The sequence below is a fragment of the Xenopus laevis genome, chromosome 1S, assembly GCF_017654675.1.
Source record: "Xenopus laevis strain J_2021 chromosome 1S, Xenopus_laevis_v10.1, whole genome shotgun sequence".
Lineage (NCBI taxonomy): Eukaryota > Metazoa > Chordata > Amphibia > Anura > Pipidae > Xenopus > Xenopus laevis.
The window spans coordinates 4,918,778-5,190,639 of NC_054372.1; the positions used below are offsets into that span (position 1 = coordinate 4,918,778).

General features: G+C 41.8%; 2 protein-coding genes across 5 annotated transcripts; both read right to left on the bottom strand.

The window, feature by feature from the left end:
* Nucleotides 1-42,559: 42,559 nt before the first annotated feature.
* On the bottom strand, nucleotides 42,560-78,487 carry htr7l.S (5-hydroxytryptamine (serotonin) receptor 7, adenylate cyclase-coupled like S homeolog). 3 transcript variants are annotated; one of them, XM_018232576.2, is made up of 4 exons: nucleotides 78,224-78,487; nucleotides 76,862-77,191; nucleotides 74,561-75,132; nucleotides 42,560-45,264 (listed from the first exon to the last, which is right to left on the bottom strand). In XM_018232576.2, the coding sequence occupies exons 3-4, from the start codon at nucleotides 75,064-75,066 to the stop codon at nucleotides 44,493-44,495; spliced, it is 1,278 nt and encodes a 425-aa protein (XP_018088065.1). In that variant the 5' UTR covers nucleotides 75,067-75,132; nucleotides 76,862-77,191; nucleotides 78,224-78,487; the 3' UTR covers nucleotides 42,560-44,492.
* A 17,222-nt stretch (nucleotides 78,488-95,709) lies between these two features.
* Nucleotides 95,710-192,361, bottom strand: slc4a11.S (solute carrier family 4 member 11 S homeolog). 2 transcript variants are annotated; one of them, XM_041579353.1, is made up of 20 exons: nucleotides 191,758-192,361; nucleotides 168,388-168,441; nucleotides 154,251-154,409; nucleotides 145,283-145,329; nucleotides 129,306-129,537; nucleotides 125,372-125,453; nucleotides 121,371-121,494; nucleotides 118,965-119,168; nucleotides 115,186-115,270; nucleotides 114,554-114,679; nucleotides 111,699-111,812; nucleotides 110,025-110,157; nucleotides 109,225-109,298; nucleotides 107,860-108,115; nucleotides 106,464-106,570; nucleotides 103,492-103,660; nucleotides 101,625-101,798; nucleotides 100,618-100,813; nucleotides 100,355-100,524; nucleotides 95,710-98,625 (listed from the first exon to the last, which is right to left on the bottom strand). In XM_041579353.1, the coding sequence occupies exons 1-20, from the start codon at nucleotides 191,792-191,794 to the stop codon at nucleotides 98,562-98,564; spliced, it is 2,607 nt and encodes an 868-aa protein (XP_041435287.1). In that variant the 5' UTR covers nucleotides 191,795-192,361; the 3' UTR covers nucleotides 95,710-98,561. The 2 variants fall into 2 exon arrangements, with proteins under 2 accessions (XP_041435287.1, XP_041435288.1); XM_041579354.1 differs by lacking the exon at nucleotides 191,758-192,361 and adding an exon at nucleotides 178,216-178,398.
* Nucleotides 192,362-271,862: the final 79,501 nt, after the last annotated feature.

The following is a 271,862-nucleotide window of genomic DNA, read 5'->3' on the forward strand; positions in this document are numbered from 1 at the left end:
TGTGTATCCTGTGCTTGAATGGCTGCCCCCATGGCTACACAACAGCTTGTTTATATAAACTATAGTAGTACATTTCTGTTATCTACTGTGTATCCTGTGCTTGAATGGCTGCCCCCATGGCTACACAGCAGCTTGTTTATATAAACTATAGTAGTACTTATCTGTTATCTACTGTGTATCCTTGCTTGAATGGCTGCCCCCATGGCTACACAGCAGCTGGTTTATATAAACTATAGTAGTACTTATCTGTTATCTACTGTGTATCCTGTGCTTGAATGGCTGCCCCATGGCTACACAGCAGCTGGTTTATATAAACTATAGTAGTACTTATCTGTTATCTACTGTGTATCCTGTGCTTGAATGGCTGCCCCCATGGCTACACAGCAGCTTGTTATATAAACTATAGTAGTACTTATCTGTTATCTACTGTGTATCCTGTGCTTGAATGGCTGCCCCCATGGCTACACAGCAGCTGTTTATATAAACTATAGTAGTACTTATCTGTTATCTACTGTGTATCCTGTGCTTGAATGGCTGCCCCCATGGCTACACAGCAGCTTGTTTATATAAACTATAGTAGTACTTATCTGTTATCTACTGTGTATCTGTGCTTGAATGGCTGCCCCCATGGCTACACAGCAGCTTGGTTTATATAAACTATAGTAGTACTTATCTGTTATCTACTGTGTATCCTGTGCTTGAATGGCTGCCCCCATGGCTACACAGCAGCTTGTTTATATAAACTATAGTAGTACTTATCTGTTATCTACTGTGTATCCTGTGCTTGAATGGCTGCCCCATGGCTACACAGCAGCTTGTTTATATAAACTATAGTAGTACTTATCTGTTATCTACTGTGTATCCTGTGCTTGAATGGCTGCCCCCATGGCTACACAGCAGCTGGTTTATATAAACTATAGTAGTACTTATCTGTTATCTACTGTGTATCCTGTGCTTGAATGGCTGCCCCCATGGCTACACAGCAGCTTGTTTATATAAAACTATAGTAGTACTTATCTGTTATCTACTGTGTATCCTGTGCTTGAATGGCTGCCCCCATGGCTACACAGCAGCTGTTTATATAAACTATAGTAGTACTTATCTGTTATCTACTGTGTATCCTGTGCTTGAATGGCTGCCCCCATGGCTACACAGCAGCTGGTTTATATAAACTATAGTAGTACTTATCTGTTATCTACTGTGTATCCTGTGCTTGAATGGCTGCCCCCATGGCTACACAGCAGCTGTTTATATAAACTATAGTAGTACTTATCTGTTATCTACTGTGTATCCTGTGCTTGAATGGCTGCCCCCATGGCTACACAGCAGCTGTTTATATAAACTATAGTAGTACTTATCTGTTATCTACTGTGTATCCTGTGCTTGAATGGCTGCCCCCATGGCTACACAGCAGCTGGTTTATATAAACTATAGTAGTACTTATCTGTTATCTACTGTGTATCCTGTGCTTGAATGGCTGCCCCCATGGCTACACAGCAGCTTGTTTATATAAATATAGTAGTACTTATCTGTTATCTACTGTGTATCCTGTGCTTGAATGGCTGCCCCCATGGCTACACAGCAGCTTGTTTATATAAACTATAGTAGTACTTATCTGTTATCTACTGTGTATCCTGTGCTTGAATGGCTGCCCCATGGCTACACAGCAGCTTGTTTATATAAACTATAGTAGTACTTATCTGTTATCTACTGTGTATCCTGTGCTTGAATGGCTGCCCCCATGGCTACACAGCAGTTTGTTTATATAAACTATAGTAGTACTTATCTGTTATCTACTGTGTATCCTGTGCTTGAATGGCTGCCCCCATGGCTACACAGCAGCTTGTTTATATAAACTATAGTAGTACTTATCTGTTATCTACTGTGTATCCTGTGCTTGAATGGCTGCCCCCATGGCTACACAGCAGCTGTTTATATAAACTATAGTAGTACTTATCTGTTATCTACTGTGTATCCTGTGCTTGAATGGCTGCCCCATGGCTACACAGCAGCTGGTTTATATAAACTATAGTAGTACTTATCTGTTATCTACTGTGTATCCTGTGCTTGAATGGCTGCCCCCATGGCTACACAGCAGCTTGTTATATAAACTATAGTAGTACTTATCTGTTATCTACTGTGTATCCTGTGCTTGAATGGCTGCCCCCATGGCTACACAGCAGCTGGTTTATATAAACTATAGTAGTACTTATCTGTTATCTACTGTGTATCCTGTGCTTGAATGGCTGCCCCCATGGCTACACAGCAGCTGGTTTATATAAACTATAGTAGTACTTATCTGTTATCTACTGTGTATCCTGTGCTTGAATGGCTGCCCCCATGGCTACACAGCAGCTGTTATATATAACTAGTAGTAGTACTTATCTGTTATCTACTGTGTATCCTGTGCTTGAATGGCTGCCCCCATGGCTACACAGCAGCTGTTTATATAAACTATAGTAGTACTTATCTGTTATCTACTGTGTATCCTGTGCTTGAATGGCTGCCCCCATGGCTACACAGCAGCTGGTTTATATAAACTATAGTAGTACTTATCTGTTATCTACTGTGTATCCTGTGCTTGAATGGCTGCCCCCATGGCTACACAGCAGCTGGTTTATATAAACTATAGTAGTACTTATCTGTTATCTACTGTGTATCCTGTGCTTGAATGGCTGCCCCCATGGCTACACAGCAGCTGGTTTATATAAACTATAGTAGTACTTATCTGTTATCTACTGTGTATCCTGTGCTTGAATGGCTGCCCCCATGGCTACACAGCAGCTTGTTTATATAAACTATAGTAGTACTTATCTGTTATCTACTGTGTATCCTGTGCTTGAATGGCTGCCCCCATGGCTACACAGCAGCTGGTTTATATAAACTATAGTAGTACTTATCTGTTATCTACTGTGTATCCTGTGCTTGAATGGCTGCCCCCATGGCTACACAGCAGCTGTTTATATAAACTATAGTAGTACTTATCTGTTATCTACTGTGTATCCTGTGCTTGAATGGCTGCCCCATGGCTACACAGCAGCTGGTTTATATAAACTATAGTAGTACTTATCTGTTATCTACTGTGTATCCTGTGCTTGAATGGCTGCCCCATGGCTACACAGCAGCTGGTTTAATATAAACTATAGTAGTACTTATCTGTTATCTACTGTGTATCCTGTGCTTGAATGGCTGCCCCCATGGCTACACAGCAGCTGGTTTATATAAACTATAGTAGTACTTATCTGTTATCTACTGTGTATCCTGTGCTTGAATGGCTGCCCCCATGGCTACACAGCAGCTGGTTTATATAAACTATAGTAGTACTTATCTGTTATCTACTGTGTATCCTGTGCTTGAATGGCTGCCCCCATGGCTACACAGCAGCTGGTTTATATAAACTATAGTAGTACTTATCTGTTATCTACTGTGTATCCTGTGCTTGAATGCCGCAGCCGCAGCCTAATATTGTGACATTTATATGATGTACAGGTATGGGATCCGTTATCTGGAATGCGCCGAATGATGGAAAGGCCGTCTCCCATAGACTCCATTTTATTCAAATAATCCAAATTTTTGAAAATGTATTTCCTTTTTCTGTGTAATAATAAAACAGTAGCTTGTACTTGATCCCAACTAAGATATAATCATCATCATTTATTTATATAGTGCTGTCAAAATACGCAGTGCTTTATAATTAATCCTTATTAGAGGCAAAACCAGCCTATTGGGTTTATTTAATGTTTATATGATTTTCTAGTAGACTTAAGGTATGAAGATCCAAATTATGGAAAGATCCTTTATCCGGAAAACCCCAGGTCTTGAGCATTCTGGTTAACAGGTCCCAGTATATTGAGCATCTTGTGCGTCGCTCCCTAAACTCAGTAAGTGACAGCAGCACAGAGCATGTGAATCAGTGAATCAGCAGAAAAGAAGATGGGGAGCTACTGGGGCATCTTTGGCGACACAGATCTTTACTGCTAAAGGGCTGTGGTTGCCTTGGGCTGGTACAGAAGCACAAAACATCATGTACAAGATTTTTAGTGGCAGCTAGAAGCAATATTCAAAATCATATATCATTTAAGCTATTGGCTACAGAATATAAACTGGTATCAGAAAAGTCCCATGGTATCATGTTTTCTGGTGGGCCCAGTCCCGCACTAGTAGTTCCCCAGTGGGAGAGTCAACAAAGATGAATCCAAGAGATAGGAATTGGGGTTAATAAACCTGTGTATTTGGATTAATATAGACCTTGCTGTATTACTTAGGGCATGGATCCCCTGTCCATGTAAATGGATCAATCTGTAACCCAAAGCAAAACTCACAAGAATCATTGTAGGGATAACCTGACCAGTAAATAATATACAATATAATATACACCCCCCAACACAACTGATATAGACCAGATTAATGCATGGGTGGTTGGATAGCCTGGGTTAAGAGTTGGGGTTCTTGGAGGAGAGAAAAGGAGGCGACCAATAGAAAGCTTTCTACTAGAGGATGTATAATAATAGATGTATATACAATATACTTGGTGTAAGAGTTGGACTGGGGAGTCCCGGGCCCAGCAGGGTTACCACTTCAGGGCCCCACAACCACCCCAGGCCGCCCGTCCAGCTGCAGGTCCCCTGCCCAAACCTCAACTCTCTGGCCCCCCGCCCCAGCCGCAACCCCCCTGGCCCCCCAGCCAGCCGTAACCACCCTCAGCCCCACTGGCACGTACCTTCTCCTTCTTGTGGCCACAATTAGGGTCAGGCAGGAGGTCAGGGGTCAGCACTGCCCAAGGCTTCAGGCAGGGACAAGGTCTGACCGGGTTCATTGGGGTTTTTCCCAGTATCCGCTGGCCCAGTCTGACTATGGCTGGTGCTTTTTTGTGGAGTCTAAGCCTCCCTAAACCTTCACTACTCTCTGCCTCTCCCCTGTTGGGGTTCAGGGAAGTGTCTGGGAGCTGCACAGAAGGAAAGGTGGTGTAACAGGTGCCCCACAAACTGCCATATTGATCTCCCTGCTCTACTGTGTATCAGCTGGAGGGGCTGTAGGGAATATAGTGACCTAGTGATTGCATTGCACAATAACTCATCCCCCCACTACAGGGAAAACCCCAAAACACCCCTTTCTCTTTAGCGTGTGGCAGAGATTAGAGTGTGTGCGTTACACGAGGTGACTGGCGACTTCCATTTGTGCATCAAATTGAATATTTTGTGCTTGACTTGGGCTGAAGCTCTGCTCACTAGTACAGAAAGGATTTCAGCTGAGCACTGCCTGGTTAATTGTATTCTACTTATTCTGCCATCTCCCTCTTTACTAAGGGGGACAGTGTGGATTTACTCTGAGGGGGAAAGAAAATAACATCATTTCCAGAAGAATCACTGCCAAAATTTGTATCTCTCATCTGCGGCTAGTTCATCCAGGGCCGGTGAAATAGATACACAGAATTGCTTCTAAATTGTTGTGGCTTTCTCACAGCTACCCAATGTCTTCCATACACGCTATCTGTACATTACATTAGATGTATTATAAGGGATAATGTACCCCCTACTGTAAATGATAAGGATATTAGAAGTCACTGAGGGGTTGTTCTGTGACCATATAAAGGCACAAGGCTGCAGGCTGAGTTATACAGGGAACTCTGAGTATCACTCATGTATTATAAGGGATAATGTACCCCCTACTGTAAATGATAAGGATATTAGAAGTCACTGAGGGGTTGTTCTGTGACCATATAAAGACACAAGGCTGCAGGCTGAGTTATACAGGGAACTCTGAGTATCACTCATGTATTATAAGGGATAATGTACCCCTACTGTAAATGATAAGGATATTAGAAAGTCACTGGAGGGTTGTTCTGTGACCATATAAAGCACAAGGCTGCAGGCTGAGTTATACAGGGAACTCTGAGTATCACTCATGTATTATAAGGGATAATGTACCCCCTACTGTAAATGATAAGGATATTAAGAAGTCACTGGGGGGTTTTTTCTGTGACCATATAAAGACAAAAGGGCTGCAGGCTGAGTTATACAGGAACTCTGAGTATCACTCATTATTATAAGGATAATTGTCCCCCCTACTGTAAATATAAGGATTTTAGAAGTCACTAGGGGTGTTTTACCATATAAAGACACAAGGCTGCAGGCTGATTATACGGGAAAACCTGAGTATCACTCTGTATTATAAGGGAAATGTCCCCCCACTGTAAATTAAGGAATTAAAGTCACTGGGTTGTTCTTGACCATAAAAAGCACAAGGCGCAGCTATTAACGGGGAACTCGAGTATCACTCATGTATTAAAGGATAATTACCCCCTACTGTAAATGATAAGATATTAAAGTCACTGAGGGGTTGTTCTGTGACCAATAAAGCACAAGCTGCAGGTTGTTTTATACAGGAACTCTGAGTATCACTCATTATTATAAGAAATTACCCCCTACTGTAAATATAAGGATTTTAGAATCACTGAGGGTTTTCTTACCAAAAACAAAAAAGGCTCAGGTGAGTTATACAGGAACTCTGAGTATCATTCAATTATAAGGGATAATTACCCCCTACTGAAATGATAAGGAATTAGAATCACGAGGGTTTTCTGTGACCATAATAAAGAAACAAGGCTGCGGCTATTATACAGGGAACTCTAGTATCACTCATTATTATAAGGGAAATGTACCCCCTACTGTAAATATAAGGATTTTTAGAAGCCCACTGGGGGGTTTGTTCTTCCCCATATAAAGACACAAGGCTGCGGGCTGAGTTATACGGGGAACTCTGAGTATCACTCACGTATTATAAGGATAATGTACCCCTACTGAAAAATATAAGGATATTAAAGTCACTGGGGGTTTTTTTGGACCATATAAAGCACAAGGGCTGCAGGCTGATTATACGGGGAACTCTGAGTATCACTCATTTATTATAAGGATAATTACCCCCTACTGTAAATGATAAGGAATTAAAAGTCACTGGGGGGTTTTCTGGACCTATAAAGGCACAAGGCTGCAGCTGATATACAGGAACTCTGAGTATCATCATTATTATAAGGGATAATGACCCCCTATTAATAAAGGATATTAAAGTCACTGATTTGTCTTGACCTATAAAGCCAAGGCCAGCGAGTTATTACAGGGAACTCTTGAGTATCACTCATTATTTATAAGGGATAATGTACCCCTACTGTAAATGATAAGGATATTAAAATCACTGAGGGGTTTCTTGACCATATAAAGCACAAGGCTGCAGGCTGAGTTATACAGGGAACTCTGAGTATCATCATGTATTTAAAGGGATAATGACCCCCTACTGTAAATGATAAGGATATTAAAAGTCACTGAGGGTTGTTCTGTGACCATATAAAGGACAAGGCTGCAGGCTGGTTATACAAACTCTGAAAACATCATTATTAAAAAGGGGATAATGTTACCCCCTACTGAAAATATAAGGAATTAAAGCACTGGGGGGTTGTTCTTTACCATATAAAGCACAAGCTGGCAGGCTGATTAACAGGAACTCGGGAGTATAAACTCATGATTATAAGGATAATTACCCCCTACTGTAAAGATAAAGAATTAGAAGTCACGAGGGTTTTCTTGACCATATAAAGGCAAAAACGCAGGCTGATTATACAGGGAACTTTTTGAGTTTTCACTCATGTATTAAAAAGGGATAAGTCCCCCCTACTTAAATAATAAGGATTTTAAAAGTCACTGGGGTTGTTCTTCCCCATAAACACAAGGCGGGCAGGCTGAGTTATACAAACTTGAGTACACTCATTATTAAAGGGATAATTACCCCCTACTGTAAAGATAAGATATTAAAGTCACGGGGGTTTCTGGACCCAAATAAAAAACAAGGCTGCACTGATATACAGGGGAACTCTGAGTATCATCAGTATTTTTAAAAAAATGTACCCCCTACTTAAATGATAAGGAATTAGAAGTCACTGAGGGTTTTTGGACCATATAAAGGCACAAGGCGGGCAGGCGATTATACAGGGAACTCTGAGTATCATCATTATTAAAAGGGATAATTACCCCCTACTGTAAATAAGGGATATTAGAAGCCCACGGGGGGTTTTCTGGACCAAAATAAACAAAAAGGCTGCGGGGGCGAGTTAACAGGGAACTCTGAGTATCATCATGTATTATAAGGGATAATTACCCCCTACTGTAAATATAAGGATTTTAGAAGTCACTGGGGGGTTTGTTCTGTGACCATATAAAGGCACAAGGCTGCGGGGCTAGTTATACAGGGAACTCTGAAAATCACCATGTAATTTATAAGGAAATGTACCCCCTACGGGAAATGATAAGGGATATTAGAATCACGGGGGGGTTTTCGTCCCCAAAAACCCAAAGGGTTTTAAAAGGCTAAAAAAAAACAGGAACTCTGGTAAACCAAAATTTAAAAGGGGAAAAAACCCCCATTTTTAAAATGAAAGGGGTTTTTTAGAAGTCAGGGGGGGTTGTTCTTGACCATATAAAGGCAAAGGGGCTGCAGGGATTTTTTACAGGGAACTCTATTTTCCATCCTGTTTAAAGGGGATAATGTACCCCCCCCTCGTAAATGAAAGGGGAAAATTAGAATCACTGAGGGGTTTTTCTTTGCCCCTAAAAGGGGAAAAAAGGCTAAAAGGTTTGGAATTAAAAGGGGGAAATTTTCCGGGAAGTTCATCTTTGGTAAAAAAAGGGGGTTTAATTTCCCCTTTTACTGTAAAATTAAAAGGGGATTTTTAAAAAATCTTTCTTCCTTTTGGACAATTTTCCTTTGGGTCTATTCCACTCTTTTTGGTGGACCCCCCCAAAGTTTGGTATTTCATGGGGTGAAATTAAAAAAGGCAACTACTTTTCCAAACCAGTCATTTTTGATATATGGGGATTAATCCCCCTACTGTAAAATTTTAAATTTAGAACCCACTGGGGGTTTTTCCTTTGAACCCCAAATTTTAAGGGCCCCAAGGGGTTTTGGGGCCCCAAATTTTTGGGAATCTGAGTCCCCATCTGGATTAAAATAATTTTAATTCCCCCCCTACTGTAAATATAAGGTTTTTTAAAAAAAAACGGGGGGGTTCCCCGGCCTTTTTTAAAAAAAACCAAAATTTTCCCGGCAAAGTTTAACCCCCCCCTTGAGAAATCAAAAAGGGTTTAAAATAAGGTTTTAATTTTAACCCCACTGAAATTTTTAAGGAAAATTAAATTTTTTCCCATTTGGGGGGTTTTCCCCTTCCCCCTTTAAAGGCCCCAAGCTGGGGGCCTAGTTTTAAAGGGTTGAATTTTTATGTATTAAAGGGGATAAGCCCCCAAAACTGAAATTTTAAAAAGGAAAAATTAAACCCCGGGGGGGGTTTTTTTCTTAAACCATATGGGGCCACAAGGCTGCAGGTAAACCAGGGAACTCTGATTATCACTCATGTATTATAAGGGATAATGTACCCCCTACTGTAAATGATAAGGATATTAGAAGTCACTGAGGGGTTGTTCTGTGACCATATAAAGGCACAAGGCTGCAGGCTGAGTTATACAGGGAACTCTGAGTATCACTCATGTATTATAAGGGATAAAGTACACCCTACTGTAAATGATAAGGATATTATAAGAAATGTTTTTTTTAACTTGGTTGGTCTGGCCACAAATGTTTTTCTTTAACTTGTAGGGGGCTACGCCACCAATGGTTTTTTTTTGTGGGTTGAGCTGTCAAAATCGTGACTGTCCCGCAAAAAACAGGACAGTTGTGTGGTATGCAGTTGTTTCATGGATGGGTCCTACAAGGTGTAATTTTGCAATGTGCAAATGCAGTCTGCACCAAATCTATGGGCACAAGTCCTACATGGATGGGCCCCATAAGGAGGATATTTTGCTCAACTTGGGCATCTTGTACCCACGAGATTAAAGGAGTAGTGATGGGCGAATCATTTCACTTCACTGAAAATTCGGGAAACGGCACTACATTATGGAGCATTTATTGTTTGCACGGTGCCATCTTGCTCAGTTCTCTGTTATATCCGTTACTTTCCTCCTGAACACAAAAGGTGTCCCACCGCCCGACGACATTGCGACAGATCCGCCGGATGAAAGGACGAAGCGACAGCAAGTGACCCAGATTTACAAAATGCATAAAGCGACTGCAGGAAAAAGAAATGATATTCACCCCCACGGCGGAATCAAAGATACACATCAGATATGATTTGTGGAAAGAGGATTTTAACATCAGTGTTAATTACATACTCACTAATCTCCTATTACTCTGCGTGTAAGTAGATGTAGGTATTTACACTGCCCACTCTGTGTGAAGGGTCTTTTCTAAAGGAAAGAGTGACCTATATTTGCTGTTATGTCTGACAGTTGCTGTACAGAGACTGCAGTGATTAATGGAAGGAGAATGGATGTCTCTGCGTTACTGTCAGCTCCTCAATTGGCAGTCGCAGTCCAAAGGTTAGCGAGGGATCAGGAGACACCCAGGAGACTTCATCTTGGATTGGGTTGAAACCGAGCGAGAAGGAACGTTTCTATTGAAGTTCCCTCTGTCGTTGCTACAGGCAGTGAGTGCCATGTTGTGGGTCTGGGCATCTCTGGGCCATTTCTTGGGTCCTCGGAAACTGAAGATTGTATAAAAAAAGGTCTGGTTTCTCTATGACACTGTTATACAGTAGCTGAGGTTGAATATATAATTATCCAGTACAAGATTCAGAAGTGAGAGAGTGCAGACACCAGAAATAGTGATGGGCGAATTTGTCCTGTTTCACTTCGCCACGAATTTCCCGCGAAATTTGCAAAACTGGCGAAAAATTCGCAAAACGTCGAAACCTTCACTGGTGTCATAAAAACTTTGATGCCGGCGAATTTTCGCCAGCAAATTTTCGCTGCAAATTCGCAAATTTATTCGCCAATGGGCAAATGTGCTGTGAATTTGCGCCTGGCGAATAAATTCGCCCATTACTAACCAGAAACGGTACTGGCTTCTTGCCAAGACCTGGTCTCAAAAGCCAAAAACCTGGGGCCCCTTTCTCAAGCAGGGCAGTAGAATAACATATTTATTTAACAATAACACATTTTCAGCCCTGTATTGACTGTTGAATTGCAGCTTTCAGCATTTCTCTTGGGATTCTGGAAGTTCCATTCTACTTTCATCTGGCTTAATCCAGGCCCGGATTTGTGGAAAGACCATGAAGGCCCGGGCCTAGGGTGACAGATTTTTATCACACCCACATTGGTTCAGAAAAACTGGGGAGGCACAGGAGATACGATATTTTTTAAAATTTCCTGTACGTCAGTCCCCATTGCTGTGGTCCCAATGATAAAAATTTGTATTCTGTATTCCCATCTCACAGCAGAGCCTCTGATGGGTTAACACAACAAAAAGATCTTTGTAGCCTCACGATATTAGGACACACTGTATGGAGCCTCCACATGAGCCTCAGCCTATTTCCCTATATAAAGTTTGTGTATCAGTGGGATTGTACTGTAATCCGCAGGCAGATGGCCGTAGCTATATAATACTCAAATCTCTCTTTCTTATAATCAGATATGATAAATTTAGCACGTGGGTGGATTCTGCTCTCCTTCTCCCTCCTAAGCCTTCAGTATCATCACACTTGCACCACTGTAACAATAGTGGTTTTCTAGAGTATCTAGGCAAAGAGAAATTTGGTTCAGAAGATTACACTCTGTATAAGAATAGAATAATAATAATAGAATACACCAGTAAATGTAGTAGGTCCATGAACTGCCAGTGAAAGGCTTTATTAGTAGATTCCCGTGTGGGCATGAACTCTAATTCTGTGGCACAGAGGAGGCTTATTTGCCCTGGTTGGAGGCTATAAATGATATTAGAGTTGTTTATGGACAGATCCATATGTGCCAGAACCAGGGGGCCAAGGGGCCCAGAATTTCCACCCCCCCTATTCTGTGTGTGCAGGTGGGTCAGGCTGGAAGCTTCCCCTCCAATCAAGGATGGATGCAAGAGACACATGATGAACTATTCCTTCCTTAGTAACACCCACGAGGATATCACAAGCTCCTCCCTTACACCTCCCCTGCATAGGAGCTATTAATATTGGGGAGGGCATGTGTGTGTCTTTATTAACATTTTCCTATTAATTTAAATAAAATGCAATATGAGAGGATTGTGGGAGTTGTAGTATAACATTAGCTGGAGGGTCATAGATTGCACCTTGCTTTACAAATCTATTTCCTTTTTATGCAGCTGGTGTCCTTCAGGGCCTGAACTAGGGGTTTGCAGAAGAGGAACGTGTCTAGGGTGCAAGAGAAGGGGGAGCTAGGCACTGCAAAAAAATAAAAAATCGGGAGTGACCTACTGTTTAGTATCCCAAATATTTCTTAAAAGTAAAAAATCTTTATTAGGACATAGATTAGCCTAACATGTTTCGTGCCAAGATGGGCACTTACTCATAAGCTAGGCACATAGCTCATTTCAGCTCCTTGGGGGTCCTCGCTTATCACCATCAAGCATCATATTGTTGCTTCTGCTTGTCACCCCTTCATCAACCTCATAGGGGGCAGAGCTTGCTTAGATTTGGCTTTTTTACACTGGTGTCCCCAGCCTTCCCTACACAGCCAGGGCTTCATGTAACTGGAAACATTCTGCATGCAGTTCAGGTCCCTAAATGGGCTCAGACCATGGGACCACACAGTGTTCCAGTCCCCCCCCCCCCGATGGAAATTTTTCTACAGTCCCAATCACAAACAATCTGTTCTTGTAGACAAAGCCGATATACAGGAGCCAGGAGCCAAGTTTGAGGAAATCAAAATATTGGCAATGCCCATAAAGTCGCTTACAACCTACATAATTGTGTAACTAGGGGGCGATGTTTACCCACCTGCACATGACCAGCACTTCTATTTATAGAACAACACCCAACCCGCCCATCTCTGACATCATGAAAGGGGGTGGAGTGGGGCAGGCGCACCTATAAATAATGGCTGCCAGTAGCAGAATTTCGAAGGTCACCTGCTCAACCCGTACCCACTGGCAACCCACATACAATGGGCAGAAGCCGGTCCAACCAACTAAAGAGAAATCATGAGAATGTGCTGCGCTATAAATAACAGATAAAACAATAATAGGGAAAAATCTATCTGAAGAACATTTGACTAGACGGAAAGTTACTTAAGTGGTATCCAAACTGGGACTTCAATTAAGGCCAAAAATTCCATTACATGTCTTATATGAGAACGTTTCCATAGATGACTTACCAGTCGCTATTTTATATATACTGGTATGGGATCTGTTATCCAGAATGCTAGGGACCTGGGGATCTTCCTACCTTAAGTCTCCTAGAAAATCATTAAATAAAGCCAATAGGCTGGTTTTGCTTTCAATAAGGATTAATTACATCTTAGTTGGGATCAAGTACACGCTACTGTTTCCTTATTACAGAGAAAAAGGAAATCATTATTAAAATCATTATTAAAAATTTGGATTATTTTTTATAAAATGGGAGTCTATGGGAGACTGCCTTTCCGTAATTTGGAGCTTTCTGGATAATGGGTTTTTCGGATTACAGATCCCATACCTGTACTTGATGGTTTATATTGAATTATTGGGATAGTTTAGAAGCAGGACTACCAAACAGGAACAGAGCTACCAATCCCTGGGGAGACTGAAGTAGACCATATATAGTGAATAAAGTAGCCCCTCTTGTAAAATATAAGGATATTATAAGTTAATGAGGAGTTTCATGACCATATAAAAGTACGAGGCCCAAGGCAGAGTGTTTTTATACAGGTCATGGAACTCCGAGGTAACTTCTAATATCCTCATATTTTGCAACTGGGGAACTTTATTTATTATAATACACACATTTTAGTGAGTCATGTGACAGAAATGACATCAGAACTCACAGTTTATAACTGATGACATCAGAACTCACCGTTTATAAGGAAATAATTTACAAGATATTCATGGCTTTTGTGTATTATAAGACTTTATGGGAAGTGACATAGGGAATTGGTGGATTATTTTAGTGCAGCAGCAGCAGCCCATGCTCCCTACATACTGCACAATAATGCTCATACATAATACTCAGGCTTTCTCTCATCGATGAGCAGGGCTGTCTCAACAGAATATTGGGCATTACCACATATTTTTTCCAAAATGACCCACACATGCCAGTAAGATCACCACAGAAATGCATTATGAGTACATTAACCCCAGATGTGTTAGAAAGATCACTGTAGAAAAATGACAATAAACACCTTAATCCAAACATGCCGGTACGATCAATGCAGAAAATTGACTATAAACACATTAACCAGTGCATGCAAGCAAAACCACTGCAGAAATGAACAATGAGCATATTGACCCCATACCTTCCAGTAAGATCACAGCAAAAATAGATTGTAAGCACATTAAACAGCAGACAGATCACCGTGGAATGGATAATAAGCATATTTACCCCAGACATGCCAATAGGATCACTGCAAGACACAGATATTAAACACATTAACCCCAGACATTCCAGTAAGATCAATTCAGAAAATAAATATATTAAAAGCATTACTTGGCAGAATGTTCTTATGCTGATTTTTTGGCTCTCCCTCCTGCATAGCTGAAACTCCTGTATAATGGACCCAACGTTGGCCCATGGCTCAGGCACCCTCTATGATTCCACCAATGGACTTGGCCATTTTATTTGACTTCACATTATTGTCACTGTCTTAATTATGACATTAAAGGATAGTCTTGATACCACATATAATGGTCCTGATTGCCAATGGGTAAAGATGAACAACCAGTGGAATCATGAAATAGAAGAAGATGCATCGGGACAGTCTAGAATTGGTTGGACAGCCATCAATCAATGATAATTATGGTATTTACTTGTATCATTGGGCTGTACCCAAATCTTCTTCCTTTTACCTATTAATTGTTTCCGGGCACGGATAACATTTTACAGTCATTTTCTATATGAAACAGAAATCTTTTCAGTAGCTTTATTCCCCCATAATAAAAGTTCTATTGAGTACATGAGTCATGTCGTTGTGCGAATCATGGGGTGTTAGAAGAACAAAGCGGCAGACATCAAGGAACAGAGTGCACTACACAATCAGCATTTGGACAAAGAAGGCCCTGCTGTGATACAAAACAATCGTTATTTTAGGGCTATTAATGAATGGCCAGAGAAGCTTTTAACAGCCTCCCTCGATGTTCTTTCTTGTTACATTAGAGCCACCGCTGCTGAGAGGAACTCATAACAAGGGTCAGAATGGAAGACCATATATTTCACTCCCCGCAGATAATATGGTAATGGCATTAGGAAGGCTCTGGCGGATTTTTGTTTTAGATTAGTGGGGGAGAAATGAGCACAAGCCCCTATGAAGACAAGCCGCAGCCATGCCCATTCCTATTGAACAACGTTATTGCTATTAGAAGCAGTGTCTGTCTGTCCTGTTCTTTGGTTCAGATTCATAAAACAACATACCTGGTCAGTTTAGAGTTTCCGCCCTCCAGATGTTTCAGGCAGGGGCAGAGTTGGTGACATTGGTGGCGGGATCGGCAACGTCAGTGGCGGAATTATGATGAGGAGATCAGTGATTGGCCGATTAATAGCATCCTGCCTGGTTTTTATAATTTGGAAAACCGGGCAGGCAGTTTTCACCTGGACAGCCCTCCCAAAAACCAGACAGTCCAGGTCAAAACAGGGCAGGTAATAACCCTACGTCAATTCTCCTCCAGGTCTGTAAATCAGCTGGCTTCTGGCACACTGTTTCAGGAGTCAGACCCATCAGTGCATTTCAAAAAGCATTTACTTCATTTTTGAATGAGGGGCCCCCTCGGAGCTTCCCCATTTTCTTAGCACGTGGCAACTCAAAATAACACTATAGAAGGGAGCTTAAAATCTGCAGGTTGCTATACACGAAGGCCTAATGGCTTTGCACTAAAACTAGTTGCCCTGGGAGACAGAAAAGTCCCTGGTAAGTTTTATATCAAGGCATAAAGAACACACATACAAAGAAAGGGACAAACTTCCATTATATATATATATATATATATATATATATATATATATATATATATATATATATATATATATATAAAAATTTATATGAGCCTCATCATACTGAAATAAGAAACTTTGTATATACAATCAATTACATATTCTGCATCATTTCTTAAATAATCAAGTTTATCTTCACTATCCCTCTCTCAGCATCTGTTTCTCTTCATTCTGTCTTCATGCAGCAGTTGGGTGTCAGATATTCACTGACAGTTAGATCCAATATATCTTATAGGGGGGCTCCTTTCCTAGCAGATGTATTAGAGCTCACTCAAATAACTGATTCCAGTACAAACAAGATGTAACAAAATAACTGCCTATTGCATATATTCTGCATGTAGAGAGACATGATGTCTGGTTAGTTCAATAGAGTGAGCTCTAATACATCTTCTAGGCAAAAAGATATATTGGGTCTAACTGTCAGTGAATATCTGACACCCAACAGCTGCATGAAGAATGAAGAAAAACAGATGCTGAGAGAGGAATAGTGAAGATTAACTTGATTGTTTCAGAAACAATGCAAAATATTTAATTGATTATATTTAAAAAGTCTCTTACTTCAGTATGCCGAAGCTTATATTAAATTTTAATTTTCACGATAGTTCCCCTTTAAGAATTATAATTACAAAATAATATATAGTGCCAATGAGCCAATCAGCTGTGAGATGCAGCACTAGGGTTGTCACATGGGAACTAGCCTTGGTGCTGAAACAGTCCCCATGTTCTCCCTAAATAAGAGCTAGCCCTAGTACTGAAACTGGAGCCATGATGGCTTACAACAGGAGCTAGCCCTGGTACTGAAACTGGAGTGATGATGGCTTACAACAGGAGCTAGCCCTAGTACTGTAACTGGAGCCATGACGGCTTACAACAGGAAGGTGAGGGAATCTGCGCTCAGCAAATTAACTCTTTATAGATGAATGAATCACTCCTCTTAAATAGATGTACTTTGAGAAAGGGTAATTAGCCCGAAACATGTCATGTACAGCAGTTTAAATAAATCACAAGCAGTTAATCTGCGTCTGAGTGCTCTCCTCTTCCTCACTGAAAGGCTTACAACAGGAGCTAGCCCTGGTACTGAAATATTCACATGCCTGTACACTTCTACAGGAAACATATGCATATCTATTTTCTCTGCAACTCTTTACATAGGAGGTAAAAGAATACAGAACAATTCTGGAAATTTAACATGTTTTGTAACCCCCATCTATCTCCATATCATTATCTGCACCCACCACAATTACAGACTTTATAATCTTTTATACCCCCCATATTCTGCCCGGAGGGGTCTCTCTGATAGTCACCAATAGTGATGGGTGAATTTATTTGCCAGGCGTAAATTTGCGCGATTCGCCACCTGCGAAACACCTGCGAAAATTCGCGGCAGAAATTCGCCGGCGTCAAAATTTTTTTTTCTAAAAAACGGACGCCAGCGTCAAAAACGAAACGCCGAGGCGCAAATTCGCCCATCACTACTGACCAAGCCTCAAACAGCTCTGCAGCACCACAGTCACATACATGTATTGGAAAACAATGTAGAACAGTCTCAACTCTTACCCCTCTGCTCTAAGTAAAAGATATGGTGGCAGAGACAACTTGTGAATAGAAGTGATAAACTTTGCTTTTACGTTGTCGAACAGAAGTGTCCGGATGCTGCCCATGTTTGGCGCCACTACAAAGACTTCTTTCCATTAGGATTCTCATCATACTCTAAATCCCATCCAGAAAAGGAACAGAGACATAAAGAGCCACAATTATGTTTATTTAAGATCTGTTGGTTACTTGTAGCATAGAGGGACCCGTGTATGTATATCTAGAACTTTTTCATTACCACTTTAGTATATGATAGAGCTTAGGATAGCAGAGATACAGCAAATAGTGAGAGTCTTGGAATTATATTTTGCCAATAGCTGGGTATCTTTTAAATGAAAATTTGTAGGGACCCCAAACAGGGACTACACACATAGTGAAACATGGTTGTAGATGGGAAACTCACAACACATATTTACCACATTGTATCCTCTTAACTATGTGGACAGTACCTGTTCTAGATATAGGTATAATTGCCTCCAATAAGTCTCTGGGAATGAAGTGTGGCTGTAGAATAGCAGGTATAGTAGGGAGAGATGGTGTCTATAGTAACAGTGGGATAATAGTCTCTGGGAAGGGAGTGTGACTGTGGGATAGCAGGTATAGTAGGGAGAGATGGTGCCTATAGTAACAGTGGATAATAGTCTCTGGGAAGGGAGTGTGACTGTGGGATAGCAGGTATAGTAGGGAGAGATGGTGCCTATAGTAACAGTGGATAATAGTCTCTGGGAAGGGAGTGTGACTGTGGGATAGCAGGTATAGTAGGGAGAGATGGTACCTATAGTAACAGTGGATAATAGTCTCTGGGAAGGGAGTGTGACTGTGGGATAGCAGGTATAGTAGGGAGAGATGGTGCCTATAGTAACAGTGAGATAATAGTCTCTGGGAAGGGAGTGTGACTGTGGGATAGCAGGTATAGTAGGGAGAGATGGTGTCTATAGTAACAGTGGATAATAGTCTCTGGGAAGGGAGTGTGACTGTGGGATAGCGGGTATATTAGGGAGAGATGGTACCTATAGTAACAGTGGATAATAGTCTCTGGGAAGGGAGTGTGACTGTGGGATAGCAGGTATAGTAGGGAGAGATGGTGACTATAGTAACAGTGGGATAATAGTCTCTGGGAAGGGAGTGTGACTGTGGGATAGCAGGTATAGTAGTGAGAGATGGTGCCTATAGTAACAGTGGATAATAGTCTCTGGGAAGGGAGTGTGACTGTGGGATAGCAGGTATAGTAGGGAGAGATGGTGCCTATAGTAACAGTGGATAATAGTCTCTGGGAAGGGAGTGTGACTGTGGGATAGCAGGTATAGTAGGGAGAGATGGTGCCTATAGTAACAGTGAGATAATAGTCTCTGGGAAGGGAGTGTGACTGTGGGATAGCAGGTATAGTAGGGAGAGATGGTGTCTATAGTAACAGTGGATAATAGTCTCTGGGAAGGGAGTGTGACTGTGGGATAGCAGGTATATTAGGGAGAGATGGTACCTATAGTAACAGTGGATAATAGTCTCTGGGAAGGGAGTGTGACTGTGGGATAGCAGGTATAGTAGGGAGAGATGGTGTCTATAGTAACAGTGGGATAATAGTCTCTGGGAAGGGAGTGTGACTGTGGGATAGCAGGTATAGTAGGGAGAGATGGTGCCTATAGTAACAGTGGGATAATAGTCTCTGGGAAGGGAGTGTGGCTGTGGGATAGCAGGTATAGTAGGGAGAGATGGTGCCTATAGTAACAGTGGGATAATAGTCTCTGGGAAGGGAGTGTGACTGTGGGATAGCAGGTATAGTAGGGAGAGATGGTGTCTATAGTAACAGTGGATAATAGTCTCTGGGAAGGGAGTGTGACTGTGGGATAGCAGGTATAGTAGGGAGAGATGGTGCCTATAGTAACAGTGGATAATAGTCTCTGGGAAGGGAGTGTGACTGTGGGATAGCAGGTATAGTAGGGAGAGATGGTACCTATAGTAACAGTGGATAATAGTCTCTGGGAAGGGAGTGTGACTGTGGGATAGCAGGTATAGTAGGGAGAGATGGTGTCTATAGTAACAGTGGATAATAGTCTCTGGGAAGGGAGTGTGACTGTGGGATAGCAGGTATAGTAGGGAGAGATGGTGTCTATAGTAACAGTGGATAATAGTCTCTGGGAAGGGAGTGTGACTGTGGGATAGCAGGTATAGTAGGGAGAGATGGTACCTATAGTAACAGTGGATAATAGTCTCTGGGAAGGGAGTGTGACTGTGGGATAGCAGGTATAGTAGGGAGAGATGGTGTCTATAGTAACAGTGGATAATAGTCTCTGGGAAGGGAGTGTGACTGTGGGATAGCAGGTATAGTAGGGAGAGATGGTGTCTATAGTAACAGTGGATAATAGTCTCTGGGAAGGGAGTGTGACTGTGGGATAGCAGGTATAGTAGGGAGAGATGGTGTCTATAGTAACAGTGGGATAATAGTCTCTGGGAAGGGAGTGTGACTGTGGGATAGCAGGTATAGTAGAGAGAGATGGTGCCTATAGTAACAGTGGATAATAGTCTCTGGGAAGGGAGTGTGACTGTGGGATAGTAGGTATAGTAGGGAGAGATGGTGTCTATAGTAACAGTGGGGAGAATAGTCTCTGGGAATTGCCTATAGAATCATATACTTTTATATCTTATTGTATGATTTATAGTATATACTATTGTTCATTTTTCATAATTGGGCCCCCTTTGCCCTAACCCTGACCCTGGATGGGGCTACTACACTTTCTGTGCTTCAGTAATTGCCATTTTCTCATTATTATATTATACTGCAGCTCCTCATGTTCTTCCGAATACAAATAACTCACTGTCAGGTGTCAAATATAGCAGAAATGGGAAATTAGAATTAAGCGTTTCATTGTTCATTTAGTGAAGGAACGTGCAAATCTGAGGCACATTTATATATATTTTCACGTTCCGTTCTTTAGTTTCAATCCAAATGCCGTGAGCTCTGGGTCACAGATTCCAAATGAACATCAATATTCAACATCTCGATACTTTATGTAAATGGAAAATTACAGAAGCCGTTATAGTAAAACTGGGTGTATGTTCTGCAAAATGTTATATATAAATAAATAGAATTGTACAGAAATAATTAGATCCATCAAATCAGATGTGAAGGTACAAGGTAAGTAGTTATAGTACAGGCCTAGAAGTCATTACAATTAGAAGGAGCACTTGCCTATAACAGTGTGTCTATGTTATGGCTGAATAAACTAGTGATAGTGAAACCAGTAATATCTATTACAGAGGATGCGGAATGGGGGGCCTGGAATGTGGGGACAGTTTCCAGTCTCTTTAACCTCCCAATAGTTTGTGGGCTCACTGCCTGTGCAAGCAGAAGTGCACACTAGTGGGGGGAAGGCAGGCCCAGATTTGTGGGAAGACCACAATGTAGAGTCGCACACGGAACCAATTTCTAAGACCCGGACCCGAACCTGCAGCCTGAACCGCAACCTGCATATTTACCCACTTTGATCCGCTACCCAACCCAGTCCTGCAACTGCCTTATCCGCAACTCGACCCGCAATCCGCCGACCACATCAAACAGGAAGTGACGGTGCTGTCAACTGGAAGTGACATCATCAAAAGTGGGTGTGGACAGAAACAAGTTTTGTAGACCTTTAAAAGGAGTAAAATAGAGACAATATTACATAAGATGAGACCAGCAACCTGACCCGCGACCTGCAGAACTGCAACCCGCAAACCCGCGGATATACCTGCACCTGAAAATCCTCGTATTATTCCGCAGGGTCCCTGACCCGCTGCAGGACTCTAACACAAAGACCTGGGACGGAGGTGGCAGGATTTTAGTGGCGGTATGCTTAGGGTTACCACCTTTTTTTTGTTGTAAGCAGGAAGGGGGTAGGCCGGTGATGTAGGGGGACGGGCCAGTGATGTTAGGGGGGGCGGGGCAGGTGATGTCGGGGCGGGACTGATGATATGGTGATCAGTGATTGGCTGATTGCCATGTCATTCACTTCAGTGACCTGTCCAGATTTCCTAAATCCATAAATTTCCAAAATTTTCCTGATTTGGAAAACCGGGCAGCCAGTTTTGACCCGAACAGCCCTTAAAAAACTGGGCCGTCCGGGTCAAAAACAAACAAGTGGCAACCCTAGCAAGGAGCAGCTTCCCGGGTTCTCGCCGCCCACTCAAGTGCATGCCATTGCAGGCAGCGGGTTTACAAATTTGCAGTGAGTGACTATAGTGGAAGCTGACCCCAGAGTCCAAGACCCCCTTTTCCCTGGCTCACCCCCCCCCCAACCACAGTGTCTGCTTCCTATATAGTTACACCACTGGCTACTCCAGAGGTACATGAAAAACCTCCTCTAACTCTGTCTTTTTTGGCCCCAAATGGGTAACAGAGAAAACCACTTGAAATGAGCAATAAATTAGCAGCCGTTGAATTATGTTATTTATATTTGAATTTTATTATATTAGAATAACTTAGTACCCTCAGGTCCATGCGTATTACTGTTGCAATAGGGACTCCTCAGCCCTTCTGTTTGGGTAGTGTATACTCAGTCCCACTCCTCTGTCATTATATACGGTATAAAGCAGGGATCCCCAACCTTTAGAATCCATGAGCAACATTCAGAAGTAAAATGAGTTGGGGAGCAACACTAGCATGAAAAATGTTCCTGGATGCCAAATAAGTACTGTGATTGGCCATTTGGTAGCCCCTATGTGGATTGTCAAGCTACACTGAGGCTCTGTTAGGCAGAACACCTATTTTTTATACAACTAAAACTTGCCTCCAAAGCTGGAATTCAAAAATAATCTCCTGCTTTGAGGCCATTGGGAGCAACATCCAAGGGGTTGGAGAGCAACATGTTACTCACGAGCTACTGGTTGGGGATCACTGGTATAAAGGCTACAGCAACATGATTACTGTCCTATAAATCAGGACACGTCGTTACATACAGCTCTCTATACAGCAGCTCATTATTAGTCATCATCTGATTCATTACATAAGACATTTGCTACTATAATTGTCTCTTTACAGATTCCCGACTGAAACTTCTGAAGAGGATAGACAGGCTCCATGGGTAACGCTAGGGCAGGAGAGAGAATTAAACAGGTGAGCATATGTCACACACTCTTGTCAAGCAGAAACCTTGGGTTCTATAAAAATGCACAGATTAATCTTAGGAGTCATCTGTCGCTGGATGAGCAGAGCCAGAAAGAAAACATCAGATGGCTTGTGGGTACTCCGAGCTTCTGCCAAGAGAAGTGTATGGTGCCTTATCTGCTCACCCATCTGTCATTCTGCATTTAGAAGGGACCTTAAAAGCTCCGCGTACCCTCCCTGCTTTATGTTCGGCACAGGAGAACCCACCGACTGCACGAGACAACTACAGACTAAACATCTCACTGAGGGGCACATTGTAACAATTGCAGAGTGCTAATATGTTCACAAGAGCTTACAATCTGAAGGGGAAGGGAAGTGAAAAATGAAGTGAGGGGACCTATGGGTAGAGGGTCCGGTCTATCTTGAAATTGGCAGAGTAAATGTATAAACCAGAAATTATTAAATTGATAATGTTAAGAATGTTTTCTCTAATTCTGTAGAGAACATTACAATAAGGAAACACATACACCAGTGGCTAGACACCTTGATAAATGTAATAATAGGACAATCTCCTTTTTTAGAATTACTGGTATAGACAGAGTAGTCCCAAATATAAGGGGAATATCTATTCAGAGTTATTAAAAATTGAGACCAAATGGAACTTTCACTTAGGTACAAGGCAGTCCCTTGGTTTAAATTTTGATTTTTCCTGCTATGCATAATAGCCATTCCTCTTTTCCCTTTTTTCTTTTCCCCCTTTATTAATTTACTTTGTACTTTACATATTATAATTAATATTCTGTATTCTGTAATTAAGATAATCCATGTCGTGTTCTGGCCTGGGAGGTGTGTCCATTCTATTGGATCTTAGGACTTGTATGTTTTCCTTGAGTGACACATCGGGTAGCACCGCCCACTTGTTTCCCATTGGCCATTTCTCTTTTAGAAATACTGTGTATGCATTGTTTAGTGTTCAACCTATGAGTAAGTGTCCTTGGTAGACACAAAACCTGTCAGGCCAAGTTCTTAGTTATGGAAAATAAAATGTAAGCTTTTTAAGCCTTTTACAATCTGACTCCGGCTTTACTACTTGGTGGGTCCAGGCTTGTGCCGGTCTCTGTTGAAGTTTTCTGGTGTTTGGTTCCCTTTGCTGAAGGTCTGGGGCGTGTGCACCCGGGCCCAATTTACACAGCGGTAAACTCAAACAAAACGCTTCTAAACTCAGCACATACTAGTTAAACAATTTGTTCAGTTTATATCTGGAGTAGGTATGGGATGAATTCTGGTGCAACATTGTGTTTTGTAAGAATTGCAATAATTGTGGAGTGAACTCAATGCATGGGGTTTAGTTAATGCAGCGACTAGTAAAGAGGGGGCAGCACTAGTGGTTTGAGAACCACTGGGAAATAATAAATGTTTTTTGACTTTGCTTAGGAGACTTTATCTCCCACTGACAAACAGAAGTTCTACCTCGAGCCAGTTAACCTGTTCTAATTGGCTGCTTGGTCTATGTATGGGAATACTGTAAAGCTCTGATTGGCTACTGATTCATACCAATCCCAAAAAAAGTTCTAATGACACTTCATTAAGTTTTATTGATTATCTTTGGGTGAATTTCCCACATTTTTTCCTTGCTGTTCATTAGATTGCCCCCACTTATTACAATCACAATTTTGGGCAGTAAGTGGAATTGCCAGTTCCCAGCAGGTCGTTGTTGTTTCCAGCGAGACAACAAAAAAAGGAAACTAAAGTATTTGTCACTGACGTCTCGCTGTTATTTCCATAGAGCCTTAATATTGTTCTTTCCTTCTGATTATCACTGGATTCTGAGAAAATCCACAGGAAGCTTCTTTGCCTGAAACCTAATGCGTGTGATGAAATGTCAGGCTCTTTGTGTTGTACTTTATAATTGCAACTCGCTGCCGGCTGAAATCTGCCTAGTGACTGAGATATTCAGAAGAAGAAAGTTTACAGATGGAGACACAGTAACTGACGTTGCTTCAGGCGACAGAAACTGTAATGTAGAGATGTCTTTATGGGGCGACTGCCATGTGCCCTCAAAGCAGCTGTCATTAGTAAGAACGGACAGTTCACCAGCAAAATGGATATTGTCTCTTTACTCTGAAGCCCACACTACAGTACCTAGAGTAGCAATAGGAATTATACCATTCAAAACACAGATTGTGAGTGTGGGATAGCAGGTATAGTAGTGAGAGATGGTGTCTATAGTAACAGTGGATAATAGTCTCTGGGAAGGGAGTGTGACTGTGGGATAGCAGGTATAGTAGTGAGAGATGGTGTCTATAGTAACAGTGGATAATAGTCTCTGGGAAGGGAGTGTGACTGTGGGATAGCAGGTATAGTAGGGAGAGATGTGTCTATAGTAACAGTGGATAATAGTCTCTGGGAAGGGAGTGTGACTCTGGGATAGCAGGTATAGTAGGGAGAGATGTGCCTATAGTAACAGTGGATAATAGTCTCTGGGAAGGGAGTGTGACTGTGGGATAGCAGGTATAGTAGGGAGAGATGGTGTCTATAGTAACAGTGGGATAATAGTCTCTGGGAAGGGAGTGTGACTGTGGGATAGCAGGTATAGTAGGGAGAGATGGTGCCTATAGTAACAGTGGATAATAGTCTCTGGGAAGGGAGTGTGACTGTGGGATAGCAGGTATAGTAGGGAGAGATGTGTCTATAGTAACAGTGGATAATAGTCTCTGGGAAGGGAGTGTGACTGTGGGATAGCAGGTATAGTAGGGAGAGATGGTGTCTATAGTAACAGTGGATAATAGTCTCTGGGAAGGGAGTGTGACTGTGGGATAGCAGGTATAGTAGGGAGAGATGGTGCCTATAGTAACAGTGGATAATAGTCTCTGGGAAGGGAGTGTGACTGTGGGATAGCAGGTATAGTAGGGAGAGATGGTGCCTATAGTAACAGTGGATAATAGTCTCTGGGAAGGGAGTGTGACTGTGGGATAGCAGGTATAGTAGGGAGAGATGGTGTCTATAGTAACAGTGGGATAATAGTCTCTGGGAAGGGAGTGTGACTGTGGGATAGCAGGTATAGTAGGGAGAGATGGTGCCTATAGTAACAGTGGATAATAGTCTCTGGGAAGGGAGTGTGACTGTGGGATAGCAGGTATAGTAGGGAGAGATGGTGCCTATAGTAACAGTGGGATAATAGTCTCTGGGAAGGGAGTGTGACTGTGGGATAGCAGGTATAGTAGGGAGAGATGGTGCCTATAGTAACAGTGGGATAATAGTCTCTGGGAAGGGAGTGTGACTGTGGGATAGCAGGTATAGTAGGGAGAGATGGTGTCTATAGTAACAGTGGATAATAGTCTCTGGGAAGGGAGTGTGACTGTGGGATAGCAGGTATAGTAGGGAGAGATGTTGTCTATAGTAACAGTGGATAATAGTCTCTGGGAAGGGAGTGTGACTGTGGGATAGCAGGTATAGTAGGGAGAGATGGTGTCTATAGTAACAGTGGATAATAGTCTCTGGGAAGGGAGTGTGACTGTGGGATAGCAGGTATAGTAGGGAGAGATGGTGCCTATAGTAACAGTGGGATAATAGTCACTGGGAAGGGAGTGTGACTGTGGGATAGCAGGTATAGTAGGGAGAGATGGTGTCTATAGTAACAGTGGATAATAGTCTCTGGGAAGGCAGTGTGACTGTGGGATAGCAGGTATAGTAGGGAGAGATGGTGTCTATAGTAACAGTGGATAATAGTCTCTGGGAAGGGAGTGTGACTGTGGGATAGCAGGTATAGTAGGGAGAGATGGTGCCTATAGTAACAGTGGGATAATAGTCACTGGGAAGGGAGTGTGACTGTGGGATAGCAGGTATAGTAGGGAGAGATGGTGTCTATAGTAACAGTGGATAATAGTCTCTGGGAAGGCAGTGTGACTGTGGGATAGCAGGTATAGTAGGGAGAGATGGTGTCTATAGTAACAGTGGATAATAGTCTCTGGGAAGGGAGTGTGACTGTGGGATAGCAGGTATAGTAGGGAGAGATGGTGCCTATAGTAACAGTGGGATAATAGTCACTGGGAAGGGAGTGTGACTGTGGGATAGCAGGTTATAGTAGGGAGAGATGGTGTCTATAGTAACAGTGGATAATAGTCTCTGGGAAGGGAGTGTGACTGTGGGATAGCAGGTATAGTAGGGAGAGATGGTACCTATAGTAACAGTGGATAATAGTCTCTGGGAAGGGAGTGTGACTGTGGGATAGCAGGTATAGTAGGGAGAGATGGTGTCTATAGTAACAGTGGATAATAGTCTCTGGGAAGGCAGTGTGACTGTGGGATAGCAGGTATAGTAGGGAGAGATGGTGTCTATAGTAACAGTGGATAATAGTCTCTGGGAAGGGAGTGTGACTGTGGGATAGCAGGTATAGTAGGGAGAGATGGTGCCTATAGTAACAGTGGGATAATAGTCACTGGGAAGGGAGTGTGACTGTGGGATAGCAGGTATAGTAGGGAGAGATGGTGTCTATAGTAACAGTGGATAATAGTCTCTGGGAAGGCAGTGTGACTGTGGGATAGCAGGTATAGTAGGGAGAGATGGTGTCTATAGTAACAGTGGATAATAGTCTCTGGGAAGGGAGTGTGACTGTGGGATAGCAGGTATAGTAGGGAGAGATGGTGCCTATAGTAACAGTGGGATAATAGTCACTGGGAAGGGAGTGTGACTGTGGGATAGCAGGTATAGTAGGGAGAGATGGTGTCTATAGTAACAGTGGATAATAGTCTCTGGGAAGGGAGTGTGACTGTGGGATAGCAGGTATAGTAGGGAGAGATGGTACCTATAGTAACAGTGGATAATAGTCTCTGGGAAGGGAGTGTGACTGTGGGATAGCAGGTATAGTAGGGAGAGATGTGTCTATAGTAACAGTGGATAATAGTCTCTGGGAAGGGAGTGTGACTGTGGGATAGCAGGTATAGTAGGGAGAGATGGTGCCTATAGTAACAGTGGGATAATAGTCTCTGGGAAGGGAGTGTGACTGTGGGATAGCAGGTATAGTAGGGAGAGATGGTGCCTATAGTAACAGTGGGATAATAGTCACTGGGAAGGGAGTGTGACTGTGGGATAGCAGGTATAGTAGGGAGAGATGGTGCCTATAGTAACAGTGGATAATAGTCTCTGGGAAGGGAGTGTGACTGTGGGATAGCAGGTATAGTAGGGAGAGATGGTGCCTATAGTAACAGTGGGATAATAGTCACTGGGAAGGGAGTGTGACTGTGGAATATCATGAGCCTTATTTTGCACTTACAACACTGCTGCCTGGAGACAACTGTAACTAATTTAGCTCAAGGCTAAACTGAAGCAGACTAAACAGACTGAATACAAACTCTGAATTTACTCCATGACAGACAGATAATAACACAGAGAGCCGACAGTTGGGAGCACATAGTTCTATAGACGTGTTACTTTGGAGTATCAGTACACTATATACGTTTTATAAAGTATTATTTGTCAGTATGTGAATATTTCAAACTCTTAGGACACAAATAAAGAAAATGATTTTATGAAACGTTCTCATGTGACAGTTGATACTGTGCCATATGGAATCAGAGAAAAGTAAGAGCTGTTCTATGACCTACTTATTATAAAGCTGAACGTTGGCAGATAAGGAGATTGTGACTCACAGATTTGCTTTTGTCATCCAGACGGTCGGAACTTTCTATATTTTTTCTGATCGGAGGGAAAAAGAGATGAGTGTTCTGTTCCCAAACTCCGCTGATTGTATTAAAGTGTAAATCTGTACCATTTCCCATCCAATTTGGGAGGTAGATTTATATAACAATGACGGGGGTAAGTGTCCCTGGTGCTGTGAGTCATTGGGGGAGCGGTTTGGAATGGCCTCAACCCTGCAGGGACCTTTATGTTTAATGGAACAGGAATATTTTTACATTTTCATTATGCTAAAAATGTATTTGTGCCGCACAACCCAATACTGTCTGTCACAACATTCACACATATTTCATTGCAATTATTTAAAGAATAACAGAACATTCTGTCCCAGTGGCTGCACGGATCCTATCTGATCCCCATTGTAAGCAGCAGTCCTGCCCTGCTTTATGGCAGCTGAGATTCTAGCTATCTGTATAACAGAACATTCTATCCCAGTGGCTGCACAGATCCTATCTGATCCCCACTGTAAGCAGCAGTCCTGTCCTGCTTTATGGCAGCTGAGATTCTAGCTATCTGTATAACAGAACATTCTGTCACAGTGGCTGCACAGATCCTATCTGATCCCCATTGTAAGCAGCAGTCCTGTCCTGCTTTATGGCAGCTGAGATTCTAGCTATCTGTATAACAGAGCATTCTGTCCCAGTGGCTGCACAGATCCTATCTGATCTCCATTGTAAGCAGCAGTCCTGCCCTGCTTTATGGCAGCTGAGATTCTAGCTATCTGTATAACAGAACATTCTGTCCCAGTGGCTGCACAGATCCTATCTGATCCACATTGCAAGCAGTCGTGTGTCAGAGAGCTCTGCAATGTCCGGAACAAGCCCAGGCCCTGCTAGGGCTGGTCGGGCTACCAGACAAAGCGAGGCCCAGGCTTTGGGGCCTAGCCTTCCGGCTGAACATACAAGGCCAAAGCTACGCTCCTCTTCTTTGGGAACCCCCAGATCAAGGAGGAGAAACAGCAGTGAGAGTGATGAGGAGATGGAGAAAAGTCTGGCTGAGATCAGAAAACAAAAACAAAGGAATGTACAAGTGGCTCGGGCCCAGGAAGTTGGAAGCCGGCGTGGGGCTCCCACTGAGAAACCCCCCCAGGAAGAATCCAAGCTGAATCCTGCATTACCCCCAGGGAAACAAGGTAAGAAGAAAGAGCAAAAGCCTGAATGTGACCCTGTGTGTGCAGAGAATAAACAGCTGCAGGTTACAGCAGTGAGTGAGTTAAGTAAATGCACTGACACTGAAAGTAAAAACCTGCAAAAGAAAGAAACAGCTGACAAACCTGCTGATAAAATGCACAAGTTTATTGCACCCCAAACACACAGTGATCCCCCCCTGTCAGACCCTGTGATGCACATGGAGTTGGAGTCTGTGGCCCCTGGGGAGGGAGGTGTCTGTGTTGTGGAGCTGGGAGAGTCTGGGAAGCCAAGTGAACTGACAGTTGCAGCAGACCTGCAGTCTCAGCATGGGGAATCCAAGATGGCGCCGGCAAACACTGCACAAGGAGTTGGGGGCGTCGGCAATGACATCACAAAGGCTCCTGTCAGTCAAACTGAGCCTCTCACCTGTGCAGGTGCAGCCAATGTTACAGCTCAATCACCAGGGGGAGAGAATGTGCAGGAGGAACAGCTTGTGAGGAAGAAGGGGGAGGAGCCAACATTTAAAGCAACAGTGGCAAAGCCAAGCAAAGGAGCCATTCCATGCAAAGGCAAGATTAAAGGCAAAGACGAGCCAATCACTGCAGAGGAGGTTGCAGAAGCCTTAAAGGAGCTGCAAACATTACAAAATGAAAAGAAAAAACTGCAGATATCCATAAAGTGTCTGAATAACCTCGTATCCTTTTCTGATGGGAAGGAAACTGAGCTTCACAGGAGAAAGAAAGACAGTTTGTTTGATGAAATGAGCAGCATTGACCAGCGAATAAACCAACTGTATGGGAAAGTCGGGCCGTGGAAAGAAATCTATCAGAACAAGCAAAGGTTTGAGTCAATGCGTTCTGGTTATAAAGCAGCGTATCCACATCCTGCTACTGGCGGCGGCCAGACCCGATCCAGTACCTCCAACAGTCCGGCCACTTCTGAAAGTGAACCAGAGTTTGCAAAACCATTGCCTCCCCGGCGGCAGCAGCAACAACGAGGTGACAGAGTCAATTGACAGAACATGACTTTTGATGAGAAGGAGATTCAGGAGCAAGAAAAGAAGAAAAAAGAACAGGAAAGCTTCAAGGTGAATCTGCCACAAACCAGCACAAGACCTAAGCTACGGTATGAGGATTCGTCTCAAGCCGCCTATGAGATCTCATCTGATCAGGACTTTCCAGAGTTGCCTAAAGCAGCAGTGAGACCAACAGAAGATCCAAGTGTCCGGCGCCGGAACCAAACAGAGGGCAAGAAGGTCTCCCATAAAGCAGCTGAGAGTGGCCCAGAATCTGAAGACAAAATGGAAGTGGCGGCTCAAGAATTTCTTTTGTGTGTTCAGAATGAAGTGGCTGAGAGTGTGGCTGAGAGTGTGGCTGAGAGTGTGGCTGAGAGTGTGACACCTGTCACAGATGGGAATGAGTGTGAGCAGATGGAAGTGAGAGAGAGTCAAGCTGAAGAGGCAGAAGTGAGAGAGAGTGCGGCTGAGCAAACAGAAGTGAGAGAGAGTGCGGTTGTGCAGCCTGAACAAGAGAATGCAGTGGAAGAGTCTGTGACTCAGGAGGCAGGGGTAGAGGTGGAGCAAGTTGGTCATATAGAGAGTCAGTCAGATCAGGTACAGCAGAGAGTGGAGGTAGAATCTATTCAGGTAGGAGGGGTGGATGAAACTGCAAACAGTTTTTGGGGAAAGCGAAGGCTCTTTGCAACCCCAGACGTGTCCCATGATAACCAACCCTTTAAGAGGAAACATTGGGTAAAAATTAAATGGGATGGAGAGAAAGAACAAGTTCCATCTAGAAGGTTTCTTGTAAGAACAGTCATACTGGATAGTATGGGTTTCAGGCCTGGGGATTTATCAGCTGTTATAGCACAAACTGAAACCGATTTTGATGTCACTTTTAAGCTTCAGGAAGCACTTGAAAATTTTTGGCGAATCTATAATATGCAAAAAAGGGCAGGTAACCAAAATTGGGAACAATTTGTGGTAATCCCTATGACAAAGCCTGAGACAAAAAACATCACAATTGTAACAAAGAATGACGCCATTCCTCAGGAAGACATTCTCATATGGTTGCGCAGGCAATGCACAGTCCTTACACCTCTAGTTAAGGTTTTTGATGAGGATGGGGTTTGGGCAGGAGTCTGGAAAACCCAGGTTAAGTTGAACATCTCAGGTAACGTTCCACAGCACCTGCCCAATTCCTTTTTCATTGGGAAAGAACGAGGTACCTGTTTTTATGCTGGGCAGCCCCGTAGGTGCTATAAATGTGGAGCAAGTAACCATTTGGCCAGGTCATGTGCAGTCCTGAGGTGCGCCCTATGTAATGCAATTGGTCATGTTGCAGATGCATGTGTAAATGTCAGGTGTAATCTCTGTAATCGAATGGGACACGTGCATAGGAGTTGCCCTGAGGCCTACCATAATATAGTCACCCTTTTCCAGAGATTGACAAGGAGATGAGGAAGGATTTTGTAACACCAGAAAGAGAGACCAGTGAGGAAAGTGAAACAGAAGTGAGGGACTCACAGAGTAGTACTGTTCCAAAGAAACCTGTGGAGAAAACAGTGAGAACAAACAGAAAGGAGAACCCAAAACCAGACAGAAAGGAGAACCCAAAACCAGTCAGAGAGATAAGTGGGAAAGCAGTAAGAACAAGCAGAAAGGAGAACCCAAAACCAGACAGAAAGGAGAACCCAAAACCAGACAGAAAGGAGAACCCAAAACCAGACAGAAAGGAGAACCCAAAACCAGTCAGAGAGATAAGGAGAAAGCAGTGAGGAGCAATACCAACAAGGAAGGTAAAAAGGATGAGAATGGCTGGCAGACAGTCAACACAAAAAATAAAACCAAAATGCAGGCTGACTTGTTAGACCCAGGGGAAGGTTCTGCTACATCATTCTTAATTACCACCAAAAACAAATTTGTGGTTTTGGAGAAGAAGTCTGAGACCTGGGGAGACAGAACTGAAAGAGAGGAGCAGGAGGAACTAGAGAAAATAGAGAGAGAAGAAGAGAGCGAACTAGAACAGGAAAATACAGAAGAAATGGAAATCCAACTCCCTTTAAAAAAAAGAGGAAGGGAAGGGAGTGACCAGACTGTCAGGAAGAAAGGTGTAGGTGCAAAACATTCCAGTGATCAGGACGGAGAGAGTGTTTGTCTTGAGGATGGAATGAGATCTCGCTGTGGTCCTCAAGTCAAGCGATATGGGGAGGAGGCTGTAGGTTTGGGTAAGAAAAAACATCCTCACAAGCATTCATGATGGGGCAAGCCTACAATAAGATTCTTGACCTCTAATGTTTGCAGTGTGAGATTGCCTCGTACAAGATTTATGGCATTCGAAAGTTTAGCAAACTCAGATGCTGAGGTTTTTTTCCTTCAGGAAACCCGACTCACTACCCAGGCAGATCTTAGAAAGGCAAAAGCTGATTGGCGACATGGGCCTTCCTTCTGGTCTATAGCAGAGGAACCATGTGGGGGAGTAGCAATACTGTTTCGGGGTGGCCTCAATATTACAGTACACCGTTTGCTTGAGATCCAGGTGGGCCGTTGTTTGCTACTGGATGTCACGATAAGTGGAAGTCGTTTCCGTCTTATAAATTGGAGGCCAATTGCCCTTCTCAACACTGATAGGAAGCTTCTCGCACGGATACTTTTTACTAGATTGAGTTCATTTTCAGGCACTTTATTATCTCCTGTCCAGTTCTGCACGGTGAAAGGGCGGAGCATCTTTGGGGCGATCCTTACTATTAGGGAAGCCTTGGAGCAATGCAAAGTCCAAAATACTGGGTGTTACTTTCTAACTCTGGACCAGGCTAAGGCCTTTGATCGAGTGGATCATGAGTATCTGTGGGCCGTTTTGGCAAAGTATGGCATCCCGGGAACATTCATTAGATGGCTCTCAGCTTTGTACAAAGGGGCAGTAAGCTTTCCACTTATCAATGGGTGGCGCGGTGAAAACTTTGAGGTTGGGGCCGGGGTAAGACAGGGGTGTCCCTTAAGCCCTCTGCTGTATGTTTTTGCGATCGATCCTTTTCTAAGGCGTTTGCAGGTGAGTGGAATTAAGGGTCTCTCTGTTCCCCGTAGCCAGCCCCTCAGGTCGGTAGCCTATGCGGATGATGTCACGGTAGCAGTCTCTTGTCCGGAAGATGCGAGAGTGCTGTCCGAGAAAATCAGAAGTTACTCAGAGGCCTCCGGGTCTCTGGTCAACATGGATAAGTCTCAAGCTTTTTGGTCATTAGACGAGGAGCCGGCTTTTCCACTCCAGGAATTTTCAACAGCCCAAACTCAGATTAGAATTTTGGGAATCAAATTTGGGAAGGGAGATGATGGTAGGCAAAACTGGGAAGAAAAGTTGGATGCCGGAAATGCAAAGGTACAGCGATGGAAGGGATGGAAGCTGTCCTACAGAGAAAGGGTGAAGCTCGTGAAGACTTACCTGGTCCCTATCTTTTTGTTTGTTTCCTACGTGTATCCGCTGCCAGAAGCTCTCTATGCTCGGATCCAAAGCCTGTTCTTCCAGTTAATCTGGGGAACAGGCTGAATCCTGTAAAAAGGGGCATTACTTACCTGCAGAGGAAAGAGGGAGGGTTGGGCATGTTATGTCCAGTGGCTTTCTTTGGATCCATTTTTTTGAAGTTTAACTTTGGGAGCCTGGGCCAAAGAACTGATTCCCTGTGGGAATGTTGCATCAAGAATTGGGCATTGCCTCTGGTAGGAGATTGGCTGCTTGGCGATAGTGTGAAGCAGGTCCGAGTGCGCGGGAATAGTCTCCCACTGCATATTCGACTCGGGCTAAAACTTTTGAGAAAGTGGGACATTAGAATTGGGGAACTGAGTTCTGTTACAAGGAGACAAATTTATCAGAGGATCCTATTGAGCTACATTGTTGTCCCCATGGCCTTGAAGGACTGTGTGGGGGATGACCTTTCTCAGAGCCTGCGGTGGCTCAATGACAGAAGGGTGCCCCCAAAGTATTTTGATCTGAACTGGCTGGCTCTTCAGGGAAGACTTTTTGTCCGAGGCAATGTGAGCTTTTTGAACATCACAGAGAGGGAGTGCCCATGGGGCTGTTCCACCAATGAGACCCTAGAACATTTTCTTGTGGATTGTCCTGTGACAAAAGTTTTAAAACATCGGCTGGCAGAGGCTCTCAACGTGCCCCACATCAAACACTTGTCCTATGCTGATACGGCCTATGGTGTTCTGTCTGTCCCACATCCCCTGGATAGAGGGACAGTGTATCTAATAATATCGGTGATGAGGTACCACCTATGGCAGTTCCGCTGCAGAAGGTCCATTAGCCATGAGAATGTTGTTATAGACCAAATAGTGAAGTCTGTGGTGGCTGATTTGGGTTTCCTGAGGGAAAGAGAGGTTAAGCAAAGCTGTCTGAATGCATCCAAATGGAGAGGTGTGAAACTGTGACTTATACTGATGTATTTATGATACTAATGCCTGTGATGTCTGACATGTTTCTCTTTCAAACAGACAATGTGATAACACCAGCTCATGCTTTTCAGTGGAAAAGTTCTGCAAGCTCTTTGGCTCAGCAATATATATGTCCTGAGTTGGGGGGGTGTATGTGGGAAGGGTGGTGTGATGGCCCACTAATAGAAAGACAAACTTTGGACTTTGTGGCCGGGTTTGTGGTGGTGAAGGTGGTGGTTGGGGAGGGAGGAAAACCTTTTTCATGGACAAAGGGAAAGACTTTGCCAAGTTTGTTTTGGGAATTATGGACAGAGGAAGGACTCCAAGAGGGTTTGGTGGTGGGAGATACTGCTGAGCCAAGCCAAAGATTCATGGACTATATTTTGCTTATTGGTGGTTAATAGTTTAAAATCAGTTTTGATTTAGCTGAGCTGATGATTATTGTAAATTGATAAGTTTTTACAAAATAAAAAATTCCTATCTGATCCCCATTGTAAGCAGCAGTCCTGTCCTGCTTTATGGCAGCTGAGATTCTAGCTATCTGTATAACAGAACATTCTGTCCCAGTGGCTGCACAGATCCTACCTGATCCCAGCTATAAGTAGCAATCCTGCCTAAAATAACGTAAAATAAAGTTTTCCATAATTATTATTATTATTAACATGCATTTATATAGCGCTAACATATTGCGTAGCACTGTAAAGTAAATGTGATTATACAACTACTGTAAATCACATGAATTCTATACATAGAACATATGGAGTTACATACATCACAGTCAATACCAGTACAAAAGGTGAGGAAGGCCCTATGCAAAAGAGCTTACACTCTAAAGGGAAGGGAGTAATACACAAGGTGTGGGAGTGGGCAAGATCGAATTAAGTCGGTGAGAAATGTGGTACTGTATGTGTGTTTTAAGAGATTTCTTGAAAGTAGAAAAGTTGGGAGAAAGTTGGACAGACCATGGGAGAGAGTTCCAGAGGAGGGGTGCAGCCCTTGCAAAGTCTTGAATGTGAGCATGTGAGGAGGTAATGAGAGAAGAGTTGAGTAGCAGGTCAGTAGAGGAGCGTAGTAAGCGAGTGGATGAGTATATAGAGATGAGTTCAGAGATGTAGGGTGGGGCAGAGTTATGAAGTGCTTTGAAAGTCAGTGTCATTAATTTGAATTTGATTCTGAAAGGTAACGGAAGCCAGTGCAGGGATTGACAGAATGGCGAGGCAGAGGAGGAGCGGTTGCTGAGGTGTATGAGCCTCGCAGCAGTGTTCATTATGGACTGGAGAGGTGACAGTCTCTGGAGGGGGAGGCCAATTAAAAGAGAGTTACAGTAGTCTAGACGTGATATGATGAGAGAGTGAATAAGAATTTTGGCAGCATCTTGGGTGATAAATGATCGTATTTTGGATATGTTCCTCCGGTGGAAGTGACATGGTTTAATAAGTGACTGGATATGAGGAGTGAATGACAGGGCAGAATCTAGGATAACCCCAAGGCACCGGGCCTAGGGAGAGGGGGTGATAGTGGAATTGTTAACTATGATGGATACTTCGGGGATGTTACTGGTGTTAGTTGGAGGAAAGAGAACCATTTCAGTTTTAGAGAGGTTTAATTTAAGGTAGCGTTGCGACATCCAGGTAGAGATAGCGGACAGGCAGGAGGAGACGCGAGTTAGGAGTTCTGGGTTGAGATCAGGAGATGAGAGATAGATCTGAGTATCGTCAGCATAGAGGTGGTAGTGGAAACCATACGAGTTGATTAATTTGCCAAGGGAGGAAGTATAGAGGGAGAATAGTAATGGTCCCAGGACAGAGCCTTGAGGAACTCCAACAGAAAGAGGTAGGGGAGAAGATGATACTCCATTGTAGGAGACACTGAAGGAACGATTGGTGATGTAAGAAGAGAACCAGGACAGGGCTGTGTCACGAAGGCCAAGCGACTGGAGGGACTGGAGGAGGAGAGGGTGATCTACAGTGTCAAATGCGGCTGAGAGGTCAAGCAGTATTAGTAGTGAGAAATGATTGTTGGCTTTAGCGGTTAAAAGGTCATTAGTTAGTCGAGTCAGGGCAGTTTCCGTGGAGTGTTGTGGCTTAAAACCAGATTGTAGGGGGTCCAGCAGGTTATTGTCAGAGAGGAATGAGGTAAGTCGGTTGTAGACTAGGTGCTCAAGTAGTTTAGAGATGAAAGGTAGCAGAGAGATAGGTCGGAGGTTGTCAAGATTGGAGGGATCAAGAGAGGGTTTTTTCAGAATGGGGGTGACAAGAGCATGTTTTAGTTGAGAAGGAAACAGTCCAGTTGAGAGCAAGAGATTAAATAGGTGAGTTAAGGCTTTGATTAGACAAGGATTGGTATTGCGGAGAAGTTTTGAGGGAATTGGATCAAGCGGCAGGTGGTAAGGTGAGAAGAGGCCAAAAGCTTTGAGATTCCTCATCAGTGACAGGGGTGAAGGAGCACAGGAGAGACTGGGGAGTGTGGAGGGAGGGGGGTGGAAGTCTAGGGGGGTTGAGTAGTGTAATGTCCCTTCTGATAGTGTCAATTTTGTTTTTGAAGTGCTCAGCAATGTCTTGACAGATGTGCATGGAGGGGGTGGAGAAGGGGAAAGGAGAGGGTTAAAGGTGGAGAAAAGTTGTGTTGGTTTTTTAGAAAGGGAGTTAATGAGTGAAGTAAAGTATGTTTGTTTGGCTTGGAAGAGGCTGGTGTTATAGGAGTGCAGGGCAGATTTGTAGCTCCAAAAGTCTGATTCTGAACGGGATTTGCGCCAGCGACGCTCAAGTGCACGTGAATGTCTTTGGAGCTTTTGTATGAGCAGTATGTCAAGGTTGAAGTGGTTTGGGTCTAGAACGTTTAGTTTTTATAGGAGCAGCTCATTTAGGGCAGTGGTGAGAGGACTATAGTAGACAGAGATAGCCACATTAGGACATGAGATGGCTGAGATATTAGAGTGAAGAGAGTCAAAGGAAGAAGAGAGATGAGACTACAGCTTGCAAGTCACAGTAAGTACGTGTTTGGGGAATAGCAGGGGGTGAGGAGGGAGTTAGTGAGAGTTGAAATGTGACCATATTGTGATCAGAGAGAGGAAATGGTGAGTTAGTAAAATTGGAGGTTGAACAGAGTCTGGTAAATATGAGATCCAGAGCATTATTGAGTTGTTGATGTTGTTAACGGGTATATTAAAGTCACCTAATATGATGGATGGGATGTTAGATGAAAGAAAGTAAGGAAGCCAAGCAGCAAAGTTGTCCAGAAATTGTGCAGTTGCTCCTGGTGGTGGATATATAAGAGCAATGCAGAGTGAAACAGGAGAAAAGAGCCTAATGCAGTGAGACTCAAATGAGGAGAATGATAGAGAGGGAACAGGTGGAAGAACTTTAAAAGTAGAGCGGGGAGAGAGAAGCAAACGTACCCCACCTCCAGGTCTGTTACCAGGTCTGGGAGTATGAGTAAGGTGTAGCCCCCATAGGACAGGATTAAGGTATAGTACATTGCATATGATTATGGATCTCTGTGAATGCAGCTCATGAGTTATAATATATCTGCATAACCCAGGCAGTGGATCATTCAGATCATTTGCATATTAGATGGAGAGGAACTGACTGTGAATAATAAAGACTCCATGCTGAGCTGGTTGGAACAGGCACAACTTGTTTATTTAAAGGAATTGTTCAGTATAAAAATAAAAACTGGGTAACTAGGCTGTGCAAAATAAAAAATGTATCTAATATAGTTAGTTAGCCATAAATGTAATGTATAAAGGCTGGAGTGACTGGATGTGTAACATAATAGCCAGAACACTGAGGCTGTAGGCCCGGTGGACCCTGGGCCCCCAGTCCAACGATGTCTGGGCTTAAAAATCAGTGTTGGAGTGGGTTAAAGGGGGGCAGTATCACTAGTGCAATGAGCACAATAGTACTCTCTGCACAAGCAAAGCTGAATTTCAAGATTATAACCCAGTAATGCGGCTCTTAAAGATACAAGAGGCGGCTATTTGCTGTCCCTTGTAACTGGCCGCTCACTGCCAGGGCCGGATTTATATAGAAGGCACCCCTAGGCTTTCTGCCATTCTTCACCCCCTCCCCCTCCTCTTCCTTTGTGCACATGCGCAAATTTTCAGCATCGGGTCCAGAGTATTGGGGATTGATGCACAGGAAATTTTAAAAACGATTGTATCTCCTGTGAATCCCCAGTGCTTCCGCACCAATGTGTGGTTGGGCAGCATGCCGCCCCCCTTAAAATTCTGCCGCTCTAGGCACGGCCTTTGTGGTCTTTCCACAATCCAGACCTGCTCTCACCTTACTCATGGCAGGAGCGTCCCTGTCTGTCTGTAGTAAATCCCTTTTGCTGCTATTTTAGGGAAACATCTGCCCCATTATCTCTCTGAGAAGAAGGCTGGGTATGTCACTGATATATCCACAAAAAGTCCCGCTGAGGCTAAACCCTCTCCCTGTGACAAATTCCACTAATTTGTGGCTTCAGAAAGATGAAAATTGACTCTAAAATATTAAGCAAAGTCATTTGGTCCTAGTGAGAAAAAGGGAGTTTATCCTTTCTGTTCCCCTCTGAGTGGTGCAGATTGATCCCATCACTATTGGGCAAACAGGTAACACAGAGACTTAAATCTCATTTGGTTTTAATGACTTGTTCTACCCCTATGGTCGACCTCCCAAGAAAATCTTATTTGCCGTCTGTATGACTGTGGCCTCCAGGACCTTGATGGCTGTTGTTGGCAGTGGGGACTTCTTGGTACAGAATCCCATTAAATAATAGGAACAGGGTTGATTAAAAATATGACCTTGGCCAAGATGGTTTTATTTCCCAGTCATCGATACTGACTAATGGAATTTTATGGTTGGAAACAAGTAGTGATGAGCAATACATGGATTTGCGGCAAAATTCCACACTTCACCATTTACAAATTTGTTTTTGCAAAACTGTTGCAAAAAAACTGGCTAAAAAAAATGGCTACAAGAAAAACACTCATTGAATTTCAAGCATTTGGAGTGAGAAAATGTTGTCCCTTGTAAAAAAATGTTGACTCCTATTTACTTTAATGCATTTCGCAAACTTTTTGCAGTTTCACGAATTTTTCCACTACTTGGGACAGATTTGCTCATCCTTAAAAACGAGTTGTTGTAGAAATATTGGGACACAAGAAGGGATTTGCACCAACTGAAGCCAAGCGTGGGGTCGTTTTCATTCTTCATTTTCCTCCGCGACGTGTCCTGATATCTAAATATATTCAGTCATACCATGTGACACATTCCAGTAGGGTGTTGGGTCTATGAATTTAATAAATAGCATCAATCATACAGAAACTGTGGCCAAGTGCTACGATCTCCGTAATAGTTTCACTTTTAAAGGCAACATTTTTGCTGTAGGTTGAAATCATTGGAATCTCTTTAGAATTGACTGCACAATGAAGGTGGTGTTTAAAGATGCAGTGTGTCCCCTTTAATGTGACATGAATGACCTTAATATGAAACAATACTATACAATAAAGTTCCCCCGAAGCTGAAGATTAGGATTGTCTTTATTACATTTTGCTCCTAAATTACATTTAAACCTGAAACATACGCATCAAGTTCCGACCTTCAGAAGTCGTTTCTATTCCAGGTTTGTCCTAGAACTGAAGAACTTCCCTCCCTAGGTTCTCCATGGATCAATATTAGGCCTGTGTTTAATTAAACCTATTTTTAATGTATCTGAGCTGTTTCATTCTCGTCAATAGCCTCTTTCTTCTTACCTGTAAACTTGAGTCATGATCTCCTGCTGCCTCCCCATAGAGCAACATAAATGTCCCATGTCCCTGACCTTGACTACAGGTGCATTGAGCATCTCTAATATTCTTTTTCACTATAGAGCACCGGCACCTTGTTTTATTCCCTTTATTAATTATGTTGCTTATCTCTGTAATTTCACGTCAATAATAATCCTGATTTATAAAAAGTCAATGTTATGTTTTGACTTCAGGCACCTGTAACTTTAATGGCAGTAAATATTGAAGTTTGCTTTGGGTTAAACCAAAGATGCTGGAAAAATATTTGAGAAACCCTGCCTGAGTGTCTCAAGCTGTGGTTGGTATGTTCCATGGCAGGTGTTCAGCTCAGCCAGGGTTCCCCTGTTTATTTTTAATTTCAGGGTAAATTCTTTCACAAGCCTATCTCCCCATTCTGGAACGTGTTCAAACCTCTGCACCATTTGTTCCCCTTTGAGCCCTGTTGCAATAGAAACAACTGGGTAATAATATTTTGCTTCTATGCTGGCTGTGTCAAGAAGTAAGATCTCTCACCAACATATGGACCTTCTTAAAGAACCATTGAACATTCTCAATAGACTTTCTCCAATGGACTTACTAAAATAAGTGGGTGATTGTGTTTACTGCACTTAACCAGGGTTTGGCACCAGTAGCTGCTTTTTGTAAACAGGTGGACATCCATAACTTTGTTCTGGGAACATTCCATGTATTATGTCTCATACAAGCAATTGTTTACTTAAAAGCACGAGTCTCTATCCATTCTTTCCAATGAGTGCCAAGGAGCAGCCCGATGCCTGTTACAGGTTTTGAACTGTGTTTGGTAACTCAGGCTCTTATTTGATCATTTTTCATTGCACCAACCACTAATCACCTTCTTCTGCTCCTGAAGTATTTAGACAAATATTAATATTACCCCCAGGACAATCACAATACTGACTTCTTTTTAGGAAGTTGTAACAAAACAGGAGGGTCCTCATGGGAGATGATTAGACCGGCTTATCCAGGCGGCCTGCAAATAATGGAGACATAGGCAAGGCCAAACTGCAAGCTGGATGTGTAGGATCTTCACAGAATCTACTAATGGGAAGTGCTGACACATTTACTTATAATTTAAAAAGACACAGATTCAATAGTTATAGAATTAGTAGTATAGTTACTCACTATACAGTAACTCATTAGCCAGGTAGGTCACTACTTTAATATCTCTTCTTTGTCATAAATGTAGGTGAACATTTCCAAGGCTGCCATTGTTAATAACAAAGTCTGTAAGCCCCCCATAACCCCAGGTAAGGGCAATGGCTATTGTTTTCAGCTGCAGTTATCGATGCTACAGGCACAACATTGGGGTGCAAACATGGAGGGCAGTTGACACAGGAGCAAGGAGGCCCTGTTGTAGATTTGCCCCAGTGCTTTGTGTCCTCCCTAGTGCTCCTCGGATTACATGTTCCAAAGGGCAGTGTCAGACTGGGGGATTCTGGATCCACCAGGACTGCCACATCAATGCCCCTGCCACCCCAGGTGCCCCCTGCCCTAGCCAAAAATCCCCCTCGTCTCACTTCCTAACCACTCAGCCAGAGTGAACTATTTCCTGCACGTCTTTTTAGGTGATCACCGCGGGGGGTGGAGGTCAGTAAGGAGCACAGGAGCTGCCGGCTGTGGGCCACGTGTCTGGGCCAATGGGGCTCATGAGGACTGGGGGCCATCAGGTTTTTTCCCGGTATCCGATTTTTCCTGTTATCCCGTTGACCCAGTCCAACCCTGCAAGCTAGGGGTCTTGCACCCATTGTGAAAGAGTGTAATGAGTGCTCCCAGCACAGGACAACATATACAAATATTATTTTGCACCCCATTTCATTGGTACATGATAATAAAAGACTTGCAACATGTGTCAGTGATAATGTTTCTTTTTACTTGCCAACATTATCTACAAATATACATTTATTTTGTTCTTTCGCTTTGTATTTATTGATATACATTTCCATTTTTAGGCCAAGAGAAATAACTGTCACATTCCCAGCCACGAGCCAATCACTTTTACAGGAGAAACTGCCACGTAGAACTCATTGAGCCAACCGTCAGAAATCAGTATCCGTCTCGATTCACAGAAATTAAAAGATCTCTAACGTGATGAGTGCAAATCAAGAGATTCATATTAACGAATGCCAAAATGAATGGGACATGTGTGAATTAATTAGTCCACTGTGTGATTTCCATTGGTCCTTGTTGGAACAGTGGGACAAAATGGGGTTGAAGAAGCGACCACTGATTTTGAAAACTGTCAAATTCGACTAGGGAATTATTAAAATTAGATTCAAGTTTTTTTTTTTTTAAATTCAAATTAGATTTTCAAGAATTCGAGAATTTATCATACATTGGCCCCTTAAGAATTCAAATTAGACTATTTACCACCTTAAACCTGCCGAATTACTGTTTTAGCCTATGGCGGATGTTCTGGGATCAATTTTGAGTTTTTTTTAATCAAATTTGATTCGAAATCAATTCAGTTTGCGGGTTGATCCCATTCACCCGAGTTTCAAAAATTCTAATTTTTTGTCATTGGTCGAATTTCGAGTTCATGGGAGTTTTAAAAAACTTTAATGGAAATCGTTCTGATATGATTCAATAATGATATTTTTGTAGAGAGTGGTATTATAAGACAATTTGCAGTTGGTTTTCATTTTTTATTTGTTGTGGTTTTTGAGTTCTTTAGATTTTTATTCAGCAGCTCTCCAGTTTGTAGTTTTCACCATCTGGTTGCTAAGGTCAAAACTACCCAAGCAACTATACCTTGATTTGAATATGAATAGAAAGATGAGTAATAAAAAGTAGCAATAACAATAGATTTGTAGCCTTTGAGAGCATTTGTTTTTTAGATGGGGTCAACGACCCCCGTTTGAGCTGGAAACTATAAAAAAAGAAAAAATGAAGACCAGCTGAAAAGTTGCCTAGAAAAAGCCATTCTAAGACATACTAACAATCTTTTATTAGGCAGATTTTTAGTTTTGGGGTTGAATTGGCATTTAATCAGCCTCCCCAATTACCCAACACCCTACATACGGGTGCCTATGGGTATTTCCCTGTACTAAGCACAATTCAGCAGCAACATTGGAGGTAGAGGGGTTTTAACACATTTCCTAGTTCAACAGCACTCATTATCTGAACAGGACAGAATACTAGAGTTTTACTGTACAGGGTCCACTTGGTTTTAATCACAATCACAAATGAAAACACAATACTCCGCCTTCTGGTGCCCGTTATTTTATGAGTTCAATTGTAACCCCCCGACTGACTATTTACATGAATGTTCATTATGGTCCTATAAAACTCCATAAAACCCTTTGATCCTGATGGGGGGGGGAGTCATACTAATTTTCCATGCATTCCCAGACGGGGAACAGATTTTTTTTTAGAGAAATGTGCTAAGAACACACTGATGTATTGTAGAAAAAAATTCCTTTGGTGAAGATTTTCCTTATGTAAAGCCTATATATGCGACTGAGTTGCTTTCCTGTATAACCACAGCAATGAAAGAAAGAGCCGAGCACCTACATTTGTTATCCAGCAGTCCATTATTAATTATGACACCCTTTTGCTGGACATCAATATCATTTCCCAAGAATCATGAATTTGTGGGAAAAACTTGAATTCAAGTAAAGATTGTATTTTTTTCAACTGCAAAAAAATATTCACATCTCAGCGGTATCGTTTTAATGAATAATTCAGTTACGTATTTCATTGCCCCTCTCATAGGCATGGAGCAGTAGGGGTATCTTTGTAGGCTTCTTAAGGTTCCTTAAAAGGTTCCTGGTCATGTTAGTGGGCTACAGAATGCCCTCGTGCCTCTCTGTGACCTTCAATGCTTCGTGCATGCTGGCCGCCGAAAGCCTCCTGTTTATGTTGGTGTATTTGCATCTCAGGAGGTTCCAGAAGGTAGTCCTCAAGTCCCTGTTGAAGAAGGCATAGATCAAGGGGTTTATGAGAGAGTTGGTGTAGCCGAGCCACAGAAGAGTCCTCTCCAGTCTGAGGGGCATGCAGCTACACATGATACCACAGATGAACGGCCGAGCTGTAGACAACAAGAAGAAGGGCAACCAGCAAAAGGTGAAGGCCCCAACTATAATCCCCAGTGTCCGAGCCGCCTTCTGCTCTCGTTTGAAGATGGAGATATTTTTCCGATCTTGGCGGATGAGCTTGGACAAGGAGGCAAACTCTTCGACCGCTTTTTTCTTTTTGGAATTCTTCTTAGGCGGGAGCTTGTCCTCCAAGCAGTATATTCCTTCTTGCTCATAAAGCCGCGGGATGTTCACAAATTTGTGCTTCTCGGCGCTGATCTTAGCGGCCACGAAAATCCTCTGGTACATGACGAGCATGACCGTCATGGGGATGTAAAAGGCCACCGCCGTTGAGTAGACGGTATAGCCAAAGTCTTGACTAATCAGACACACCCTTTCCACGTTTACGTTTTTCGCCCACCCAAATAATGGCGGGAGAGTTATGGAAGCAGAAAGCAGCCAAACTATGAACACCATCTTAGCCATGAGCTTCCCATTTTGTCTGGCGGGATACGTTAAAGGGCGAGTTATTCCAAGGTATCTGTAAGACAAAAAAGGAGGAGACAGAATTCCTTTAGATGTATCGTGTTCTATTATTCAGTTTTGAACAACTCTGTTAAGTGGACTAATTGTGCCAATTGTACCAACCTATGCCAATTGTACTACTAACTGTACCAAGGTATAGAGCATCACAAGTGGAAATATATTTTACTTGCTGTACATCTCAGATACATGATTCTTTCATTTGCTCCAGGGCCGGGCCAAGCCGACCGTGCACCCTATCAAATAGATTTGAGGAACCCCTCATATAAACTTGCTACAGGCCCCTCCCACTTACCCATTTATGTGCATCACATGGTATATATCATGTACATTTATGGAAACCGATGACAATGGCGTCACTTTCCAATATTTATCATCATTGCTTCATATCTGAGATTCTCCACTCGCTTTATTAACCTAATTTGTCTTCTTTGTACTTTTGCAAGTTTCAATAATGTCCTTCCTTTGTACTGGAGACCAAAGCAGTGCCCCATAACACTGAATCTTACAGAAAGAGCAATGCATTGATGTTAAACAGCTGGAAGTCTTGGACAATTTTTCAATGATTGTATACAAGCAGATAAAGTCGCAATAACCAATGAGTGTAAAGACCCAATGATTTAATTCAAAGGAGAAGTATAGCGAAAAATGAAAATTTAATATAAGCTTTATCATACTAATAATAAAAAATAAGTAACGTTCTAAATACAATCAATTAAAAATTCTGTACTGTTTCTGAAACTGCTCCAGTGCTTGTGTCCAGGGTAAAAAATGACACATTATATTAATGGTTTAACAAACTGAAAAGGGGAAGTCATTATAGAAAAGTCTTAGGGGTAAATTTATCAAAGAGTGAAGTTCCGCCACTAGAGTGAAATTCCGCAGCTCTCCATTCATTTCTATGGGATTTTGAAAGGCGTATTTATCAATGGGTGAAAGTGAAAGTTCACCCTTTGATAAATACGCCTATAAAAATCCCATAGAAATGAATGGAGAGTGGCGGAACTTCACTATTAACTTCACTCTTTGATAAATATACCGCTTAAAGGGGAACTTTTGCAAAAATGAAAATTTTATACAAAAACTGAAATAAGAAACTTTCTAAATACAATCAATTAAATTTTATTCATCGTTTCTGAAATAATCAAGTTTATCTTCACTATTCCTCTCTCAGCATCTGTTTCTCTTCATTCTCTCTTCATGCAGCAGTTGGGTGTCAGATATTCACTGACAGTTAGATCCAATATATCTTATAGGGGGGCTCCTTTTGCCTAGAAGATGTATTAGAGGTCACTCTATTAACCTCACCAGACATCATGTCTCTCTACATGCAGGATTTGTGCAAACGGCAGATGCTTTGTTAGATTTTGTTTTTACCGGAATCAGTTATTTGATTGAGCTCTAATACATCTAATACATTGTATTAGGAAGATTCTTATTTCAGTTATTTTATTACATTTTCATTTTTGCGAAACTTCCCCTATAAGACTTTTCTATAATGACTTCCCCTTTCAGTATGTTAAACCATTAATATAATGTGAGCAGTGAGGGACACCCAATCACTTGTGTCCAGGGTCTGGCTGTGTTCTGCACCTAACACCCAATTGTATATTAATTAATCTCTTTAATGCTTTCTGTTATATTTCTGCGTTATATTTGGAATTTTGTTCAAGCTTTTGCTTGACAAAGGGGTTACGCCCCGAAACGTTGCATCCGCAATAAATGAGCAAGGGATTTCCCTGCTAGAAGCAACCCATGCTGTGCCAGTGTTTTCTTACTTTCCATTAGCTTTCAAGGTCACAACTTAATTATTATTCCCCTAAAATCTTTGTGTTCACATTTTTCTAGCTGTGACTCGTGCTGCTATTTTATGACTGAATTCTATTTATATTGTCATTTCTGGTCTATTTTGGTACCATGTTTGCCCTTTAAATATAAAAGATAAAATGTCTTTTCTATTCCAGTTAAAATAACGTTTCAAGGTTTAGCCCATGTTTTCAGTGCGAGCCAATTTCAGTCTGTTGCTGTCGGCTATCATTAGCCCCGGCCCCTTTGATAGTTCTGCTCATGTTACAGCCCAGGGCAGGGGATTTGCACAGTTAATGTTTTAATCAGCCACTATAACAAAACCAATTTAATGAATTCTGTCCATTAGAACTGCCTTTTAATATGGAAATGAAGTGGTTGATGGCAGAAATTAATCTGTTGCTCCAACTGGCTCCAATTTCATATTTAAAGCTTCAATAGTGCCGAGTCCTTGGGAGTCACATTCAGATTGTATATGTATATATGTGTCTGCTACAGTTTTATGAAAGACTCATACACAGCAAAATTACCACAAACCAGCAAAAATGATATATACATTATACTGTATTTATGTAAATTCATTATATTGAATAAAAGATAATTATACTTATTATATGGAAATGTAGGGACCAATTGGTGTTCTTTGATATTTATTTACTTTTCAATTGGGAAGATAGAAAACTTACCTCCCCTGAGCTCATTCCCACCCATTATTCTTTTAGAGAGTAAGGATTAACCTTTATGTGGGTTATCAGACCCCATTAAATTGTGGCCTTGGGCAGAGCACTGGTCTGAGTATATATGGATGGAAGGAGGTGTAGCCCCATTCAGGTGTTCACAGGAACTTCAGGTGATGGGTAAAGGTGTCAATACATGTGTCAGTACATGTGAGTTGGCAGCTTATTGGCCTTGACCGGACTTCCCTTGCCAAAAATCGGCCACATAATGGTTGGACAATCCCATCAGAGCAATGGCCACATTGGCTCATTGATGGAGCCCTCATGCCAACCACCTATATCTCCTTTGTTGTGATCTGTAGAGCCCAAGGATCAGGTCAAAAATGGAAAAAAAAATGATCAGGGAAAGATCTGCTTGTTTGGTTACCTCGCTAAACAAGTGGATTTTCATGTATATGGCCAGCTTAAAGGAGAACTAAACCCTTGACCCCCTCCATCCCTCCCCAATGCTTGCTTCACTGCCCAGCCCCAAGCTCCCTCCTCGCAGTATTTATTCTTTTTTGAAGTCTCCCTTCTGTTGACCTGCTATAAATTTGCAGAGTTTCGAAGAGTTCAAAGCGGCCATCTTCTATCTGCGTTATCATCTTCTTATGTAGGGCAGTGATGTTGAGCTTGGAGGAGCATGCACAGTTAAATATATGTCCTGAATCAGCTTCTACTGTCAACTCTGCAAATTTATAGAAGGTCAGCAGATGGTAGACTTATAAAAGAATAAATACTGTGGGCATGGAGCTTGGAGCAGGGGCAGTGAAGCAACAGTGGAGAGGGATGGAGGGGGTCAAGGTTTTAGTTCTCCTTTAAGTCTGATGGATGGTCAGATGTATAGTGGAGGCCATGTCTCATGGAGAAGGGAGAAGCTTGGTGTATGGAAGATCCCAGTATATGCAGAACCCCAAGTGGAGGTTAGGAAAAAGTTATCCCATAAAGTGAGGCTATATACTGGTACTAGTGTTAGGCTATTTGGTTTTTGAACAAGAGGTAGTCACAGTTAGTTAATAAGGAGTAAAGAGGGTTAGCACCCTAAGATTACGTCATACTGCTCCACCTAACCCATACGCTTCTGTAGTAGCTATGAGGTGATCACAATAGGATCACAAATAGCAAAAGTTTGTATTCTCTTTGAGTCCGAAAAGCACAGTTGCACGTCCTATAGCTCAAAGCACCTGCTTGCACTTTACACCAGGCGTAAGTAGGCAACAGGATGAATCTGGCTTTAGACTGGGCCTCTCCTGACTCAGGTGGCAACTAATTGGCCAACTTTGTGACCAAAACAATGGCCTCCCCAGCCAGTATATCTGATCAAGGATAGGTCAGAAAATCCTATTGGCCAAGGACCACACACACAGAATCTGCTGTTCCCAATCGGAATGGGGGTTTATGTGTTCAGTGCTCAGTAGTGCTTTATGGGGCTCATATAGAATTAAGATACGGTGTGGGGGTAGAAGAGGGATGTAGGAATGTAAAGAGGCTTCCAGTCACTATTGGAACCACATCAACAAGCAAGTATTATTTTGAATTAAAACAAGTTGCTTTTGTGATAACATAGGAATTCTTATCACATGAAAGAACAACATGGATTTAGGCTGCAGATTAGAAGGAAATGATTGATCTAATCCTCTCTTTTTCCTTCTATTTTACATCCGTATACTTGTATGACATTTCCCACAGTTCTGTTACCTTAGTTATCCAATAGCAGGTGCTGAGAAACAAGGACAAAGCACAGCCAACTGCTCGTGCCTAATAGAGTCACCATTAAATTACATGTGTTAAAGCTTATCACAGCCTATTGTATATGGGCTATTTTTGTCCATTTACATAAAATATGTTTCGTCCAAATTATACAGGCCAGTTTGTTCTTGTTGGTCTTAGTCTGTAAATGTTCTAATGCTCTTATTGGTTACAGGTTGCTCAAGTTTTGGGGATGTTACTTTGTTCCAAAGGGACACAGGATTTGTTTAAACCCTGGACCCAAAAATAAAATCAATTCTTGAAGTCAATGAACAGATCTGCAATTATTTGGGAACTTCACCAGTGTTGGACTGGGGGGTCCAGGATTTCTTCAGGCTCCCCAAGTCCCCTGCCCCAATCGCAATACTTTCTGCCCCAGCCACAATGCCCGGCACACTCCGATCCCAATCCAGAACCCAAGTGTTGTTAATGAATGTTGTTAATGGATGGCGTCAATTCGCACAACTGCATATTATTTTGTGCAAGAGCAGTTGTGGTCTTAAACGACCCCCCATGTCAACAAACAGTTATGTTCCTAATCATCATCAGAAAACCAGGTTTTGGAAAAAAATGTGCCCATGACTCACAAAGGCGACAACCTGCCATCACACAGGTGACCCAAAACAATTGCTTTGTCAATTTTTCAGTAACATTCATAATAGGCAATAATTAAAGAAGAGCAATTAGTATTTCTTCTTTAAAGATATCGGCAGGTCTGGAGAACCCGGTGAGATCTGCAAATGTCAGATTAATGGACGTGATTCATGTTAAAGGGCATGTAAAGGCCAAAAATAAAATCTAATTTTTACTTTCTTTAATGAAAAAGAAACCTATCTCCAATATACTTTAATTAAAAAATGTGTACCGTTTTTATAAGAAACCTGACTGTATGCAGTGAAATTCTCCCTTCATTTACTGCTGTGGATAGGAATTGTCAGACGGTCCCTAACTGCTGAGCAGGGAAACAATCATACTTATGAACAGCAGGGGGAGCCCCCACCTTACTTACAGCCATGCAGAACTCAAGCAACTTTGTTTATGATGATCCCTAAGCAGCCCAGACCACACTGAGCATGTGCACAGTCTTAGTCTTGCAAAGATGTTTAACAAAGTTACAAGATGGTGACCCCCTGTGGCCAACTTTGAAAGCATAAATTATTTGTTTGATTAGGCTTGTGGTGCAGTAAGTTCATGTTTATATTTAGTATACAAAATACAGCATTTCTAGCCTTATTCTATTTTAGACTTTACATGCCCTTTAAGAGTCACTGCTGGAGGTTAAGTTGGGTTATCCAAATGTAAACCGAAAATACAGCCATGGGAAAATGTTATTATTAATCTGAAACAGAGACTGACATTCGTGGGATTGAGGGAAGAGCTTATTTCAAATGAAAATGCAGTAATTCTGTTAATCATTCAGGCCTGACGGCTGCCGTACAGCGCTCCTTATAAAATAAAAACAAAAATTACATTCTGATTTATTTTATTGCCATTTCTGCCAAGATTTCTCATACTACCTTACATGCTTTAGTAATCCGCTGGCTCAGAGCTTTCAACTGAGTTTACAAGTAACTAAAACCATTAGAGTGGGACCATTTAACCAAAGCTTTGGGAGGTGAGGGCCTTAAATTGATTTAGGTGATAGGCCCAGTAAGTCACAGCTATAGCTGCAGGTTTATTTTTACTGTACAACCCATATTCCTACTTCAGAATCCTGGATACACCAAAGATTTGTGACCCCAATTAGACAGACAGGGAATGAGCTGACGAGTCCTTTGCGTTTCACTTACAAAATCAATTTAGAAAAGCCGGGGAAATGCATTTAGCTGGTACCAGTTATTGTCAGCGTAAGCAGTTTATAACCATCATGTTATGACATTTCTGCTGCCAACAAAATATCCCAATATCAGCGGCTGGAATGTTATTTTTACAGGATCTGAAACAACAAAGTAACCAATGCGCACACGTTGGGATTAGAAAAGTTTAAAAACATTTCCAATTATTTCCAGCTTCGCCGATTTATAAATTGTCAATTTTGACAGAAATGATTGCAGGTTCTCTGGGGCCCTGTGAATATAAAAAATTACCCCAAGTTGGTGCATTTTTAACAAAGTTTAGTTTTATTTCGTTTGGACACATAACAAGGCAGGATCAGAGGTGGTTTTATATCAACATCATTCCAACTGCATCAGAAATGTTTTGAAGCTTTATAGACATGCATAAGAATTTGAGCTTTTGATTATGGAATGTTTTGAGATATCGAAGGTAGTAGACTATGAGGAAGAAGTAAGTAGACTTTGAAGTAGCATAGGTAGCAGGTTATGAGTTAGTGAAGGTAGTAAGCTATAAGGTATTGATTATAGTTCATTATGAGGCACTGATGGTAGAAAGTTATGAGGCAGTGAAGGTAGTCGGTGATGAGATATTGGAGGTACTGGGCTATGAGGCAGTAAAGGTAATATGCTTTGACGTAGTCAAGGTAGAAGGCCATAAGGTTATGAAGTATTGAAGGTAGTAGGTTATGACACAGTGAAAGTAGTAGGCTATAAAGTACTGAAGGCAGTAGGCTATGAGGCAGTGAAGGTAGTAGACTACACGTTAGTGAAGGTAGTGAAGTGGTAAAGGTAGTGCGAGTTATAGTGAAATCTTGGGATTTTTGTGGTTAACACATTATGTAACTCTAAGCAGTGTCAGTCTGTGGCTACTAAAGCAAATAAAGTTTTGTCTTGCTTAAAAAAGGGCATTAACTCAAGGGATGAAACATAATTATGCCTCTTTAAAGGTCCCTGGAAAGGCCTCACCTTGATTATGCAGTGCAGTTTTGGGCTCCAATCCTTAAAGGAAAACTATACCCCCAAAATGAATATTTAAGTAACAGATAGTTTATATCAAACTAAGTGGCATATTAAAGAATCTTACCAAGCTGGAATATATATTTAAGTAAATCTTGCCCTTTTACATCTCTTGCCCTAACCCCCCATTTTGTGATGGTCTGTGTGTTGCCTCAATGATCACCTTACCAGAAATACTGCAGCTCTAATTGTAACAGAAAGAGATCACCTGACCAGAAATACTGCAGCTCTAACTGTAACTGGAAGAGATCACCTGACCAGAAATACTGCAGTTCTAACTGTAACAGGAAGAGATCACCTGACCAGAAATACTGCAGCTCTAACTGTAACAGGAAGAGATCACCTGACCAGAAATACTGCAGTTCTAACTGTAACAGGAAGAGATCACCTGACCAGAAATACTGCAGCTCTAACAGTAACAGGAAGAAATCACCTGACCAGAAATACTTCAGCTCTAACTGTAACAGGAAGAAGTGTGGAAGCAAAAGACACAACTCTGTCTGTTAATGGGATCATGTGACCTAACGGATGGTTTGTTTAAAATGTTTGTGTGCACCGTGAATAGTACGATCCCAGGGGACGGCCCTTATTTTTTAAAATGGCAATTTTCTATTTATGATTACCCAATGGCACATACTACTAGAAAAGTATTTTATTATGAAAATGGTTTATTTACATGAAGCAGGGTTTTACACATGAGCTGTTTTATGCAGTATCTTTTTATAGAGACCTACATTGTTTGAGGGTATAGTTTTATTTTAAAAAAGTAGGAAAGGCCATAAGTTAGACACCACCCAGTAATAGTATTATCTTACCTGATACCCCAGACTGGTGCTCGTATCAGTAGAAAACTGTCCCAGCCCAGGGTTCTTCTAATACCTCCCAACATTTTGGAAGTAAAAAGAGGGACAAAAAATTTTTTCCCGCACGTAGCGCAGCAATTTCTTTGACCACACCCCTTTCTGTGGCCACACCCCCTAATTACCATGTTTGTTTTACAAAATTTGGCAGGTTATGAAAGTTTGAAAATATTTCTCCTTATCTAAACTGTGTTTTTGTGTCTCAAAATTGTTACAAAGTATCTTATTTGCACCTGTTAGCTGTTCTGGGCTCTCTGCTAAAAGCCAATTAAGTGAGAAACTTTGTTTCTTTTTCTGGCTGTTCAGTGCAGAGAAAAGAGGGACTTTCCAGTACAAATGAGGGACTGCGGGTTCAGCTGTCAAAAGAGGGACTGTCCCTCCGAAAAAGGGACAGTTGGTAGGTATGTCTTCTCACCAAGCACCACAGAGAGATCCTCTTCCTGCTCCTTCTTTTTTATTTCACTTTACTGCACTGGGATTTTGTAGAAAGAAGAAGGGGATCACTCTGTGGAGCTCACTGGAAGAACCCTGGGCCAGGGCAGTTTTCTGCTGAAAGAAGAACCGGCCTGGAGTATCAGGTAAGTGACTTCAATAATCTGGGGGTGTTGTCTAGCTTGACCTATTATAACTCTACCCCTTTGTTTATTAGTTACCCAACTGTTAGCATTCAAGAAACCACGCTGTATTTAAAGGGGTTATTCTGAGACAATTTGCAATTGGTTTTTACTTTTTATTATTTGTGGTTTTTGAGTTATTTAGCTTTTTATTCAGCAGCTCTCCCGTTTGTAATTTCGGCCATCTGGTTGCTAGGGTCTAAATGACCCTAGCAACCATCCACTGATTTAAATAAGAAACTGGAATATGAATAGGAGAGGCCTGAACTGAAAGAAGAGAAATAAATATTCGCCAGAACAATAAATCAGTATTTTTTTTTTTTTGATGGAATCAGGGACCCCCCAGTTTGAAACCTGGAAAGAGTCAGAAGAAATAAAGGCCAATTGAAATCTGCTTAAAATGAGCAATTCTGTCTTTCTACACAGTCAGCTGGGCATGGGCTGTGGGTACACACTGACCCTGATCTAAATATACAAATAATAACATTTGATGCACTTTTACAGGTGACTGAACAGCGACACGAGGCACTTTATCCACACGTTCCAGGGGCTGCCAAGAAATGAATGAGATGAGCAGACACTAAATAGAGCAGAAAATGCAAAGGGAAGACTCAGTGATTTATTTGCAGCCTATAAATGTAGACAGCTCTGCCCTGATGGTACCGACAACTGCATTATCACTGCCGCTGTTTCAGCACTAAATAGTTCACAGTTTATAGCGAACGCTGACAAACAGGAATCCCCTATGTTAATTAAACAAATAGGTGCTCAGCAATTACTACTGATTAGGTACCGATCTCGTGTTACCAATCCCTATTTCTGTAGGGAAATGAGAGAGAGCAGACAGTAACCCTTCCAACACTTTCCTCTTGTCTCTATATATTAGGTACCTATCTAGTGTTACCAATCCCTATTTCTGTAGGGAAATGAGAGAGAGCAGACAGTAACCCTTCCAACACTTTCCTCTTGTCTCTATATATTAGGTACCTATCTAGTGTTACCAATCCCTATTTCTGTAGGGAAATGAGAGAGAGCAGACAGTAACCCTTCCAATACTTTCCTCTTGTCTCTATATATTAGGTACCTATCTAGTGCTACCAATCCCTATTTCTGTAGGGAAATGAGAGAGAGCAGACAGTAACCCTTCCAACACTTTCCTCTTGTCTCTATATATTAGGTACCTATCTAGTGCTACCAATCCCTATTTCTGTAGGGAAATGAGAGAGAGCAGACAGTAACCCTTCCAACACTTTCCTCTTGTCTCTATATATTAGGTACCTATCTAGTGCTACCAATCCCTATTTCTGTAGGGAAATGAGAGAGAGCAGACAGTAACCCTTGCAACACTTTCCTCTTGTCTCTATATATTAGGTACCTATCTAGTGCTACCAATCCCTATTTCTGTAGGGAAATGAGAGAGAGCAAACAGTAACCCTTCCAACACTTTCCTCTTGTCTCTATATATTAGGTACCTATCTAGTGTTACCAATCCCTATTTCTGTAGGGAAATGAGAGAGAGCAGACAGTAACCCTTCCAACACTTTCCTCTTGTCTCTATATATTAGGTACCTATCTAGTGTTACCAATCCCTATTTCTGTAGGGAAATGAGAGAGAGCAGACAGTAACCCTTCCAACACTTTCCTCTTGTCTCTATATATTAGGTACCTATCTAGTGTTACCAATCCCTATTTCTGTAGGGAAATGAGAGAGAGCAGACAGTAACCCTTCCAACACTTTCCTCTTGTCTCTATATATTAGGTACCTATCTAGTGCTACCAATCCCTATTTCTGTAGGGAAATGAGAGCAGAGCAGACAGTAACCCTTCCAACACTTTCCTCTTGTCTCTATATATTAGGTACCTATCTAGTGTTACCAATCCCTATTTCTGTAGGGAAATGAGAGAGAGCAGACAGTAACCCTTCCAACACTTTCCTCTTGTCTCTATATATTAGGTACCTATCTAGTGTTACCAATCCCTATTTCTGTAGGGAAATGAGAGAGAGCAGACAGTAACCCTTCCAACACTTTCCTATTTCTTATACAGGTATGGCACCTGTTATCCAGAATGCTCAGGATAATTTGGATCTTCATACATTAAGTCTACTAGAAAATCACATAAACATGAAATAAACCCAATAGTCCAATAAGGATTAATTATATCTTAGTTGGGATCAACTAGAATTTCCAAAATTATTTTTTTTGGATAAAATACTGTAGAGTCTATGGGAGATGACCTTTTCGTAATTCTGAGCTTTCTGGATAACAGGTTTCCAGATAAAGGATCCCATACCTGTATAAAGCACCTGCTGTATCTAGTGCTATTAATTTGTACTTCTGTAGGGGAAATGGCAGGCTGTAACCATGTAGACGTGTATCTGTTCCTGCATTGGATTTATGGAATCAGCTTTATAACCAAATATATATGTTGTTTGGGTTTTCCTATTAAACAAGCTAATGAGGACGGGAGCAGATAATTCTGCTGGAAAACATCAGTCAGACCGTGGGAAGAAGATCCCTATAATGTAAATTTTACACATCAGAGTCAGGGAGGAAATGACATTGACTTTGAACTGAGCAGAAATTTGTCTCCCTAAACGTGTGTCCCTTTCCCTCTAGAGATAAGGGTGGGAGCATTTGCACTTGAGGAAGGAAAGCACCGACACTTCCTATTAATTCCAGCAATTTATTGTCTATAAATGAAAGGGCCGTCATTCTGTTTTGTGGTTTAACCGTGTAAAAGCTGGAGTCACGGGGTGTGTCCTGACCGCGCATGGAGTAGGACGCACACCGGGTGAGCTCCGTATATCCTACATTTAGCCTGACTTATCACTGTAACACGTGAGGACAAGATTCGACCCAAGAGGGCACAACATCTGCCGCAGAGCATGGGTGGTAAGAACCAGCAAAATAAACGCAAAACCGTAGCCCCTACACGCATGGAACATTTTGTTCATAACCAAATCCAATATGGCGCAGGAGCCTAACCCACCGGAAACAGGGCCGCAAGATGCGACACCACAAGCGCAACCAACAGAGAACGTACGGTGGCCCTGGAAGACTCCTGCCTCCCTCTGCAACAAACAAAAACAAACAAACAAAATACCCAAGACTTACAACAACAAGTGGATCAATGGCGTCAAAAAGTAGATGACCTAGAGAATCGGGCGAGGCGCAGCAATATCCGCTTAATTGGTGGGCCAGAAAGGGAGGAAGGGGGCCACCCGAAAGCCTTTGTGGAAGGACTCCTTAAAGGGATACTGTCATGGGGAAAACATTTTTTTTCAAAATGCATCAGTTAATAGTGCTGCTCCAGCAGAATTTTGCACTAAAATCCATTTCTCAAAAGAGCAAACAGATTTTTTTATATTCAATTTTGAAATCTGACATGGGGCTAGACATTTTGTCAATTTCCCAGCTGCCCCTGGTCATGTGACTTGTGCCTGCACTTTAGGAGAGAAATGCTTTCTTGCAGGCTGCTGTTTTTCCTTCTCAATGTAACTGAATGTGTCTCAGTGGGACCTGGATTTTACTATTGAGTGTTGTTCTTAGATCTACCAGGCAGCTGTTATCTTGTGTTAGGGAGCTGCTATCTGGTTACCTTCCCATTGTTCTTTTGTTAGGCTGCTGGGGGGAAAAGGGAGGGGGTGATATCACTCCAATTTGCAGTACAGCAGTAAAGAGTGATTGAAGTTTATCAGAGCACAAGTCACATGACTTGGGGCAGCTGGGAAATTGACAATATGTCTAGCCCCATGTCAGATTTCAAAATTGAATATAAAAAAATCTGTTTGCTCTTTTGAGAAATGGATTTCAGTGCAGAATTCTGCTGGAGCAGCACTATTAACTGATTCATTTTGAAAAAATTTTTTTTCCCATGACAGTATCCCTTTAAAGAATGGGCAAGCTTGAGGCCCTGATCCCTGCGTTCTCCGTGGATCGGGCGCATAGAATTCCATCCAGGCCTCCTATACCTGGTGCCCCACCTAGGCCTCTGATAGCGCACATACATAATTGCAAGGATAGAGATAAACTCCTGGCAGTGGCGCGGACCAAAGGGCAAATCCAGTTGAACAACTCTAAAATCTCCATATATCCGGACTCCTGTTTGCCATGGCAATTGAACCTCTGGCAGCCATTATAAAAAGGGACCCAGAGATCATTGGTTGGGAATATGGGCCCATTCAAGAAAAAATACAACTACTTGGTTGATAGTGACAAGTCACTGGAGAAACTGGCTAATGTCCTCACGGCATTCGGCAACTTCTCGAGGCCTGAAAGTGAACCTCTCCAAGTCCAGCCTGTTTCCAGTAGACGGCCCCCCATTAATCCCAATAATCAAGAGTTTGTGGTAGTCTCTAAATTCAAATACTTGGGGGTGGAGGTCTCATTGCCGCCTTCATCCTACTGGGAATTGAATTTATATCCAATACTGGGATTGGTGGAATCCAAATTCAAACAATGGACAAACCTTCTCCTTAATCCGCAAGGCAGAATTAGTCTGATAAAGATGACCATACTCCCAAAAATTTTAGGCATGTTATCTCACTCTCCCATGGCCATCCCCTTAAGCTTTTTTCAGAAACTGGACAAACTAATGGGGCCCTTTATTTGGGGATCAGGTAGACCCGACTATGTCTTGATATTCTAAAGAGATCTGTAGCCCATGGGGGGGGGCAGCATTGCTGGATTCTTAACTATATTCTTTGGCTACGCAACTGGCCCATATAAAGCCCTGGGTCACCACGGACCCCCAATGCTTATCAACAGCTCTTCTAGAGGCAACAGTGGAACCTGAAATGCCAATTTTGCATAGGTTGCTGAGAACCTTAAAGGGGACCCGTCACCCAAAAAAATTATTCAAAATCCTATTTTATCACATTAGTCAAGCAAAATGAACTTTATTACACTATATAAATAATTTGAATCTTGTTTCCTTCAGTCTGGGAATTCATAATTATAACAAGCAGGCAGGAGCCATATTGAGGACACTGTTATTAAGACAAGTCTTGTATCATCTCAGAATCTTGTTTGTTCACCAGAATGGGGGACCTGATGTCCATCCCCATGTCCTGGCTACACAATTAAATGGTGAAGAGATTGGGGGGAATGTGGGGAGAGCAGTGACATGTAGGAAGTGCTGAATAGAAAGTGAAAGTAATTGCCTAAGGCATAGAGGAGGGGCAGACAATATTTGATTGACAGCTGGGATGTTTAACTGAGCTTACAACAGCTATGAATGTTTTAATAAAAATAGAAATTGGATTTCATGTTTAATTTGAAAAGGACTTTTATTATACAGATTTTTGTGTCTGGGTGACAGGTCCACTTTAACTGGCAGAACCCCCAAATCGGAACACCCCTTAATAACATTAGGTCAAAAAATGTGGAAGCATCCTCAACGTATATGCTTATCCCTGGCAAAACATCCAGACACTCCCATATTAACCAGTCACTCAGTGAATTCCAAAACATCGGATCAACAAAATTATGGACTGACAAGGGCATAAAATTATAAGGTATAGAAATACACTGGCACTCGAAGCAATTGAAATGCAGGGTTACCCCTTGCTATTTATTTTGTGCAAAAGTTTTTCCTTCTCAATGTAACTGAATGTGTCTCAGTGGGACATGGATTTTACTGTTATCTTGTGTTAGGGAGCTGTTATCTGGTTACCTTTCCATTGTTCTGTTGTTTGGATGCTGGGGGGGGGAAAGGGAGGGGGTTGATATCATTCCAACTTGCAGTACAGCAGTAAAGAGTGATTGAAGTTTATCAGAGCACAAGTCACATGACTTGGGGCAGCTGGGAAATTGACAATATGTCTAGCCCCATGTCAGATTTCAAAATTGAATATAAAAAAATCTGTTTGCTCTTTTGAGAAATGGATTTCAGTGCAGAATTCTGCTGGAGCAGCACTATTCATTTTGAAAAAAAATTTTTCCCCATGACAGTATCCCTTTAAGTATAGGCCAAAGCTCACAATATAATAAGTTCCAAATGCTAACTAATAGACAGTGTCGATGTGTAACTATGCAATGGAAAAAAAACAGTCTCTCCAACGCATCAATGCTGGCTGGATCAAATGAAAATACATATGACTAGAATGCAATACCTGTAAACCAAGAGCATCTCCAGAAAAATTTGAGTCATTATGGGGCGAGTGGCCCTCTCCCTAAATGAGCAAGGGAGAAACTGACCCATAAAGTATTGGACTCCTCAAATGCCACTAAGTGACAAAATGGTACACAAATTCCCACACTTATTTGGTTAGAATAATTTTTTCCCCTTTTTTTTCTTTTCTGTTCTTACTGGCTTAATACACTGCTCATACTGGGGCTCATTTATCAACACTGGGCAAATTTGCCCATGGGCAGTGACCCATGGCAACCAATCAGATTGCTGCATTCATTGTTCTACTTGCAGCTGGCTTTAAAAAGCTAATCACTGATTGGTTGCTATAGGTAACTGCCCATGGCCAAATTTGCCCAGTGTTGATAAATGAGCCCCAATATGTAGTAAGTTGACATGCAAACGACATGAGTTCTTATATATATAACCACTTAAGGGATGTGTATGAAACTGATATAAAACTCAAAATGATTGTGAATGCAATTGTTTGTCATGTTATGTACACAATAAAGGTTATGATGTTAAAAAAATTAATTTGACCCGTTTCGTTTCGCCAAAAATTTGCCGTCAGCGATTAATTAAATTCTATGGGCGTCAAAAAAAGTTTGTCGCGCGGCAAATTTTATTTGACGCACGCCGCCATACAAGTCTTTGGGCGTCATTTCCACCGCAAAACAAGGTGAAAAAATTCGCCCATCCCTACAGGTATGGGATCCGTTATCAGAAACCCCTTATCCAGATCACTCCGAATTACGAAAAGGCCATCTCACATTCACCATCTCGCAGACTCCATTTTATCCAAATAATCAAAAACAATTTCCTTTTCCTCTTTTCTCTATAATAATAATAAAACAGTTGCTTGTACTTGATCCCAACTAAGATATAATTAATCCTTATTGGAAGCAAAATCAGCCTATTGGGTTTATTTAATGTTTATATGATTTTCTAGTAGACTTAAGGTATGAAGATCCAAATTACGGAAAGATCTATTGTCCAAAAAACCTCAGGCCCTGAGCATTCTGTATAACAGGTCCCAAACTGTTTGATGTGGAGACTGATATTCTGAGACAATTTGCATTTGGTTTTGATTTTTTAATTATTAGTGGTTTTTGAGGAGTTTTTTTGGCTTTTTATTCGGCAGCTCTCCCAGTTTGCAATTTCAGCCATCCGGTCACTAGGGTCTAAATTCCCCTAGCAACCATGCTTTGATTTAGATGAGAAACTGGAATATGAATAGGAAAGGGCCTGAATAAAAAAAAGGAGGAATAAAAAGTAGCATTAACATCTGTAGCCTTAGGGCTCTTACAGACAAGCGTTTTTAGCTGCGTTCCGGTTTTATGCGTTCAGCCTCAGGGGAGCGCAGTAGTAGACGCACTGAATTATTTTCAATGGGGCTGTACTCACACAGACGCATGTAAGCGCCGAACGCAGGAAAAATGCAACATGCTGCGTCCCAACCTGCGTACATGCGTCTGTGTGAGTACAGCCCCATTGAAAATAATTCAGTGCGTCTACTCCTGCACTCCCCCGCGGCTGAACGCATAAAACCGGAACGCAGCTAAAAACACTTGTCTGTAAGAAGCCCTTACAGGGTATTTGTTTTTTAGATGGGGTCAGTGACCCCCATTTCAAAGCTGGAAAGAGTCAGAGGCAGAAGAAGGCAAATCATTTAAAAACTATGAAAAAAGAAAAAATTAAGGCCAATTGAAAGGTTGCTTAGAATTAGCCAGTCTATAACATACTAAAAGTTAACTGAAAGGTGAAGCACCCCTTTAATTGCATAGTAGCACCCTTCGCCCACACATGTTGGGTGCCAGTGCCCTTTTTTTCAAACGTTCATGTATTTCTCTCTGTCTCTAAAGTCAAAGTTTAAAGGGCACATCATAATGTTCCACTTCATACGGCGCCCCCCACATCAGCCTGTTTTGTGCAGATCTCAGACTGCAGCGATAGCAAAGTACAATGATTGTTGTAGTTCAGCGATATTCTTGGGGGGGGGTTAAAAACCAGAGCTTTCAAGGCCAAACATATCAAATGTCACTCTGCCTGGGAAAAAAGGGTACTGTTTTGTGTCAGCGTAACCATGGCAACAGCATTTAAACGCAGCCCCTCGCACGTTACGCTCCACACATAAGCCGAGATATCGGAGCACAGGAGTAATGTGCCTGTGCACTGCTGACAGTGGATAAGGGATACGCTGGAGTTATTTGGGGGTGTAGGTTTTTGTCCCACTGTGCTACACACGTCAGTGCTCTAATGCACCTTGGGAGGTTTGATGTGATCTTGCTGGCATGCCTGGGGTTCAATTATCTGAATCCATTTCTCGGACACTCAGATGTTTGTTTATTGTAAGCTGGATCCTGCTGCAAAAAGTAAAACTACAACAACCTGCAATACACTGGGCACACAGGACAACAGCCATCCGAGGAACTGGAGAGGGGGCACTGGGCATGTGTAGAGATTCCAAGTCTAGAGAAGACTTATTACTTTTACATATTTTTATTTTTTTATATTTTATTTCTATTGTGATATTTTGGGCTACTTTTTTTGGGCTGAACTGGGCGCTTGAACACATATTTGTGTGTGTCCCTTTCTGTGCCCTGAAAAGAGGTCACTTCTGTTCTTCAGATCCCTGGCAAGAGCCCCCTTTTCTTCCGCACCCTAAATACATTGTTCTTTTCTGCCCCTGGGAGAAACTCGTCTCAGGCAACATCACCCTGCAAGTTACACGGGCAGCAGACAGCTGAGCAGAGACTTGCCCTTTAATTGCTGGGCCCATTCTTTGCCAGTTTCTGCCCATTCCAAACTGAGCCTGAATGATAGAACTTTGCATTGGTGATTGAATAGTCTCCAAAATGTAAAGATAAAAAAGCCCAAACTACGTGCAGTACATTACATGATATTTGGGGTCACACAGTGGGTGTGGCCTAAAAAAATTGTCACTAAATTGTCCCAAAATGCCACGGGGGCTGTTTGGGCACAGGTATGGGACCTGTTATCCTTACACGGGTAAAGGGGTATAGGGGGATTTGCCCTGTGGGTGGGGGGGGGAGGTTGCAGACCCCTGATGTGGCAGCCCAGGTGTTCTCACCCTCCAGTCAGGACCTGATAACCAATCTTTCTGTAATTTGGATCTTCGTACCTTAAGTCTACTAGAAAATAATATAAACATTAAATAAACCCAATAGGCTGGTTTTGCTTCCAATAAGGATTAAAATCATTCTCCAGCACACTAAGCCATACCTCCCAATTGTCCCGTTTTTCACGGGACAGTCCTGATTTTGACAGCTCAGCCGGGTTTGTTACTAAAATGTCCCGACTTTCTCTTTGATCTCCTGCCCTGAGCAGCCAGAAAAAGATACAACGTTTCTAAAACTTAATTGGCTTTTGGCAGAGAGCCCCCAGCAGGTGCACTTAGATACATTTGTAATCATTTAAGATAAGCAATTGTAACAATTAGGGCTGCATCGAATCCACTATTTTGGATTTGGCCGAAACCCCGAATCCTTCGTGAAAGATTTGTCCGAATACCGAACCGAACCCGAACCCTAATTTGCATATGCAAATTAGGGATGGGAAGGGGAAAAATGTTTTACTTCCTTGTTTTCTGACAAAAAGTCACATGATTTCCCTTCCCAAACATAATTTGAATATGCAAATTAGGCTTCAGATTCGGTTCGGCCTGGCAGAAGGATTCGGCCAAATCCGAATCCTACTGAAAAAAGACAAATCCTGGCGTAATCCCGAATCCTGGATTCGGTGCATCCCTAGTAACAAGTTAAGATAAGCAGGTCTCTTGGGGAAACTGTGACTTGCATCTTAAAGGGCAATTCACTTTCATTAGCAAGTCTTTCTCGATCGGCACATCATTAGCTGGTACAGTAAGTCCAATAGTCAAATACAGCATTTGTAGCCAGATTCTGTTTTAAAGGAGAACTAAAGCCTAACTAAAGAAGTAGATAGAAATATTGTACATGATGTTTTGTGCTTCTGTACCAGCCCAAGGCAACCACTGCCCTTTAGCAGTAAAGATCTGTGTCTCCAAAGATGCCCCAGTAGCTCCCCATCTTCTTTTCTGCTGATTCACTGATTCACATGCTCTGTGCTGCTGTCACTTACTGAGCTTAGGGACCCACTCACAATATACAGTACACATAGAATAGAAATGTCACAATATAAGGCTGATTAGTAATTAATACACATAATTACTACATGGCAGCACAGAAACCAGTGCAATTAGCATCAGAATTGAATAATCAGCAAACCTGTAGCATCAGCTTATATTACAGCCAGGGAAGCTCATTTTCTGCTGGATAATTAGTGACGAGCCCTAAGCTTAGCTTCTCACAGACATTTTCATTTTTAGGGTTTAGTTCTCCATTAAGGGTTTGTTCTCCTTTAGTTTCACGGAAATGTGAAACTAAGCAGCGATGGATCATTGAGCAACTTTTATCAACTTCTCAGCTCGTCCCCTATCTCAGCTACAACTGTAACCCAATTACGCTGCGACTAACGGCTCCGCGGAACCAATAAAGCCTCCTGTTATCTGGGTTAATATTTAAAAACCACCTGCAATTCCAACAACTTGCATTTATCTGCAGTCTTCCTACAGTCGCACCACAAACGACCTCAACTCCATCTCAGGACAATGTTACGCCGAAAAATCCAAAGAAATAGGAAACAAAATCTGTAGAAAATATCAAGAAAGCACAAAAAGAGGGGAAGGAAACCCCAATTTTTCAGATATATACACTATATATACACTATATTTGCCCTAGTGTTTTGTGTACAGAAATCTATATGAATGTTCATATATTGTCCTTGTATATTTATAAAGCACAGTAGGCTTGCTTGTCCTGATTCAGCTAAAATCTCTATTACTCTCAGCCTCCCTATACCTTCCGAATGCTACAACACAAATTCAATAGGGATGTCGCGGACTGTTCGCCGGCGAACTTGTTCGCGCGAACATCGGCTGTTCGCGCTCGCCGAATGTTCGCAAACGTCGCGCGACGTTCGCCATTTTGGGTTCGCCTTACCTGGCGCTTTTTTTTTACCTCTCACCCCAGACCAGCAGATACATGGCAGCCAATCAGGAAGCTCTCCCTCCTGGACCACCCCCACACCCCCTGGACCACTCCCCTTCCATATATAAACTGAAGCCCTGCAGCGTTTTTTCATTCTGCCTGTGTGTGCTTGGAAGAGCTAGTGTAGGGAGAGAGCTGTTAGTGATTTGAGGGACAGTTGATAGTAACTTTGCTGGCTAGTAATCTACTTGATACTGCTCTGTATTGTAGGGACAGAACTCTGCAGGGGTTTGAGGGACATTTAAGCTTAGGTAGCTTTGCTGGCTAGTAATCTACCTTCTACTGCAGTGCTCTGTATGTAGCTGCTGTGGGCACTGCTTCTGATCTCATCTGCTGACTGCTGCCTGTAACCCAATAGTCCTTGTAAGGACTGCTTTTATTTTCTTTTTTGTTTTTTTACTTTGCTAGTTGCTACTATAAGCCCAGTGCTATTAGTCTAGCTGTGTTGGGGAGTGGGACTGGTGTGCTGCTCCTCCTAGTAGTTCAGCAGCACCAACCCGAGAAAAATATTTTTTTTAATATACATATATTTTTTTTTTCTTTTACTTATCTTACTGTTCTTTAACGTGTACAGTGCTGTTGCTGTTCTTCATAGTAGTGCACCAATAGTAGTGCACTTGCAGGCATTATTTGCTCAGTGTGTTCTTCATTTTCAAACAACAACCATCTAGCTGTGTGAGCTTGTTCACATTCTGTCTAAATATCAATAATAATACCGTCTCTAGAAACACCACCTGAGTTGTTGTTGTTGTTGTTTTAAAAATAATGCCAGGCAAAGGCAGGCCGCCACGCAGAGGCACTAGGGGCCGTGCTGCTATGCTATCCTGTGGCCCTAGGAAATTGCCCAGTTTTAAAAAGGCAATGACCCTGAACTCCCAAAATGCTGAAGAGGTAGTTGACTGGCTTACACAGCACACCCCATCCTCTACCGTTTCTAACTTTACCACAACATCCTCCTCATCCTCCACTGCTATGGCCACCCCACGTAACACTTCCTCCACCACCGGTGCCCCTTCTTCACTGGGGTCAGAGGAGTTATTTTCACATGAGTTTCTTGAACTGAGTGATGCGCAACCATTATTGGCAGAAGAAGATGAAGGAGATGAGGACGTTACACCAGATTTAATTCTGGCAGAGAACACAACAGAGATGGACATAATGAGTGATGAGGAGGTCCCCGCTGCTGCTTCCTTCTGTGATGTGTCAGAAGAAATTGATGCATCTGAGGAGAATGATGATGAGGAGATTGATGTTTTGTGGGTGCCCAGTAGAAGAGAGCAAGAGGAGGGTAGTTCAGATGGAGAGACGGAGAGTCAGAGAGGCAGTAGGAGAATAAGACTTAGAAGAAGCAGGGAGGACAGCCCGCAGGGATCAGTAGGGCAACAACATGTATCGGCACCTGTGGTCAGCCAGCCAACGCACCCGCCATTGCCGCCAACGCCGCCGACTTCTACTGTTACCGCCAGATTGCCAGCCTCAAAAAGGTCAGCAGTGTGGGATTTTTTTAATGTGTGTGCCTCTGACAAAAGCGTTGTCATTTGCAATGAGTGCAGTCAGAAACTGAGTCTTGGGAAGCCCAACAGCCACATAGGTACAACTTCTATGCGAAGGCACATGAGCGGCAAGCACAAAGCACTTTGGGAGCAACACCTCAAAGGCAACAGGCAAACTAAAAGCCACACTCCTTCTGGTCCAGCATCTTACTGCTCTACCTCTGCTCTCCTTGACCCGTCTGAACCACCCTCCACTCCGCCTTCCACCTTGACCACCAGTTCCCATTCCCAGTCATCTGCCCCCAGCCAAGTTTCTGTGAGGGCCATGTTTGAGCGTAAGAAGCCAATGTCTGCTAGTCACCCCCTTGCCCGGTGTCTGACAGCTGGCTTGTCCGCACTCTTAGCCCGCCAGCTTTTACCATACCAGCTGGTGGACTCTGAGGCCTTCCGCAAATTTGTAGCAATTGGGACACCGCAGTGGAAGGTACCCAGCCGCAATTTTTTTTCAAAAAAGGGAATACCACACCTGTACCACCATGTGCAGAGCCAAGTCACCGCATCTCTGTCACTTAGTGTTGGGCCAAAGGTCCATATGACTACTGACGCATGGTCCTCCAAGCATGGTCAGGGCAGGTATGTCACCTACACTGCCCACTGGGTGAACTTGGTAATGGCTGGGAAGCAGGGAATGGGTAGCTCAACAACGACAGTGGAGTTGGTGTCACCGCCACGGATTGCACGCGGTTCTGCCACCACCTCTACTCCTCCTTCGCTCTCTACCTTGTCTTCTTCCTCTTCTTCCTCCTCTGCTGCTGGGTCCTCCTCCTCCACACCTGTGCACCCCCAGCTCCCCCTAGGCTATTCGACGTGCCAGGTACGCCGTTGTCATGCTGTCTTGGGGATGACGTGCCTGGAAAGCAGAAACCATACCGGATCTGTACTCCTGTCATCTCTGCAGTCACAGGCCGATCAGTGGCTGACCCCACACCAACTGCAGATCGGAAAAGTGGTGTGTGACAATGGAAGCAATCTGTTGGCAGCACTGAGACTGGGCAATTTAACACATGTGCCCTGCATGGCACATGTTCTGAATTTAATAGTCCAACGTTTTGTCTCAAAGTACCCAGGATTCCAGGACGTTCTCAGGCAGTCCAGGAAGGTGTCGGCCCATTTCAGACGGTCCTATACAGCCATGGCACGCCTTGCTGACATTCAGCAGCGGTACAAAATGCCAGTCAGGCGTTTGATTTGCGACAGCCAGACTCGCTGGAATTCAACGCTCCTCATGTTGGAACGTCTGCTGCAACAACAAAGAGCCGTCAACGAATACCTGTTTGAACTGGGTGGTAGGACTGGATCTGCAGAGCTGGGGATTTTTTTCCCCCGTTACTGGGTGCTTATGCGCGATGCCTGCAGGCTCATGCGCCCTTTTGAAGAGGTTACAAATATGGTCAGTCGCACCGAAGGCACCATCAGCGACCTAATACCCTTCGCTTTCTTCCTGGAGCGTGCCGTGCGACGAGTGACAGATGAGGCTGTAGACCAGCGTGACGAGGAGCAGGAAGCGCACGATTTCTGGTCGGAATCACCAGAACGAACCCAGGCACCTGCTGCAACGCAGGGAGAGGTGTCAGAAGTGGAGTCAGAGGAGGAAGGTGGCTTTGTGGAGGAGGAGGACCAACAGGAGCAGGCTTCCAGGGGGCTAGTGGTGACCTTTTGGGGACCCCTGGTCTTGTACGTGGCTGGGGGGAGGAGACCGTGGATGATGCAGTCCTTGATAACGAGGAAGCGGAGATGGATACCTCTGCATCCAACCTTGTGAGAATGGGGTCTTTCATGCTGTCATGCCTGTTGAAGGACCCCCGTATCAAGAGGCTTAAGGAGAAGGACCTGTACTGGGTCGCGACTCTACTAGACCCTCGGTACAAGCATAAAGTGGCAGAAATGTTACCAAACATACCACAAGTCTGAAAGGATGCTGCATTTACAAACCAGCCTGCAAAACATGTTGTACAATGCTTTTAAGGGTGATGTCACTTCAGGAACTCATCAACATTCCAGGGGCAGAGGTGCCAGTAATCCTGCCACGAGCACACCTGCAAGGACAAAGCACTTTGGCCACTCTGTAACGTCAGACATGCAAATGTTTTTCAGTCCAAGGCAGCGGCAGAACCGTTCGGGATCCACCCTCAAAGAACGCCTCGACCGGCAGGTAGCGGACTACCTGGCATTAACTGCAGATATCGACACTCTGAGGAGCGATGAACCCCTGGACTACTGGGTGCGCAGGCTTGATCTGTGGCCAGAGCTGTCACAATTTGCCATGAACCTCTTGTCTTGCCCAGCCTCAAGTGTGCTCTCAGAAAGGACCTTCAGTGCAGCAGGAGGGATTGTAACTGAGAAGAGAACTCGCCTAGGTCACAAAAGTGTGGATTACCTGACCTTTATTAAAATGAATGAGGGGTGGATCTCGGAGGGTTACTGCACGCCGGAAGACTTGTTCTGAGTTTCTGATTCTGACTCCCCATGCAGCTGTCCTTCTCTGCACGCCTCATGACTCCACATACAGCTGTCCTTTAGCGTCCTCCTCCCTCCACCACCGTTACAAACTAGGGTGCAAACCCTACTGGTTTAATTTGAATCCAGGTAAATCCTGAGTTTTTCTGGCCTCTGTGCTTCAGTGGCTGCGACCAAAAAATTGAATATTTTCAGCATTTATATGGCATATTTTTTATGGCCTCTGTGCTTCAGTGGCTGCGACCAAAAAAAACAGAATATTTTCAGCATTTATATGGCATATTTTTTATGGCCTCTGTGCTTCAGTGGCTGTGACAAAAAAAATGAATATTTTCAGCATTTATATGGCATATTTTTTATGGCCTCTGTGCTTCAGTGGCTGCGACCAAAAAAAACAGAATATTTTCTGCATTTATATGGCATATTTTTTTCTGGCCTCTGTGCTTCAGTGGCTGTGACAAAAAAATGAATATTTTCAGCATTTATATGGCATATTTTTTCTGGCCTCTGTGCTTCAGTGGCTGCGACCAAAAAAAACAGAATATTTTCTGCATTTATATGGCATATTTTTTCTGGCCTCTGTGCTTCAGTGGCTGTGACAAAAAAATGAATATTTTCAGCATTTATATGGCATATTTTTTCTGGCCTCTGTGCTGCAGTGGCTGCGACAAAAAAAAATTAATATTTTCAGCATTTATATGGCATATTGTTTCTGGACTTCTGGTTCAGTGGCTGCGACAAAAAAAACATAATTTTTCAGGAAAGTACACATGCCTAATTTTTCAGGGTTCTGCAACAGTGGCAAAATCGCATCTTTTATGGTCACCGCAGGTGATCAATAAAGTAGACCAAAACTGGGCCCACACTGCAGAATCAGTGTTTTTTGGTTCACTTCACTGTACATTGAATTACCTCTGCCTGACCGTGCACGTGCGCACAAGCACGGTGACTGCTAAACACACCACTACAGAAATATTGCCACCAACAGGACGAACATCCTGGAGGTGACAAGCAACTAGTAATTAACAACTATTATTTGCTCACTTGACGGTATCATTCATTAAAGCTCTTTGCGTCTTTTTGCGTTGCAGTAAGCACCGCGTTTCGTCTTTGCGTGTGAACAGGCTGTAACCTTTACACGACTTGATTGGCATGTAGACGCCGGACGTTTTAAAGCATTTTATTACACAGGTTTAGAAATGTAGTGTGATTTCTGCCCTTTACAGCACAAAACGCAGCGCTGTGTCAACAATGGATTTTTTAGAAACATTTTTTGCCCTTGATCCCCCTCTGGCATGGCACTGTCCAGGTCGTTGCACCCTTTAAACAACTTTAAAATCATTTTTCTGGCCAGAAATGTCTTTTCTAGCTTTTAAAATTCGCCTTCCCATTGAAGTCTATGGGGTTCGCGACGTTCGCGAACCGTTCGCATTTTTGACGCAAGTTCGCGAATATGTTCGCGAACTTTTTTTCCGACGTTCGCTACATCCCTAAAATTCAACACAATATTTTGCCCCAAAAATTCACTTGCTGTTGGTCACATTCCCAAGAGCCAAGGTTCTAGGAGAACATTCAAGAATCTGGTGAATTTTTAAGACTTAGGGCACATTTATTCCAATGTTTGATAGTATACAATTCATTATTTGCTCTGTATGTGTCACACGGTGTCACCTAGATGTAAGAAATCCCCTCATATACAGCGTCTGACTAGGGGGTCTTGGGTCCACCAAGGCTGCTGCCCCAGGGGCCTTCACACACCCCAGGCCATCAACAACCCCCATTCACCTCTCCAGGCCCCTCAACCCATTTGCAACCTCCCCGCAACTCTCTGGTCCCCCCTCCGCAACCCCCTGCACCTCCCCAGGCCCCAGTCCCATCCGCGACCGTCCTCTGCCTCTCTGGGCCACTGAGCCACAATCCTGAGACTGGTGCAACATCAGTTGTGCAAATACAACCACACAACTATATCTATATATATGTATCTATAGATATAACAAGGCTGTAGCCATTAAACATCAGGGAATCAGTTCTAAAGTCCTCACTGTTGGCACCAATTGCCCCGGTTACACATTTCATTATCTGCTCCATCTTCGCAGAGTATGCGGAAAAGCCTCTTACAGGGCAGTGATTTGCCAAAACGATCTCTTTTGTGTTAGCGATACGGCGGGAGGGATTTTCTCGAGCTCTAACTTTTCTTTGTCAGTTTTAGGATTAAACCATCAGCCGCACCTCATTAATGTTTGATGTTCATTGTCACAGTGAATTAGTTCTTTCTGTGATCCACAATGATGTACTTTATACTGGCAGCGCCACTCAGAATCATATATATCATATCATACATATTTCATCCAGTTCCTTTATCCCTTGCCTAGCCCTTCTGGCTTATTCGGCACTGATTATCTGGTGTTGCCTTGCCCTACTGTCACTGTCTCACTAATGCTGGTCAGTCGCACTTCCATTGTACCTGTGGAGTGTATGTAGTTTTGGAATGTTCCCACAACCCCCCTTTTTGTATTTTAGCTTCAGTTCCTCTGCAGGAAGAATGACCAGACTTCTATGTGGTTGTAGCACCACCACTCCCATCACTTTTAATGGTGGATTTATGTGGGTGGTGGTCTGGGCAACCTCTCTCTTAAAAGCCACAAATGGGGAGGATTAAGCCTGAGACCAGTCCCTTAGTCAGGAGACACTTATCCCAGGAGATGCTTCCCATGCAGGGATGTACCAGCCTATGGAAAATGACCGGAAGTCTCTGCTACAGAATTCCCATCTTTCCCTACTGTGACCTTTTTGTCTTAGTGTTACCATTGTACCTTCTCGCCCTAGTGTCAATATCTTGCTCAACTTTTTTTATTTCTTAGTGTCACCAATTTTCCTACTGTAGCCTTTTGTCTTAGTGTCACCATGTTACCCTACTGTGACCTTCTTGTTTTAGTGTCACCAACTTTACCATCTGTACCTTTTTGCCCGTGTCAATATCTTTTCCTACAGTAGCCGTCTTGTCTTCATGTCCCCACCTTTCCCTACAGTAGCCTTCTTGTCTTAGTGTCACAACCTTTCAGTACAATAGGCATCTTGTCTTTATGTCACCACATTTCCCTACAGTGGCCTTCTTGTCTTAGTGTCACCACCTTTCTTTACAATAACCTTCTTACCTTAGTGTCACCACCTTTCCTTACAGTAGTCTTGTTCTCTTAGTGTCACCACCTTTCCCTACAGTGGCCTTCTTGTCTTAGTGTCACCACCTTTCTTTACAATCTTAGTCCTAGTGTTGCCATCTTTCCCTTCAGTAGTCTTCTTGTCTTAGTGTCACCATCTTTCCATACTGTATCTTCTCTTCCTTGTATTATCATGTTGCCCTATTGTAGCCATCTTTCTTTAGTATCACCACCTACCCCTACTACAGCCTTCTTGCCGTAGTACTTATTTTTACTGGTTTCCCACTATGTTTCTTACCACTATGTTTCTTGTCCTATGATTCTGTATATATTTATTATGTGATTTGTCTCCCCCGTGTATACTTTTATAGATATTGTACTTTTATGCACTGTACAAATAAAGTTATACATACATACATACATACATACATACATACATACCTCTTACTTTTATCTTTTTGGGTCACAAAGGGCTACGGGATGTGAGAAAGGCCCCTTCATGGCTGCCCTGTTGTGTGTTTGGTGCTCATTCTGTCACTGTATTTTATTACCACCCCTCTAAGTAAATTGCTGGGCAGCCCCAAACCCTCAGCCTCTGCCCACAATGGATTAGCCCATTGTGGGCAGAGGCTGAACTGAAATGAAACCAGGCAAGGAAATGCATCATGGGAGTGAAGTCTAGGATTTGTTGCAGTTATTTTGAGGCTCATAAACATTGCGCTGAAATAGCATCACGGATTGGCCCACTGGTACAGCTGTTGCCAGAAGCCCAGAATACTCCCAGCGACATATTTAATTGATTACCTCCAATCCCTACTACTAATTAACTCCCTTCAGCCATTGCTCAGATGCTAATTACAGAAGTCCTTACTTTTTGCCTTTTGTCCATTGTTCTAAACTTTCAGTTCATTAAGTAATATTATAAACATTGAGTAATATTTCTGAAAAAAAACATCATGCATATTCTGATTCACCAGCTGTTCATTGGTTTCACTCAATAGGCCAGTATCTTGGGGTCTGATCTAGGTACAGTAAGTACTATACATCTGCACATGTACAGCGTGGGTGTCCAACCTACTCTCCTACAGTGATAAAATGGCAGTTAGGACATTACTGTCACAATGCTGCAATGCTGTAAAGTTTGTAAACCATTTTATCCTAATATAATTATACTGTATCTATTCTACTAAATTATACATATTCCCAAACACTGTGCTGCTGGAAGGATTATATTTATTTCCTTCACTGCCCTAAAGAAACAAACTGCAACACCTATAATAAGGCTAATTAGTAATTGAGTTCTTATTTGTGGACTTGGAACTATAGTGACTGTTACCCCAATGTTTCTATATATCTGTAACCTTGTTATGGGCTAAGGGGGCCCAGTCTAAAGGTCAGTTAGGGGGGAGATTTGGGGTGAGTGCTTGTTTGTACCCTGGGTACCCCTGTAACTATAGCAGGGTGACACCCCAATGTTTCTATATATCTGTAACCTTGTTATGAGCTAAGGGGGCCCAGTCTGAAGGCCAGTTAGGGGGAGATTTGGGGTGAGTGTTTATTTGTACCCTGGGTACCCCTGGAACTATAGCAGGGTGACACCCCAATGTTTCTATATATCTGTAACCTTGTTATGAGCTAAGGGGGCCCAGCCTGAAGGTCAGTTAGGGGGAGATTTGGGGTGAGTGCTTATTTGTGTCCTGGGTACCCCTGGAACTATAGCAGGGTGACTGTTACCCCAATGTTTCTATATATCTGTAACCTTGTTATGAGCTAAGGGGGCCCAGTCTGAAGGTCAGTTAGGGGGAGATTTGGGGTGAGTGCTTATTTGTGCCCTGGGTACCCCTGGAACTATAGCAGGGTGACTGTTACCCCAATGTTTCTATATATCTGTAACCTTTCCTTCATGACTAGTTAGATTGACCTCTGTTTCTCATTTGTAGTAATATACACCAATTCTTGCAGTAAATATATGAATGGATGACCCTAAGCAAACATATCATTCCAATCCAGTTATGAATTCTCTACTTCCCAAGTCACACAGTGGAACCCACATGTCACTAGTTTATTATCTGTTACTCCAGCCCTGCTCTTGATAGATACTACAGCAAACAACCATCAAAGCAAAGGGTCTTCAATTAACATTCAATCATGTAATAGAGCTCAGTGGAACCTTATTCCTTAGGTGTTGATCCCCAAAGCCCTAAGTCAGTAGACTTTCAATGCTGATGGGCATCACCATGCCATGCCAATATTATGGTCCACATTTTGGTAAACCTTCTTGAAGAGATGTCCTACATCAGCAACTCTTACCTGTCGACGCTGATGACGCACAAGGTCATAATGGAGGCCGTGCAGCACATTACATCCATGGCAATGAACACATTGCAGAAGACTTTCCCAAAGAGCCATTCTCCCCCAACCAGGTCCGTGATGATGACGAAAGGCATAACCGCCACTGCCACGGAGAGATCAGCCGCTGCCAAGGAAACCACCAGGTAGTTGGACGGCTGCCGGAGTTTTTTGACTATGCAGACCGAGATAATCACCAAGGCATTGCCGGCAATGGTGAACAACGTAATGATGGACAACACCACCCCGATGACTATTTTCTCTGTGTCGCCATAGAGCAATAACTCCTTTCCACAATCAGGCTTCTCGGTGTGGTTAAGAGCAGTTAAGTCTTGTTCAGTTGTATTTAAGGGTCTCTCAGTCATGAATTCAGATGGTAGAAGGTTCTGATGGTGACTGGAGGGTTTGGCGCTGTGCAAAGATAGATGGGTATCTGTCAGATGGCTGGGCTGGACCTGGATCAGCATGTTTCTTGCTTGTACGAGTCAGAGGCAACACTAGGGTACACAAGAAGGTCATCTGTCCGGAGCCACCTGAAGAGGGAACAATGATAGTTTTTAACTAATCCATATCTATGATACCAGCTAATTAACTAGGATCAGAAAAACACCATAACAATAACCATGTTTTCTACAATAGTAGCACAAGTGCTGTGTAATTCACCTCCAAAGCAGCACAACAAGATCCACTCACACACTTTAAACACTCCACTGAGTGAAAGCTTTGGGTAAATGCTCCCGAGTCTGCACTCAAAGCGATTAAAAGAACAACATACCCATCCGCAAAGCTCTCAGCTTGTCACCCTCAATAAACACACAAGCTCAAGTTGCTCTATGTGTCACCTTGGATAGACAATCAACCCATCAACCCAGCGGCACTCGCCCGAGCTCCTGTTTATTTCACCTTCATTAAGCAGCCGTCGGATCATACAAACACTCACTAATAATAATTCATCTTCAATAAACAGACAACAAACGAAACCTACAGGAAGACGACAAGCGTGAGAAATACGAGAAGACCTTGCTGTGTCATCTACACTCAGCGCCTACTGAATTCTTGATTTCACCTTCAATAGACACACACACGCAACAGGACAATCCACCGAGGAAAAGAGTAGTGTGTATCCCATAAGTACTACTAGAACATCTATATCTTCTGCCTTCAGTAAGCCCACAAATGAATCACTTGTATCTGCCATGAGAATAGAGATCAACAACATACAAGCAAAAAGCAATCTCCGGCTTTATCTTCAACAAACACTCACAGTGGCAACACAACAACACAAAAGAACTCTTTAATAAATAGTCATAATGGCACGTCAGGTCAACAGATAAAGCCATAACAACACACAGGCACAAACTTATACAAAGACAAATTGCTACTCTGTATTTCCCATCATAAACACACAACTGGGCAGCAGACACACAATCCACAAACGTAGACGCACAAAGAAACTGTATTAATATTGAATAAATATGCAGCAAAACAACTTATCAATAATGTAAATTCCACCTTCCGAAACCCGACTGCACAAAGTACAGGTACATTACTTCTCACACAACAGGGACCTCTTGCCCTTGTTTCCATATTTTCTCTAGCATGGCAGCAGGTATATAACTAGTCTATAAATAAAGATACACCGGGGCGACTCTAAGTAGTAAAACAGTTACTAGCCCAGCAGATATTTATATTGTCTCTTTTTTTCTATCCCAGCAGCTGCCACCAAAGAGCTGCCCAGCAGGGCTATAGTTCTCCCCATTATGATTACTCATGAATTCCTCTAAAGAAAACAATCATTTGTTCTATTTTTATTTCCCCCTGTAACAACTCACATGGGACTTGGTTTTCCTAAGAAATCATCTCCAGGCCATGGGACACATTGAAAGCTCAGACTATTTTGCAGCATTTAAAAGTCCTGTGTCAGGTCCCAGTGGAGACACGAGATCTCTTCCTTCCCAGGGGTCGGCCGTGTGCCCTTCTAGAGGATATTCCAATCTGCAGATCTTTAACTGACGGGGGTTTGGGATTTCGTGACTGTCACATATTCATTATTTACAGCCGAGCAGCTCAAAACAAACATCAGCACATTGATTTCCATTTGTGCCCCTCTCCCCCTGGGCTGAGAAATCGACATAAAGCCCAAGGTGGATTATAGTCTGGAATGATACAGTAAGTGCTGCTCATAAACCCAAAGTCCCTGTTTGTATTAGAGGAGCCTGATCTAGAGAATATTTACATATACACAGACGCACAGATTTTTACCTTTTGTAGGAACACTGGCAAATAAGTGGCACCAAATGCTCTTGGTCTCGTTCCCAGACATCTTCTCTGCTCCAGATTCTCCAGCATCAGGACATCATGAAGCTTCAGACATGGGCAGCTGCCCCAGGCTGTACAAAGGGTTGGGGTACAAGGGGGACCCCCTAGTCTTAGCCCTGTGCACAGACACCAGTGTAACTTGAAGTGGCTGGAGTGGGTTCATGTTCAGATCAGCCGACAAAGTCACCGTCCTCCTCCTCCTCCTCCTCCTCCTCCTCCTCCCCTCTTACACTTCAGTTACTCTGTGTGTGGAAGTACCAGCCTTTACACCATCTACAGGGAACAAGGAATTAAAGCTCAGTCATTGCACCAGATCCTGACACTTCTTATCTTCTGCCACTGAAACACTGCAGCCCACCCCAGCAGGAGACACCCCACATCCCCCTCTTTCCTCCCTACCCCCCCACATTCCACATTCAATCCTTCCCTCCTTCTTTGTCCTCTCTCTTTCCGTAACTCTCTCACTTATTCTCCCTCTCTCTTTCTTTATCATTGTTTCTCCTTTCCCACCATCACTCTCAGTTCATACCTTTTGTTCATCGGTCCCTAATTCAGCACTCCCTGCTACCTTCTCTCTCAACTCCCTGCGACCTTCTCTCTCTTCTCCCTGCGACCTTCTCTCTCTACTCCCTGCTACCTTCTCTCACCACTCCCTGCTACCTTCTCTTTCTACTCCCTGCTACCTTCTCTCTCCACTCCCTGCTACCTTCTCTCTCCACTCCCTGCTACCTTCTCTCTCCACTCCCTGCTACCTTCTCTCTCCACTCCCTGCTACCTTCTCTCTCCACTCCTGCTACCTTCTCTCTCCACTCCTCTACTACCTTCTCTCTCCACTCCCTACTACCTTCTCTCTCCACTCGCTCTCATCCAATATTCTACTCTCACATTATATGATTCATTCACCTGCATTCCTCTAGTCTCACTTTCACTGCTTCCACTTGTTCTTTCTTCTCCGTTGCTCAGCACTCACTCACTCACTCACTCACTCACTCAGTCACTCACTCACTCTCAATCTCTTCCTTCTCACATTTTGTATTTCTTCTTCTCCCATTCTTTCTTTTCTCAACTATTTCTTGTTTCTCCCCAAATAGTCACACAGACTCATTAGATATGTCACATGACACCGTCTCCTTCTGACAAACACACACAGTCTCACCCACACACCTCATTTACTGTGATTCTTACTCTTTATTTCCCTTTCATACTGTCTATCAACTCAAAGTGAATGTTGCTCTCTCTCTCGCTGTCTCTCTCTCTCTCTCTCTGTCTCTCTCTCTCTTCCTTACACTCACGCACACACATTACCTGTGTCTCTCTGTCACTGTCTCTGGCCGCCAGTTGTTTGTGCTGCCCCAGTTGGTGTGACTGTCACTTTAACCAGTGAAACAGCGGAGCAGCCTTAGTGCAGGGAGGAGTGCGAGGAGTTAACCCCCAAGCTGGATCTAATTCCTTGTGCAGATTAGAAGCAAGAGGTTTGATTTACTGTGTGTTTCCCAGTCCCCAGCACCAGTGTGTGTGTGTGTGTGTGTATGTGTGTGACTGTATGTGTGTGTGTCTGTGTGTGTGTGTGTGTGTGTGACTGTATGTGTCTGTCTGTGTGTGTGTGTGTCTGTCTGTGTGTGTGTGTGTGTGTGTGTGTGTGTGTGTGTGTATATGTGTGTATATATGTGTGTTTGTGTATATGTGTGTTTGTGTATATGTGTGTGTGTGTGTGTGTTCATCCCACTGGGTGCTAAATATAAAGCTTCCCTGCCTGACACACAGCTGTGGGATCACTCAGGCACCTCCTTTCAGGCACAGCTGGGAATTAGAGGGTCACAAGCTGCCATTGCTATGTGTGTGTGTGTATAATATACATTTATACATCTTGATAAAGACCTAGTGAGGGTCGAAACGTCAATACAAATAAAGTCTTTAAATTTTTTATAAAAGACCCTAGAGTGCAACAGCATTTTTTACAAACTTTATATTTATATATATGCAGGTATGGGACCTGTTATCCAGAATGCTCGGGACCTGGGGTTTTCCGGATAACGGATCTTTCTGTAATTTAGCTCTTCATGCCTTAAGTCTACTAGAAAATCATATAAACATGAAATAAACCCAATAGGCTGGTTTTGCTTCCAATAAGGATTAATTATATCTTAGTTGGGATCAAGTACAAGCGACTGTTTTATTATTACACAGAAAAAGGAAATCATTTTTACAATTTAGATTATTTGGATAAAAGTGGGTCTAAGGGAGATGACCTTTCCGTAATTCAGAGCTTTCTAGATAACTGGTTTCCTGGATAACCAATACCTGTATATATATATATATATATTATGAATGCACCGAATCTACGATTCGGTTCAAGATTCAGCCTTTTTCAGCAGGATTCGGATTTGCTGAATCCTTCTGCCCAACTGAACTGAATCCGAATCCCAATTTGCATATGCAAATTAGGGACGGGGAGGGAAATCACGTAACTTTTTGTTCACAAAACAAGGAAGTAAAAATGTTTTCCCCTTTCCACCCCTAATTTGCATATGCAAATTAAGATTTGGATTTGGATCGGTATTCTGTGTGGATTAGGTGCATCGCTAATAAATATATATGTATATCATCATCCATCATTTTATTACATAGTGCCAGCAAGTAACACAGCACTCTCAAGTTTATAAAAGGGTTGCAGCGTTTACAAGAGCTTACAATCTAATTATCTATTTTCTACTGTCTTTTAGGGTATCTACACAAAGCAGCATGTGTACATAGGAAGCTCAATAATATAATAATAGATTTTAGCACCTTGACCTTGTGCATTCAGTAGGAACGAGGACACGGGGTGCTGGGGAGAGATCACAATTTGCTAAAATAGGTGCCACGATGCAGAAGCGCAGGGGTATAGCAACCAATCACATCTGTGCTTTCATTTCCTTAAATGTAAGGGACTGATTAAAACTTTATCCTGATTGGCTGCTGTGGGTTGTGGCGTGATTTGGCAAATAGACACATACAGATGTTCCTCTGCAGGGGCCAAGCACTCGCTCCTTATTTTATTCCCCCAATAACAGAGATTTCAGAGCATTCAGACATGGCAGAAGCTGAAGACTTTTATTATCTGGATCTGCACTCACCAAGGCTGACAGTCAGTGCAGATAAACTGTCAGAAATCGGCCTGGTTGTTGCTGCGCTCACACACTCACCTCTCCTTGGAAAAGGCACATCACATGTTTATAAAGAAAACGTATCCAGGAATCAGGAGAAAAAGCAGCGACAGTCAATATGTTTTTAGCCAAAGTCTGTTATTGTGATATTTTAAGTCTCCCCTGTGAGTAAGGAACACGGTAATATAATATTAATAATCCAGCAACTAATCATTAAACTTAATTACTCAACAAATACAAAGAGGAAGCCATGAAATTTACACTGGTCACAAATAGTGCAAATACCTTAAATAATCTGTAACCTGTTTCCTGCGAAACGTTGCTCAGTGATGTCACAATCTACTGATTTTATTCAATTTCCTAAAAAAAGTCTTTAAAGTCTTTAAAGTATGATCCTGCTGGGTGTTCCCTGTAGAGACGTGTGAATGGAGTTGCTGCAGTTTGGGCAGGATCAGGCAAGTGCAGCAAAGCGACATTACCCAAAGCGAATGTCATAGTGAGTTGTTGGGGCCCAGCGATTGCCCTGTACCCAGTTATAGAGGTAGAGGGGCTCCCGGGGGAAGGGAAAACACATTATTGGGGGGTGGGAGAGTTTGGCAGCTTCCCATTTGCATTTACATATCTATAAGCTCTCAACTTTGCTTTAAGTAGATGTTGGATTGTAACCAGCTAGTTCTGCCTCAGTACAATTTGTACGGTCCTGTTTTCTCTCCACTTTATATTTCCTGCCTTAGAATTGATTGTCATTGAGGGAAATGCCACAGATACATAGTTACCCTTTACATCCAGCGGCTTTTTGCACAGCAGAATGAGAACATAATGGTGCGTATTGATAAGGTATGAGTTACACAGTTGTGCAGTGGGGCCAAACAGTCAGGTAGAAGAGCTTGCAGTCTAAAATCTATCCAAAAATGTCATGTTCTGCTTAAGTTATTGATTCTGTGCTGTCATTTGTGGGGAAAGGGCTCAGAGTAAAACAGTTACAGCCCCTGCCACTAACACCAGCTTGCCTTACTATACACACTACTCCACAGTTACAGCCCCTGCCACTAACACCAGCTTGCCTTACTATACACACTACTCCACAGTTACAGCCCTGCCACTAACACCAGCTTGCCTTTATACACACTACTCCACAGTTACAGCCCCTGCCACTAACACCAGCTTGCCTTACTATACACACTACTCCACAGTTACAGCCCCTGCCACTAACACCAGCTTGCCTTACTATACACACTACTCCACAGTTACAGCCCCTGCCACTAACACCAGCTTGCCTTACTATACACACTACTCCACAGTTACAGCCCCTGCCACTAACACCAGCTTCATTTACTATACACACTACTCCACAGTTCCAGCCCCTGCCACTAACACCAGCTTCATTTACTATACACACTACTCCACAGTTACAGCCCCTGCCACTAACACCAGCTTAATTTACTATACACACTACTCCACAGTTACAGCCCCTGCCACTAACACCAGCTTAATTTACTATACACACTACTCCACAGTTACAGCCCTGTTACTAACACCAGCTTGCCTTACTATACACACTACTCCACAGTTACAGTCCCTGCCACTAACATCAGCTTGCCTTACTATACACACTACTCCACAATTACAGCCCCTGCCACTAACACCAGCTTAATTTACTATACACACTACTCCACAGTTACAGCCCCGTCACTAACACCAGCTTGCCATACTATACACACTACTCCACAGTTACAGCCCCTGCCACTAACACCAGCTTAACTTACTATATACACTACTCCACAGTTACAGTCCCTGCCACTAACACCAGCTTAATTTACTATACACACTACTCCACAGTTACAGCCCCTGCCACTAACACCAGCTTAATTTACTATACACACTACTCCACAGTTACAGCCCCTGCCACTAACACCAGCTTAATTTACTATACACACTACTCCACAGTTACAGCCCCTGCCACTAACACCAGCTTAATTTACTATACACACTACTCCACAGTTACAGCCCCGTCACTAACACCAGCTTGCCATACTATACACACTACTCCACAGTTACAGCCCCTGCCACTAACACCAGCTTACCTTACTATACACACTACTCCACAGTTACAGCCCCTGCCACTACACCATGCTGTAACTGTGGAGTAGTGTGTATAGCATTACAATAGAGTAGTGCTGAAGAGCTGGATAGGTATGGTTCCAAGGGGAATGCCACTGCTGTATTCCAGATCATTCTGGATAATGGGTTTCTCAAAGCAAAGAGGAGGTAATGGCTTGAAATATAAATATCTGGGTCCCATTAATACAATTATATAACAGTCAGAGGTGCCAGGGATAATGGAGCTTTGGGGCACCTGGGACATAGTCATTTGTTTAATTCTCCGAGCTCTGCGTTTACTTTCCCTTGTCTCTTCTGTACAGGTTTTCGTGTGAATAGGGATTTTTGCAGAGTTAGTTTTTTTCCCCCTAAGAAAACAGTGTTAAAGTGCCAGATCCCAGGCCATTTATCCCAATGGGAAGAGCCAGACTGGTGACTGAAAACAAAATTCCAGTATTTGCACAGAGACTCTTCCTTGTCTGCAAACGTATAATTTGAGACATGACTTGCAGTAGGAGGCTGAATCCAGGGGAAACTGAAATCATAACCATGGGCAATACAAGAGTGTCCCCCAGTGGGCAGAGTTTGCACTACAGTAGAATCCTTGCGGATATATATGAGAGCACTGAGTATCTCTCAGCCGAGACCCCTGTAAATCTGCACAAACCTTATTCTATTCACATTCATTCACTTGTATCATTGTCACCCCCTGATGTCGTTATATTGGTCGGGCCACAAAGTGTTTTCTATTCCTTCAGGTAATTAATCTGTGATTGTAACTAGTGACTGTGCTCATTACTGCTCTTGTCTGTAATTAAATCTTCCCTCCTGCAAGTGATCTGACCCAGTCTACCGGGAATATTTAAAAATCTATATCAGACTGGAAAGACTACGAGTGCAGTTTAATCAATGAATGGATTTCCCTTCTAGACTGTCATGCTCCGAAATTTGGGAGGATCTTTTACAGACTATGAGCAAACTTAGGGACTGTTCCTGCTGAATTGTGCTTAGTACAGGGAATACCTATGTACCATAGTTTTACTGTATACCTGCTATCCCACAGTCACACTCCCTTCCCAGAGACTATTATCCACTGTTACTATAGACACCATCTCTCCCTACTATACCTGCTATCCCACAGTCACACTCCCTTCCCAGAGACTATTTTCCACTGTTACTATAGGCACCATCTCTCCCTACTATACCTGTTATCCCACAGTCACACTCCCTTCCCAGAGACTATTATCCCACTGTTACTATAGACACCATCTCTCCCTACTATACCTGCTATCCCACAGTCACACTCCCTTCCCAGAGACTATTATCCACTGTTACTATAGGCACCATCTCTCCCTACTATACCTGCTATCCCACAGTCACACTCCCTTCCCAGAGACTATTATCCACTGTTACTATAGGCACCATCTCTCCCTACTATACCTGCTATCCCACAGTCACACTCCCTTCCCAGAGACCATTATCCACTGTTACTATAGGCACCATCTCTCCTACTATACCTGCTATCCCACAGTCACACTCCCTTCCCAGAGACTATTATCCACTGTACTATAGGCACCATCTCTCCCTACTATATACCTGCTATCCACAGTCACACTCCCTTCCCAGAGACTATTATCCACTGTTACTATAGGCACCATCTCTCCCTACTATACCTGCTATCCCACAGTCACACTCCCTTCCCAGAGACTATTATCCCACTGTTACTATAGACACCATCTCTCTCTACTATACCTTCTATCCCACAGTCGCACTCCCTTCCCAGAGACTATTATCCACTGTTACTATAGGCACCATCTCTCCCTACTATACCTGCTATCCCACAGTCACACTCCCTTCCCAGAGACTATTATCCACTGTTACTATAGGCACCATCTCTCCCTACTATACCTGCTATCCCACAGTCATACTCCCTTCCCAGAGACTATTATCCACTGTTACTATAGGCACCATCTCTCCCTACTATACCTGCTATTCCACATCTTGCAGAAGTAAAATATCAATGATTTACCACTGGAGACACGAATGTTATAAATAAATGATGAACTGTCATCAGTGTTCCTGGGGAATACAATCTATGATGAGATGAGATGCAATAATCGGAGTAATTTATTGTGACTGAACAGCTTTAGGAAGAATTACTGAAAGGGTTAAGTGCATTATTTGTCCATAGTCGGAGCCTGGTAACATCTTTGCTGCCGGGGGAGTCTGTATCCTTGGGCCCAACAATGCAGCTCTCTGCTGTCAACGAACATATAGATCGGGTGTGATTACTAACGTTGTCATTGTTGAGTAGAGGGAGAAACACCTTGCGTTACTGTCTCCTTCTATCCCAACTGTCTCCCTCTTGCCCTACTGTCCCACCATGTCCTATTGTCTCTACCATGCACAACAGTCTCCATCTTGCCCTATCTCCATCCTGCCCTACTGTTTCCATCCTGTCCTACTGTCTCCATTGTGTCCTACTGTCCCATCATGTCCTATTGTCTTTACCATGCATAACAGTCTCCATCTTGCCCTACTATTTCTATCTTGCCCTACTGTTTCTATCCTGCCCTACTGCTTCCATCTTGCCCTACTGTCTCCATCTTGCCCTACTGCTTCCATCTTGCCCTACTGTCTCCATCTTGTCCCACTGTCTCCATCTTGCCCTACTGCTTCCATCTTGCTCTACTGTCTCCATCTTGTCCCACTGTCTCATCTTGCCCTACTATCTCCATCCTGTCCTACTGTCTCCATCTTGCCCTACTGTCTCCATATTGCCCTACTGTTTCTATCCTGCCCTACTGCTTCCATCTTGCCCTACTGTCTCCATCTTGCCCTACTGTTTCCATCCTGCCCTACTGTCTCCATCTTGCCCTACTGTCCCATCATGTCCTATTATCTTTACCATGCACAACAGTCTCCATCTTACCCTACTATCTCCATCTTGTCCTATTGTCTCCATCTTACCCTACTGTCTCCATCTTACCCTACTATCTCCATCTTGTCCTATTGTCTCCATCTTACCCTACTGTCTCGATCTTACCCTACTGTCTCCATATTGCCCTACTGTCTCCATCCTGCCCTACTGTCTCCATCTTGCCCTACTGTCTCCATCTTGCCCTACTGTCTCCATCTTGCCCTACTGACTCCATCTTGTCCTACTGTCTCCATCCTGCCCTACTGACTCCATCTTGTCCTACTGTCTCCATCTTGCCCTACTGACTCCATCTTGTCCTACTGTCTCCATATTGTCCTACTGTCTCCACATTGCCCTACTGTCTCCACATTGCCCTAGCGTCTCCATCTTGTCCTACTGTCTTCATCTTGTCCTACTGTCTTCATTTTACTCGTTTGTCTCTGTCTTAATCTACTGTTGTCATCTTGTTCTACTGTCTTTGTGTCTTTCTATTGTCTCAATGTTGTCCTAGTGTTGTAATTTTGTCCTACTATATCTTTGATCCATTATTTATCCTAGATACATCTGTTGTAAGGATAACTCTGTATATATCCCTTTAAACAGAACATTTGCCAACTGTCCTAACTATACTAGGAAAACAGGCTGCGAAAAGAGTGAGCTTCAACCAAAACAGCAGAGGACAGGGGATGGACCAGAAGAAATATATGTGTATAGCCAGGGTGGATCAGGGTGAAAAACATCACGATTTTCATTTTAAAGCATTGACAAGTATGTTAATATTATTGATTTTATTAAAAAGTACTCCACCCCACCAACAATTATGTATTATAGTCTTACGTCTGCTTTAGTGACATGCTAAGTCCTTGTTACCAGGTCACATTCATAAAGTGTCTCAGTTCTCCATTGTAACATCATCAACCAGTTGGTGATTCCATTCACTACCAGTCACCCAGTGAATACCTACAGTGGGCCCAGTGTACACTGAAAATGTGTGATGGGTCAGAAAAGATCCCAGGAACTACAGAGGGCAACAATGGCAATCAAGATGTTGATTTTCAAGGCCTCTTGTACCTCTAGGTTTGTGTAGTAGCCCACTCTCTATTCTCTGCTGTTCATTAGGCTTTAGCTTACTTTCATATCTCTATGAAGATCGATGAGTTGGGCTGGTAGTCACCCTGGAAATGTATCGGCCTGTCCCCAGCAGCTTGGGAAGCCTCAGGTTAGAGTGGAGCATCAACCAGAGATTGCGCAGAACCAGCCAACCCAATAAGTTCTGTAGGCATCTAGAACAACAAATCCCTAATTGTGAATTTTTTTTGAGGCAGTGGTCCTGAGGAGAACTGTTTATAGACCCTAGAAACTTCTATGGCCCTCAAGTAGTGCTGAGCTGGAGAACACTGGGACAGAAGCCTTACCCTACATTGATGTCTGATCTTCAGGCTTAGTGAAGGGGCTTTAGAACTAATAAAACTAAGTATAAAATAGAGAGAATTTTGATGAGTTACATGATGTCCCTGGTCTATCTAGTAAAGAGTAAAGTTTCACTGTATCTGTCATCTATCTCTTGCTCTCACACTATCTACTGTATAAGTCTATCTGTCTCTCTGTCATCTTTCCTACAGTTCATTGCACTTTACTCCCAGGTGAGCCCCTAGAGAAATCCATCCCAATGAATGATCTTATTACACAGATTAATTCTTCTTCTTCCGACTCAGCTTCTAAATCTAACGGCTATGGACTAACAACCAGCAGGCTCGTGGCTGCTAATACCCCGTAATCCCTGGGGGTTATACATGTTGACTAACAAATTATCATTATCCGCTCCAAACAGCACAGATGATGTGGGTCAGTTTGAGATCTTATGACATTAAAGGCAAAGTCTGTGAACTCTCGGTGCATAACTCTATGGGGGCACGCCTATGCATGCGATGATTAGGGAAGGCTGGCAGTTTTTGCCAAAATAGTTTTAAACTCTAACTTTATGTGGGGTCCAATTCCATGGCTGCTCTCTCCCTCAATTCTGTAGGGTTGTGGCATCACCAAAGACCACTGAATGCAACGTGAAAGTGTTGGAAGGGTTACTGCCTTCTTTATAGACAGAGCCAATGTGTTTGTCACTGCCATATTGACACCAATGTATTCCAACCATCTACATTCTGCTCATCTCTCAGGAGCCGGTTTCCCAGGTAACATAATTATTTCACTTGATTTCTATTCCCAATATGTGGCCCCATACAACACAAGGAGGACAACAGAGAGATGAATCCTGGGCCATGACACTGCCGCAAGGATTTTGAACTGACTCCCAAGTGCAATGGCCGCTAAGTGCAGAGCCTACACAGCAAACTAACGAGTCTGCAAACGAACTCCCAGACAATTCAGCCAAACCCCTATGTATTGAGCTGGTTATGATACTGGCACATAAACCACTAGCAGTTACTTGTAGACAAGGAATTAAACCACTATGGAGTATACACTGGCCCAGTGAAATGCTTGGGTGCCAGACTGTGCAATGAAATACTCGGGTGCCAGACTTGTATATACTGAGGTTCAAGCAGGGGCACATGATACAGAAGATTATAGTGTATGGCATAACCTACATTTCATAACATCATTACTGGGGGTGCCACCCTGACCCCCCAAGCACTGTTCATACATAACCCTGTCATATATTTTATTTCAAACCCCATTGATTGTGTGTCCTGAGGCCCTAATCTAAGAAGCCCGTATTCACTCACATTCACCTCATGTGACACCACACACGCTGCCCCCCACTGCCCCCCACCATCACTGTGTCTGTTAATAATTCAGATTTGTTCTTCTCTTGGTGATTAAACATTCGGGTCTGAGTCACAAGATATTTGGGCATCACATGATTCTGTGTGTCTTGTGTTTTGGGTCAGTTTATTCCAGTCTGCCAGTCCTGAATCCTCCCAATCAGTCTCTACAATAAGAAATATACAGTATTTTATATATATATATCCCTTCCCATATTACCCATAGAGTGGAAATCATTTCAGGTCCAGCAGGAACAGCCACTAAAATGCTGCTTTTCATATTGTAGATCATTTATTAGGGAATTATATTTAGACTCGTGAAGTATATGAAGGATTTACACTTTGTGCTGTGAGTGGGCCGCCATTAATTCTACTGTATCTATGGCTGTTGTGCTGGGGACTTATTCTCATACATTTCTGTATCTGATTCATTTTCAAAGGGTCACAGAGTCTTTCCTTTTGCTCTGCTTCTAAAGGGTTTAATTTATGTAGAATGTGTGTTTTTGTGATTTTTTAAACATCTCCCTGAATTGAGTAGGTTCATCCCAAAGGCTGACACTCCAATGGGTTAATGTAGTTACCCCTAGCAACCAGCCAGCAGGAAGCACCTATTTGGTTGCTATGGGTTACTTAGACTAGACACCATAAGTACAAGGAATTAGATGACTTCCCATGAAGCTGAAGTTAGAAGGGCACCTCTCCCCACCATATGCTTCTCATCCATCACCCACCTACACTCTTGTTCCCTTCTGCCACTCACACACACCAACAGGAACGTGTAGACTCAGTCACTCCCAATATGATATGTTATTCTATTCTTTTTATTTGGAACTGAGCCCTTTCCCATAAGTGCATCACAGGCAGTTAACTCTCCCACCTACCCCTAATTTCAGTCTTGTGGAGACATAAGATGGAGAGAGGAGTGCAAGATGGTGACCGTTGGACAAGATGGAAACAGGAAGAAAAATGCAGACAGTAGGGTCAGACTGTGACAGTAGGACAAGATGATGACAGTTGGACAAGATGGAGATGATAGGGTAAAATTGTGATAATAGGACAAGATGGTAATAGTAGGAAAAGTTGTAGACAGTAGGACAAGAAAGTAGAGCAAGATGGTGACAGTAGGATACTATGGAGACAGTAGAGTGAGATGGAGACAGTAGAGTGAGATAGAGACAGTAGTGTGAGATGGTGACAATAGGATAAGATGGAGACAGTAGAGTGAGATGGTGACACTAGGGTAAGATGGCGACAGTAGAGTGAGATGGAGACAGTAGAGTGGGATGGTGAGACTAGGATAAGATGGAGACAGTAGAGTGAGATAGAGACAGTAGAGTGAGATGGAAACAGTAGAGTGAGATGGTGACAGTAGAGTGAGATGGTGACACTAGGATACGATGGAGACAGTAGAGTGAGATGGAGACAGTAGAGTGAGATAATGACACTAGGATATGATGGAGACATTAGGATAAGATGGAGACAGTAGAGTTAGATGGTGAGAGTAGAGTGAGATGGAGACAGTAGATTAAGATGGTGACACTAGGATAAAATGGAGACAGTAGAGTAAGATGGAGACAGTAGAGTGAGATGGAGACAGTAGAGTGAGATAGTGACACTAGGATAAGATGGTGACAGTAGAGTGGGATGGAAACAGTAGAGTGAGATAGTGACACTAGGATAAGATGGAGACAGTAGAGTGAGATGGTGACACTAGGATAAGATGGAGACAGTAGAGTGAGATGGAGACAGTAGAGTGAGATGGAGACAGTATAGTGAGATGGAGACAGTAGAGTGAAATGGTGACACTATTATAAGATGGAGACAGTAGAGAGATGGAGACAGTAGAGTGAGATGGAGACAGTAAAGTAAGATGGAGACAGTAGAGAGATGGTGACAGTAGAGTCAGATGTAGACAGTAGAGCGAGATGGAGACAGTAGAGTGAGATGGTGACAGTAGAGTGAGATGGTGACAGTAGAGTGAGATGGAGACAGTAGAGTGAGATGGAGACAGTAGAGTGAGATGGAGACAGTAGAGTGAGATATGACAGAGCGAGATGGAGACGGTAGAGTGAGATGGTGACAGTAGAATAAGATGGAGACAGTAGAATAAGATGGTGACAGTAGAGTGAGATCGAGAAAGTAGAGTGAGATGGAGACAGTAGAGTATGATGGTGACAGGAGAATAAGATGGAGACAGTAGAATAAGATGGTGGCAGTAGAGCGAGATGGAGACAGTAGAGTGAGATCGAGAAAGTAGGGTAAGATGGAGATAATAGAGTGAGATGGTGACAGGAGAATAAGATGGCGACAGTAGAGTTAGATGGAGACAGTAGAGTGAGATCAAGAAAGTAGAGTGAGATCAAGAAAGTAGAGTGAGATGGAGACAGTAGAGTATGATGGTGACAGGAGAATAAGATGACAGTAAGGCAAGATGTAGACCACAGGGCAAGATGGACTAGATAGTGACAGTCGATGAGATGGAGACAGCTGCAGCTGAAAAAAAGACATTCTTCCATCAAGTTCAAGGTAATAATTTCCTGGGAGGGAGATGTTTGTACCCCAGGAATCGGTTGTGAGGAGCCAACACCTCCTTTAAGCTCAGAGCAGAGAAAAGAATAAGGGGGGTCGGCAGGAATTGCTTCTTGTGGGACATTGTGTTTTCTTCATCTCTTATAAAAGTTGCAGCGTTCATTAACCCACCCAGAACTTCACCCATGGGTTTCCCTTTCTGCCACATTAATCCTGGAACGACCCCCAGTGCATTTCCCAGGGCTGCGGTGCGGAACCGTCTGAAGCTGAGCAAGATCAGTTGGAGGGGCCCGGGATGTTTGCAGCCAAATAAAGGCAAAGTTAAAGGTTCTTTCTCTAATCTCTCTAATGCTAGAACAAATTTACAACCATCCACTGTTGCAGAACTACAAATCCCAGCATCCCCACGTAGCATGTAACTGTCTAACTTGCCCTTGAAATGTTATCTAATAATAATGTTCCACCAGACTCTCAACTTATAATAAGAAAGGAGTTAGTTTAATAAATAGATTGCTAGCCTTATGGGCTAGGAAGCTGTCTGGCCATTGTCTCAGCTGTAAAGTGCGGCCATGTATAATGTCATTCATATGTGTGTATATTTTTTATTACAATCGTGTAACATGGTGTAAACATAAATGCAAGGTTGCCACCCAGTGGCCAGTCTGAGGTATTACAGTGTCATTTCTCCTGCTCTAGAAGCAGAACCTTGTACTTGAGTATATCTGCTTGGTTATCTGTAAACTGGGTGCTGGGTGCTTGCCTCTGCACCCCCAATGTGCGCACTACAACACAACAAAACTGCTCAGTGGGCTTAAATGTAATTGTTATTCCAAACAGTGGCTGGCTGGCTTTTTATAATCTCTGCACTGCTGGTTTTGACTCCTAGAACAATGTAGCAGAAACCATCTAATCCTATACCTGGAGGAGGACTGACTTCTGCTACATGGTTTCAAGAGTCAGAATCAAAAAATGGAAAGAGACAAATTGCTTAGAAGTGGGAGGTCGAGTGGAATAGTTTTCCTAACATTAAAGGATAAGTAAACCTTTAAAACTAGTGAATGTAAAATGGATATGGGGGGGTATTCTAAGCATTTTTGTAATTTACATTCATTATTTATTTTGATTCCAAGATATTAAGGGTAATTAAGATTCGGGGAGATTTAGACAGATTGTCTCGTCTTCGGGAGACTAATCTCTCAGAAAAGCCTTCCCACCCGCTAGAATGTAAATCTCTGGCGGGAATGGCACTCAGATCGCTTCATTTTCCAAAGTCGCCCGAAGTTTCCTCGTGAATAACTTTGGGCGACTTCAGAAAACAAAGCTCTCTGAGTGCCATGGCGCCGGCGATTTACATTCTAGCCAGCGGAAAGGCTTTTCGGGGAGATTAGTCTACCAAAGACGAGACAATTTGTCGCTGGGCGACTAAATCTCCCCAAATCTTAGCGTGTGCCCTTACCCTAAATGATAAATGTACAGTTAATATGAATGAATTTTGTTACAACAGCGCCACCTGCTGGTCAGTTTCCCACCAGTCTGACCAGCAAGTAGTCAAGGAAGTTGTCAGGAGAAAGAAAGAGCCTGCTCTGATGTTCTTCTGTTTAGGAAAGATTTGAGAAAGGTTTCTTATTATTTTCCTAAGCAGAAGAACATCAGCCTCTTTCTTTCTCCTGACAACTTCCTTGACTACTTGCTGGTCAGACTGGTGGGAAACTGACCAGCAGGTGGCGCTGTTGTAACACAATTCATTCATATTAACAGTACATGTATCCCTTAATATCTTGGAATCAAAACAAAATAAACAACAAATTTAAATTGCAAAAGTACATTCACTTATTTTAAAGGTTTACGTATCCTTTACGGGAACCCCTGGTGATTAGTAGACAAGTAATTACAGCAGGTTTGTATTAATCATTCAGGAACTGGAGCAGTTACAATGGGGTTTGTATTAGAGAGGAAACCTGGCACTTTCTACTGGATGTCTGGGCCCATTGACACCTATACCAGGGCTAAATACAATTCTCACAGACAATAAACCTGCACCAAGGAGTCTGATACCCAAAAGTATCAGACTCCTTGGTGCAGGTTTCTGACGCACGCCCACAATTTTTTGATGCGGTGGACTTTTCGCCGCAAATTTTCGGAACAGTTTCACGAATTTATTCGTCAGTGGCGAAACGCGGAAATTCGCCGTGAATTTGCGCCTGCCGAATTTATTCGCCCATCACTGCTTAGTAGTATTGATAATGGGTAAGTGCAGAGGATCTCGTCTTATGTATTTATTTCTATTAGTTAATTGAGTATCTTAGGAGTGGATTATCAATTTGCTTAGTAGAACATTTTGGCCGAGTACCCATGAGCTAGTGGGAAGGAAACTGTAAAATGCACCTGATTTTGGAAATTTGGTAAAATAAAAATAACAACAAAACCTTAAAGGGATCCTGTCATCTGAAAACATGTTTTTTTCAAAACACATCAGTTAATTGTGCTGCTCCAGCAGAATTCTGCACTGAAATCCATTTCTCAAAAGAGCAAACAGATTTTTTTATATTCAATTTTGAAATCTGACATGGGGCTAGACATTTTGTCAGTTTCCCAGCTGCCCCAGGTCATGTGACTTGTGCCTGCACTTTAAGAGAGAAATGCTTTATGGCAGGCTGCTGTTTTTCCTTCTCAATGTAACTGAATGTGTCTCAGTGGGACCTGGATTTTACTATTGAGTGTTGTTCTTAGATCTACCAGGCAGCTGTTATCTTGTGTTAGGGAGCTGCTATCTGGTTACCTTCCCATTGTTCTGTTGTTTGGCTGCTGGGGGGGAAGGGAGGGGGTGATATCACTCCAACTTGCAGTACAGCAGTAAAGAGTGACTGAAGTTTATCAGAGCACAAGTCACATGACTTGGGGCAACTGGGAAATTGACAATATGTCTAGCCCCATGTCAGATTTCAAAACTGAATAAGAGAAAATCTGTTTTGAGAAATGGATTTCAGTGCAGAATTCTGCTGGAGCAGCTCGATTAACTGATTCATCTTGAAAAAAAAATGTTTTTCCCATGACAGTATCCCTTTAAAGATTCGCAAAGCTTTGCATCGGTCTTTTCTTGTGTGTTGGGCTTATTCCAATACATTCCTCATGGGCAGTGCTCAGATTTGAGAATAGACTTTGCGATGACCAACTTATACCACATCCTATTTGGTGCAATTAAAGGCATGTGCAGCTAGTGAGTACCCCTAGACTCAGGGGGCGCATCGCTAGCTAAGCTTTGCAATTGATATTTCAGAGGTGAAATGATTGATCCCTATTCTAAATTCCTTATGTAATTTCCAAAATATATCGTTTTCTGGGGTCAACTTGCTGTTTGGGGCATTTAAGTAGACAAAAGGCAGGTAATGTGTTTATTTTTGCTGTAGACATGAAGTTTATTTGGCCCTATTTCTGGCCTCTCTACATAGCACATACTTTGGCAATCGTATGCATTGAATCATCAAACTGTCACGTTCTCTCTCTCTACTAGTGACAGTTTAGTCTTCATAAAAACTGCTACTTTTAGCAAAAGCAATGCATTTAGGTGAAGTTGTTTGGAACAGAAAGACATTTTACCCATTTAAAATTTATTTGAAGATGTGCTTTCCAAAAATATTTGGTTTTCTGGGGTAAAATGACTGTTAGGGGCATTTTTGGGTTTATTATGGAAGTATTTCTGGAGCTGCACTGCTGGGAGTTTTTCATCTACACGAGTCAGGAATTTCCATAAAACAATACATATTTAGTATTGGGGTGAATGGGAGACATGGGACTTTCCAAATCAGTTGTAGGCTGGCACAGAAACTGGACTTCACTCCAAACTAGATGCAAATTAAACGTTTTATTACACAAAAAGAAACATCTCAGAGGGTGGCCTTTACGCGTTTCGTGCCTCAAGGGCACTTGGTCACAGGCTGGATTTTTTTACTTATTTGGCTTTTTTTTTTTATATGCTGGGAATTCTGCACCCTGTCCATTGTTACAGACCACAAATGACGCTCACATTTGGGCAAATTTAGAAAGTTTAGGTTATGCTGAAATGTTTATAAAAAATAGTTTTTCTAACCCAAAATGTTCCAATGTTTGCACTTACCGCAAATGAAGTTCTAATCACGTAGTAGTTAAGGTTGCAAAATACAAAGGAGGGTAAAATTCTACTTTTTGCCCAAGTAAAGCCGACCGTGGCTAGTTGGTGTAGCACAATCTACTTTTTAGACATGGAACTGCATTTCCCACAATAGTTTCTGAATTTCTTGCCAATAAAAAACGAAAATGATGTTCAAAGTTATGAAAAAGAATGTTGTTTGGCATCTAGAAATCGGTGACTCTGCGTTTGGCTCGGGCCCTACACTCTGGCACACAGTTCTACATGTCCTTGCCCAGCTCAGGAACAAACTCAAGCCAAGAAACTAGGAAAGGAACCTATTCCAATACCCAAACTGGCCAGGACCATTTCTGATGAGTGAGTCTCGGATAGAACCTACGCTCCAACCTCGACACCGTCCAAAAAGCCCAACCAACAGCGAAAGCCCAGCTGTGGGGGCCACACAAAGATCCTGGGAAAGTAAAGAGTGGCCTGATGGAAGGCAACATGGACACAAACAAGGTCCTACTATTTTGGCTTAAGCCTTTCGTGCACCTGATCTGGGGGGTCCCACCGGGGCTGAGCTTGTACAATTGCCGCTGGACCACAACATCCGCCAATGAACCCAATGAACTATGCATCCTGGTAAAATATGTCCAACAAGAAAACTTTAACATTACCTTTGAAGGCCCGAGGCATCTTCTTATTGGACCATCATATAAATAATGTCAGCCTACAATACTCAAGTCAATATGGTGTTGGATCAGGATGATGGTGCCAAGGATTGGCTAAAGCAAGTTCAAGCAGCGTATCTTTGGAATAGATAAACCATAAGTAGTCACTTCTGGTGCTTTCATGGGGAGCGAATTAACCGGTACACACATTACTGTCCCTACTTCCTTCTGGGTAGAAGACAGCAGTAATCATCATCATTTATTTATATAGCGCCGACAAGTGACGCAGTGCTTTAGGACTGCCGTTCATTTCTGCAGAAAAGGAACATCTTGTGATGTTGCTCTGTCAAGAACGGACCAGAGAAATGTCCGATGACTCTTCCCTATCTCACAAATCTCAGAACATCAGACTTTTCTCTTCTCATGACATTCATTTTCAGCTAACTAGAGACAGTTGTCCGAGATGGCCAGCAGGTGTCACGGTTGCTTCACAGTCATATGAATATATATTTTTATATACACAAAGCACAGACAAATACGTTTTTTTTTTCCAAACCGTTCTTTATTAATAGAATTTTCTGTGGTGCTCTCTTCCCTTTGATTGCCGACATCTCAAATATTTACAGAACAGACCCAATTTGTAGCAAAATGAAGCAGCATAGAGCAAGGTTGAGCATGCACAGTTCCTCTACAGACATCAGACTTCCACTGGCTCTTACAGCTCCTTCTGATGCTGTTACACTTCAACTCCCATCATCCCAGTTGAGCCTATGGTCACCATGGGGGCTATAGTTCAACTATACATTTGTACTTTTACCCTAAATGATTCAGGGAAGTCAGACATTTATAGTGATACTTAGTATCCATACAGACTGCTGCACGCTCAAAGTCGATAAGGAAAGGCAACAAACAAAAAAAAATAAAAAAATAAAACAGACCCCAAACTGGTGCAGAAAACTTCATACATACAATGCAAATTATGAAGGCACAGCAAACACTTTTAGAAAACATATATATTTATAGACAAAGGAATAGCTGTTTGTCTAGAAGTCTGATATAACTGACCTAACATCAACACAGAAGTATTTACACACATTCTTTGGAAAACAAAACAAGTTCAGCCCCTATACGGATACATCATGCAAAATTCACATCAGATATCGGCTGGAGGCTAAAGGGGAAGTTAAGCCATAAATTGACTTTTAATACACTGACATTAATAAGAATCCAGTTAACGTTTTTGCCCTATTTCTTTTCAACGCTATTGCTGCTGCCATGTCCCAGGGGAAATAGAAAACTGGCCTAGAACTGCTATGGAATGTGACCCTAGCAACCAGAAGGTTTTCAGTCAAAGCCCTGGCTCCTGGGTTTCCTCCATAGGAACGTTCGGAGGGGAGCGGGTAAGAAAGGTTAAATATTTCAGAAACAATAGAGATTAACAGCAGAATGCCTTAATCAGACAGGCGTTAAACAAAAAAAACCCTACAATGAAATTGTTGAATACAGATAAACTATAGCTTTTAGGGCAAGGCGCTAAAACGGATAAACTCCGCCCTTGGATAACTGTATGATTACTAGGTCCTGCCTGTATTTCTAGGCCCCACCCATAAGCTCTACAGGATATGATAGTGACAGGCCTTGCCCTCTAGTTATACACAATGGAAGAACAGGCTCCACCCTGTATTTCCAGGGTCCCACCCACGAGCTCTACAGAATCCCAAATCTTCAATAGGGGATAACACTGCTCTCCCTGCAGAGCTGACAACATGTAGCCTTTCCTATGCTGTATAAAGGGGTGCCCTTACCCAAGTGCATTGCACTAATAATTACTATCATTTTCGGAATAGGCATAATGTTTTTTTGTTGATGAACATTGCACTATAAAATCTCCTTTTCAAAGAAAGCAGAAGTAGCCAAACTGCAATACACCAACTGTAGCTGAACCACAACTCCAGTGTGTTGCAACTGTGCAGGGCATGCTGGGAGGTGTAGTTCAACCGCAGCAGAGCTGACATCCTAGTTGGTAGAACACAAGTGAGAGGCATTGCTAGCAGTGTGGCCTTCCAGAAAGAGGTCATATATAGATATATATCCCTAGCTATTGTGACCCACCTTATACTAGTGATGTATAAACATTATACATAAAGAAGCATCGGCCGACATTGGACGCAGAAGGGCTTTTTAGGCTTGAGAAGAAGAGAAGGTGCTGGTATCCGAGTGACTACATCATGCCAAGATATTGGTGTGCAAAATCACAAATCCAAAATGTCATTTTTAAAACACATTTTAACGAAAAGAAGAGAGAAAAAAAACAGGAAGCAGAGGAGCGTCGGCTAGCTTATTGTATGTGCTGCCCTAGTGGGGGGGCGCTGACCGGAGCACTTTGGGTTAGGTAGTAGACATTCGGGTTGGGTAGTAGACATTCGGGTTGGGTAGTAGACTCTTGGGTTGGGTAGAAGACATTCGGGTTGGGTAGAAGACATTCGGGTTGGGTAGAAGACATTCGGGTTGGGTAGTAGACATTCGGGTTGGGTAGAAGACTTTTGGGTTGGGTAGTAGACATTCGGGTTGGGTAGTAGACATTCGGGTTGGGTAGTAGACATTCGTGTTGGGTAGAAGACTTTTGGGTTGGGTAGTAGACATTCGGGTTGGGTAGTAGACATTCGTGTTGGGTAGAAGACTTTTGGGTTGGGTAGTAGACATTCGGGTTGGGTAGTAGACATTCGGGTTGGGTAGAAGACAGTATGGTTGGGAAGTAGACATTCTGGTTGGGTAGTAGACAGTAGGGTTGGGTAGAAGACATTTGGGTTGGGTAGAAGACATTTGGGTTGGGTAGAAGACATTTGGGTTGGGTAGTAGAAATTAGGGTCGGGTAGAAAACATTCATCACAAAAGGGAATTGATCCGATCCTCCTGATGACTTGACTTAGAAATCACGCGTACAATACAAAATATCGAGTCTCCTTCAGTTTGCCGGGGTGCAAGTCAAATGTCTGTATATAGAGAGAGATATACAAGAGCCAGAATATTCCATAGAATCCTCTGAAAATATTGCAAAGTTCACCGGAGAGAAAAACAGTCTGATCTTTGGCCCCTCACCGTATAAATCCTGGTTTATCACAAGTCACATTTAATTTTCATTTCCGAGATATGTAAAAAAAAAAAAAACAATGAATTCCCGAGGCGACGGCTCCAGTATAAAAACAACAATCGAGATCTTTGGGTTTCCAGTTGACGGGAAGCTCGGCCCGGGATATAAGGGAGTAAAATCTCTGGGTTTCGCTTTGGTCAGTCTTTTCTTCCCTCATATGGAGATTAAAGTCTCAGGGGTGCAAAGGCTCCCAGTCCTCAAATGTAAAAATCCATCCCCTTCCCCCAAAAACCGCTTAATCCTAATGTTCTGCGTCCATGGCGTCCAGGTATTTGGATTCGATTATTTTGGGTAGTAGGTTGTATCTGCAGAGACAACAAATGGCATTAGAGGGGGTCTGGGAGAAGAGACATCAAGCAAATTATTACCCACAGGTGCCAAGCTGCTGTGTATGTAACCACGTTCTAGTAACCCATGGCAACCAGTTGCATGTTTGCTTGCACCAATAAATGCTATGTGCTGATTGGCTCATGAGTAGTGTGTCCAATCATGAGAAAATGTATTTAAGGTGATCAATTGCAAATTGTGCTTCTGTTTGGATATTCCAACAAGACAATGACCCTAAACACAGTTGGAAATCTACAAAGACATTTATGCAGAGGGACAAGTACAATATTCTGGAGTCCCCCGACTTGAATATCATGGAAAATCTATGGGATGATTTGAAGCAGACTGTCCATGCTCGGCAGCCATCACATTTAACTGAACTGGAGAGATTTTGTATGGACCAATGGTCAGAAATAGCCACATCCAGAATCCAGACACTCATCAAAGGCTATAGGAGGCGTCTAGAGGCTGTTACATTTGTAACTAAGTATTGATGTAATATCTCTGTTGGGGTGCCCAAATTTATGCACCTGTCTAATTTTGTTATGATGCACATTGTATATTTTCTGTTAATCCAATAAACTTTATGTCACTACTGAAATACTACTGTTTCCATAAGGCAAGTTATATATTAAAAGGAAGTTGCTACTGTGAAAGCTCAGCCAATGATAAACAAAACTCCAAAGAATTAAGAGGCATTCCCAAACTTTTTCATATGATTGTAGGTGTTCACTGTACGAAGCACAATTCAGCAGGAACAGCCCCTTAAATTTGCTCATAGTCTGTACAAAGAGATCCCATAAAACTATGGCAGCATAGGTATTCCCTGTACTAAGCACAATTCAGCAGGAACAGTCCCTAAGTTTGCTCATAGTCTGTACAGAAAGATCCCACAAAACTATGGCAGCATAGGTATTCCCTGTACTAAGCACAATTCAGCAGGAACAGTCCCCTAAGTTTATTTATAGTCTGTACAGAGAGATCCCATAAAACTATGGCAGCATAGGTATTCCCTGTACTAAGCACAATTCAGCAGGAACAGCCCCTAAGTTTATTTATAGTCTGTACAGAGAGATCCCATAAAACTATGGCAGCATAGGTATTCCCTGTACTAAGCACAATTCAGCAGGAACAGTCCCTAAGTTTGCTCATAGTCTGTACAGAAAGATCCCACAAAACTATGGCAGCATAGGTATTCCTCTGTACTAAGCACAATTCAGCAGGAACAGTCCCTAAGTTTGCTCATAGTCTGTACAGAGAGATCCCATAAAACTATGGCAGCATAGGTATTCCCTGTACTAAGCACAATTCAGCTGGAACAGTCCCTAAGTTTGCTCATAGTCTGTACAGAGAGATCCCATAAAACTATGGCACATAGGTATTCCCTGTACTAAGCACAATTCAGCAGGAACAGCCCCTAAGTTTGCTCATAGTCTGTACAGAGAGATCCCATAAAACTATGGCAGCATAGGTATTCCCTGTACTAAGCACAATTCAGCAGGAACAGCCCCCTGAGTTTGCTCACTGCTGGATAGAGAAATTCTGTAAAACCCCATCAGCATAGGTATTCCATCTCTTATGCAGAGTTCAGCAGGAGAAGCCCCATTAGACTTGTACAGACAGACACTATACAACTATGTTCGCACAGGTATATTCCAGCAAGAACAGGAATACATTTGGAGAAGGGCGGAGCTCTGTGTATGGTACCTGATTGGGATCATCCCGATCATGATAAGAGGAAAGATCATCTTCATGTAGGGGAGAGGCGACATTCCGAAGCCACACAGGATAACCAGCTGGAGAACCTGCAGGCCTGTGAAATAGTGAATTTTCCTCTGTGGGACCCTCCGAATATAATGGGTTGGGGGGTACGCCGTCTGTATGGGGAAACAAGAAGGATAATGAGAGTCGTAGCCACGGCTGCAATAAAGGCAACACTACTGGAAACTGAACTCATGGGGACCACTTACCTGCTCTTTCAACAGGAGGGCCACTCTCTCAAAGAGCTGGCTACCATCAATAGAGGTGAGGGCAATGTACAAGAACAGGCCATACAGGACGGGTTTGGGAATCCACTGCAGTGGGTACGGGAGGAGGAAGAGAGAGAGGCCAACGAGGACATTGGCCACCAGTGAAGTCAGACGGGTTTCTCTCACACTCACGATCCTATAGAGGGGGGAAAAGAGGGGAATTACCAGAATGATTCACTTTATTGCATCTACATAACTAAATGTTGCACCCCCTGCAGTGAGTGTAAGCTCTTGAATTCTTTCCTCGTCCCAGACTTGCACCATTACTGCCTGTTGTATATTTTAATAACTGTATATGGATATAGTCTAATGAATACACATTGTGTCGATATGGGTCTGGTCTCCTGCCAGGAAACATATCATTGCAGAGATCTTCCAAGCGCAGAGAGAGAAAAATCAGGAATCCCTGTCTGTCCCTTTAACCAGCTGGGTGTGTTGGCCAATGAATATCCTGAGCTGGCAGTTGCGTGCCCAAGCTTGTGCCAGTTACAGCAAAGGAGAAGTCATATAAACAGACAGAGAGGCAACTGGTGTCAAGTTCATTCTTGCCTTTTGCTTCACCCTTTAATCAGCCACAAAGTGACGGCTTGTCACACGGGCATTATATATATATATATATATATATATATATATATATACATAAAAAGATGATGTATAAATGATGAAATATGTGTTTTACCATAGGGTATCTGTGAAACTGAACCACCAGAGTATTTAGACCAACTTCATAAATGAAAGGCTCCCTGCCCCTCCCCCTGTAAGCTTCCCTCAGAGTATTTTAGTCCCGTCTGGGTGACCGAATCTTCTGTACCTAAAGGAAGTTTTGCACTTCTGTCCCAAGTCTTGGTAAATGACCCCACTAAAGAAGGAATATCCTGGGAACACAATACGTATAACAATGGAGTGAAACAGAGACACCACTGACACTGTTCTGCTTCTCTACTTACGTCTCATAGATGTGACCATGTTCTACTCTCTCCTCCACATTGGCAAGTGCCCGCACATGCATCGGGGAGTGAGGAAATGCGGCGTGAATCCAGGGCATCCCAAATACTGACAGTCCTGTGTTTATAAGCGCCACTAGCAGGAGATCCCAATGGTAGGCTGTGCCTTTAACTAACCTGAAACAGGAGATCGTGAAGTGTCATATTAATGACATGGAAAATAATCAACTGAAACAACTGTTCCTGCTGAATTGTGCTTAGTACAGGGGATACCTATGCTGCCATAGTTTTATGGGATCTCTCTGTACAGACTATGAGCAAACTTAGGGACTGTTCCTGCTGAATTGTGCTTAGTACAGGGAATACCTATGTACCATAGTTTTATGGGATCTCTCTGTACAGACTATGAGCAAACTTAGGGACTGTTCCTGCTGAATTGTGCTTAGTACAGGGAATACCTATGTACCATAGTTTTATGGGATCTCTCTGTACAGACTATGAGCAAACTTAGGGGCTGTTCCTGCTGAATTGTGCTTAGTACAGGGGAATACCTATACTGTCATAGTTTTATGGGATCTCTCTGTACAGACTATGAGCAAACTTAGGGACTGTTCCTGCTGAATTGTGCTTAGTACAGGGAATACCTATGCTGCCATAGTTTTATGGGATCTCTCTGTACAGACTATGAGCAAACTTAGGGGGCTGTTCCTGCTGAATTGTGCTTAGTACAGAGGAATACCTATGCTGCCATAGTTTTATGGGATCTCTCTGCACAGACTATGAGCAAACTTAGGGGACTGTTCCTGCTGAATTGTGCTTAGTACAGGGAATACCTACGCTGCCATAGTTTTATGGGATCTCTCTGTACAGACTATGAGCAAACTTAGGGACTGTTCCTGCTGAATTGTGCTTAGTACAGGGGAATAACTATGCTGCCATAGTTTTATGGGATCTCTCTTTACAGACTATGAACAAACTTAGGGGACTGTTCCTGCTGAATTGTGCTTAGTACAGGGGATACCTATGCTGCCATAGTTTTATGGGATCTCTCTGTACAGACTATGAGCAAACTTAGGGACTGTTCCTGCTGAATTGTGCTTAGTACAGGGGATACCTATGCTGCCATAGTTTTATGGGATCTCTCTGTACAGACTATGAGCAAACTTAGGGGGCTGTTCCTGCTGAATTGTGCTTAGTACAGGGGAATACCTATGCTGCCATAGTTTTATGGGATCTCTCTGTACAGACTATGAGCAAACTTAGGGGGCTGTTCCTGCTGAATTGTGCTTAGTACAGGGAATACCTATGCTGCCATAGTTTTATGGGATCTCTCTGTACAGACTATGAGCAAACTTAGGGACTGTTCCTGCTGAATTGTGCTTAGTACAGGGAATACCTATGCTGCCATAGTTTTATGGGATCTCTCTTTACAGACTATGAACAAACTTAGGGGACTGTTCCTGCTGAATTGTGCTTAGTACAGGGGATACCTATGCTGCCATAGTTTTATGGGATCTCTCTGTACAGACTATGAGCAAACTTAGGGACTGTTCCTGCTGAATTGTGCTTAGTACAGGGAATACCTATGCTGCCATAGTTTTATGGGATCTCTCTGTACAGACTATGAGCAAACTTAGGGGACTGTTCCTGCTTAATTGCACTTTGTGCCGGGGAAATTTTTGCTCAGAATAGGGAAACACATCTCTATGAACAATCATCTCTTTGTTTGGCTGCTCCTGCATTAAGCTACTAGTTAAAGTAATTATAATAAAAAGCAGGAGGGTTATGGGGTAACTAACCAGTAGGGTTATGTACAGCAGCCAGTTAAATTCACATACTGTATTAGGGCAGTGCATACAGGTGATGTTACCTGTTCTCTGGAGCATTAGTTAGAGAAGCGACGATGTTCTGTTCTATAAAGAAGAGCATAGACAGAAGGAATCCCAGTCCCATAGCGCTAGTAATCGGCCCCATTGAGAGGGAGCTAATAGGAGCCAGAACAAACATACTCTCTGTCTTTATGTAGTTGAACTTGGCAACTGTAAGGGAACAAGTAAAGTTGTGATGTTAATAATAACTCTTTATGTAGAGAAGGTACCTCGAGTGAAGAATCACCGAAGTATAGAACAGTATTGATAAAACTTGGCTACAAAAACATTGCTATCTGGTTGTTAGGTTTTCTGACCCTAGCAACAAGTGCGCAGTCTGCATGGCAAACTTGATAAAGAATAGCAGAGTCAAATAGAACGGTGACCAATAAAAAGAAAAACAACAAATATTTCACCTCACAATCTGTATTTTAACTACCAGGCCCAATGACCCTAACAACCAGCCAGGATTCTAAAAGGGAAGTTTCCCATTAAATGAGCTTTTATTGTGCTCCAGGCAGCCATGTTCTTTGTTTTTGAATAATTTAAAGGCATTGAACAAATAATTTTTTTTTATTTACACCTGAAATCTACCAACTGTTAACCAGTGCTGGAAATATAAATGTATCTATGTTATTATTTAAGTTGCTAAATGGAATATTTCTTTCTATTTCCTTCCATACATTAAGCTTATTGCTGTGTGTAGAGAATCTAAACGTAACTAATGATTGTGTAACAGGCTGGGGAGGGATGGGAAGGTAAAGGGATACAATAAACACATATTTGTAACTATTTCCAGGGGACACGAGAACTCCCGGCTGCCCCGTGTCCTTTTCCTGAGGGGGAAGTGACTGTCCGTTCTGCCAACTGACCCCCTTTGTGAGCTCAGAGACCCCCCTGAATGTACAAAGAGACAGAGGTTGTGGAACCCTCAGACCCCTGCACTGCTGCCCAGACACGTGCGACTGTACAGACAAAGTAGCTTCCTGTTATTCAGCAGTGGAACAATAATGTGGGTGAGTGGTGCAGTGATGTGCTCAGTGCCATACGCTGTTCCATTATACTAATAATATATATTATATTATTCCGCTCATATAACTGGGGTGGGAGTGAGGACAGCTGGGGGAATCTTTTAGCAGCACGAGGGGGCAGGTACCGGATTTAGCAGCAGCTATGAGGGTCACAGACTCAACATCAGGTATAGCCGACATGTGCAGACATATGAAATGAAGGACTTAAAGGGGTGGGTCACCTTTAAGTGAACTTTTAGTATGCTATAGAATGGCCAAACCTAAGCAACTTTTCAATTGGTCTTCATTGTTTTTTTTATCGTTTTTTGAATTATTTGCCTTCTTCTTCTGACTCTTTCCAGCTTTATATTTCTCATCTTTCTATTCAGGCCTCTCAAATTTATATTCCAGTCGCTTATTCAAATCAATGCATGGTTGCTAGGGTATTTCAGACCCTAGCAACCAGATTTCTGCAACTGCAAACTGGAGAGCTGCTGAATAAAAAGATAAATAAGTCAAAAACCACAATTAATAAAAAATGAAAACCAATTGCAAATTGTCTCAGAATATCCCTCTCTACATCATACTAAATGTTAACTCAAAGGTGAACAACCCCTTTAATGAGTAAGTAAGGCCAGACTGAGTGAGGAGGGTCACCCAGTAAGGCCTGACTAGGGGATAGAGTTGCCATCTTTTCCGGAAAATTAAAAAATACCGGCCTTCTTATATTCTTGCCATTTTTTCCTATTAATAATATTGGCATCAATCATAATACGGGCAGGTGGCAACCCTACTAGGGAAGGAGGTCGCCCAATAAGGCCCGACTGGAGGGGAGTGTGTCTCCCAGTAAGGCCGACTGGAGGGGAGTGTGTCTCCCAGTAAGGCCGACTGGAGGGGTGTGTGTCTCCCAGTAAGGCCGACTGGAGGGGAGTGTGTCTCCCAGTAAGGCCCGACTGGAAGGGGGTGTGTCTCCCAGTAAGGCCCGACTGGAGAGGGGTGTGTCTCCCAGTAAGGCCCGACTGGAAGGGGGTGTGTCTCCCAGTAAGGCCCGACTGGAGAGGGGTGTGTCTCCCAGTAAGGCACGACTGGAGGGGGGTGTGTCTCCCAGTAAGGCACGACTGGAGGGGGGTGTGTCTCCCAGTAAGGCCGACTGGAGGGGGGTGTGTCTCCCAGTAAGGCACGACTGGAGGGGTGTGTGTCTCCCAGTAAGGCACGACTGGAGGGGGGTGTGTCTCCCAGTAAGGCCCGACTGGAAGGGGGTGTGTCTCCCAGTAAGGCCCGACTGGAGAGGGGTGTGTCTCCCAGTAAGGCCCGACTGGGGGGGGGGGTCTCCCAGTAAGACCCAACTGAGGGGGAGGGGTGTCTCCCAGTAAGGCCCAACCGGGGCTATGTGTCCCAGTAAGGCCCGACTGGAGGGGTGTGTGTCTCCCAGTAAGGTCCGACTGGAGGGGTGTGTGTCTCCCAGTAAGGCCCGACTGGAGAGGGGTGTTTCTCCCAGTAAGGCCCTACTGGAGAGGGGTGTGTCTCCCAGTAAGGCCCAACTGAGGGGGAGGGGGACTCCCAGTAAGGCCCAACTAGGGGGTTGTGTCCCAGTAAGGCCCGACTGGAGGGGTGTGTGTCTCCCAGTAAGGCCCGACTGGAGAGGGGAGTGTCTTCCAGTAAGGCCCAACTGGGGGGTTGTGTCCCAGTAAGGCCAAACTGAGGGTTGGGGTCTCTCCCAGTAAGGCCCAACGGAAGAGTAACAGAGGTGAAATAAATATTATCGTGAGTCGATCAGTAATACAAAAGAGAAAGACAATCACAAGTATTTGTTGGCTGTAGGAAATGCCAAAAGGTCTCCAAGCTTCTAAAATATTCCAAAACTGGAAAAAGTCGGATAATTTACTAATATGTAGCCACTCCCCAGAGCTGAATGCCCAGACCAGAGCCAAAGATACTGCAACACGGGAGAACGGGCAACTTACTGTGAATCTCCTTGAAGAAGTAGGATCCCACCACTGAGAAGGTCAGGACTGATATGGGCAGAGCACAGTCCGACAGCATCTCACGCACTCGAGAATGAAGGTAGGGGCTGCAAATTGCAATGGGAATTGTTATTTAACTTGCATGTTGGTCTTTAATTGATCTACATGAAAGGAATTCAATATTCCAATATTCATCAGTCATTCACAACCCTCATCTGTGTAAAGCCATGACAGTAGCCGATTAATTACTAAAATCCTGTTATTTGTTGGACTATGACACTTCCCCTTTAAAACAGCCTCAGTTATTTACTAGAAAACATGATCACTGTGCCGAGAGCTAAACTATTTTCAGCCCAATTTCAAAAAAATGTTTTCGTTTGTTTTCACAAAGGAGGAAGAATATTATTCATTTTTAAAATGTTACTATTGTGCAGATTTTTAATAGAGATTGGACTATAGTGTTGGCTCAGTGCTACAAGGACTTCTCTTTGCTTACCTAATCACATGTTCAACACAACACTGTCCTAACACTACCACCACTAGTGCTACTATTATTCCACTGTTACTATAGGCACCATCTCTCCCTACTATACCTGCTATCCCACAGTCACACTCCCTTCCCAGAGACTATTATCCACTGTTACTATAGGCACCATCTCTCCCTACTATACCTGCTATCCCACAGTCACACTCCCTTCCCAGAGACTATTATCCACTGTTACTATAGACACCATCTCTCCCTACTATACCTGCTATCCCACAGTCACACTCCCTTCCCAGAGACTATTATCCACTGTTACTATAGGCACCATCTCTCCCTACTATACCTGATATCCCACAGTCACACTCCCTTCCCAGAGACTATTATCCACTGTTACTATAGGCACCATCTCTCCCTACTATACCTGCTATCCCACAGTCACACTCCCTTCCCAGAGACTATTATCCACTGTTACTATAGACACCATCTCTCCCTACTATACCTGATATCCCACAGTCACACTCCCTTCCCAGAGACTATTATCCACTGTTACTATAGACACCATCTCTCCCTACTATACCTGCTATCCCACAGTCACACTCCCTTCCCAGAGACTATTATCCACTGTTACTATAGGCACCATCTCTCCCTACTATACCTGCTATCCCACAGTCACACTCCCTTCCCAGAGACTATTATCCACTGTTACTATAGGCACCATCTCTCCCTACTATACCTGCTATCCCACAGTCACACTCCCTTCCCAGAGACTATTATCCACTGTTACTATAGACACCATCTCTCCCTACTATACCTGCTATCTCTCAGTCACACTCACTTTCCCAGAGATTATTATCCCACAGCTGCTACATTGTAGGCATCTTTAAAAATAAATGAATATTGTTAGTAACATACCTTTTTTTGAACTGATAGAGAGTGTGGCCCAGCCACAAGGTGCCAAACATCAACATGAGACTGAGCACTGCTGACTCCCTGCCATAATGTATTTCCTCTGGGTCACTACTACTTCCATTTTGTGCAAACACAGAGCCATTGAACGCTGAATTCAGCAGGACGTCAGACGTAACATTCAGATTTGGCAAGTGTTTATTATATTCTTGGTCAAGGTACGTGTATGAACTTGGGATTTCCAAATAATACTTTTTAAAAACTGCAATCAAAAAAATAAAAGATGTTAAAGGGATTCTGTCATGATTTTTATGATGTAGTTTTTATTTCTAAATGACACTGTTTACACTGCAAATAATTCACTGTACAATATAAAATGTCATTCCTGAAGCAGCAAGTGTATTTAGTTGTAATATTGGTGTGTAGGTGCATCTCAGCTCATTTTGCCTGGTCATGTGATTTCAGAAAGAGCCAGCACTTTAGGATGGAACTGCTTTCTGGCAGGCTGTTGTTTCTCCTACTCAATGTAACTGAATGTGTCACAGTGGGACCTGGATTTTACTATTGAATGCTGTTCTTAGATCTACCAGGCAGCTGTTATCTTGTGTTAGGGAGCTGCTATCTGTTTGCTCTTTTGAGAAATGGATTTTAGTGCAGAATTCTGCTGGAGCAGCACTATTAACTGATGTGTTTTGGAAAAAAAACATGTTTTCCTATTACAGTATCCTTTTAAAGGGATGAACACAGGAAACAACGGAGACACATATTATTTGTCCAAAGTAGTAATTATTACTTCTCATACATTTATTTTCAGGGACTATCTGGTCAGAGGGGTGAAGGTAACATGAGTGAGAGGGTGTCTGTGGGGGGGGGGGGGCACCATTACGACACTATCACTAACACCAACACCAGAGACAGACTCATTGGTGGAAATGTTGGTGGAGGCAGAACAGGTGGCAGGGGCTCCTGGTTTAGCAAAGTGGACTTGCTTTGATGTTAGCTGAACTGCACAACCCTGACTTTCCTAGTTGTCAAAACTCTGCTTCCTGCGCAACCCAAAATATCAAGATCAAAGGGAAACTGTCCAGAAACCACATACAGGGACTAAGAGGTCGGCTAGTGGAGAATTCAACACCACCTACAGGCATCCTACGAATAGCTTTCAATGAAATACCCAGAATTTGTCTGCTTTAAATATTTAAAGATAAATATGGTGAGCACAATTGGATTCTAAAATTAAATTTCATAAGAAATAATAAAAGTGATAAAAAACGTGATCATACACAGGCTTTGAAAATACGTTTCCATCAAGGCAAATAAAAGAGCAAGATACAGACATTCTGCAGTGTGTTCTAAAGTCAATGTACTTACTTTTGATAATGCCTTTAAGTGCATCCAGCACAAAAGTTATAGATATAAAAAGTGCTATGATTTCTTCTGTCGACCTAAAAAAAAAAATCTATTAAAAAGTAGGTCTGGTGAAGATCAAACACGCAGGAAAAATTAAAGGCCAGTTAAGGGGAGATTTGGGGTGAGTGCTTATTTGTGCCCTGGGTACCCCTGGAACTATAGCAGGGTGACACCCCAATGTTTCTATATATCTGTAACCTTGTTATGAGCTAAGGGGACCCAGTCTGAAGGCCAGTTAGGGGGAGATTTGGGGTGAGTGCTTATTTGTGCCCTGGGTACCCCTGGAACTATAGCAGGATGACGGTTACCCCAATGTTTCTATATATCTGTAACCTTGTTAAGGGGGCCCAGCCTGAAGGTCAGTTAGGGGGAGATTTGGGTGCTTATGTGTCCTGGGTACCCCTGGAACTATAGCAGGGTGAAAGTTACAAATATATGGAAACATTGGGGTAACAGTTATGAGCTGAGGGGCCGCAGTCTGAAGGCCAGTTAGGGGGAAAGTTGGGGGTAAGTGCATATATGTGTCTCAAAAAAGTTTTGGGTCAAATGTGCCAATTTTTAAAACTGGCAGAGTGTTAGGGTTTAGAACACAGTAAAGAGTTTCTAAGTTTAATAATCCAAACATTACGGTATTTTAGAGGTGTCCCTATCATTGCAATATTCCATGAAAGTTAAATTTGAAGACAACTTTTTTAGAATTTCAAGCACAGGGAAGTCCATTGGGCACGAGACACAGTAATGATTCAGACACAACAAATCACCTCTTGAATAGTTTCATCAACAGGCTACAGTTGAAGAGAGAGTAAAGAATAAGAAAGCAGCTATTCCACAGCCCAGTCCAGGCATAGAACGCCTTAAAATCCAGCTTGTAGTCATCACAGATCCCTCGGATTACTGCGGGAAGAGAGAGAACGAAGGTTAAACGCAGTTCAGTTATTGTGGAACAGAGGAATAAAAGAACATAAAATGATATTGGGATGGAATTATATATAATCATGTTCAGTCTCTGTGAGTACAGCCACTTCTCAAGGTGGAACACAATTAAGTGAACCCACGCTGCCTCAGGGCTTGCAAAGATTCTGCATATGTGCCCCCCAGGGTATTTAGAGAGCAGAGTACGGCTAAACTACACGTCTCTAAAAACAATTGCTTAGTCAATTAGCAGGAGAGTTTTGTGCCAGATGGTTCCAGGGGGGTAGAGGCAGAACTGTGTTTTCTTTTATGGCTTCCACAAAATGAATTAGCAAAAAGGACAACGTGTTCCCTATTGCTCCAATATTCTTATAATAAATGACATTTCTTCAGGAATGTCTAGCCACCGAACCAGTCCATTGTTCAGACTTCTCTTCAACCCATGAGACAATCTGGACGCATTTTGGTACAAACATTATAAGAAAACCTTTTTACAGCTTGGGAAAACGATGACGGTTCCCCTTTAAAAGACTATTTTCATCTCTAGTTTCCGTCTTGATCACAATGGTTTCAGACTGGTGGGTCAAGATGGACACCATTAAAGCTAGTGGTGCATCTGACCAATCACAGTATGGCCAGATCATAGAGGAGAAAAATGTCCAACAACAAATGCTTGGTGGTCCAGGGAAAAGAAAAGTAGACCAAAGGCAAGAATGTCGGGTTGCAGTATGGGACAGGTAGGGGTGCAGGGGACAGGCAGATGGGTCCCTGGAGTGATGGTTTAAAAGGAACTGTTCAGTATAAAAATAAAAACTGGGTAAATATACAGGCTGTGCAAAAATTTTTATCTAATATAGTTAGGCAAAAATGCAATGTATAAAGGCTGGAGTGAGTGGATGTGAAACATAATAGCCAGAACACTACTTCCTGCTTTTCAGCTATCTTGCTTTCCACTGATTGGTTACCAGGTAGTAAACAATAAGACAGTTGATGGGGGGGACACATGGGAAATAACTGTTGCTTTTGAATCTAAGCTGAATACTGAGGATCAATTGCAAACTCACTAAACAGTTATGTCCCATGTGGCCCCCCTTATAGTCACTGACTAACTCAGAGTTAGAGAGCTGAAAAGCAGGAAGTAGTGTTCTGGCTATTATGTTACACATCCAGTCACTCCAGCCTTTATACATTATATTTTGTCGCTAACTAACTATATAAGATACATTTTTTATTTTGCACAACCTGTCTATTTACCCAGTTTTTATTTATACTCTGAACTGTTCCTTTAAAAGGAAATACAAGACCAAGACCTATATGCTTATAATTTAGACCCTCAGCAGCAGTAGTGATATAAAGAAGCCAATTAAAAGGCCATGCTGATCACTCAAACACAGCAAAGTAAAATACCCTTATGTTAAAATAAACAGTGCCCCTTAGAAGCTAACTACCTGATTATCAAGTACCCCCATCAGCTGACATGTAGGCCTCAATTGATTTCCATATGCTGTAAGCCATGAACTTACCATTTATGTATAAAGCCAAAGGAGCAGTGGTTAATAAAACAACCAATGGTTGCCCAGAAAACAGAGAGTAAATAACTCCCCCAATGCACTGGCCGACAATTGTCTTTTGAACATCTGCAACGAGAGAAAAGCACAGAATATCCACTGAGTTCCTCTTCCTACAGAGAGGCAATAATTCACATGCAATAATTACAAACTCTATATCTTAAAGTGACAGGAACAAGAAATATAAAGCACAAAATGAAAGGACTTAATGCGCATTTAGAATTAATTTCTCCCTTTGGCTCAGCACAATTGCCAATTTGGCAGAGATGCTTCTCAGTCCTTACCCAAAAGGTTTCTCATTTTATTTAAGGGATAAATCTAGCAGGAGTGCTTGGCCGAATACTACTATTGCTTCTAGGCAGCTCTGAATGTCATGTGGCTTGTGTTTGTTTATACAGATCTCCACAGACAGCCATACACCGGCCTCTTTTGAGTCACTAAATTGTGGGGCCAAAATTAAGGATTATTTTGGAACTTGGCTAAAATTATTGAATGGGACGGCTGGAACATCATGCCAGGTAAAGATTCTCCTAGGTCATAAGAAGTAGTCCTGCCCTGAGGGGTCTGTGCAGGACCCATATATATATATATATATATATATATATATATATATATATATATATATATATATATATATATATATATATATATATATATATATATATATATATATATATATATATATACACACACACATCAGTAGCAAAAATGTCTTTATTCCTAGCACAGCCAGATACTTGTTGTGCTCCCAAGATGCAGTTTAGTAAATATTCCTGCAACCACAAGTATAATCCGGTCTTCCTGCTGATTTACCCTTATAAATATTATTGTTTCTCTTGTCATATGAGAGATAGCAAAGCGCAAATGCATTAGACTGCAATTATATCTGAAATGCAATTACCTGTATCCTAAAATGCCGTAAATTGAGGTTTTTCCTGGCTTTTAAATGAATTTAAGAGGTTTTACCAGCAAATACATAAATTAGCTGCTCTCAAATTCAGCAGAACAAAAGGCACTCTGTATTCATCTGTGTTCAAATCCCAGGCATTTCTGCACCCCCATATTCTTTTAAAAGAGTATAACCAAGGGATTGAGATTTTTACCAACCAACAATTCTACAGCTAAATCCCCAACTGCTTTGCTAAAATACATCCCATTGAGATGAGGGAGATGCTAACCCAAGCCTTACACCTATGAGCTAAAGGGGCCCAGCCTAAAGGGCAGTTAGGTGGAGATTTGGGGTGAGTGCTTATTTGTACCCTGGGTACCCCTGGAACTATAGCAGGGTGACACCCCAATGTTTCTATATATCTGTAACCTTGTTATGAGCTAAGGGGGCCCAGTCTAAAGGTCAGTTAGGGGGAGATTTTGGGTGAGTGCTTATTTGTGCCCTGGGTACCCCTGGAACTATAGCAGGGTGACACCCCAATGTTTCTATATATCTGTAACCTTGTTATGAGCTAAGGGGGCCCAGTCTGAAGGTCACTTAGGGGGAGATTTGGGATGAGTGCTTATTTGTGTCCTGGGTACCCCTGGAACTACAGCAGGGTGACTGTTACCCCAATGTTTCTGTATATCTGTAACCTTGTTATGAGCTAAGGGGGCCCAGTCTGAAGGTCAGTTAGGGGGAGATTTGGGGGTGAGTGCTTATTTGTACCCTGGGTACCCCTGGAACTATAGCAGGGTGACACCCCAATGTTTCTATATATATCTGTTACCTTGTTATGAGCTAAGGGGGCCCAGCCTAAAGGCCAGTTAGGGGGAGATTTGGGGGTGAGTGCTTATTTGTGCCCTGGGTACCCCTGGATCTATAGCAGGGTGACTGTTACCCCGATGTTTCTATATATCTATATATAAATGAGTGAAGGGGCCCCAGCCTGAAGGCCAGTAAGGTTGAGCGCTTATATTTTTATTTATCTTTTATTGTTATTTTCACCTATATTTATATTATAATATAGAACTGGTACCTGCACATAATACTGTAATATTCACCACATACAACTGTTTCCTCCTAATTCTGTTCTCATTCACACACACATCCTATTAAACAAACAGTCTATATCTGGATACTCATTCCCAGTGGCACTAACCCCCCTACTGCTCTTGGGTCTCTCATAATAAAGTGTCACATTTAATTGGATTTATTGGACCATACAGAGTCACCACAACTGGGAGGCTAGGGGTGCAAGCAGTCATGCACATTTTTTTAACTAGTATCCCAGAATAAAGAAATACATAGAACATTTCCCCCAAATGAAAAAACCATAAAAAGTCTGCAGTCGGTACCCCTTCAGCCATCTGGATATGAAATAAGTGACAGCTGAAGGGGCCCTGCTTTTGTATGGGATGAAGCAGTAATGATACTTGTTCACAAGCTGCAGAATAGGTGGCGGAGTACAAAGCATTCTGGACATGGGTGATTTGGCAACTCCCGAACTTGCATTGGTTTTGAGTTTAGCAGTATTTAAAAACAGAACCAAAAGTATATCGTTATATCAGTAAGAGTAACTCTTCATTGGACGTGGGATAAGGAAAAGCAATAGTAGGAAAGTTCAATGAAAGATTAGACAAAGCAACAGTCTGTCTCGAGTATAAGCCTATGGCATTGTAGTAAACCTGCTTCTCAAAACCCTTGCAAGGAACGAGCTCCTCGGCTGAGGTTCCCCCCAATCTCCTTTCTACTCGGCCACTTATATCCTCAGTTTGCAAGTGAAGTGGCATTGCTGCTTAAAACCACAACTGCTACCCACCTGTTCATGCTCTTCCAAGTTGATAGTTGCAAAACAAATGATCTTCAAAGAAAATCTTACCAATCACCCCTGCGGTGCTTTCGTCATTCAAAGAGCCAAAGGCTATAGAGGGCAGGAGGCAGGCAAAGTACAAGAAAATCATAGTTGTAATGTACTTTCCTATGGCCTTGTTATTTCCGATTATACCTGCGGGAAGAGAAACGCGGCTCGTTAAGAGGGAAGGACCTCAATCACCCCCATAGCCAAGTCTATGCAGAGAATCGCAGCAGTTTCGGATTTTCAGTTCCTTGATCCCAAACCTGATCAAAAGGTTTATACGACATGTACCAAACCAATTACATGAACATTCTGCTTGCAATCCAGACACGGAATCACTAATAATAAGCAGCGCTTACATGTTATGCCCAGAGACTACAGACCAACGCCTTATTAGCAGCTTGTAAACACATTTCTGATGTTGGTGGGAATGAAGCCAAACTGCTTTGCACTACACATATTATAAAATATTTATTTATATAATGTCTATATGGATGGAAATATTCCGTGAAACTTCCCAGCCTGAACTTAAAGGCTGATTTAGGCTCCAGCCCCATAGAAACGTCTCCCCCAGCTTCACCAATAACTGCCCCAGGGGATGCTGGGAAAGCTTTTCATAAAAAGGGGGGTCATTCCAACAAAGCCGTGTTTCTTACCGTCTGTAAAATCCATCGGGTATACCGGCAATCTGCGTGCAATGTCATCGAAAATTCCCTTTCCCACATTGAAAAATTCATTGAGCTGGAAATGGATAAAAAGAAAGTGTAAGAGGCGAGGGAAAGGGATAATGGGATTGTGTTCTACAGCGGGAGCTGCCACAGAGACTGCACTCACAGAAACGGAGCCGACAGTTGCACACAGCAGCATCACATACATACGAGAATACACCTTGTATCTATACTAATACCGCCTGCTTTTTGAATTGCTTTCTTCTGCTGAATCTTTACAGCTTTCAAATGGGGGTCACTGACCCCCATCTAAAAACAAATGCTTTGTAAATATAATTAGTTATTGCTACTTTTTGTTACTCATCTTTCTAGTCCAGTGTCCTCCTGTTCATATTCCAGTCTCTCTCACTGAAATTAATGGGGTGTATTTAAGAGTTAAGTTAGAGATCTCCACAGTCCGCTAGATTTAAATACCGCCTCTCTCATTCATTTCTATGGGATTTTTAAAGGCGTATTTATCAAAGGGTGAAAGTGAAAGTTAACCATTTGATAAATACGCCTTTAAAAATCCCATAGAAATGAATGGAGAGAGGTGGTATTTGACTCTAGCGGACTGTGGTGATGAGTTATTTAGTTATAGCTACTTTTTGTTACTCGTCTCTCTATTCCTGCCCCCTCCTGTTCACATTCCAGTCTCTCACTGAAATCAATGGGTACTCCAAAAACAGATAACAGTGGTATGTCTTTCATTTCCCAGGAACATCGGAGTACTGGGGTGTTTACTGAACTAAGATTTTAAGTGAAGCCGTATTCAGTTGTATGAAATTAAATCAAATGTCAAAAACCGCATGTGCAAAAATTTGGGTACCCTTGTAATTTGGCTAATTTGAATGCATGTAACTGCTCAATACTGATTACTGGCAACACCAAATTGGTTGGATTAGCGTTGAACTTCATAGGCAGGTGTGTCCAATCATGAGAAAAGGTATTTAAGGTGACCAATTGCAAGTTGTGCTTCTGTTTGACTCTCCTCTGAAGAGTGACAGCATGGGATCCTCAAAGCAACTCTCAAAAGATCTGAAAACAAAGATTGTTCAGTATCATGGTTTAGGGGAAGGCTACAAGAAGCTCTCTCAGAGGTTTAAACTGTCAGTTTCAACTGTAAGGAATGTAATCAGGAAATGGAAGGCCACAGGCACAGTTGCTGTAAAACCCAGGTCTGACAGGCCAAGAAAAATACAGGAGCGGCATATGCGGAGGATTGTGAGAATGGCACACCGCATTCCAAGAAAAACACCTGTTACCGACTGTCACATTTGGTGGAGGTTCCATCATGCTGTGGGGCTGTGTGGCTAGTTCAGGGGCTGTGTGGCTAGTTCAGGGACTACTGGGGCCCTTGTTAAAGTCGAAGGTTGGATGAATTCAACCCAATATCAACAAATTCTTCAGGATAATGTTCAAGCATCAGTCACAAAGTTGAAGTTCCGCTGCAGGGGTTGGATATTCCAACAAGACAATGACCCTAAACTCACTTGGAAATCTACAAAGACATTTATGCAGAGGGACAAGTACAATATTCTGGAGTCCCCCGACTTGAATATCATGGAAAATCTATGGGATGATTTGAAGCAGACTGTCCATGCTCGGCAGCCATCAAATTTAACTGAACTGGAGTGTTGTTTGGAGACCTTTATCCTGGTACCAGCCGCTCAGGTTTGCAATTTGGAACCTCACTGAAAAAAGCAACTGCACCAGTGCAAGGGGTACAGGAGATTGTGAATACATTTAGCCCACTTTTGGATTATGGTCTGGCTATTGTATTTGGGCACACCCAATAACTCTTCTGAGGGACACAGATATAGGTGCACGGTGATGATAAATTCTTGATTTTATAAGCTTGACCAATGGCACAGTTATCTGTATGTTAGAGCCAGCACAAGACAAATGAAATGGAAGCTAATGCAGAAATGTTTGTAAAACAAATTGCAGTGCCAGGGGCTGGCTGGTTGTACACGGAGCATTTTTGTGTGAGGATGAGCCACTTGGCATCACAACATCCGGTACAGTAGTACAACATATACTGGTGAAGGGTCCCATGGGAGATGAAGGTGGCCTTACTTACTATGTTACTATGTTACTATGTATATTTGCTTAATTTAGAACATGCTGTCCAGCTCCCATGTTCAGTTTTGGCCAAACTGAAAAATGTCATCTATGCTGGTGTGGCCATGCACCATGGTCAGAAAGTAAAAGGTGATTTAAGGGATACGATCATGGGAAAACATTAGCAGCCAATAGTGCTGCTCCAGCAGACTTCTCCACTGAAAAATTTTGAAATCTGACAATCTGGGGTTAGCCATATTGTCAGTTTACCAGCTGCCCCGCGTCATGTGACTTGTGCTCTGATAAACTTCAGTCACTCTTTACTGCTGTACTGCAAGCTTGAGTGATATCACCCCCTCCCCCCCCCCTCCCCCAGCAGCCTAACAACAGAACAATGGGAAGGTAACCAGATAGTAGCTCCCTAACACCAGATAACAGCTGCCTGGTAGATCTAAGAACAGCACACACTAGTAAAATCCAGGTCCCACATTCAGTTACATTGAGTAGGAGAAACAACAGCCTGCCAGAAAGCAGTTCCATCCTAAAGTGCTGGCTCTTTGTGAAATCACATGACCAGGCAAAATGACCTGAGATGCACCTACACACCAGTATTACAACTAAATACACTTCATGAATTAAATTTTATATTGTAGAGTGAATTATTTGCAGTGTAAACAGTGTAATCTAAAAATAAAAACTACATCATAAAATCTTGACAGAATCCCTTTAAGGGCTCCTTTTTGCTCCCTAGTCAGAGAGGACTGTTGGGCTGAATGATTGTGAAAACAGCATTTTCTGTTCCCATTTATGGCCAGTTATCTGGTATCACATGGTTCAGCTGGTCAGATACCTAAGAGCAGGGATCCCCAACCTTTTTCACCAGTTTGCAACATTCAGATGTAAAAAGAATTGGGGAGCAACACAAGCATGAAAACTGTCCCTGGGTGGTGACAAAAAGGGTTGTGATTGGCTATTGGTAGCCCCTATGTGGGCTGGCAGCCTACAGGAGACTCTGTTTGGCAGTAAATCTGGTTTTAATGCACCAAAACTTGCCTCCAAGCCTGGAATTCAAAAATAAGCTCCTTCTTTGAGGCCACTGAGAGCAACATCCAAGGGGTTGGGGAGCAACATATTACTCATGAGCTACTGGTTGGGGACCCCTGCCTTAGAGGGATGCCCAGAGCATGGCCACCTTCTTCAGCAATTTCAGTAGTGCATTTGCTCATACCTTTATGTGATGCAGGAAGAACAAAAGAACATATAATCTGGTGTTGGTGCTCTTTTAAGAAACAACATAAGGGGAGCCTAATGTCCCTGTTAGCAATAAGAATTAGGAATTGGCAATGCTGTGTGATTTGGGTGACACAATTGGCAGAAGCTGCCAGCCCCTGGGCAATGCCACGGCAAGAAGCCCATTACTGCCATTAAACACAGAGCAGCAGACAGGAGAAGGATTGGTGGCAGACCTGTCTGGGGTGCCCAGCTGTAGGTACCAGGAGCAGATCCTCCAGAGGCAATAAATAGAAAAATGATAGAAAAAATAGCACAAATTAACATGCAACATTTCAGGCAAACACAACATAACATAACAATCTATTGTAACTGATGAGATCAACTGGACTCTTTAAAGGCAACAGCTTATTGGTGGGGGGTGATTTTCTTACCTTTAAGGGCTTGTGGCTCTGCACCTTATGGCCGTCGTTTAGGGCCGAATGCTTATTCACGAGGGTCAGCAGGTGCCTCTGGTGCACTAAGGCCTCTTTAAACTCCTCTTCTGTTTTGGTTTCTAAAAGCTTTTGCCGGAAGGTTATGTCAGAAAACATTGTGGCGAACGTCCTTCCAACTTCAGTCGCTGTTTTGGTGCTTTTCTAAAATAAATACAATGAATGGCCATAACATTCCCTTTAGACCTGCAATGCTCTGACGGTAACTTTGACAAAAACGTAGAAATGTTAATTCTCATTCTTGACTTCTTATAACTTGACTTGTACTTATTTATTAATTTAATCTGTTATATGTAATTACAAATTTTAAATGTAAAAGACAAAAACATTAATGTAACAAAATTCCTTTTAGAATGGGCACAAATAGTGACAGGTTAATGGTACAAACAAAACAACATATTTATAATCCAGCTCTTAAAGGGGTTGTTCACCTTTATCATAACTGTTAGTATGATGTAGAGAGGGATATTCTGAGATAATTTGCAATTGGTTTTCATTTTTTATTATTTAAGGTTTTTGAGTTATTTAGCTTTTTTTCAGCAGCTCTTCAATTTGCAGTTTAAGCAATCTGGTAAATAGGGTCCAAATTCCCCTAGCAACCATGCACTGATTAGAATAAGAGACTGGAATATGAATAGGAGAGGCCTGAAAAGAAGGATCAGCAATAAAAAGTAACAATAACAGCACATTTGTTTTTTTAAAAAAGGGAAAATGATGCCCATTTGAAAGCCGCAAAGAATCAGAAGTTTTATAACTTACTAAAAGTTACTTTAAAGGCGAACCACCCCTTTAAAGGAACAGTAGCATCAAAAAATTACAGTGTTTTAAAGTAATGACATTATCATCCACTGTTGTCCTGCACTGGTGAAACTGCTGTGTTTGCCATGGGGGCTCAGGTTACACAGCAAACAGCAGATAAGCTCTGTAGAACATAATGGTGTTATCTGTTATCCACTATTTAACCGGTGCCATATACCCTTTTTTCAATTTCCACCACTGCTACACAGCAGCTTGTTTATATAAACTATAGTAGTACTTATCTGTTATCTACTGTGTATCCTGTGCTTGAATGGCTGCCCCCATGGCTACACAGCAGCTTGTTTATATAAACTATAGTAGCACTTATCTGTTATCTACTGTGTATCCTGTGCTTGAATGGCTGCCCCCATGGCTACACAGCAGCTTGTTTATATAAACTATAGTAGTACTTATCTGTTATCTACTGTGTATCCTGTGCTTGAATGGCTGCCCCCATGGCTACACAGCAGCTTGTTTATATAAACTATAGTAGTACTTATCTGTTATCTACTGTGTATCCTGTGCTTGAATGGCTGCCCCATGGCTACACAGCAGCTTGTTTATATAAACTATAGTAGTGTTTCTGAAGCAAACAGACCAGTTTTATCAGTGCAGAGCAACACTACATGATATTTTCATTACTTTAAAACACTTTCATTTTATGGTGTTACTGTTCCTCTGTAGTCACCCTCTGTTTTGGTGATCACTGGGCATTTCAATTCCTATAAATGGAGGGCACTGGCAAATGACGTAACCAGTATAGATTCTGAATTTCGGACATCTTATTGCACGTTATATCCCCAGAGCTTGCTAGAAACTGCAGTTTGAAGGTTTAGTAGTCATGGAAACCAGGTAAAAAAAAATGACAGACTATTCTAGGTCACCGGAGTACCTGATTTCATATTCGTTCTGGGAACATGAAGAAGTCTAGAGCTGCAGTCCCTCAGGCCTATGCTGGCACATAAATGTACAGGTATAGGACCTGTTATCCAGAATACTCGGGACCTGGGGTTTTCCTGATAACGGATCTTTCTGTAATTTGGATCTTCATACCTTAAGTCTACTAGAAAATCATATAAACATGAAATAAACCCAATAGGCTGGTTTTGCTTCCAATAAGGATTAATTATATCTTAGTTGGGATCAAGTACAAGCTACTGTTTTATTATTACACAGAAAAAGGAAATCATTTTTTAAAATTTGGATTATTTGGATAAAATGGAGTCTATTGGAGACCGTCCTTCTGTAATTCGGAGCTTTCTAGATAACAGGTTTCTGGATAACCAACCCCATACCTGTACAATGAAACCTCAATTTCCCATAACCTGAGTTCTCCCTCATTTAACACTGTTTTTTGAGGTTCCACCAATATTCCAATATATACCCCATTTTTTCTGGTCTCTCCTTCTCTGTATCTATAAATATAAATGGAAGCTGCCATAGTGCTCCCCATACACATTACAGTATTACTAATTGCATGCGTCTGGACAAGAGCTGAATCAATAAACGTGATTCAATAAAAATCAGTTCAGGCGATTGGATACTCACCATTTTTGGCGGTGCCAGAACGAGGATGACAAACCTGACCTCGCAGGAGTTCTCCCCCCAGTTCTGGGGCCTCTCCAGCCGACTGATACAAACATGTCTTTTCTGAAGGGACTTTATAGTGCAACTGGTGAGGATTAAGAAAACAAGGGATTACATGAGCAACTGCTTGCTATCTTGCACTACAATATCTGTTTGCCCCACTCTTATAAATCTTACATTTTGCTCTGAGTGGCCCCAAGATGGGTCCCATGGGACAAAAAAAAAACAATGATGAAAGGGCGAAAAAGGGGGAAAGGGGGAAAGGAAAGAAAAACGTCCAGTGTCGAAAGCTTGTAGGCAGTAAGGTCATCTTACCAGTGCTAACAGGGGGTCCAGGTGCTCAAGCCCCAGACCTTCAACTTGGGGAGATAATGTTTAGGGATGCACCAAATCCAGGATTCGGTTCGGGATTCTGCCTTTTTCAGCAGGAAGTCTTCCCCATCCCACCCCTAATTTGCATATGCAAATTAGGGTCCGGATTTGGTTTGGTATTCGGCCGAATCTTTAGCAAAGGATTTGCGGCTTCGGCCGAATCCAAAATAGTCGGTGCATCCCTAGTAATGTTATACATTCTCAATTTAATGGTAGGCTGGCACAAAAACTGGACTTTCCTCCAAAGTATGATGCGAAAATTAAAAAGAAAAATTATTACACAAAAAGGAGCATCTCAGAGGGTGGTCTTGCGCGTTTCTTGCACTTGTGGGCATAGGCTTAAGTACCCACACTAAGGTACGAAACTCGTGAGATGCTCCTTTTTGTGTAATAGCATTTTTTTATTTTAATTTTTGCATCATACTTTGGAGGGAAATCCAGTTTTTGTGCCAGCCTACCATTGAATTGAGAATGGACAAAAAAAACTCCCCAGAAAAATACAACTGTTAATTTTATTACAATACTATTATCTACATCTAATCCAGATGTTCATTTTCAAGTTAATTTTAACTTAAAGGAGACTTCTCACCCAGACATAAAAAGCTGTATAATAAAAGTCCTTTTTAAATTAAACATAAAACCTAAATAATTTTTTAATAAAACATCCATACCGTTATATAGATATTTAATAATGTCTGATGTCAATCATTTGCTGCCTGCCCCGCCTTTATGCCTGAGGTATTGAAGCGGGGCAGGCAGTTGCTTTCACTTTCCATTCTGCACTTCCTAGAGGTCACTGCACTCCTGTCCCCATCCTCCTCATGGTCTATAAATGTGTATTTTGTGCACAGCCATCAAGTCCTGATTCTGGCACATAAACAACATTTTGGAATAATGCAAAGCTTCCTTTTAGTGATTTACAGGTCGGTAAAACCAGACCCGCACCCGCCCCCCACCTGTGCCCAACTTCCGGGTTCCTTTTCTAGACCCGCCCTGCCGATGATCTCACAAAAGGGGCTGGGCGAGCAGGCGCGCTTCTATAAAAGTGGAAGCTGGCAGAGTAACATGGCCACAGCCGCAAATGGGGGTGCGAGGTCGACCCGAAACCGCCCAAACTGCAGGTATCAGGTCGGCCCGCACATCACTACTTCCTTTATAACTATGTTCAAAAAATCCCTGACTGCTTGCTGTGATTGTTTAGTCCAAGACTAAAGGAAACAATATTTAGATTATTTATATTGTGAGAGTAAAGTTTATTTTGCTTAAATGGATACGGTCATGGGAAAAAAATGTTTTTTTTTCAAAACACATCAGTTAATAGAGCTACTCCAGCAGAATTCTGCACTGAAATCCGTTTCTCAAAATATCTAATTTTGCAATCGGACATGGGGCTAGACATATTGTCAGTTTCCCAGCTGCCCCCAGTCATGCGACTTGTGCTCTGATAAACTTCAGTTACACTTTACTGCAAGTTGGAGTGATATCACCCCCTCCCTTTTCCCCCCAGCAGCCTAACAACAGAACAATGAGAAGGTAACCAGAAAGCAGCTCAATAGTAGATATAACAACAGTACTCATTAGTAAAATCCAAGTCCCACTGAGACAAATTCAGTTACATTGAGTAGGAGAAACAACAGCCTGCCAGAAAGCAGTTCGATCCTAAAGTGCAGGCTCTTTCTGAAAGCACATGACCAGGCAAAATGACCTGAGATGCACCTACACACCAATATTACAACTAAATACACTTGTTGGGTTAGGAATACAATATATATATATATATATATATATATATATGGAAGTGAATTATTTGCAGTGTAATCAGTATAATTTAGAAAGAAAAATGACCCCATAAAAATCCATATAGAATCCCTTTAACTAGCACAAGAGAAAAGAATTTGGAATTGTTTCTTAGGGTGACGGGTCCCCGTCCAACATGCACAAGTGTTCCCAAGTGTGAGCAAATACCAGAAGGGAGGTTGTGGGAAGACACATGAGACGGTCAATGAAGACATTGTTCTGTACAGGCCAAAACAATTAAATCCTAAGTGTCTCCGTATGGGGGATTTTACTAGCAAAGGGATTTTTGATGGACACGGCGATAGTTAAATTGGTGGCTCAATGCGGTGGGACAGATAAAACGAAAGGCAATGCGCTTGCCGCATTTGAAGCAACGAGTTTTGTTCTTTGGTATTGGGAAATTACTTTGGGACGGGGAGGCCTGGAACATGTTTTTTCACTTTAGATTAGGTTTGTTTTTAGTGCAAACGTCCCATTGTCTTGGAGCGGACAGTGCCCAGGAGAACAGAAGACATATTTGCCCTCAAGATGCACAAAGTTTATTTTGAAAAATTAAATATAAAGAGGAATTAAATTAAATGAACTTCCTTTACTGCTGTGAATGGATCATCTTGAATAAAGTCTTTTGGCTACGAATGAAAAGCGCCATGGGTTTTGGGAACAAAAACTTGTTATAAAGGGCAGGTGGGAGGCAACTCCAGAATAAAATGTGTCCATGACAAACTACATTCTTATTATATGTGACCAACCTCCACAGAGATGCCTATATGTGCCAGTAACAGACATACCCAGTGCCTCTGTGTGCACAAAAACAGAAGGGATGGAAGGTTCTTCCTTTAGACTAATGGTGCCATTAGCTTAAAGGGAGGGATACTGTCATGCGAAAATGGTTTTTTTTTTCAAAACACATTCGTTAATAGTGCTGCTCCAGCAGAATTCTGCACTGAAATCTGTTTTTTCAAAAGAGCAAACTAATTATATAACTCAGCCTGCAGCCTTGTGTCTTTATATGGTCACAGAACAACCCCTCAGTGACTTCTAATATCCTTATCATTTACAGTAGGGGGTACATTATCCCTTATAATACATGAGTGATACTCAGAGTTCCCTGTATAACTCAGCCTGCAGCCTTGTGTCTTTATATGGCCACAGAACAACCCCTCAGTGACTTCTAATATCCTTATCATTTACAGTAGGGGGTACATTACCCCTTATAATACATGAGTGATATTCAGTTCCCTGTATAACTCAGCCTGTAGCCTTGTGTCTTTATATGGTCACAGAACAACCCCTCAGTGACTTCTAATATCCTTATCATTTACAGTAGGGGGTACATTATCCCTTATAATACATGAGTGATACTCAGAGTTCCCTGTATAACTCAGCCTGCAGCCTTGTGCCTTTATATGGTCACAGAACAACCCCTCAGTGACTTCTAATATCCTTATCATTTACAGTAGGGGGTACATTATCCCTTATAATACATGAGTGATACTCAGAGTTCCCTGTATAACTCAGCCTGCAGCCTTGTGCCTTTATATGGTCACAGAACAACCCCTCAGTGACTTCTAATATCCTTATCATTTACAGTAGGGGGTACATTATCCCTTATAATACATGAGTGATACTCAGCGTTCCCTGTATAACTCAGCCTGCAGCCTTGTGTCTTTATATGGTCACAGAACAACCCCTCAGTGACTTCTAATATCCTTATCATTTACAGTAGGGGGTACATTGTCCATTATAAACAAACAACAAATAAAGAGGACATCATACCATGCAAGTATACTCACATAATACACAGCCACGACTGCTGGTACTGTACCCCAGTGGCTGTAGCAGTTACCCCTTGAATTGTATCTGAGAGGAGATGAACTGAAAGAGAAAAAGCAAAATTGGAAAAACTCAGTATTAATAAGATAAATATATATATATATATCTGCAAATACAGACAGCAGAGCTCTGGTTTTACTTAATTGTAAGTGTTTTTTTTCTGGGGATGACAGTTCCCCCTTAAAACTGCTGGTGTGTCTCTGGCCAAAAACACAAACCACCGTCCGAGCATGTAGGCTGTATAGTGGCAAGAAAAACAGGGCCATGTTTTATACAATGTGATTGCTGTTTGGCTCTTACTATTTAAGACCTCAAATTGTAAGCCTGGAATGCGCTGCTGGTGTTCTGAGCAAAAAAAACATCAAACAGATCAGAGACGGAGCAGAAACGTGGAACCTATTTCGGCAGGAGGGAGACACTTTCTGTGCAGTAACAGAACATTTAAAGAAAAAATTCAACAACTTTATTTTACAAAATCAGATTTGTTTTTAAGGCTCACTGAACATTGTATTGCCCCTATTCCAGGTATCCTTCAGAGCTAACACTCAATGTAATTTATGGTCTGATATACTAACCTCTACACTTGGCTAAATAGTTGTGTTAAAGGGCAATATATCCGGCATAGGAACACCCTAAAGTTTGCTCATAGTCTGTACAGAGAGATCCCATAAAACTAAAAACTATGGCAGCATAAGTATTCCTCTGTACTAAGCACAATTCAGCAGGAACAGTCCCTAAGTTTGCTCATAGTCTGTACTTAGGGGAGAGATCCCATAAAACTATGGCAGTATAGGTATTCCCTGTACTAAGCACAATTCAGCAGGAACAGTCCCCTAAGTTTGCTCATAGTCTGTACAGAGAGATCCCATAAAACTATGGCAACATAGGTATTCCCTGTACTAAGCACAATTCAGCAGGAACAGCCCCCTAAGTTTGCTCATAGTCTGTACAGAGAGATCCCATAAAACTATGGCAGCATAGGTATTCCCTGTACTAAGCACAATTCAGCAGGAACAGTCCCTAAGTTTGCTCATAGTCTGTACAGAGAGATCCCATAAAACTATGGCAGCATAGGTATTCCCTGTACTAAGCACAATTCAGCAGGAACAGTCCCTAAGTTTGCTCATAGTCTGTACAGAGAGATCCCATAAAACTATGGCAGCATAGGTATTCCCTGTACTAAGCACAATTCAGCAGGAACAGTCCCTAAGTTTGCTCATAGTCTGTACAGAGAGATCCCATAAAACTATGGCAACATAGGTATTCCCTGTACTAAGCACAATTCAGCAGGAACAGTCCCCTAAGTTTGCTCATAGTCTGTACAGAGAGATCCCATAAAACTATGGCAACATAGGTATTCCCTGTACTAAGCACAATTCAGCAGGAACAGCCCCCTAAGTTTGCTAGTCAGCATCAGCACAATTCAACTGTGTGTGAGTGGGGTAAGTGCCCAGTTAGACTCTGTTCAGCTGCTACCTTTCCTCAACAAAATACTGGAAGAAATTACATTGTTTCAGTCACTAAAGTAAGTGATTCATCCCAAAAATATTCAGGAAGGAACAAAACAAGCTGCTAATTGGCATTGTGCGCTTGCTGGCAGCTCATTGTTGGCTGTACCAGAGAAAAGAAGCTACAGTATATACAAACTATGTATATTTATTGCTGCGGCACAAATGTGTCTTCACATCACCAGAAACAAGTTGCAACAGATAAATGGAACGGCTTTAAGCGTTACAGGACTTGAAAAATAGATTGGGGAAGAGAATAACTAAATAAAACATTGTGCACCATCTCTAGAGAATGTCACACTGATCCCTCCCGTGTGTATGTGTGCGACGGAAATCTACTGGGAATGAACTGCAGTGACCTGAGCCTAATTGTGCACATGTTCAGCAGGAACCATGTCTACAAACCTGGGGGTCAAACTAGTGGTGATCTTAAAGGAGAAGGAAAACGAAGCATCAGGTCTAAATTAATACACCAGTAAACCCTCAAAGTAATGCTGCTCTGAGTCCTCTGTCAAAAGAAACAGCACATTTCTTTCCTTCTATTGTGTACTCATGGGCTTCTGTATCAGACTTCCTGTTTTCAGCTTAAACCTCCAGGGCTTGGGCTTGAGCATGCTCAGTTTGCTCCTCTCCCCTCCCTGCTGTAATCTGAGCCCAGAGCTATAAGTGAGCAGGGAGAGAATCAGACAGGAAGTGATGTCACACCAAGCTAATATGGCAGCTGCTATCCTAAACAAACAGAGAGAGCTTCTAGAGATGTTTACTCAGGTATGGTAAAACATTCGGCAGAATAAATATAGTCTTGCACTATTGTGGCTAATCTATTGGAAATAAACCGCTTTGGTAGCTTTCCTTCTCTTTTAAATGAATTTTTTATGGTATCTCTCTGTACAGGCTATGAGCAAACATATGGGACTGTTCCTGCTCAATTGTGCTTAGTACAGGAAATACCTATGCTGCCATAGTTTTATGGGATCTCTCTGTACAGACTATGAGCAAACTTAGGGGACTGTTCCTGCTGAATTGTGCTTAGTACAGGGAATACCTATGCTGCCATAGTTTTATGGGATCTCTCTGTACAGACTATGAGCAAACTTAGGGACTGTTCCTGCTGAATTGTGGTTAGTACAGGGAATACCTATGCTGCCATAGTTTTATGGGATCTCTCTGTACAGACTATGAGCAAACTTAGGGGACTGTTCCTGCTGAATTGTGCTTAGTACAGGGAATACCTATGCTGCCATAGTTTTATGGGATCTCTCTGTACAGACTATGAGCAAACTTAGGGACTGTTCCTGCTGAATTGTGCTTAGTACAGGGAATACCTATGCTGCCATAGTTTTATGGGATCTCTCTGTACAGACTATGAGCAAACTTAGGGGACTGTTCCTGCTGAATTGTGCTTAGTACAGGGAATACCTATGCTGCCATGGTTTTATGGGATCTCTCTGTACAGACTGAGCAAACTAAGGGACTGTTCCTGCTGAATTGTGCTTAGTACAAGGGAATACCTATGCTGCCATAGTTTTATGGGATCTCTCTGTACAGACTATGAGCAAACTTAGGGGCTGTTCCTGCTGAATTGTGCTTAGTACAGGGGAATACCTATGCTGCCATAGTTTTATGGGATCTCTCTGTACAGACTATGAGCAAACTTAGGGACTGTTCCTGCTGAATTGTGCTTAGTACAGGGGAATACCTATGCTGCCATAGTTTTATGGGATCTCTCTGTACAGACTATGAACAAACTTAGGGACTGTTCCTGCTGAATTGTGCTTAGTACAGGGAATACCTATGCTGCCATAGTTTTATGGGATCTCTCTGTACAGACTATGAGCAAACTTAGGGGCTGTTCCTGCTGAATTGTGCTTAGTACAGGGAATACCTATGCTGCCATAGTTTTATGGGATCTCTCTGTACAGACTATGAGCAAACTTAGGGGACTGTTCCTGGTGAATTGTGCTTAGTACAGGGGAATACTTATGCCAGGATGTTTATGTACTTTCCCTGTGCATTAATTCTTTCTATTAAAGAATGGGAATAGTTTCTGTATGGCAGAAGATTTGCAACAATTATGCAATCAAAATAAGGTGTTTGCAGCCTCTTTTGTACAGGAATTAAACGTCCCCTCCCGCTTCTAAGCTCCAGGCTGTACAGCTTAAACTCTCTTTGTATTTACTGCAAAGTCTAATTGTAGGAGACGCTGCAGTGAAAGCCAGCCTTTGGGCATTTGCTTTGAGAACAGATTCATTTATTTACAACCAATCATATGTCTGCAATATAAAACACTGTCCAAGAAAAAAATGAAGTATCATGGGTCCTGCTGGGCAACAAGTTGCCATATTGCTGAATTAGAGTAGCAGCGATACCAATGAGTAGTACTTACCATTCCCTTCCCTGGGTGCCCCGGAATCAGTGAATAAAGTGCTCATGATTTTGTTAAAGTTACAGCTGGGCTCCGCATTCTCTGGATCCTCCACAAAGTGCTTCAGCATCTCCCGCAGGACGTCATCCAGAGAGGTGGCCGTCTCATCTAGGATAATGCTGGCCTTGGCTAGGAAGCCGTCCAGATCCCGGTGTGCCCTTACCTCCTCCTCAAAGTTCTTTAACTTTAGATACTGCACAAGGGAATAAAAGTAGATGGATTAAGTGCCTAAAGGCTCAGCCTGCAGCATTGTGCCTCTATAAAGTCACAAAAATCCTAAGTGTTTTTTAACTTCCTTATAATTTACAGTAGGGGGTACATTATCCCTTAAACTGGCCATAGACGCAAAGATCCGATGGTACGAATCATCATACGGTCGGACTTTACCCATCTCCCGACCTGCCACTAACCATTCCGATTAAATAAAGTACAAAAAACCAGATCAGCCGATGTTCTGCCCCTGACAGCAATCGTATGAAAGTTATGTCCGACCAAAGCTGGTGACAGTCTCCCTCTGAAAATCGTATGATCTGCAATACACGCAGAGATATTATCCGCAGCCGACCAAATGATTGATCTCTGCCGGACGAAAAATGTCGGGACTCTCCACACAAGGTCCTAAAATCGTACGAGTCCTCGATTCGTACAATCTGATCTTTAAGTCTATGGCCAGCTTTATAATACATAAGTGATACTCATTCCCTGTATAACTCGGCCTGCAGCCTTGTGCCTTTATATGGTCACAGAACAACCCCTCAAAGACTTCTAATATCCTTATCATTTACAGTAGGGGGTAAATTATCCCTTATAATACATGAGTGATACTCAGAGTTCCCTGTATAACTCAGCCTACAGCCTTGTGTCTTTATATGGTCACAGAACAACCCCTCAGTGACTTCTAATATCCTTATCATTTACAGTAGGGGGTACATTATCCCTTATAATACATGAGTGATACTCAGAGTTCCCTGTATAACTCAGCCTGCAGCCTTGTGCCTTTATATGGTCACAGAACAACCCCTCAGTGACTTCTAATATCCTTATCATTTACAGTAGGGGGTACATTATCCCTTATAATACATGAGTGATACTCAGAGTTCCCTGTATAACTCAGCCTGCAGCCTTGTGTCTTTATATGGTCACAGAACAACCCCTCAGTGACTTCTAATATCCTTATCATTTACAGTAGGGGGTACATTATCCCTTATAATACATGAGTGAGTTCCCTGTTTAACTCGGCCTGCAGCCTTGTGCCTTTATATGGTCACAGAACAACCCCTCAGTGACTTCTAATATCCTTATCATTTACAGTAGGGGGTAAATTATCCCCCTTATCATTTACAGTAGGGGGTACATTATCCCTTATAATACATGAGTGATACTCTGAGTTCCCTGTATAACTCAGCCTGCAGCCTTGTGCCTTTATATGGTCACAGAACAACCCCTCAGTGACTTCTAATATCCTTATCATTTACAGTAGGGGGTACATTATCCCTTATAATACATGAGTGATACTCAGAGTTCCCTGTATAACTCAGCCTGCAGCCTTGTGCCTTTATATGGTCACAGAACAACCCCTCAGTGACTTCTAATATCCTTATCATTTACAGTAGGAGGTACATAGCTTATATACATATTATTCATCATTATCCTTGACCTGTATGACTCAGCTTGCAGGCTCATGGCTTTACTTGGTCACAAGAATATTGTGTAGTTTCTAATACAGGTATGGGGTCTGTTATCCGGAAACCCGTTATCCAGAAAGCTCTGAATTATGGAATGGCAGTCTTCCATAGACTCCATTATAATGAAATAATCCAATTGTTTTGAAATGATTTCCTTTTTCTGTGTAATAATAAAACAGTCGCTTGTACTTGATCCCAACTAAGATATAATTAATCCTTATTGGAAGCAAAACCAGCCTATTGGCTTTATTTAATGTTTATATGATTTTCTAGTAGACTTAAGGTATAGTCCTGCGTGGTTCCGTTTTTTGGAACCCGTACCCACAACCTGCAATCCGCATTCTTACCCGCTTGGACCCGCAAGTACCTTATCCACAACCCGGACCCGCTGACCATCAAGAATCAGGAAGTGCTGTCATTGTAAACTGGAAGTGACATCATCGGAAGTAGGCGTGGTCAGAAAAAAGGAGTAAAAATCGATATTGAGAAGGCCCGTGGCCTGACCCACAAACCAGCAGAACCGCCGACCAGCGTCTATACCCAGAACTTCTACCCCCAACCTGCAGGGTATCACAGGTATTTACGGGTAACCCGCAGGTACCCAACCCGCTGCAGGACTCTAGCTTAAGGTATGAAGATACAAAGTATGGAAATATCCATTATCCAGAAACCCCCAGGTCCCAAGCATTCTGGATAACAGGTCTTATACCTGTACGTTTATATTTCACACTAGGGGTCACAATCTTCTTATATAGTTCAGTATGGGGGTTGTAAGGGTATAGAATGTATGAACAGAAAGGTATTTTTTGTATGTGTGTGTTAATATCTATGGAGGGGAGTTTTCATGTGGTTTCCCTTGGAGGGAACATTCCTTCTGTGTGTATTTATACACATATCCCTAACAGTCTATATCCACTTGAGACATTGGACAACACAGTATAACGTTGTGTTCAGAATAATAGCAGTCCGACTTCACTAACCCAATCAATCAGTGTTTTTGGTAGAAATTATATTTCTACATGGCAAATAATTTATTAGTAGGTGTAGTAGAGTAATAGAAAACCAACAGACATGGCATGCAGGCTGCATCATTGAATCACTCGCTGAGGCTTGTTCCAAATAATAGCAGTGTGGAGTTCAAATACTGAGCTCATCCATTCTATGAAAAAATTCCTGTCCTTATTTGAGGAAGGAAGGAGCAAATGTTGTGCTGCTGGCAGTGGCGTAACTAGATATTACTGGGCCCCACAGCAAATTATTTTTCAGGCCCCCAAGATGTTTAGAGGTTGACTTGTTTCTCCAATATTTATTGAAATTGTATATGAATTAGGGCCTCATGGGGCCCCTATACCTCCTGGGCCCCCCTGCAGCCTCAGGGTCTGCTTCCTCTATAGTTACGCCCCTGGCTGCTGGTTATAGTGTATTTCTCTCTGAAAATTTGACTCAAATGGCTCCTTCCAGACATTGATCAGCAGAACAGCCGACTTTCATTAAAGGAAAACTATACCCCCCAAACAATGTAGGTCTCTATTAAAATATACTGAGTAAAACAGCTCATATGTAAAATCCTGCTTCATGTAAATGAACCATTATCATAATAATATACTTTTTTAGTAGTATGTGCCATTGGGTAATCAAAAATAGAAAATTGCCATTTAAAAAAATAAGGGCCGCCCCCTGAGATCGTAAGATTCACTGTGCACACATACAAACCACATGTAAGGTCACATGAGCCAATTAACAGACAGAGTTCTGCCTTTTGCTTCCTCACTTCTTCCTGTTACAGTTAGAGCTGCAGTATTTCTGGTCAGGTGATCTCTTCCTGTTACAGTTAGAGCTGCAGTATTTCTGGTCAGGTGATCTCTTCCTGTTACAGTTAGTGTTGTAGTATTTCTGGTCAGGTGATCTCTTCCTGTTACCGTTAGAGCTGCAGTATTTCTGGTCAGGTGATCTCTTCCTGTTACAGTTAGAGCTGCAGTATTTCTGGTCAGGTGATCTCTTCCTGTTACAGTTAGAGCTGCAGTATTTCTGGTCAGGTGATCTCTTCCTGTTACAGTTAGAGCTGCAGTATTTCTGGTCAGGTGATCTCTTCCTGTTACAGTTAGTGTTGTAGTATTTCTGGTCAGGTTATCTCTGAGGCAGCACAGATAGAGTCACCAAATGGTGGTTCAAGGCAAGAGATGTAAAAGGGCAATATTTATCTAAATATATATTCCAGTTTGGTAAGATTCTTTAATATGTCATTCAATTTGATATAAACTATCTGTTGCTTAAGTATTCATTTTGGGGGTATAGTTTTCCTTTAAAAAGTTTACTGGAGAGGGGGAAACATATAAAGAAGTGCAGAAAAATATAGGCTGCTCAGATAAAATGATCTCAAGTGCTTTAAAATGGCACCAAAACCTGAAAGACATGGAATAGATAGAAGATTATCCGAAATGGCCAATGATCAGTTACAATTAAAAGGCGTGAAGTCAAACTACCCGCAAGAAGCTCCACTTCCAAAAAAAACCAAAAACACATTGGCCTAAGGGCAAGGCCAGACGTGGCGTTTTTACGTTGCGTTTTTAACGAGCGACCGTCAACATGCGATTTTCAGCACATATGTTTCTTTTTCCCAACATGCACTTCTCGTTGTTCCCATTCCCCGTCATTCCGCTGGAAATAGAAAAACCATTTACATGCAAAATGGAGCAGGAATGATCGTCAATACACAACGTAATTACATCACCGGGCGTAAAAACGTATATACGTCATTTATCTCGCAAGAATTTGGATGGCATATTTAAAACACGCTGCGTATTTACGTAAAATGTGGTTTCAAACATGCAGATCCCATAGAGTCTATTGAATTGGTAGTTTCTGGACGTATTGTAGTTTCTGCTAAAAAAACGCCAATACTGGTGACCTAGCACGATTTCCATTAGTTTCAGTGGTAGTGCAGTTTATGCATATTTACGCCAGACTGAGCTTTTTTAAAAATACAACGTCTGGCCTTGCCCTAAAGAGAAATGGCGCAACATTTTGGGGGCCGATGAAAGCAAGAGAGTGTTCTTTTTGGGTGTAGGTCGCCACAAATAACCCTCAAACACTGAATTGAAGCCCCAGTACAGAGTGAAGCACAATGATATGGGGATGTTTCTCATACTGTGGTGTTGGGCCTATTTATCCCTTTATACCAGGGATCATGGATCAGTTTCAATCCAAATACTTGAAGACCTCATGTTGCCTTATGCCCAAGAGCAAATGCCCATGAAATGGGAGTTCAACAAGACAATGAGCCCAAACTCACCAGTAACTCACCAGTAACTCACCAGTAACTGAGCAACTGTACCAGAGGCCACCCCTTTAGACTAGAAGAAAAGAACTTTCATTTGAAGCAACGTAGAGGGTTCTTCACAGTCAGGACAGTGAGGTTGTGGAATGCACTGCCGGGTGATGTTGTGATGCTGATTCAGTTAATGCCTTTAAGAATGGCTTGGATGATTTTTTGGACAGACATAATATTAAAGGCTATTGTGATACTAAACTCTATAGTTAATATAGGTATGGGTATATAGAATTTTAATTAAAAGTAGGGAGGGGTGTGTGTATGGATGCTGGGTTTTCATTTGGAGGGGTTGAACTTGATGGACTTTGTCTTTTTTCAACCCAATTTAACTATGTAACTATGTAACATCTTGGTTCCACACCAACAAGATTGATATTATGGAGGGGCCCAATCCCCCAATCCAATAGAAAACTTGTGGGGTGACACCAAAAATGGTGTTTGTGAGGCAAAAGCAAGAAATGCATTTGGAATTGTGGAAGAGGTTGTTGGAAGTTGGTGGAGTCCATACAACACAGATGTGCAGCACAAACACTGTTATACAACTCAATATTAGTTCCCTCATTCAAAGGAAAGCAACATCTTACAGTGAATGGTTGAGTTTGTAAAGAAGAATGCAGGGACTGCTAGTTTTTTGGAAGAGCCCAATATTCCCTTTTCTTCACTTTCTGTAAAGCAATAACACAAATTTGATCAATTTTTCTTCATGTTTTGATTTGGAATAGAATGTGCAGTGTTCCCAATGCATTTGAGTGGATGGAAATAAAACCTGTTACAAAGATTTAGATTTTTTTCACTTTTTTAAACACACTGCTGTTATTCTGAACACAAATGTAAATGCGAGGAACATCCACGTTGGCCCAGAGACCTCCCGTGTTCAGCAGCAGGCAAAGTCCAGGATTTTATATCCATTTAAGCAAACGTTTAAAAGGGGAAGCTAAAACTCACTTTTAAGCACGTGCATTTCCTCAATGCTACATTAAGCGCTTTATGGCCACTGACCTTTATGGAGGAAACCCTTTCACTTCCTTAGATGCAAAAACGGATACAAAGCGCAGTGGAAGTTCCATCACTTTAATCACTAAAGTAATAAATCTATTAAATGTAATACAATGGTTTGCTTTTGCAGCACCGGTCCAATATAAACTGGTCTCTCCTTTGAAGTAGGTTCCCCTGCCGACAGTTACTTAATTGGCAGTCAGATTTAATTAAACCAGGAAAAGACCCCAGCTGTCCTGTGACCGCTCTAATAAAGATCACGACTGACAAAACAGGTCTCATGGCTATGGAGACTTATAGATGAATCCTAGGGCGATACTTGTCCGTTCATAGAAAGATCTCCCTAATCCCAGCAATTTGTTCTCCGTGGGACAGTGATATAAGGAGATAGAGACAGCAGGACATATCTCACGATCCTATCAGCAGTGTTACATCTACAGACCATGCAGAATTAAGGGGGAAGTAAGCCCTGCTGTAGAGCACAACCAATCTGGAAAGCTTAACTGTTAGTATGATGTAGAGAGGGATATTCTGAAACAATTTGCAATTGGTTTTCTTTGTGGTTGAGATGAGTAATAAAAAGTAAGAAAAATACATTTTTCACATTCTAAAGCTGCTCTGGGAGGGGGGTCACTGACGCTTTGACTGTCCTAAATTGATACATTTAGTTGATACATTTGTTCTGAGTAGAATCCCATTAAAGGGGGTCGTTCACCTTTAAATTAACTGTTAGTATGATGTAGAGAGGGATATTCTGAGACAATTTGTTTTTTTGGTTTTCATTTTTTATTATTTGTGGTTTTTGAGTAATTTAGCTTTTTATTCAGCTGCTCTCCAGTTGGCAATTTCAGCAATCTGAAGCAACCATGCATTGAGATGAATTAGAAACTGGATTATGAATAGGAGAGACCTGAATAGAAAGATGAGGACTAAAAAGTAACAATAACAATACATTTGTAGCCTTCAGGTGGCCATACACCTAGAGATCCACTAGTTTGGCGATTTAGCCAAATGAGCGTATCTCTCCCCAATATGCCCACCATCAAGGTGGGTGATATTGGGCTGATCTGATCATGTGCACTAGGGCCCAACGATCAGATCATAATTAAAGCAATATGGCTGGTCAGATCATGGGACCACATGAATGATGCAGTCCGTGATCCGATGGGATTTTTAGCCCTGCCCAATTGCTCTTCTGAGGTCCCCATACACAGGCCAATAAGCTACCAACTCCGCCTGTCGGCAGCTTTTATCGGCCCGTGTATGGCCAGCTTTACGAAGAATTGGTATTTTGATGGGGTCAGTGACCCCGATTTGAAAGCTGGAAAGAGTCAGAAGGCAAATAATTTAAAAACTATATATATATAAAAAAAAATAATTATGAAGACCAATTAAAAAGTTACTTAGAATTGGCCATTCTATAACATACTAAAAGTTAACTAAAAAGTGAACCTTCCCTTTAAAGGCAGTTGTTAGAATTGATACAATAGTTGCTTATATTCTACAGATACTGCTGAGAAATGCATCAACTAAATGTAGCAACTTAATGTAACAACTGAATGTAACAACTGAATGAAGCAACTGAATGAAGCAACTGAATGTAACAACTAAAGTAGCAACTGAATGTAGCAACTAAATGTAACAACTGAATGTAACAACTGAATGTAACAACTAAATGTAGCAACTAAATGTAACAACTAAATGAAGCAACTGAATGAAGCAACTGAATGAAGCAACTGAATGTAGCAACTAAATGTAGCAACTAAATGTAGCAACTAAATGTAGCAACTAAATGTAGCAACTAAATGTAACAACTGAATGTAACAACTGAATGAAGCAACTGAATGTAACAACTAAATGTAGCAACTGAATGTAACAACTAAATGTAGCAACTAAATGTAGCAACTAAATGTAGCAACTAAATGTAGCAACTAAATGTAGCAACTAAATGTAACAACTAAATGTAACAACTGAATGTAGCAACTAAATGTAGCAACTAAATGTAGCAACTAAATGTAGCAACTAAATGTAGCAACTAAATGTAACAACTGAATGTAACAACTGAATGAAGCAACTGAATGTAACAACTAAATGTAGCAACTAAATGTAGCAACTAAATGTAGCAACTAAATGTAGCAACTAAATGTAACAACTGAATGTAGCAACTGAATGTAGCAACTAAATGTAGCAACTGAATGTAACAACTAAATGTAGCAACTAAATGTAGCAACTAAATGTAGCAACTAAATGTAACAACTGAATGTAACAACTGAATGAAGCAACTGAATGTAACAACTAAATGTAGCAACTGAATGTAACAACTAAATGTAGCAACTAAATGTAGCAACTAAATGTAGCAACTAAATGTAACAACTGAATGTAGCAACTGAATGTAGCAACTAAATGTAGCAACTGAATGTAACAACTAAATGTAGCAACTAAATGTAGCAACTAAATGTAGCAACTAAATGTAACAACTGAATGTAACAACTGAATGTAGCAACTGAATGTAGCAACTAAATGTAGCAACTAAATGTAGCAACTAAATGTAGCAACTGAATGTAACAACTGAATGTAGCAACTAAATGTAGCAACTAAATGTAGCAACTAAATGTAGCAACTAAATGTAGCAACTAAATGTAACAACTGAATGTAACAACTGAATGAAGCAACTGAATGTAACAACTAAATGTAGCAACTGAATGTAACAACTAAATGTAGCAACTAAATGTAGCAACTAAATGTAGCAACTAAATGTAACAACTGAATGTAACAACTGAATGTAGCAACTGAATGTAGCAACTAAATGTAGCAACTGAATGTAACAACTGAATGTAGCAACTAAATGTAGCAACTAAATGTAGCAACTAAATGTAGCAACTAAATGTAGCAACTAAATGTAACAACTAAATGTAACAACTAAATGTAACAGCTAAATGTAACAACTAAATGTAGCAACTAAATGTAGCAACTAAATGTAGCAACTAAATGTAACAACTGAATGTAACAACTGAATGAAGCAACTGAATGTAACAACTAAATGTAGCAACTGAATGTAACAACTAAATGTAGCAACTAAATGTAGCAACTAAATGTAGCAACTAAATGTAACAACTGAATGTAACAACTGAATGTAGCAACTGAATGTAGCAACTAAATGTAGCAACTGAATGTAACAACTGAATGTAGCAACTAAATGTAGCAACTAAATGTAGCAACTAAATGTAGCAACTAAATGTAGCAACTAAATGTAACAACTAAATGTAACAACTAAATGTAACAGCTAAATGTAACAACTAAATGTAGCAACTAAATGTAGCAACTGAATGTAACAACTGAATGTAGCAACTAAATGTAGCAACTAAATGTAGCAACTGAATGAAACAACTGAATGTAGCAACTAAATGTAGCAACTAAATGTAGCAACTAAATGTAACAACTAAATGTAGCAACTAAATGTAGCAACTAAATGTAACAACTAAATGTAGCAACTAAATGTAGCAAATAAATGTAGCAACTAAATGTAGCAACTGAATGTAGCAACTAAATGTAGCAACTAAGTGTAGCAACTAAATGTAGCAACTAAATGTAACAACTAAATGTAGCAACTGAATGTAACAACTGAATGTAACAACTGAATGTAGCAACTGAATGTAGCAACTAAATGTAGCAACTAAATGTAGCAACTAAATGTAGCAACTAAATGTAGCAACTAAATGTAGCAACTGAATGTAACAACTGAATGTAGCAACTAAATGTAGCAACTAAATGTAACAACTAAATGTAAAAACTGAATGTAACAACTGAATGTAGCAACTAAACGTAGCAACTAAACGTAGCAACTGAACGAAGCAACTAAATGTAACAACTGAATGTAACAACTGAATGTAACAACTGAATGTAGCAACTAAATGTAGCAACTAAATGTAGCAACTAAATGTAACAACTAAATGTAACAACTAAATGTAGCAACTGAATGTAGCAACTGAATGTAGCAACTAAATGTAGCAACTAAATGTAGCAACTGAATGTAACAACTGAATGTAACAACTGAATGTAGCAACTGAATGTAGCAACTGAATGTAGCAACTGAATGTAGCAACTGAATGTAGCAACTAAATGTAGCAACTGAATGTAGCAACTAAATGTAGCAACTAAATGTAGCAACTGAATGTAGCAACTGAATGTAGCAACTAAATGTAGCAACTGAATGTAGCAACTAAATGTAGCAACTGAAATGTAGCAACTAAATGTAACAACTGAATGTAGCAACTAAATGTAGCAACTAAATGTAGCAACTGAATGTAACAACTGAATGTAGCAACTAAACGTAGCAACTAAATGTAGCAACTAAACATAGCAACTAAATGTAGCAACTAAATGTAGCAACTGAATGTAACAACTGAATGTAGCAACTAAATGTAGCAACTAAATGTAACAACTAAATGTAACAACTGAATGTAGCAACTAAACGTAGCAACTAAACGTAGCAACTAAACGTAGCAACTGAACGAAGCAACTAAATGTAACAACTGAATGTAACAACTGAATGAAGCAACTGAATGTAGCAACTAAATGTAGCAACTGAATGTAACAACTGAATGTAACAACTGAATGTAGCAACTAAATGTAGCAACTGAATGTAGCAACTAAATGTAGCAACTAAATGTAGCAACTAAATGTAGCAACTGAATGTAACAACTGAATGTAACAACTGAATGTAGCAACTGAATGTAGCAACTAAATGTAGCAACTAAATGTAGCAACTAAATGTAGCAACTAAATGTAGCAACTAAATGTAGCAACTAAATGTAGCAACTAAATGTAACAACTGAATGTAACAACTGAATGTAACAACTGAATGTAGCAACTGAATGTAGCAACTAAATGTAGCAACTAAATGTAGCAACTAAATGTAACAACTAAATGTAACAACTAAATGTAACAACTGAATGTAGCAACTAAATGTAGCAACTGAATGTAGCAACTAAATGTAGCAACTAAATGTAGCAACTGAATGTAACAACTGAATGTAACAACTGAATGTAACAACTGAATGTAGCAACTAAATGTAGCAACTAAATGTAGCAACTAAATGTAGCAACTAAATGTAGCAACTAAATGTAGCAACTAAATGTAGCAACTAAATGTAGCAACTAAATGTAGCAACTAAATGTAGCAACTAAATGTAGCAACTGAATGTAGCAACTAAATGTAGCAACTAAATGTAGCAACTAAATGTAGCAACTAAATGTAACAACTGAATGTAACAACTGAATGTAGCAACTGAATGTAGCAACTAAATGTAGCAACTAAATGTAGCAACTGAATGTAGCAACTGAATGTAACAACTAAATGTAGCAACTAAATGTAGCAACTAAATGTAGCAACTAAATGTAGCAACTGAATGTAGCAACTGAATGTAGCAACTAAACGTAGCAACTGAACGAAGCAACCGAACGTAGCAACCGAACGAAGCAACTAAATGTAGCAACTAAATGTAACAACTGAATGTAACAACTAAATGTAACAACTAAATGTAACAACTGAATGTAGCAACTGAATGTAGCAACTGAATGTAGCAACTGAATGTAGCAACTAAATGTAACAACTAAATGTAGCAACTAAATGTAGCAACTAAATGTAGCAACTAAATGTAACAACTGAATGTAACAACTGAATGTAACAACTAAATGTAACAACTGAATGTAGCAACTGAATGTAGCAACTGAATGTAGCAACTAAATGTAACAACTGAATGTAGCAACTGAATGTAGCAACTAAATGTAACAACTGAATGTAACAACTGAATGAAGCAACTGAATGTAGCAACTAAATGTAACAACTGAATGTAACAACTGAATGTAGCAACTGAATGAAGCAACTGAATGTAGCAACTAAATGTAGCAACTGAATGTAGAAACTGAATGTAGAAACTGAATGTAGAAACTGAATGTAGCAACTAAATGTAGCAACTAAATGTAGCAACTAAATGTAGCAACTGAATGTAACAACTGAATGTAGCAACTTAGGGTAAGGTCACACTGGGCAATTCGGGGAGATTTAGTCATCTGGCGACTAATTGCCTCGTCTTTGCGGCGACCAATCACCCCGAACGCCTTCCCTCGTGCCCACTGCGACCTTACCTTAAACGTAGCAAATAAATGTAGCAACTAAATTTTAACAGTTCAGACGCTCCCAGATCACTGAGCTGCCAGACTGAAACGCTAGGAAAAGAAACATTAAACGTTAATTTGGGGAAAAGGATAAAAATTGGAAATCGATTGAGAGTCTTTGTTTATGGTGAACAATCTGAAAACAACTCAACTGAAAAAAGTGTTGGAAGGTGAACAAACATAATCCTGTGCGAAAATCCTTTAACTAAAAATCCTTTATAGAAAAATCCTGTGCAAAACATAAAAATCAGGTGAAAGAGTGCGGAGAGGTCTAACAGCAGGGTCAGCCCAGTACAAACCATCATCATCATCATCATCATCATCAATACACAGGGAGCTCCGAGAGTAAAGTGAACAAGAGCAAAGACAACAGTGGGGGGACATGAGAAAACGGATAAATCCTAGAGACTAAGAGTATAAGTGGAAGCAGCAGGGAATTTGTGATTAAATTGCTCGTTTGTACAAGGCACTTTGCGGAAAAGAAGAAAAACCCTTAAACCTGACAACAGAACATTCCAGAAGGGTGTCTGTGAAGTCGGAGACAATGATACTCTTATACAAGTGATTTACTGGGTCATTATTAGCTTTTCACTTTGCCTGGCCCTGTCCACAACATACAAACATAACCCGGGGCAGGACATTCCTCCTACTTAACTAGTGTGAGTTTACTTACAGTATCAGCTGTTCTATAAAACACCCTAAATTGCCTTCTTCTCTTGTTCCAGGTTGGTATGTGTTGCATTGAATTCTGCTATTCAGCTCCGTTTGCCCATCATCTCCAGGGCAGACAATGGTAACACACAATATGATCGCAATTTACAAGTTCTATAAAGGAACTAAATCTAATTACAGCCTTCCTCTCCCATTGAGCTCCCTGCCATGAAACCAAAACAATTAGTTACCCTTTAATTCCCACTGATGCCCTGCCTGTAAACCAAGCAAACTACACAATTTGATATGGGTACCTGTGCTTGTGACAGAATAAAACCACCAGCTATCATACAAAGACTACCCACCACTTTGCCCCAGTTTAAAGGATTTTTAACCAATAATGTATTCAATTGAATGATTTCAGCAGGTAACGCGACTTCTTGCATTTGAGTTCACCTGCACTCGAACCTATAGGAAGGTCATTGTAAAAAGTTGGCAGTTGCTCAGTCTTACTTGCATCAGGTGTATATGAATTAATTATGGGTACAGATAAAAGTTGCTGACTTGGCTCCACCGGACAGATCTGGCACTGTTTGGCCTGTGTATGGGGACTTTCTGATGGAAATCTGGCTTTAAAGGAGACACATATCTAGCAGGCAGCTTGGAAAATACGTCTCTGCAGCTGAAAGGACGGCTGTTTACTATTTATGTTGCCTAATTGTAAACAGGCACTGGGCAATCTACCATTCAGATGGCAACAGGCTGCAGTAGCGAGTATAGATACAGGATCAGTTATATGGAAACCCATTATGCAGAAAGCTCTGAATTACGGAAAGGCAGTCTCCCACAGACCCAATTTTATCCAAACTGTAAACAATTATTTATTTTCTCTGTAATAATCAAACAGTTTGCATCAAGTACAAGATAATTAATTGTTATTGGATGAAAAACCAGCCTATTGGGTTTATTTAATGTTTTCTAGTAGACTTAAAGGTACAGTTACGCACAAAATATGGTTTTAAAGTAATGTAAATATAATGTACGTTTGTGCTGCACTAGAAAAAATGGTGTGTTTGCACAAGTATAGTTGATATACTCAAGCTGCTTTAAAGCCATGGGGGCAGCCATTCAAAGCTGAAAGTGGAGAAAAGGCACAGGATACACAGGAAAAAAATGATAGGCTCTGTAGTATACAATGGGATTCTTCAGAACGTATCTGTTATCTACTGTGTATCCTGTACTTGAATGGCTGCCCCCATGGCTACACAGCAGCTTGTTTATATAAACTATAGTAGTACTTATCTGTTATCTATTGTGTATCCTGTACTTGAATGGCTGCCCCCATGGCTACACAGCAGCTTGTTTATATAAACTATAGTAGTACTTATCTGTTATCTACTGTGTATCCTGTGCTTTAATGGCTGCCCCCATGGCTACACAGCAGCTTGTTTATATAAACTATAGTAGTACTTACCTGTTATCTACTGTGTATCCTGTGCTTGAATGGCTGCCCCCATGGCTACACAGCAGCTTGTTTATATAAACTATAGTAGTACTTATCTGTTATCTACTGTGTATACTGTGCTTGAATGTCTGCCCCCATGGCTACACAGCAGCTTGTTTATATAAACTATAGTAGTACTTATCTGTTATCTACTGTGTATCCTGTCCTTGAATGGCTGCCCTCATGGCTACACAGCAGCTTGTTTATATAAACTATAGTAGTACTTATCTGTTATCTACTGTGTATCCTGTCCTTGAATAACTGCCCTCATGGCTACACAGCAGCTTGTTTATATAAACTATAGTAGTACTTATCTGTTATCTACTGTGTATCCTGTGCTTTAATGGCTGCCCCCATGGCTACACAGCAGCTTGTTTATATAAACTATAGTAGTACTTACCTGTTATCTACTGTGTATCCTGTGCTTGAATGGCTGCCCCCATGGCTACACAGCAGCTTGTTTATATAAACTATAGTAGTACTTATCTGTTATCTACTGTGTATACTGTGCTTGAATGTCTGCCCCCATGGCTACACAGCAGCTTGTTTATATAAACTATAGTAGTACTTATCTGTTATCTACTGTGTATCCTGTCCTTGAATGGCTGCCCTCATGGCTACACAGCAGCTTGTTTATATAAACTATAGTAGTACTTATCTGTTATCTACTGTGTATCCTGTCCTTGAATAACTGCCCTCATGGCTACACAGCAGCTTGTTTATATAAACTATAGTTGTACTTATCTGTTATCTACTGTGTATCCTGTGCTTGAATAGCTGTCCCCATGGCTACACAGCAGCTTGTTTATATAAACTATAGTAGTACTTATCTGTTATCTACTGTGTATCCTGGGCTTGAATGGCTGCCCCCATGGCTACACAGCAGCTTGTTTATATAAACTATAGTAGTACTTATGTGTTATCTACTGTGTATCCTGTGCTTGAATGGCTGCCCCCATGGCTACACAGAAGCTTGTTTATATAAACTATAGTAGTACTTATGTGTTATCTACTGTGTATCCTGGGCTTGAATGGCTGCCCCCATGGCTACACAGCAGCTTGTTTATATAAACTATAGTAGTACTTATGTGTTATCTACTGTGTATCCTGTGCTTGAATGGCTGTCCCCATGGCTACACAGCAGTTTGTTTATATAAACTATAGTAGTACTTATCTGTTATCTACTGTGTATCCTGTGCTTGAATGGCTGCCCCCATGGCTACACAGCAGCTTGTTTATATAAACTATAGTAGAGTTTCTGAAGCAAACACACCAGTTTTACCAGTGCAGGGCAACACTACATTATATTGCCATTCTTTTAAAACACATTTTTTGGTGTCGTTGTTCCTTTAAGGTATGGAGATCGAAATTACAAAAAGATCTGTTATCCAGAAAACCCCAGGTTCCAAGCATTCTGGATAACAGGTCCCACACCTGTCCTATGGACAGCTGGAGCCAATCACAGACACACACCTCCAGTCACAATAGTATGGCAGCTCCTACTAATAGCATATACTCAAAAAGTAATGTCTGCACACACAGTTATTCCAAGTGCTTGACACACGACAAACCCACACAAAGAAGATGGTACTCACTTTTCTTGACGTATGCAGTAATACACAGCCAGCACTCTCGTTTTCTGCTGCAATGACAAAAATGTGCATTATTATACAGGACACAAAAGATCCATCAGTTTCTAGAGAAAACTTGTCATTGTGTAACCACTGGCAGGACGAGTCCCTAGAGCAGCAAAGCAAGGTCACACTAACACAAAAAGGCAATAAAGACATTCCTACCTGGAATAAACTGAAAGAAGGAATCAAAAAGAGAGTTCATCTTGGAATTAACTGCTATCATTATGTAGATTGTGATGAGGCTACAGTTCATTTATGCTGAGGATTCCCCCTTAAACCTACATTGGGGGGTTATACAGTAACAGAAGCTCACATAGACTGAGTTCGACTGCTGAATGGTTGCTATGGGTTACAAGAGGTTTAGTCTACTCTGGAGGTCAGGTCAACGTAATCCAACGATATTCTTTTTCCATATATTATTACAGACCTGCCTAAAGCAAATATCTTAACAGAACTATGGAGAAGTCAAGGCCTTTAAGATACTGCTGAACTACAAGTACCCGCATCCCGGCAGAGATATCAAATCAGCTCTTAGGTTTGGTTTGTTATTAAATTCATTTACTCTCTTCCCATGACTGTTAAGAGGTAAGAATTAAGCTCCAGAGATGTCGGAATGATGAACTGCTACTTGGACAGATAATAAAACATGCGCTTTCCCACACAGCCCTGTAGAATGGGGCCCCAGCTTTATTTTCTATAAAAGTGTTCCCACATTGGTGCCCTGTTGCTACGTGACCATTACTCCCCAGGTAACAGCCTTTGCATCACAGGGGCCTGGCAACTTTATGGCTACTGTGAATCTGTCCCACGCAGCCAGCTCAGCCATGCAGAGTTCTGCTTTATGAAGCCATTTATGGACCCACCAGTTATGGAAATCACTATGTAGACAAGGGCCACATATCCTTACTAAACATTTCAACAAAAGGGGTTGCTCACCTTTGTTTAAACTTTTTGTATAATGTAGAAATTAATATTCTGAGACAATTTGCAATTGGTCTTCATTTTTTTTTATTTTTAGTGGTTCTGTAGTTTAGATTTTCGTTCAGCAGCTGTGCACTTTAGTATTTCAGCGCTGGGTACTAAGGTTATTTACCCCAGAAACAAAGCAGAGATTCGCAATAAGAGACTGAAATACGAATAGAAGAGGAAACGAATTGAAGAAGTAATGGGATGAACTAACAATAACAATAAAATTGTAGCCGCACAGAGCAATCGTTTTTGCTGGGGTCAGTGACAACCTAGTTGAGAGCTGGAAAGTGTAGGGTAAATAATTTAAAAACTATAATAGAAATAAATAACGAAGACCAATTGTAAAATTGCTAGGAATAGGATATTTTAGAACATACTGAAAAGTCAACTTAAGAGTCAGAGCACACAGGCAGATTCGGGGAGATTAGTCGCCCGACGACAAACCTCCTCTTCTTCGGGGCGATTGATCTCCCCAAACTGCCTCCCGTTGGCTATAATGTAAATCACCGGTACGATGGCACTTGGAGCATCTAGTAACCCACAGCAACCAATCACGTATGTGTTCAAACAGCAGCCCAGTTAATGCTACCTGTTGACGGCTAGTTAAGACCATAACAACCAAACTTAAGACCACTGTGTATCATATAGGTCCAAAAATACCTTTTAATATAACAAATTCATTTCTTGTAATACTAGTAGAAGTTTTAATGCCATCATCAGTATTTCTTTCATTTCAGACCAATATTCCTCATTTATAAATCTGCTGCACGGTCCCAATTGTACACTGGTTCCATACATATCAGTGAACCCTTGGTTTACCCAAAAAAGCCCTTCCCAAACTCTAATGCCTTCAAAATCTCCAATTACAAATTCTCCATTATGGCTTTACTTGCTGTTCAACAATTACACTTAATTGGAATGGATATTGCTCTCCCCTAGTAATGTTCTCTTTTATTGTTTTCATTAAGCCAAGATGGTTAGAGAAGGGACAGAAGGGGGTATATATATATACCGTATATACTCGAGTATAAACCGAGTTTTTCAGCCCCCAAAATATGCTGAAAAACTCTACCTCGTCTTATACTCGGGTCAAGCGCAAAAACGGTCGCCGGCGTCTAAGAATAGTCGCTGGAACCTAAGAATAGTCGCCGGCGTCCAAGAATAGTCTCCAAGAATATTCGCCGGCGTCCAAGAATGGTCGCCGGCATCCAAAAACGAGACACCGACACATCCAATGGGAGCAGAAACCCTCAATTTTTTGATTGAACCTTACCAGAAGCTGCTGCATTTCTCACCCTAGGCTTATACTCGAGTCAATAAGCTTTTGCCAGTTTTTTGGGTTAAATTAGGCACCTCGGCTTATACTCGGGACGGCTTATACTCGAGTATATACGTATAAATATATATATATTTATAGCTAATGGAGCTACGTGTATAAAAGCAAAATGTTGTGCAATAGAGGAAGCCTTTTCATTTCCTTATGCTCAAACTTGAAAGATCTAAAGAATGTCAAGTTTTTTTAAAGGGGCTGTTCACCTTTAAATTAACGTTTAGCATGATGCCGAGTGCTATTATGAGATAATTGGCAATTGGTTCTCAATTTTTTTTTAAATTATTTAGCTTTTTATTCAGCAGCTCTTCAGTTTGCAACTTTAGCAGTCTGGTTGCTAGGGTCCAAATTGCCCTAACAACCATGCATTGATTTGAACAAGAAACATGATTATGAATAGAAGAGGCCTGAGTAGAAAGATGAGTAATATAAACTAGCAATAACTACATGTGTAGCCTTACCAAGCATTTGTGTTTTTTAGATGGGGTCAGTGACATCACCCCCCCCCCCCAATTTGAAAGCTGAAAATAATCAGAAATAGTAAAAAAATGAAGGCCAATAGAAAAGTTGCTCAGAACTAGCCATTCTAGAACATACTAATAGTTAACTTAAAGGTAAAGCAAAGGTAAAGCACCCCTTTAACTGCTAGTATGATGTAGAGAGTGATATTCTGAGACAATTTGCAATTGGTTTTCATTTTTTTATTACTTGCGTTTTTTTTGGTTATTTAGCAGATCTCCTGTTTGCAATTTCAGCCATCTGGTTGCTAAGATCTAAATTACCCTAGCAACCATGCCCAGATTTGAATAAGAGACTGGACTATGAATAGGAGGAGACTTGAATACAAAGAGAAGGATAAAATTAGCAATAACAATACATTTGTAGCCTTACAGAGCATTTGTTATTTAGATGGGGTCAATGACCTCCATCTGAAAGCTGAAAAGAGTCAGAAGAAAAATGCAAATAATTTAAAAAACTATAAAAAAAAAAAAATAATGAAGACCGAATTGAAAAGATACTTAGAATTGGTCATTCTTTAACACATTAAAAGTTCATTTAGGTGAACCAAACCTTTAAAGAGACACGGACACCTGTTATTGTCTCCTGTAGAGGTTGGATCAGACTGTAGGTACAAAGCACATGTTCCATGTTAATGTCCTTTCTCTTGTGCATGGGAGACCTCCCGGCCATTTAAAGGGATTCTGTCATGATTTTTATGATAGTTTTAATTTCTAAATGACACTGTTTACGCTGCAAATAATTCACTGTACAACATAAAATGTCATTCCTGAACCAGCAAGTGTATTTAGTTGTAATATTGGTGTGTAGGTGCATCTCAGGTCATTTTGCCTGGTCATGTGATTTCAGAAAGAGCCAGCACTTTAGGATGGAACTGCTTTCTGGCAGGTTGTTGTTTCTCCTACTCAATGTAACTGAATGTGTCTCAGTGGGACCTGGATTTTACTATTGAGTGTTGTTCTTAGATCTACCAGGAATCTGGTTACCTTCCCATTGTTCAATTGATGGGCTGCTGGAGGGGGTGAGGGAGTTTGATATCACTCCAACTTGCTGTGCAGCAGTAAAAAGTTGCTATAGTTTTTCCAGAGCACAATTCACATGACTGGTGTCATCTGGGAAACTGACAATATGTGTAGCCCTATGTCAGATTTCAAAATTAAATTTAAAATCCATTTGCGCTTTGTAAAAATGGATTTCAGTGCAGAATTCTGCTGGAGCAGCACGATTAACTTGTGCATTTTGAAAAAAAAAACATGTTTTCCCATGACAGTATCCCTTTAAACTTTAAAAATGAATCCTGCAGGCCAGGCGGCTGTGATGGAGAATGTCGTTTGCACCAGCAGGTTGGTTTCTTCATTCTGTGCGGTGTATATAAACACAAAAATGCCTGAATATTCAGTCTATATCGCAATAAATTCAGAGCCAAAGTGGCCATTTAAATGCCTTTCATCTGCTGCCTGAAAGCAAAGATAAGGGATGACTTTAAAGTCTCCATGTTTCCTCCCACCTTGTTCTTCTTGTTTTTCTAGGAACATCCTTTTGACTGTAGCCAAATTAGTTAAAAAGGCTGGCAACTATGTTACCCCTAGAGCTTTTGGAAATAGGTCACCAGTCACCACCAATGACAGTAGGAGTGCAACAGGACACCATGCATAGCAATCAGGGCATTTTCCTGTGACCTGCTAATGGCAATCTTAAAACAAAGCATCCTTTAGCTCAGAGGTGTCTATTTCTATAGGTTGGACCCTTATTCACCAATAATAATTGGGGCCAAATTATAATGACATTGAAAGAGGTCCATGGGAACCCAGTTGGACAGCCCTGATGCTGAGAATAAGATTCTAAAATTATGATCATCTGTAGTGTGATTTATTGTTTTTTAATTAACAGTTTGGTTATAGAGCTGGATGGTCTGGTGTTTTTACTTTCGGAACACAAATGGTTGTTTCACTATAAGGGCAGTCATCTTATAGAGTTCTCTACAAAGCGAAGGTAGCCATGAGTGGGTTATCATAAGTTAAAGGGTAACTTGGACGCAGCACAGGAGGCTTCAATGTATGTGTATGACAGTTGTGAATACCATGTGACAGTTATATAACATGACAGTACTTCCAATGGCTCATATATCAGTGGCAGTACTTGTTGCGGTGAAGACATCCAACAATTTCCCGTGAATAAAGCAAGAGTCAGGGGCAGTCATTGGATTCCTCTTGAAAATGACAGGTCCTGTGGAGAGACAATGCCTTCTGTAATCGTCTGCTTGTCTCCTTCAGTTGGTCATCAGGTGATTTATGCTAAAAAAGTCCAACAATTAGAGTGCATAGCACAGGTTCTTCAGAGGAAACCCAGTAAACCGGCATTAGAGTCACCTTGACCCGTTTGTCCACATTCCATCCCATGAGACTGCATGCACTCCAAAACCAGTATCTCTCAGAATGAACCTGTAAGAATTCCAGCAATCTGTACCCTCAAGGCTGCCAATCGGAACATGTACCAGAGTACCAACAAACTGAGAATGTTTATCCAAGAAAATGTGTGTTCTGCGCCTCCACTTATCTGTAGCATCTTCTAAAGCAAGTGCAGTGCCTGAGGCAAAGGGGACGCCACAATATCCAGTCTAGAAAAACTCAAATACATTTTATCAACACACTCAGTGGTTTTCTTTGATCTGCTTTAGCTAAGCTTTCATGTTTCCTATTCCACAACTATGGTCATGTGATTTTTAACATTTGGCTGAATCAGTTGAAAAAGGCCAAATCCCGAATTGAATCCTGGATGTGCGGAATCCCTGCAAGACTTTTTGCTATAAAGAACTGATGTTGTTTACTAAAAGGAAGCCGTCATGTAAAAAAAACAAAATCTCAAAACAACGACAACATTAGGGGGCACATTTACTTAGTTTGAGTGAAGAAATAAAAAAAACTTCGAATTTAGAATGATTTTTTTGGCTACTTCGACCTTCGACTTTGAATCGAAAGATTCGAACTAAAAATTGTTCGACCATTCGATAGTTGAAGTACTGTCTCTTTAAAAAAACTTTGACCCCCTACTTCGCCAAGTAAAACCTACCGAACCTCAATGTTATGGGGGATGGTCCCCATAGGCTTTCTAACAAATTTTTGGTTGAAGGAAAATCGTTTGATTCGAAGGATTTAATCGTTCGATCGAACGATTTTTCCTACGATCGTTCGAACGAATTGTGGTAAATCCTTCGACTTCGATATTCGAAGGATTTAACTTCGACAGTCAAATATCGAGGGTTAATTAACCCTCGATATTCGACCCTAAGTAAATGTGCTCCTAGGAGTACTTTACAAAGACCACCGTCAGACCCCACAAAGACATGCAACAGCACTAAGGGGCAGATTTATTAAGGGTCGAATTTAAAATTCTAATTTTCACATTTTTTTTTATGGTCAAAACTGTCAAAATCTGCTAGGGAATTATCCGAACTCGATTCGAGTTTTTTACAAAAAGATTTTAATTCGATTTTCGATACTTATCATACTTTGGCCCTTTATAAATTCAAATTCGACTATTCGCCACCTAAAACCTGCCAAATTCCTGTACGTTAACGGAAGAGGTCCAGTGACCAATTTGGAGATGTTTGTAGCCTTCCTGACACTTGAGGTTTTTTTCAGACAAAAAACTATAATAGAGTTTGATTGAGATCGAGTTTTTGCATTCAATCGAATCTAAGGGAGTTTAAAAAAAAAAAAAAAAAAAAACTCACATGAATTCGAAATTTGACCCTTGATAAATGTGCCTCCCCAAGTTTTTGCAGTTTATTCATAGGAGGTGGCCCCATTTCATTGCATCTTATGACACAGGTTTGAAACAGGCAACACGTATAAAGTGGTACTGCAAATAACAGTCGTCCAACTTTATGCTGTTACAGAATTGCTCATTGCACAGGGACTTGACATTGTCCGCCTCTCGCTGAGACATCTAAGAGTTAGAAAGAGAAGTTAATAGAGGTGAAGCGTCTCGGAGTATTGTGCTCAGTAACAATAGGGCCCGGCTTCCTCGTATTAATGCCGTTCCCTTGGGTGTACATAATGCCTCATACGGCCCCAGACCTGCTGCCGCTAGAAAGTGGTCTCTGTGGGATTGCAAGGTTCCACCAGGCACTCTGGAAAGAAAACAAGAGTCTAGCGAGTTATACAAAACTCTCGTTATTGTAGCAAATAGGCAGTCTACAGTTACTGTCAATTAATCAGCCATAACAGCTTCTGCTAATTATATAGGGCAGAATGCAATGCTAATTCCACAGATACCTGCATTTGCAAATCTATATACCATACTAAATAGAAGTGTAATTTCCCTTTATCTGAAAGGGAAAACATCCCAAGAAATACATAATGCATTGATCAGGAATCAATACAGGCAGAAGAGAGGCCCCTAGGCAGGATAGTGTTTGTGCCCCATAGAGCAATGCCTATCTCTCTTCCAGCTTCCGTCCTATAGTTATAGGATATGCATGCGAGACAGGGTGCCTAAGCATTTTTTTTAAATATTATTTAAAATATATATTTATTTTATGGGCCGAAGTACCCCCTACAGCTGCCCAGGTTATATGCTGGCCCTTGCGTGCAATGACTGCCTTCTGCAGAGACAACAAAAAATCCAACAATATGTGGAAAGCTTCCAATAATATGACCCTGCAGAGATAGAGCTGACAAATTTAGCTCCACGGCGTAGGATGTCAGGTCCTCGAATAGCGGACGCCCACTATCTGCCATTGTCTCCTGGCTGCCATTGTATCCAAGTTGTTTGTTCTGTCTCGTTCCAGCAGAAAGCGAAAGTCACAAATGGTCCGGACAAATGATCCATTACTAGAGATAAGGAACAAACAAGATCCCTGTGGCCTTAGGCCCACACTTTACTGTAGGAAAAGCCAGGATAACGAGCATTACTTGCTCTGGCATTCAAAATATTAAATACCAAAGCTCTCCTAATGGCTTTCACTAAACATAAGCACAGAATCTGGCTTTAACTGGGTCAATGCTCCTCTGTAACAAAAAGATATATCCCCACACAGGCCGAGTTAGCATTTACTAAGATAAATTGTTAGCACCCTAAGGGCTAGTCCACACGGGGAGATAGCGACGCGTTTGCGGTCGCGGCGACAAAGCGCCGCGACAGTCGCCGCGACCGGCGCAGGCGACAGTTTTGTATGGGCGCCTATGTAAAAACGCCTGTGCTAACCACACGAGGCGATGCGCTTTTCAACAGTCGCCTGAAAATGCCTGGCGCTTTTCAACAGTCGCCTGAAAATGCCTGGCGAGGCATTTTCAGGCGACTGTTGAAAAGCGCATCGCCTCGTGTGGTTAGCACAGGCGTTTTTACATAGGCGCCCATACAAAACTGTCGCCTGCGCCGGTCGCGGCGACTGTCGCCGCGACCGCAAACGCGTCGCTATCTCCCCGTGTGGACTAGCCCTAAAAAACTTGAAAACTTGGTATGAGACAGATTTAGCCCCCTGTGTCACATTGTTCTAAAGAAAATGTACTTCATAATTTATACTGGAGCCAAACTGGCAGCTAAGTGCATCTCAGCATTATGCTCGGAAATGTTTCTACACCCAGAGGCCATAAACATTATCCACTAGGTTGTGCCTTTTACACAGGCTTCTTCTATGCATCAATGAATGGTTGTTATATGGCACATTGTTTGGGTCTGTGTGAACTCTAAAAATAAACGTTGCATGGCTTATTTGTGTCTCTATACACTAGTGGGCTACACAAGATACAACTACTATACAACAGCTTGTTTAAAGTCTCTATGCACAATTTATTAACATGTATTTCTAGAGCGCCAACATATTTCGCAGCGCTGGTACAATGAAGCTTATGTGAGTTTGTTTGGATCAGTACACATTAAAGCTCTACTGAGTACCTATTGCTCCTCATAATATTTGGGCCTCTACATTGTGTGTTTTAGAACTGTATGAAAGGGATCATGGAGACTCACATTAAACAGCACATGGCCCACTTTTGGGTCCTGATCCATAGCTTAAGAACCGCTGCCACCGAAATATTAAGATAGCAGCTGTTACTTACGTAAAGCCATTGCAGGTTGTCTATGTAGGAGTGGAAGCAAGAGACTTACCTGTTGTACTCTGTGGCACTTCCAAATTGACATTGACAAAGAATCTGATGCTCTCCCCTGATACAATCGATGAGTGAACAGTGTCGAAAAGCTCCTCTCCTCCCCCTCCTTCTTCTTCTTTGGGGTCACAGCCATCATCTGTGTCACACTTAAGGTAGCCTAACACAAGTAAAAGAAGAATGCAGTCAGAACAAAGTCCTCATATGCGTGTCGCCAACATGGCTGAGTAACAGAATGGAAGCCAACATGGCACTAGATTCCCTATGTAAAGTGAATTTTCAAAACTACCTATATAATTTAAAACGTTGGGAGGGATTTCCCTTAAGTCCATGTATAAAGGTCCTATATAAAGGGGAATGTTGGGAGGGATACACCTAATGTGGGGAGCAAAAATTTCAGCACAACCCTGCACAGTACAATCCCCATAAGTCCATATATAAAGGGGATGTTGGGAAGGATGCACCTAAGGGTAGGACTCCACGGGCGATTTCAGAGCGATCCAACGCACTGCGCAAAAACGCAGGCGTCAAGACGGATGCGACAGAAATAAGGTAAGTAATAGCATTGTCGGATGGTGTCACAGCATTGATCCGTCACGACTGTCGGATGCAGACGCTGCGTCTTCATCCGACATTACCATATCTTTCCTTATTTCCGTCGCATCCAACGTGACACCTGCATTTCTGCGCATCGGATCACGTCAAAAACGCCCATGGAGTCCTACCAAAAAGCCTGAACTACACGAGCGCTTTTGTAGGATGGTGTCGGATCGTCAAAACGCATCCTTGTCGCGAACCGACGCGCTGCGACATAATGCAACAAAATAAGGCAAGAGATAGAATTGTCGCAGAGTTGATCCGATGGTCGGATGCAGACGCAGCATCTGCATCCGACAGTCGGATCACGTCCGATCAACGCTGTGACACCATGCGACAATTCTATCTCTTGCCTTATTTTTGTCGCATGCGACAATTCGCATGCGTTTTGTCGGATCGCGACAAAATCGATTGTGGAGTCCTACCCTAAAATGCAATGGGACTGATACAAAAATCCGATGTGTAAACTACATGTAAAATTTTCCATCCGACTTGACATGACTGTCGAACGTGAACGCTGTGTCTTAATCCAACAAGATAAAAACAGATGGTGTCAGAAAGACTTTTTTTCCTCATTGAAATATATTGACTGTCGGGTGTAAACGCATGAACTAAAGACTCCATCCGACTTATCTGATCCGACTTATAGCCTAGGGGCATCAGATTTTGTAGCGTCCTAAAAAAGCTTGTGCTGTTGCATGTTGTTGCGCTGCGAAGCGTGGTGTTGCACGGAGGATCAGATAAAATCTGACCCACAAAATCTGATGAAAAAACGCTTGTGTAGTTCTATCCTAATGTGGGGTGCAAAGATTTCAGAACAGCATCTCTTCCATAATAATTAGCTATATAAAGGTATTAGTGGAGTATTTATGTTACTGGGCCCTTTAAATTAAAGCCACAGTGCTGAGTCTTGCAATCATTTGAACAGAGCACTATTAGAAATAATAAAAACATTTTATGTTAAGGAGACCAAATTGCAGAATGATCAAAAGAGCTGATATGCACTGATTAGAAGTGATCCAGGCAACTGAATAGCAAGCAGGAGAAATATGGGCAGAAATTGTTTTATAATTAAAGATCTCGGAGATTAGAAGCTTAGAATGCAAGAGAGTCACAGCGTAGGCGGTTTCCCCCACCGCGGGCTCATCACCGCACATGAAAGCCTTTGCAGAACGGAGGGAAGTTTGGCGAGACTTCTGCTCAGCTAATAAGGAAAGGAACTTTTAATCAGACGCTCAAAAATACATTTGGGACATCGCAAATCTGGACTAATCAGAGAACTACAGCAAGCGAGGGTCCCTAGAATTACTGATGGAACTTTAACGAACAAGCACACAAAAACAAGTGATTAATGGAAGCATCTGCCGACCAAGAGAGAGATTTTGCACCGACGGATCAGTATTTACCACCATCAAAACACATGTTCTGATACAACAGCCGTGAGACGACCAACTTTGCTCCATTTCATAGGCGCAAAGCAAATGGCATTGGAAATGTGTGAGAAAAATATGATTATGTTTATTAAACAAAAGCACTCAGCAGAGCAGCATCCAGAAGGGCCAGTAGGTGTGCTGCTTCAGAAAAGCCCCCTAGCTTGCCCGGGGCCAAGAAGTGCTGGGGATATGCAACATCTGACTTCCCAGGATCCATTATATATTGATTTCTTCCCTTTTCTGTACTGCCTGTGCTCTCGGGCTTGATGAAAACGAGGAGCCAATTACAGGTAAATGAGGGTTAGACTAAAACTAGCCATACACAGGCTGCCATTGCCTGCTGACCTCTGACCAAGTTGGTGGCTAAATGGCCCTGTAGGAGGCCAAAACAACAGCTTCAGCCACTGCTAAATGATCTGCAGTCTATCAGATATCAATAGAGAAGGCTGAAAACTGCAGTCGGATAGTTTAAGTGGTAACACTAGTGATCCATCAGGAAACAATAATACTGTTAAGCATGTGACTTTCAGCCAGGGTTGCCAGGTTGGCAGTTTTCCAGCCAAATTGGGCTACTAATTTATAGCCCAGGCTGGTTTTGAAAGTACTAACTACCCAAGGTATGGATTTGGGCTACTTTTTGGGACTTTAGCAGGTTTGTACAAGTTAAATGTAAGACTAAAATACCCAGCATGCAATGGAACTGTTTTGTGTAGAAGTCGGGAGTTACCAGATTTTTGGGCTCAGTACCCCAGTCTCCCATCTCGCATTCTCGCATTTACATAGTTACATAGTTAAATCGGGTTGAAAAAAGACAAAGTCCATCAAGTCCAACCATTACAAATGAAAACCCAGCCCCATACACACACCCCTCCCTACTTTTAATTAAATTCTATATACCCATATCTATACTAACTATAGAGTTTAGTATCACAATAGCCTTTGTATTATGTCTGTCCAAGAAATCATCCAAGTCCCTCTTATAGTCATTAACTGAATCATCACCCGGCAGTGCATTCCCCAACCTCACTGTCCTCACTGTGATGAACCCCCTACTCTGTTCCTTTAAATGAAACTTCTTTTCTTCTAGTCTGAAGGGGAGGCCTCTGGTACGTGATTCTCTTTATGGGTAAAAAGGTCCCCTGCTATTTGTCTATAATGTCCTCTAATGTACTTGTAAAGTCTAATCATGTCCCCTCACAAGCGCCTTTTTTCCAGAGAAAACAACCCCAACCTTGTCAGTCTCCCCTCATAATTTAACTCTTCCCTCCCTCTAACCAGTTTAGTTGCACTTAGTCTCTGCACTCTCTCCAGCTCATTTATATCCCTCTTAAGGACTGGAGTCCAAAACTGCCCCCATACTCCAGATGAGGCCTCACCAGGGACCTATAAAGAGGCAGAATTATGTTTCATCCCTTGAGTTAATGCCCTTTTTTATGCAGTGACTTTCCTTAATTTCACACAATTTTCGGTCAAAAAAATATCTAGAGGTTGAGCTGTTTTGCCAATGTTTATTGAAATTGTATATGAATTAGGGCCTTATGGGACCCCTATACCTCCAGGGCGAATCTGTCCCATTTTGCTTCAGTGAAAATTTGTAAAAGGTGTATTTTCACATATATTTATTTTTTAGACATTTCTCACTGCACATATTGTGCTATTTAGGCTCGTATTGGGCTGGTTCTATAGCGGACTTTGGCTGGTTTGGAGAATTAGATCTGGCAACCCTGCTTTCAGCCTCTCCTACTAATCCAAAACCTAAGTCTGCTCTCCACACCACAATGTTGCTGCTCTCATATACAGTATACCATGGCCCTTGTGACAAGATTTGGTCCTGGATTTGGTCAAAACCACCAGTCAGACTGCCCCGCCAGATGTTCTGACTGAAAAGCTAACAAATAAATGTATATCTTTGCCTTTGATGGCGACCGATCAAAGAACTGTATCATATGGTCAGTGAACAATGCTCATTTACATCAACAACCTCGAGCCACCATTTTGTCATGTTCTAAGGCGGATCAGATCACATGACAGGAAATAAGGCAAGTTCTGAGTGTAACAGGAAGGAGTATGCGAGTACAAGAGCCTACTCTGTCCATTCATTGGCTGATATAACCTAGCATGTATGCGCACCCTTGGTTTGTGTGTACACACAGTGTCTAATTACCTAATGCACGCTTTGTTTGTGAGGAAACTGTATTAAACGTATTACATCAATTAATGACTATAGTCTTTAGCCAGGCTGGAAGCCATAACTAGCCCTTGAATGCCCTCGTGGCTCCAACTGGAATGCCCTGTCCGTGGTACACAAAGGCGTATATTTGCACCTGTAAAACTTTTCAACTGGTCTTTGTTTTTATTTTCTTTTGTTATAGCATTTGAATTATTTACATTTTTTCTTCCGACTCTTTCCAGCTCTGTAAAAGCTACACATTGATTGTTATTGTGACTTTTTATTCCTTATCTTTCTATTCAGCTCCTTTCCTTTTCATATTCCAGTCTCTTGTTCAAAACAATGCATGGTTGCTGGGGAGGTTTGGACCCTGGCAACAAGATTGCTGAAACGGCAAACTGGAGAGCTGCTGAATAGAAAGCTAAATAACCTCAAATGATAAAAAATGAGAAGCAATCGCAAATTATCTCAGAGTATCCCTCTCTATATCATACAAGTATGGGATCAGTTATCCGGAAAACCTTTATCCAGAAAGCTCAGAATTACTGAAAGGCCTTCTACTATAGACTCCATTTTATCCAAATAATCTAAAGTTTTAAAAAAGGATTTCCTTTTTATTGTGTAATAATAAAACTTTAGCTTGTACTTGATCCCAACTAAGATATAATTAATCCTTATCGGAGGCAGAACCAGCCTATTGGGTTTTAATTAGACTTAAAGGGATACTGTCATGGGAGAAAAATAAAAATTTCCAAATGAATCAGTTAATAGTGCTGCTCCAGCAGAATTCTGCACTGAAATCCATTTCTCAAAAGAGCAAACAGATTTTTTTATATTCAATTTTGAAATCTGACATGGGGCTAGACATTTTGTCAATTTCCCAGCTGCCCCTTGGTCATGTGACTTGGGCCTGCACTTTAGGAGAGAAATGCTTTCTGGCAGGCTGCTGTGTTTTCTTCTCAATGTAACTGAATGTGTCTCAGTGGGACATGGGTTTTTACTATTGAGTGTTGTTCTTAGATCTACCAGGCAGCTGTTATCTTGTGTTAGGGAGCTGCTATCTGGTAACCTTCCCATTGTTCTTTTGTTTGGCTGCTGGGGGGGGGGAAAGGGAGGGGGTGATATCACTCCAACTTGCAGTACAGCAGTAAAGAGTGATTGAAGTTTATCAGAGCACAAGTCACATGACTTGGGGCAGCTGGGAAATTGACAATATGTCCAGCCCCATGTGAGATTTCAAAATTGAATATAAAAAAATCTGTTTGCTCTTTTGAGAAATGGATTTCAGTGCAGAATTCTGCTGGAGCAGCACTATTAACTGATTTATTTTGAAAAAATTTTTTTTTCCCATGACCGTATCCCTTTAAGGTATGAATATCCAAACTATTGAAAGACCCATTATCCGGAAAACCCCTGGTCCCAAGCATTCTGGATAACAGATCCCATACCTGTACTAAAAGTTAACTCAAAGGTAAACAAGCCCTTTTAGATACATACACCTTTAGGGTTAGTTCACACGAGGAGTTTCGGGGAGATTTTGTCGCGTGGCGACTAATCGCCTTGTCTTCTGTGCGACTATCTCCCTGAACTGCCTCAGGCTATAATGAAAAGTCGCCTGCGCTAATGCTCACGCGGCGATGCGTTTTCTATAGTCACCCGAAGTTGCCTCGACAGGCGACAAAATCTCCCCGAATCTCCTTGTGTGAACTAACCCTTACGCCCGGCCCTGGGTGACCTACAACTTTCCTTTGATTCCAGGCAAACACTTTAGATGGCTACCTGTACACAGTAGCCAGCGGCCACCTTTCCATGACAATGAGGGTAAGAGCTCTTCGTGCAGTAATGATCCTTTCAAGTAGTTTATTTCCTACAAGCCAGAATTGTGTTAAACTGTCTTTGTAGTTGTCAAAGGGACAAGTAGCATAACAAGGAATGATTTACAGAGCAATTAGTGAAGACTGGAAATTAATTATGAACGGCCAGCAACCTGTTCTCTCAGGCCAAGTCTGGTCTCTTCCAGCAGCCGTGCAGACCTCACACCTACTAGTGGTTGGGTAAGTATTTACACACGCGACACTAACGTGTGCTCCACCGCATAATGATTTAAGGGGACATATGGGAAGGTAATCCTTCAGCCCTCCTCTTTCATGATCCCATTTCACGCACATGGTATAAGTTCTGCGTTATATTCTGCGACATAAGAGGCTCAGCCTTGATATTTATAGTAAAAATTAGGGATGCACCGAATCCAGGATTCAGTTTGGGATTCTGCATTTTTCAGCAGGATTCAGATTCAACTGAATACTTCTGCCTGGCCGAACCGAATATGAAACCTAATTTGCATATGCATTTGCATATGCAAATTAGGGATGAAGAGGGAAACCGCGTGACTTTTTGTCAAGGAAGTAAAAAAATGTTTTCCCCTTCAAACCCCTAATTTACATTAAAAAAAAAATAGGATTCGGATTGGTATTCGGCCAAATCTTTCGCGAAGGATTCGGGGGTTCAGCCGAATCCAAAATAATGGATTCGGTGCATCCCTAGTATAAATAACCTGTTGGTTTTGGTTGCCCTTGCTTAGCTGAGCTTTCCTATCCCTGCTTGATAGACAAAGATCTTCGGCCAGTTGTGTAGTAAAGGCTATTTAAAGCGGCCACGGGTTTAACAAAAGCCACTTTATAGAAACAACGGTGCCCTATGCTTGATGTATTACATACGGCCACAAAGCACAGCCCTTATGTAGCACAGACTGCTCTGCTTGTCTCTTATGTAACCAATGATGGGACTGCCCCTAAGAGAAGCAGGCACTGAGCATCTCATTTTACATACGACGAGCCCCTCAATGCAATTAGCTGCAAACAGTACGTCTGCCAGAATATGGCTGGCTTGTGTTTAGCTGTAAAATCTTTCTGCCAAGGCCTTTACTCGACCTCAATACAGAGCCACGGCTGAGTGTGATTAAGGGATGGCTTTGTAAGGCTAAAGAGGGAAAGTGCAAAATGCAGCCCTCCAGCATGAACACGGTGTGGGACATTCACTAAGATTCGTAGTTGCGCTGGCGTCCGCTTCGCCATGCTTCGCCGCACTTTGCCAGGCGTATTTTCGCCAGCGCTCCTCAAATTCACTAAAATCCTAAGTTGAGCTCAGGGGTAGCGTAAGGTTGCGAAGTTGCACTAGCGTTGATCCGCCAAGCAAAGTTACGCTAGCGATGGTTAATTTGCATACGGCGCCAAATTGAAGTTACAATGGAGGTTTATGTAGCAGAACTACACAAGCCTGGGAAACCTTCAAAACAGCAAATAAAATGTTTATTTTGCCCTACACATGTGCCCACTGTATAGTTAAGGTGCCAGGAGTTAGGAAATGAAGGGGGGAAGGAGGGGAGCCCCAAAGATTTTTTCGATCTTTTTCAGCCTATCACCCATAATAAAAAAAAACGCCAGCGTTTTTTGGGACTTAGAAAAATGTTTAACTTTTTTTGAAGCAATCCCCATCTACTCTATTGCACTTTGCCTGGTCTGAGGTGGCGAAGGAAGTCTGGCGTAAAAGTTAGCGTTCAGAACAATGCGCGTGTTAGTGAATTTGCATAGTTACGACCATTGCGCAAATTCGCCAGGCGTAAGGCTGCGAAGTTACACTACCGAAGTTACGCCAGCGTCCGTTAGTGAATCGGCGAATTAACGAAAATGCCCAATGCTAGCGAATTCAGGCTGCCGTTAGGCGCTTCGGCGCTTAGTGAATTTGTCCTGGAGTGTTTTCCTCTCTTCTTAGCCTACCCCACCCTGGGATTGAACGCTATTTTATTTTATTTATTTTGCACATTCTTAAATCAGTATCTCCAGGGGTTACCTCTTCCTCTTAGAGTTCTCTCAGCTCTGTCATCTAAAACTGTGGCCTATTAAAGTGGGGAAATTGGACCTGAACAATTTAAATTGTAAAACTGGAAAATAGCAGAAGCTTAAAATAAAAAAACCCAGACCATTCCATACATCAACTATTAAAGCTAGGTCATGTTACCAAGTGCTTTGCAGGTACTATGGTATAACACATGCTATATATATATAGATAGATAGATAGATAGATAGATAGATAGATAGATAGATAGATAGATAGATAGATAGATAGATAGATAGATAGATAGATAGATAGATAGATAGATAGATAGATAGATAGATAGATAGATAGATAGATAGATAGATAGATACAGTATATCATCTAATACAAAAGTGGTTTTTGCTGTAGAATGTAAGGGAGGGGTGTATGTTTTCCGGGAGCCAACAGTTACTATAACAGAAAGCCCCATTCTCCTGCGCTACCCAATAACACGAACAGAGTGAAATAAACGGTTCATTTATTAGATAAAATAACATATTATTCCCCTAAACTGGATTACATGATTTGGGCTCTGAAAATACATTACTCCGACCCAAACCCTGCTCAGATATAACATCGTAGTTATGATCACTGTCAGACTGAGCTCCCCCCCTCTCTGTTTTTAAGGCTCACAAATTAGGTTGCAATTATCTCCTGTAGAGGATCTATGCATCTTATGAGGGGGTATCGTGTAACATCATTTGCACCCACTAAATTGCTTTGCGTCTAGGGTACATAAAAGAAGGATATTATCCCTTCATAATAAACACTTGCTCACTGGCGTAACTAGATATTACTCGCCCCCATAGCAAATTATTTTTCAGGCCCCCAAAATGTTTAGCGGATGACTTGTTTTACCAATATTTATTATATATATATGAATTAGGGCCCCTATACCTCCTGCAGCCGCAGGGTCTGCTTCCTCTAGTTACGCCCCTACACTTGATTCTTCCTGGCTGCGGATTCTGGGAGCACCAGTTTAGCAGCAATCCTTAAAGGCTCAAGGAGAGGGGTGAGTACAGGAAAGCTAAATTGAATCTGCGGTTTATTAGGCACACGCAGCTGAAACAAACAGGAAGCCATTAGGGATGTCAGCGTCTCTATATTAGAAAACAAGCCAAATGCCACTGCCGTTTCACCCAAATGAAGCACCGAGAGTCTAACCCACCACCGAACCTCGCACAAAATGAGGTTTCCTGTGCCTTTAACTCCCTGCAGGCATGTCCACTACCCTTCAATGGGAACAGGGCTTCTGGTCTCTTATTCAACCGAAATTCACTGGTGTGCATATTTTACCTTAACTAGCATGTCACCTTTTTTAGCAGTTGTGGTTTTGGTCAGACAATAAACCACCTGGGAGACAAAATCCTACTAATAGTTTAGGGGCACAATTAAGGTAACTTAGCTTATTCAACTAGTTCAAGGGAAATATGAGACAAATAGCCATGATCTACCCTTTGATGCACGCGGCTACACCAGCAGATAAGACGCATTTTATAGACGCATTCTTGCCGACACAAAATAAAAATGTACCATGCCTGCCCCGAGGTAAGCTTCGCTCAATTGGGGTCCCAGGGCAGTGACCAACATTAGTGCAGAACAGAATAAAGGAAGGAAGGTACTCCCATCAATTCACAGCATTGCACCTAGGCAGCACACAAGCTGAAGCCCATCTCTCTGGGGTCCCCAACTTTTTTTTACCCATGAGCCACACTCAAGTATAAAATAATGTTGGAGAGAAACACAAGCATGCAAAAAGTTCCCATGGGTTCCAAATAAGGGCTGTGATTGGGTATTGGTAGCACTTATTTGGACTTGCAGCCAACAAGAGGCTCTGTTGAGTAGTATGCATGTTTTTATGCCTTTAAGCCAGGAATTCAAAAATAATCACCTGCTTGAAGCCCACTGGGAGCAATATCCAAGGGGTCAGAGAGCAACATGTTGCTCACGAGCTATTAGTTGGGGATCACTGACCTAGAGTAACGATCCCCAACCAGTGCTTTGTGAGCATGTTGTTCACAACCCCTTGAATGTTGCTCCTAGTGGCCTCAAAGCAGGTGCTTATTTTTGATTTCCAGGCTTGTTTTAGGTGCATAACAACCAGGTGTAGACCACATAGGGGCAACCAAATGGCCAATCACAACTAGGGATGCATCGAATCCAGGATTCAGTTCAGGATTCAGCCTTCTTCAGCAGGATTTGGATTCGGCCGAAACCTTGTGCCCAGCAGAACCGAATCCGAGTTTGCATATGCAAATTAGGGACAGGGATGGAACCCATGACTTTTTGTCACAAAACAAGGAAGTAAAACATGTTTTCCCCTTCCCTCCTGTAATATGCATATGTAAATTAGGATTCGGTTCGGAAATCAGCCAAATCTTTCGCAAAGGATTCGGGGCATCCCTATTCACAACACTTATTTTTCACCACCCAGGAACATTTTTCATGCTTGAGTTGCTCCCCAACTATTTTTACATCTGAATGTTGCTTCACAAAGGGGTTTACCCCGAAACGTTGCACCATTGCAAAATAAACTCAGCAAGGGCTTGTACCTGCTTGAATGAACATTCGAGTACCAGTGAAATCCTACTGAATGTGTGCCAGACAGGGTGCAACAAGAACTCCCTGGTATTGTTCAGGGGGACAATGTAGACACTTCATTTAACAAAAAGAGGAAGAAACACAACCCAAGATACGGAGCAGACGCTGAGGGGAACATCTAGCAGCGTGAGGGCAAACCCATGTGTACTGAAAGCAGGACATTTAAAGGCAAATTTTGCTCTTTGTTTAAAACTGATTTATTCTGAGCATAAAACATTCTTTCATTCCATATCCCATGGATACATATGGTTGAGGGCCACCATACTGGGATTCATTTCTGTGTGATTTTTATTTTACTTTTCAGAAACAAAATATTTCTCTTCCGAATTATGGAAAGGCCGTCTCCCAGATTCCATTTTATCCAAATAATCCAATTTTTTTTAAAAAAGAAAAAAAAGAGGATTTGCTTTTTCTCTGCAAAACTAAAACAGTAGCTTGTACTTGATCCCAACTAAGATATAATTAATACTTATTGGAAGCAAAACCAGCCTATTGGCTTTATTTAATGGTTATATGGTTTTCTAGTAGATTTAAGGTATGAAAATCCAAATTATGGAAAGATCAGTCATCCAGAAAACCCTGGGTCCCGAGCATTCTGGATAACAGGTTCTCCACCTGTACTACCTTTAGATTTGAAGTGAATAAAACTATAGCCTACACCTTAAAACAGGCAGACCAATCTAAAGAGACAAAAAGCATAGAAGAATTCTGCACAACCTTAGCTGACAGACTGGAGTTCACATTAAGCATGTTTAATATGATTGGGCCAGGCAATATGGGATATCTCTGTACAGACTATGCGCAAACTTAGGGGCTGTTCCTGCTGAATTGTGCTTAGTACGGGGGAATACCTATGCTGCCATAGTTTTATGGGATCTCTCTGTACAGACTATGAGCAAACTTAGGGCTGTTCCTGCTGAATTGTGCTTAGTACAGGGAATACCTATGCTGCCATAGTTTTATGGGATCTCTCTGTACAGACTATGAGCAAACTTAGGGACTGTTCCTGCTGAATTGTGCTTAGTACAGGGAATACCTATGCTGCCATAGTTTTATGGGATCTCTCTGAACAGACTATGTGCAAACTTAGGGGCTGTTCCTGCTGAATTGTGCTTAGTACAGGGGAATACCTATGCTGCCATAGTTTTATGGGATCTCTCTGTACAGACTATGAGCAAACTTAGGGGACTGTTCCTGCTGAATTGTGCTTAGTACAGGGGAATACCTATACTGCCATAGTTTTATGGGATTTTTCTGTACAGACTAAGTGCAAATTTAGGGACTGTTCCTGCTGAATTGTGCTTAGTAAAGGGGAATACCTATGCTGCCATAGTTTTATGGGATCTCTCTGTACAGACTATGAGCAAACTTAGGGGCTGTTCCTGCTGAATTGTGCGTAGTACAGGGAATACCTATGCTGCCATAGTTTTATGGGATCTCTCTGTACAGACTATGAGCAAACTTAGGGACTGTTCCTGCTGAATTGTGCTTAGTACAGGGGAATACCTATGCTGCCATAGTTTTATGGGATCTCTCTTTACAGGCTATGAGCAATCTTCGGGGCTGGTAGAAAGTTGTTTATGTTTTTAGGTGGACACACCTCAAAATTAAATTTAGCGGGTTGCTTAATCACAACTGTTGATGACTTGAAAAGGAATTATTATTCAAGGGTGTTTGGAAATAAATAAGGCCGGTTGTGGCATGAAGCCAGAAAACTATGGGAATTGGGAAATTCTGATTTAGTGATGAACCAAATCCACTATTTTGGATTCAGCTGAACCCCCGAATCCTTCTCAAAATATTCGGCCGAATACCGAACCTAATCCTAATTTGCATATGCAAAAAGTCACGCAATTTCCCTCTCCACCCCTAATTTGCATATGCAAATTAGGATTTGGTTCAGCCGGGTAGAAGGATTCGGCCGAATCCTGCTCAAAAAGGACGAATCCTGGCCGAATCCTGTATTCGGTGCATCCCTAGTCTGAATCTAAAGCAGAATCAGTAACTTATTTAAAATTAAAGAAAGCAAAGCTTATATACTTTTACCTCCAGTATATGGAAACACAACAACAAAAATGAGTGGGCCTTTAATATCCAATTCACTAATAGGCCCAAACATGAACGTGTAAACAGTGTGTGCAGGTTTATACAAGCGCATATATATCTTGTGTGTTTATTTTAGTCCTCATTGAAGGGGAGGCAGGAGTGTCCATTAGATTATCCTTCTACAAATATATACATGTAATTCAATTTAAGACTTAACAAAACATGAAAGACGCGACTGCATTAAGTTTTCATATAGGTGACGTCACAATGGGCTCAAACATCACCGTGTGTAAGAGCATAAACAGTGTCCCAATTAGATTTATTTATTCCTTTCCTGGAGACGGTCTTATTGCTTTTCATCTCTGGATACATCTGGTGAAAGTCACAACTTCTATTAATATTACAGGGGGTTGGGGATAGGGTGCTGTACTGGATTACAAATATCACAAATTACATGTGATATTTTATTCTTATGGCTAACAAGTCACCCATGACAAATCAGCCAAAATTTCACTAACGTCCCGTTATTCTAAAAAGACATCCCAATTCAATTCAAGGTGGTTCACCTTTAAGTTAACTTTCAGTATGTTATAGAATGGTCAGTTCTAAGAAACTTTTCTATTGGTCTTTATTATTTAATGTTTACAGTTTTTAAATTATTTGCCTTCTTCTTCTTCTGACTCTTTCCAGCTCTCAAATGGGGGTCACTGACCCCATCTAAAAAACAAATGCTCTGTAAGGCTACAAATGTATTGTTATTGCTACTTTTTTTGACTTATCTTTCTATTCAGGTCTCTCATATTCATATTTCAGTCTCTTATTCAAATCAATGCATGGTTGCTAGGGGAATTTAGACCCTAGCAACCAGATGGCTGAAACTGCAAACTGGAGAACGGCTGAATAAAAAGCTAAATAACTCAAAAAACACAAATAATAAAACATGAAAACCAATTGCAAATTCTCAGAATATCACACTCTACATCATACTAAAAGTTAATTCAAAGGTGAATAACCCCTTTAATGCATTTTTTTGCGGTTGCCTGGACATTATTGGTCTTAGAGGCACCATTCTCTGGCACTCAAGACTGTAGCTTAAAGGGGATGTTGGGAGATGTAGTCCAACTGCAACCCAACTGATATCAGCATCAAAACCACTACAAATGTCCTTGTCATGTACAGCCAGTGGATCTCGGGTATCAAGAGATTGATCCATTCGGATATGCCCCAAGGTAAAGAAGAATTTCACTGGCACACAGGAGTTGCAGTAGCAGGGCAAGCCCTTGCAATTTTATTATGCAGTAGTGCAACGTTTCGGGGTCACGCCCCTTTGTCAAGCAAGGTAAAGGCATTTAGAATGATGTCAGTACAGAGTCACACACAGCAGTGCAGTAAAGCAGCGATCAAGGCCGTGTACTCACCAGCTTCTTCCTGAAAGAAGTATCCATTCCTGGACATCGCTGGCGGGGGACTCTCTGTGAGGAAACAAAGAAAATAGTTAGGTCTCAATCTAGTGAGCCTATTTATTTACAGGGATACGGTCATGGGAAAACATTTTTTTTCTCAAAATGCATCAGTTAATAGTGCTGCTCCAGCAAATTTCTGCACTGAAATCCATTTCTCAAACAGATGATTTTTTTAATATTTAATTTTAAATTCTAACATGGGGCTAGACATATAGTCAGTTTGCCAGGTGCCCCCAGTCATGGGACTTGTGCTCTGATAAACTTCAATCACTCTTTACTGCTGTACTGCAAGTTGGATTGATATCACCCACCTCCCTTCCCCCCCAGCAGCCTAACAACAAAACAATGGGAAGGTAACCAGATAACAGCTCCCATCACATCACAGCTCACATCAATCATATGTGAAAAAGTAAGTCATATTAAGACTATATCATATGCCTCCTCCTTTGTGGATAACACAGCGTACACCGGCATATACCGTATATACTCGAGTATAAGCCGACCCTAGTATAAGCCGAGGTACCTAATTTTACCTACGATAGCTGGGAAAACTTATTGACTCGAGTATAAGCCTAGACACAACTACAGCCCTGTCTCCCAGCAGCGCACATTTCGGCAAAGCGACCCCACCAGCGATCAACCGGACTTCTTTGCAAAGTTGATGGTGACAGAGAATTGCCAAACGGATTACTGTGTGCATTGCCCACTGTCCCACTACCATGTGCAGAGGGCGCTGTGTGATATTGCCATCACTGTTAATCCTTCATATAACCAACAGAGGGCGCTGTGTGATATTGCAGTCACTGTTATTCTTTCATATAACCAACAGAGGGCGCTGTGTGATATTGCAGTCACTGTTATTCTTTCATATAACCAACAGAGGGCGCTGTGTGATATTGCAGTCACTGTTAATCTTTCATATAACCAACAGAGGGCGCTGTGTGATATTGCAGTCACTGTTAATCTTTCATATAACCAACAGATGGCGCTGTGTGATATTGCAGTCACTGTTAATCTTTCATATAACCAACAGATGGCGCTGTGTGATATTGCAGTCACTGTTATTCTTTCATATAATCAACAGAGGACGCTGTGTGATTTTGCAGTCACTGTTAATCTTTCATATAACCAACAGAGGGCGCTGTGTGATTTTGCAGTCACTGTTAATCTTTCATATAACCAACAGAGGGTGCTATGTGATATTGCAGTCTCTCCCCAAGCGAACTGTTGGTATAGGAATGATTAAAAATTACTGCAATCTCAGCTACTGCCCACTGACTCGAGTATAAGCCGAGGTAGACTTTTTCAGCACATTTTGGATGCTGAAAAACTCGGCTTATACTCGAGTATATACGGTAGTTAAACACTTTAAGGGCGCCTATGAACAATTTCAAAATGCCAATAAACCCCTAGAACAAACCCCTTCCAGGCTCATGTCCCACAGGCACACCCAGGGAGCATAGGGCTGGCAGAGTATGACACACACAGGGAGCATAGAGCAGGCAGAGTATGACACACACAGGGAGCATAGGACAGGCAGAGTATGACACACACAGGGATCATAGGACAGGCAGAGTATGACACACACAGGGAGCATAGGGCAGGCAGAGTATGACACACACAGGGATCATAGGACAGGCAGAGTATGACATACACAGGAAGCATAGGGAAGGCAGAGTATGGCACACACAGGAAGCATAGGACAGGCAGAGTATGGCACACACAGGGAGCATAGGACAGGCAGAGTATGGCACACACAGGAAGCATAGGACAGGCAGAGTATGACATACACAGGAAGCATAGGGAAGGCAGAGTATGGCACACACAGGAAGCATAGGACAGGCAGAGTATGGCACACACAGGGAGCATAGGACAGGCAGATAATGGCACACACAAGGAGCATAGGACAGGCAGATAATGGCACACACAGGGAGCATAGGGCAGGCAGAGTATAGCACAAACAGGTAGCAAAGGGCAGGCAGAGTATGGCACACACAGGGAAAAAATGTCACCTATAGACTTCAATGCATCTGGCAGATTCGCCCATCAATATTGGCCACCAGTTGGACAGCACTGCTCTAAGTAAATTAGAATAAGACAAAGGCCCTCACACACCCTTGATAACCCTGCTGCTTGCCCCAGTCTGTCAACTGCAGTACCAGAACCAGAGCTCACTCTTAGTCTCAGGTATCTGTGTTTGCAACAACAAGCGTAGGGTACCTTGTATTTGTTCCACAATCTAATAGTAGAGCTGTATAATTCAGAGCTGCATAATTAAATACGTCATTAATATTGATGAGGATTGGCCAATGGGATTGAATCAACTCCATCTCTTTACAATAGGATGAATCAGATTCTGGGCGCTGGATGAATAAAGGAAAGATATTTGAGTTTGCAGACAGCTGTAACGGATATCTCAATTGCCGGGGCTGATAGGGCTGTTTCAGAAGGAACAGACTGACAGGCAATTTTATCTAATGGACCATTTGATCTAAGGCCAACATAAGCGACTACAGTTTGATGTGAAAATGAACTGCGTCATCAAAAGGATCTGGGTTCAATTCCTGACTAATCCACACAGACATAACTTTTTTTGTATCTGTAAATGGCTAGCTTCGTGTAGAAAAGATGGGTACTCAGATCCCCACAGGTCACCAGAAAAAAATACATTAAAAAAAGGAGAGATTTTTTATTTAAAACAAAATCCACAAAGCCTTATGCATTTCGTGCTCCAGAAACTCATGGACAGGACAGGAATGCAAATAATAGGAAAATAAATGGAAAACCACCTCCTTCTTTGTAACAGATTAAACAAAAGTATCCCCAACAAACAGATGGGAAGGTACTTTTGCTGCACCTGTCGCAAAGAAATCATACGGTATTGGGCAGTATATGGACTATAACGCTAGCAACACAATGGGGCTCATTTATAAAAAATGGGCAAATTTGCACTTGGGCAGTAACCCATAGCAACCAATCAGTGATGAGTTTTTATTCAACCAGCTGCAAGTTTAACAGTCAAAGCAATCATCTGATTGGTTGCCATGGGTTACTGCCCAGGTGCACATTTGCCCAGTGTTTGTAAATGAGCCCCTATATGTGCAATATTTGGGGGAAACGTGGCAGGCACTAAAGAGAACGTGTTGAATATTTTCTTAAGGTGGCTATAGATGAACCGATAATATCGCACTAAACTAATTTTAGTATGATATTCGGTGCGTGTATGGTGGGAGACAAGCCGACCAATACCAGCAGAAGACTTGGATATCTGTTGGCTCGTCGTTCAAGCTGGCTGGAAAATTTTAATTGGGCACCTTTGAAGGCACCCGAACATTGCCCATTGTTAGTGCTGAATTGTCAGATACAACTAGAATTCTATTGTCAAAACTCCCAACTGTCCCGTTTTGAGCCGACCAGTCCTGCTTTTGACAGCTCAACCCGCTGTCACGGATTTGTACTAATAAGTCCCGAGTTTCTCTGCTGCACTGAACAGCCAGAAATAGATACAAAGTTTTGAACTGAATTGGGTCTTGGCAGACAGCCCAGAATAGATACTTAATATACTTTTGTAACAGTTTGATAATATAAGAAGGAAGACTTACAGCTTAAAGGGCAATTCACCTTCATTTGCAAAACTGTAATAACATATAAAAACCACAGAAATGTGTTCAAACTTTCATAACCTGCCATTATTATGTAAAATGAACATGGTAATTAGGCATGTGGCCACAAAATGGGCGTGGTCAAAAAATGTTACCGCATTGTGCGCCTAATCTTTTTTTTTCCTCTTTCTGTTTCCTAAATGTTGGGAGGTATGTATTGTTTCTTTGGGTGATGTATCCTAGAGCAGGCTGGGGAGAGGTCTTTTGAAAACTGAATTTGGTAAGCAGATTACCTACCGGATATGTATGGTTTAAATTATGAATATTTTGTACATCTTTTTATATATATATATATATATATATATATATATATATATATATATATATATATATATATATATATATATATATATATATATATATATATATATATATATATATAGCAGAGGAAAGAAGATGCACACCAGGATTTGTTTACAAAAAGCTAAAATTCCATATTTATTGGTTTACATTAAAAAAATCGGTCAATTGATATATATTACGGTGTGCATTAAGGACTTCTGGACAGAGGTCCTCTGCACTCAACCCATTATCAATATATTTAAGACAGAGACATTTTGTGCTACTGCTACTGAAAAATGCCTTACCCTTTAAACAAAACAGGGATTGTTTGTCCATATATTACAATATATTTAAGCTGAACAACTACGTCACAGTCATCCCATATCTGGCCAGTCCTACGCTCAATTTTATCTGATTCATTAAGAATTCTATTGCTTCATTATACATTTTACAAAGGGACTAAGTTTTACCTGCAACTTACTTGCTGCTTTCAAAGTAAAACTCCCAAACTTGGCTGCCCTTTTATTAGACACCAGTGGGATCACCTGAATCAGATGAAAATTGAGCATAGGACAATTTAACATCAATTTAAATCCCCTTAGATCAAGGCTGGAGGATTATGTCAGCATTCAAATGAATATCTTTTCTCCAAATACCTGTCTGGCCTTGCACAGTCCTGTTCCATACAGGCGCAACATTTTATCAGTGGATTAGACCCACACAAAGTCAAAACTGCCCATGTGAATTTCTTACATTCCAGGTGCTACCAGAGAGATATTAAATTCATATTCATTTCATACGCTCGGGGCTTACAATAAACTCACCAGCCAACCTTTATTCCAGGATTAGGGATCAGAGCTGGTAGCCTCACTAATCCATAACAAACATCATACATTCCCAAGATACCCGAAACAGGTGAAGGGCCGGGGGCATTTAATTAGAATCTTTTCTGCAGAGAGGAACTAGATCAATCTGTGCATCTACATTTTACACACTTACAAGTTGGTGATATCACTCCAATTTGCAGTACAGCAGTAAAGAGTAACTGAAGTTTATCAGAGCACAAATCACATGACTGGGGGCACCTGGGAAATGGACATCATGTCTAGCCCCATGCCAAATTTCAAAATTAAACATAAAAAAAAAAACACACATCTGTTTGATCCTTTAACAAATGGATTTTAGTGCAGAATTCTGCTGGAGCAGCACTATTAACTGAAGAAAAAAAAAAACATTTACCCGCGACAGTATCCTTGAAGGCACCCCTAGACCATTATTAAAGACCAGCTGAAGCTCTGGGCTGGTACAATAAGTTCAGTATAAAATTCACAGAATTTCATATTCTTTTTTACGCTTTAGTTGTCCTTTACAGCTTGTGCTTAATTGCCCCTTAGCCCTTCAGTCAAAGCTTAAGTATATTCCATAAATCATTTGGTCTTCATAACCGGACAGATGGCCTCCCTGTAATAAAGCCCATTAAGCAGCAGTATGGCAGCTCTCATTCATTTCTATTAAAGGAGAGTCCAGTTGTCCCACCAGCAACTGCACAAACTGTCCTCAGCCAACGGCAATGAGTTTGGCCAGGAGATCAGCCGGTACAGTAGCCACACAGACTGTAGGAGTGGGGCACAGAAGGGAAACATTGGGATTATGTCTTGGAACAAATATTTGATGTAAAGGGTAGTGGGTGCAAATATCAAACAGCTAGTAGTAGGCTACATGTTGGACAACCCTGATATAAAGACTTCCTGATGCCATGTTGCCTCACTATACACAAATCAACCAATTCAGCTTTAAAAAAGTAGAAACCTCTCCCTTACTGGTGCCCTCATGGGCTGCTGTACTACCTAGATCAACAGCCTTATGTAGGGTATGATAGGACTTATTGAACCCCGTTGGTGTTGGAAGTCTGGTCAATACCAAGGTAGAATAAGGGGCACGTACACGGGGTGCCAGGAACCCTGGTACAAAGACGAATCAGGCATGAGCAAAAGTTATCTGAGGGAGATCACGGGGTGCAGCTCACAAACCTACAACCACGTGCTGAAATGTCTCTACTCCCTACATCTTTCTCTCTCTCATAATGACACGACTGTAGCCATAAAAGTGTCTACTTTCCCTTATCAGTAGCCATAGTCGGAAGCCGGTTATTGTATTTACTCAACCTCTTATCTGCTCCTAAACCAACAAGCTCAGATAAGATCATGTTAATATGCCAGTAAACATCTCCTACTCTACTCGTGCCTCCACTTATAGCCCTATTACCCAGCATAACAAGCCTTGGGCAGGGAAAGGAACCGTATTCCTGATTGAGCCACAGTTTATTGAAACCAAGGACCAACCTAGATTTCATTTTACAGTTGAATCCTGTATTTTTGGTTCTACTTAGCAGCTACCAAAATGAACAGATGATACAGGTATGGGACCTGTTATCCAGAATTTTTGGGGGGTTCCAGATAATGGATATTACTGTAATTTGGATCTTACCTTAAGTCTACAAAGAGCCCAGTTAATGCTACCTGTTGACTGCTAACTCATAACAACCAAACTTAAGACCATTTAGTACCCTATAAGATCAAAAATACTTTTTAATGCAACAAATTAATTTCTTGTACAGGTATGGGACCTGTTATCCAGAATGCTCGGGACCTGGGGTTTTCTGGATCACTGATCTTTCCATTATTTGGATCTTCATACCTTAAATCTACTAGAAAATCATGTAAACATTAAAAAACCAAAATGGGATTCTTTTGCTTCCAATAAGGATTCATTATATCTTAGTTTGGATCAAATACAGGCATGGGACCTGTTATTCAGAATGCTCAGGACCTGGAGTTTTCCGGATAAAGGATCTTCCTGTAATTTGGATCTTCGTACCTTAAATCTACTAGAAAATCATATAAACATTAAATAAACCCAATAGTCTGGGTTTGCTTCCAATAAGGATTAATTATATCTTAGTTGGGATCAAGAACAAGCGACTGTTTTATTATTACAGGGAAAAAGGGAATCACTTTACACAATTGGATTATTTGATTATAATGGAGTCTATGGGAGATGGCCATTTCCTAATTCTGAGCTTTTTGAATAACGGATCCCATACCTGTACTTAATAGGACTCTGCTTCTCAGTTTGTACAAGGACCCCTCCTTACCAATAAATCTGAAACATCTTGAGAAATGTGTTTGCTATTTTTATTATGTATTGCAGTGTTTTCTTGGCCCCGATTCCTTGGCCGTGCGGCCAATAAGCAGGTGACCCAGCTGGGTACCCAATAAAGGTGCGGTTCTTGATCCCTCGCACCCACCCTTGTGGTTCATCCAGTTTTAAAATTTTCTTGGGAAGATTCAGCACCAGAGTGATGTCGCTTCCGAGTTGGAAGGTTAGTTGGCCTATTGCGGGTCGGGTAGTAGAAAGATGCGGGTCAAATTGCGGGTTGCAGTTACGGGTCAGGTACGTGTTTCAAAAATGGGACCCGCGCAGGACTCTAATGTAAGGTTCCTGCGGGACACGGCTAAAAGATCTCATCTTGTTACTGCAAAGAAATGGTGAAAGAAACATCGTGTGGGTCTGTACCAGTAGCACCGCAGGACGGGTCCCTAAGGGTCACATCACACAGCGAGATATCATCATATGGCTTTGGAGCTGGTTTTAATATTTTACTGCTTTGCTTCCCCTCTAACAACAATTTGCTGCAGATGCCATTAGAGTTTTAAAGTGCCCAGAGCTCCCCCAGGGAACAAGTAGAAAGTGCAACCGTTTAACCACTCGGTTCCGTTATTGCTAGATATTCCCATGATCTTACCCAAACACGAATCCCATCCCCACACAGCTGAAACCCACATCAAACGTCACTTTATTGCCGATTAAATAAACAATGAATGTCATGTAACCCAGATACTATGAAAGTGAACAGGTAAGAAAAATAAGAAACAAAACAGAAAATAAACAGAAAATAATCCTCTTCATTTAAATATAATTATGCACATTATCAAACAAACTGGGCCAGGTCCGCAGCTGCCATAAAGCAGGACAGGACTGCTGCTTCCAATGGGGATCAGATAGGATCTGTGCAGCCACTGGGACAGAATGTTCTGTTATACAGATAGCTAGAATCTTAGCTGCCATAAAGCAGGGCAGGACTGCTGCTTACAATGGGGATCAGATAGGATCTGTGCAGCCACTGGGACAGAATGTTCCGTTATACAGATAGCTAGAATCTCAGCTGCCATAAAGCAGGACAGGACTGTTGCTTACAATGGGGATCAGATAGGATCTGTGCAGCCACTGGGACAGAATGTTCTGTTATACAGATAGCTAGAATCTCAGTTGCCATAAAGCAAGACAGGACTGCTGCTTACAATGGGGATCAGATAGGATCTGTGCAGCCACTGGGACAGAATGTTCTGTTATACAGATAGCTAGAATCTCAGCTGCCATAAAGCAGGACAGGAATGCTGCTTACAATGGGGATCAGATAGGATCTGTGCAGCCACTGGGACAGAATGTTCTGTTATACAGATAGCTAGAATCTCAGCTGCCATAAAGCAGGACAGGACTGCTGCTTACAATGGGGATCAGATAGGATCTGTGCAGCCACTGGGATAGAATGTTCTGTTATACAGATAGCTAGAATCTCAGCTGCCATAAAGCAGGACAGGACTGCTGCTTCCAATGGGGATCAGATAGGATCTGTGCAGCCACTGGGATAGAATGCTCTGTTATACAGATAGATAGAATCTCAGCTGTAGCCGTGAAGCTGGGTTTGTAGACACAAACACTCTCCAAATATCATAACTGTACAGTGTATAGCTGAACTATAACTTCAAGCATAGAGGTAACACCTGTTACACAGCGACAGGTTAGACAATCCCCCCCAGCACACAGTTCTCCTGCTTTTGTTAGTAATGGGAAAGCCTTGCAGATCTGTTTAGTGGAGCCTGCGATCTTGCGCTTGGTCACTTCCCACAGACAATGTCTCCCTCAAGTGTTACAGCGCAGAGAGATGGAGAGCGAGCCATGGAGCCCATAGTGAATACAAACTCTGTGCAAACCCCATTACACCGCACTCCCAGGGACTGCACTACCATCGCAGCGTGTACATTCCATAGGGATTAAAGGGAAAGTTGCAGAAATTCTGGAACAGCCACCCCTTTTTTCAGGGGTACCCCGTGTGCATGAAGGGGGGCTGCAACAATCAATGAACACGATTCAGAAACCAAATGTCTCATTAGGGGATACACCCCTCACTCTAACCAGTTTTGCGCCCCTCACTCAAAGGGTATAAATTGCGACACTGGTAAACATTATATACATTTATATACATATATTGCAACGACCCACAGCCAAAAACCACACCCTTCTCTAGATCAGCATCTTTTGGGGAACCCACCTAAATCCCGAATTCCATTCGATTTACAAGAGGTGCAGCGGCACGGCACTTATTAATGATCCCAAATTCTGGCTTGTGAAGCATCCAAGCAGCAAAAGCGGAGCAGATAATAAGATAGATATATATATATATATATATATATATATAGACAAAAGCAGGTTTGTCTCTCTCATACAATACAGGGCATTAATATTGAATGACTGCTGAGACATCACACACACACTTTGCTGCTCATCCATCCACTCGCCCAACTGCAGCCCAGCAAGGAAATCCTCAGCACATTCAGTAGGATACAACAAGTGCAAATATCCCTTTGAACATCCCAATGATCCTAAATCCAAGGAAGAACTCGCTTCCAATTAACATTATTAGGTTCATTTCATTTGCAATGCGGCACAGATTATGGAGAATAAAGCAAATTAAAACAAAATAAAGGGGGTTACTCACCCAGCAGCCGAGGGAAAACCAAAAACATAAATGCACAGAAGAGGATACAGAGTATACAGAGTCAGAAGAGAGGGGTTGCCTCTGAATTGAGGTGCCCGCGATATTACGGGGCCACAGAGGTGGCTGGACCCTGGTGTGTAGAAGTCATGCTGTAGCAAAGGCTGACGATCTTATAGTGGCGCACTATTGGTGTGCAGTGCAGAGAGGTGGAGTCACACTGTGTCACACTGTTAAAGTGACGGCGGCTCCCAGCAAGACCAGAATGACCAGGACAGTAAAAAGCCAAGAGCCGGGGGGAGAAAGCAACGGAGATGCTGCGAGCCAAGAATTCAGGGAAGGTCACATTCCAACAGCTGCTGCGTCGTCCCGTGGGTTAATAGGAAAGGGAATAGGCAATATGAGCGGAGTAATGGAAATGACTCGGCACAGTGCGGATTTTGTCTGGATTATACGGATACAAAGCAGCGGAGATGAGCAGACACAATGAAACAGAGAGAGGGGACACACAGGATGGGTTGTCAACAGAGACAATGTTTCTATATCAGGTATTTATTATTTGTATCACTCGTACACGGACTACAAAGAGCCTTGTTATTCTATGGGACAAGCCGGCTGCCATATTCCCACAGGAGATAATGCAACAGCGCCCCCAGGGCCCAAATAATCATATTCATGTTCCACACAGTTGTACCAAATAATAGCAGCTGTACCCAAAGGGCTCACGTATTAACACAAGCACATCGATTGCATGCTCTTGCACCTACCAGACCAATTGCATTTCTCTAAATAAAAGGCAGGGTGCACCCACCCAAAACACATAAGCTTCATACGGGAAACAATAGGGTAGCTCCCGCCAAAGTACAGGCATGGGAACTGTTGTCTGGAAACCCCTTATCCAGAAAGCTCAGAAGTACGGAAAGGCCATCTGCCATAGATTCCATTTTATCCAAATAATCCAATTTTTTTTTACATTATTTCCTTTTTCTCTGTAATAATAAAACAGTATCTTGTATTTGATCCCAACTAAGATATAATTAATCCTTATTGGAGGCAAAACCAGCCTATTGGCTTTATTTCATGTTTATATGATTTTCTAGTAGACTTAAGGTATGAAGATCCAAATTATGGAAAGATCAGTTATCCGGAATACTCCAGGTCCCAAGCATTCTGTATAACAGGTCCCATACCTGTTATAGCATCTGTACCAACTCCAGCATGGCAGCACCGAAAGGTTAACGTATAAACACAAGCACAGATTTTATGCTATTGCACCGAAAATACGAATTGCATTTCTCTATTTAAAAGGCAGGGTGCACCCACCCTAGACACATAGGCTTTATACGGGAAACAATAGGGTAGCTCCAGCAAAAGTACATGCATGGAAACCATTATCTGAATTACATAAAGCTCCGAATTACAGAAAGGCCGTCTCACACAGACTCCATTTTATCTAAATAATCCACATTTTTAAAAACGATTTCCTTTTTCTGTGTAAAAATAAAACAGTAGGTTGTACTTGATCCCAACTAAGATTTAATTAATCCTTATTGGAAGCAAAACCAGCCTATTGGCTTTATTTAATATTTATATGATTTTCTAGTAGACTTGAGGTATGAAGATCCACATTACAGAAAGACCCATTATCCAGAAAACAGCAGGTCACGAGCACCCTCCAGTGGCAAAACAGTCATGAAAAATTGTGTAAATCTTGCTTGGATTATACAAGAGATCAAATGCAGCTTGGGGGGGTTGCTTTGGCAGAGAAGCTTATGGCCATCAGGGGGGCATATAAAAGAGACCACTTGAGGGCGCTCACCTGATCCTTGTCTTTCCAGCAACAGATTTGCTTTGGATCCCTTATCTGGGTTTTGCATCATAATAGTTGTCAACTGCCCCTTAGCAACCTAAAATTGAATTTTAAAATGATAGGGTCAGTGACCCTAGCAACCAAAGTTCATATTAAAAGCACAGTGACTTACTACTTATGCGAACAACTAGTTGGACTGCCTCATTGTAGTTAAGCAAATCAATCAAACACAATTCCAACCGGTTACAAACGCAGAATATTCCCAAGAAAAGCTTTAACCGGTTAATTGCACCAGAGCTGATACAGATCCAATCACTGCTGGGATATCGGGAGTTGCAAATCTCAATGTGACGGGAGACACAAGACATTGCACTCAACAGCGACTCATAATGAAATCGAAGTCCCCTTAACAGCGGCATTAACCCCTTGCACGCCAGGAAATTGAGAGAGGAGAGCGTCCAGCCCCAGTGTAATTAGACGAAGGTGCTATTTATAGACATAATTAGGAAAACGAGCTGTGCCTACAATGAGCTAATGCAGGATTAACGGCCACATTCCTGTAAATAGAGCCCCAAACCCACATCTACCCTCGGCCGTGCGCCCGATTAATGCCACCTGTTGCCCCTTACCATCCTTAAAGGGGAACTATACCCAAAAAGAATACATTTTTTGCATAATGAAGGAAAAAACTAATCCTAAGCACCAATGAGGGACACACAGCTCTGGATAGAAATTTAACGCACACACACCATTTATTGAAAATATGTAATGATTTCATCCTGGTTTTTGGATGAATTTCTATTTTAGAGGCAATACAGTCCGGAAGCGCCAAAGCAAGATCACCCAGGCATGACTGAATGCGGAATTCTGCTCACTATATAAAGTGAAACTTCTCATCCTTAAAGTGACACTGAAACCAAAAATGTTCTTTTCAAAATATTAATCTACATCAAAAGTTCATGTTGATTGTTTTTTGCGGATAATTCTGCTTTTGTAAGTAATTGACACTTGAGGTTCCTAAACCTGGCAGTTTTGCCAACCTGACTGTCCCATCTCAGTCTGTCAGTTAGAGTTTCTAATGCTAAGACTCCTGCTGCACAAATATGGCAGCCCCCTCATACAGGAACATGGGACATTAGACGGGTAATGTAAAATCATTTTGCCAATACTTTATGGCAAAGTTATAAGTAGCTTTTACAGGCAAGGTTATGATAGATAATAAAAAAGGTTATTTTCTGATGTCAGTCTCGTGTGTTTGAGCGTGTGCCCTGTTCCAATAGAGAAGCAGAGACAGGGATCAGCCTCCAGGCAGAGATTCCGAGGGCTTGTATACAAAACAATAGCCCTGCAGCACAAAACTCTCCTTGTCATTGGGTCTCAGAGAGAATTGGAATCAATTGCAGTAAAGTGTAACAATAAATATCCCAGTTCATGGCCTTCTGTCTCAGTCGGAGGCAAATGCTGATTGTGTGATGAATAATATCACACGTGTATTTCCCAATCAGAGGCCACCGATACTCACAGCCTGCAGACAGATTGTACAGGCGAGACAAGGGAAACAATAAAATAAAAGTGATGTCAGGGTCTCCTTGCCCATTTGCCCCTGAGCAGCAACCTATGGCAACCAATCACATTTTTATTTTTACTGCTCAGTCTGCAGCTGGCTGAAAAAAAGGCCAATCATGGATTGCTTGCCAAGGGTTACTGCCCATGTGCAAACCTGCCCTGTGTTTATAAATGAGCCCTACAATCTCAGCCAGTAAATGACAGATTCTGCTTGATGCCACTAGGTGGCGCATACTGTTAAAGCACTGAGAAAATCCTCAGAATGTGGCACTGCTGCAAAGGCTGCAGACACAATAAAAGCAATCCTCTCAGCAGTCATATTATTCCCCATATGCTAAAATTACATTGAAGTTTGAACTCAGATTTAAAGCAGAGCCAAAGGAGTCATATCTTCTCCAACTCTGGCTGTCAACTTGGCCAATCAGGACCTTAGTGAACTTAATTACTGATTGAGGCTTGTACAAACAAGCTGAAAACCCCTATTGGGCAAGGACTGCATAGGCTCCTTTTGTGATTTGATTGGCAACCCAAGGCACAAACAACTACATCATAGAGCCACCGATTTGGTGAGCCTTTTTCTGTGTTTGGTGGAGAATGCAGAAGGGGCTAGGGGCCTGGCTTTTTTATTACAAGGATTCTATAAACATTTTAAAGTCACACCTTCATGATTTTTATGGTGAAGTTTTTACTTCTAAATTATACAGTTACAATGCAAATAGGGAGGAGGAGATCACTCAGTACAGCGGTAAAGAGTGACTGAAGTTTATCAGTGTCACATGACTGTGAGCACCTGGGAAACTGACAATATGTGTGACCCCATGTCAGATTTCAAAATAAAAAATGAAACAAAATGTTTTGCGCTTTTGAGAAATGGATTTCAGTGCAGAAGTCTGCTGGGGCAGCACTATTAACTGATACATTTTGAAAAAAAAAACAGAACCCCTTTAAGAAAGGGAGTGTCCCTTTAAGAAATTGGCACGGTATTCCTTATTATCAGATTATCCTAAGCAGACATATTTGTGTTGTTACATCACACGCTGAAAGATAAACTTCATTCTATGCTCAATTTACCTGAGTTTACAAAAATACGGGCTGTCTGCCAGCACCAGTTGAGAGCCGCATTGTTATTATGTGAGAAACAGGTCAACCGAGCCCACAGCTTGGCCCTTCCATCAACTCGACTACAGGAAGGCAACGGAATTTTTACAGCTCAAGTGGACTACAATTCCCAGCATGCTCTCTCTGCCAACAGAAGCTTACCATAAGCAAATGAAAGAGCAAGACGGCAGGACAGGTATGGGATACGTTATCTGGAAACCCGTTATCTAGAAAGCTGCACATTACAGAAAGGCCGTCTCCCAAAGACTCCATTGTATCTAAACAATCCAAATTTTTAAAAATAGTTTCCTTCATCCTAATTGGAAGCAGAACCAGCCTATTGGGTTTATTCAATGTTAACATGATTTTCTAGTAGACAAAGTTTGAAGTAGTGATGTGCAGGCCAGCCCTTGCGTGGGTTTGGAACAGAAATCCTGCGTGGGTCCATTTTTTGGAACCCATACCCGACCCGCAACCCGCATACTTACCTGCTTGGACCCGCTAACCGACCCGCAAGTACCTTATCCACAACCCGGACTTGCGGCCATCAAGAATCAGGAAGTGCTGTCATTGTAAACCAGAAGTGACATCATCGGAAGTAGGTGTGATCAGAACAAATGATTAGAAATCGCTATGGAGAAGAGCCGCGGCCCCGCAGAACCGTCGACCTACGTCTATACCCACACCCGGAACATCTACCCGCAACCTGCAGGATTTTACAGGAAACCCACGGGTACCCGACCCGCTGCAGGACTCTTATTGCCCCACATCGGCCACACTATATACTGGCGCATGCCTCTTCTCCCACCTTTCGTGATGTCACAGTGGGACAGGCGTGGGTATATAAAGAGGGGAGCACACACGATTAGGGTCGGGTGCAGGTCGAGGTTTTCTCGACCAGCACATCACTAGTATGAAGATCTAAATTACAGAAAGATCCGTTATCTGGAAAGTCCCAGGTCCCGAGTATTCTGGATAAAGAGGTAACAGCTTGACGTCCTCCCTGCTGGGAGTTGTTGTTCAACCTTATTTGTGTAGGCAAATCCCTGTCATTCTCTTATCTGAATGCAAATTAACCTGCCTTTTAATTTAGGGACTTCAGGCATGCGGCCCACCTCATTTCTTCTTGCCATGCTAAAATGCATCATAACAGCACCCAAAAATTGCCACTAACTGCAGTGATTGTCACCTAAAATGCCCGTGTGTGCCATCCATAGGTGGGTACAATAATGAGACAAATTGTCCGTATCCCCTGGCACTGTAATAAAGCACAATTACACTGCAGGAACACTGACATTTCTGTACCCACTCACTGCTGGAGGGGACAACCTAGGGACAGCCAAGTCTGGGCAAACATTTAAAGGGAAAGTAAACCCGACATATTAAATAAAAGATGTGCATCTGTGATAGGAGGGATAGGGCCAATGCACCTAATATCTCTTACAGGCCAACTAGAAACAAAACTATAAATCAATATTATGGGTATAGTACAGGACCAATAGCCCCATACATTAAAGAAGCTTAATTTACATTTTAAGGGGAACTAACCCACACTTTTTCTATTTTAAAGGAACAGTTCAGTATTAAAATAAAAACTGGGTAAATAGGTAGGCTGTGGAAAGAAAAGAGAGCTGAAAAGCAGGAAGTAGTGTTCTGGCTATTATGTTACACATCCACTCACTCCAGCCTTTATACATTGCATTTTTGCCTAACTAACTATATTAGATACATTTTTTTATTTTGCACAGCCTATTTACCCAGTTTTTATTTTTATATTGAATTGTTCCTTTAAACTTCCAACCCCTCTGCACATGCTCCAGCTCAGTGACCAGTGCTACGGAGTCTGGGCCGGAAGGTGATGCGGCTCAACCTGGGAGTAGGGGAAAAGCTCAACTTTTCGCCAGGTGCAACCCTAATCACTTTGGTATTTTTTCACTCATTTCTTGGGGTATAAATATTGAAAATATTCATTTCAAGCAGATACTTTCACTGTATTCAAAGGGCACCAGAAAAATGTATTCTATACATTAACACAAGGGCATAGGTAGGTTGTGGGCAGTGTAAGTGTAGAAATGCAAAGGGACAGACAGCACCAGGATGGGAAACAATACGAGCCACAGAATGCCCTTCCCACCCACAAGTGCCAGTACCACAAATAACATTCTCTGAACATTTTCTCTTTCTAAAGTATATATAGAGCAGTGCAGGGGTTTCCTTGCTGGAAATGCTGGCGCCGCCCCATCACTAACATCCAACCACGATCTAAGACGGGGCTGTTTATACAGTTCTCACTTCATCAGCAGATTCCTTTAAAGGGATAAAAAAAGACAGATCTTTAACGGGGTTGTTGACCTTTAAATTAACAGTTAGTATGATGTAGGGAGTGATATTCTGAGACCATTCGCAATTGGTTCTTTTTTTATCATCTGTGGTTTTAGAGTAATTTAGCTTTTTATTAAGCAGCTGTCCAGTTTGCAATTTCAGCAATTGGGTTGCTAGGGTCCAAATTAACCTAGCAACCATGCACAAATTGGAGTAAGCGACTGGGATATAAACAGGAGAGGGCCTGAATAGATGGGGTCAGGGACCCCCATTTGAAAACTGGAAAGAGTCAGAAGAAGTAGAATTGGTCATTCTATAACATACTTAAAGTTACCATGAAGGTGAACCACCCCTTTAAAGGAGCCGTTTGGAAGTTAGAGTTGAGTGTCACCTGAATACAAATAAACAGAGAAAGAATGTGGCACAGTCTGTGGCCTCACCCCAAACTCTCCATACTGACCCTGCGCGGCTCCATCGCACAATATACGTCTGTTTGGCAGCAGTATACCCAATACCTGTATATAGAAGCAATATGGTAGCTTCCGTTCTATCCATACTGTAGCATTTGGTGTAAGTATCCAGGACAAGAAGTATCTGCACAATATCATGAAGCCACTATGCTTTAATGTGAAACAAATGGGAAGATGCTGCCAGCCCTATGGAAGAGAAAGTGCCCCCCCTTGTGCCAATTTATTGGCGCCCAGACAGACATGGAATGTGGGTTTTGTGGCGCAGGGCTCGGGCGCAGCTCAATGGACCGATTTATCATAGCAACAGTCACAGAGGATTTGCATTTGGGGGAAGAGAGAGACCCCTTTATTAGGATGCCGGGCTTTATGAATAGGTGCTCTGTTTAAGCAGGTGTCGGCTACAATTTATGGTTCTACAGCCACAGTACCCAGCATGCTCAGTGGGCTCAGGATGATGGAAAGCAGACTTAGCAGAGACAACCCTTGTGCTGCCTGAGAATTCACAGCTTTGTGAGCCGATTCTATGTATGACTTCTCCATCCTTACTAACTCCACCTTCTGCACAGCCCAACGCACCGATCCATCCCCGATTTATAAAAATGAATTAAAATTTAGATTAAAAAAGATGAGAATAAGTTGGTGCCCTGCCTTCCCATACAGCTGTACAAGTCACCGACCCCAGTTAGCAGCCTTTTTACAGTTTATTCTGCGGTCTGTACAAAAACCAGCTCTAGGAAAGGGGGCAGCCATATTTGCTCAGAGAAACAGATCAGACACAACCAATCACGGCACATAAATTGTACAGACTCCTAGAAAGCAGCCAATGGTAAGGCAGAACAGCGTAACACCACACTACAGATCACACTTTCTGTTACATTGTGTCTGTGCAACAAACAAACATGATTTATGGCCAAGGCGGAGGGTCTGAATCACTTCTGCTCTAGAAGGAATGGGGGTCATTAGGAAATGACTTATTTAGATGTGAGAAGTCACGTTCCTGGCTCAGCACCAAGGGCAACCACTTCCCTATTTCGGCCAAGAGCAGAGTTTTTACTAAAAGCAGAAGCAAAGGAAACAGATCAGCCACTGAATTTTCATTGCTCAAGGGCCAGTTATGGCACCTCCCACTTATATACAGAAAAGGAATGTTCTGGGCAAAAAACAAATTATACCCTTATACTGAGGGATGCAACATGGCAGCTCCTACTCATACGTATAAATATAAATACAGGTATAGGACCTGTTATCATGAATGCTCTGGACCTGGGGTTTTCCAGATAATGGATCTTTCCGTAATTTGGGTCTTCATGCCTTATGTCTATTAGAAATTCATTTAAACATTAAATAAACCCAATAGGTAGGCTGGTTTTGCCTCCAATAAGGATTAACTATATCTTAGTTGGGATCAAGTACAAGCTACTGTTTTATTATTACACAGAAAAAGGAAATCATTTTTTTAAAATTTGGATTATTTGGATAAAATGGAGTCTATGGGAGACAGCCATTCCGTAATTCGGAGCTTTCTGGATATCGGGTTTCCGGATAAGGGATCCTATACCTGTACAGAGAAAAGGAAAAGTTCTGTGCTCCTGTAACCTCTATATCCAGGCTACACTTCACTAGGCTCTAGGCAAAGTCATTCCTATCAGCAACTGCACAGGGGACCGTCTCCATGGCAACCAGGTGAGCCAACCCTGCAGTTGGTGAAGTCAATAGGGATTTGATATAAATGGGAGTGTCTTTAGGACAGACCGTGACTGCGGCACTAATTATAATAATAACTTTCCAGACATAAAAAGTGCTTCACTTCTGCCCTGGCAAATAGTCACAGTCATATACTAGTCAGTCATATACTAGTCACTTCCCTTCCAGGTCTTGTTGAGTAGCTGGTTTCTGCTGCATTGCTTCAGGAGTCAGACCCACCAGTGCAGAGAATAGAAGAACCTTGAGTTTATACTTTGAGGAACACAGAGAGGATATGTATCGGACTTGGGGGAAACTCATTACACCTGCTGCAGAAATACCAGTGAAGGAATGCTCTGGGCACACAATAACTTCCTACTGTATTGTACTTCTACTGTACACCCAGCAACTCTCTGTATAAACATTCCATGTCCACAATCAGCTGTGCTGGCATACAGCACTTTACTTACTGGGAAGGAACAAGATCATTAAAGGGGAACTGTGCCTAAAAGCTTCTGGCATTGGTAAAGAAAAATATAACTACAGCTATGGACCTGTTATCCAGAATGCTCAGGACTTGGGGTTTTCCATAATTTGGATCTTCATGCCTTAAAGGGATACTGTCATGGGAAAAAATTTTTTTTTTAAAATGAATCAGTTATTAGTGCTGCTCCAGCAGAATTCTGCACTGAAATCCATTTCTCAAAAGAGCAAACAGATTTTTTTATATTCAATTTTGAAATCTGACATGGGGCTAGACATATTGTCAATTTCCCAGCTGCCCCTGGTCATGTGACTTGTGCCTGCACTTTAGGAGAGAAATGCTTTCTGGCAGGCTGCTGTTTTTCCTTCTCAATGTAACTGAATGTGTCTCAGTGGGACATGGGTTTTTACTATTAAGTGCTGTACTTAGATCTAAAGGTGGCCATAGACGTAACAATTACGATCTTTCTTGGAAAAGATCTTTCCAAGAAAGATCGTTCGTTTCAATACACACGTGTAGAGCTAAATCGTCAGATATACAGGTAGATATATGGGAAGAAACAATAGAATTCTACCTGTATCTGACAATTCAGCACTAACAATGGCCGATGTTTGGGTCCCTTCAAAGGCACCCGATCAAAATTTTCCGTCCAGCCCGATCGACGAGCCGACCGATATCCAAGTCTTCTGCCGATATCGGTCGGCTCTTTTTCCACCATACACGCAACGAATATCGGACGAAAATTCGTTTCGTACGATATTATCTGTGCGTCTATGGCCACCTTTAGGCAGCTGTTATCTTGTGTTAGGGAGCTGTTATCTGGTTACCTTCCCATTGTTCTTTTGTTTGGCTAATGCGGGGGGGAAGGGAGGGGTGATATCACTCCACCTTGCAGTACAGCAGTAAAGAGTGATTGAAGTTTATCAGAGCACAAGTCACATGACTTGGGGCAGCTGGGAAATTTACAAAATGTTTAGGCCCATGTCAAATTTCAAAATTGAATATAAAAAAATCTGTTTCCTCTTTTGAGAAATGGATTTCAGTGCCGAATTCTGCTGGAGCAGCACTATTAACTGATTCATTTTGAAATTTTTTTTTTTCCCATGACAGTTTCCCTTTAAGTCTATTAGAAAATCATATACACATTAAATAAATCCAATAGGCTGGTTTTGCTTCCAATAAGGATTAATTATATCTTAGTTGGGATCAAGTACAAGCGACTGTTTTATTATTACACAGAAAAATAATTTTTAAAAATTTGGATTATTTGGATAAAATGGATTTTGTGGGAGGCCTTTCTGGATAACGGGTTCATAAAGGATCACATACCTGTATTAGCAACTTACCAATAAAGTTACATGAAAATGTCATTGCAATTGAAGCAGTGTCCCTTTGGCTTCTGCTACATTGTTTCAGAAGTCAGAACCAGGAGTGCAGAGAATATAAAACAGTCAGAACGAAACTGATTTCAAAAGCAATTACATATACACCAGAGAAATGTGAATGAATAGTCACCGGAAAGTTATTCAGAAGTATATTTTCTTTCTTTATGCCACAAAAAGAAGAAAAGAAAAAACGTTTTTAGGCGACGTTCCCTTTTATTGTCATAGTATGTGAATAGGAGGTGTGGCAGTATATTGCACTGCTGAATGCACGGGTTATGGAACACATTCATAGTGGCTTAGGAGAAGGATCGGTGTTCCTCATATAAAGGATATACTGTAAATATAATAAAGGATATAAATATAATAAAGGATATAATAAAGGCTCATGCACCGTTGGAAGTCACAAAGTGATGTCAGGAGTCTGCAGAGAAACCAGGGGGGCGCTATTATTGTTGGGGTGACAGCCAACATCTAGATATTAACCCTCCAAGTGTCAAGTGCCCACATAATGACCCAGGGAAAGAAACGTGAATGCTGGGAGATATAGTTCAACAGACCAGGACATTAATACTTATTGGGTTCCTGAGTTTGGACCCACCACCAGCCCAAGCTAAACTGAGCATAATAAAGATTAGATACTGGGCCAACCAGTGATGTGACAGTCGCCTTTCATTGCACCCCACAGGCAACTGGCACTTCTACACCTCCTCCTGCTGCAGCCTGCACCGCCTCTACTGTCTCGCACATGACAAACATGTTTACGTTCTGCTTGTGCTGAAGGATTTTTCAGAAGTCAGCATCTGGAACCGGATATCGGGCTCTCCTTGGGGCCCGGCCAACAGCACCAAATCTGCACTTCCTAATCTGCACAATATTAAAGCAGCGACATACTCGCACAATTAGGCAATTTCAGGCAATAAAAGATAAAAAGTGCATGTACTCTCGCTATTTTAGCACTAAAACTCCCAGCATGCAGCATTTATATAGTCACCTACCCAGCACATGCCTCCATTTTTACCCAGACTAGACACCCTCTATATACAGCCTGCCCCCTATACTGGGAACCCTCTATATTGCCTAACGCAGCATATTTCCCATCATACACCAATACTGTGAACCCTCTCTACCCTCTATATACAGCCTGACCCTGAACAACCCCACCCCCGATACTGGGAACCCTCTATATACAGCCTGACCCAACACATCCCTCCTATACCCCAGACTGTATATAGACAACACTGTACCTGTGCAGGTTATTGTTGTGTTACACAAAACTACAGGCTGTATCTACACACAATGAATGATACAATCTCCACACTCTAGTGTCTATTGCACAGAAACACATAACTTACCTTTGGTTATTGAACAAGTGCAGAATGTGTAACTCCCAGTAACCCTGGAGATATTCTCAAGCTTATAGGCTGCTGCTCTTTCACTTACAGCTGTACAGACATCTGCGCACACACACACACATATATATTATCTGCACACACACACACACATATATATTATCTGCACACACACACACACATATATATTATCTGCACACACACACACATACATATATATATATATATATATATATATATATATATATATATATATATATATACATACAGACACACACTATATGAGTCTCCCCTGACAAACAGAGATGCCCTATTGTGTTGCACTACAACTCCCAGCACCCTAGGACAGATATAATGGCACTGGAGGGCCACAGGTTGGAGACAAGTGCAGTGATGATACAACAGTCACATGGTACAGTGTGTGTCCCCAGGGGTCAGAGGAGAGGGGTTCCTAGCACTGCTGCCCCAATAATGAAATAAATCCCAACCTGAAGGACCTGTATCTGCAGTTCTATTAAACTACAACTCCCAACATTCCCCACAGTCAAATTGATCTTAGAAGTTGTAGCACAATGAGAGCTGGTGGAAGATATAAACATAATACAGTGAATAAAGTACCCCCTCTTGTTAAATATAAGGATATTATAAGTTACCGAGGAGTTTCATGACCATATAAAAGTACGAGGCCGAAGGCTGAGTGTTTTTATACAGGTCATGGGACGCCGAGGTAACTTCTAATATCCTCATATTTTACAACTGGGGAACTTTATTTATTATAATACACACATTTCAGTGAGTCATGTGACAGAAATGACATCAGAACTCACCGTTTATAACTGATGACATCAGAACTCACTGTATATAAAGATATAATTTACAAGATATTCATGGCTTTTGTGTATTATATTAGCATAATATAAGGTTGTCCCAGTAGGAGCTGTACTTGTGTCTGTTTATTCCCTGGGGCCCTCCTGCTCTATAAATCAGCCTGAGAGACTGCTGGGAGAGAGACTGCTTGAGACTGCTGGGGGAGAGACTGCTGGGGGAGACACTGCTTGAGACTGCTGGGGGAGAGACTGCTGGGGGAGACACTGCTTGAGACTGCTGGGGAAGGGACTGCTTGAGACTGCTGGGGAAGGGACTGCTTGAGACTGCTGGGGAAGGGACTGCTTGAGACTGCTGGGGAAGGGACTGCTGGGGGGAGAGACTGCTTGAGACTGCTGGGGAAGGGACTGCTGGGGAAGGGAGTCAGCGACTGCTGGGGAAGTGCCAAGAGAGAGAGGGTCGCTGCTGGAAAGGAAGGGGTGTGAGTTCCAGTAACCGCCGACCCCCCAAATCCTGTAGCGCCCCCTGGCCGACCCCTCCCTGTATAACTCACCGCATGGCTGGAGGTGGAAGACGCGTGTCGCTGCCATTACTGTTCCAGTTGTGCCGGACTCAGCCCATGTCCCCGCCGGTCTGTAAGTTTCTTCTGCTGCTGCTGCGGGAGGATCGGGAGAGTAAGAGCCAAGTAAGGGGGAGGGTCTCGCACTAAGGCTCCGCCTCTTTTTGCCCCAGAAATAAGGGGAGGGGCCTGGTCCTTGTGCGTTTCTCTCTCTCGCCCTCAATAGGGTCCGACGAGGAGTCTCAGTCTCAGTGTGTGACACAAGCGGCCCCGGTCTGTTGTATAAGGATCTGGGGCCCCACCTGTTGTCTCTTGGGAAACTTCTAGTGTAGAGTCTGTGGTGAGAGAGAGGACTGTCCCTATACACAGTTAAATTAGATCAGTCACTGGCTATTAGCGGCCCACACACTGCCGAAATGAGTTGTCTGAGGATAAACGTCTGTTACAGTCACTAGTACTGACCAAATACACGAGCCCTTCCCTCATCTCTGCCACTAACTGAGAGTTATTGTAAACTGGTCCCTGCTGCTATCCGTAGCGATAAACTCTCTATAGACTCTGTAGGGAATTCGTGTAAAACTCTTGCACTTCTCCCTGTAACAGATCCGGCACAGAGCCAGTGTGTGTGTGTGCTGTTACCTAGCAACCAGCTGTTCAGTGATCTCAGTGCAGCAGGAAGTGGCACAGCAGCTAGTGAGTGACAGGCAGGAAGAGGAAGTCACAGAGACTGGCAGAAAGGACCATGCGGTGGAAAGAGAGAGAGGCCAGAGAGCTGCTGGCAGGCCAATAGAGCTGAGAGGCTTCACCAAAAGCATTCATTTGGATCAGGCTGGCACATAGTGTTGCCACCTTTTCTGGAAAAAAAATACAGGCTTTCCAATATATTTATCTTTTATTCCCTATTAATAACATTGGGATCACTGACCTTCCTATATATTTATCTTTTATTCCCTATTAATAACATTGGGATCACTTACCTTCCTATATATTTATCTTTATTCCCTATTAATAACATTGGGATCACTGACCTTCCTATATATTTATCTTTATTCCCTATTAATAACATTGGGATCACTTACCTTCCTATATATTTATCTTTATTCCTTATTAATAACATTGGGATCACTGACCTTCCTATATATTTATCTTTATTCCCTATTAATAACATTGGGATCACTGACCTTCCTATATATTTATCTTTATTCCCTATTAATAACATTGGGATCACTGACCTTCCTATATATTTATCTTTATTCCCTATTAATAACATTGGGATCACTGACCTTCCTATATATTTATCTTTATTCCCTATTAATAACATTGGGATCATATCACTGACCTTCCTATATATTTATCTTTATTCCCTATTAATAACATTGGGATCAACCATCATTTTTACTGGCCAGGCCGGTAAAATACTAGGGATGCACCGAATCCACTATTTTGGATTCGGCCGAACCCCCGAATCCTTCACGAACCTACTGAACCGAATCCTAATTTGCATATTCAAATTTGGGGTGGGAAGGGGAAAACATTTTTTACTTCATTGTTTTGTGACAAAAAGTCACGCCATTTCCCTCCATGCCTCTAATTTGCATATGCAAATTCGGTTCGGCCAGGCAGAAGGATCTGGCCGAATTCGAATCCTGCTGAAAAAGGCCAGAATCCCGAACCGAATCCTGAAATCGGTGCATCCCTATAAAATACCAGCCAGGTGGCAACCCTACTGGTACAGGGAAGCCACATACTGTGCCTGGAGAGACAGAGAGTGTGAAAGGAATCCAGACTGGAGGAACAACCAGCAGAAGATTCCTATCTGAGCATCCAAAGGGGCTGCTAGTCTCACTGTATGTCTGACTGTGCTGGACTCACCTGAAGACAAACTGTAAGGCATCCAAAGAGGATTTGGAGTGAGTATCCTGTTTAAAGGGACAGTAACCTAAAGAAGCACTTGAAGATACAGAGACTGTTTTGTGGAAGGACATTAAAGGGCTTTGCCTTCTTTAGCTACGTAGATAGTTAGCGCAAGCAAGTTAGATAGTGAGGCCCTTACTCCTAAGTATGACAAAGGGGTTTACCCCGAAACGTTGCACTTTGAAAATAAACACAGCAAGGGCTTGTCCCTGCTTGATTTTGGACCCGTGTGCCGGTTGTATCTAGTATACAATTTGCAACTGGCAACTTTTTTTGTTTAGCAGCTCTCGAGTTTGGAATTTTTAGCAGTTTTCTGGTTGTTAGGGTCCAAATTGCTCTAGCAACCAGGCAGCGATTTGAATGAGAGACTGGATTATGAATAGGACAGGGGTCAAAGAGAAAGATAAGTAATTAAAAGATAACAATAAAATTGAAGCCTCGTAGAGCAATCGTCCTTTTGCTGCCGGGACCCCCATTTGATAGCTGGAAATAGTAAGGAGAAGAAAGTGATTAATAAAAAAAATGAAAAAAAAGAAAAAGAAATAAAAATTGACAACCAGCCATCCCACAACATAAACAAATTTAACATGTAGCCAGGGGTGTTTCTAAGCCTCTCTCTCCTGTAAATCCTACCCCCCCCCCCATCGCTCCCCTGCACTTACCTTTTTTGTGCAGGAATGGGTCCAGGGCGGCTGCATAAATAGTGCAGAGAGCACCGAATTTGGTTACAAGGAGCTGCTGCCACCTGAGGAGCGGTTCTCAACTCACCTCACCTCATGGCAGCAGCGCCCCTGTGTGAAGGTGAACTGCCCCTTTAATTTTGTAGAGTTCTGCATGGGTCCAATTGAAAGGACCTGTGCCCGACCCAAACCCGCTGACCTCTAACCTGACCAGCACCCACCACCCAACACATCCCCCTACCCAGAGCCACTACCTGACCCGTACCCTATAAATCAAACTTACCACTAGTGAAAAGCGAATTTATTTGCCAGCCATGGATTCATGGCAAATTTCCAATGTGCAAATTTTTTCGCAGTGGAAAATTTTGCCACGAAAAAACGCCCATAGACTTTTATGCATTTGGAGAAAAAAGTCACTATAAGAAAAAATGCCCATTGACTTTAATGCTTTAGGACAAATCAGTCGCCATAAGAAAAAAGCCCTTTGACTTTAATGCATTAGGACAAAAAAAGTCGCAATAAGAAGAAATGCCCATTGACTTAAATGCATTTGGAGGGAGAAAAAAAATCGTAAAAATTGACGCGATGTAAAAACGTTCTGGAAAATTTCGGCGTTTCGCAATTTTTTTCCGCAGTTTCATGAATTTTTTCACTCCACGGCCCATTCATCCGGAAAGGTACGAAAAACATTTCCTTGCAGCACCAGGGAAGGTGGGAGGGACCAGTGCCGCACATTTGCCGGGTACCTGAATCGTTACCCACGGACTACCCACACGGTCAGGGAATCAGGGATTTTATACCCACAACCCACCTGCTTTGCGGGTATTCCACGGATACCTGACCCAGTGCAGGACTCTGCTGTATTGCTCCCACAGGACAATGGGCAGGAGGGAAAGGCTGGTCTGAACTTTAAACTGCACTGGGGTGTGATGTAGGGTATAGAGATGGTGGGAGTAATATATATTGTGGGCAAAACTTCATGTGCCAGGCCCCTAACAGAGAAAGGGCCAGTGCAGCTTCAGACTGAGAGTGTGGCTGTTGCTCTGCACGAGGCACAGCTAATTGAGCAGCATTAATGTGAGCACTTTAGATAAAGGCAGGGAAAGCAGTCAGACCAAGTGTTTAGTAAACAGTCCATTATAATCTGCAGATCTTCTTCCTAAAGGCTGCTTGCCAAAAGCTTTTTGGATCCCTTTAGTCATCCTCTCCCTCTGTGCACTGACACAGGGATAAGCCTGGCCCCTGCTAATGCAGAATCCAGCTGCTGCAGAGCCTCTTGGGAATAGCTGAATAGTTGGCTATTTTGCCAATAGTCTGTTTTGCCTTCACTGATTTTTTTTTTTATACCATATGACAATTAAATTGATGGGTATGTGGACAGGGCCTTTATCACTAGTTAAATGTGTTTTACCTTCTCTAAGGAAAAGTTTTGCTCACCACTAATTTTTAAAACCATTAGGCGGGGGTGCAATGAGGCTGTGACCACAAAATACATATAGACAAATACAAGAGTCCTCTGCACTCAACCCATTATCAATATATTGATCCATATATTGCAATATTTTTAAGCTGACAAAAAGGGCAAGTCGTCTCATTCTAAATAGAAATCTTGCTCTTGCCCTACCTACAAAAAATGTCATGGGGGCTCCTCCTGTGATTATTGCCGAGGTGCGTGACACATGAAATGACTTGCAGTCAGCAGCGTGAAGCTGGGCTTGCCAGCACATACTGTGGTTCCCGGGCACATGAGAGCTTCGTCCCTGTTTGACCTTTAAGCTGACAGCCTTGGCATGCCCCTGTGTTCAGGCTCTTTATAGTGCTGTGAAATTTCCCACAAGTCACTGCACACCTCAGTAATGTTATGTATGTTGGCAGGGATTATTATCTCACCAGCTCTTTTTTACCATTCAATTACCTGGGGTGCAGACCTTTCCAGCCTTGATCCAGGGAGCTTACAATCTAAGTGTGGCTGTTGTTGCTTTTATCGACTTTGCACTCAAGGTAAGTGTGCCACTCTATACTATAACCCCCTCCTTGGGTCTAATAATGAGCCAAACATCTTTGCTGTTCAGTGGGGACTAAATGTGGCCAAAAGAGAAGAGGATAACGCCCTCAGAACCAGGGGGCAAACCTAAACTATAAATATCTTGTAACTCAAAATTCTTTATAAAATTATTAAAATGCATACAACCCCAAGGTACTCTGCCCTACGCATTTCATGCACTTCGGTACTTATTCATAGTCAGTGACGCACCATGATGCCAACAGATACACTAATGGGACCTTTTATCCAGAATGCTTGGGACCTGGGGCTTTTCAGATAACAGATCTTTTTGTAATTTGGATCTTCATACCTAAAGTCTAATATAAAATCATGTAAACATTAAATAAACCCAATAGGCTGGTTTTGTTTCCAATAAGGATTAATTATATCTTAGTTGGGATCAAGTACAAGCTACTGTTTTATTATTACACAGAAAAATGAAATACTTTTTTAAAATTTGGATTATTTGGATAAAATGGAGTCTATGGGAGAAGGCTTTTTCGTAATTTGGAGCTTTCTGGATAATGAGTTTCTGGATAACGGATCCCACACCTGGACCTGTATTTAATAAGCAATAAGCCCCTTCCACTATTACACAGCACACATCGGAGGGCTATACATCAACCATCAAATTAATTAAGTATCCTTTATTTGAGGAGTCTGACCCTTAAGGTACATGTATCATATATGGATTATAACATAACATCTTAGAAAGACAAATAAATGCTTTAAGTCTCAAAAAATTAAAAAAAAACAACTTCCAATGATCATACTATAATCTAGAACACTATGAAATAGTCTGGGATTTAAAATGAGATTTACAAGGCTATATATAAACAAGTAATGAATAGATAAAAAAGGTAATAAATAGGGTTTATAACAAATCAATTATAATATATAATAGGGTAATAAATTATATTCTACATCTATTTTATTTATTTATCTATTGATTTAATGTTATAATCCATATATGATACATATAGTTTAAGGAAGAGAACCCCGTTAATATACTATTTATAGAATACTTAATTAATTTGATGGTAGGTGTATAGCCTTTTTTTCCTTTTATTATCTGTTGGCATCATGGTGCCTCACTGCCTATAAATAAGAACCTTATGAAACGTGTAAGGCAGAGAGTACCATGGAGTCTATTTGTGTGCATTTTAGTATGGAGTTTTGAATAAAAGAATCTAATTTCATAAAGAATTTTAACTTACAGGCATTGTGACATCATTGCACTCTTTTCAGTTGGCAGGAACTTTTCAGCTGCAGGCGAATCCATGGGGCGCAGGTGCATGTGGGACACCAGAGAGCAGTTTTAAAAGAACTAAATCCTAAAAATGAATGTGGCTAAAAATGGCATATTTTATATACTGAACTTATTGCACCAGCCTAATGTTGCTGATTATTCAATTCTGATGCTAATTGCACTGGTTTCTGTGCTGCCATGTAGTAATTGTGTGTATTAATTACTAATCAGCCTTATATTGTGACATTTCTATTCTATGTGTACTGTATATTGTGAGTGGGTCCCTAAGCTCAGTAAGTGACAGCAGCACAGAGCATGTGCAGTGAATCAGCAGAAAAGAAGATGGGGAGCTACTGGGGCATCTTTGGAGACACAGATCTTTACTGCTAAAGGGCTGTGGTTTCCTTGGGCTGGTACAGAAGCACAAAACACAATGTATAACATTTCTACCTACTTCTTTAGTTAGGCTTTAGTTCTTTTTTTAGGCCGTGGATGGGTTTGATGACAATTACTGAAGGTGAGTGGCAAAATGATAGATTATTAAGTCTATTTAGGCAAATGAAAATGTTATTTGAAATTGCACCCCACCCATTTCCCAAAATGACACCCTAGGCAGGTGCCCCTGCCTCCTAGTTCAGGTCCTGTGCACCTTATCAGTGCCGTCAACTACTGGATATGAAAAGCAATGAATGGGAATTTCTGTATATGATTAGCTTTGTACAGAACTAGGGAGACACTGCCTTTGTGTAATAAGTACAGTGTTGAGCTACAGTGATTGCACATGGCTCTCACAATAACCCACAATTCTGCTATTATGAAACACACCAAAACTGCTCATGTCTATTTCATCCCAGGAAATCCATAAGGTATAATCGGATGAATTTTATAACTTTTACAGGGTTTTCAAACCAATTCCTTAGCTCCCCCTTCAGAAATGCTGCTGAGGGAATAAATAGGGTTAACGTGAGTATTTCTCTGACTCATCACAGGGGAAAAGTAAAAAATAGTTTCTGTTTCTTGGCTCATTGATTCCTGTAACTCAGCACATTCTCCTCTCTTCATTACATCACCTACAGTACTCCGCCGCTGTCATTCCTCACGCTTGGCAGCTCCACTGACATTATCCCTTTAATTTATGGTGTGTGATAGGAGCTGAAGTGCATAAATGAACATTTCATTGACTCTTGAGCACAGGCAATAAAATCCATATTGATTTAGTAACGACATGTGCCTTTCTTATTGTGCCTTGTGCAGTGTCTTTGTCCCAAGTCAGCAAGAAGGCCCTGTTTATAATTAATATGTATCATAAAAATTAGTTTCCCTTTGACATGTCAGAATGAGGGTATAACTTATTTTGTGCCCACAACATTCCTTCCTTTGTATATTTGTATTTATACATATGGGATGGATTGAGCCACATTGTTCTCCTTAGACAGTACAGTATGAGGGTATAGCTTATTGTGTGCCCAGAACATTCCTTCTCTGTATATTTGTATTTATACATATGGGAGGAGGAGGTGCCATATTGATTCCCTTAGACAGTACAGTATGAGGGTATAGCTTATTGTGTGCCCAGAACATTCCTTCTCTGTATATTTGTATTTATACATATGGGAGGAGGAGGTGCCATATTGATTCCCTTAGACAATACAGTATGAGAGTATAGCTTATTGTATGCCCAGAACATTCCTTCTCTGTATATTTGTATTTATACATATGGGAGGAGGTGCCATATTGATTCCCTTAGACAGTACAGTATGAGGGTATAGCTTATTGTGTGCCCAGAACATTCCTTCTCTGTATAATTGTATTTATACATATGGGAGGAGGAGGTGCCATATTGATTCCCTTAGACAGTACAGTATGAGGGTATAGCTTATTGTGTGTCCAGAACATTCCTTCTCTGTATATTTGTATTTATACATATGGGAGGAGGTGCCATATTGATTCCCTTAGACAGTACAGTATGAGGGTATAGCTTATTGTGTGCCCAGAACATTCCTTCTCTGTATATTTGTATTTATACAAATGGGCGAGTGCTGCCATATTGTGACATTTTCCTGCGTGGTACTAACTTAGAGACTGAGGATCAAGCTTATTGTGAGGATTGGACATTCCTTCTATGCACATAGATGCATAACTGCACCACATGGTAACCCGTAGAAACCAATCCTCAATTATCTGTAATCAGAGACAGTTTGAATAATCAGAGCAATGCACTGTTTGCACTCATATTATAGAGGGCCCTTGAAGCACCCTTAAAAGCTACATAATACCTGGGAAAAGCAAGTTTTTTAATTGTGTACAACTCCACCCAATATTTGGCTCTCATGCATGAAAGGTAAAAGTGATATATTAAAAAACGTTTTATTGCCGGAGGCAGCCATTTGTATTGTTATAGTATGCATGACAAAGGAAAAAAGAGGAGGCTTCAAGGAAAACATATGCTTAGACTGAACCCTTAATAACTCAGAGAAAGGGTATGTAATGACCCGAAACATGTCGTGTAGTAGCCCTAAATAAACACAACCACAGCGTTTTTTGCTATTGAGAAGCGCTCTCTTCATTCGTTAATTCATTTCCTATATATAACACAGCTGATTCCCAGAATACTGTGGGGAAGCATGTGCTTAACATGTGATCTCAGAAGTGAGGCTTAGTAAGCAGCAGCAAACTACTCATTTTAGCTAAAAATAGGGGTTTCTTAGCTGGCTCCATACAATGGTTTTTTTCTATAAGAGATCTCTCAGCAGAAGCCCTTGCAGGGCGGGGAAACCAATATGGCAGCCATTATGTAATAATGCGCTAACTGCTGTGTAAGAGCCACTCACAACTTGCTGGGTAACGAGGGGACACTAATTAATGCGTGTGAAACATCTCTTCGTTCAACCTGTTTGATTAAATCAAGTGAATTCCACAGCGTAAATAACTAACCCGTTAGCTACTAATGATTAATTAAATTAACCACAGCACCTGCAGGCTAGATGCTCCACAGGGGCCGCCTTCTTTATTGGGTCAGAACAGGAATATACAAAGTACAACTGGTTCCAGGTCTTGTGGGTCTAAAGTTATTAAAATAGGTTATTAAAAAATTATTAAAATAGGAGCAGATATTAATAGTTTATCAAAGAAGCTGTTTTTAAATTCGCACTTAAGCTGGCCATTCATACGTCAATATAATTGTACAAAACAAAGATTTTCGGACCATGTGTCGTCGCGACATTTTTCATACCATAGTGATCTGTCATTTGGTCGATTGGACAGGTTAGAAAATTCCTCTCGGATAATTATCATTTCTTTGCATGTACTGCCTATCTGACGATATCCATGGGTGACAAGGACGTAACTTTCATACAATTGTCCGTATGAAACGACAAAGAAAATTGAAATGGGCGTAACCAGCTTTATGAATTGAAGTATTCCCAAGGGGGACACTGGTACTGCAGTAAGGATTGGGATCTTTAATGAACTGTAATGGAAATTATTGTTACAGGCTGGTCTTCCTGTTGAAGTTCTGATGTTCTCATTGGCTAGGAAATGGTCTATCCTATAAACATTCTAATGCTCTAGTTACAGGCTGGTCTTCCCCATTAATGTTCTAAGTGGTTACAGTTTGGTCCATGCATATGAACATTATAATGCTCTAGTTAGATGTTGGTCTTCCCTGTTAACATTCTGATTGACTAAAGGTTGGTCAATGGCCGTAAACATTTGGCTTCAGGTTGGTCTTCCACATTTTTCTGATTGGCAAAAGTTTGGTCCAGGCCTATAAATATTCTAATGCTCTCGCTACAAAGTGGTCCCCCTGATTTTGTAAATAACTATAGGTTGTTCCAGAACTATATTCTAATGCCCTAGTTACAGATTGGCCTTCTCTGTAGGGTAGAAGGTAGTCTGGACCTATAAGTATTCTAATGCTCTAGCTTCAGGTTGGTCTTCTCTTTGAAATTTCTGATTATATGATTGGCTACAGCTTGGTCCAGATCTATAAACATTCTACTGTCCTGGCACAGGTTAGTCAACCCAATGACTATGCTGATGTTCTAAATGCCTGCAGGTTGGCGAAGGCCTATGAACATTATAATGCTCTAGCTAGAAATCCTATTTCTCCAATGTAGAACCTTAGATGAGAGGAGTCAGTTGTAGACACCTGTTTATTGACTAGTAGAAAGTGTTTCCCATATGATGTACTTATAATATTTTGTACAACAATACACCAGTGTATAAGAGAGCTGAAGGATGACTGGTTAACTCATGCATGCACTGCAGTACCGGTGATGCTCACTCATGAACGTTATGTCACACAAATACCAAGTCCAAGCCAAGTGTTGACAAACTGAAATGATTAAGCTGTTCTGCTGTTATTTTGAAGCCACTCACCTTTCCAGGGTCTGTTTTCCTTTAGGCTGAGTGCTGTACAGCAGGGGTCCTCTGAAGTTTGGTGGGTACCTCTCCCAAGGTTTAGCACAATGGTGCATGGCAAGGGCACATCAGAGCCATGACCACATCTGTGCAGGGCATGTAATAATGACCCTATTTTACTTGTTTGCGGATAATTCAGTATGGGTCCCAGGATTAAAGGGATTCGGTCATGATTTTCATGATGTGTTTTTTATTTCTAAATGACACTGTTTACACTGCAAATAATTCACTCTACAATATAAAATGTCATTCCTGAACCAGCAAGTGTATTTAGTTGTAATATTGGTGTGTGGGTGCAGCTCAGCTCATTTTGCCTGGTCATGTGATTTCAGAAAGAGTCAGCACTTTAGGATGGAACTGCTTTCTGGCAGGCTGTTGTTTCTCCTACTCAATGTAACTGAATGTGTCTCAGTGGGACCTGGATTTTACTATTGAGTGTTGTTCTTAGATCTACCAGGCAGTTGTTATCTTGTGTTAGGGAGCTGCTATCTGTTTACCTTCCCATTATTCTGTTGTTAGGCTGCTGGGGGAGGGGAGATATCAGTCCAACTTGCAGTACAGCAGTAAAGAGTGACTGTTTATCAGAGCACAGGTCACATGACTGGGGGCTGCTGGGAAATTGACAATATGTCTAGCCCCATGTCAGATTTTAAAATGAAATATAAAAAAATCTGTTTGCTCTTTTGAGAAATGTATTTCAGTGCAGAATTCTACTGGAGCAGCACTATTAACTGATGTGTTTTGAAAAAAATACTCCACTAGTCTAGGTGGGAGAAACTGTGCATTTTTAGACAATCTTTTGGGTTCCCCATTCAACCAATTGACAGTGTGATTTCCTCCACAGGTATTGAGCATGTGCCGTGGGCACAGTGGATTTACAGAGCATTTTTTTATCATTTTTTTTATAGTTAGATGTCTTAGAAATAAAAATTTCCGATTAGAATGAGGAATGTTTTGGAATGTTTGCTCCCAATCTCAGCTTTCGTCCATTTGTAATATGGATGCACCGAATCCACTATTTTGTATTCGGCCGAACCCCCGAATCCTTTGCGAAAGATTCAGCCGAATATCGAACCAAATCCGAACCCTAATTTGCATATGCAAATTAGGATTTGGATTCGGTTCGGTCTGGCAGAAGAATTCGGCCAAATCCGAATCCTGCTGAAAAAGCCCGAATCCCAAACTGAATCCTATATGCGGTGCATCCCTAATTTATAATATATTTTATGTTGTTAGCAGCCAAGCATTGGTAGTCCTGTAATTGGTTCAATATTTGTAGAAAGTAGTCCTGTAATTGGTGTCACTCGAGTAGCAAAGCAAGCTACTGTTACAAATCTAGTTACAAATCTAGCCGGGCTTTGCTATTTCGCCAGTAGAACTAACAGCTGATCTGGGAATTAAGGGTGATGGATTTGGTCAGCTGTAATACACAGGGAACTCAACCCTCCTCCCGTCTGTGCCTACAGTTCTTCTATAAGCAAACAAGCTTGGTTGAAGCCATAGAAGGGGTCAATGTGCAAAAAACAAGAACAATGTCTTTGTTCTGGAAACTGGGCACACGCCTGTATGTGACTCATGAATACAGTGCAATCAGCATATGGCAGTGCCCCCTCCTGCCCTCTAACGTGTGTATCATTCAGATTTCAATGGAGCCCTATACAGGGGCCCCACTAAGTTCTGTGCTCAGCATCTGCACCTAATTTCCAATCAGGGACTTGTTGCAGACCAGACTCTGACCAGCTTGGTTGCATTCTGCACCTAGAACCAGATTCCCAATCTGGAGAAAATACAGGGCTTTGCTGTGTCCAATGGTTATGCACTCTGTTCCTATTGCCGGATTTCCAGTCAGGTGCAGGGTGCAGCCAAACCCTGGGCTGTCTTTATAAATGGCACTAGGGGGCACTCATTTGCACCCCTTTTTGCTAAAATGGAGGGTTAAAGTAAATTACCCATATAGGTGTCTGTATGACATTTAGCATGAGGGGGCTAAATGACTGGCACAGTCCAATTGGACCCACCAACTGGGTGACCAAATGATGCAAAGAAAATTTGCCAGTTTTAGCGAGTATGGCCAAATGAATCACCCTCTTTGTGCTTTTACAACATCTTTAGGATTCCTTGTTAATGAATATATCAAGTTGCTTTACAGCAATTGCATTGTAGGTCTGCACTTGATATGGTCACAATGAACCCTCTAACGGTGGCCATAGACACACGAATAATTTCCTATGAAACAAATTTTCATAAAACATTCAGTGCGTTTATGGTGGGAATCGAGCTGACCGATAACGGCAGAAGACTTGGATATCAGTTGGCTCATTGATTGGAAAAATTTGATCAGGCACCTTTGAAGGCACCTAAAAATCATTGTTAGTGCTGAATGGTCAGATACAGGTAGAATTCTATGGTTTCTATATGTATCTCTGACCATTCAGCTCTACACGTGTGTATTGAAACGAAGGATCTGTCCTGGAAAGATCTTTTCCAGGAAAGATTGTAATTGTAACATCTATGGCCACCTTAAGATGCTCCTAGTGTTATTCCCATAATCACTGAAAGGAAAACTCAGGCTTTTATATAGCAATAAGGGGCTGTGACCTTTATTCCATTATCCAGTGTATTTCTTAATGTCCCTATTCAATGTCCCCATGCAAAGACACCTGCTTGCACAGTTTCTGCCCCACATGCAACAATGATTTATTCTGTCGCCACCTTCACGGTAAAGGACTTTTTCACTGTTCCAAAATAACCAGGACGCTTCCGACATGGAAAATAGTGAGGAAGTGGAATGTAAAACTTGCAGCCTGACGGGAAGAAATGAACCGTGTGCCATGAGCCTTAAAGGAACAGTTCAGGGTAAAAATAAAAACTGGGTAAATAAGACAGGCTGTGCAAAATAAAAAAATGTTTCTTATATAGTTATATTAGACAAAAATGTAATGTATAAAGGCTGGAGTGACTGGGTGTGTAACATAATAGCCAGAACACTACTTCCTGCTTTTCAGCTCTCTAACTCTGAGTTAGTCAGTGACTATAAGGGGGGCCACGTGGGACATAACTGTTCAGTGAGTTTGTAATTGATCCTCAGCATTCAGCTCAGATTCAAAAGCAACAGTTATGACCCATGTACCCCCCCCTACACAAGTCACTGATTGGTTATTGCCTGGTAACCAATCAGTGGAAAACAAAAGAGCTGAAAAGCAGGAAGTAGTGTTCTGGCTATTATGTTACACATCCAGTCACTCCAGCCTTTATACATTACATTTTTGCCTAACTAACTATATAAGATACATTTTTTATTTTGTACAGCCCATCTATTTACCCAGTTTTTATTTTTATACTGAACTGTTCCTTTAATACAGTGCACTCAAGTGCATGCTGCAGGGTACTACTGGAAGGGGTATTACCCAGTGACATATTATAGGGGGCCCAATGAAATATCACCACCCTACTGTAAGTTATGCTCACAAGTCACAACAAGCCATGCACATGGATAGAATGAGTTACATGAAATGTATGACTCCACCTACATATAAATCATGTTTATTACTAAAGCCCTCTCTTGTTGTCCATTGACACTTCCAGTGACATCACTGCTGACATCACCTTTTCAAATTACCTTCACTGGTCAGATTTTATGGGACTTCTCACTTGCTCAGGGCACATTGGGGGCACTTTTTAGGTGTATCAGAGGTCAAATGGTAAAAAATCCTCTGCCTTCTGTGTAATTCTTCCCATTGGGAACATAGGTTGGGTTGCCCTCCATGGGCAATTATAGCCAGTGTCGGACTGGAGTGTACAGGGCTGCCACCACAGGGGCCCCCTCAGGGGGTGACTTTCATACCTTTAACTTTTTTCCTTTGTGGCCATGATCAGAGTTCAGGTCGAGAGCACATAGTTTCCTGCATTGAGCGGGACTGGGTCAGTTTGGGGTCCACCAGGTTTTATCCCGGTATCCCGTTGGCCCAGTCTGACCCTGATTATAGTGGTAGGAATGAGTCTAGGGCAGCAGCTCTCAACAATGTGCCCTGGCACAGTAAAGGGGTTTGATGTCCTAGATACAGATAAAAGCCAACTAAGGTCAATTGAGATGTTTTGGGCAAGTTTTTTGCACTAAATGTACTTGTAACAATGACTGAATAGTTGATATACCACTGTCTATATAATATTATTATTATCCTTACAAGGTTAGATAGCCTTAATATCTAACCTTGTAATGAGCTACTGCGGTATCTGACGCAAAAGTTGGACCTCTGGCTTGAACTTAAAGGGGAACTATTGCGAAAATTAAAATGTTATATAAGCTTCATCATACCGGAATAAGAAACTTTGTAAATACAGTCAATTAGAAATTCTGCATCGTTTCTGAAATAATCAAGTTTATCGTCACTGACCCATTCTTAGCTTCTGTTTATCTTCATTCAGTCTTCATGTTAATTGTCAGATCATAGACAGAGCCAATATATCTAATACAAAATGTAACAAAATAACTGCCTTTTGCACAAATTCTGCATGTAGAGAGACATGATGTCTGGTGAGTTTAATAGAGTGACTTCTAATACATCTTCTAGGCAAAAGGAGCCCCCCTATAAGATATATTGGATCTAACTGTCAGTGAATATCTGACACCCAACTGCTGCATGAAGACAGAATGAAGAGAAACAGATGCTGAGAGAGGAATAGAGAAGATAAACTTGATTATTTCAGAAACGGTATAGAATATTTAATTGATTGTATTTAGAAAGGGCTGTTTCTGTGTGTAATTATATATATATATACATGAGTTGTTACTGAGGCATCTCACTGTTAAATGTGATGTGTAGGAGGATGTGGTTGGGTTTATCAGACAAACAAAGGATTGTCCCAGCCCCATAGATTCCAGAGAATCTATGGGGAAGTTGCTATAAACCTTTCCCAAATCCATTAAATAGGATTTAGCAGGATAACTTGCACCAATGCTTTGTCGTGGCTCTAACACATCATGTCCCAGTCAGAGATTGGGGGTCTTATCCTGCAAAGGATACTTTCTTCTTCCTTCTCAGCACATCTCAAAGACTCTCCCAGGCTTTTATCTGAAGTCACACTCGGCCAAACAATGAAATGCTTTTTGCACATTAACACATTTTACACCCCCCATGAAATGTTATAAAAATACACACAAGCATCAACACAATAGCTCTTAATATATTGAATAAAGGCAACAAAACAAACGATGTTATTGCTGGAAGGTTCTCTCCAACTATAGGTAGAAACCGACAACATCCAACCCAGTTACACCTACTCAAGCAAAAGTAATCCTGTAATGTACCAGGACATAAAGAATAAATCTTCTGCATCTCTATAGTGCTGCTTATGTGATGTCTGGAACACAGCCTCCTCATTGGCCTCTGTATGACTGTCAGTTTTTATACACACAGTGATGGAACTAAATCATTTAAGTGTCACTATCTCTCCCTACTATACCTGCTATCCCACAGTCACACTCCCTTCCCAGAGACTATTATCCACTGTTACTATAGGCACCATCTCTCCCTACTATACCTGCTATCCCACAGTCACATTCCCTTCCCAGAGACTATTATCCACTGTTACTATAGACACCATCTCTCCCTACTATACCTGCTATCCCACAGTCACACTCCCTTCCCAGAGACTATTATCCACTGTTACTATAGACACCATCTCTCCCTACTATACCTGCTATCCCACAGTCACACTCCCTTCCCAGAGACTATTATCCACTGTTACTATAGACACCATCTCTCCCTACTATACCTGCTATCCCACAGTCACACTCCCTTCCCAGAGACTATTATCCACTGTTACTATAGGCACCATCTCTCCCTACTATACCTGCTATCCCACAGTCACACTCCCTTCCCAGAGACTATTATCCACTGTTACTATAGACACCATCTCTCCCTACTATACCTGCTATCCCACAGTCACACTCCCTTCCCAGTGACTATTATCCACTGTTACTATAGACACCATCTCTCCCTACTATACCTGCTATCCCACAGTCACACTCCCTTCCCAGAGACTATTATCCACTGTTACTATAGACACCATCTCTCCCTACTATACCTGCTATCCCACAGTCACACTCCCTTCCCAGAGACTATTATCCACTGGTACTATAGACACCATCTCTCCCTACTATACCTGCTATCCCACAGTCACACTCCCTTCCCAGAGACTATTATCCACTGTTACTATAGGCACCATCTCTCCCTACTATACCTGCTATCCCACAGTCACACTCCCTTCCCAGAGACTATTATCCCACTGTTACTATAGGCACCATCTCTCCCTACTATACCTGCTATCCCCACAGTCACACTCCCTTCCCAGAGACTATTATCCACTGTTACTATAGACACCATCTCTCCCTACTATACCTGCTATCCCACAGTCACACTCCCTTCCCAGTGACTATTATCCACTGTTACTATAGACACCATCTCTCCCTACTATACCTGCTATCCCACAGTCACACTCCCTTCCCAGAGACTATTATCCACTGTTACTATAGACACCATCTCTCCCTACTATACCTGCTATCCCACAGTCACACTCCCTTCCCAGAGACTATTATCCACTGGTACTATAGACACCATCTCTCCCTACTATACCTGCTATCCCACAGTCACACTCCCTTCCCAGAGGACTATTATCCACTGTTACTATAGACACCATCTCTCCCTACTATACCTGCTATCCCACAGTCACACTCCCTTCCCAGAGACTATTATCCACTGTTACTATAGACACCATCTCTCCCTACTATACCTGCTATCCCACAGTCACACTCCCTTCCCAGAGACTATTATCCACTGGTACTATAGACACCATCTCTCCCTACTATACCTGCTATCCCACAGTCACACTCCCTTCCCAGAGACTATTATCCATTGTTACTATAGGCACCATCTCTCCCTACTATACCTGCTATCCCACAGTCACATTCCCTTCCCAGAGACTATTATCCACTGTTACTATAGGCACCATCTCTCCCTACTATACCTGCTATCCCACAGTCACTCCCTTCCCAGAGACTATTATCCACTGTTACTATAGGCACCATCTCTCCCTACTATACCTGTTATCCCACAGTCACTCCCTTCCCAGAGACTATTATCCACTGTTACTATAGGCACCATCTCTCCCTACTATACCTGCTATCCTACAGTCACACTCCCTTCCCAGAGACTATTATCCACTGTTACTATAGGCACCATCTCTCCCTACTATACCTGCTATCCCACAGTCACACTCCCTTCCCAGAGACTATTATCCACTGTTACTATAGACACCACCTCTCCCTACTATACCTGCTATCCCACAGTCACTCCCTTCCCAGAGACTATTATCCACTGTTACTATAGACACCATCTCTCCCTACTATACCTGCTATCTCACAGTCACACTCCCTTCCCAGAGACTATTATCCCACTGTTACTATAGGCACCATCTCTCCCTACTATACCTGCTATCCCACAGTCACACTCCCTTCCCAGAGACTATTATCCACTGTTACTATAGACACCATCTCTCCCTACTATACCTGCTATCCCACAGTCACACTCCCTTCCAGAGACTATTATCCACTGTTACTATAGGCACCATCTCTCCCTACTATACCTGCTATCCCACAGTCACACTCCCTTCCCAGAGACTATTATCCACTGTTACTATAGGCACCATCTCTCCCTACTATACCTGCTATCCCACAGTCACACTCCCTTCCCAGAGACTATTATCCACTGTTACTATAGGCACCATCTCTCCCTACTATACCTGCTATCCCACAGTCACACTCCCTTCCCAGAGACTATTATCCACTGTTACTATAGACACCATCTCTCCCTACTATACCTGCTATCCCACAGTCACACTCCCTTCCCAGAGACTATTATCCCACTGTTACTATAGACACATCTCTCCCTACTATACCTGCTATCCCACAGTCACACTCCCTTCCCAGAGACTATTATCCACTGTTACCATAGGCACCATCTCTCCCTACTATACCTGCTATCCCACAGTCACACTCCCTTCCCAGAGACTATTATCCACTGTTACTATAGACACCATCTCTCCCTACTATACCTGCTATCCCACAGTCACACTCCCTTCCCAGAGACTATTATCCACTGTTACCATAGGCACCATCTCTCCCTACTATACCTGCTATCCCACATCTTGCGGAAGTAAAATATCAATGATTTACCACTGGAAACACAAATGTTATAAATAAATGATGAACTGTTATCAGTGTTCCTGGGAAATACAATCTATGATGAGATGCAATAATCGGAGTAATGGAATATACGTGCATTAAATGACTCTCTCTTTATAAACTTACTAGTTTATAAAAATGTATTGCTGGGTATTAAACCTGCCAGGAAAATGATATAGGGCTGTTTGTACAGTACATTACAATCAATTCTTATCTAGGGAATAATACACAGTAATCTTCACCCCTGGCCATGTGAATGGATTCATGACATTTATGGCAATTTATGGGTTTCTGGATGGCTCTTACAGGGATTTCTGCATGATTTCCCAGCATCATCTGTCTCCGGATCACTGCCCCTTCGCTTTGTTGGTTATATACACAAGGAACACATGTGTTGGCATAGGTTTATAGTTTCTCTTTGTACAAGCTTAGGGGACTGTTCCTGCTGAATTGTGCTTAGTACAGGGAATAACTATGCTGCCATAGTTTTATGGGATCTCTCTGTACAGACTATGAGCAAACTTAGGGGACTGTTCCTGCTGAATTGTGCTTAGTACAGGGAATACCTATGCTGCCATAGTTTTATGGGATCTCTCTGTACAGACTATGAGCAAACTTAGGGACTGTTCCTGCTGAATTGTGCTTAGTACAGGGAATACCTATGCTGCCATAGTTTTATGGGATCTCTCTGTACAGACTATGAGCAAACTTAGGGGCTGTTCCTGCTGAATTGTGCTTAGTACAGGGAATACCTATGCTGCCATAGTTTTATGGGATCTCTCTGTACAGACTATGAGCAAACTTAGGGGCTGTTCCTGCTGAATTGTGCTTAGTACAGGGAATACCTATGCTGCCATAGTTTTATGGGATCTCTCTGTACAGACTATGAGCAAACTTAGGGGACTGTTCCTGCTGAATTGTGCTTAGTACAGGGAATACCTATGCTGCCATAGTTTTATGGGATCTCTCTGTACAGACTATGAGTTGATGTAACCTAGCCATGCCGATTTTTATAAGCCCCATCCTTTTCCTTTTTAAATTGGTTAAAATAGCGGAACTAAAAGATATATTTAAACTTAACACAGCGGCAGTTTAGATGTGAAGTTACAAGGAGAGCACATTGCCAGAGAGCTACAGGTATATGTAACAGTATGAAAACTCACTTACACATGGAGGCACCGAGAACAAGGAAAAAAACTCTGTAAAAAGAATGGGAACCATTTGAAAATCATGTAAGAATACCTGATGCGTTCAATCTGATCATTATCGTTTCATGGCAACAGAACCTTGAAAGGGGCAAAATAAAAAAGCAATCGTCAAATTCTACACTGCTGGCATGGAACCAGCACCTGGAGCTTCCTAATTTAGAAAAATATTAAAAATAAGATTTGCACCAATGAACAATGTGAGACAGAGAGAGAGAGAGAGACAGTCAATGAGCGTCGCATGGTGACCTTGGAGCAGATGCTCAGAGACAGCCTTGAGGAGAGGATGGCAAGGGAGTCATTAATAGGGGGTGGGAGATATAAAGTATACAATAAATAAAACAAACTGCAAATAAAGTAAAACACAGAGAATAAGTTTGGGGGGTGAAGGGGACATTCTCCAGTGACAGTGGTCCTACTGAGCCACAACCAATACTTAATTGTTCAATTATCCCTTAGTTTTATCACTGCTAGATTTTATTTTTCTCTCTATCACTTTATTACTAAAATGACTTGTTAGTGTGTTTTAGACAGCGGGGGAAATCAATAAGTGAATGGCAGGGATGCAACATGGGCACAATCCCTTCTATATTGGCATCCAAGGGCCTGTACCTAGGGCAGCAGATTTCGGGGTTTCACCTATATAGAGATAAAACACCTGAAAACAAGAAATTGTCCCCAGCCTCTGGCACAGGCTTGCTGCTAAATCTTCTGCGATCCATCCTCCCAACTGATATGCCAAGTATGTAGTGATTCCAATTAAGCCAGACCCCCCCCAAAAAATAGCTTTTTTTATTATTTAATGCTTTTTGTCTCTCCCATGCTCCTAAACCTTATACTGAGTATTGTTGTTGGTCCTGGATTGCTTTCCTTTCAGGTATTGGGCCTACAGATACCACTCCAGCTCCTCCTCTAGAAGTTTGTCTGTGATAGATTCCCAAAAAATAGCTTTTTGTAGCAAAAGTAGGGATCATTATTATTATGGTACGACTAAGGGTCAGGGCAGATTGACACAATTCGTTTTCCGAAGTCACTTGAAGTTGCCTGAAGAGGAAAACGAATGCCACCCCGCTGTCGATTTACATTTTAGCCGCAGGAAGGCAGGGGAGGCAGTTCGGGGAGATTAGTCGCCCTGAAGAAGAGGAGATTTGTCGACCGCGTAACTAATCTCCCTTAATCTGACTGTGTGCCCTGACCTTAAAGGAGAAGGAAAGGCTAAAAGTAAGTAAGGTTTATCAGAAAGGTCTATATAAATACACCAGTAAACCCTCAAAGTAATGCTGCTCTGAGTCCTCTGTCAAAAGAAACATCACATTTCTTTCCTTCTATTGTGTACTCATGGGCTTCTGTATCAGACTTCCTGTTTTCAGCTTAAACCTCCAGGGCTTGGGTTTGAGCATGCTCAGTTTGCTCCTCTCCCCCTCCCTGTTGCAATCTGAGCCCAGAGCTATGAGCGAGCAGGGTGAGACTCAGGCAGGAAGTGATGTCACACCAAGCCAATATGGCAGCTGCTATCCTAAACAAACAGAGAGCTTCTAGAGCTGTTTACTCAAGTGTGGTTAAGCATTCTGCAGAATAAATATAATGTTATAGCTTGCACTATTGTGGCTAATCTATTAGCAACAAACTGCGTCAGTAGCTTTCCTTCTCCTTTAAGTAGGAAGGGTCCTCCCCTCGTGGGCCCGATTACTGACCCATTGGACACAAGCCACTGCCAACAAGTAGAATGCAGCCCCAATAAAAACCTGTACCTGTACCTGTACATGCACGTAAGTCTAAACCCTATGAAGAATGAATTCATTGAATTATGGGACACGGTGGGTCCGGGTGCTCATACCCCAGACCTTCAACAAAGGGAAGCAACACATGAAACTTGAATTACAGGCAGGCACCACTCCGGAAAACCAAAGTCATTAAGTCAGTAGAATCCAGGAGCCCAAATTTTAAATAATACATTATACATTGTGTATAAAAGATAAAAGCCGTATGCGTTTTGTGTCCCCCAAGGACACTTAATCATAGGCTCCGGAGTGGTGCCTGCCTGTAATACCTGTACTTGCACAACCATGCCCCTCATCCACCCCAGTTATGCCCCAATATGCCAAAGCTCCACCCATGAGTCACCCAAACCATAACCACTCCACCAAAATCCCTGCCCTTTTTTCGTCACTTGGGGTCCCCCCAGCAGCAGTACCTCTTTAGACCAACACCAATGGCAGCCGTGAGCAAAGTTACTTCAAAAGTCATACATGATAAATATCCAAAAAACATTAAGGTTTTTTTTATAAAAATCCGAATTTATCTCATTATTTTCTGTAATATACTTCGACCAAATCTGTACAGGTTATTTCCCTTTATACATACATTTTCCAGAAAAATTCCAGTGTGGGAAAAAACTCTAAAAAATTTTGAAAATCGGTTGAAAATTCGAATCCTACTAATTTTTCGGATTTTTGCTTGATAACCGCAAAATCTTCGGATTTTTGCACGAAACCCAGCGCAGATCAGGATATCCTCAGGACTTCTCCCATTGACTTATATACAACCTCGGAAGATCTAAGATGCCGGATTTTTGGATTCTGACTTTTTCCATCCTCGGGGTATAATACATCCCCAAAAATTCAAGTTTTTTTCTTCTCTAAAAATTCGGATTTTATAGTAAAAAAACCCCTCAAATTCTCAGAGTTTTCTGACTTTACTAAATAACCCCCTAAAAGTGTGTCACAAATGTATATTGAGAAGTTGCTCAGAATGGCATTTTACTCATTAGGCAGCTTTTTATTTTTGGGTGTATATTCTGTTTAACATTTAGTTCCTTCTTGTCGGTGGAAGTCATTTTAGCCACTCTGCAGTGGTATTTTTTATTCTATGGATTTCTCTATTCTGTTTCTCCTCCGCTTCATTGTACCATCCAGTCCCGCTGATTATTGTCTCTTTGGCTGATTATCAGAACCCCCTGATGTGACACAACATGTAAAGTCACAATGGGCCGCACTTTTGTCTCTCCAGGCAGGAAATAGAGACGGGGACTGAGTCATGGGGATCAATAACGTTCAGTTCATCACTCGGAGACACTGCTGTAATTATTTACTCCTCTTATTGTTTTATACTTGCTGCTATGAAATCCATTACAAAATCATTTTTCAGCGGAGGGGAATGTATAAAACATTCAATATCTACAAAACAATGAATATACACCGCTCTGTGCCGGTTCAGGAGTCATTACAAACTTTCAAACATTAATTTAGGATGTTATTCCAAAAGTAAATTAAAATATAATGCTAAGCATCATTCCTATATACAGTAATAAGAAATGGCCACAAAATGACTTTAATTTTTGGTTATAAAAAATAGAGTTATAAAGCATGTTTGAGTTTGCTCTTCCAGAACACTAGTCATCGGGCACAGGATAAGTGTTGCAACTCCAGGGGAACTTTGGCCTGTCTGGTGTCAGCTGGTGAGGAACAATGGGTTGTGTGATATCACCCTGCACTTAGACAGAACACTGGGTACTCTCCCCATGGATATATCCATATACAAAGAGTCACTTGTCCTTGGAGTTATACACCTGCCAAACTTTGCAGTGACAGATTTATAGATCCACATTGTATGCGCTTGGGGTGGGAATGGCTCTATATATTGAACTGTCCATCTAAAGCCAAGTATATTTTAAATCTAAACCCAATTACTACAAACTTTAATACTGCAGATATTAAGATCTGTGCCAGCCCCAGTGCCTGCAGATCAGAGCCATCTGTTGAGGGTTTTACTAAGGGGTGTACCCTATGGCTCCACACAAAGAAATGCCCCACAGAGTGTAAGCTGTAAGTAGAATGAAGGGGGAATCATAGATATAGTAGGACAAGATGGTAGGGGAAGCTGGAGAGAGAAGGTCAGGATGAGCAGAGAAGGACACGATGGTGGTAACGGGAAAATGGTGACTGTAGAGCAAGTTGGTCACATTAGGACACAATAAACATAGTAGGACATGACGGGACCAGAAGAGAAACATGGTAGGCCAAGATGATGAGAGTTAAGATGGCTACAGAAGAACAAGATTGTGACATTTAGACAATATATTGAAAATATGGAAAGATGCATACAGAAGAGCAAAATGGTGACAAGTAGGATAAGATGGAAAATGGAGACAAAATAGTGGCATTAGGGCAAAATGGAGACTGCTGATCTAGTTGGTCAAAGTACAGCACGAGAAAACATTAGAACAAGATGGCACAGGTACAAAAAGATGGAGACAGTACAGCCCAGTGACTGCAGAAGATCACGTTTGTGACAGTAGTAGAATATGTTGAAATTATGGCACGATGGCTACAAACAATTTTTTCGCCTTGTTTTGCCACAGAAATGACCCCTTAGACTTGTATGGCGGAGTGCGACATTTCGCCTGTGGCAAAATGAAACAGGTCAAATTCGCCCATCCATCAGTGACCACTTTTGAAAGTGAAACCCATGTATACCATATATTTATTAAAAGATAAATAACGGTCATTTGTCTGGTTAATATCAAATCCAGCCAACGTCAAACCATCAGATCAGAGTTGGTGGGGACTGGAGTCACTCAACTACAATACTGGCCTGTTAAAGCCTTCACTTAGATACAACAGGAACCATCTAAGCACCAGGGAGAATTGAATGACATGGGGCCAGGAAATGTGAATTGATTTTATTTATCCCTTTCCGCACATCAGTGTCTTATAATCTGGAGCACGAATCAGTTTATATCTAATATAGGTTTATACTGTTCCAGAGCAGGTAGGTAGAGTGCAGCTGACTCCCATGAGAAGCCATTGGCCTGTGACTGAGCGGAATTTCTCACACTGTGCTTAGTCACAATATTTAGGCATGTGCCCTGGTGACTGTTTTGCTGTTTTCCAAAAATTATTCAAGTGTTTCATGGAGAGCAGAGCCTTAATATTACCTTTCTTTTCTTTGTTTTGTACTACCGCTCAACAAAATATAGGAAAGGTTTATAAAGCAAAGGTAACCATCTTTGCCCGCCACTGCTCCCTAAATTGACCGAATGATGTGCAAGTTAGGGGATGAATAGGGGTATTAGAGGGGATACCTTCATGCCTCCCTTACCCCCTCAATAATGTGGCCCTGCTGAACTCAAGAAGTACCTCAAATGAGGCTTCTAATTCATACATGCGACTTGCAACCAAAGAGCCTTATAAGTAGAAAGTAAATTAAATATAAAATAAGTGTATTGATAATTGGCTGAAATAGAATACTAAATATTAACGTTTTCCCACGATTAAATCTTTGCTTATATCACCGTTGGATCAAAATTAATTTTTGATTGGCTGCTGTTGGTACCTGGACTAGTTCTCTTGACTCAAACCCAATCTGGACTGTGAGCAACCTGCCTGGGGGACCAACTATGAGGGTCTTACTTGTCCTTTTCGTTACATTTTCCTGAAGGAGCATTGAAGAGAGTTTTGTTCTACACATGACTGTGGATCATTTCTTAGAAGGATGGTGAAGCAGCTACAGAAAGTCCCTCAGCTGGGACAATGTTCTGCATTCCTTACACAATAGTGGAATTTCTAAGCTTTTGAGTAGGATGAGCTTAAGTGCCACAACTAGCATTTGTATTGGAAATGTGTCCTACATATTGTTTTAATCTGTATCTAATATATATAATATAACTAATAATATAGGTTAATCAGTAGAATGCTCCAGCACCCCCTCCCTCAAAAGAAAGTCTTCTCCCTCAAACAGGATGGGACCATAGAAATTCCTTGGAAGACTATCCAAAGAGTGGGCCTCCAGTTGAGTAGATCTTTTCTAATAAAGGCTAGTACCCAGGTACCAGAGGGCCTTGTCCTGCCTCCGAGGATCTGGAGTACCAAACTTGCTTATGGCTTTCCTAACGCCCGCACACTTGCGCAAGTGCTAACCGTATATACTTGCCAGATATTCAGCTGTCAGTTAATGGGCCATATGAACAGGACAGACAGGTTTATTGTGCACATGATATAACTACTGTATTAAGCATATTGTTTATTATCTTACAGAGGAGACGCATTTAATGATGCAATGCTAAAAGCAATTAACAAAGGTGCAATTAAGGGATACTTGGAACTGAAACCAACATATTGTACTATGCAGAAGAACAGCCTTGTGTCCACTCAAACTGGATCCATTATGACTTATAATAATTACATGTTCTGAGACTAATTTTAACTGTAGATTCCAGTCTATACAGCCCTGATTTTTTTTATAGAATCACTGGCATCACATACTGTGCCCTAGTCTGTCCTGACTCTCTCCTTCTTCCCAGTGAACGGCTTCAAGTGATATTGATTCTGTAAAAGAACATCGACCTGTGTGGCACGTCCCTTCCAGTATTATCCTTCTTTATTGTTCTCTAAGCTGCAATATTTATTGCTTAGTATTGATCCCTGTTACTGGGACTCCACCTGAGCAATACATGTCTTCTCTTCTACACTCTACAGTAACTCCACCTGAGCAATACATGTCTTCTCTTCTACACTCTACAGTAACTCCATCTGAGCAATACATGTCTTCTCTTCTACACTCTACAATAACTCCACCTGAGTAATACATGTCTTCTCTTCTACACTCTACAATAACTCCACCTGAGCAATACATGTCTTCTCTTCTACACTCTACAGTAACTCCACCTGAGCAATACATGTCTTCTCTTCTACACTCCACAGTAACTCCATCTGAGCAATACATGTCTTCTCTTCTACACTCTACAGTAACTCCACCTGAGTAATACATGTCTTCTCTTCTACACTCTACAATAACTCCACCTGAGCAATACATGTCTTCTCTTCTACACTCTACAGTAACTCCACCTGAGCAATACATGTCTTCTCTTCTACACTCCACAGTAACTCCATCTGAGCAATACATGTCTTCTCTTCTACACTCTACAGTAACTCCACCTGAGCAATACATGTCTTCTCTTCTACACTCTACAGTAACTCCACCTGAGCAATACATGTCTTCTCTTCTACACTCTACAGTAACTCCACCTGAGCAATACATGTCTTCTCTTCTACACTCTACAGTAACTCCACCTGAGCAATACATGTCTTCTCTTCTACACTCTACAGTAACTCCACCTGAGCGATATATGTCTTCTCTTCTACACTCTACAGTAACTCCACCTGAGCAACACATGTCTTCTCTTCTACACTCTACAGTGACACCACATAAGCAATACATGTCTTATAATATATCATTTACTTTGCTTACATTAGAGTTAGTTAGTTGGAACCACAAATATTTCTATTTGTACTATAGATGGAATAGTTTTGTAATCATCAAGTACCAAAATGAAATGAGAATTGGAATCCATCTTAGGACATTATCATCTAAAAAATGTCTCTTTTTACAAAGCAGAACAACACATACATATATATATATATATATATATATATATATATATATATATATATATATATATATATATATATATATATATATATATATATATACTTTTCTGTATTGTAAAACAAACTGGGTATGTTGAGTGACCCTAATACTTAGTACTATAAACCTACACTAGTACACTGCAGAGAGGAAACCCATGAAGCATTCAAGGTACAGTTTTTTCGATTTATTTAAACAAATTGGCTTAGTAATGGCACCATGCACAGTTGTGGCTGTGTTGTATTTCTATATGTACTATTTCCCACACTCTGTACCTACAGTAACACTGTAGCTATGCAGGGCCCAACAATGTAAATGGGATTAAACCAAGTAGGAGTGATCCATGTGCCAGTGCCCTAAAGCCTACACAGACTTCTGGGACTATTAGTGGTTGTGATCACAAGGTCTTCCACTGGCTGAATCATTAGAGAATACAACAGATGTTTCCTACACCTCAGCTGTTCCCTGATTCATTATCTTGCAGTGTTTTGCCCAATGGTAATTATACTAATAATGTATTTTTATTTATAAATTCCATTTTTTTTGGAAAGCAACAAAAAAGACTGAGCGTCAGTAACACTGTATATCTGTAATGTATCAGCCCCAGAGCTGCACATTTGCTTCATTCCATACACTTTGTGATGTGGAGGATGACAGAAAGCGAAAAAGGGGACAGGCAGGACCGAAGGAGCTGCCATACTGTTTCATTTAGACAGAGCAGTATAAGAGCATTACTACCCCACATTGCCTGGATCGGACCGAGCTGGCGGGACACCAGGTAAAAACCCGGTGGGCTACACTGGCCTAAACCCGCTATTATACCTCCCAACATTTTGGAAATAGAAATTGGGACAAAAAAGTTTTGCTGCATGGGGCGAATTTTTTTTGACCAAGTCCATTTTTGTGGACACACCCCCTAATTACCATATTTACTTTTATAAAATTTGGCAGGTTATTAAAGTTTGAACAGAATTCTTTGGTTTTTATGTGTTATTACAGCTTTGTTAATGAAGGTGAATTGCCCTTTAATCTGCAAGTCATAATCGAAGGAATAGCACATTCGATCAAATTTGAATCTAAGTTTTTAAAAAAAAAAATTTAGATTTTTCAAAGTCCCAATTGACTCCGAATAGGTTCTAGGAGGTCCCCCATAGGCTAAAACAGCAATTTGGCAGGTTTTAGATGGCAAATGGTCAAAGTTTTTAAGAGACAGTACATGATAACTTTTGATATTCCAATTTTCAAATCTTTTTCAAATTCGAATCGCATTTGGACTATTCCCTAGTTAAAGTACACAAAAATTAACTCGAAAAAAAATTTAATTTGAATTTCCACTTCGACCTTTGATAAATCTGCCCCTTAAAGTGATACTGACACTAAAAAAACTACGCTTCAAAATATTAATATTAAAAGTAAACTATAGGTCATGCTGATAATTTCTGGATGATAATTTTGCTTTTATAAGTAATTCTTACTTGAAGTTCCTAAACCTGACTGTTTTGCCCTCCTTTTCAGCCTGTCAGTTAAAAAGTCTAAGGGTAGGACTACATGGACATTTTCGGTGCGATCCAACGCGATGCGACAAAACGCCTGCGCATGCATGCGACGGAAATAAGGAAAGAGATAGAAATGTCGGATGAAGTTGCATCGTTGATCCAACGCAACACAACTGTCAGATGCAGACGCAGTGTTCAGCATCAACGATGTCGGATCAACGCTGCGACTTCATCCAACATTTCTATCTGTTACTTTATTTTCCATACAGGAACATGGGGGGATCAGATACATAATGTGAAAGCATGGGGTCAATGATTTTATGGCAAAATGATAAATAACATGCACAGACAATGTTATGATAGTTACATTTCTGGTGTCCACATTGCTTTAAGCCCTGTATAACTTATATAGTACATACCTTCCACCTTCTGTGTCTAAACCAGTTTAACCAGGTCTCTTGGCATCCCGACTATTAACCTGACTACAGATCTAGCTGTTTGTTATGTCACTGTTTGTTTATCAGTCATGCAAATACTCGGTGCTGTTTTAAATAGAGAGGCATCTCTGCTTATTAGAGAAGGATCTTTACGCAATGAAGTGTGAGCTCTCCTCCCAGAGGCCATAATGTAAGGACTGGAATGAGGGTTTTGAGTTACAATGTTATAGCCTTTATTACAGATCATGTAGAGGGAATAATGTCGTCCCCTACTGAGCCGCCAGGTTATTTTATATTAAGATGAATTCATGGGACTGAGGAATGAAGAAGACTGTAAGGTGCTCACAGAGAATTCTGTCGCCCATAAGGGTAATTAACGTAATTCGTTCAGCATGGCTAATAAGGAACAATTAGCTATCAGCCAACACAATGAACTTGGTGCTGTAATTAGATTGGAACCAGGTAAATATGCGTTGCACTCACCTAAGGGCTCTTACACATGAGTGTTTTTACCTGTGCTCCCCTGCGTTCCGTTTTTCGGCGTTCAGCCGCAGGGGAGCGCAGGAATAGACGCATTTAATTATTTCAAATGGGGCTGTACTCACACAGGCGCATGTAGGCGCCGAACGCAGGAAAAATGCAGCATGTTGCGTCTCAACCTGCGTTCGGCGCCTACATGCGCCTGTGTGAGTACAGCCCCATTTGAAATAATTAAATGCGTCTATTCCTGCGCTCCCCTGCGGCTGAACGCCGAAAAACGGAGCGCAGGGGAGCGCAGGTAAAAACGCTCATGTGTAAGAGCCCTAACAAAGATCTTGTCTGGAGTTGGAGTTAAAGGGATTGTTCACCTTAAGGGCTCTTATTCACGAGCGGTTGTAGCTGCGCTCCCCTGCGTTCCGTTTTTCTGCGTACAGCTGCAGGGGAGCGCAGGAATAGACGCATTACATTTTTTCCAATGGGGCTGTACTCGCACAAGCTGTAGGCTCCGAACGCAGGAAAAATGCAGCATGTTGCATGTTTAGGGAGATTAGTCGCCCCGAAGAAGAGGAGATTTGTCACCGTGCAACTAATCTCCCCAAATCTGATTGTGTGCCCTGCCCCTTAGATTATCTGTTAGTATGATAAAGAGAGGGATATTCTGAGACAATTTGCAATTGGTTTTCATTTTTTATTATTTGTGTTTTTTCTCGTTATATAGCTTTTAATTCAGCAGCTCTCCAGTTTGCAATTTCAGCCATCTGGTTGCTAGGGTCCAAATTACCCTAGCAACCACCCCCTGATTTGAATAAGAGACTGGAATATGAATAGGAGAGGCTTGAATAGAAAGATGAGTAATATAAAGTAGCAAAAATAATACATTTGTCACCTTACAGAGCATTTGTTTTTTTTAGATGGGGTCAGTGACCCCCATTTTAAAGCTGCAAAAGTCCCCATGGCTACACAGCAGCTTGTTTATATAAACTATAGTAGTACTTATCTGTTATCTACTGTGTATCCTGTGCTTGAATGGCTGCCCCCATGGCTACACAGCAGCTTGTTTATATAAACTATAGTAGTACTTATCTGTTATCTACTGTGTATCCTGTGCTTGAATGGCTGCCCCCATGGCTACACAGCAGCTTTTTTATATAAACTATAGTAGTACTTATCTGTTATCTACTGTGTATCTACTGTGTTGCCTAAAATCAGATGCACTGCCAAACAAAGCCTCCTTTAGGCCGCCAGGACATATAACGGGTACCTAATCACCAATCACCTCTGGGAACTTTTTTCATGCTTGTGATGCTCCCCAACTTATTACAATTGAATGTGGCTCAAATGTAAAAAAAAAAGGTTGGGGAACCCTGATCTAAAGTAGAATTTCTGAAGCAAACACAGAACTTTTACCAGGGCAGGACAATAGTACATTATATTTTAATTACTCTAAAACGCTTTCATTTCTTGTTATTGTTATTGTTCCTTTGAGTCTTGCAGGAATATTCAACATTATGCAGAATTACCAAAGCTGGTCATACATGGGACAGTAGTCAACTTAACCACTACTAACTAGGTCAGCAGCCAATAAACATCCTCCTAAACTAATATATTCTGGGCTTGAGTGAGGACCGCAAGGTGATCCTCTGTTACATAATCAGTAGGGTCATTTTAGACCCAGGTACAAATGTAACAAAACTAAGGGTCGCTAAAGACCACCCTTTATTCAATGATCACCTGTATGAGGGGTAAGACTGCACTCTATATTCAGCTCTCCCTAACCTGCATGTTGGAATGATGGGTATGAGAGGCCTCCATGCTTCCCCCACCACCAACCACTCATAATACAGAATTCAATTTCTTCATAAAATAATGTAAAGTGTGATTGTTTCAGTCCCATGTAAGTCTGACACGGATCACGCGATACACACGCCTGTAAAAACAATGGCTCCCAGTGGCACTCAGCAGCTCACTGGCTTTAACCTCCATCAACACGCGGCACCCCAAGGCCAATGTCTCAGTGCAGATATTTATTGAAAAGGTTTAAGAGAAACTCCTGGTATTTGTCATTGTTGTTCTTTATGGAAACATGACCCGCAGCTCAGTGTCATCCAGTTGTGCCCTGATGCACCTGGTTTGGCTATTCTGAGAGGAAGGTGTGTAGCCAAAGTACAGCGAGTCATGTACGTGGATTGAGGCTTATCAGGAATGTGATTGGCTGGCGCTGCTGCATAGTTAATTAGTGTGACTGACAGCTCCTCTCTGATGTGTCGGTGATACCGGTTGGATCTGGGTTCTGTATCATCTGGGCTCGGTGACACTCAAATATTTAGCAATGATTTAGAAAATCCACCTGGGGAGGGGAGTTGGAAGCGGTTTTAACTGACTCTGACTTCAATTTTAAAATGTTATAACAGGACCAACACTTTCTATGCAGGGGGCCGAATATATTCCATTCAATCTGGAGATTTCTCCAAGTTTGGGTTTAGTTATACGGCTCGGCGGTTCTGATTGGTGGGCAGTTGATGAGGGCTTTATATTGTATTTTATAACCAATATTGAACAAGAGTAGAGCAACTATCACATCCCGAGGTGGGAACCATTGACTTCAAATATCATACCTCTCAACTGTCCTGTTTTTCGAGGGACAGTCCTGATTTTGACACAGATTTTTACTGAAATCAACTTTGTCTTTGATCTACTGCACTGAACAGCCAGAAAAAGATACAAAGTTGTAGGGTACAACTTCACGGACTGGGACGGATCCGACGCTCTGCGCCAAATTCCAGGCGTCAAGTCGGATGTGACGGAAAACGTTTTGGCGCAGAGCTTTGGATCCGGCACAATCACAGGGAAATCGTCCGTGTAGTTGTACCCTTAATTGGCTTTTGGCAGAGAGCCCAGAATACGTGGCAGCTGCACTTAGATACTTTTGTAACAATTTAAGATAAGCAAAGAAGCAATTGTAACAATTTAAGATAAGCAGGTCTCTTGGGGAAACTGTGACTTGCAGCTTTAAAGGGCAATTCACCTTCATTAGCAAAACTGTAATAACACATAAAAATCACAGAATTGTGTTCAAACTTTCATAACCTGACAAATTTTGTAAAATGGACATGGTAATTAGGGGGTGTGGCCACAAAAAGGAGGAGGTGGGAGGTTTGGGAGGATGGGGATCTGAGTCCACCGGACCCCCCTGAAGATTCTTTCACATGGAGCTCAGCGCACTCTAGTTACACCACTAGTTGGGGGCCCTTGCGTAAAAGAGCCCTTAAATCCTTTCAAGTCCAAATGTCTTTTGATTGGTTGATGTTTTCAATGGGGGACCAATGATGTTTGGAACAGGCTAAGGCTCTTACACACGGCCGTTTCTTTCTGCGCTCCCCTGCGTTGCGCTTTTTTCCGTTCAGCCGCAGGGGAGCGCAGGATTAGACGCAATCAATTGTCAAGGAGGCTGTACTCACACAGACGCATGTATGCACCCAACGCAGGTGAAATGCAATATGCTGCGTCCCAACCTGCGATCGCCGCTTACATGCGTCTGTGTGAGTACAGCCGCCTTCTACTACTCCTGCGCTCCCCTGCGGCTGAATGGAAGAAAGCGTAACGTAGGGGAGCGCAGAAAGAAACGGCCGTGTGTAAGAGCCCTTAATCAACTTTCATTGGGAGCCTCTATAACTTGTATCTTTCCCGCTGGTGTAACCCAATTTAGGCAGTAATGACACAGCAGGTACCAGGGCACTTGTTTCTATTCAAAGGAACGATTCCTGGTAGTGCCACCTATAGGCAGGGCACACGTGTCTGTAATGACAAGATTTAGCCGGTGCATATAAATATATCTATACACTAATTATGTCATGTAAATGAGGAGCGCCCGTAACCTGCAATCTAATGAGGTTTAGAAGAACCAGTTGGGCAGAAGGTGCTGAGCATCTCGGCTTAATTGCTCATTCATTCACCGTGCCAGCCTTTACTGGGGTAACATACCGGTACATGTGAGTTCCTCCAAAAAAATAAATCAGCAAGTAAAAAAATACAAAATATTTATTAGGACATATTAAGCTAAGACCTAACGCGTTTTGTGCCTGTTGGGGCACTTACCATGAGTAAGTGCCCCAACAGGCACGAAACGCATTAAGTCTTTGCCTAATATGTCCTAATAAATATTTTGTATTTTTTTACTTGCTAGTTTATTTTTTTGGAGGAACTCACATGTACCGGTATGTTACTGTATGCTTGCTCCCTGGGACTGGGGTGATCCGTGAGTATGCCCTCCTGCCAATATTGATTAATCTTTTTCTTCAAATGTTTTACTTAATTAATTTGGTAGTACTAATACTTTTTGCTTTGTGCACCATCTATATTTTTGTTGGGGCCCAGGCACAACAGAGAAGTTCTATGCTGGGAGTTGTAGTTCAATAAGAGCTTTATGCTGAAGGTTGTGTTGGGTGTCCCTGATATAAAGTGGAACACCGTCATGCCCTACTAGGCGCATTGACCCACTGTTGCAGTCCTTTCCCTGCATGCATGCGCAATCTAAAGAGCAAGTCGCAGGTCCGTTGGTTTAGATTTAGCATTTTAAGCACCAGAATTTAAAAAAAAAAAAACGGGGGGGGGCACAAGTTTTTGAACTTGAATAAGTGCAGAGACAAGGCTCAGAATATTTTTAATGTGTATCGGGGATAAGTAAAGGGAAAAAGAAAGGCCAAACAGGTTGTGGGTAACACGGGAGCTCAATTGCAACCAATGAAGTTACTCAACTACATCAAATACCTGATTGGCTGCTGCGGGTGCAGTTTTTTTTACAACTGGGTTATTAAATGAGCCCCAAGTGTGATTTATTAGTTTATTTTTATGGTCTAGAGTTATGTGGTGCTGTAGGATTCTACTGGAATGGGATTCCCTCCAGGAATATTATGGATTGGCACCGATTGATTGATTGATTGATTGATTGATTGATTGAATCCATTGCCGACCTGTGTCGTTCCACAATGAGATGTGAAATCTGACCATGACTGTCACTCACTGACTGCCGACTGCATGTGACCTGCCTAATGAGTTAAATGCAGGCACATGGCACGACAGCTAATTGCTCTTTTCCTTTTTAATTACAATATCTTCTTTGATTCTCTTCTCTTTCAATGAAAAAGAATCTGAAAGATCAGCAAAGAGAGGAGGAATAAGGGTTAAATGTCAGACCAGTGAGCCGTGTCAGTACCATTGTGTCTGTGATACCAGTATCAAACAATAGGATTCAGTCCTGGGCTTAAAGGCTCGAATAAACATGATTTTGCTCACCATTTGGGTGGTCAAACTTAATAAAGCCCCCTTTTATAGTCTGTACAGAGAGATGTCATAAAACCATAGTAGCATACGTACTCCCTGTACTAAGCACAATTCAGCAGGAACAGTCCCCTAAGTTTGCTCATAGTCTGTACAGAGAGATCCCATAAAACTATGGCAGCATAGGTATTCCCTGTACTAAGCACAATTCAGCAGGAACAGCCCCTAAGTTTGCTCATAGTCTGTACAGAGAGATCCCATAAAACTATGGCAGCATAGGTATTCCCTGTACTAAGCACAATTCAGCAGGAACAGTCCCTAAGTTTGCTCATAGTCTGTACAGAGAGATCCCATAAAACTATGGCAGCATAGGTATTCCCTGTACTAAGCACAATTCAGCAGGAACAGTCCCTAAGTTTGCTCATAGTCTGTACAGAGAGATCCCATAAAACTATGGCAGCATAGGTATTCCCTGTACTAAGCACAATTCAGCAGGAACAGCCCCTAAGTTTGCTCATAGTCTGTACAGAGAGATCCTATAAAACTATGGCAGCATAGGTATTCCCTGTACTAAGCACAATTCAGCAGGAACAGTCCCTAAGTTTGCTCATAGTCTGTACAGAGAGATCCCATAAAACTATGGCAGCATAGGTATTCCCTGTACTAAGCACAATTCAGCAGGAACAGTCCCTAAGTTTGCTCATAGTCTGTACAGAGAGATCCCATAAAACTATGGCAGCATAGGTATTCCCTGTACTAAGCACAATTCAGCAGGAACAGTCCCTAAGTTTGCTCATAGTCTGTACAGAGAGATCCCATAAAACTATGGCAGCATAGGTATTCCCTGTACTAAGCACAATTCAGCAAGAACAGCCCCCTAAGTTTGCTCATAGTCTGTACAGAGAGATCCCATAAAACTATGGTACATAGGTATTCCCTGTACTAAGCACAATTCAGCAGGAACAGTCCCTAAGTTTGCTCATAGTCTGTACAGAGAGATCCATAAAACTATGGCAGTATAGGTATTCCCTGTACTAAGCACAATTCAGCAGGAACAGTCCCTAAGTTTGCTCATAGTCTGTACAGAGAGATCCCATAAAACTATGGCAGTATAGGTATTCCCTGTACTAAGCACAATTCAGCAGGAACAGCCCTCTTAAGTTTGCTCATAGTCTGTACAGAGAGATCCCATAAAACTATGGCAGCATAGGTATTCCCTGTACTAAGCACAATTCAGCAGGATAATCTGAATGTATATTGGCCCTTTAAATCCCAAATCTTTCCTAAGGAACTAAGTCTAACTAAGACTTAAAGGTTAAAATCTCATGAGTCGCTTGGGCAGTTCAGCAGTAATTCACATGAATCAGGAATGATGTTAGTGGATTATTAACCATGAAGAAGCCATGTCTTGCAGCAATACATCGGCACTATCTGTGGCCAGAGGGAAAGCATTATAAGTGTTTTTCTTTTATTAAAATAAATGGGCCATTTTTCGTGACATTAGGGGTCAGGGGCAGTTAGAGATTTGCTTTGGGTGTGGTGTTTATGCCACATCAGAGGTGGAGGCAATTATTCTGGGGCACAGGGCTGGGGGGAGAGGGATTGAGCTCTGGGAAGGCTACGGGGGGAATGAAAAGTGTCAGAAGTCAATTGTTTAAGTTCTAATTTACTGGCCAATTAACCTTGTGGGAGACCATCATTAGGACCCCAGCCATGGGCTAATTAGCTGTACATATTATATATAGTTTTTATATAGTCAGGGGGAGCATTATTAGTTGGCACTAGATGAGTGAGTTCCTGTACAGTCCTGTATTGCTTTGTGGTCTGAGCCCCATAAATCATGTTGTGTAGATTCCTACTAGAGACTTCAGGTGAGTAACTATGAGTTATTTCTGCTCTTTACCTGAAAGCTTGATGGAGTCAACTGAAACCTAGACTGATGCCTTCTAATTGTCTTGTTCTGGGATTTCCAGCAGAAAAGTCGTGGTTTCCATGGCTAAAGAAAGCTGGCTTGCCCCTGCCCTGTCTGCTTAGCATAGGTCACAGTTTAATAAAGGAACCTTTTAAAGGAGAAGGAAAAGTTAAAACTACGTAATCCTTATCAGAAAGGTCTATATAAATACATCAGCAAATCCTCAAAGTAATGCTGCTCTGAGTCCTCTGTCAAAAGAAACAGCACATTTCTTTCCTTCTATTGTGTACTCATGGGCTTCTGTATCAGACTAACTGTTTTCAGTTTAAACCTCCAGGGCTTGGGCTTGAGCATGCTCAGTTTGCTCCACTCTCCCTCCTCCCCTCCCTGCTGTAATCTGAGCCCAGAGCTATGAGTGAGCAGGGAGAGACTCAGGCAGGAAGTGATGTCACACCAAGCTAATATGGCAGCTGCTATCCTAAACAAACAGAGAGAGCTTCTAGAGCTGTTTACTCAGGTATAGTAAATAGTGATGGGTGAAATTTCTCTTGAAATCGCAAAGTTCATGTATATATCGTGAAACTCGAACGTTTTCACAAAAAAATTGAACAATTCGAAAGTTTTCACGAAAAAATCAAGCAATTAGACCGTTTTCACAAAAATTTAGCAATTCGAACGTTTTCACAAAAAAATTGTGCAATTCGAATGTCTTCACTAAAAATTTGAGTAACTCGAACGTTTCCACAAAAAAAATTGAGCAATTCGAACGTCTTCATGAAAAAAATCGTGAAAATCAAAAATTGATTTGTCTGCGAATTTTCGCGGGAGATTCCCGAATTTATTCCCCAGCTACGAAATCTGGAAATTCGCAGCAAATTCGTGCCAGCCAAATTTATTTGCCCATCACTAATTGTAAAGCGTTCTGCAAATTATATATAGTGTTATAACTATTGTGGTTAATTGATTGGCAATAAACTGCCTCTGTAGCTTTCCTTCTCCTTTAAAGGGAGTCATCTGGGGCACATGGGGGAGGGTGTTGGGGTTCTTATCTATAATGTAACTGATAATGTATCTAATAGTTCTAAAAATCCAGCAGAGCTGCCAGACTGATAAAACCTGCTGACTCCTCTCTATACTGACTTGGTTATGGGGCTCTTGAGAGGGCCTGCGTAGGGTGGCCATTATCAAAATACAGACCGGGAGGGGGCTGAGCTCTGACATTAGTGGGTGTGTCCAAAAACACTGGGGGTGTGACCAGTGATGTTGGGGGTGTGGCTATGACATAAGGTCTGCACTGCTTGCAAAAAATTTTAAGCTTTAAAAACAGGCTGGGATATTTTGATTTGGACAGTCCCCTATAAAAACGGAATAGGTGGCATCTCTAGGCATGCCCTACTGATATCTGACCAAAAAGTAGCTTTGATTTTAATTCAGTCTCTCACCTCCCCTCATTAGCACAACACCCCTGAGTGGATCGTTAAATACACTGCCAGCTTTATAGCAAACTGCCAGTTTTATAGCATTCAAACTGTTTTGTGTGGCCCAAGTAACATTCCTGCTCTGGGGCATTTTCAGCTGCTGGAGAAACACTTTATGTCCCTCTGTGCAAACTGTCATTATAGGGCTGGTTAACTATTAGTAGAAGTAGAATGGCCTATTCTTAGAAACTTTTCAATTAGTTTTTTAGTTTTTTTTATTATTTGGCTTCCTTTGCAGAATCTTTCTAGCTTTCAAACAGGGGTCACTGACACCAAAAGCATAAATATATTGCTCTGTGAGGCTACATGTGGTGTTTATATAAAGGGCCTGCAGGTGTCACTTTGCACATGAGTTATACAGTGTATACATAGTACTATCAATACTGCTTAAGAGTGATAGAGTTGGAAGTAACTGTTGTGTAATGGCTGCATGAGCCTGCTAATAACGCACTGTTATACTCAACTAATCCTCGACTACCAAAACATAACAAATTGACAATGAGATGTCTCTTCTACCTCTACAGCAGCCTGCAGCTTTTCTTCCAAACCCTGGTGAGTCTACCATACCTTTTACTGCTTGGATCTGTATGTTTGACATTATTGCTGCTGACCAAGGGGAGATTTCTGCTGCTAGAAAGCTTTACTTATTCACTGCCTGGGAGCAGAGGGACAGCGTATATTCTATACATTACCATTACCTGATGATTCTTATGAAACTGCTCTTACTGCTATAAAGAACTTTTTCGTGCCAAGAGTAAATGTGGTTGCTGAAAGATATAAATTCCGCCAACTTGGACAACGTAATGGCGAATCCACAGAACAATTTGTAGCAACTTTGAGAGACCTGGTTGTTACCTGTGAGTTTGGGAATCTAACAGATGAAATGCTAAGAGACAAATAGTGGAAAAAACAAACTCACCTCACATTAGAGAGAGACTGTTCCTAGAGCAGGATTTAACCCTTGCAAAGGCTATTACAGTTGCTAGCCAGATTGAAACAGCAGTGGCAGAGGCTAAAACTCTCAGTCAGGGAACTGCTGGGAATGTACAGACTGTGAATCCAGCACTGTGGCCTAATAAAGCACAGTCTCAGGCTAAATACAGTGCTAAGGAAAGGGATTCACCTATACTGCAAAACTGTGCAGCAAAGACAAATAAAAAATACTACTTTCACTGTGGTTCAACACAACACACTGCAAATCATGTTACATGTGCTGCAAAAGCTAAACGGTGCCGCAAATGCACAAAAGTAGGACATTTTGCTAAGATCTGCCGTAAGTTCTGCTAAAGATGTTCATGAAGTCACTACTAGAAATGTCACAGTATTAAGTGTGGATAAAGCTGGTACATTTATTCCAGACAAGTTTATATGTCAGTGTCAGTACTGCTTCTGCTGACATGAGACACTCCATTAACCTGATGTGATACAGGTTCAGCTCTTTCTATACGACCAAAGGAGATTTTCTTGAAATACTTTGCAAAAGATCCGCTTGTTGCACCTGCCCTGAAACTGGTCAGTTACTTAAAGGATCCAATCCCTGTGCTTGGTTGCTTGCCAGTGACTGTACAATTTGAATCAAATACTGCAACATGTGACTTTTACATTGTGAATAAGGGAACTGCTATGATTGGAAGGGATCTCTTTGCTGCATTAAGAAGTTACTGTTGTGTAATGGCTGCATGAGTCTCTGCTAATAAAGCACTGTTATACTCTACTCATCTTCGGCTACCAAAACATAACACTACACATTTATAATTATTGCAACATTTTATTGCTTAGGTTTCTATCATATTCCTGTCTGTCTTTTTAAGCACTGCCTGATTGCTAGGTTACATTGGACCCTATCAACCAGATAGTTGCCGAAATCCCAAACTGGAGAGCTGCTGAACAAATAGCTAAATTATTCAAAAATCACAAATAATATAAACTGAAGACCAATTGCAAAATGTCTCAGAATAGCACTCTCTACATCATAGTTAAAGGGATTCTGTCATCATTTTTATGGTGTAGTTTACACTGCAAATAATTCACTGTACAATATAAAATGTCATTCCTGAACCAGCAAGTGTATTTAGTTGTAATATTGGTGTGTAGGTGCATCTCAGCTCATTTTGCCTGGTCATGTGATTTCAGAAAGAGCCAGCACTTTAGGATGGAACTGCTTTCTGGCAGGCTGTTGTTTCTCCTACTCAATGTAACTGAATGTGTCTCAGTGGGACCTGGATTTTACTATTGAGTGTTGTTCTTAGATCTACCAGGCAGCTGTTATCTTGTGTTAGGGAGCTGCTATCTGGTTACCTTCCCATTGTTCTGTTGTTAGGCTGCTGGGGGGGGGAGGGGGTGATATCACTCCAACTTGCAGTACAGCAGCAAAGAGAGACTGAAGTTTATCAGAGCACAAGTCACATGATTGGGGGCAGCTGGGAAACTCAAAATATTTCTAGCCCCATGTCAGAATTAAAAATTAAATATAAAAAAAATCTGTTTGCTCTTTTAAAAACCGATTTCAGTGCAGAATTCTGCTGGAGCAGCACTATTAACTGATGCGTTTTCGAGAAAAAAAAATCATTTTTTTCCCATGACAGTATCTTTTTAATTTAAAGGTGAACAACCCCTTTAAAATGAATGAAAACCACCAAATGCACCTTTCTACCCAAAAACCCACTAGTAACGAGCAGCGGCTTCTTTTCATGTGCATGACAGGTGGAACACATATCGGCAGAAATACACCAGCGAGAAACGTTGGGCTGACAGTTTTGAACTTTAAACATCCAAAACATGTTTCCTTTATTCCCACAGGGAATTGATTAGTTGGCACCAAATACCATGAAATAAAGTCGGTAAACACACGGCCGGCCAATAAACGCGTCTCGTAATTTATTTCGTATAAATAGCTTGGCCCGTGCCAGTTGCTACTGGGCATGAATCACTCCAAATGGAATGTGGGGATAAATATAATGTTTGGGAACATCAGATAACAATGTCGGATGAAATCATGTGCCAGTCAGTGGGCACGGGTTCACGGCTGAGTATATTCTTTTGCCTGCAGCCATTTCCCTAGATCCATATAAAAAACAGGCTTATCTCTGGCACAACAATGATACGGGGGATCACTACAGCGAGGGCCATGATGTTACATAAAGAGACTACTGAACTGTTGCTTCTTTGGCTCACAATACTGACAGTTTACCAGTTCCGATGTAGAATTAGATTGTAAGCTCTGTAGGCGTCTCCTTTCACTTGTTTTCTATAAACTTGTTACACCTCATCTTTACTGGAGATACATTTTATCTGGACCGTGCAACATCAATGTAAATGTGGTTGCTAGGGGTAACTGCACATGTGTCATTTTGCACCTACAGCAGTAAGTGGGACATTGTTGTCAATCTTGGAGTGAATTTGCAAATTTGCCCATGGGCAGTAACCCTTGGCAACCAATCAAATTGCTGCATTCATTGTTTTACTTGCAGCTGGCTTTAAAAAGCTAATCACTGATAGGTTGCTATGGGTAACTGCCCATGGGCAAATTTGCCCAGTGTTGATAAATGAGCCCCATTGTGTTGTGATTGTGAGCCGTGAATACCTGAGATATTGGCTCGTTTCTAATACTTAGAATATTCCGAGAATTATAGCTGTAACTGTCAGCATGGTTACACAGGTACTAGGGGGCACATTTACTAAGGGTCGAATATCGAGGGTTAATAAACCCTCGAATTCGACCCTCGAAGTAAAATTATTTGAATTAATCGATCGATCGAAGGGTTTTTCTTAGATCAAAAAAACCTTAGAAAACTGATAGGGAAGGTCCCCATAGGCTAACATTGTACCTCGGTAGGTTTAAACTGCCGAACTAGGTAGTCGAAGTTTTTTTTAAAGAGGCAGTACTTCGACTATCGAATGGTCGAATAGTCGAACGATTTTTACTTTGAATCGTTCGAATCTTAGTAGCCTATTCAATGGTCGAAGTACCCAAAAAAATACTTCGAAATTCAAAGTTTTTTTACTTCGACTCCTTCACTCGAGCTTAGTAAATGTGCCCCTAAGTGTCATCTGGATTGTGCAAGAAAGATAAATGTGATGTGGAGAGGCAAAATAACTGCAAATCAAACAATTTCATTCCAACAATGCAAGAAAAAAAAACTGGTTTCTACATGTGTTTTCTCTACTCTTTTAATGTTTTTTTCGTAAAATAACTGGTTTGTAGATATGTACAGTTTTTAGCGATGTAACCCCCATCATAACGAGGGTTAGTTGAAAATGTGTCCTGCCTCTTTATTTAATATTAATGTTGAGATTTTTAAAAGTGACATAAACATGAAAAAATAATGAGCACAAAAAATGATGCTGATTGATTTACTGAACTGCCCCTTTTAAGCTGTCAGTGTGTTCTGCTTTAGAGAGCTTGTTTGAGTTATGGTCTAACGGTCTCTTTCCCTTTAATCAGTCTAGTCCAGCCCACTGGTTTAGTTATTGGCTCCTAGCCCCTCCCCCTGTATACTTCCATCAGAGTGGTCTAGTCCAGCCCACTGATTGATTGACACATTCTAGCCCTTCCCCCTGTAAAATGCCATTAGGGTTTTTGTCTAGTCACCGACTCCAAGCCCCTCCTCCTTGCTGCTCGAGGCAGGTTTAGGCTGACACTCGCACAAAATATTCGGCCCGCGGGTTGAGGTAGTGCAGGGTCGGGTTAGGGTTGGGTGCGGGTCAACAATCACTACTCCCCGCTGTAAGCTGCCAAAAGAGTGTTCTCATCCCACCCACTGCTTAAAGGGGTGGTTCACCTTTAAGTTATATTTCAGTATGTTATAGATTGGCTAATTCTAAGCAACTTTTCAATTGGCCTTCATTTTTTATTCTTTATAGTTTTTTTAATTATTTGCCTTCTTCTTCTGACCCTTTTCAGCTTTGAAATGGGGGTCCCTGACCCCATCTAAAAAACAAATGCTCTGTAAGGCTACAAATGTATTGTTATTGCTACTTTTAATTATTCATCTATTACTCATCTATTCAGGCCCTTACCTAAAATTGCAATCAGGAGAGCTGCTGAATAAAAGTTAAATAACGCAAACCACGAATAATAAAAAATCAAACCCAATAGCAAATTATCTCAGAATATCTCTCTCTACGCCATACTAACAGTTAATTTAAAGGCAAACAACCCCTTTAAGAGAATGTTCGAGTTCACTGCTTGAATTACAGTTTCTCCCCCTGTAAGAAGCCATCAGAGTGTTCTAGTCCCACCCACTGCTTGAGTCACAGACTCCCTGCCCCTTTACATGTAAGATACCATTAGAATGGTCACGTCCACTGCTTAAATAAAAGTTTCTCCCCCTGTAAGAAGCCATCAGAGTATTCTAATCCCACCCACTGCTTGAGTCAAAGACTCCATTACCCTTACCTCTCAACTGTCCCGTTTTTAGAGGGACAATCCCTCTTTTGACAGCGCAGCCCGCAGTTCCTCGTTTGTACTGGAAAGTCCCGTTTTTCTCTGCACTGAACAGCCAGAAAAAGAAACAAAGTTTCTAATTTAATTGGCTTTTGGTAGAGAGCCCAGAACAGCCACAGCTGCAGATAAGATACTTTTGTAACAATTTTGAGATAAGCAAATAAGTAATTGTAACAATATAAGATAACAGGTCTCTTGGGAGAAGTTAGACTCACAGCTTAAAGGGTAATTCACCTTCATAAGCAAAACTGTAATCACTGAAAAAAACATAGAAATATGTTCAAACTTTCATAACCTGCCAAATTTTGTAAAATGAACATGGTAATTAGGGGTGTGGCCACAAAATGGGCGTGTCAAAAAATTCCTGCGCTCTGTGCTGCAACTTTTTTGTCCCTCTTTTTATTTCCAAAATGTTGGGAGGTGTGCATTACCCTCTCCCATGCACAACAAATTAGCGGGCAGCAAAGAGCAAAGGGCTTTCAGACCACTGACTCATTTCCAGACTGAGACTGGATCACATGACTGGAAGAAACCATTAAGGCCCACGTGTGCCAGGAACAACAGATTTGTCACATTAATATAAAACTAAGCAAAAAGGGTTCCTTTAATAATGAATCAACTGAGCTGAAATGGAGTTAAACTTCACACTTGGCTTTGGAATTCCCGGACTTTATTTGTTTTCCTGTGCAGCTAATTTTAACCATTTAGCCCAAACGAGGAGGCAATAAATCCATTATAAATTGCGATTAAGGGGAGGGTAATGGCCTTATGGGAGACGAGAGCCTTTCATTTTCCTTGGGCTCTGGAGGAAGGAAGGGAATACAATTCACTACAATCATTAGAAAGGGATGCAATAGACATTGTGTGGGGCCTGGGGAAATGTCCTCCTGAATATTCTCTTTGTCTTCTTCATATTCTCTCAGATGCTTCCGCCTGATAACATTCCTTTTAGCTACGATTTTCTGGGTGCCCAAAGGAAGTGAAAGGGAGGGAAAAAAGTTTTTCTTCAAAACACATCAGTTAATAGAGCTGCTCCAGCAGAATTCTGCACTGAAATCCGTTTCTCAAAAGAGCAAACAGATTTTTTTATATTTAATTTTGAAATCTCACATGGGGCTAGACATATTGTCAGTTTCCCAGCTGCCCCCAGTCATGTGACTTGTGCTCTGATAAACTTCAGTCACTCTTTACTGCTGTACTGCAAGTTGGACTGATATCACCCCCTCCCAGAGCAGAACAATGGGAAGGTAACCAGATAGCAGCTCCCTAACACAAGATAACAGCTGCCTGGTAGATCTAAGAACAACACTCAATAGTAAAATCCAGGTCCCACTGAGACACATTCAGTTACATTGAGTAGGAGAAACAACAGCCTGCCAGAAAGCAGTTCCATCCTAAAGTGCTGGCTCTTTCTGAAATCACATGACCAGGCAAAATGAGCTGAGATGCACCTACACACCAATATTACAACTAAATACACTTGCTGCTTCAGGAATGACATTTTATATTGTACAGTGAATTATTTGCAGTGTAAACAGTGTCATTTAGAAATAAAAATCATGACAGAATCCCTTTAAGTTTCAGCTTGGGAACAGAAGGAGCATGTCAGTGGGTTCCATTGGTTCCTGCATCAGGGAATAGATAGATAGAGAACTGGAATTAAAACTGTCACATATCACCAGGGTAACCAGAACTTTGCTCTTTGATCCACTTTCTTAACCTTTATCCACCTTTTCGTTAACTAAAATAACTGCAGCTTTGTGTTTAATGAATATTGTCAGTTGCAGGAGGAAATGTTACTTTAGTTAGGGGGCTTGTGGTGACCAACCCTAAACAGCAGGAGGACAGGTCCTGACCCATAGTTTTACACTCTCAGTTCATTATATATAGGTGAGTTCTGGAGATGATTTAAAGCTTGAGCATTAGATCTGTCATCAGATATTGATTTGCCCCAGGCACCAAGGTGTGTCGGATCCAGTGCTGGGGACAAGGAGAGCGATGTGCTGCTGCCGTCTAGGTACCGAGGTGCTAAACTGCCATTTATATATATTTATATTTATATACGCCGTATATTCAGACATACTGAGCTACATACCCTCCATCTACAGCCTGCATGATATCACCAGACCCAACATAAGGGCTCTTACTGACGAGCGGTTGAAGCTGCGCTCCCCTGCGTTCCGTTTTTCTGCGTTCAGCCGCAGGGGAGCGCAGGAATAGACGCATTACATTTTTTCCAATGGGGCTGTACTTACACAGGCGCGTGTAGGCGCCGAACGCAGGAAAAATGCAGCATGTTACGTCTCAACCTGCGTTCGGCGCCTACACACGCCTGTGTAAGTACAGCCCCATTGGAAAAAATGTAATGCGTCTATTACTGCGCTCCCCTGCGGCTGAACGCAGAAAAACAGAACGCAGGGGAGCGCAGCTTCAACCGCTCGTCAGTAAGAGCCTTAAGGAGCAGGCGCTGCATTGAGCAAACATCTACATTTACACTTTGAACAAATGAGCTGCACCAGGTTTACTTTAGATTATATATATATATATACTGTATATCTGTACATGGATCTGGGTCTCCTGGTGCCCAAATACGAGACAACTGGAGATGCATTCGATTTGTTGCAGACGGCCCCTGCAGCACTAATCATCTCCTAGCTAACCGTTTCAGACCCAGAGAGTGGATACTAGGTTAAAACATAACTTTTAATTATAGTAGTTAAAAAAAATGTATCCGTCAACGCACTGCCAACACTGACAAACAATACACTTAATCTTATTCAAATAAAACAATACAGTTTATTGTTTGTCAGTAAGTGTTGGAAGTGCGTCGACGGATACATTTTTTAACTACTATAATTAAAAGTTATGCTGAACTGGTTATATGAACTGGTTATATGAACTGGTTAGCTAGGAGATGATTAGTGCTGCAGGGGCCGTCTGCAACAAATTGAATGCATCTCCAATTGTCTTGTATTTAGTTAGAATTCCCAGTACTAACCTGATCCGGATCCACTACACACTGAATAGAATTTTGACTCATAGCTTTATTGTGTCTCCTGGTTCCCACTAGAGAACCGAACATGGACAATTCACTCACCCACTCTCTTGTTACTTCAGTAATTGCCTCCTGTATGGTTTAACCCCATTCCTGCCCTATACTAGTTACTTTACCTCCTGCGCAGAACCAATTTGTTAAACCTGAACGTGACCCGCAACCCACAAACTTACCCGCTTGGATCCACTACCCGACCTGACCCACAAGTACCTAATCCACAACCAGATCCATGACCTGCTGACCATCAAGAAACAGACCAGCGTCTATACCAACTCCCGGAACTTCTACCTGCAACCCACATGGTACCGCAGGTTTTTGCCCAACCCGCTGCAGGACTCTACCTCCTATCAAGTCCTCCAGCCTCCCATGGCCCCAGCTCCAATGAAACATTCCTTTCCCATTCTTACCATGTCTGTTGGCTCCTCAGCTCAATCACCGAGCCAGACCCATATTGGAGGGAGTAGGATACTGACAGGGCTGCCCAAATGCCTAACCTGAGCCCCTGATGTTTTTCTATGAATCCCTGCCAAGACTTGGGAAACAAAGCCTTCCCGTAACCTCCACCAATCACACAGGAACAAAGGGAAGGAGGGGAGTGTCTGCTTTATATTCCCATCATGCCCTGTTTCCCTATGCATGTGTGGGTCAATAGGGTCACATCCAGGGCAAACACTATAAAATAAGCCAAATTGTACTGGTTCTTCTATATTCCCATTGAAATACACATTCAGTAGATGCTGAATGTTTTTGTATGTGTGACATACTCAGTGCTTATTGGCTTGTGTTAGATAAGATATCTATAGGGTTTCACCAAATTAGGAGCAGTGTCAGACTGCTGAATCCTTTGGGTTTGTATGGGGCAGATATTAGATGGGGGCCAAGAACATCCAATGGATTTCTCTTTCTGTCACTCCCATAGGTGTCAATATTGTAGGACTGTAAAGAACCAGGTTTTCAGAACAAAAAAGTAAACTCACTTCATCACACATTGCTTCAGAAACACTACTATAGTTTATATAAACAAGCTGCTGTGTAGCCATGGGGGCAGCCATTCAAGCACAGGATACACAGTAGATAACAGATAAGTACTACTATAGTTTATATAAACAAGCTGCTGTGTAGCCATGGGGGCAGCCATTCAAGCACAGGATACACAGTAGATAACAGATAAGTACTACTATAGTTTATATAAACAAGCTGCTGTGTAGCCATGGGGGCAGCCATTCAAGCACAGGATACACAGTAGATAACAGATAAGTACTACTATAGTTTATATAAACAAGCTGCTGTGTAGCCATGGGGGCAGCTATTCAAGCACAGGATACACAGTAGATAACAGATAAGTACTACTATAGTTTATATAAACAAGCTGCTGTGTAGCCATGGGGGCAGCCATTCAAGCACAGGATACACAGTAGATAACAGATAAGTACTACTATAGTTTATATAAACAAGCTGCTGTGTAGCCATGGGGGCAGCTATTCAAGCACAGGATACACAGTAGATAACAGATAAGTACTACTATAGTTTATATAAACAAGCTGCTGTGTAGCCATGGGGGCAGCCATTCAAGCACAGGATACACAGTAGATAACAGATAAGTACTACTGTAGTTTATATAAACAAGCTGCTGTGTAGCCATGGGGGCAGCCATTCAAGCACAGGATACACAGTAGATAACAGATAAGTACTACTATAGTTTATATAAACAAGCTGCTGTGTAGCCATGGGGGCAGCCATTCAAGCACAGGATACACAGTAGATAACAGATGAGTACGACTATAGTTTATATAAACAAGCTGCTGTGTAGCCATGGGGGCAGCCATTCCAGCACAGGATACACAGTAGATAACAGATAAGTACTACTATAGTTTATATAAACAAGCTGCTGTGTAGCCATGGGGGCAGCCATTCAAGCACAGGATACACAGTAGATAACAGATAAGTACTACTGTAGTTTATATAAACAAGCTGCTGTGTAGCCATGGGGGCAGCCATTCAAGCACAGGATACACAGTAGATAACAGATAAGTACTACTATAGTTCATATAAACAAGCTGCTGTGTAGCCATGGGGGCAGCCATTCAAGCACAGGATACACAGTAGATAACAAATAAGTACTACTATAGTTTATATAAACAAGCTGCTGTGTAGCCATGGGGGCAGCCATTCAAGCACAGGATACACAGTAGATAACAGATAAGTACTACAATAGTTTATATAAACAAGCTGCTGTGTAGCCATGGGGGCAGCCATTCAAGCACAGGATACACAGTAGATAACAGATAAGTACTACTATAGTTTATATAAACAAGCTGCTGTGTAACCATGGGGGCAGCCATTCAAGCACAGGATACACAGTAGATAACCGATAAATACTACTATAGTTTAAATAAACACGCTGCTGTGTAGCCATGGGGGCAGCCATCCAAGCACAGGATACACAGTAGATAACTGATAAGTACTACTATAGTTTATATAAACAAGCTGCTGTGTAGCCATGGGGGCAGCTATTCAAGCACAGGATACACAGTAGATAACAGATAAGTACTACTATAGTTTATATAAACAAGCTGCTGTGTAGCCATGGGGGCAGCCATTCAAGCACAGGACACACAGTAGATAACAGATAAGTACTACTATAGTTTATATAAACAAGCTGCTGTGTAGCCATGGGGGCAGCCATTCAAGCACAGGATACACAGTAGATAACCGATAAATACTACTATAGTTTATATAAACAAGCTGCTGTGTAGCCATGGGGGCAGCCATTCAAGCACAGGATACACAGTAGATAACAGATAAGTACTACTATAGTTTATATAAACAAGCTGCTGTGTAGCCATGGGGGCAGCTATTCAAGCACAGGATACACAGTAGATAACAGATAAGTACTACTATAGTTTATATAAACAAGCTGCTGTGTAGCCATGGGGGCAGCCATTCAAGAACAGGACACACAGTAGATAACAGATAAGTACTACTATAGTTTATATAAACAAGCTGCTGTGTAGCCATGGGGGCAGCCATTCAAGCACAGGATACACAGTAGATAACAGATAAGTACTACTATAGTTTATATAAACAAGCTGCTGTGTAGCCATGGGGGCAGCTATTCAAGCACAGGATACACAGTAGATAACAGATAAGTACTACTGTAGTTTATATAAACAAGCTGCTGTGTAGCCATGGGGGCAGCCATTCAAGCACAGGATACACAGTAGATAACATAAGTACTACTATAGTTTATATGAAAAGCTGCTGTGTAGCCATGGGGGCAGCCATTCAAGCACAGGACACACAGTAGATAACAGATAAGTACTACTATAGTTTATATAAACAAACTGCTGTGTAGCCATGGGGACAGCCATTCAAGCACAGGATAAACAGTAGATAACAGATAAGTACTACTATAGTTTATATAAACAAGCTGCTGTGTAGCCATGGGGGCAGCCATTCAAGCACAGGATACACAGTAGATAACAGATAAGTACTACTATAGTTTATATAAACAAGCTGCTGGGTAGCCATGGGGGCAGCCATTCAAGCACAGGATACACAGTAGATAACAGATAAGTACTACTATAGTTTATATAAACAAGCTGCTGTGTAGCCATGGGGGCAGCTATTCAAGCACAGGATACACAGTAGATAACAGATAAGTACTACTATAGTTTATATAAACAAGCTGCTGTGTAGCCATGGGGGCAGCCATTCAAGCACAGGATACACAGTAGATAACAGATAAGTACTACTGTAGTTTATATAAACAAGCTGCTGTGTAGCCATGGGGGCAGCCATTCAAGCACAGGATACACAGTAGATAACAGATACGTTGGTTTGTGCCGGTTTAGGTCGGTTTGTGCCGTTTGGTGTTTCTCTTCAATATTGTTGGGTCTAACACATCCCCTTTGCTCTACAGGAATGGGAGACACATGCTAAAGAAACTCTCTGCAACTGTGTGTAGTTCTACAAGGAAGGGTTACATGGAGCCCTGGATAAACCTGATCTGCCAACAAATCTGCTTTATCCACAGAACAATCCGTGGAACGGGATCTGGACTCAGTGAAGTCAACAAAAAAGATGTTGAGTAGAACAAACAAAGTGCAAATGAACCTTAATTGCAATGAAGGAAGATGGAAAATATTGCGAGTAATGTCGTTAATGCAGCCGCTAATTAGAACACCCGGAACAGTACGGAACACAGAGATCCAGAGCGTGTGAGGAATAGATGTTTTTGTAGCCAACAAATGAATATCTTTAATTGAATCGCTGAATCTGAATGTAAATGTTTCAAAGGATAAAGTAGTAACTCTACTATTGAATGTTACTATTGGTGGTGCTTTTTCCTTCCAACCACCAGATAATCTCTGGCTGTAATTCCAAGTCCAACCCAAGGCCATCAGGGCATTCTGGGACATGTAGTTCAGTAAGAGCTGAAGCACTTTATAAGTAAAGAATCAGATAAAGCACAGAGGTTACAATGGCTCCGGTGCAGGACTGGGGTCTTGGCTTTGATTGGGAACAGGAGCAACGTATCTGTGGTGGGACTCAGGGGGGGGCATGTGTGTCGGTAGGTGCCCTGTATTTCAGGGAGGTGCATGTGTGCGATTGGGGGCTGGGGAACCTAGAATAGTTTTTAGTAATCAATTCTTGCCTTAACAGGGGACTGTTTTTTTTATTGTGCAGCACAACTGACTATAAATGTAATACAAGCAAGAAATGGTGGGTCTTTACTTTCCCTTTAATCAACTGCATTAAGTGACCATTTGCTATGGAAGATCCCCCTCGCCAGAGCAGGTTTTGGGTTCATGTCAAGCTCAGAGGCAAGTTGTCAACTTGTTTTTTTTATGTCTTTGCCATGACAACCGTCAGCAGAAAATCCTGCCCATAATAATTGCAACTGTCATGTATCCGGCACCTAAACTGGCATCTCATTCTGCTGATGGAGGGAGAGTAGAGAAGGGGACAGCGCTGCAGCTGAAATACTGTAGGATAATTATTAACAAATAAGTCATTTATGGGGATGAAGGAGATTCGGCCGATGGCCCTCTGTGCTGTGGGTCCTGTAGCATTTCACTTACTTTAAATAATAAAAATAAATCTAATAACACAATCCACTCAAACAGTAACAAGAAAGTCATCCAAATGTCATTTAATTAAACGTATTCAGCGTAAAGATAAACATCTCATGTACATGAATAAGTCAATCCCTTTTATTAGGGCAATGTGCAGTCGCCTGAAGGGAATCAATATGGCACCTCCCTCCTCCCATATGTATAAATACAAATATACAGAGAAGGAATGTTCTGGGCACACAATAAGCTATACCCTCATACTGTACTGTCTAAGGGAATCAATATGGCACCTCCTCCTCCCATATGTATAAATACAAATATACAGAGAAGGAATGTTCTGGGCACACAATAAGCTATACCCTCATACTGTACTGTCTAAGGGAATCAACATGGCACCTCCTCCCATATGTATAAATACAAATATACAGAGAAGGAATGTTCTGGGCACACAATAAGCTATACCCTCATACTGTACTGTCTAAGGGAATCAATATGGCACCTCCCTCCTCCCATATGTATAAATACAAATATACAGAGAAGGAATGTTCTGGGCACACAATAAGCTATACCCTCATACTGTACTGTCTAAGGGAATCAATATGGCACCTCCCTCCTCCCATATGTATAAATACAAATATACAGAGAAGGAATGTTCTGGGCACACAATAAGCTATACCCTCATACTGTACTGTCTAAGGGAATCAATTTGGCACCTCCTCCTCCCATATGTATAAATACAAATATACAGAGAAGGAATGTTCTGGGCACACAATAAGCTATACCCTCATACTGTACTGTCTAAGGGAATCAATATGGCACCTCCTCCTCCCATATGTATAAATACAAATATACAGAGAAGGAATGTTCTGGGCACACAATAAGCTATACCCTCATACTGTACTGTCTAAGGGAATCAATATGGCACCTCCCTCCTCCCATATGTATAAATACAAATATACAGAGAAGGAATGTTCTGGGCACACAATAAGCTATACCCTCATACTGTACTGTCTAAGGGAATCAATATGGCACCTCCTCCTCCCATATGTATAAATACAAATATACAGAGAAGGAATGTTCTGGGCACACAATAAGCTATACCCTCATACTGTACTGTCTAAGGGAATCAATATGGCACCTCCCTCCTCCCATATGTATAAATACAAATATACAGAGAAGGAATGTTCTGGGCACACAATAAGCTATACCCTCATACTGTACTGTCTAAGGGAATCAATATGGCACCTCCTCCTCCCATATGTATAAATACAAATATACAGAGAAGGAATGTTCTGGGCACACAATAAGCTATACCCTCATACTGTACTGTCTAAGGGAATCAATATGGCACCTCCTCCTCCCATATGTATAAATACAAATATACAGAGAAGGAATGTTCTGGGCACACAATAAGCTATACCCTCATACTGTACTGTCTAAGGGAATCAATATGGCACCTCCCTCCTCCCATATGTATAAATACAAATATACAGAGAAGGAATGTTCTGGGCACACAATAAGCTATACCCTCATACTGTACTGTCTAAGGGAATCAATATGGCACCTCCTCCTCCCATATGTATAAATACAAATATACAGAGAAGGAATGTTCTGGGCACACAATAAGCTATACCCTCATACTGTACTGTCTAAGGGAATCAATATGGCAACCTCCTCCTCCCATATGTATAAATACAAATATACAGAGAAGGAATGTTCTGGGCACACAATAAGCTATACCCTCATACTGTACTGTCTAAGGGAATCAATATGGCACCTCCTCCTCCCATATGTATAAATACAAATATACAGAGAAGGAATGTTCTGGGCACACAATAAGCTATACCCTCATACTGTACTGTCTAAGGGAATCAACATGGCACCTCCTCCCATATGTATAAATACAAATATACAGAGAAGGAATGTTCTGGGCACACAATAAGCTATACCCTCATACTGTACTGTCTAAGGGAATCAATATGGCACCTCCCTCCTCCCATATGTATAAATACAAATATACAGAGAAGGAATGTTCTGGGCACACAATAAGCTATACCCTCATACTGTACTGTCTAAGGGAATCAATATGGCACCTCCTCCTCCCATATGTATAAATACAAATATACAGAGAAGGAATGTTCTGGGCACACAATAAGCTATACCCTCATACTGTACTGTCTAAGGGAATCAATATGGCACCTCCCTCCTCCCATATGTATAAATACAAATATACAGAGAAGGAATGTTCTGGGCACACAATAAGCTATACCCTCATACTGTACTGTCTAAGGGAATCAATATGGCACCTCCTCCTCCCATATGTATAAATACAAATATACAGAGAAGGAATGTTCTGGGCACACAATAAGCTATACCCTCATACTGTACTGTCTAAGGGAATCAATATGGCACCTCCCTCCTCCCATATGTATAAATACAAATATACAGAGAAGGAATGTTCTGGGCACACAATAAGCTATACCCTCATACTGTACTGTCTAAGGGAATCAATATGGCACCTCCTCCTCCCATATGTATAAATACAAATATACAGAGAAGGAATGTTCTGGGCACACAATAAGCTATACCCTCATACTGTACTGTCTAAGGGAATCAATATGGCACCTCCTCCTCCCATATGTATAAATACAAATATACAGAGAAGGAATGTTCTGGGCACACAATAAGCTATACCCTCATACTGTACTGTCTAAGGGAATCAATATGGCACCTCCTCCTCCCATATGTATAAATACAAATATACAGAGAAGGAATGTTCTGGGCACACAATAAGCTATACCCTCATACTGTACTGTCTAAGGGAATCAATATGGCACCTCCCTCCTCCCATATGTATAAATACAAATATACAGAGAAGGAATGTTCTGGGCACACAATAAGCTATACCCTCATACTGTACTGTCTAAGGGAATCAATATGGCACCTCCTCCTCCCATATGTATAAATACAAATATACAGAGAAGGAATGTTCTGGGCACACAATAAGCTATACCCTCATACTGTACTGTCTAAGGGAATCAATATGGCACCTCCTCCTCCCATATGTATAAATACAAATATACAGAGAAGGAATGTTCTGGGCACACAATAAGCTATACCCTCATACTGTACTGTCTAAGGGAATCAATATGGCACCTCCTCCTCCCATATGTATAAATACAAATATACAGAGAAGGAATGTTCTGGGCACACAATAAGCTATACCCTCATACTGTACTGTCTAAGGGAATCAACATGGCACCTCCTCCCATATGTATAAATACAAATATACAGAGAAGGAATGTTCTGGGCACACAATAAGCTATACCCTCATACTGTACTGTCTAAGGGAATCAATATGGCACCTCCCTCCTCCCATATGTATAAATACAAATATACAGAGAAGGAATGTTCTGGGCACACAATAAGCTATACCCTCATACTGTACTGTCTAAGGGAATCAATATGGCACCTCCTCCTCCCATATGTATAAATACAAATATACAGAGAAGGAATGTTCTGGGCACACAATAAGCTATACCCTCATACTGTACTGTCTAAGGGAATCAATATGGCACCTCCTCCTCCCATATGTATAAATACAAATATACAGAGAAGGAATGTTCTGGGCACACAATAAGCTATACCCTCATACTGTACTGTCTAAGGGAAACAATATGGCACCTCCTCCTCCCATATGTATAAATACAAATATACAGAGAAGGAATGTTCTGGGCACACAATAAGCTATACCCTCATACTGTACTGTCTAAGGGAATCAATATGGCACCTCCTCCTCCCATATGTATAAATACAAATATACAGAGAAGGAATGTTCTGGGCACACAATAAGCTATACCCTCATACTGTACTGTCTAAGGGAATCAATATGGCACCTCCTCCTCCCATATGTATAAATACAAATATACAGAGAAGGAATGTTCTGGGCACACAATAAGCTATACCCTCATACTGTACTGTCTAAGGGAATCAATATGGCACCTCCTCCTCCCATATGTATAAATACAAATATACAGAGAAGGAATGTTCTGGGCACACAATAAGCTATATCCTCATACTGTACTATCTAAGGGAATCAATATGGCACCTCCTCCTCCCATATGTATAAATACAAATATACAGAGAAGGAATGTTCTGGGCACACAATAAGCTATACCCTCATACTGTACTGTCTAAGGGAATCAATATGGCACCTCCCTCCTCCCATATGTATAAATACAAATATACAGAGAAGGAATGTTCTGGGCACACAATAAGCTATACCCTCATACTGTACTGTCTAAGGGAAACAATATGGCACCTCCTCCTCCCATATGTATAAATACAAATATACAGAGAAGGAATGTTCTGGGCACACAATAAGCTATACCCTCATACTGTACTGTCTAAGGGAAACAGTACACTGAAAGCCCTCATTATAATCATTTCCTTTCTCTATATAAATCATTATCTAATCAGGGTGAGCGCAGGAGGCTGATACAATTATCCCCTGTTTATAATACAAACACCACACTGATTATTGTACAGGGACGGCTGATAAGCACCAACCCGGCTGCCTCACACAAGACTGGAATAAACAGCAGTGGAATAAACAGCAGTGGAATAAACAGCAGTGGAATAAACAGCAGTGGAATAAACAGCAGTGGAATAAACAGCAGTGGAATAAACAGCAGTGGAATAAACAGCAGTGGAATAAACAGCAGTGGAATAAACAGCAGTGGAATAAAGAGCAGTGGAATAAACAGCAGTGGAAGGCACCACTCAATACACAGCTGACAATGGAGTTACACCACTGTTTATGGGTAAAAAGGTCCCCTGCTATTTGTCTATAATGTCCTCTAATGTACTTGTAAAGTCTAATCATGTCCCCTCACAAGCGCCTTTTTCCCCCCAGAGAAAACAACCCCAACCTTGTCAGTCTCCCCTCATAATTTAACTCTTCCCTCCCTCTAACCAGTTTAGTTGCACTTAGTCTCTGCACTCTCTCCAGCTCATTTATATCCCTCTTAAGGACTGGAGTCCAAAACTGCACCACAACTGGACCAAACTTTGCATTCAACATTTAGGGGCATATTTATCAAGGGTCGGATTTCGAATTGAAAAAACGTTGAAATTCTAACTCAAAAAGACCAACCGAAATTAAGTCAAAGGTTTTTTTTTTGGGTCGAATAGGTCAGTTTTCGATCGAATAGGTCCGTATTCAGCCGAATTCGAATCATAAGAATCGAAGGAATACAGCATTCTATCGAATTCGATTTGAAGTTTTTCCCAAAAAAACTTTGATTTTTCAAAGTCCACCAGTTGAATCCAAAGAGGTTCTAAGAGGTCCCGTATGGGCTAAAACAGCAGTCAAATTTAGAAAGAGACGGTACGTGATAAATTTCGATATTCAAATTTTCGATTTTTTTTCAAATTCGAATCGAATTTGGAGTATTCCTAGTACACAAAAAATTTGCTCGAAATTCTAATTTTTTTTTCATTCGAAAATTCACCTCAACCTTTGATAAATCTGCCCCTTAAAGCAACAACGTGGTGTTTTGTGCCTTAGACACAGGTGTATGTTTAAGTGTTACTGCTGTATCCGCCATCACCACTAGGGGGTCTCACTGATTCATCTTCAGATCTTCGCTGACACTGAGTATTGAGAGGCAGAGGCTATTTTATCTATTTGCTGCCAGTGAGTTACATAAATGAATCAGTAAACCATCCTCATCCTCATCCTCATCCTCATAACGAGTTTCTAGTTAATAGAAGGAGCTGGGCAATGTGTGCCTCGTTACTTGCAGATGATTAAACTTCGCTCCGCTGCCTTTTATAGAGTGTGACCATATGGACCTGTCTCTTCCCATGATAAAGTACAAATATTATTTTCTTATATGATGTTCCGGCCGGGGGCCACACAGTGCGACTAATCACTTCTGTAAGGGACATTTCATTTCCTTTGGTATCATCAGAGCTAATAACCATAACATGGAATGGCAATAAAACGAGTGACATAGAGCTGTGAGTCATTTCTTAATCATAAACGAACTTGATTTTAATTAATATGGAGACACATATCCAATTATTACATTATTATATTTAAATAGCAAGAGGTCGCTGGCTTTCTTTATCACCCTAAATGCAAGTCTGAATCGACATCCAACCTAACGACTAATCAGACTTGCATTATGCCCATTTTAAGGGATGATCACTCCCAACGTATCCCTTTAACTAGGGTCACATAGGGAAGAATGTTTTGCTTTTGTGCTGATATTTCTGAATGGGCACATGGGGGGGTATTCATTTGGTGCCTAAAATGTGTAGGATTCATGAAGGAAATGCTCTGGTCAATAAAATATACAACTCATGGGTTATTAGCTACAAAATGAGGACATTTTCAGAGTTAATGCAATGCTCTGAGTCCATTTTCTTCATTTTACTGGTATGGCTGGGGTTAATGCAATGCTCCAAATCCATTTTCTGCAGTGACCTTACTGGCATGTCTGTGGTTAATGCAATATTCTGAATCCATTTGTGCAGAAACCTTAGTGGAATGTCGGGGTGCAATGCTCCGAATCCATACTGGTATGTCTGGGGTTAATGCAATGCTATGAATCCATACTGGTATGTCTGGGGTTAATGCAATGCTATGAATCCATTTTTGCATGTCTGGGCCTATTGCATTGCTCCAAATTCATTTTTCTGCAGTGATCTTACTGGCATGACTGTGGGGAGTAAAAGCAATGCTCTGAGTCTATTGTCTGCAGTGATATTATATTGGCATGTCTACTGTAAATGCAATGCTCTAAATCCATTTCTGCAAATACTTTACTGGCATGTCTGTGGTTAATGCAATGCTCTGAATCCATTTTCTGCAGTGATCCTACTGGCATGTCTGAGATTAATGCAATGCTCTAAATCCATTTTTGCAAACACCTGTGGGGAGTAAAAGCAATGCTCTGAGTCTATTGTCTGCAGTGATCTTATTGGCATGTCTACTGTAAATGCAATGCTCTCAATCCATTTCTGCAAATACTTTACTGGCATGTCTGGGGTTAATGCAATGTTCTAAATCCATTATTGCAAACACCTTACTGGCATGTCTGGGCCTAATGCATTGCTCCCAAACCATTTTTCTGCAGGGATTTTACAGGAATTACTGGGTCTTCCCTAAATGCATCATCTCACAAGGCCACAAGGGATTTAGAGGGGACACTGAACATAATGAATTGTTTTCATGAGTCATTATCTCCAGAACAATTAATGAGCAATGACATATTAGCTTAATAGTACCTCATTTATCAAGCAAACCAGCAAAATGAAGCAAATCCTCCGTATCCAGTTCTGTGGCTTCTTTTACCTCTTCAGAATAATACAAATTGGGGGGTTGTACCATAACAATAAGTTGAGTCCCCTTTAATATACGCTGTACAACATGTTCTGTTACTGGGCCCTTAGGAGACAGGGGCAAATTCACTAAGCACCGAAGCACCTAACGCTAGCGTGGATTCGATAGCGTTGGGCATTTTCGTTACTTTGCAAATTCACTAATAGACGCTGGCGTAACTTCGCTAGTGTTACTTCGCACCCTTACGCCTGGCGAATTTGTGCAACGGACGTAACTACGCAAATTCACTAATACGCAAATTATACTGAACGCCACCTGTTACGCCAGACTTCCTTCGTCACCTCAGACCAGGCGAAGTGCAATAGAGTAGATAGGGATTGCTTCAAAAAAAGTTCAAATTTTTTCTATATTATGGGTGATAGGCTGAAAAAGATCGAAAAAATTTTTGGGGCTCCCCTCCTTCCCCCCTACATTTCCTAACTCATGGCACCTTAACTATACAGTGGGCACATGTGTAGGGCAAAATAAAATTTTATTTGATGTTTTGAAGGTTTCCCAGGCTTGTGTAGTTCTGCTACATATACCTCCATTGTAACTTCAATTTGGCGCCGTATGCAAATTAACCATCGCTAGCGTAACTTCGCTTGGCGAATTAACACTTGCGCAACTTCGCAACCTTACGCTACCCCTGAGCACAACTACGATTCTTAGTGAATGCCCCACTAAGTGCTCACTACTGGGATATGAGAAGCCAATGCAAGAGAAGGGAAGGAGTACCGTATATACTCAAGTATAAGCCGACCCGAGTATAAGCCGAGGTACCTAATTTTACCTACAAAAACTGGGAAAACTTATTGACTCGAGTATAAGCCTAGACACAACTACAGCCCTGTCTCCCAGCAGCGCACATTCTGCCAAAGTGACCCCCCCAGCGATCAACCAGACTTCTTTGCAAAGTTGATGGTGATAGAGAATTGCCAAACGGATTACTGTGTGCATTGTCCCACTGTCCCACTACCATGTGCAGAGGGTGCTGTGTGATATTGCCATCACTGTTAATCCTTCATATAACCAACAGAGGGTGCTGTGTGATATTGCAATCACTGTTATTCTTTCATATAACCAACAGAGGGTGCTGTGTGATATTGCAGTCATTGTTATTCTTTCATATAACCAACAGAGGGCGCTGTGTGATATTGCAGTCACTGTTATTCTTTCATATAACCAACAGAGGGCGCTGTGTGATATTGCAGTCACTGTTATTCTTTGATATAACCAACAGAGGGCGCTGTGTGATATTGCCATCACTGTTATTCTTTCATATAACCAACAGAGGGCGCTGTTTGATATTGCCATCACTGTTAATCTTTCATATAACCAACAGAGGGCGCTGTGTGATATTGCCATCACTGTTATTCTTTCATATAACCAACAGAGGGCGCTGTGTGATATTACAGTCACTGTTATTCTTTCATATAACCAACAGAGGGCATTGTGGGATATTGCAGTCTCTCCCCAAGTGTACTGTTGGTATAGGAATGATTAAAAGTGACTGCAATCTCAGCTACTCGGGTCGGGTACCGCTGACCCGAGTATAAGCCGAGGTAGAATTTTTCAGCACATTTTGGATGCTGAAAACTCGCTTATACTCGGGTATATACACGGTATCTAGTGAAATGATTTGCTGCGCCCCCGCTGGCTGATGTGGGTATTGCACTTGTGCTTTGGTTCCTCTAAAGACCTTGTCTCAGTTCCCAAATAAAACATCTGCAGGAAAACGTCGGCCTGTGATGTTTTCCCATTAACATATTTGCTTTGGGCTCCAGAAATAACTCCAGATACCGGGATAACGGCCGTATAAGCTCCTCCCACATTCCGCCACATGGACTGGTCTCAGGTAAAAGTGTAAAAACTGGGCAACGTTTGGTTCTTGTAGCGAATGGAATTTCTGCTCATTGTGTTCTCTGTGTCTGAGTCTTCTTCCAGCAGCAGGTGTTTTTTGCTACACTCTATAGGCCATCCCAAGTCAGCAAAGGATAATGTGTCTATAGAGAAGAATGCCCAGCCTAAAACATAACTGTAACTGGGTGCAAATTGCTGCAAATGCCTTGGGTGCCAATGCCCCTTAGTCTGGATACCATGACTGGCCCAGCTGGTCACCCACCCACAAAAGATATCACCTCCAATTCTGCCTGGAACCCCCCTATAAGAATTCTTTCTTAGCTCTTTATGTCCCTATTCCAACCTTATTGTCCTAAGTTTTATTTGTGAAATAATAAAATAATCGAGCAGAGAGCTGAAGAGCAGAGACACCTTAGGGCCCCGCAAGGAACTGCCGGAAACTGTAATTCATTTACAATAAACACTAAGGGGCAGATTTATCAAGGGTCAAAGTGAATTCGAGGGAATTTTCTAAGTAAAAAAATTCGAAGTAATTTTTTGGATACTTCGACCATTGAATAGGATACTACGAATTTGAATTCGATTCGAAGTAAAATCGTTTGAATATTCGACCATTCGATAATTGAAGTACTGTCTCTTTAAAAAAACTTCGACTTCAATACTTCGCCAAATCAAACCTGCCGAAGTGCTATGTTAGCCTATGGGGACCTTCTACAGCATTTTTCTACGTTTTTGGAAGTAAAATCGTTCAATCGATCGCTGAAAACCTTCGAATCGTTCGACTCGTTTCGATTTTACTTTGACCGTAAATGGCCAAATTCAATGTAAAAAAACGTTGACTTCGATATTCGAAGTCGAAGTATTCCAATTTCGATGGTCAAATTTCGAAGCTTTTTCTACTTCGAAATTCGACCCTTGTTAAATCTGCTCCCAAGCATTTTGCTGAATTGATCCCCAGATTCCGTGGTTCCTGGAAACCCAACTCTATAATCTGACATGACTGGAGCAACCCGGAGAAATTATCACCTCATCTGTCTGTACAAGGGTAACCGAATCCAATGTATTCTGATACACACGGCTTGTTGGAGCAGGAACAGCGGGGAATGAAATGGTGTAGGTTTTTATTGTGTGTTCCCTGTAAGTCTCCAAATGATACAATAATAATACAAATTCCAATGTACCCACTCATTATTATTGGAGAACGGAAGTACAACTGGCTATGAATAAAATTGCATTCAAGTAAGTAGGGGGCACGACACAACTCCAAGCAGTAAATGTAAATCAGACAATATATAATACTAACCCCTAAATATATATATATATATATAAACACTGGGGTAACAGTCACCCTGCTATAGTTCCAGGGGTACCCAGGGTACAAATAAACACTCACCCAAATCTCACCCTAACTGACCTTCAGACTGGGCCCCCTTAGCTCATAACAAGGTTACAGATATATAGAAACATTGGGGTAACAGTCACCCTGCTGTAGTTCCAGGGGTACCCAGGGTACAAATAATCACTCACCCAAATCTCCCCCTAACTGTCCTTCAGACTGGGCCCCCATAGCTCATAACAAGGTTACAGATATATAGAAACATTGGGGTGTTACCCTGCTATAGTTCCAGGGGTGCCCAGGGTACAAATAAGCACTCACCCCAAATCTCCCCCTAACTGGGCTTCAGACTGGGCCCCCTTAGCTCATAACAAGGTTACAGATATATAGAAACATTGGGGTGTCACCCTGCTGTAGTTCCAGGGGTACCCAGGGTACAAATAAACACTCACCCCAAATCTCCTCCTAACTGACCTTCAGACTGGGCCCCCTTAGCTCATAACAAGGTTACAGATATATAGAAACATTGGGGTAACAGTCACCCTGCTATAGTTCCAGGGGTACCCAGGACACAAATAAACACTCACCCCAAATCTCTCCCTAACTGACCTTCAGACTGGGCCCCCTTAGCTCATAACAAGGTTACAGATATATAGAAACATTGGGGTAACAGTCACCCTGTTATAGTTCCTGTCTAACAAAAACACAGCAGCACCATGTTGCTTTATGGCAGGGAAGTTCATCTTACCTTCATCTTGTGAAGCCCTGCTGCCCACAGGAATAGACCGACCCTTCATTCTGTTGGTCTTTTTCTCTTCAGGGAAGTGGGAGAGACAATGAGAGGAGAGGAAAGTTCTTGCTCATCTGTTAGAGGGAGCAGCGCAGAAGCCGAACACTCAGCAACTCCGACTAAATTCACTTCTTATTCTCCACATGTTCCTCAGAGCTGGACCTTCCTTGTTCCTGCAGAGATACCTGTGTTCCTTCTACACCTGTATTACCCCAGCTGATCCCATCTCTCCCTTCCCCCAAACCACAAACACAACTAGAATCTGTCACTATATTGATTGTACAACTTGTACCAGATAAAGCCTATGGAAACTTAAAGATTGGCAGCAACAGGAAAAGCCTTGAGAGTTTTTTAAAGGGGAAGTGAGTTTAAAAATACCAAATTAAACAAAAATTTGGAGGATGAGATGAAAGATATTATAAATGTCAAAGTGCAAAAAATCTATTTTATGAAGCCAGTACTCATTTATATATAGTGATTTTATGTGTGCATGATGTTCTGAGAATGTACTCCCTGTTATACAGGGAACTCTGAGTATCACTCATATATTATAAGGAATAATGTACCCCCTACTGTAAATGATAAGGATATTAGAAGTCACTGAGGGGTTGTTCTGTGACCATATAAAGACACAAGGCTGCAGGCTGAGTTATACAGGGAACTCTGAGTATCACTCGTGTATTATAAGGGATAATGTACCCCCTACTGTAAATGATAAGGATATTAGAAGTCACTGAGGGGTTGTTCTGTGACCATATAAAGACACAAGGCTGCAGGCTGAGTTATACAGGGAACTCTGAGTATCACTCATGTATTATAAGGGATAATGTACCCCCTACTGTAAATGATAAGGATATTAGAAGTCACTGAGGGTTGTTCTGTGACCATATAAAGGCACAAGGCTGCAGGCTGAGTTATACAGGGAACTCTGAGTATCACTCATGCATTATAAGGGATAATGTACCCCCTACTGTAAATGATAAGGATATTAGAAGTCACTGAGGGGTTGTTCTGTGACCATATAAAGACACAAGGCTGCAGGCTGAGTTATACAGGGAACTCTGAGTATCACTCATGTATTATAAGGGATAATGTACCCCCTACTGTAAATGATAAGGATATTAGAAGTCACTGAGGGGTTGTTCTGTGACCATATAAAGGCACAAGGCTGCAGGCTGAGTTATACAGGGAACTCTGAGTATCACTCATGTATTATAAGGGATAATGTACCCCCTACTGTAAATGATAAGGATATTAGAAGTCACTGAGGGGTTGTTCTGTGACCATATAAAGACACAAGGCTGCAGGCTGAGTTATACAGGGAACTCTGAGTATCACTCATGTATTATAAGGGATAATGTACCCCCTACTGTAAATGATAAGGATATTAGAAGTCACTGGGGGGTTGTTCTGTGACCATATAAAGGCACTAGGGTTACTATAGACTATAGAGTTTGTTGTCCCACCAGAGCTTCCAACAAAGGAGACCCCCCCCCCTCCGGGCCCCCCTGTGCTGCTACAATGTACCTGTTCTCTCAGTTGGATGTTGATCAGGAGAATTTCAGGAGAATATGAGGAGAATATCAGGAGAATTTCAGGAGAATATCAGGAGAACATACGAGTCTGGTCAAGGTTATTGGGCTCAAATCCTATTCCAGATTATTAAAAGACCTAAGAATTTCATATATAGGGGCAACCTGCACAATAATGTGTTCCAATTGGAAATGTTTTTTGTATGTTTTGTCTGAAAACGATGGAGAAGTAAATCGGTATAAACAGACGTTGGAGTTTTCTCCTCTCATGCCCCGTGTTTGGCTGCTGTTTTTTATACATTTACAATTCGGTCTTTGCACCTGAGGGACCAATGTTTTGTCTGATGAGTCTCCCAGTCTCCTGGGTGTTGCCGGCCTGGTACAATACACAGAGGAACTGCTGGAGCTTTAATACATGAGAATTGTTGCAGTAGAACTGAATGAAGCTTCATGGGCAGATTTGCTTTTGAGGAAGCGGCAGATTCCAGGAAACACAAGATATTCTCATTTTATTTTATTTTTATCTATGAGAACAAAGAGATCTTTTTAACATTGAAAGTTCTTCCTCGTTGATGCACCTTGTTCGTTTTTTTTTCATGCTGTGATGGAAAGTCCAAGGGGAAGTTCTATAAAATGTAAATAAATCAGATAAAGATCTTTTCAATCCATTGACATTTGCATCAGGCGCTGGAGGCTGTGCCACCTCCTCCACTCCAGTAATATAGAGACATAGAGCTGCTAGTCATTCATTTTCCTTTAGCTGCTTCTTTAATGTATGAGGAAAGCCTCAACCAAGTGACCCTGTTTATTATTAGTACTATTATTAGTAGTATTAGTAGTAGTAGTATTATTCATATTATTATTATTATTATTATTATTATTTTTATTATTATTATTATTAGTAGTAGTAGTAGTATTATTAGTAGTATTATTATTATCATTCATATTAGTATTAGTATTATTATTAGTAGTATTACTATTATTCATATTATTATTAGTATTATTATTAGTAGTAGTAGTATTCATATTAGTATTAGTATTATTATTATTATTATTATTCATATTATTATTAGTATTATTATTAGTATTATTATTATTCATATTATTATTAGTATTATTAGTAGTAGTATTATTATTATTCATATTATTATTAGTATTATTATTAGTAGTAGTATTATTCATATTAGTATTAGTATTATTAGTATTATTATTATTATTATTCATATTATTATTAGTATTATTGTTTGTAGTATTATTATTATTCATATTATTATTAGTATTATTATAAGTAGTAGTATTATTATTAGTAGTAGTATTATTGTGATTCATAGTATTATTAGTAGTAGTATTATTATTATTAGTAGTAGTAGTATTATTCATATTATTATTATTAGTATTATTATTATTAGTATTATTATTATTATTAGTATTATTCATATTATTAGTAGTAGTATTATTTTATTATTATTATTATTATTATTATTATTAGAGACTGTTTTGTATCTGCACTTGGCCAACAGCTTCCAGATACCCAACCTTCCAACATAGTAGACCACTAGGGTTCTGTTGAGTGACTATGAGAGGCTGAATTTTGGAACAAGTCCATTTGTCTTCCAGATGAAAACAGAGAGACCCTAGAGAATCTGTTTCGGCTGTGACCTGAATGGTCTTCTCCATAGACAGACACCACAATGCAGAAAAGCTCTGGGGATTTACAGTGAGTACAGTCTCAAGCTCAATGAATCACTCACAATGATTTTGGAATGATTTATTGAAAGAGAAAATCAATATTGGAAGAGAAAATCAATTTCAATGAATGTGATCAAGTCTTCACCTGGGGTAACACGAGTCTTCTGTGGGGTCGTGCAATAATGCCAACCAGCGAGTGGAGAAAGCTGCACCAGGCAAAGGTATTGAAGAGAAGAACATGGACTAATTCATCCCAACTGTCCCTATTTCGGAGGGAAAGTCCCTCTTTTGACAGCTCAACCCGCAGTCCCTCATTTGTACTGGAAAGTCCCTCTTTTCTCTGCACTGAACAGCCAGAAAAAGAAACAAAGTTTCTCACTTAATTGGCTTTTAGCAGAGAGCCCAGAACAGCTAACAGGTGCAAATAAGATACTTTGTAACAATTTTGAAACACAAAAACACAGTTTAGATAAAGAGAAATATTTTCAAACTTTCATAAACTGCCAAATTTTGTAAAACAAATTTGATAATTAGGGGGTGTGGCCACAGAAAGGGGTGTGGTCGAAAAATTGCTGCGCTACGTGCGGGAAAAATTTTTTTGTCCCTCTTTTTACTTCCAAAATGTTGGGAGGTATGGATTAGATTGAGTGCAGGAGTGAGTGCTTTCACTTCATCTGATTGAGTATTACCCTAAACTACGGGTTCGGGGGCATCCAACTAAGTCAATGAGTGCGGATTCCATTGTTTCCCTTATCTAAATGAGTTTATGAACAGAGACTAAGCCCGGAGGTAAAAGACACATAAAGGTCAATTTCAGGGTCTGCCATATTTCATGCCATTGCTGTCGCATTAGCAGAGCTTGAGGTTTTACTCCCCCAGGCTAAAGACTGATTAGGGTCAGTATTTCACTTCATTATTGGATTGAGTCATATTTTGAGTATTTTATGTAAATACATGGGAAGATCACTGGCTCACACCACCAAATAATCTTTAGGTTGGACAACTGGGTCTATTCTGACTGGTTTCCTGAGGGGCCTGAGCAGATCCATCAGGACAGGATCATCTCATCAGATAAGTGACGTCCTCTCCTTGGACTTTTTAACCTCTTTCATCAATATCTGACCAAGTTCCAATAGTTTGGGTGATTGTTTGTTAAAGAGCTGCCAACTTGACCAAAAGCGACCAATCAGCAGTCAGTATCAGACAGTGTAAAGGGCAGACTAAGGCATAAGTTTGCTCCTGCAAGTGAAGAGCCAAAACATAGGAATTAAATGAGTTGATCTTATAAACAGAAACTTTATGAGTAACTTTATGGCTAATTAGAAAAAAAAGGAAGATTAATTAGTCTTTCAGTAATTAGGCAATTAGCAAGCAAAGCATCTCACAAGCTCTTCACACTATGAACATGTAGGATTATAATTAATTCCTTATTTTGGAAGGTCGGAATGTTCCCATTAGAGCAGAGACTAAAGGGCAGAGCTTATATAAGTATAAGAGATGGGGCTGTTATTTGGGCAGATATTTTACCCCCCATATTAGCTCCTCATTGTACCCCCCATATTAGCTCCTTATTATACACCCCGTATTAACTCCTTATTGTTCACCCCGTATTAACTCCTTATTGTACACCCCGTATTAACTCCTTATTGTACACCCCGTATTAACTCCTTATTGTACACCCCGTATTAACTCCTTATTGTACACCCCGTATTAACTCCTTATTGTACACCCCGTATTAGCTCCTTATTGTACACCCCGTATTAGCTCCTTATTGTACACCCCGTATTAGCTCCTTATTGTACACCCCGTATTAACTCCTTATTGTACAGCCCATATTAACTCCTTATTGTACACCCCGTATTAACTCCTTATTGTACACCCCGTATTAACTCCTTATTGTACACCCCGTATTAGCTCCTTATTGTACACCCCGTATTAGCTCCTTATTGTACAGCCCATATTAACTCCTTATTGTACACCCCGTATTAGCTCCTTATTGTACACCCCGTATTAGCTCCTTATTGTACACCCTGTATTAACTCCTTATTGTACAGCCCATATTAACTCCTTATTGTACACCCCGTATTAACTCCTTATTGTACACCCCGTATTAACTCCTTATTGTACACCCCGTATTAACTCCTTATTGTACACCCCGTATTAACTCCTTATTGTACACCCCGTATTAGCTCCTTATTGTACCCCCCATATTAGCTCCTTATTGTACACCCCGTATTAGCTCCTTATTGTACACCCTGTATTAACTCCTTATTGTACAGCCCATATTAACTCCTTATTGTACACCCCGTATTAGCTCCTTATTGTACACACCGTATTAGCTGGTTATTGTACACCCCATATTAACTCCTTATTGTACACACCGTATTAGCTCCTTATTGTACACCCCGTATTAGTTTGTTATTGTACCCCCAGTATTAGCTCCTTATTGTACACACCGTATTAGCTGGTTATTGTACACCCCATATTAACTCCTTATTGTACACACCGTATTAGCTGGTTAGATCTCCATATGATTTCATTGGGCGACGTCCTTATTTGTTCAGTTCTTGGAGTTGTTTTCTCATTTACATGGGGACAATGGGCAGAATTACAGGGAGGGGCGGGTCGATATCGGTTGGGGGGGCCCTGGAACAAAGCCCGGGGTGGAGGGAGAAAACAGAGGTGATTTCAGTATTGGACGCCACTAGGACGGCAGCTTATTATATTATATGTTATTATTATATTTATATTACTCTATATATTATCTGCTTCATTCTCAAACTGTATAAAAGGCTTTGAAGACATTTAGTTTTAATTAGACACTAAAATTAATTAGACACTAAACTAATGTCCTGATTGGCTGCAAGTTGATCTAGTCCTGCTACTAAACTCATGCTCTGATTGGCCACAAGTTGATTTAGTCCTGCCAACAAACTTATGCCCAGAAGCTAAGGCTCTCATTGGCTACAGGTCTTTTATTGAGACCCTTTCTAATGTTATGATTGGCTGCAAACCCCATCAACAAACTCATGCTCTGATTGGCTACAGACTGGTCTACGGCTGCCAACAAACTCACTGAGACTTTCCAGTGTTTCTATTGCTTGTAGATTGGTCTAGTCCTTTCAACAAACTCCTGCTCTGATTGGCTTCACGTTGCTCTTGCTCGAGAACAAAGTTTCTATTGGCTACAGTGGAAATAGTCTTGGTTCTAGCCCTGTGAATGTCTGAGTGTTCTGATTGGCTACTTGCAGTATGAGTCTGAATTAGTGCTAATTACCTGGGAGTTGGTCTACGTGGGTAAATGTTCCAGGGTTCTGATTGGCTGCTTGTTCTGTGGCTGTGAGAGTTCTAGTTCTCTGTATAACTGATTGGCCCTTGGGCTGAATTCCCATCTCAATACTCTCACAGTAGGCTAGCACTTACATGCATTACTTGCCATTTAACCCCGTAAGTGCCAGGCCCTTTTGATCCTGCTGCAGTGGGTGTTGCCAGTAGACACACATACAAGAATAGTTTAATAGGGAATCTATGGGTTCCGACACAAGGGTTCTTTAGGGTGACACTGTATTCTCCACATTTGTCATCCTCTCCTGTGTCTCCCAATTACACTGAGCTGGACTCACACACCCCTCTGTGTCTCCCACACTCACAGGAGCTGTTCCATTATCCCTGGTGCTGAACTCGTCCTGTCACCCAAATCCACTCCTTCTCCTCTTGTTATAGAGCAGAGAGGGGCCCCGGGGCTGAGTGAGTGCAGCAATGTGTGAGACTCAGGAGCCCTCTGCACTTATAGAGGAATATCTATGATGGTATATACAGTATCTCAGGGGACTGTTCCTGCTGAATTGTGCTTAGTACAGGGAATACCTATGCTGCCATAGTTTTATGGGATCTCTCTGTACAGACTATGAGCAAACTTAGGGACTGTTCCTGCTGAATTGTGCTTAGTACAGGGAATACCTATGCTTCCATAGTTTTATGGGATCTCTCTGTACAGACTATGAGCAAATTTAGGGACTGTTCCTGCTGAATTGTGCTTAGTACAGGGAATACCTATGCTGCCATAGTTTTATGGGATCTCTCTGTACAGACTATGAGCAAATTTAGGGACTGTTCCTGCTGAATTGTGCTTAGTACAGGGAATACCTATGTGCCATAGTTTTATGGGATCCCTCTGTACAGACTATGAGCAAATTTAGGGACTGTTCCTGCTGAATTGTGCTTAGTACAGGGAATACCTATGCTGCCATAGTTTTATGGGATCTCTCTGTACAGACTATGAGCAAACTTAGGGGACTGTTCCTGCTGAATTGTGCTTAGTACAGGGAATACCTATGTGCCATAGTTTTATGGGATCTCTCTGTACAGACTATGAGCAAACTTAGGGACTGTTCCTGCTGAATTGTGCTTAGTACAGGGAATACCTATGCTGCCATAGTTTTATGGGATCTCTCTGTACAGACTATGAGCAAATTTAGGGACTGTTCCTGCTGAATTGTGCTTAGTACAGGGGAATACCTATGTTGCCATAGTTTTATGGGATCTCTCTGTACAGACTATGAGCAAACTTAGGGGACTTAGACACATTTGCCCAATGCTATTAAAATACTGAATAAGCTGTACTCTGACATCTGCTGGCTGAATATGGTATTGCAAAAGGTTTCTTCATTAAAGGTAAGTGCGCTTGTAATATTTATATATATTTGAGAAAAAAAAGAGCAAATCATTTCACCTCCCCCCTGGGCAGGGAGCACCTGTTTTTTGCAAAACATATCACTTAATAGTGTGTTCATTAAGACATTTGATGTGAGGCAGCCATGTTCTTACTTTCACAAGTGTCCTTAGCCATGTGACTGGTGCTCTGATAAACTTCAGTCAATCAAATTAGGATTTGGGTTCGGCTGGGCAGAAGGATTTTGCCAAATCCTAATCCTGCTGAAAAAGGCAGAATCCCGTACCGAATACTGGATACCGTTCAGCCCTATTTTACAATAGGAAGGGGCACGGGGGTCTTCAGGGATTTCTCTGCCAACTAAAATACTGTGTAAAACTGCCCCATGTGCCATTAGCCTGAAGTAGCTGGTACAGTAAACGTAACTATATATAGTGAATAAAGTAGCCCCTCTTGTAAAATATAAGGATATTATAAGTTACCGAGGAGTCTCATGACCATATAAAAGTACGAGGCCGAAGGCCGAGTGTTTTTATACAGGTCATGGAACTCCAAGGTAACTTCTAATATCCTTATATTTTACAACTGGGGGTACTTTATTTATTATAATACACAAGTTTCAGTGAGTCATGTGACATCAGAACTCACCGTTTATAACTGATGACATCACTACTCACCGTTTATAAGGATATAATTTACAAGATATTCATGGCTTTTGTGTTTTATGTATATATACAGTATATAGATATATATATATATATACTATATATATATACACAATATGCACTGGTACAATGACTTCCAAGGACAATGACTTAAGATCCTAAATACATAGAATTTAATAAGTGTCAGTGGGGAAAGTGCAGTGATGCAGTAGAAAACAGTGTGGACTTTACCCCACATTCATTAAATACAGTGAGAGGCACTGGGGACTTTAGTTACATGGAGGCTGGAGATGGTTTAAAATAACAAAATTAGATCAAATATTGTTTGTATTGCCGAGAACGTGAGATTGAAAATTGCTCCACCTTGTGGTAGATATGAGAATGACCATAGGGAAAAAGCCAAGTGAAGAAACACTGAGTGGGACATTCACTAAGAATCGTAGTTGCGCTTTTGCCGCACTTCGCCAGGCGTATTTTCGCCAGCACTCCGCAAATTCACTAAAATCCGAAGTTGCACTCAGGGGTAGCGTAAAGTTGCGAAGTTGCACTAGCGTTGATTCGTCAAGTGAAGCGAAGTTACGCTAGCGATGGTTAATTTGCATAAGGCGCCAAATTAAAGTTACAATGGAGGAATACGTAGAATCACTACAAATGCCTGGGAAACCTTCAAAACAGAAAATACAATTTTTATTTTGCCCTACACATGTGCCCACTGTATAGGTAAGTTGCCATGAGTTAGGAAATGTAGGGGGGAAGGAGGGGAGCCCCAAAAAAAATTTCGATCGTTTTCAGCCTATCACCCATAATAAAGAAAAAACGCCAGCGTTTTTTGGGACTTAGAAAAAATGTGACCTTTTTTTGAAGCAATCCCTATCTACTCTATTGCGCTTCGCCTGGTCTGAGGTGGCGAAGGAAGTCTGGCGTAAAGGGTAGCGTTCAGAACAATGCGCACGTTAGTGAATTTGCGTAGTTACGTCCGTTGCGCAAATTCGCCAGGCGTAAGGGTGCAAAGTAACACTAGCGAATTTACGCCAGCGTCCGTTAGTGAATTTTCAAAGTAACGAAAATGCCCAACGCTAGCGAATTGACACTAGCGTTAGGCGCTTCGGCGCTTAATGAATTTGCCCCTGAGTAGGAGAGACCGTAGCTCATGTAAAAGCAGCTAATTGGTTCCAGAATAAACATTTTAACTGGTGGGTTGAATTATCTACAATGTAACAAGGTCTAGTGATACAAACGACATCATTAACAATAAAAAAACACAACAGTATCCCTTTAATTCTTTATTATGGAAGGCTGGAATGTTCCCATTAGAGCAGGGGTTATATAAGTGTAAGAGAGACGCCTGTTATTTGGGGAGATGTTGTGGCCACAGAATGGTCTAATGCTGTCAACAAACTCATGCTCTGATTGGCTACAGTTTGGTCTAGTCCTGCCAACACACCGCACTGATTGGCCACCGGTTGGTCTAGTTCTGAGAACAGAGCTTTCATTGGCTACCAGTAGAAATAGTCATAAGAGGGTTCAACCATTCTGATTACCCAGAGGCTGGTCTAGACCTGTAGTTGAGTGTTCTGATTGGCTACTTGCAGTATGAGTCTGAATTAGTGCTAATTACCTGGGAGTTGGTCTACATGGGTGAATGTTCCAGGGATCTGATTGGCTGCTTGTTCTATGGCTGTGAGAGTTCTAGTTCTCTGTATAACTGATTGGCCCTTGGGCTGCATTCCCTTCTCAATACTCTCACAGTAGGCTAGCACTTACATGCATTGCTTGCCATTTAACCTCGTAAGTGCCAGGCCCTTTTGATCCTGCTGCAGTGGGTGTTGCCAGACTTAATAGGGAATCTATGGGTTCCATCAGAAGGGTTCTTTAGGGTGACACTGTATACTCACAGGAGCTGTTCCATTATCCCTGGTGCTGAACTCAGTCCTGTCACCCAAATAAACTCCTTCTCCTCTTGTTATAGAGCAGAGAGGGGCCCCGGGGTGAGTGCAGCAATGTGTGAGACTTAGGAGCCCTCGGCACTTTCAAAAGGAATATCTATGATGGTATATACAGTATCTCAGGGGACTGTTCCTGCTGAATTGTGCTTAGTACAGGGAATACCTATGCTGCCATAGTTTTATGGGATCTCTCTGTACAGACTATGAGCAAATTTAGGGACTGTTCCTGCTGAATTGTGCTTAGTACAGGGAATACCTATGCTGCCATAGTTTTATGCTATCTCTCTGTACAGGCTATAAGAAAACTTAGGGGACTGTTCCTGCTGAATTGTGCTTAGTACAGGGAATACCTATGCTGCCATAGTTTTATGGGATCTCTCTGTACAGACTATGAGCAAACTTAGGGACTGTTCCTGCTGAATTGTGCTTAGTACAGGGAATACCTATGTACCATAGTTTTATGGGATCTCTCTGTACAGACTATGAGCAAACTTAGGGACTGTTCCTGCTGAATTGTGCTTAGTACAGGGAATACCTATGCTGCCATAGTTTTATGGGATCTCTCTGTACAGACTATGAGCAAACTTAGGGACTGTTCCTGCTGAATTGTGCTTAGTACAGGGAATACCTATGCTGCCATAGTTTTATGGGATCACTCTGTACAGACTATGAGCAAACTTAGGGACTGTTCCTGCTGAATTGTGCTTAGTACAGGGAATACCTATGTACCATAGTTTTATGGGATCTCTCTGTACAGACTATGAGCAAATTTAGGGACTGTTCCTGCTGAATTGTGCTGGTTGGTCAGTGACACAGTATTTAGGGTGCTGGGGGTGCTAGTGCATCAGGTCTGCCCCCCTAACAAGTAGTCCTGCCGTGTTGTTGTAGGAAGCCCCCCCCCCCAGAGCACAGAAATATCCCTGTGTGGGGAGGGCAGTAGAAACTGTACTGCTGAACTGTAACTCCCCTATGGGATCATTGTATAATAATCCTCTGATTTGATGGCTTGTGAGTAGGTCACAAGGGGTCACTATATTGAGTAGTTACAATGTGTAATTCCCAAGCGCTGGTATCACACTGAGCTGATACTGGTGTCCTATCGCTCTGCTCTATCTCTCCAGGCAGGGGAAAGTGTGTAACAGCCTTTGTAGTATTTTTAGCTCTCTCGTCCCATACGAGGTGCCAGTGAGGAAAGGCCAGGCCCTGGGAGGGGTATAAAGGGGAGACAACCTTGTTCTGTGAGTATTAAATGAATCGTAAGCTCACGGGTCTGCTGGTCTGGCTGCTGAGTTCTCATTGGATTATGAAGAGAGGGACATACCTGAGAGATAAGTTGTTCTGAGACACGTCGATAAGGTAAATCTGAATGTTCTTATCCCTATGGCTGAGAAATGTCTCCTGCGAGTCCCCAGGGTCGGCTACTGGAGGAAAGGGGGGTTAGATATGAGCAAAGGAGGGGGTTCTTCAATGTAAAGTCCCTACAGATGGGATTTCTGTTCCCCGACTCGTTTGCGATACTTTAACAGACAAGTCACTATATGATAATATTTCATTTGCAGACAGTACAGGTTGTGTGAGTCTGGGATTTGTACTCAAGCCCCGGACATGGGAAATAACAAGATTCAAAATGTTCCCCCCTATAACAGCGATGCAGGTAAAATGTAAGAGGGACACTGGTCACACTGGTCAGTATCACATTGCCCCCAATAAACATATTATTATTTTACTTGCAGTTGGCTGAAGAGACCTAAACATCGTCTGGTTGCCATGGGTTACAGCCCGGGTGCAAATTTGTCTTATTATATTTGTCTTACCATATTGTTTTATTCTACTCACTGTCCCCCCTTCCAACTGCTGATGAGAGGGACCCCATGATGACAGGGACCCCATGACGAGAGGGACCCCATGATGAGAGGGACCCCATGATGACAGGGACCCCCATGATGACAGGGACCCCCATGATAACAGGGACCCCATGATGACAGGGACCCCCATGATGACAGGCACCCCATGATGACAGGGACCCCATGATGAGAGGGACCCCCAAGACGAGAGGAACCCCATGATGACAGGGACCCCATGACGAGAGGGACCCCATGATGAGAGGGACCCCATGATGACAGGGACCCCCATGATGACAGGGACCCCCATGATGACAGGGACCCCATGATGACAGGGACCCCCATGATGACAGGCACCCCATGATGACAGGGACCCCATGACGAGAGGGACCCCATGACGACAGGGACACCCATGACGAGAGGGACCCCATGACGACAGGGACCCCATGATGACAGGGACCCCATGACGAGAGGGACCCCATGATGACAGGGACCCCATGACGAGAGGGACCCCATGATGACAGGGATCCCATGATGAGAGGGACCCCCAAGACGAGAGGGACCCCATGATGACAGGGACCCCATGATGAGAGGGACCCCCATGACGAGAGGGACCCCCATGACGAGGGGGACCCCATGATGTGAGGGACCCCCATGATGAGAGGGACCCCATGATGAGAGGGACCCCATGATGAGAGGGACCCCCATGAAGAGAGGGACCCCATGACGAGAGGGACCCCATGACGAGAGGGACCCCATGATGAGAGGGACCCCCATGATGAGAGGGATCCCCATGACGAGAGGGACCCCCATGACGAGAGGGACCCCCATGACGAGAGGGACCCCATGATGAGAGGGACCCCATGACGAGAGGGACCCCATGACGAGAGGGACCCCATGATGAGTGGCTCTCATCGCAACCTCCCCCCCCATGGGGGTATATTCTCTAAGGAAAACACGGGGACACCTGGGGGGATTTGTCTGCCACATCAAACTGTCAGAAATCACTGTAGAACCAATTTCCCTGAACTGATTTGCACTGAGATAAAACAGTCAATAATGGCCAATGCTGGGCTGTAGTTTTTTGACATTATCTTCCATTTACTGTCCCACCCGGAGATTTCTGGCATGTTGGCATCACTGTGGCAGTGGCCTGTATCAAACCTCCCAACATTCCAAAAAAGAAAAGATGGACAAAAACTTGTGGCCACACCCCCTAATTACCATGTTCCTTTCTTAAAATTTGGCAGGTTTGAACATATTTCTGTGGTTTTTATGTGTTATTACAATTTTGCTAATGAAGGTGAATTGCCCTTTAAGCTGCAAGTCACACTTTTCCCAAGAGACCTGCTTATCTTAAATTGTTACAATTGTTTCTTTGCTTATCTTAAATTGTTACAAACGTATCCAAGTGCAGGTGTTGAGTGTTCTAGGCCAAAAAAGCCACTTATTTTAATTACGTTTCAGAAACTTTGTATCTTTTTTTCTGGCTGTTCAGTGCAGGAGATGAAAGAGAAAGTCGGAACATTTCAGTAACAAACTTGGGACTGTGGGCTGAGCTGTCAAAATCGGGACTGTCCTGCAGAAAACTGGCAGTTGGGAGGTGTGTGCAGCAGGGTCAGAACTGAGGGTACAAATCAGAGACAAATAACTGGTATGAGGGTTGAACTTGATCACTATGAGAGGGGAGAGCTGTGGGCCAAGGGAAAGGGTTAATAATAATCAGTTGACAGATGGGAGGGGTTAATTATAATCAGCCAGTATAAGGGATGGGGTTAAATATAATCTCTGCAGTCGACAGAAGTTCAGTCAGTTCCAGGAATCATGTGCCAAATTCATCCTTGCTGGTCCCCCCGCTTTACTCATCCTCCTCCTTTCCCCTGATCCCCCCTCACTTTTCTTTTTGAATCCTTGGGGCCCCCCAGCAAAGTAAGTTTCAGAGACCAACCCGATTGCTGCCCGTGGTCCAAGAGTGTGTGTGGGGGGAAATCTCAGGGTCCCCAATAAACTTTGGAAGTAAGACGTTTGGAGGATCTGTTTGCGCTGTCCATAGGCTCCTGTTGATATAATGAAAGTAAAGGGCAAATAAAACAGGTGATCAGGGCCCACGTGCTGACAAAGTGGCTGGTGGAAAATATGGGCTAAATATTAATAGGTAACCTGGTGTCCCTCCCGGTGAGTGATAAGAGATAGGATAACAGGCTAAATTTAGGTGCCACATTGTTCTGTACATTCTCTCTAGACATTTGCTGGACAATTCATCAGCGTTCCACAAAGACAGGGAGCATTGGGCAACAAGGGTTACAGTCTAATTGGGGCTCACTGGCGGGGAAACTATTCCAGGTATTCACTAATGGGACCATTTACTAATGGAATTCTCATACAAGGAGCAGAGCTAAATAAAAGTGCTGCCCAGCAGAGCTGCTGATGCTTTAGGGAATGTTGGTGGAAATGAAACCTGGTTAAAGGGGAAGTTAATACAGTAGTTGGGAAGTGACAATCCAGTGGCACCCGTATGCACCTACAGCTTCAGGTAATTGCCTTAGAGAGTCACGGGGAGTGATTTGAAACATTTTGTCACCCATCCACCGAGCTGCAAATGGCTTAGGTGACATAGCACCTTTAGAAGATTCATAGAAAAGGCTCTGAGCAGAAAGACAGGCAACCAAAATAGGGTCACTGACCCCGACAACCACCCCCCGTCACCAGCCTTGTCAGTATTGGTGCCCACTAGAGAGAGTCAAGTGAGTCAAGTCAGTAGCAGGCAACAGTTTCAGGCTCTTCTCCACTAGACTCTACAAGAAGAAATGAAATATAATCTTCTAAACTCACCACCCAAATACACAGTGATTACGTCACCTGCAATACAGGGATTTGTAGTTCAAGAATATACAGAATAAGCCAAATGCTGGTAACTGCTACACCAACCACCCAAAGGGGCATCAAGAGTCAGGAGGTAGAACTATTGTTGTTACACTTGCCTTTATGTAGAGGCCAAAGGACTGGAGGCCAACGAATGGCACAAAGATAAGGAGATGAGGCTCAATGTTCAGAAGAGCTAGCAATCAAACAATTGCGTGTGTGTGGTGGGGAGAGTGGTTGAAATGAATATAGTGAACAGAGACAGGACACATACACCCAATCACAGCATTAGAACAAATATATAGTGAATAAAGTAGCCCGTCTTGTAAAATATAAGGATATTATAAGTTACTGAGGAGTTTCATGACCATATAAAAGTACGAGGTCGAAGGCCGAGTGTTTTTATACAGGTCATGGAACTCCGAGGTAACTTCTAATATCCTCATATTTTGCAACTGGGGAACTTTATTTATTATAATACACAAATTTCAATGAGTCATGTGACAGAAATGACATCAGAACTCACCGTTTATAACTGATGACATCAGAACTCACCGTTTATAAGGATATAATTTACAGGATATTCATGGCTTTTGTGTATTATATATAGATAAATAGAGAGAAAGCAAGGTTACTATATTATATATTCTCCTTTCCTCCAGACTTTGTTGCGTGTGAAATCATCTGGCCATTGAATATGGGGCATGGCGACAACATTGGGTCTGGTGGGGAAGATCATGAGAGAAAAGAAGCCGTGTCCCTCACTATATCTTGGGTTGGAGGCAGCAGAACAAGAGGTATGAAGAGGCAAGTTAGGAGCAAGCCATGGCACGGCCAACCAACCAATAACCTGACCTTGTCCATCAACCAACTTGATTTATACAATGCAAAAACATCTGCACCTCATAATGGCAACCTTGGCCCAAGCGATAGTTCAAAACCATATCTGCAAGGGGAGGTGGAACAGCAGAAAAGGAGCGATGAAGACATGGGTCCAACACAGGCTGAAACCCATAAGACTGAAGGCAAGAAGGACATGTTCCAGTTCTGGTCAAACAGGATTAAGAACAATATCAACCCCAGTGACTCCAAACCAAGTCAGGATACAGGGAACGTCATATCCAAAAACAGAATTCCCCTTCCAAGCACAAATGGGATCAAGTGCGGAGAAACGGATAGTAATAAAGGCTCAGTACCAGGCAAAGCCAAGAGGAGGAAGAAGAGGAAAGAGATGTTCTCCTCGGTTACTTTCACTCACATAGATAATCATGTTCTTAACTGGAGTGGGCAGGTAGGTCTGTGTAGATGGGACAGGGGTAGTTCTTTAATGTGGGGGCAATGGAGTGTGGGCAAATGCAAAAAAAGGGGGTGTTGCTCTTTGGAAAAGCTGATTCCCAACACTTGGGTTGGACTTGTCATAGTCATTGGCCCCTCTCACTGCCCAGCAATATTCTGCGGCTACTTATCCAATTCAATAAATCAAGGCTCATGTGCTTCTTGGTGTTGGCTGCCTATAGTAAACTGGAGGTCTTCCTAATTCTAGTACTGCTCTTGAATTACTGGGCTGGCACAAGAGGGTGGGCGACTGATGCAACAAGTTTGGGGATGTGGGTGGGACTTTGCTGGATAGAAGGGAACTGGTTTGGATGGAGAGCACAACTGACTGGACTGGG

Bases quoted from the DNA above. Each gene is read 5' to 3' on its own strand.
- htr7l.S (XM_018232576.2), bottom strand. From the start codon at position 75,066: ATGCTGATCCAGGTCCAGCCCAGCCATCTGACAGATACCCATCTATCT. The intron at 45,265-74,560 runs GTAAGAGTTGCT...TTTGTCTTACAG, and splicing joins TGCGTCATCAGCGTCGACAG to ATACCTTGGAATAACTCGCC.
- slc4a11.S (XM_041579353.1), bottom strand. From the start codon at position 191,794: ATGGCAGCGACACGCGTCTTCCACCTCCAGCCATGCG. The intron at 154,410-168,387 runs GTGAGTACACGG...TACTTGTGTTAG, and splicing joins CTTCTTTCAGGAAGAAGCTG to GCTACCTTAAGTGTGACACA. The intron at 121,495-125,371 runs GTGAGTATACTT...AATCCTCACCAG, and splicing joins CAGTCGTGGCTGTGTATTAT to TTGCACTATAAAGTCCCTTC.